This window comes from Mercenaria mercenaria, chromosome 15, assembly GCF_021730395.1.
Source record: "Mercenaria mercenaria strain notata chromosome 15, MADL_Memer_1, whole genome shotgun sequence".
Classification (NCBI taxonomy): Eukaryota; Metazoa; Mollusca; class Bivalvia; order Venerida; family Veneridae; genus Mercenaria; species Mercenaria mercenaria.
Genome location: NC_069375.1, coordinates 49198274 through 49471489, shown reverse-complemented (window position 1 = coordinate 49471489; position 273216 = coordinate 49198274). Strand labels below are relative to the sequence as shown.

Below are 273216 nucleotides of genomic sequence, written 5' to 3'. Positions count from 1 at the left end.
TAGAGGGTCACACAAGGACCATTTGTTTAAAATTATTTTAAAACCGGACCATTTCTTTCACACAAGAAGATTTTTAAAGTTTCCACTATATACATATAGGGAAAAGTGACCAAGTGCTCTTGTGGTCATGTTTTTTGACGAATCAAAATATTTTGAACAGTCATGGTAGAGGGTCACACAAAGACCAATTTTGTAAAATTATTCTAAAATCGGGCCATTAGTTTCACACAAGAAGATTCTTAAAGTTTCCACTATATACTTATAGGGAAAAGTGACCACGCCCTCTGGTGGCCATGTTTTTTGACGATTCAAAATAATTTGAATAATCTTGGTAGAGGGGCACACAAGGACACTTGTGTAAAATTATTTTAAAATCGGACAAGCAGTTTCATACAAGAGGATTTTTAAAGTTTCCTCTATATACATATAGGTAAAAGTGACCACGCCCTCTAGCGGACATATTTTTTGACGAATCTGTATAATTTGAAAATTCTTGGTAGAGGGTAGCATAAGACCTATTTGTGTGAAATTATTTTAAAATCAAACCATTGGTTTAGGAACAGATGTCGTTTGAAGTTTTTTCTATTTTTAGCTTTGGCAGTCCCTATTTGCAACCAAGCGGAACCGTTTGAAAAACTTTGGTAGAGGACCACCCAAGGAACATCATGGCAAAGTTGCATCAAAATCCATTCAGTGGTTTTGGAGGAGATGCCATTTTAACACAGATGTTGACGACGAACGACTTTATGCACGCACGGACGGACGCATGCACGGACGACGGACGACGGATAAAGCGTGTTTACAATACCTGACCATGAACACTACGTGCTCAGGTGAACTAAAAAAGAATATTTTATAAACGAGATAACACATTCTGCCTATATGAACATTTTACTCGTTATGAAGGTATTTTGAATCTTCCAATGTAATTGATAGAAAACAATCTAAAACATTGCGAGTAATTGCCAATTTCACATGCTTGAGACAAAAGTCCACTGCTTGCTACTTTTAACCAACTCATTTGAAACAAGAAATATCTTTAAAAATGATGGTCGGCGAATTGTAATAAGGAAAGAAGTTTATGAATGTTTCATCTAACATTCATCTTTCATCTAACATTTTTCAAATTGCAAAACTAAACACCGCACTTTAACAATTTAAATGGTTCTCTTTTAATTTTTCGCACAGGTTTCGTAGGGTTGCAATTTTGTTTCGTTTATTCTTGGACGAATAATTACAGCAGTAGTTTCATGAAGTTTCATGAAGCGGTTCATGAGAAGAGGTCATTAAACGTGTTTATATTTTTAGCTAAATTGGTCCCTATCCCCATTTGTAACAAAATAGCAGGAGACCTTACGATATTGTTACACATCGGGTTTGATAAAAATCCATTACATTTTAGTGGTTAATGCGAAGAAAGGCATATCTACTTTTAGCTATAGTGGTCCCTAATAGGGCCCTAGTTCCTATATAAATAAATTTGGAAGAGGACCTTATAATGATGCTCCAGACCAAGTATGGTAAAGATCCACCAAGCTGTTCATGAGACGCTGTATAAAGGCATTTCTAGTTTTAGCTCTAGCAGCCCCTAAAAGGGGTCAAATGTCCCAGCTGAACAAAGTTGGCTGCGGGCCTAATAAAGATGCTACAAATCAAGTTTGATTAAAATACATGAGAAAAAATCAATTAAAGGATTTTTTTATTTATTATTTTTATTTATTTCTAAAATAAGCCAACTGATCCCGCTTTAACAAATGCATATCCGCTATTCATGAATCTTTGGACAATGACGTCACATTTATAAAAAAGTGAAGGTCAAGCAAAACATACAATTGTAATTATTTCAATATTTCTGTTTCATAAGCAAAGTTTGACCGTAGTCATATCACATAGATAAACTGTATGCAGCTTACCTTCATTTCAGTGTAATGAGATTCAGTCATTATATAGCATATATATAATAAAACAGATTTCAACTGAGTTCAATATTTGCACACCATACTAAAGAAACATATTTATATATAATAAATCAGTTAAACAATTAATAAACAAATATATCAAAGCAAACAAGTACTCATTTTAATATGCAATCTGAATAAGTCACAAAAGCAAGAAACTTTCCCATATACAGACGACAATTGTAACAAGGAAAATCTTTTAAAAAGCACTTCTCTACATAAAAGACTCTTATCACACCTTTATTCATGTGATACGCAGACCGTATTCAGCTCTTTCTTTAATTTGATATATGTTGGTATTTGAACAGGTTTTTATCATATTTATTAAACTTACTTATCATTTTGAGATATATCAATATTCTTGCTAAATATACTGAGCCAAAGTTAGCTTTAAAACTGTGAACAGCGTCGTTTAGGATAAACGCTTTGTCTACATTTCACTCAGCGTAGCACAATCAACAGAGTGAAAGAAATTGACACTCTCGTCCAATCAGGCAGAGTGTTGCATAAATCTTCCATTTTGATAAATTATTTATGCGTTATCAAGTAGTTTGATTTGCAAACTGAAGTCACGTGGCATAGGTAACGAAAACGAATTTAGACGGCGTCGCCGAAAAAGCCTTGTCACTTATTTAAGCAACTCATATTTGGCACAGACACAGTAACATAGTTTATTTCATCTGTCCGCATTAACAGCTGTTTTAATGCTTATGTTTCGCATTGACAACTCCTGTATACATTATTTCTCATACTATTCAATTAAAAAGCTGAAGCTGGTTGACTGAATTTGTGTCAGGCTAATACATTAATAAATGCATGTATGGTTATATCTGTAATATTCTCATAGCTAGTATCTTTGTTATATGATATAAACGGTAATGTGTACATATTAGATTAAAAAAAATAACTGTGTAAGCTGGGTTTAATCGCGATAAAAGTTGGTTCGAAAGTAATTGTAATAACACAATAAGATATAATCTAAAACAAAATTAGTGAAGTTGAAAGTCGTATAAAACTAGTCATCTGAAACAAAAACAGTGACTTTATCATCAAGGACAGACTCTTTATTGGATTACTTCAACTTTAACGTAAGGTATGTTTATATTCTGTTTATTTTTTGTATACTTTGAGATGAGAATTTAAACTCAGCTATATTTTTTATAATATATTTATACTAAGATAACAATTTTTAACACTTCAGATGCTTGATTACACTTGATATTCTGTCTAACATATATTCAGTAGCAATAGTGTGCCAATTAACTGTACTTCGCAATTTCATAGGGAAAAATAAAAGGGAATCGATCCATTTGATTTTCGTCGTTTGTATGGTAACATTCGAGTATCGTAACGCAACGCGCGGCCTCGAACGTTGTAATAGAATAATGATCGGCTAGCTGAATGATGCTGGTGACCCGCATCAACGAAACGAAATCACATGGGTAAAGTGGTAAACACGAGTTAATTCCCATCTATAGAAGGTCATAACTTAGCGTGCATAAGATATATAGCGACCGCACAGTTAAAGTTATTACAGAACTGCGAAATTTTGAAGATGGGGGTTGATTGTGACATCTTATCTATGACAGATCAAATTGTACTTGAATAGAAATATTCAGGATATAATTTTTTGCTATTACGGTACCTAAAATGTGCGTGAGTAAGATGATAAAGATGTTAATTTCAAATGTAAACAAATCTGATTTACCCCATTAAGCGTTTAAAAAATAATTCTCTTGGAAAAGTTGTTTATTGCAACATGTAAGAAAATCAACATCACGTCTTTTTAGTTCTGGAGGAAAAATGACAAGGTCCATCAGGAGCAAAAATTAACGTCAAACGACTAAAACAGGAAAACATTGTTATTTCTTTCATATACCTTTCTTTCCTGTCCTATCTACAATGCTGTGAAACGCAGTTTCAATTATGAAAATGTCATGGATTTATTTATATACTTTTCCACAATGCATGTATACCTTGTAATAATAGGAAAGGTCTCTGTGAATATATTTAGATATATAAAATGAGATAACGATGATAATGAAAGTGCATACAACATTAATTGCAACATTCATTCAAAATGCTACACAAAGTGGTTAAAGATTAGACATTCACTTATTATAGTTGACGAGAACAAGATAAATATACCCAGGGATGATATTATATTTAAGCAAAAGCTCAAATACATAATGGCTCTTTTGACCGCACGATCAAATGAACCAACCATTGCATCTCATAGATTGATAGAAGCTGTAGTGAGATAGTTTTTATCTAGGTAGGAGCACCTTGAGTTGTGCAATTACCACTAGTTAAAATGTCAATAATCTGAGACAATTCATGCGATCTTAGCTGCGAAATATTTTTCAAAATGTATTTTGTTTTAGGAGAATAATGGCTAAGGAAATATGCGATCCTGCTATCAGTGAGTTGTACAAAATTAAAGAACTGTGCGCAGAAAAGTGTGTTGATGCGGACATTCAGAAGGCACTGAGTGATGCTATAACTCTTGCAGAGGTAGGCTTGATTTCTAATTATTTGCATCTCATCCACAGAAACAAGCTTCAATTTCGAAACAGGTTATTTATTTATTCAAGAAATTCTGTATGTTACGGCCAATGCAAAACCAACATTTTAACATTGCTATTTACGAAGATTTTTTATTAAGGAGATGACCTTCAATCATTTGTGACACCAATAGCATCTTAGTCAAAGGGATAAGTAATAACGCACTGTTTGCTTTTTTGTGTTGTCATTTGTTTTTAGTTCAAATGAGCTTAATAATTAAAATCAAAATTATTCATTGTCATTGACACCACATCAGACCAATAATATATAACCGAAGAGGTGATTATTCGTCATACATTTTAATTAAATGTTAGAAATTTCGAATAATGAGATTTGCAAACTATTGAATTAGCGAAAGCACTAGTAGTAATCGCCACCGATAAAAATGAATTGAATTGGATAGAAAAGAACAAATATTGATAAATAAGCCAGAATTAATGCTAGTTGTCTATCAAGCCAAACTCGTTTAGACTCGAACCAACATAGCTCAAAAGAAATTAAATCAAAGCCAGCGATATTAACCACTTAGCTTCAAAGGACAAAGTCGCTTTAACTTAGACCTGCACTGATACCATAATGCAACACATGAATATACAAATAAAAGTGTATCTAGGTTTCATAATAAATCCTAATCAGTACAAATATTTTAGGCGCGGGATACTTACTGCCAAAGTATAAGTTCTGGCCCAAGTGAAGCTTTAGCGGCACTACAGAGACAGACACTCGAGTACCCATTCGATCAAGCATATAAAGACGGGAAGACAAAAAAGAAACTAAATCATAGGATAATGTCTGGAAAATTTGAAGGTTTGTAACAAAATCCCATAATGAATTTAACGTTCACGGATAAATGTTATATTACTTGTGACAACTAATTAGATGAGAACAATTTTAATTTGCGATGCATAGAATAACCCGACATGAGGATTCGCATGAGTTCCTTGTGAACCAGTAACAGATAAAAAAAAACAAGGTATTTCATCACTTCAATTTAAAAAAGTTTATTCATAGAGAAAAATAAACCGTTTAATGGCGTTACTTATAAGAACAAGAGCAACAGCTGCGTGCGCCAACGCTCGTATGCAGGGATTGGCAAAAGGCAGTTTGCAAGAAAAGAGTTATTGTTCTTGGTCTTTTTTCTCAACTCTTACTAAAAGAAACGTATAAAGGTTCAAAGTGATAGTATTCAAGGAAAGTAGGCCTAGACAAAGATAAAAAAGAAACTAATTTTTCAGATAAAAAAAGTCATTATTCTGACAGAATGCAGGACAGAGTTATGGTTCTTAAATCAACTTACTACTCTAATTATTATTAAAGAAGGTGTATAAACTTAATCAGATTTTTTTTTTCATCACATAAAGGCCATAATTCTGACAAATGCATGGAAGAGTTCTGGTTGTTTACCGACATACCAACCTAATTGTGATAAATAAGTGTGCAAAGTTTCAAAGTTACTGTTGTTATAGTATTTGAAGAATGTGGACCTAAACAAAATATACAGTTTTAGAGGCTCAAAACTGGCTATATTTCTGAAAGAAAACTCAAATGATATTTATGGTTTGTGCATTCTTGCCCCATCTCACAAAAAAAACCAGATGTGCAACGGTTCAAACTATAGCTATCTTGCTACATCTCGTAATGATAAACAAATATTAAAGCTATAGATTTTACAGTTTTTGAGAGTAAGTGGACCTAAACAAAAGTATTAGATAGGACATAGCTGACAAAGACGGATTTAAAAAGTCAGACGAGCTAAAACTGCATTGTGGTTTGTTTGATTTTGATACGTTAAACTGACCATCTGTTACTTCTGTACTTTGTAGGTACATTCTTACAAAGTATAGTAAGCATGTCAAAAGCTAAAAGAGTTTTGGAAATTGGTATGTTTACTGGATATTCCGCTTTGGCATGCGCGGAAGTCCTTCCCGAAGACGGGACTGTGACAACGCTGGAGTTTGATCCATTCCTAGAGGAGGTGGCTAAAGGCTTTTTTGCCAAATCACCATGCGGAAAGAAAATTTCTATTCGAATAGGTAAGAATAAAATAAACTTTTTGATAAATTATTGTCAGAATAGTTACTTTGATACAGATATAGCTTAGTAGTGACGTTCATGGCTGCATATATTCATGTATTACTTTGTTTCTTGAAAGGGAATATATTTATATGGAAAGAACTAACAGCCATTTCTGAAAAAAAAACGAAATGAACCCATATGATTTTTGGTGTACAACCTGTGCCTTATTTCTTATTTACGAGAACAGTTGTTCAGTTTGTTTAATGCCAAAAATGGATTGTTCAAGCTTGTTTATTAAACTTAACAATATAGTTCTAATGTTTAGTATGGGGACAACATCAACAGGCAAGGCTTACTTTATCAAAATTGGCCGCAGTTAATTTTTTGAAACAGTAATTTATTGGTTGTACAACAATATTATTTTCTTCAAATGTTTCATAAATATATGATGACCCTTCAAGACAATACTGGATGGCACGGGAATATTTTTGGATGCGGGTTTATCCCGCTACCAAAGTTAAAGTGTATTTCTGACAATCTTAGCATCTTTATTTTATTCCGAATCACATCCAAAGATGTTCATATGCTACACAAAATAGTCCCATTCATGAATAATGCAGATGAATTATCAATGAACAAGCAGTTCTTATTCAACCTGTATCACTCACACTGACCATTTAGATTATATAAATTTTATCAATGATAAGGTATTCCAGACCATGGTTACATCACAAGCTGTGTCAGGCAGAGTTCATCTTAGATATGAGGCACATTAAATTTGTATTTGTTTCTCATTCATGTATATTCATAGACTGGCATTTACACAGAAAACGAGAGCATCCTTGGTGAAAATTTCCCAAAAAAACCCTTACCATTCTGCCTTTCTTTTTTCTGTTTACAATATGGCGTGCACCTTTTAAATCACGTGATCTGGTAATGGCAATTCCTACAATTTCATTGGATATTTGGAAGCGTCACTCTTGGAAAAAAATTTACATAGAGTACCGTTCCTTATCAATAAGTAAGAATTACTTTTGACGAAATTTTAATTAAAACTTTTAATTTTCTGTTCTACAAATGAGGAGCGGAATGACGAATACCATTGCTTTATATATCATAATAATTTGAATTACGTTTATTTTTGATGTTTCGTTTTAAAGCTATTTCGGTTTATTTGTTTACATCTATTGTGCAATATCGTGGGTCCATTAACAAACTATTCACTGTGTTTTGTTAATCTTTTCGAATCTATTCATTACCATCTGTCCAGGGTCCAAAATCAAAGTGTATCCCATATACTCGACGCCTTCTGGGCGGCGTCCAATAAATCTACCAAAAACCCGCAACCATCAGACATTTCAAGGCTTTGATTATTTTAGGTGACGCTAAAGAAACTTTACTGAAACTAGCGGAGGAAAAGGCTCAATATGATGTTGTCTTTATTGACGCTAATAAGGATGGTTATGTTACTTACTTTAAGGTAATTATGACTGCAGTAACATGCATTCATAAAAAAACTCACTGTGTTCAATTAAGTATAGTAATTTGAAACAATTCGTATTTTTTTATATTAAGTTTACATGCGAAACTTGTGTTTTGAAAAATATGAAATAACAGAATTAGCATAATGAATTTCAATCACCGGCAATATTTTAATTTGTCTTAGTAACAATAAAAGGAAAATATTTAGTTTAACAGGTTTAGACTTTGATTCATTTATGCATTTGTATACGTTTGCATTGAGAGCAGACAGTGATCGAAACAAATCTTCTTGCCAAGGGAGGAACACTGGTTTTTGACAATGCACTGATGAATGGCGGCGCCTATGATATGAGATCAACCAATAAAATTGCACTTGAAGTAAGAAAATGCAATGAATATTTGAAATCCAGAAACGATATGTTTCGGGTAAGTGAGATGAAGATTCAATGTTTTAATATACCTTATTGTAATATAACTTTGACGTAGAAATCTTTGAAGTGTAATGATCACCCTACATCAAACTACATGTACGAGAAACAGTTTTGGAACCGCTGATCAATGTGAAAGTCTTCTTTAACCAAAAATATTCATTTTGTCCACGTGTACATATCAACTGAAGTTTCAGTCAATAACCAGCAAAATATTCTGTATATTTTTCAACAGGTTCTTGTTCCTATCAGAGACGGCACATTCATTGTTAGACGTAAAGAGGACGTCTTCTTATAGAAACATACAAGATGTTAGCTGCAAATGCAGTGTAACGGGAGCTACAAGAACCGTTGTACAAGGACCATGCATTAATTTACATTTGAAAATTTCCATAATAAGCAATATGATATGCTGCTTTGCAGAAAGAATAAGAAATTAAAATGTGATGAGATAATAGAGTGGGTTTTTTTTCTTTACAAGATGTGTGCATTTCAAATGCCACGAAGAGTAAAATAAATGGCATTTGTTAAAATATTTAGGAATAAGACCAGATTGAAGTTGACTGATAAATTGAAAATGATTTAAACTTAGAAAACGTTGTTTTATAACCATTCTTGCATAAAAACTACTTTTTTCACTGGATCCGCCCATGTATAAACGGGAGAAAAATCGTGTGCAAACAAGGCAATTCACGTGCTGTTAATACATGATTTTTATTTTTGAAATGCTTTGCCAGGGACTTATGTATGTATTTCTTCGCAGACTGATATTTGGCATCTGCATCTTGTTTCTTCCATAATAACCTCTTCTTGTAGCATTATAGATACCATAGGCGTAGGAGCAGGGGGGGCCAGCGGGGGCCAGCCCCCCCCCCCCCCCTCAAAGCTAGGGGGGGGGGGTCAAAGTATAGTTTGGCCCCCCGAATATTTTGGAAAAGAGATATAAATTGCAGTCTAATATAACATTTACTTAGCATCACATAAATCTTTTCAACCTGATTTCTGATTTGCATTTGGCCTTCCCTTGTATTCTGACTTGTCTCTTTCCGTAGTGCGAGTACTGAAATCTGTACGCGCCACGCCAAGAATTGTTTACATTTTATAAAAATAATATATCATTGAGCGCAATCACTACAGTTCCGGTTTGAGCGTCTGCAAAATCAATGTAGGCCTAACTTTTAAGCCTGTTTACGCATGTAAACGTTATGTATTTTTTTGTTTTTCATTCTCCATTCAAGGGAAATGATATTTCCACAACTTTATACCACAATTAGACAAATGCAGTGCTAATTGATTGTATGTCCAGGGCTTCAACAGAAGAATGTAAAAAAATGGCACACTTAATTAGAACAATACATAATATGACTAATTAAGATAGTTCAGTGCCCAGTCGTATGTGTATCATCAGAATAACTCAATGATTGATAAAACATAAAGGTTTGAGGGGGCCTATGGCCCAATTAATCCCTGTACAAGGCTTTGTCACGAATAATGCACCGAGGATACCTTGTCGCTAACCCCCCCCCCCCCCCCTCCCACACACACACAAACAGCCGGTCGAAAAGGTTTGGCCCCCCCCACCCCAAAGTTAAACTCGCTCCTACGCCCATGGATACAATGTAATCCATAGTATGTTTAGCTGTATTAGTTTCCAACCCCAAACGTACTGCCCCCATCAATGTACGCTCTAGCTTCTCTTAGAGTTTACTCCCTTTACAAAGCGTCTGTTCAGTTATTGTAAATAACTGTGAATAAATAAGTATCGCGTGTAACTTGTGCTATTGCCCGTTTTTAGGTATTATATTAATGATTTTTGTTAGTATCAGTCTGTTTGTTTTTACCTGATTGTTCGCAGAATTCATATAATAAACCTCGAAAGCTAGTCACTAGCTTCGTACTCATCCGTACTCTGTTTGTTCGTACTCAAAATAATTCGAATGTAAAGTTGTTATTCTTAAAATAATTGTGCTCCTGTTTATCAAATTTTTAAGTTATATGCAAAATTATGTGTAATGTAACGTTTGAAATAACTAAAAATAAAAATAAGATGCTCAAAAACCTTCAAATCACGCTTTTAATAGTGTTGTTGTTATGTGTGCCCCGGTTATGGATATTTAAAACATGTATACCGTTTCCAAGAACAACAAGAATGGTAAATAAAAGATGTACCGGAATCGTCAAGTCATCACATATGAAAACAATGCATTTAGTCGTCGTCAGATGTCTTTTTATGCAAGAATAGCGAAAATACACGTTTGTTTTGTGTATTATCCCTACATTATTATGCAAATAAGTCTATCAACATTAAATATATTGCGAGTTAAAAAGCTTGTGTCCAACTCCTTTTTGTTATCTATAATATTCTTAAATTACCAATAGAATCTGTGAAAAACTCTTTTGGAAACATAGAACGCAACAGAACAACATAATGAAAGACTCGGTTTGATCCAAACTGTTCATGAGAGGTAATGGAATGTGCAACACCCATCATGTTCCCTAGCACCGGCTTAAATGGAATTCTGTTATTATAGTAACAAGAGCACCGTCTTGCGGGTGCTGACGCTCATCTGATTTTTTTATATTATAGAAATATTGTCCTACCCATGATTTTCTAAGTCTCAAAAGGGCCATCATTCTTGCAAAAAGCAGGGTAGAGTTATGTTTCTTGATGTACAGCGTCCGCTTATTATGGTGAAAAACTGTTGCAAGTTTTAAAGCAATAGCTTTGATAGCTTATGAGAAAAGCTGACTTAATACTCAACCAAGAAAACTGATTTTCTAAGTCCAAAAGGGGCAATAATTATTGCAAAAAGCATGATGGAGTTATGTTTCTTGATGTACAGTGTCAGCTTATGATAGTGAACAAGTGTTGCAAGTTTCAAAGCAATAGCTTTGATAGTTTAAGAGAAAAAGTTGACCTAAACATAAAACTTAACCGAGAAAACTGATTTTCTATGTCCAAAAGGGGCCATAAATCTTGCAAAAAAGCAGGGTGGAGTTATGTTTCTTGCTGTACAGTGTCAGCTTTTGATGGTGAACAAGAGTTGCAAGTTTTAAAGCAATAGCTTTGATAGCTTAGGAGAAAAGCTGACCTAAACATAAAACTTAATCAGGCAACGCCGACACCGACGCCGATCAAGTGATGACAATAACTCATCATTACTTCAAACAACAGCTGTCCGTAAGACAGCCAAGCTCGAATATTCGAAATATTGTCCCAGAAGCAGGAAAATATTACCCAAAAAGGTTAAATATCAAAAGAGTTTTAAGTTCAAAAGGGGACATAATTTGACCAAAATGCATATCAGAGTTATGGGACTTGCTGCTATCAACTAGTTTTATAACCCCGAAGGCACATGTGAAGTTTCAATTCAATATCTGCATTAGTTTTGGAGATAGTAACTTGCATGTCCAAAAGGGGAAATAGGTTGCCCAAAATACATGTCAGAGTTATGAGACTTGACCCAGTGAGGTTGGCAATTGATCTAGAAAAAGAAAAAGTAAGTTTTAAATCTATATGCCTTTTAGTAATAGCTGTATGTACTTGCACGCAAAACTTTAACCAGGATTTTCTAAGTCCAAAAGAGGGCATAATTTGGTCAAAATGAAGGCCAGAGTTATGGGACTTAGTGCTATCAACTAGTTTTATAACCCCGAAGACACATGTGAAGTTTCAATTCCATATCTGCATCAGTTTTGGAGAAAGTAACTTGCATGTAAAACTTGAACCAGAATTTTCCAAAGAAGTCCAAAAGGGGGCATAATTTGCTCAAAATACATGCCAGAGTTATGGAACTTGGACCAGTGAGGTTAGTAATTGCCCTAGAAGTTTTAAAGCTATACGCCTTTGAATGATAGCTGTATGTACTTGCATGCAAAAACTTAACCAAGGTGTGACGCCGACGCCGACGCCGGGGTGAGCAGAATAGCTAGAATATTCTTCCAATAGTCGAGCTAAAAATCAAATGAGCTAAAAATGAATATACTCCATGATCCTTAAGGACCAGAAAATATAACGACACTGTGTCCAAGTACGAGGGGACTTTTTACAACCGCCACACGGCACTTAAAGATTGCTGTAGTGATAGTTAATAAAATATGTGAAAAGGTCATTTAGTAGCACAGAACATAACAAAGCAACATAATAGCAGTCTCGGTTTGACTGAGTCTGTTCAAGAGAGGTAAAGAAATGTGCAACTCCACTGATACACCCTAGTACCGGCTGCAGCGGAATTCTATCTCAATGAATATGAATGAACTCCATGATCCTAAAGGACCAGAAAATATAATAACACTGAGTGCAAGTTAGGGGAGTCATTTTACAGCCGCCACATGTCACGTAAAGCTTGCTGTTGTGATAGGTTATAAAATCTGTGAAAAGGTCCTCTGGAAGCATTAACATCAACCAATCTGTATGACCATCTCAGCGGAGACAAAATGGTTCACATGCTGATTCCTTTACTATTATGTAGAGCCTGCATATGTCGGAACAACTCAGTATTCTATTTTTCAATTTATAAAGAATCAAAGCAGTTGTTATGAAATTTACAAGTAAACATTGCAAGCCTATAATATCTTTATTTATAATGTGGTTGTCACATGTTTTGCTATGAACATAAAATATGTCTTTTCTTGTTAATCCTATTTTAGATAACTGATTCCCATACATTTGTCAAAGTTTTTGAATTTGATTAACATAGTTGAAAATAGTATTAAAATAATTATCTCTGATTACCTCCCTTTATGACTCTAACTGTTTAAGGTCATGTGCAATACAGAAAGTAATCCTTTTCCATCATGTTATTATGTGTTACATCTAAATGGGCAGCTGCTTTATCTGTTTTTAACCTAAAATTAGAAGCCTTATGGAACTTTAAGGCTTCATTCAACGAAATACAAAAGATGCATGAAATTTTATTTTCAGCGATTGACACCAAACCTTGCGGGGTGTTTTTCAAACCTGAGTGTATAGAACGTGTCTTTCTGATCATATTGAATTGTATCAAATAAAAAATAATATGTTAATTTTGAGAAGTAATTAAGATTAGTTTAGTTTCACCGTTTCAAACAAACTGAGATTAAAAAGTAACCTTCATATAGAACTTTAAGAAGGTTGTATAATGCTGAGGTCTTATCGTGCTGAGCTTCCTGTTACTAAAATCATATATTTTTTGTAAGTGTAAAATGGTGTTTCATTTCCTACGTTTATCACATTTGCAAACAATTCCATTTAAATAAGGTTTACCTGGGAAATAAATATCTATATCTACCTCTATACTTTCTCCACTAAAGTAGAAATAATACACTGAATATTTGGCTAAAATTATCTTTCTTGGTCATGTTATGAACATTAGAAGAACATTAGAATATGCGTCTTTGTTTCTAAAATATCTTAAAAATGCAGAATCAAGAGAAAAAAATATCTATGTCGGGAATGGAACCCGGATCGCCGCGGCAATAAAAACTGCCTTTACCAATACACCAGAGGAATATGTATTTAACGATTGTTAAGTATAGATATTTAAGAAATAATTTATTATAGCAAAAGTGTGTTTTAACTCTATTTATGCACGATGGGCGGTTATACGTCAGGAGTAATAATTTTACGATGGCCGAGTGAAATTATTTGTACGCCTTTTTCTAGAGATTAAGGGTTATTTACATTTCAGATTTGGTTGAAAATGAAAAAAAAAAAAAATAAAAATAAAAGACTTCATCGATATTTGCCTTTAACTTGAATCTAAATGGTTTACAGGTAGCAATGTTCACCCGATTTGTTACATTGTTTTTCGAAAACATGTTAAAATATACATTCTTCTTATATAAGAATATGTATGAAAATAATTTTATATGAAAATATGGTTTTTACTGCTGATAGATGTATTATATTGATATAAAAATTAATGTAATTATTATAAAATAACATGTTAAAAATGCTATGGTTCAGAAAATTACATATTAAACATTCTTTTGATAAAAATGACTTGTTTAATTTCTAATGAAAAATCCCTTTCCCATAGTTTGTAACTCCAGTGACATTTCAATTAAGCTTTTTTAATTATCTTATGAAAAACCTTCTCTTTTATTACACTTGATATTGAAATAAACATCCAGGTGATAATACCCGGAGGCAGTAGATATCGACATCGCAATACCGATCACCTGTTACCAATACCAAATAGCTGTTGTCTCCCCTGATATCGATTTTCTGCAATATCGGTCATGAGGTCAATTCTTCCTCATGACGTATTACCGCACGAGTTAAAACATGGTTTTGCTATTAATTATTTCGATTCTAATGCCCTTAAACTAAAACAGTAGAAAAAATATAGTAGAGCTCTTGTTTTCGCAACAAAAACTTTGACGTCACCGCACGTTAACGTGACGTCATTCTACTGTAAGAGTGTTTTAACAGAGACAAGCATATTAGAATAATGATTAAGGCAGTTTACCTCAAGTAAAGTATTACAAACGCTTTTCAATTTTGAATGTTATAATTAGTAACAAGAGCACCGCCTTGCGGGTGCTGACGCTCATCTGATTTTTTTTGTGTAATAGAAATATTGTCCTACCCATGATTTTCTAAGTCTAAAAAGGGCCATCATTCTTGCAAAAAGCAGGATAGAGTTATGTTTCTTGATGTACAGTGTCCACTTATGATGGTGAAAAACTGTTGCAAGTTTTAAAGCAATAGCTTTAATAGTTTATGAGAAAAGTTGACTTAAACATAATACTCAACCAAGAAAATGATTTTCTAAGTCCAAAAGGGGCAATAATTATTGCAAAAAGCAGGATGGAGTTATGTTCTTGCTGTACAGGGTCAGCTTATGATGGTGAACAAGTGTTGCAAGTTTCAAAGCAATAGCTTTGATAGTTTAAGAGAAAAAGTTGACCTAAACATAAAACTTAACCAAGAAATCTGTTATTTTCTAAGTCAAAAAGGGGCCATAAATCTTGCAAAAAGCAGGACGGAGTTATGTTTCTTGCTATACAGGGTCAACTTATGATGGTAAACAAGTGTTGCAAGTTTTAAAGCAATAGCTTTGATAGTTTAGGATAAAAGCTGACCTAAACATTAAACTTAACCAAGAAAACTGATTTTCTAAGTCCAAAAGGGGCAATAAATCTTGCAAAAAGCAAGATGGAGTTATGATTCTTGACGTACAGGGTCTGCTTATGATGGTGAACAAGTATTCCAAGTTTCAAAGCAATAGCTTTGATAGTTTAGGAGAAAAGTTGACCTAAACATAAAACTTAACCAAGAAATCTGATATTTTCTAAGTACAAAAGGGGCCATAAATCTTGCAAAAAGCAAGATGGAGTTATGTTTCTTGCTATACAGGGTCAGCTTATGATGGTGAACAAGTATTCCAAGTTTCAAAGCAATAGCTTTGATAGTTTAGGAGAAAAGCTGACCTAAACATAAAACTTAACCAGGCAACGCCGACGCAGACGCCGACGCCGACGCCGACGCCGACGCCGACGCCGACAACCGCTCAAGTGATGACAATAACTCATCATTTTTTTTCAAAAAATCAGATGAGCTAAAAAACAACTATAAATTATCATGTTTCCATAAGGTATAGTCTTATATAAGTTTCAAAGCTTTCATTAATTCTAGATGGCTAAATATTTTCCCCTTTTTTTTTTGTTGTCGCACCGCCATGATCTGGAGAACAGTGCCTTTATATAATTATGATAACATACGAGCGTTCACTGATGTATTTGCTGAAAAGACTGATATAATATTTAAGCATAAAATGTGCAAAATATAACTTTGCACTAATTAATACAAAAAAAAAGCACCGAGAACAAGGCAAACAGTTACAAATGTATAATGGTTTTGTGCATTTTGGAGAAACAGCATGATGAGTGCACGAAAATAAGCAGGATTATTAATTTGTTTAGTCTTGATATTTTATCTCACTCATCTTTTAAACGTAAATCAGAAACTTTCAACAAGGACCGATTATTATTATTATTATTATTATTAATAGTAATAATAATAAGAATGAAAATAATTATATTGTATGATAATTCGACAATATATGCTTGAAAACTGGTATTATTTGCCAGTATTTCACTCTCTCCCATTGCCACAAATAAAAATGATAGTAATTTTAAAAGTAATATTAGAAATATATATGACAATAATGACCCGTTCAATATATATTTAAAAACTGAAATAATTTGCCAGTATTTCACTCTCTACCACTGATACAAACTACATTTACGTCATACATTTATATCTACATGTGCATATGCCACTGCAATTACATTCACAGTTAGGTAGATTTTACTGTCGAAAATATTGAGGAATAGGAACTCCAGATGATTGATAAAGTAAAGGAAAATACTGGAAAAGTTGCTACATCCATAACACGTTCAAAAGAAGTTAAGAGAAATAAAATCCCTGGCAACATACAGGTACTTGTATTGGAGACGATGCATATGTTCACAGAATAAAATCCCTGGCAACATACAGGTACCTGTATTGGAGACGATGCATATGTTCACAGAATAAAATCCCTGGCAACATACAGGTACCTGTATTGGAGACGATGCATATGTTCACAGAATAAAATCCCTGGCAACATACAGGTACCTGTATAGGAGACGATGCATATGTTCACAGAATAAAATCCCTGGCAACATACAGGTACCTGTATTGGAGACGATGCATATGTTCACAGAATAAAATCCCTGGCAACATACAGGTACCTGTATAGGAGACGATGCATATGTTCACAGAATAAAATCCCTACATACAGGTACCTGTATAGGAGACGATGCATATGTTCACAGAATAAAATCCCTGGCAACATACAGGTACCTGTATTGGAGACGATGCATATGTTCACAGAATAAAATCCCTGGCAACATACAGGTACTTGTATTGGAGACGATGCATATGTTCACAGATTAAAATCTGATGGGCTTAGGACCAAATAATTAGGATATTTGTTTTGAAGATGACCAAGTGTCAAATGCAAAAAAGGGAAAAACTTACTGGCACGAGGTTGTTCTCTTCCATATACATCTTTTCATATCTGCTTTTGCTACCTCGTAAATTCATCACACCCAAACCGAAATTTGAAAAGAACATTTAATCCCTCAATATAAAAAATATCTCAGCTGAGACAAATGGTTCACAATGCTGATTCCTTTTATTTAGTATAAAACTAAGCCTGTATATCTCACAACATTTCTATACTAACTTCTATCAATTCCGATAGTTTCCAGTGCAATTCTGTATAGAACTTCCATACAGACACTTAGGCTTCATTCAACGAAATACAAAAGATGCAGTAATGTTTATTCTCAGCAACTGATGTTTAAACATGTGTCGTGTTTTTAAAAACATGATACGCACTTCAGACGTCTTTATATTCTAGTTTTTTAGGTTACATCAGTTACGGTAGCTTTTAAACGACCCTTATATATTTTCTCCAATAAAGGTGAAGTAATACTTATTATAAAATATAAAAGCATATCACAAACTGACATTATATTCAAGCACAAAAGGTACAAAATATAGCTTATGGCAAATACAAAACAAGGACGTAACATGCCTAACCCTATGAAAGAAACTTGACAAATTGAAGTAAAAGAAAACACATACAAAAGATTTGTATTTGTATAAATAGAAGGCCATTAAGCAACGCATTATTGATAAAAAGTAACTATTGTGTGTGCTGATTGCTAAATCAGTTTGAGATAACATAAAAGTAAAAATGTTGTCAGTCGCATCTTCTTTGGGCAGTTTTAGCATGCGATTCCTCTAACAGTGATATATTTGTGCCCCAGAATGTGTACAGTTTATATCTTCGAGAAATATTCATCATTAAAGAAACAATTCAACTTCGTTAAGGAATGTGGCTTTCCCTGTTGAATATTCATATTTGCTCCACCTTCCCCCAGCATCTGACCCTTTTATTTACCCCCTTACCACCCCACCCCCATTTTTCTGTTGCATAATATTTATATTGTATTTGTTGTTGGGTTTTAGAAGCAACCCGTCTACATCTTTTTTCCGTTACAGATTCTTTCTCTTGTGGATCTACTTTGCATGGTTTTATGGTTGTGTTTGGGGTGCTCTATGCTTCTGAGAAATCTACCCTTACCTTTTATCTTCAGTAAGTATCAACAATAAGTATAAACAGAAGGAAGTCAGTATCTTCCTGGGTGTGCTGAAAAGTATTTAGTTTTTGTTTTTCTGTTCAACTTGTTTGTCTAAATTAAATTTCAAGTCGGTTCGACTGTAAATGAAACAAAAAAGTTACATGACTATACAGTTTTCAGTTATTCAAATGATACCGATTTATTCTACTCGTTTTAACTGTTAATAATGATGAATTTTAAACACGACGGCCTAAAACTTATCAACGATGAATAACTTGGCGAACGATTACAGTGTTTAAAAATAATTGAAAATAAGCATTGGCTTGTCTATTTGTAACTGCCATCTTGTGCTTCTATAAGAAGACATCTTCCTTGCGACGAACAATTAATGCACCGTCTCTGATCGGGACAAGAACCTGCAGAGAATAAACAAAATAGTTTATTAGATTTTGACTATAAATTTGCAATTAATCATTATGGGGAAAATTACAAATTTAAAACACTTGATAATTGCCCCACAGTATGGAACGTCATTGTTGTGTTTTGTTTATAATTCAAATTATGAGAACCATACCAACTTTATTTACATCAAGTTGGATACGTGTGTTTACCGAATTTCTCACTGAAAGTATTAAACGGGGAAAACGTGTAAATATAAGAATAGGCCAAATATTATACAGGGAGTTTAAATCTAATTGAAGCTTCCCTTTTTCGAAATCGTAAATTATGTTTTAAATTTGAATGTTTGAAAAAAAGTTGCCGTAACGTTTTAAATTTTAAGTTTGTAATTTTTAGCTAATTTTGGTCAAAGTAGCCATACTCGGATTAATTGTCATATACGTTGATATATAAAAGTTAATTTTGGCTATTGTTATGTAAGTTAAACTAAGATAAACTAAGTTTGCCCTTTCTTATCTTTTTTCATTTGATGGAGCCATTTTCATAGTACGTAATCATTTGAATTAAATCATTTTACTATACATGTTTGAATAGAACAAACAGACATTAAATCTATATTGTACTTACCCGAAACATATCATCCCTGGATTTCAAATATTCATTGAATTTTCTTATTTCGTGCCCATTTTCTTGAGCTGATTTGTCGTCATAGGCGCTGCCGTACCACAGGGCATTGTCAAAAACTATTGTTCCTCCTTTAGCAAGAAGATCTTTTTCCATCACTGTCTGTTCTCAATCAAAGATAGTTTTCATCGGTTTAATATTAATGTTAAAATTCTTGAAAAGTTGACTGTTGACGATGGATATATTACTTGTTATAATTAAAACGATATTCTAATTACATTATTTCAATAAAAACATCATATGAACATGAAGAAATACTGCTGAATGCATGCTAGCGTCGTTCATTTTGAAACAAATGCAACAATGAAGTATCAATGTTGAATGAATTACCTTAAAATAGTTGACATAACCAGCCTTATTAGCATCGATAAAGACAACATCATACTGAGCCTTTTCCTCTGATAGTTTCAATAAGGTTTCTTTAGCATCACCTAAAACGAGTATACTTAACAGTCAGTCATTATAGTTCTGAGTATTTGTACATGTACTTTGTGACTGGCTAGATTTCCCCTACACAGATTGAAGTAAAGCAGTTATATACGGAAGTCTGTGGAAACTACTGTTATTTTACACAGCCAACGATAAAAAACGGTGTTATAACACGCCATTTTCTCAATGATTTTCACACAATAAGGTTATAGCATTATTGTGCAGATGGCGTACAAAATGGTATATTCCAGTAACAACCCTTAAGTTATCACATAGGTATTGTAAAACGTCGTCTCGTCACGGTATCGCTAAACTAAGTAAAGCATGTTATTTGAAAAAAGCATATCATTTAAAAATATGATATACCCTAAACACTGATTTTATTGTTACACTAAATCATTGTTTGTAGTTCGGATGCGAAGGTTCTTATATATCAAGAGGGCACAGCATGGATGGTATATTTAATTTCTTCTGAACGACACACTGATTATATTCGATTTTCGATTCTAACATGACATGGATCACTTATCTACTGTACACCCTTCACAACATCCACCAAATATTTGCTTGTTTAGAATCTTTGAATCGCATTCATTTTCAGGAGGCCGCAATAACTTTTGACCTGATGACGTCAGAACTGTTACGTACAAACCATATTTTTATCGCATAATAACGTCTTAGATCAGGTCTTTATTTAATGTTGAACAAAAGTGAAATAGGCTTTTGATAAATTAGATTATTTTTTAAAGTTAATGTTCAGAAAGACGTATCCATGGTTACCTTATTCTAAATAAATTTTGTAACATAGTATTTGAAATAAAAATGTTTGTCCCAATGTACACTTTTAACAAATGATTTCGCTCACTAGTATAAAGATTTCCATTAAAGAAACAGTTCTTGAAAACGTTTTTCTTATTGGAAACTTAACTATCAGTTTGCTTACCTATACGAATTGCAATTTTCTTTCCATGTCGAGATTTGGCAAAGGCGTTTTTCGCAACCTCATCTAGGTATGGTTCAATGTCAAGTGTTGTGACAGTTCCGTCTTCCGGAAGAGCTTCTGCGAATGCCAAAGTTGCATATCCGGTAAACGTACCAATTTCTAACACTCTCTTTGCTTTTGACATGCTCACTATGCTTTGCAAGAATTTACCTGAAATATTGTACTTGTTATCAACAGAAATATCGTATATCTATAGATGACCGTTATAAAAAATGTAGACTTACTTTAATACGGACTGCAAACATCTTTGGATGATCCTAAATCACGACACTTGGCACTGTTCACTTTATGCCATGATGCTCCGCCTTAATGAAAATCAAATACATTGCAACAGCAAGCGTAAACATTTCGAAATAAAAACTTTGCGCTTGCTGTATTTCAGTCGCTGGGAGCCTTATTCAACCAAATTAATTTTACTATTGTTATATATTCGAAAAGTGTACGACAAATGTTTTGTACTTTTCACGAGTATATAACACGCATCAAGACATATATTTACAAACCGAAGAAATGACCGGACAACATCCCTGAAAACAGTTTCAGCTTTGTCTTCCCATCTTTATATGCTTCCTCAAAAGGGAACACTAGTGTTTCACTCTGTATTGCTGTTAAAACTTCACTCGGATCACTGCTGACACTCTCGCAGTAAGCTTCCCGAGCCTGAAATATTTTCATATATAAGATTTTTTAGACATTTACTCTTATTATGTAATATAGTGTAAAATATATTTAAAAAAAAACATCCGAATATAGAGCTGAACGGAATGATTGTAGTCGAGGTTTAATATATAATTTAGTTTGGCACCCAGTCTCATAATTCCACTCCGTCTGTGTCATTGGTCAATTTCAAAATTTAGCTCAGAGTCAACCGATACAATGCTGGAGGTTTCAGACTATTTGTGATGTTACACACAGAACCTAATCCCTTCGAAAACAGATCGTTGCAGTATATCAAAATATCTCAAAAACTGAAAATATGTAGATTTTTAACAGATGTTTATTTCTTACATCTTACAATATGCAAATAATATGCAGATAATAATAAATCCTGTATTCAGATCCATAGCTAGCAGTTCAATGTCACACATAGGTACACTGCAGTGTGTCATATTTCTCTTATTCGCTAGATAGCTTTTATCATTGACGGATATACGCAGTCATAAAACGTGTAGGTGCAACATTTGGAATCCTAGCTCAAAGGTCAGGATAAAACTAACAGATCAATGATTTAATGTTTCCTTGTCCGCTCTCAAGCACTACTATTCAAATAACACTCACTGTTCCAAGACGAATTAAGGCGTGCAAGACTCTATATCTAGTTTTGAGGTCGTCTTACTTAAAGGCTAACATCCTAGTGATTGTTTTGTTCGGACAACACACGGACATTCAACTGGCATGGCACGAACGTTCACCATAAAAAGTCATGGTGTTGCTTGCAAGATTACTCGAAGCTTTAAAGTCACTTAGAGTGGATAAAGTTATTCGTTGACTTGTATGTCCATTCTGTAACACTTTCATATATGTATGGATATTCATTTCACTTAGAATAGGCCATAACCATATAACATGTCACATTTAGATAGCTATGTCTGAGGTCAAGGTCAATGATTAATAATATAACGACAGTTTTCGAATTTGGTCGAAAACCCCTTAATGCTTGGATCATTCACTATAATAAGACAGTTTGTCGCCTATAACTTGCCGAGAGAAATGTGTGCTGTTTTCGTTTCATTGCACCTTAACCATTTGGAAACATTACCTCTGCCGTGGTTATGGCATCACTCAGTCTATTCTGTATATCCTCATCAACACCTCTTTCTGCACAGAGTTCTTTTATTTTGTACAGCTCGCCGATTGCAGGATCCCATATCACTTTTGCCATTTTCTACCTTAAAAAGAGTACAATTTCTACGTTATGGAACAGTTGTCAAGTTGAAATGTAAAACTGGTTCGGACTTATAATCCAAAGACACATCAATTCCAAATACTGCTACGATCCGATCAGACTGCCTGCCGGTGCCAATTGCACCTCCCTTGATATTTTTTACTACAGAGTCACATCAAACAACTATTAAAATAGGCGTAATTAAGGTAGACAGTCTCACAGAATTTTCTGGAGGTAGGTGTGAATACGAGCCGTGAAAAGGCGAGTGGGCGTAGGTGCGAAAGGGGGAACCACCTCCAGCGGGTGGGCTATTTGGGGTTTCCCAAGACCTTTTTTAAAAATCCAGAATGTATTTCGTGTAATTTCATGTATATCTGATAACCTATCGGAGTAGGAATTTAACTAAATTTATTAAAGAAACCCCTATATAATGATTCTCAGATGAGGCTGACCTCCTGTGAAGTGACCTCTCTTTAACTAGTGACTACTAGTATTTCTGCGTCATAAAAAATCACTAATGTTTGTGAACGCTTGCAATCACTATCAAATAACTATACTTAATGATATTAATATATCATTTTAGTTATTACGTGAAATCAATAAACCTGCACATAAAAATTCAGTGATCTGATTTCAAATCGTTTTTACAGCATATTATGCCTGTTTTATTTGTTGTTGTTGTTTTTTTTTTTTTTTTTTTTTTGTTTTTTTTTTTCAAAAATCCCCACTTTGCGCGGTTGCATTTTTTAAGAAATAATAAGTTCCCAAACGTGGTTTATGGTAGAATAACCCGTGTTTTGAGTTCTTATGCGTAAGAATATATCACGAAGGCCATAACACGACATACTAGTATCAACAGTGTACGAAAAAATGGTAACTACTTTTAACGACCGTGCTACGCACCTTGATCGGATGACGTCATTGCACGCGAGTGGTATATTGCAGAATAACCCAAGATAGATTTTGCTCTACATGTATGTAGGTTGTTTGCTGGTCGTGTGAGAATAACAGATAACATATAACATTATTTATTTAAATGATATTTTTTAGTTTTAGTATAGTCTGATGTACAATGTAGTGCAGCAAATGGTTAGAGAATGAATCCATTGGGAATACTCTTCCTATGTGATGGCAAGAGACATCTATTAGTCATGTTTATCTGGTTCTCCGTGACGTAGTAGTTGATGTCGCAGATTTTGATCCATTTGCCCACACCAATGTGGGATCAAAACTCCGGAAAAAAACCGCTGGAGATGTGACCTAGCTGTAAATCGGTAGGTAAAGTTTTTCATTTATTTCTTAGACTAATAAAACGAAGCCAATTCTTGCAAATCAACTCGACAGCTTTGTCAAGGAATGAACATGGCTTACATTTACAATTATTGGGCCAAAAACGATCGTTATGTTTTTAGATATTCTCTAACAATTTCTTCGTTTGAAAAAATCGAGCAAAAATCCAAAGTTTTGTGCAAATTGTTTTGTTTATGAACAACCTGTGAAAACTTTTATCATCTGGTTTAACGGATGTGTCCTTTCGGAACACCTGTGTGAAGTTTCCGGGTTCTACGTTATTCCTGAAAAAAATATATTAGCTGTTAAATAGGCATGGTCGACAAAAAAGGACTGTCGAAAACGGCCGCTAGTGCTGTCGCTGAACTCGGATGTTAACATTTATAGTCTATCCATTAACTCCGATGATTTTGAATACCTTTGTATGTAAAAAGTATTACTGGCAGTGATTTGACGGAAACGTAATTATTTTATAAAACGGCATTTTCATTTCAAGAGGCTTTATGACTATATTCCTTCACACCCGGGCAGAATTTTAACCTAGTACACGCGTTCTTGCCATTTTCAGCCATGCGAAAGCCAACCATATACTTCTTTGCAGTTTCACCGAAACAATACAGTACATAATGCCACTTTGCCCGCTTTTGATGGTGGAGGAAAACCACTACAGGTGCCTCCGGGCTAATACAGAAAGTAATTTCACCTCGGGTTTTGCAAGCGCAAATGATTGCTTCTGGTCGTCAGTCCTGTGACTTTCATTTGAAGAATTCAGTATCTATAATGAATCTCAAATGCCCGTTCTTGTTTTGAAAAGTGTTCTTAATGCAGTGCTAGATACATGTATAATCTTATTTGCTTATACATAGTTATTTAATTGATCCTTATGTTAATCTGCTATTTTGTTTTACTCATAAATACCTTTTCAACAAATATCAGTTTATTCATGGTCTAAAACTGCAAGTTGTTGATGTATACAGGCAAACGGTTGTAAACGATTGTTTCAAATCTTTTTAAAATAAGCAGAACTTGGCAAAATCTCACATGACTATTTTAAAGAATAGTATTCATTGTGGCAACGTTAAATGTCGCAACCACCGTTTAATGTCACATTCATTTATCAAATCAGTTATTTCTTAACATGCCAGCCACATGTAGCTTTAATCAACATATAACAAGGTAGATCGGAACTCTTCTTTGCTTGTTTATGATCCCGGATCCCAGAATTTATATCACAAGAGTTACCCCTTTTGTGCAGTTTACGCATTTGCCTTTTCTGTCAACAAGATCTTAACCTGTTATTTTCTACAACGCTAGGTATTGTGCATTGTTTCACATACATAATGTCTTTTTGTATAAAAATGCCTTAGAGACCGGACCCGAAAGTGCGACCTTAATGTTCAAGCAAGGGTGATGACTTTTGTATGTCTAAGATTATTTGGCTGTAGTTAACATTTGTGTAACATGTTTCAAAATCTCTCGAGGACTAATAAAGTCACACGCCGGACAAGAAATGTTGCTTTATAAACCTATGGAAAAACATGAATATATTTGAAATATGGTCTATGCATGTAGAAATTGCCAGTCCCACACAAAATACTTAAATATAGCTCTTTATTTTATACTCTTCTGTGAATTACTGAAATTTATCATATATTTATTTTTCAGTAAAGGTAAAGATGTATAAGAATAATAAAAGGACCATAAATATTTACATTTTATCACAATAAAATGTCAAAGTAATCAGAAAACATAATAGAACTATTTACAGTTTTTCTACAAAGACATCCTGACGTCACGACATTATCACGTTATGATGCGATGCACGTGACGTTGCGCGGGCAAAGTGAATATAATTTGGTTAAAACCTCTAAAAATGCATAAAATAAATAGAAAATTTGTTTGTTTCAGTGTAAGATCGAAATATATTTCACTCGTGAACACCATAATTTACATTTCACTCGTGACTGCGCCACTCGTGCAAATATTGCATTATCACGGGTGGTAAACGCGCAATCCAATTCCCACTGGGAATACGCTAATAGGTCGCGCGACTTCCGGTGCTGGTGTTGCGCATCAATATACTAGTATACAAAATTGAGGTAGGTGGGTTTTTGTTTTTGAAATAATGACACATTTACGAGTGTTTTCGAAAAAAACGCAAAATGCTGTTCGACACAAAAATGAATAAAGATCACATGTGTGAAATACCAACTTATTAATTTAAGAATCAGCTCTGTTATCACGCAAACTCTGCCGGCTTGAACTGTCAAAAAAGCATGAAATCATGAAAAATGCAAGTTTTCTAACTCTTGTGCCTTCTTTCTGGAAATGTGACGCTTCTAATGATCAAACACGTGTAAGACAGTCATGAATATTACATACACTTGAATGAAATTTTGCTTTTGGAGGGAAGATTGGCAACAAATAATCGGGAATGGGGTTGTGCCCCGGGAATGGAGTTGCGCGTATACATTATATACATTATGATGTATACGAGCAACTCCATTCTCGGTACGCAACCCCATTCCCGATGATTTTTTGTCAATTATGTCCCTGTAAGCAGGATTTGAAGCAAATAATTTTGATATTCGTTACTTTATAACAGTTGAGTTATCATAAAAAGCATCAGATGTCTTAAGATTAGGCATATGAGATCAGAAATTTCCATTTTTGTTGATTTCATACTTTTTCAAGCTTCGTGTCGCCTGAGTTTTTGTGATAATAGAGCCGAATCATAAATTACAAACCAGATATTTTACATATATGATGTATTATCATATTTGTGTCGAACAGCATCTTGCTTTTTTCGAGAAAATTTATCCTTGTCTCATACAAAGCAAAATCATAACTTCACATACCTCAATTTCGTCTTTTTTCATGCGCAACACCAGCACCGGACGTTGCGCAACCCATTTTAAGCGTATTCCCAGCGGGAATTGGATTGCGCGTTTACCACCCGTGATATAATGTTCACTCGCTGAAATATATTTCGATCTAATACACTAAAACAAACAAATATCCTCTATGTGTTAAAGTTTTTTGAGATTCTGACATTGGAGGTGGTCATTCGTGATTGAGCCTCACATATACTTGTATCATTGGTAACACATGTTTGAAGTTTTAAAAATAATGCTTAAAAATCAGTCCATGCATGTGGAATCACAGCCCGGACAAGACACTGCGGGTGGACGAACGGACGAATGGAACTTAGCAACTTGTAGACCCTAAACCAAAAGGACAATGATAATGAAATCAACCAGAACTACTCGACATGGCAATAAGGACCATACATAAGTATAATATTATATAAACTGTTTACTGACTGCAAGTATGCGTATTTTACACAAATGAAAGACGAAAGAAATCGCAAAAACACAGATAGATTAAACAGATACAAATTATACATTAAAAAGAGACACTACGGGGCATATAACATGTCTACAAGACAGTTTTTTACTTTTATACAGCTGTATTCTCGATAGCCGTCAGCTGACTTCAACGACTGTCTATTGCAAATACAGCGGCCGTTTTCGACAGTCTTTTTTTTCGACCATGTCTATTTAACGGCTAATATATTTTTTCAGGAATAACGCAGAACCCGGAAACTTCACACAGGTGTTCCGAAAGGACATATCCGTTAAACAAGATGATAAAAGTTTTCACAGGTTGTTCATAAACAAAACAATTTGCGCATAACTTTGGATTTTTGCTCGATTTTTTCAAACAGAAGAAATTGTTAGAGAATATCTAAAAACATAACGATCGTTTTTGGCCCAGAAATTGTAAATGTAAGCCAGGTTCATTCCTTGACAAAACTGTCGAGTTGATTTGCAAGAATTGGCTTCGTTTCAATAAAAATAAATGAAAAACTTTACCTATTACATTTCCAGCGGGGTTTTTTTGTCCAGCGGGCGTCAGGTTATCCAGTGTGACTCACTTCGTACTCAGGTGAGCTTAAAATACAAAATATGCTATAAATGTGGCTTAGGCACAAACTTAAAATCCAATACTAATATATCTTTATGTCATTAGCTGAATTTAACGTATACTATTTGCCGATTTGTACCTGTAATCTATTCAACACAATACTTAATAGATCCAAGAACCACAAATTGAATGAATAGTTCTTGACCTTGTTCCACTTCATACAGGTCTATTCAAATCATACTATAGATATTATACAATGTCATGTTTTTCTCATCCATTAAGATTCATGATGCATATTTTTGCAATACCATGCATACACACCTGCCATAGCTTTCGCAGAAGCAGTGGTTCCAACGCCGCGGTGGTGGAGGATTCGTCGCAGTTCTAAGCGGTGGATAAATATGGCCGGCTGGCTACATTACGGTAAGTTTTCTAATGAGTTTTCCCATATTTTTTTCACGTTTGAATGAAAACAACCAGTGAGACGGGAGCGCACATGTGACGTGTACTCTTCCAGCCACAAACACTTGTTCAGTGCAATTATTTGTTATTAATGTAAACACTTCTGTACAATTTGATGACGGACTGCCGTTTTTGTAGAATTTCCATCACAAATGGTGAAATCTTGTACAAAGCCACCCTTGAGCACGTGGCCAGTGTGGCATATTTATACTTCAAAATATAGGACAGTTTACCTAGAGTAAAAGTGTTAGCTTTTCGATTTTCATCGTAAAAAGTAGTAAAAACAGCATCATATAGTATGTCAGTAATTAAGTTTTAAAAGCCTTCTTAAGAAATTTAGCATTTATTTCCAGATATCGAAATCTTTTTTTTTTTTCGAACGATCTGGAGGCCAGTCCCTTTAATTATGTTTATCACCGGAACACTAACAGCACATCATTTGGTAAATATTTGAATATTTCTCATTTCTTTATTTTAGTTTAAACATATTTATTCCCATAATAGAGTACATATATTTATACATATGACATACTGTAGTGAAGACAAAACAGGAAAGGATAAGAATGAAAGACAAGTCTTATAGAATTCTTCTCCTTTGCGGACAAAATATAACTGTATGGGCATATCGAGCTTAAATCTGTAATGGGGCTAGGAATATAGTCTTAAGGTATGAAAAAATATGAAAAAAATTTCCTTATTTTCAGACTGTGACCATTGTTTATCTAAATAAAGACATACAAAAGACCACGTTCTTATTGCTGTGATATATCACGCGATGTATACGTGATGTATATTATACAGTTATTGACTTATGTTTTTACGGACCTGTAAAAATGATTATTGACCTCGGACGCAAAAAATGATATTGACAGTCCGAGGTCAATATCATTTTTACAGGTCCGTAAAAACACATATTGACCTCAACATCTATAAAGTCTATAATTGTTATATTATATGCCCTTCTCAAATGCACACATTTCACTGGCCCATATTTCATACACAAGAAAAAATGATATTACAAGAGTTATCACTTTTGCGGGTCAGTATCGCTTTTTGCGGACCCGCGCGTGCAACCCTTTCGACCAGTCAAATGTGCGCATTTGAGAAGTGTATATATTAATATATACATATATACAATTCCGAAACCTGTACGTACTGATAAAGTTATGATTAACATTCACAATAGCTGATACAGTTTGACATGAAGATATATAATTATCGAATCAACATTCAGCCTTTTTTTCTAGCCTAATTTCGGAAGTTTCGGTGTCATATTACAAAACCTAGGGAATAGATCACGCAACGCTATTCTATCAAATTCATACATTTATCATACGTAATGACATAATTAACATTCATAAAGTTGGAACACATGCTCTGAGCTTAACAGTAAGTATGCTATTTTCCAAGGATATCTGCGATGTACTTAACAACACACATAGGTTGTTAACGAATAATACAGCTCATACATGTGTTGCTTGCAATTTTTAGTTCACCTGAGCACAAAGTGTTCATGGTGAGTTATTGTGATCACGCTTTGTCCGTCGTCCGCAGTGCGTCCGTCTTGACGTGCCTCTAAACTGGGATAACGGGCCATTTTAGTAGCCCAGAGGTGACTAGGGGACCGTTATAAGCAAGGGGCCATGGCCCTTTGTTTTTTGCTGTAAATGAGTCACAGGGCCTCAGGGGAGGTAAAAATTGTGTTTTCAAGAAATGGCCCATTACACAATGTGTCCGAAACTAGGTGGGGGGGGGGGGGGGGGGGGGAAGACCCTTAAGGGGCCATTACACAATGTGTCCGAAACTAGGGGGGTGGGGAGACCCTTATGGGGCCATTTTGGTTGACCAGCAGATGATTGGGGGCCCTTGTTGGCCCCTTAAAAATGGCTCTTTGGCTGATGGCCCATTATCTGAAAGTAGTGGACCGTCAAGTCGTCCGTCCGTCGTCAACAATTGTATTTAAATGACATCTTCAAAACCACTGAATGGATTTTGATGAAACTTGGCCTGGATGTTCCTTGGGTGGTCTTCTACCAAAGTTGTTCCATTGGTTCCGCTTGGTTGCACATAGGGGCCACCAAAGCTATCAATAGAAAAATCTTCAAACGACATCTCCTCCTTAACCACTGGTACGATTTTGAAGTAATTTCACACAAATAGTCCTTATTTCACCCTCTACCAAGATTGTTCAAATTTTACCGACTCGTCAAGAAAAAAATACATGGCCGCCAGGGGGAGTGGTCACTTTTCCCTATATGTATAAGGTGAAATTTTAAAAAAATCTTCTTGTGTGAAACTGCTGCCCTAATTTTAAAATAATTCATCACAAATGGTCCTTGTGATACCCTCGTTAAAAAGCATGACCGCCAGAGGGCGTGGTTACTTTTCCCTATATGTATATAGTGGAAAATTTAAAAATCTTCTTATGTGAAACTGCTTGCCTGATTTTAAAATAATTTTACACAAATGGTCCTTGTGTGATCCTCTACCAAGATTATTCAAATTATTCCGATTCGTCTGAAAACATGACTGCCATGAGGCTAGGTCACTTTTCTCTATATGTTTATGGTGGAAAATCTTCTTTTGTGAAACTGCTGCCTTGATTTGAAAATAATTTTACACATATGGTCCTTCTGTGACCCTCTGATTATTTTGATTTGTCAAAAAACATGGCGCCAGAGAGCGTGGTTTCTTTTCCCTATATGTATATAGTGGAAACTTTAGAAAGCGTGTGACATGTATTTAATAAAGGCTAACATAGAAGAAACCTAATTCTGTACTTGTACCATTACATTACACAATTGCACTCGAAGCCTTGTACAAGTGACCCTCTTGTTTATACTACTGTCATGCTGTCTAACTTACATGTAAATTATATATCAATTATTTAGTTCAGTAAAAAACTAATAAAACCACATTACAATATCCCCAATGTGTCTATGATTAGTGTTTGTCATTTGATGTTATTCTGTCGATATTAAAGTTCATGTCAAAATATTTACATTCGCCCTATTCCTTTCCATTGAAAATTATGACGTGCACCATATAGAGGAAAGGCGCCAAAGTGACGTCAATGATTTGTTTGTTTGTTTTGGGTTTAACGCCGTTTTTCAACATTCTTGCATAAAAACTACCTTTTTCACTGGATCCGCCCATGTATTAACGGGAGAAAAATCGTGTGCAAAGAAGACAATTCACGTGCTGTTGATACCCGATTTTTTTTTTTTTTTAAATGCATTCTGCAGACGTTAATACACAAAAAAAAGCGTATATTATCCCTACAGTACTTCACTCATGTAACGGCGGGCAGTTAACCTAACTAGTGTTCCTGGATTCTGTACCAGTACAAACCTGTTCTCCGCAAGTAACTGGCAACTTCCCCACATGAATTATCAGAGGTGGAGGACGAATGATTTCAGACACAATGTCTTTTATCAAATCGTCACGGAGAGCTAAACACAGAGCTAAATGATGCTTAGTAATAGCGGGCTGCTGTTTTTGCTGTTTTCCAAAAGAGGGAAAGTTGGAAGTCAGAAGTGCGGAAGTTGGAAGTCAGAATTGTGGAAGTTAGAAGTCAAAAGTGTGGAAGTTAGAAGAGGGAAGTAAGAAGTCAAGAAGTCGGAAGTAAGAAGTGTGGAAGTTGGAAATCAGAAGTAGAAAGTCAGGAAGTTGGAAGTTAGAAGCGCGGAAGTTAGAAGTCAGAAGTGCGGAAGTAGGAAGTCAAGAAGTTGGAAGTGAGAAGTGCAAAAGTTAGAAATCAGAAGTGGGAAGTACGGAAATTAATTGTCCCTCCAGGGCTTCCATAGATTACTCCTGTTTACATTGAGCAATCGATAACATTACACTTTCTTTGTCAATGTGAGCAATATTATTCTATGAACACTTTAAATTATGGAAGCCCTGGAGGGACAATTGATTTCCGTACTTCCCACTTCTGACTTCTAACTTTTGCACTTCTCACTTCCTACTTCTTGACTTCCTACTTCCTACTTCTAACTTCCACACTTCTGACTTCTAACGTCCGCACTTCTGACTTCCAACTTCCTGACTTTCGACTTCTGATTTCCAACTTCCACACTTCTTACTTCCTACTTTTTGACTTCTTACTTCCTTCTTCTAACTTTCTGACTTCAGACTTCCAGCTTCCGCACTTCTGACTTCCAACTTCCTGACTTCTTACTTCCGACTTCCAACTTCCGCACTTCTGACTTCCAACTTCCTAACTTCTTACTTCCGACTTCCGCCTTCCGCACTTCTGACTTCCAACTTCCTGACTTCTTACTTCCAACTTCCACACTTCTTACTTCTATCTTCCGCTCTTCTGACTTCTAACTTCTTGACTTTCGACTTCTGATTTCCAGTTTCCACACTTCTTACTTCCGACTTCTTACTTCCCTCTTCTAACTTCCGCACTTCTGACTTCTAACTTCCACACTTCTGACTTCTAACTTCCTGACTTCCGACTTCCAACTTCCGCACTTCTGACTTCCAACTTTCCCTCTTTGGAAGTCGGAAGTAAGAAGTGTGGAAGTTGGAAGTCGGAAGTAAGAAGTTAGGAAGTTGGAAGTAAGAAGTGCGGAAGTTGGAAGTCGAAAGTAAGAAGTCAGGAAGTTGGAAGTCAGAAGTGTGGAAGTTGGAAGTCGGAAGTCAGAAGAAGGAAGTAAGAAGTCAAGAAGTCGGAAGTAAGAAGTGTAGAAGTTGGAAATCAGAAGTCGAAAGTCAGGAAGTTGGAAGTCAGAAGTACGGAAGTTAGAAGTCAGAAGTGTGGAAGTTAGAAGTAGGAAGTAGGAAGTCAAGAAGTTGGAAGTGAGAAGTGCAAAAGTTAGAAGTCAGAAGTGGGAAGTACGGAAATCAATTGTCCCTCCAGGGCTTCCATATTAAATACTTTAATGCTAACAATAACGTCATACTGAAATATTAGTACTATTTATAGAAATAAAAACTAGAGAAATAAAGAATTATTTTGATTTCAAATATGACTAGCAATGCTTAAATTATCACAACGATATTACTGTCTTGATTAATTTACACACACACAGAGTTGGTTATTCGTTGTGCAGAATAATTTGACACAATTTGCGCTCTAATTGAACTATTCCACAAGACGAAGGACTGTGACGACCTATCATTTGGAGCCATAAATGCGCGAAGACACTTTTTCCTTTCGATTTGCAAAATTTCAATTTTTTTAATGTCTGGTCTGGCCCTAATAATGACATCAGATTTAACAAACACAAACAAGAAAAATAACATAGTGATAAGTTTCACTAGAAAAAAAAGAAGCAGGAAAGAAATCAAAAGAGCAGAAAAGAAAGCACTTTGTGTCGGACATCAAGTTCGTTTTCAGTTTGGTGAATGGGCCAGAAAGAAGGTTACCTTTTTCGTGTGTAATAATTTTATTTTATTTTAAATATTGATTTATTATATTGTAGGCATTGTTACTTGCAACCTTTATTTCATATGATAGGCGGTATAGGCCTTTTATTCCAACCGAAATTCCGGATATTGCATTGTAAAGTTAATTTATGCTAATTTTTAAATCCATTTTATTTTGTTACTTTTATTGGATTGTATATACATGCAACAAGTAGGTTTTATACTACTACTTCTGTATAAGCATTTGTTAAGGATAATTGTTCATTTGTTAAGGATTGCTGAATATTGTGTATCGTGTTGTTACTACGTATATCGTTGTTTCTATGTATTAAGTTTATAACTCACACTGCAATTCCTTAAAGTTACAATTTTTAAGGCTCTGTCATGTCAATGCATAGGTATCCCACAATATAATACGGCGTTTTGAAATGTAATATTCATTGCTGCGTATTCAGGAGCTGTTCTCCTAAGGAGGAGGTGAAGAAAACAACCAGAACAACAACAATACCCTCTAAGTAATCGTCAACATATAATACTTGGGTTATAATTTTCATGTTCCTTTTAAACTGTGAGTCGGGATCAAATAATGTTTGTCGTGTTTCATTCATAGTACATCTTAGTCCTTCCTCATCATTTAACCTGAAAGTATCATATTGAGCCCACATTCCTGATTAGATATTAATCAGAAGAATGGTCTTGCTAACATCTGAGCTAAGTTTGAAACTCAGTCATTTCGGATGAACAACTACGTAAGTCTGAATTTAGGCACAACCTTTTGTGTATGCAATACAGTTCATTCCATATACAGAAACTTAGAGGTCGATTTCGCATATGGGTCATGATCAGTCAATAATTAGGTCACTAAATACAACAATAAAAAACCTGTTCACACTAAAAAGGCAGTGTTTTTTTTTCTCCAAAATTCATGAAACCCCACCAGAGTGTCTGTTTGCCTTAGGTCTAACAACAAAGACACCAGCATCGTTATACCATCTCCTGTTCTACCAGTTCTACGTACAGTGCTTTGTTTGGTGCGGATTTTCCTGTTGCTGCAACCTGCAGCAACTTTCGTACTTGTATTTGATCTAAATGTTACAATACAAGACATATTAGAATCGAAATAATTTATAGCAAAACAGTGTTTGAACACTATGGACGGTTATACGTCGAGCCTAATTATTTCACGAGGGCATAGCGTAGTGTTTTTGCTATGAATTATTTCTTAAATACAACATACAATTCAAGATATAAATTTAGTTTGTTCTGATCCATTTATATAAATTTACAAGTGCATTTTAACATCAAGTTTTTTTTTTCAAAATTGCTGCAAGAAAGTAAAAGCATATCTGCAAGCAGTGCTGAAAAGTCTTTATTCAGCAGCTGGAATTGATATGTAATGTAAAAATACGAAGAAGAGGAAGAGTTGCAAAATTGAAACCTGAGAATCTTATTTCTATAGTTAGATCTACTAAAAACTACAGGAGATCAATACATTACGTAAAATAAATAGATATCTTCATTTGAGGTAGTGTTGGCATTTCAATATATTACTATTTCAGTGTCTGCATTTTGCATGCACCCTCTGCTACTTCGAAATTTGATAAAAACGGATGCGTCCATTTAAGGCTTAACTGTTTGTTATACATTTGTAGTTTATAATCAAATTTTCTTTCACTTAATAAGTTAACTATTAGTTTTCATGTCGTTATATTTCCTAGTCCTTTTGGATGATAGAGTCCATCTATTATAGAACAATTATGTTTAAGGTGGTGCTAGATGGCATGATGGGTGTTGCACATTCCACTACCTCACATGAACAGACTCTATCAAACCGAGTCTTTTATTATGTTGTTCTGTTGCGTTCTACGTTTCCGAGAGGTCTTTTCATAGATTGTTTAGAACTACTGTAATCTTCAGAATTAATTTTTGACGAACAAAGGTGTATTAAGTTTAATAATTAAACAAACACTCTTATAAGGGTTCTAAGACGCCTTATCTAGGCATATGCAAAATTGATAAAGAAATTTTCCATTGTAATCATATATATCAGAATTAGTACAATCGACGGTCTTTTTCTTGTTACGTTATTGTGAAGGATTATATTTCTCATAACTTGAAATTCACTTGCTTTTAGTCTCGTTTCAGACACAGAACCTAGCCATCAAAGATACATGGAACAATTAAAGAACATTATTGAAATGTTGCATTTATTCCGCGAATATTGTAACGATGTTAGCTGTCAATACAATAGTCTAAACCTATTTGATGTTTGTTGATTTTTTTCTGTGGTATGATAATGAAGATAAAATAGTAATTAATTTACTCACGACTTGCGCGTGACTAATGCTATATATAATGGCTATGGAAAAGTATTTAGTAAACCTCACTAGAAAACTAAACAGGCAAAGTGAACTATAAATTAAATGACATGTCAAATAATGAAAATTTCATAAGACTTGAATTTTATTTGTAATGATTTATCAATGATTAGCCAGATTACTTTATTCTTTCAGAACATTTTTGCACATGATTATAATCTCAAACGAGGATGACTGGGCATAAATTTGGACTTGATGCAGTTTAATGTTTTTAAATCATGAAAATATGAAGTGACGATTATAAACATTCTTTCAATGTCTAACCAATCGCAGTTTAGAAGTTACGCAAGTCCTTGACCAACTACGGGTATCAAGTCTATAGATATCAACCACTGACAATACAGGATCTAACAATCAGAAATCATTTTTCAACCTAAATTGAATAATACTTGGTTGACTTCAACATGAATTCAATGTTAGAACGTTGAAACAATGTTAAATCAACGTTATTTCAACATTAAAATCAAATCAACGTTGACTGTAGGGATAACGCATGCTTTTTTCGTGTTATAACGTCTGCAGAATCCCGAGGGATTAGTTGGTGCCTGAGACCGTAGGTCGAGGGTACCAACGTATGCCGAAGGATTCTGAAGATGTTATAAAACGAAATGTGCATATGCTAACGCTATTCTAGCATAAAACGCGAAAAAAAAACCCGAATAAATGAATATATTCTACCTCAACGTCATTAAATTTTCATCAAATGCGCAGGAATATCTGAGTTGATTTTTCACGTTGACGTCATTTCCATTTGAATTATCCGTTTTGGGTCCGTAATACGTTTACGCTTTGCCACGGAACGCGCATATATAAAAAGGTGTTATAACAGCACGTGAGCGGGAGAATCTCTCTGTTAACACATGTTTTCTCCCCCGAAAAGTGACAAGAACAGCAGTTTTATGCTAGAATGATGGTTGAAGCTTCAACGTTTTTACAACTTTTAAAATGAAATATAAATCCTGCCAAAATTTAATGATGAAGTTCAACATTGATTCAACGTTGCTGTGCCTGCTGGGTATTTAGATACGTATCCTACGTTGTGTATTGGTCAAGACTGCAAGATAATATTTATTGCCGCGACAACCCGGGTTCGATTACCGACTTGGGCATGCCTTTTTTTCTTGATTTGGAATTTTTAAGATAGTCAAGAAACAAAAACTTATGTTCATATGTTCATAATATGTTCATTTTTTTAAAGTTATTTCTAGCCAAAATCTAGAGGTCTGAGTGCCTTTTCCTTTGATAATGCCTTTTATTCCTTTGCAGTAGGATTACGTTACTTCGCATTATATAATTAAACGTGAGCAATTAAAAGATTTAAGAAACTTTATTTGTTACGACGTATTAATCTAAAATTGAAACAGCTAAAATTGAAACAGCCGGCAAAAAGCACAATTTGTTTAATTAAAGATTAAAACATTATTATTACTATTCTATCGATTGAAATTAATTGTCTCCTTTCTTTCAACGAAACATGTTATTGTGTACATTTTCATAAATGTGTAAAATTCCTGCTATCAGCCCCCATTATTACTAGCAGGATAGCTCTACATACACACTGGTTATTCGGGTACCTACTCGTGTGAGCGATACCGCTCTCGTGTGATTAATGTACATGTAGGTTGTTTAGGGTATATAAAAACAATGACAACGTATGCCACATATTTAAGAATGTTGAACATTTTAAAGACAGATTCGTCCGAGGCAATGCATTAATTCGCACTGGTGAAAATATCGGTCTTTGATAATATTGATATGACTATAAAATTTGAAGAAATGTAGCGAAATTCCTGTATTTTGACATTTTGAGACGTGTTTTTCTTTATTCAAAGTTGAGATAACTGAATTTGCCGCTCACCTTGGTAGAACTATACATACTCAACTAAAAATGTTTGGATTATGTACCTGCAAGTTCTTTTTGTTAATAAAATTTCAATTATATGCATCCTGTTGCTGTTTTTGATGGTACCTCTGACGATGGATGAAAATAAACAAAGATACCTACCCGTTTGCACATGGGTACCGTCCTCGTTATGTCAATGAACATTTATAAAAACTCCCCGCAGCGATTGCTTCCGCATACGGTACACTAAATAAACGCAATTGAAGGTAATATATTGCTATGAGGATCAGGAAATAAGAACTGGAAATGTGAAACCCGACCTTTAGTAGATCTATTTGATTAGAATTTTAACTTTAAAGATGTAAAGAAAGGGAGTGGACCGTGTTTGCAGTATCTCACCAATATTAAATCTTCCCTCACACCCACCCTCTATTCTACGCATTCTATCATCTTGCCTTCTTGAAGTTCTTCTTTTTCTCCTTCTGTCTCATTATGAAAACGACCAAATTTGTCGCAAACCGAGCAAAAGTGCTTATGTTAAGACCTTCTTTTTCTTCCTGAAAGGGAAAGTGGACCCTCTCTCTGGGCATGTATTCGTTTAGGGAGATGCTCCGGCTTCGTAAAACTGCCTTTTATCGTATCTTGTAATATTCGCCTCTGTTCACAGGCGCACCGTCCATTAAGGTAGTGCTAATTACGCGACATATACTTACATGATCTTAGCAAGCCTGACTGGAATAGTAATCATCCATCACGTGCAATATACTCGTGCGACACGCCGGTATGCGATATATCATTTGAAGGGAGATAACTTGATTATCTAATCACATCGTTACAAGCAAGATTTATACACCCTGCATTAGGACTAGACATTCATATTTTGTAACTACACTACTACTACAGTTTCCACTGCTTCCGTCTATTTTTTGTTCTTCTAAATAATTATTATCAGCAATCAGGTGAGGTGGGAGACCAGCCTGCCAAACATTTCCGTATTTCGTCCAATTTATTCAAGCGAATTGAAATAGCTTCTATTCCGGTTCATTTGTCATTTACGACAGGCGACAACTTTAAACAAAACTTACCAATACGGAACCGTCCACTCTGAAACTTTTGGGGCCCAATGATCACTTCCTAACAATGTATGCATGCCTGACTTCTCTACGAGTATTTTTGTGGGATGCCTATAAGTTTTGTGCCAAAATTGAAGACCAAGCAATCTATTGCGTGCTTGGTAAATATGCATATGGTTATAATATATGGCTTTTAGTAAATTAAGTACTTGTTTCAACACTTAACTATCGCAGAAAAAATATTTTACCCTCTCGCTTAGCGCTAAGCAGATCTATTGATCACGGGGTCTCGAGTTCAATCCCCTGGCAGGCGCGTAGGAAGGCCTGAAGAAAGTGGATTCACCAAAAAGGCAATGGGTATGTGGACGGCTTAGGTCCCCATCGGATCCAGGGCAGAGCCCCCGGAGAAAAAAATAGTTTGCAGAAAACAATATAATATTTCAAGCTCTTATTGTTGATATCACACTATGTACCCGGATAATCTTAATAACTCTGTTCAGCGACCCTAACTCAGTGCCAACATGGTGGATGTATAGCCGATACAGCTTTGTTTTCTGTGTAATTTCGATGTATAAAGGATTGTTTCGGTTGTTATATCTGTCTCCATTGATCAAGTGTTTATTTATTTCAAAATGTATCATGTTAAATATATCAACCCTTGTGTTTTCAGGTGGAATACCGACGAGCAAGGCAAACTTTTCAATGACAAATTTTACAAAAAATCTTAAAAAATACTTAAATAAATAAATAATTTCTTATATAATTAAATAATGATTTTGACTTTTATATTGAATTATTTTCAAGGGTTTATCAAGATGTTTGCAAACATTTCTATTTGCATAATATCAAATTCATGAAAAAATATTTGACTGTAGTGGGCATACATATAACATCTTGTAAAATTAATGACAAAGTTTGAAGACAATGCCGCTTATAAAGTAAAGTAATATTTACAATAATCAGACCATGTACATGTCAACTCATTCATTTCTATAGAATACTAGTCAGTTAGGTGTTTATCCTTCCCGCGATTTCGTGTAAGTTAGGTTTTTATCCATTCCTCATGTAAACTGAGTTCGGTTTTTATTAACTCGAAGTTAGGTTTTTATCCCTTTTCTCGCTGTCAGTACATTTGAACATGTATTGTGTCAACATGTAGTGGGTTAACAACATAGTGTAAAAGGGCCTAAAAAGCAGTATATCTTTGCTTTCAAACAACAAAATAGTCGAGACATCAAAAGCATAGAAGTATTTTTAAAGATTTTTTGTAAAAGTTTTCGCTGAAAAAGTTGCCTTGTTCGTCGTTTTTCCACCTGAAAACACAAGGGTTGATATATTTAACATGATGCATTTTGAAATAAATATACACTTGATCGATGGAGATAGATATAACAACAGAAACATTCCTTTATACATCGTAATTACACAGAAAACAAAGTTGTATCGGCTTTACATCCGCCGTGTTGGCACTGAGTTAGGGTCGCTGAACAGAGTTAAGATTATCCGGGTACATGGCGTGAAACTGTATTTTTGTAGATTTGTAAATTTCAGAAGTAAATAAAGGGCTGTAGCTTGACTACTTTGTTTGATCCTAAATACCACATACCTCAATCTCCTCCCCTCAATAAAAACTGTTACAAATCATTGCGTAATTTATTGCATCTATTTCGGACTCCTACTTACGAGGACATTTTTAAAATAATATAAGATCTCGATTTTTCAGTCGTTCAGTTAAAATGTTCCACTTTTTAATGTTATTTATAAGCTAGTTCAGTGAGTGATAAAACATTCGGTTTCATATGCATATCTGAAACTATGGGATACGGTCAAAATAAATGTTTTATATTTACCTTATGCAGATTTTGGTACTCCTAATCCTACAGCTTAGTAAATATTACACAATTGTTATTTTATATTAATAATTTCTATTGTAGTCGCGCACTTTAATTTCACTGTAAATGTTCACCGTGCTCAAATGTAGATGATAACATACCCTACTGGTTTATGTCAAAATAAGTTTTACCACTATTGCAAAAAATGGATGACAGATAAACATAATTTGATATCCTTTCATGATCCTTTCATCATTCAGACACGTCAATGAAGAAATTTTAGTAATCTTCAAAAGATTCATCAGATATATTAATGGCGGTCAAAATATGTTTACTGTGTAAAAACGACAGTATATCATATCAGATACATTTGTATCATAATCGAAACATTGCGGTTAAATGCAAAAAAAGTTTTTACAATACAATGGAAAAATTGCTTTTAAATGTAAATAGCGAAATGAATGCTGCAAACTAAGTATTTTGCGTTTCAGTTGCTTGGATCACATTACTATGTTATATGCACATAAGCTGCAGCGTCATTGCATTTGTAAAACAAAATGAGAAAAAAAAAGCTGTTGACTGCTGCTTTCTAATGATATTAAGGTCTACAGAAACTTCTTGTTGCACGTTTATACTTACCATTCCTTCAAAATTGTACGAGTATTTTATACTAATAAAAAGTTATGATACTAGAATAGCTGCTTAATTTTAAAATACCTGTAGGTGACCGCTACGGCAGGATGTAATGTATACCTCTATCGCAGTTTAACATTAAATGCGTGACAAAAGTCTCTGAATCTTTAAATATTTCATCTCTTCAGCCTTTAAATTTATTTTATTGATTTTCTTTTTTTTTTTTTTAATTTTATTATCGAAAAATGACGATATGTCTGTGCGTATGTTAGTATGCTGAGCTACGTGCCTGTCATGTGCATTATAGATCTACTCCGGTCATACTGGCCAGTCTCTTTCAGAAGAAGCTACAAGTTCTATTTCTTTTCCCAGAATCTTCACCCTTGGGGAGATTCAACTGACCTGCACAAAGGGAAGTGGATTCCCTTTTCACATCCTCCCACTGAATAGCTTCAGAATTGGTTGCGCTACGCCTTGATTCCCTATATAAGTAATAATACTTACCAAATAGCTATTACCAAACATTCACAAGGAATATGGCTTCTAGAGCGTTAACAAGCTTTTCCTTTGATTTGAGGGGGTGACCTAGTTTTTGACCCCACATGACCCAGTTTCGAACTCGGCCTAGGAATGATCAAGATAAACATTCTGACCAATTTTCATGAAAATAGGGTCATGAATGTGGCCTCAGTAGTGTTCCTTTGATTTGACGGCATGACCTAGTTTTCAACCCATTTGACCCAGATTTGAACCTGGCTTAGGAATCTTCAAGATAAAAATTCTGACCAAGTTTCATGAAGATATGGTCATAAATGTGGCCTCCGGGGTGTTAACAAGCTTTTCCTTTGATTTGACCTGTTGACCTAGTTTTAGACCCCACATAAACCAGTTTCGAATTTGACCTAGAGATCATCAAGATAAACATTCTGTGCAAGTTTGTATCAAATCAAAGCATAAATGAAACCTCTATATGGCTGAAAGAGCCAGAATAGAAAATTTTGCCCATTTCAGGGGCAGTAAAACTAGAATCTAATCAGTTTTTGAAAATAAGTGAGATCTTATTGCGACTTAAGTTTAAGTGTGGTTAATCGAATGTAAAAAGTCATTTCTATCATGTTCACAAGATAAAAATTAACAAATTTTGGCTATTTCAGGGATCAATCAGGGGCCGTAACTCCGGAACCTATGATTGGATCTGACAGATTTATCATGGAATCCAAGATCTATTGTTGTTAAAGATATTTTGCAAATATATATTAAATCAAACCATAAATGAAGTCTCTATATGGCTGCAAAGGCCAAAATAGCAAATTTTGGCCCTTTTAGGGCCCCTAAGTCTAGAACCCATAATGGGATTTGGCCAGTTTTCGAAAGGAACTGAGAAATTATACCAGTATAAGTTGTGTGCAAGTTTGATTAAAGTTGATTGCAAAATGTGGTCTCTACCGTGTTTACAAGCCAAAAATAGCAAACTTTTGCCCTTTAAGGGTCCATAACTCTAGAACCCATAATGGGAACTGGCCAGTTTTCAAAAGGAATCATGACATTATGCCAATACAAGTTGTGTGCAAGAATAATTAAAGCTGATTGCAAAATGTGGTTATCATGTCCACAAGCCAAAAATAGCAAATTTTGACCCTTAAGGGGCCATAACTCTGGAACCCATGATGGGAACTGGCCAGTTTTCAAAAGGAACCGAGATATTATGCCAATACAAGTTGTGCGCAAGTTTAAATTAAGTTTAATTGCAAAACGTGGTCTCTATGCTGTTCACAAGCCAAAAATGGCAAATTTTGGCCCTTTAAGGGGCCATAACTCTAGAACCCATGATGAAATCTGGCCAGTTTTCTGGTCTTCAACTTTGCACCCAACTTGTCATCTACTCTGCATGACCAATCATCCTATGAAGTTTTAATATTCTGGGTCAAGTGGTTCTCAAGTTATTGATCGGAAATGGTTTTCCATGTTCAGGCTCCTGTGACCTTGATCTTTGATGGAGTGACCCCTAGAAACAATAAGGGTTGTCTACTCCAAAAGCCCTGCCATCCTATGAGGTTTGAAGGTTCTAGGTCAAATGGTTTTCCAGTAATTGATCGGAAATGAAGTGTGATGGATGGACAGGGCAAAAAAATATGTGGGGGGAGATATAATGAGCAACCCTAGTGGCAAACTGCATGAACTTCGTAAGAAGACCACTAGAAGATGCAACACAGCATTATGTCTAAACTCTGGGTCTCTCGTTTTTGAAAAATGTTGCTAAAGGACCTTCTAACTAGAAGATGCTTTTGTAAAAAAACACATGTCTCCCCCAATGCATAGTCATATAGACAAGAATTCAATAAGGGACAGGAGCGGAATTCAAAGAGACACTGGTTTGCTGCAATAGGGATCATCTACTTGGCATGTCCAGTCATTCCACCAAGTTTCAACATTTTGGGCCTAGTGGCTCTCAAGTTATTGTTCAGGCTCCTGTGACCTTGACCTCTGATCAAGTGACCCCAAAATCAGTAGGAGTCATCAACTCTGCATGTCCAATCATCGTACATGTATTAAGTTTCAACATTCTGGGTCAAGTGGTTCTAAAGTTATTGACTGGAAAGAGTTTTCTATGTTCAGCCCCCTGTGACCTTGAGCTTTGATGAAGTGATACCAAAAACAATAAAGGCCATGCATCTACTCTATAAGTCCTATCACCCTATAAAGATTGAAGGTTCTAGGTCAAATGGTTCTCAAGTTACTGACCAGAAATGGATTTCAATTTTCTGTCTGCTGTAACCTTGACCTTTAATAGACTGACCCCAAAATCAATAGAAGTCATCTTCTCTGTATGTCCAATCATCCTATGAAGTTTCAACATTCTGGGTCAAGTGGTTCTCAAGTTACTGCCTGGAAATGATTTTACATAAACAGCCCCATGTGACCTTGACCTTTAATGTTCAATCATCCTATGAAGTTTCAACATTCTGGGTCAAGTGGTTCTAAAGTTACTGATCGGAAATGGTTTTCCATGTTCAGGCCCGTGACCTTGAGTGACCCCAAAATCAATAGGGGCCATCTACTTTGCATGACCAATCATCATATGAAGTTTCAACATTCTGGGTCAAGTGGTTCTCAAGTAACTGACTGATAGGAAATGGTTTTCCTTGTTCAGGCCCCTGTGACTTTGACCTTTGATGGGGAGATCCAAAAAACAGTAGGGTCATCTACTCCAGCAGCCCTACCACCCTGTGAAATTTGAAGGTTCTAGGTCAAATGGTTCTTCAGTTATTGATCGGAAATGAAGTGTGATGTACGGACGGAAGGACAGACGGACAGACAGGGCAAAAACAATATGTCTCCCCAAGTGGGGGGAGACATAATAATGCTACAAATCAAGTCTGATGAAGATTGATGAAGTGGTTTCATGTGAAGGAGTCATGTAAAGGCATTTCTAATTTTAGCTCTGGTATCCCTTAAAGGGGCCAGTCATCCCCATTTGAACAAAACTTTGGGAGGACCTTAAAATAATGCAAAATACCAAATTTGATGAAAATATATCCAGCAGTTAATGAGAAGTATTTAAAAGTATTTCTAACTTAACCTCTAGTGGCTCCTAAAAGCAGCCAAGTGCCCCCATATTTACAAAATTGGGAGAGGATCTTATAACGATGCTACAGACAAGTTTGATGAAAATCCATTGAGCGATTCCTGAGAAAAGGCTTTTTTCTATTTTTAGCTCTGGTATCCCATAAAAGGTGCAAAGTGCTCCCATTTGAACAAATTTAGAAGAGTACCTTTTATTTTATGTTTTCAAGTGAATTATAGAGTTTTCTCAGTGAAATAAAAGTGATAATCCACAGTTTTGAAACAGTAGATTATCATTTTTATTTTCACTGTTTTTGCCGAACTAGTTCCGGTCCTCCGTCGCGATTGAAGTCAAATTGTATACCAAGCGTTATGAATACCGGGGACCATAATGACGATGACGTCGTTAAAATGACGTCATTTGCGTTATGCTTTCTGTTGATCTTTCGCGCGATTTTCGACATTTTATAAATTACGCGACAAAAGTAGAGTTTTACACATGAAATAAAAAGAAAATTTGTTTGTGTCAGTGAAATATCAATTTTATTTCACTCGTGAGCACCAAAAAAAGTCATTTTCACTCGTGGCTACGCCACTCGTGAAAATATCAGTTTTTGATGCTCACTTGTGAAATAGAATTGATATTTCACTGAAACAAACAAATATCCTCTATATAATGATGCTACAGACCAAGTTTGATGAAGATCCATCTAGCGGTTCATGAGAAGTTGTTTATAATTATTTCTAATTCCAGCTATAGCGGCCCTTAAAAGGGGCCAAGTGCCCCCATTTGAACAAATTTGGGAGAAGGCAGTATAATAATGCTACAGACCAAGTTTGATGAAGATCCATTAAGTGGTTCATGAGAAGAAGTTCTTAAAATGTTTTTCTATTTCTAGCTCTGGCAGCCCCTAAAAGGGGCCAAGGCGAGCCATTTGAACAAAGAGCTTCACAGGATTTACATAGGAAATTGACCCCCAATATCTGGAAATTTCAAGGCAATGACAGTAGGTAAAATGACTTATTTTTATTACATTGATATCTAGTCTAATAAAAATCGCTACAAAACGGACGCCGATGCCAATCAAGTGATGACAATGAGTTCAAAAAATTCAATGTAGAAAGACACAACTGTATTGTTCTTTTTATCACATGTTAGCATTTCATACTCAAACATCAACATTTCTTTACCTATTATAGGCCATGTCAATTTGAACAACGTCTCCAATATTTAAAACGACATCAACCGTAAAGCTTTATTACACTATCAAATATGTAATGGCTTTATTCTATTCCAACAACATCAATCATGTGATAAAATAATTTATTACATCCTTTATAGAAATATTCCATAGATGAAATAGTGGGAGTGGATGATAATCTCAATATAGTATGGCTTTTCATATATAAATCAATAGGGTACATATTTACTGGCTCTGATATTGATCTATATGATAAAATTAGAATATGTTTTTTTCAATTTGTTATGAGAAAAAAGCTGATATATACAGTCTAGAGTCTTGTAGGCAGCTGCATATGTTTGGAACTATAGCTCCATATTTCCCTTCTTTAAAGTCATAACTTTACTTCATATAAAATAGCCAAAGTATCACAATTACCTGAATTCTAATGTTTATTGGTACACAACTGAAAATGCATTGCATTCATTTTCTAAATTAATAATTAACTTTTTGTTATTAATTAAATTTGGCCTTCAATATTATTACTGACAATATATGGAAAGGAAAGGCGACAGAAGGTGCCAGTAGGTTAAATGTCAAAATCTAGGTGATCCTAATACTGAAATAATTTTACTGTAAAAAGCTGAAAAACACTTTGGCCAATGGTCATCAGGCTTTAAATCATAACTGTCTATGGGCAATAGATTAATAATTTGGGGTCAGGAGGTCAAAGATAAAAGTCACTGTGACATTTAGGTATAGGGTATATAAGCTTGAGAACACTTTGACATATTATGGTCATCGAGCTGTATAGCACAAATGCCTATGTTCAGTAGATGACCACTTTGTGTTTTGGCACAAAGGTCAAAGTTCAATTTCAAACCATACTGAAAATGTAAATTACATGCCTAATCACAACTGACAGGCCATCATATCAGACATATAAATTTGTCTTTTTCTGTTGCAATGGCTATGAGACCAGCTCGCAAATTCTCAAAAATGTGCAGCTTTTGATTTTTTCCTTGCCGGTAAAAGTACCTAACCTTTGAAACATAGCAGAATGATATGAGATCATAAAGTTCATTCTACATTTTCACATCCGTTGCCATGGCAATGAAATATTTTTTCACCTTTTTCACATGCAAAAAAAATGAATGAAATCCATTTTGTCACTGCTTATAGTTTTATCATTATAAGTTATGACAACAAAATTAATGATGTAAACTTATTTATCTTAAGGAAACGACAGATTACTAAATGACCTGTTACCATGGCAACTTGAAGACTATTCTCTGTTTTCTTCACAGGAACATAACTGATGTCAACTATAACATTGATCAGCCCTTAAGCATCCAAAAATGAAAATATTAAAGCCGGAACATGCAAAGAAGCTAAACAAAAGCTTTAACCAGGATTTTCTAAGTCCATAAGTGGGCATAATTTGGCCAAAATGCAGGTCAGAGTTATGGGACTTGATGCTATCAACTAGTTTTATAATCCCAAAGACACATGTGAAGTTTCAATTCAATATCTGCATTAGTTTTGGAGATAGTAGCTTGCATGTAAAACTTTAACCAGGATTTTCTAAGTCCTAAAGGTGCATAATTTGCTCAAAAGACACGTCAGAGTTATTGAACATGACCCAGTGAGGTTGATAACTGACCTAGAAAAAGAAAAAATAAGTTCAAAGCTATATGCCTTTAAATGATAGCTGTATGTACTTGCATGCAAAACTTTAACCAAGGTGTGACGCCGATGTCAGGGTGAGCAGAATAGCTAGACTATTCTTTGAATAGTCAAGCTAAAAATGCTCAATTTTAGCCTTGTTGTAAAAGTACAAGTTTTATATTGAAAAATAAACAAAGCCAAGAATTTACCTCTGTAGTTGATTTAAAATCATTCTTGAAAACATTAACAAAAATAAAACAATAAAATATTGTTCTCTTTTAAGGAATTTTTAGTTTCAGAATTCCAAAGAGTTATTTCCCTTAGTTACGACTGTTTCTATGGCAATTCTGTTACCGGATTATGCATGTTTTAATAGCCTAATGTATTTACATTGATATTTTAATCAAACATTTGTAACACTAATCACTTATTTATATATTTTGTGTTTCAAATTTAGTTAAGTATACCCCCAAGTAACACCTAATGCTTACTTTCACAACGGCACATAATGCAAACATTAAATTTTCTGTAAACAATAAAAAAATTATTGTTCTTGCAGATTTTTATCTCTTTTTTTGGTAAATACATGTACATGCATTATTCAAATATCATATGAAGAAATACTTTAATAAACATTCTAGCATAAAACTGCTGTTATTGTCATATTTCGGGGGTGTTTTAACAGGAGAGGAAACGTGTGTTAACAGAGAGATTCTCGCGCTCACGTGCTGTTATAACACCTTTTTATATATGCGAGTTACGTGGCAAAGCGTAAACGTCATTCGGCCCCAAAACGGATAATTCAAAACGAAATGACGTCAACGTTAAAAACAGCTCAGACATTCCCGCGCATTTCATGGAAATTTAATGACGTTGAGGTAGGATGTATTCATTTATTAGTATTTTTCCGCGTTTTATGCTAGAATAGCGTTAGCACATGTTCATTTCGTGTTATAACATCTGCAGAATCCCTCGGGATTCTGCAGACGTTATAACACGAAAAAACATGCGTTATCCCTACATTGTAAAACTGTTCCATTTGTTGCTGAAAAATAACAATTCACCAAGTTTGCACAATTTCTTTTAAAAATTGCCATCATAAAGTAACACAGATCTACTTTCTGCAGCTTACATGAGTTAATAAATTTTTATACAAGACGATTCTATTCCTGTTTTATAGACTCTGCAGATCTAAAAAATATTGTCGTACTCTTTCAACAGTAAATGCTAAACAAGGCTTTTTTTTGTTGGTAGAAGAAGCCCCTCCAGACATTGTTTTTTGACAGGCTGACACCTGGGATGAGCAACCAACCTTCCTTAACCCTTACCCTGCTAAATTTCTATAATGAACTTGTTAACTGTTAAAAGGGGTGCATACCAGAAGGATACTGACTGAATGGCTAATAGTGCAGATCATGATCAGACTGCGCAGAGGTGGAGGCAGATGTTGCAAAGGCAGAATCAATCGTGTCCAACATGATAAGGGTTAATCTGGCTGGATGGCTTGCTCCACATGAAAGAATTCTTAATACAAAGTGAATATTGGGCCCGCAGCGGTGTTGAATGAGGCAAGTGACCATAACCACTTGGTCACCTTAAATATCATGATATACCAAAGTAAGAATAAAGGTTACCATACCTAATATAACCCTTAACTTATATATATATGTACACTTGATGGAAATGATCATTTTTAATAGGAAATGAATTTACGGTAATTTGTATCTTGTCTTTTTTTCAGTGTATTTACACTGCTGATATGTTACACATGGATGAAAAAAAAATTGTACCTGTTTTAGCATCATTACTTCCATGGTCGCTACACAACAAAGAACTATCTACCCGGCAACCATCTTGTCATAGAAGTGTCTACAAGGTAACCAGCTTCATAGCTTAAATACCTGAAAAGAGACAAAGTGAAAATGTTGTTCCACAAAACCAGTTTTCTCGACAAAGTGTGTTAAAATTCTACATGCACATTTCAGTCAATTTGTATATAACTGAATTCTATGAAAGCTGGCGCACCATGCTACATGCCAAAATATTGACTGTCAAATGGTAACTGGTCAAATGATAAGAATCCAGTTATTAACTGCAAAATGTAAACACTTTAACTGCTATATATTTTAAACAGTTTATATATGCCATGCACCCAGGACTGGTTGAACATCATCAGGTACTGCTTTAAGTCAGACTGGTACAACATTATATCTTTTAAAATAATTCAAAGTTTAAGGTTCATTTGAAGTGTTTGAGACTACCCCTCGGGTGAATTTTCGCTTCATGTCTTTAGGCCTCATAGGCCTTTGTTTTTCATAAATTGTATACCAAACTGTTCAGAGAGAGTAGAAGTGTCTTTCAAGAGAGGTTGTTTTGTTCGGTATAATAATATTTCTCTTATATCACATGTACTTTGCTCGTCCACATTCTGATTTGTAAAAAAATATCAAACTTCTTTTTCAAAACTATTTTGACATTAGGTCTACACTTATTGTGTGCCTAACATATTTCTCCAGGTATTCCCAGTGTTAAAATTGTTACGATACATGCACATTTCAAAAGGTTGCAAAACGAAAGTGAAAGTAGAGCTGTCAAAATGACAAAAAACTCATATATTTCAGAAAATATGTAAGTTAACTGTATTTCAATACTGGGAGTACCTAGATAAATATGTTACAGACACAAACAAAACATATTTAAAGAAAAAATCTTTTGAAAAAGAAGTTTGATATTTTCTACAAAATAGAACTGTGACGATCAGAGTACATGTAATTTTACACAAATTGGATAATTTGTATTCAAATTTCATTTTTATGAGTAAATAATACCTACCTAATATACGGTACGGATTCCGGACGTGCGTCGGAATTTAAACTCGCCCTAGAACGGAAGTGAATTTTTACCCTAACACCGTTTCACTTCCGAGAAAGTCATTCCATTAAGGCGTATTCGAAGTCGCCTAGGAAGACTTAAATACTGTGGGGATGGAAGGGTGGGATAGCCGTATATTAGGTAGGTATTATTTACTCATAAAAATGAAATTTGAATACAAATTATCCAATTTCATTTCGTAAATAAGCCTACCTACCTAATATACGGTACGGATTACTCCTGATTATGAAGCAGTATACTGGAGGAGGGTTATTTTAAGTCTTAAACTCTTGAAACCCTTTCTAAAAATAATATAATTAAAATAGTAACTTACCAGGTTTGGATCAACTCCACCTTAGTAAGTTAACCATCCCAATGTCATTTTCATCTGGTAAGGTGTAGATCTGTATTTACACACTATTATGTTTATCAGCATTCTTATAATACACTAACTGAATCATCCCCAACTATACAAAATCCTGTAAGTTCTGGTACCCACAGATATACATGTATATACATATTATACATTGAAACTTAGTTTTCATCTGATAAACTATCTCAGTATATCAAAACAAACTCGCCGAAAAATTGTATTTACAACAGTTGCTCTAAGTCTTATTCACAATCCTTGTGAAAATTCACTTCAATACATGAGTATCAACTGTCCTCAAATAATACTTTACAAATGTGGTCTCCCTTGACCAATCCGCAGATTCTAGAACACTCTTGAAAGATGCTCCCTTAAATAGTGCCCAAGAGGGTCCGATACTTCTGGTAGAATGACCTTTTAGTTTGCTAGAAAGTACAGGTTTATTGTTCTTCTTGTAAGCGTACTTGATTAAATTTACAATCCATTTTGAAATGGTTTGTGAAGATACTGGCTGATGTGGTTTCTTAGTGGCAAGAAACAGTTTCACTACATCTTTACCTGAACATTTCGGAATTGCTCAGTTCTTTTCAAATACCAATGGAGGCACCGTTTGGGTCCAACATTTTATCTTCAGGAAAGGCAGGAACAAAATATGTGATTTTTCATGATTTGGTCGATCCTGCTTAGACAATCCTGTGCGAACAAAAGTTATACCTCTTCTGTATACATTAACAGAGCTTTCCCCAAGTTGAAGAGACTGTAAGTCGCTGCACCTTCTGAAGGTTGTGATGGCTACTAAAAAACAGGTCTTCCACGTTAATACTTCAAGGAAATGTCTTTCAAGGGTTCAAATGGATGTTTCTTGAGACAGCCTAAAATAAAAGAAAGATCCCATTCAGGTGTTAAAGTTTTAATAGGTGGTCTTTCATTGAATACCCCCTTTAATAAGCGAATTATAAAATGGATGTTGACCTACGGGACACTTTCCAACAGGAGGTAGAACAGCAGATAGCATAGATCTGTTACTGCTTATTGTTCTGTATTTCAAACCCTTATGAAACAAAAATGTCAGGAAATCAGAACAGACACTCAGAGATGCATCATAGGGATCAACTGATCATTCAGTACACCAGCCACTGAATAGAATATTTTAAACTTTGAGTTATAGTCTCTTTTTGTGCCTTTACGCCATGATGCTGCCAATAATTTTCTAGTTCCTTCAGAAAACCCTTCTGAAGACAAGTGTCTGTCGACAGCAGCCATGCCGTCAGTTTTAGTTTCTTAGGTTCTGGGTGAACAATTTGACCCTTTGACTGAGACAACAGGTTTGTTTTCTGTAATTGTACTGGAAATGCTATTAGCATCTGTAGTAACTGTGGAAACCAATGCTGTCTTGGCCAAAAGGGAGCGATCAGAATAAGCTTGCACCGATACTGTTTCATGTGCTGCAGTACTCGAGGAACAAGATGCACTGGCGGAAAGGCATAGGCAAATATGTTCTGCCATGCAATTGACAGGGCATCCCCAGAAAAACTCTGTTGATGGGGTATCCATGAGCAAAAGACTGGTGTTTTCTTGTTTTCGAACGTTGCAAATAGATCTATCAAAGGATGACCCCAGAGAGTGAAAATTTTGCTCACTACTGTCTGATCTAGAGACCACTCGGTCTGTTTGACACTGTATCTGCTCAGCCGATCCGCCAGTACATTTTTCTTGCCTGCTATGTAACTTGCTTTCAGACATATTTTGTTCTTGAGAGCTAGAGACCATAATTTCCAAGTCAGATTCCACAAAGCTACCGATTTCGTACCTCCCTGACGATTGATCCATTGTACTACAGTCGTATTGTCTGTACGAATCATTACATTTTGGTTCTGGAGGTGTGGTAGATTGTGTGTCACTGACAAAATTATGGCTTCCATCTCCAAGCAATTGATATGTTGTAGCCGTTGGAGATTCGTCCAGCGGCCTTGCACTGTATAACCATTCATGTGTCCCCCCCATCCGTACAGACTGGCATCCGTTGTCAATGTCACTGAAAAAACTGCCGACTGAAGTGATCGACCCTTTAAAATATTTGCTTCCTGCAACCACCATTTCAGGTGTGGGACAAGTGAAGGTGTAACAACAATTTGATGTGACATTGACATTCTGGATGGGCTCCAGTTCTGTAACATGTGTATTTGGATAGGACGCATGAAAAGTCTGGCATTGGGAATCAAATCCAGGCATGAGGCTATTTTTCCCAACAGGACCATATAATGATGTGCTGTGTTCTGACCATTTAGCAAGTTCCATACTGCACATTTGAGACTCTGAACTCTGTCCTGTGTTGGGTAAACTAGTCCCAGACCAAGACTGAAATGAGCCCCAATATATGTCATTTCTTGACAAGGTACTAGATTTGATTTGCTTTTGTTTATTACAAACCTAGTTGAAAAAAGAGACTGAGAATTGTCATGCGTTTTCCAGTAATTTTTGTCTGATCTGGTTTAAATTTAACCAGTCGTCTAGATAAGTGGCTAGTCGGATGCTTCGCTGTCTGAGATATGCTGCTACCACAGCTGTTATCTTTGTAAACACCCGTGGCGCCACTGTCGGACCGAAACACATGGCTCGAAACTGATAAACCTGGCCCATGAAACTGAAACGAAGGTATTTTCGGTGTGATTTGTGAATCTTTATGTGAAAATACGCATCCTTTAAGTCTAGTTTTATTGACCAGTCTGCTTGATCTACTAGGTTTATCACTTTTGACAATGTGTCCATCTTGAAATGTTTCTTCACGAGATACCGACTGAGAGGGCGGAGATTTATGACTGGACGAAGTTCGTTCGAGTCCTTTTTGGGAACTAGAAATAATGTACTGTAAAAACCTGTCATTGAATCTTTTTTCTCGACTTTTTCTATTGCATTTTTGCTTAAAAGATTCTCGACTTCTTTTGCAAGTAAATTGTGTTGTGTCAAAGGTAATTTTGTTTGCTTTATGCCTTGGAATCGAGGTTTCTGATGAAATTCGAGTTTGTAACCGTCTCGAATAATTTCTAGAACCCATTTGTCTGAGGTCACACTTTGCCATTCTTTTAAGAAAAGTGAAAGCCGACCTCCCACCGGTATCTCGGGACGATTTGCTATAATATTTACCTGGTCATTGTCTAGTTGGTGTGTCAGCTTTTGAGGTGCTGCCTTTGTAAGTTTGAGAGGATCTGCGCTGCCCATATCCTTTTTTGGAGTCTCTCTCTCTGTTTGGTAGCTTTGGAATACGAAAATTATTCCATCTGTCACGGTTGTAACTGCGGAAATTTGTACTGAAACCGCCACCACTACTTCGTGTAGGTCTTGTACTGTCATATCTAGCATGTTTATGCGCTTGAGGCTGAGAATTGTCAGGCAATTTTCTCTTTTTAACCTCAGGAACTAAATCTTCCAGTTGTTTTTTCTTCTCTTTTCTGGATTTCAGTAGTTCTTCTAGACCTTTGCCAAAAACACCTTCACCCGACAATGGGAGATTAGAAAACTGTGAAGCATCTTCCAGTTCATACAAGGCAGTGTCACACATAGCTGTTGTGCGTCTAACAATGTGATGAAAAGCCGCCCCAGAACGCCCTATTTGGTCTAAGCACTTAGTGGTCATTGCAAAAATGTTTTGGACATGTTCAATAGTTTGTTCTTTGTCACATTTGTCCTTGGAAATATTTTCAACCAAAGAACCTAAACTCTGCTGAATGTATAATTGCATAACAATACCGAGTCGACTAGCTTGCTGACCTTTATATGCAATTTTCTCAATCATTTTGCAAGGTTGAGAAAAAAGAGCTTTTTGTTTATTCTTAGAAAAAGATGCTTTAGACCCATGTCTTTTTACTAGGCAGCTATCAACTAAACTGTCGAGGGAAGGAACTTCCAGGTACTTGTCAGTGTCAGAGTCTACAGGGAACTGCTCAAAATTATCTTCATTAAAAGCAGTCAAAGAATTTGGAGACTCAGTTCTATAGTTACTGTTCAACACACTCCTTTTGAGATGTGTCAATAGAAATTCCAGATTTTTCATCCTTTCTTAAGAACAGCATCCTCACCAAAAATGTCAAACAAACACTTCTGAGTTGCGCTGGACAATTTATGGTATCACAATTTCATTGTCACTGACAGGGTCCGACTCAGATTCAGAATTTGAGAAACGTCCCTCTGTCCTAATCGAGATATCATCCTCTTGAGAGCTGTGACTGTCAGACAATATAATGTTTACTTCTTGACTTCTGTCTTTGTGACGAAGTAGAACTTGAGGCTGTCTCTGTGACAGCTGATTTTTGCAATAATAAGTCTAATTTGTTTGTCAAATTAGCAAATTTTTCATTCCAAGCTTTTTCTAAACGTTTGTACTTGGATGGCTTGCGTTTCTTCTCTTTCGTCTGAGAGGAATTTTCATCTGATGAAGACGCACGTGGTTTGTCCACGTCGTCCAGTTGTTGACCGGGTGACCTTTGTGCCGGTGTAAGTTCATATTCTGAATCTCCTGCCCCGTTGAAACGGTTCTCTTTCTCCTCCGCCATCACAACTTACCCAAACTGAATTCTAATAACGTAGTTAAACAAAAAATGCTTATTTACTAGAGCTAAATATTTTCAGAGCTCCGACTTCGAAGACGCCGAAAAATTGAATGACTTTCTCGGAAGTGAAACGGTGTTAGGGTAAAAATTCACTTCCGTTCTAGGGCGAGTTTAAATTCCGACGCACGTCCGGAATCCGTACCGTATATTAGGTAGGTAGGCTTATTTACGAAATGAAAATACTTATTCTTAATTGTATGTACTTCTCATCAGATGCCAAACTCCAAAAGACATTAGGATATTATTGCATATACTATCATGAAAAAATGATTTAGATTTACCCTTTTTGGGTATATCACCTTATATTTCCTCTTTAGAAAGCCACTGGTTGTGAAAAATCAAACAAAAATAACTGATAGCTTAACAACCCATACAACTGCTAAAAAATGAAGCTTTTTTATAAATGGGCTAATTATGAATGTAAGTCTGCAAACAAATTAAATTAACAAATTTAGAATCTAGTAAAGTAAAATATATATAATGACAATTTTCTTCATTTGAATCTAAAGATAAAATATTTTAGAGACAGATGGCAAAAAAATAAAATTTCAACTTCTGGCGGTAACGATTTGCGCGCATTTTTTGATTTGGATGCGTTTTGACGTGCTGTTGACCTACTGCTTCCGTACCCTTGCTGAAAAAGCAAAATCTAAGATGCATGTTTACTTACCTAACGTTTCCAATCAGGTCCGACTAAACTTTACCATTTCTATTGTTCTTCTCTCTTTTTCCCCTCAAAAACAACATAAAGCAGTAATGGCGTCAACTGGGTGAACACATCTCCTGAGTTCGTACGTCACATGGTCAATGCACGAACTGCATTCATGCGTGACTGCCTCGGGCATTAACCAATGTTATTACATGAGTACCTATAAATAGTAACAAATTTGTGCTGAAAATTCTTCCATTATCGCATTGCGTCATGCATTATCACATTATCATAATAAGCCCCGAGGCCATTATCGATAATGGCCCTGGCGTTAGCGCGGGAAATTAACGTCCGTAAACAGTAATGACGTCATGGCGTTTCGAGGAGGTAAAACAGCGAATATTACCGTTTTATTTTATCATCTTGAGCGTAACATCGTGTATTCTTCGTGAAATATCGTATTTTTATCCCTAAATTATGCAATAAGCAAGAAAGTACATCTATCCAGGTATTTGATTTTATGCAGTAAATAGACTCTTATACTAGATCTAATAGATCTAATATAGAAACTGAAAAGCTGAAAGTTATTGTGCCGGAAGATGCAAGTACCCATACAAATGACACAAAAACATTTCTTACTATATTATAGATAAACATGTAATAAACAGGTAAATACATGGGAGAGCGGTGCCTTTGAATGATAATGGCCCTGGAAGAAGATAATAGCCCTCGGGCTAAAGCCCTCGGGCTATAATCACCTTACCAGGGCCATTATCACTCAAAGGCACCGCTCTCCCATTTATTAACCTATACTTATTTGCGAGACCGTTAGGTCACCATGGTCACCTTTAATACTTTCCCGTTGATGACCCCTGAAATCATGAATAGATTAATCTTCAATATCGTACAAATTTAAATGTATTATTTAGTTTGCAAACTCACGGCAAGTGAGGCCCAGGAAGGGGACTGTACGAACGTTGACTGATGATAAATTCGACCAAGGTCCCGCCGGTGTAACGTTGTAAACTGACCCTCATAGAATAATGACTCCCCGGTCATAATATTATGACCCCTCGGTCATTATTTTATATAAAATAGTGACTCCCGGTCATAATATTATGCCCGGGGGTCATAATATTATGACTCCCCCACACGTAGAAAAATGACCCTCACATAGAATTGTGACCCCCTATAGAATTACGACACCCTAATCCAAACCCTAACTCTAACCCATCTAAGGTACACTTACAACATAATTATCCCCAGCCGATAGGCATCGGAGGAGAATATGGTAATTGCACCCGTCCGTGCGTGCGTCCATGCAACATTTTTGTGACCTCATTCATTATTCGACGGAACTGATTCAAACTTTCAGGGATTACTACTACCGATGCCTAGTTGTTCAGGAAGAAAAAAATTGGATTTGCTCCACCTGTTCGGGAGATATGGCCCTTTGTTACATTTTTCTTATAAGTCGTGACTGGTATCGTAACAGAAACTTAGTTAACATATTGTGCAATGACTTTGACTGTTATAAAGGGCTACAATTATTGCTCAAGACGTGTTACTTAAAAGCTCTTGAAAAGTGACAAAAATCACCCAAACCTCCACGGGAATGACTATATTTTTATTTTATACTGAAATTCGAACAACATCTTATTGTCACTGGCGTCACAGGTCATAAAACATGGGACTTCCCCAAAACCGATTTGCATATTTTATGCCTTATATTGATATAATTGTTGACTTTTTCTACTTAAAAAACGCCTGAAAAGTGACAAAAATACCCAAAATCCAAAGAAGGGTGTCTCTTCAACAATATACTGAAATGTGAATAATTTCTAACGACGAGGAGCGTCACAGGTAATAAAACCACTGGGCTACCCCACACCCGTTTCGCCTATTTTTGGAGGTATATATGAGCGACATCTAGGTGACATAATGAATGTCAATGGTATTTGACATCACTTTCAGGGGTGGCATAAAACATTGTGCTTTTCAACGTATAAATTGCCTTTTTACAAGCTAGCACTCCAGAAAATGAACTATTTTACTCGACTTTTCGAAGAATAGGGGAGCTATCCTACTCGCCCCGGCGTCGCCGTTAGCGTGAGCATCACACAAATGTTAAAGTTTGCGTACCACCCCAACTATTACTATAGTACTATTACAAGCTAGCACTCCAGAAAATGAACTATTTTACCGACAATAGCATTTTTAGCTCGACTTTTCGAAGAATAGGGGAGCTATCCTACTCGCCCCGGCGTCGCCGTTAGCGTGAGCATCACACAAATGTTAAAGTTTGCGTACCACCCCAACTATTTTCAAAGTCCATTGAGATATTGCTTTCATATTTTGCATACTTGTTGACCATCATGACCCCAGTCTGTAAACAAGAGCAGACAACTCTATCAAGCATTTTGACTGAATTATGGCCCCTTTTCGACTCAGAATATGCTTATTGTAATGTTAAAGTTTGCGTACCACCCCAAAAATTTTCGAAGTCCATTGAGACATTGCTTTCGTATTTTGCATACTTGTTTACCATCATAACCCCACTCTGTAAACAGGAGCAGACAACTCTATCTAGCATTTTGACTGAATTATGGCCCCTTTTCGACTTAGAATATGCTTATTGTAATGTTAAAGTTTGCGTACCACCCCAACTATTTTCAAAGTCCATTGAGATATTGCTTTGATATTTTGCATACTTATTTACCATCATGACCCCAGTCTGTAAAAAGGTGGAGGCAACTCTATCAAGCATTTTGACTGAATTATGGCCCCTTTTCGTATTAGAATATGCTTATTGTAATGTTAAAGTTTTACTCACTACCAAGCACTGAGAATAGTCGAGAGCGCTGTCAACTGACAGCTCTTGTTTCGTAATGAACCCGCGAGCCCATGCTATTGCAAAATTAGTGCAACATGTAGGATGCAATAACATAATGATGTTTCGTCTAAAATTTCGGACGAAATCACCATTACTATAAGTTCCAGAATGCTTACACTACATTGTACAGAAGGTAAATTAATAATTATTCTAGCATAAAACTGCTGTTATTGTCACATTTCGGGGGTGTTTTAACAGGAGAGAAAACGTGTGTTAACAGAGAGATTCTCGCGCTCACGTTAGTATTTTTTCCGCGTTTTATGCTAGAATAGCGTTAACGCATGTTCATTTCGTGTTATAACATCTGCAGAATCCCTCGGGATACGTTGGGACCTTCGCCCTACGGGCTCGGGCACCAACCAATCCCTCGGGATTCTGCAGACGTTATAACACGAAAAAACATGCATTATCCCTACATTCTAGCATAAAACTGCTGTTATTGTCACATTTCGGGGGTGTTTTAACAGGAGAGAAAACGTGTGCTAACAGAGAGATTCTCGCGCCCACGTGCTGTTATAACACCTTTTTATATATGCGAGTTCCGTGGCAAAGCGTAAACGTCATTCGGCCCCAAAACGGATAATTCAAAACGAAATGACGTCAACGTAAAAACAGCTCAGACATTCCCGCGCATTTCATGGAAATTTAATGACGTTGAGGTAGGATGTATTCATTTATTAGTACTTTTTCCGCGTTTTATGCTAGAATAGCGTTAGCGCATGTTCATTTCGTGTTATAACATCTGCAGACGGGATTCTGCAGACGTTATAACACGAAAAAACATGCGTTATCCCTACATATACATGTATGCGTAACATAATTATACGTTTTATCTTGCATATAATGCAATGTCACAAAGATACGAGGCTGTTAAAGGTACTATCTCACCGAATCTTGGAAAAATCTTGGAAAAATAATACTTAAGCCTGTTGAAATACTTGAAGCATGAAACTTTTATAGGTAACAAAAAGATTTAGAGCTGAAACATGTTCTAAACAAAAAGTCATGCACCTTTAAAGCAGGAGTTTCGTGATCTATGTTCTAAGTATGTTCTAGCGTGTACCTTAAAAGTTGCAGCGGTTCCAAGTTGCAAAAGGATTTCTTTATGTATCCCCCTTTCATAAGGTCATCTGTTTCTATTGGCAAAGGTTTGATTCGGCGAAACAATATCCCTTTGGTGAGACCTATCCGCTTTAATAAGCAAGCGGGCTACCATTGCGCCACCGAGGCTCACAAAAGTGGTAAGTATTTATCAACAAATATTTTAGCCGACATCAAATATACACAACTTGCTCGGGAGGAAAACAATTAGAATGAGTGACCAGTAAAAATGTCATTAGCGTCAAATCGCTGATAGCACATGATGTGAATCTTTCTAGTCTGGTCGTCTTCGGGTGCCATATCTAGAGAGGCAAAGAAACAAATCTTCTCCGTAAAATAGTCTATATAAAGGCCCAAAATCGATGACGAACCAGCATATAAAATATATTTCCAAATGTTTCTATTTTCGTTAATGTTTTATTTCTAAAGGATGATCTCAATTTCTATCAAGGAAACATGACCAGAATCATTTCAGATGACTAATTAATTATCCTCTAGCCTAAATATCGGTTCTCTCTATTTCTATAGTAACCTTAAAACGACTTAGGTATATCTTCTATTATTGTAATACTTCTCCTTAAGTACAATAATGATAATTCAAATGAAAACCCTTTTAAATTTCATTTTTCAATAGATGTACGTTTATTTCTTAGCGGGGCCTCCAAGTTAGACTGCTATTGTGTCAGTTATAGATGGAGCAGCAGCAGCAGAAGCAACAACAACAACAACAAATATAAGTAATAGAAACACGACAGTGATTTGAATTGATATAGAGTATATTAGTGATAGGTTAGTTGGGGGGTCAATATTTTATAGATAAAATCCGGGGGTCATTATTTTATAAGGAAGGTCAGTATTTTACAGAAAGGGGGTCCCTTTTCGACTTAGAATATGCTTATTGTAATGTTAAAGTTTGCGTACCACCCCAACTATTTTCAAAGTCCATTCGGTACAGTATATAGTGTCATTATTTTATGGGGGTCAGTTTACAACGTTACACCGGCTGTGCTCCCTCGTCATTTGAGGTGTATCAGAAAGGCATACTGATCCCTTAGAATGGCTGGGAAGACAGCTTTCTCTTGAATGATGCCAAAGAGGGAGCCTCAGCAACACTGGCTGGAAGTCTGTTCCACATCGGGATGGTCCTAGGGAAGAAACTGTATTTTTAGTAATCGGTTGATGTAGAGTACTGATGGAACTTGTTTTTATGTGCTGCTCTTGTTCTAGATGTGACAGGTGTAAGATATGTGGAGGCTGGAATATCCACTAGGTCATGCACGATCTTGTAAAGCATGATGAGGATTTTAATGATAGAAATCTTCATATCACCAAAAATCATGTAGGTCATGTAGGTTACCTATGGACACGTTGTGTATCTAATACTGTTGGGTCCTCGAAATGATGTATCAAAGTGTCGTAGTAATGCATTCAAGTTTCCAGTACGAGGCAACGTCCTCCCGGCCCCAATACCTGTACGACTGCAGAGTATTGCAGCTCATGTTGTTCATCATATGCAACTTTTGCGAGGCATTTTTTTTCAACGTCAGAATAGGTTTTGCGGCCGGTTGCACTGAAAGTTCATTTAAAAATAGATTCAATGATAAAATAGAATGTCTGTAGAATAAAATGAACGTTTTACCGGAAAATCGGATAAAATGGTCAAAATTAGGAGCGTTTTTACGCTAAAAAGGCGCAAATCTATTGTTGCCTCTAGGGGGGCGCTTCGACGTCAAAACATATCATATATTTATTTTGGAAATGCACCATTCGAAAGGGGATGCATTTCCGTTCATTTATACCGAAAACCATCACAATCTGAGATGGTACCGAAATTCGTGACGAAAGTAACGAGCCACGTTAAGTGTTTGGCAGTGGCTAGGTAGCTAAACCTTTAGGCTAAGTGTTTTTAGGTTAGTATTACATTTCTTTAACAGTTGTAAATTGCTGAAAGCTTAAAATTACGTGGTTTATGATGTAACGGTAGCCGTTGTAATGATTTTTGGTGATATGAAGATTTCTATCATTAAAATCCTCTAACTTTCAGCAAGCTCTTGCAAAACGAGTAAGTTACCGTATGATGTTGCTCGAGGGGCATCTCTATCAAGGTGGGGGTGGGGGTGGTGTGTGTGTGCGGGTGGTGACAATAAATCATAGAGCTATTTTCGTTTCTAGATCATTATTCACTATTGTTAATTTTATGTCCAAAAAATGACGCTTATACTGAAATCTGAAGTATTGGCTTTGTTAACTTGTAACTGTTTTGGGTAAATGTCACCATTAGTGAAAAATATAGATCTAGGTTGTCCATATTCAAAATATCATCAAGATACCTCGAGCATGTCTAGGTTCCATTTAAAAGCTTTTAGAAGTTACAGTACAAGTTACGTCCCCTGGTTTAATCGTCGCCATTTGCTAACATGGTACGCCGCAGTCACAACCCAATAGCAGTTCATATTCGGTTCACATTTTCAGGCCCAGAGGCGGATACATGATTTGGTGTTAGGGGGTGGGGCGCAAAATGTTTGTAGTAGAGCAACTAGGGGGGTGCGGGGGCATGCTGCCGTGGAAAAATTTGAAAACAATGGCTCCATCTGGTGCATAATTTCTGGGGAATGTGTCACCTTATGTACCAGACCCCTTATGTACCAGCACCTTATGTACCACTTTGGACACCTTATGTACCACATATATAATATATAGTGGATTATCATTTTTGTTTTGAATTGATTATATTGTTATATTTTATGTTATTTGAAATGTTTTTTTGTTAAATTTAAATGTTAATTGATCAGGTCGGCGTGACGTCACATCCGGAGCAATCGATTATGCAAATTACTTGGAGGTGAAAGCAGGACTCGCAATTCGTAGCGAATTAACTGCGGTGTGGGTTGTGATGTTTTAATTCTCAAATAAACAATCAAGAGTCTCTTTTTTATCTCTGCAGTCCTTCGCTATGTACAATCTATATATTTTTTTAAAAAAGTAGGGTTTTGTGATTAATTGATTTTGTGGCATTTTAAAACGTCTGGAAAGTGACAGATTATGTAAATGTCTGCTCTTCGGCGCTACGGATCAGATATAATTAAAACAAGTTCCCAAGCTTATTCAACATTTTCTCAGTTTGCTATATATATATTAATCTAAACTAAATATCTGAGAACAAAACATTTTATTCAACTTCTTTGCTTGAATCGTAGCAGTGTTTCTTTCATCTCTTTCAAGTGTCTTGAATTTTTTTTTTCTTTTTAGAAAGAAAGATCAATTAAATAGTAAATTAATTTTTTCTGATATTTTTATGTCTTTTTTAAATTAAACTGATTTTCTAATGTTTTAATGCTCTGAATAATTATATTGTTGCAGGAGGTCTAATACGTATCAGTTGTTCCAGATTGTTGCCATTTTCTGAATGTCACTTTGTGCGTATATTTTCTTTAGTAATGATAAATGCTATAATGTCGAAGTACATTAAGTATGAAAGTCATTAAATAAAGTTGGAAACTTATACTTTATTCTATTATGTAAATCTTATTGAGACTTTTTTTTTTGAAGAAATGTCCTTCCCGCCAAAAAATAGTTTGGTGAATTAATTTTAAAGTTTCAAATGAACTAAATGTTCGGGCATGTGTATTGGTTATTTTTTATGTGTAGCTCTATTAATCCTTTGTCAACTGACACGCAAATAACAATTATGTGCATTTCAAATTATCATAGACCTTGAAGGCATTTCATCAAACGTTATAAGACAGCTAAATTACCATAAGGCCCGAAGGGGTACATCATAGGGATAAAACAAACAGGAAATCAAACTATTAATTAAGTGATAGTCATTAGGAACTGTCAATACTGATTTTCATCAATATACACATTTCTGGTTTCCATAGTGATTTATGACTGAATGAATGCTTTAATTTTGTGGTATGTGGAAGCAGTCAATTGTGACAGTCTAACAATTAACTAAATAAATGGATATTGAAAACTACAAGATATGATAACATTATTCTAGACAAAGCGTGCAAAATTATCGTTCTCGGTTTTAATAATGACAAAACAGAGATCAGTATGTTTTTTTAGTATTTTCGTAATTGGAAGTCATCAATTATATGATACGTCCTGGCTTTTCGTAAAGAAGAAACTAGCATGCCGTAATAATAATATATCATTTATCTCCGCGTGTAACCAGTAGCTTAGATGTCATATTACATTTAAAACAATTGTAACAATATAAAAAACCGCTTTGTGTTATAAATGCTATCTGTGATCTGAACCCTTCGAGTGAGAAAAAAAATCCCTTCTCCAGTATTTACGTTTAATGTGCTAATTAAGCTTTAAATTATGACACTTCTCATTAAATTTCATACGCAATGAGAATTTAGGTAAGAAGTGTTGATTTGATTAAATTTGGAGTGACTGAATCACTTTTGACACCACAGTATAAGCTATCTGGCTCAGAACTATTTTAATGGCAGGCTACTTAATTAGAACGAGAAAGTGAAACGAATGGAGAAACCTAATTAAATGAAACAGATTTTCTGTTTTATTTACTTTAAAAAGACCTCCGATTTTTTAAACTATAATTTTCATCCAGTCCGTCACAAATATGAGACCTTGCAGCTTACACGGATCAATGATGAATATCATGTCTGAAACCTAAAAAAGAAAGGTTTCTTTCTCGGGAGTGATTTCTGGAACATCATGCTACATTATAAATTCACTGACTTATTAATATTGCCCAAAATTTTACTTTAAGCAAAGAAAAACAACCAGCACTAGTGAAACATGAAACGCTTTTCAATTACAATTTAGCGTTTGCTGTCACCTCTGCTTGTTGCTACGCAACGCGATACGCTGAAGTGCCCGGATATCCGACCTGATCAATTGTCATAATTAATCAGGTAAAGTTATATGCACTTCTTATATTTGAATATTCTTACCTCAAAGACAAAATTAAGGTCCATATATTATCCATATTATTATATCCATTCTATATTATTTTATTCAATATTTTACTTATTTTGATAGTCATTTCATATCAAGATGTTAATTTAAAATGAAAAAAATACTACTGTTAATTGTTTCAGCAGATTATCATTGAACCCTAATTAGCACATTAGTTACATCCAATTAATTACTGGCATAGTTCACTGTTTCAATCAAAAGGCTTGGTATGACAAACTTATGAGGACACTGAAACCAAACAAATCATTGGCTTGGTCAAACAGAGTGACATAACAGATCAGGTCAACGTAGAATGGTTCATGATAGACTACGAAGCAGCTGCATGGCAAGCCATCCGAGAAGTGTTCCAGCGTGCGCTTGTCCGTGGGTGTGTGTTTCACTGGACTCAGCGTATATACCGTCAGGTGATACGTTTGGGCCTCAGTGCAACATACACACAGGGAGGAGACACTTACCAGTTTATCAGGAAGATTCTTGCATTACCCTTCCTGCCGTCCGAGCATATACCAGGAGCCTTCACCGAGCTGCAGACCCTTGCCAACCTAGGAGCAGAGCCAGTCAACCGACTGGTGGACTATGTGAACTCTAAATGGATAAGTGGTAACATATGGCGTCCTGATAATTGGAGTGTATTCAGAGAGACTGTGAGAACAAACAATGATGTGGAGGGGTGGCACAGAGGCATCAACAGTAGAGCCAACGGGAGTAAGCTCCCGTTCTATGTGTTGGTGCCTTTGTTGCGTTCAGAGGCTGAGGATGTCACAATCACTGTCAGATTGGTATCTGAACATATTGTCACCAGGACCCACCGGGAAAAGTACAAGAAGATCCATCAGCAATTGTTCAACATGTGGGACAAATACGAGAACCAGGACGACTACTCAACATCGCAACTACTTAGAGAATGCAGCCATCTTGTCGGTATTGGACCGATACCAGCCTCCATTGATGACCACGGCGACGATGACTGATATGTTTCCCAGGAACTGTGACTTGTGATTGTATAGTGTCTAGTGATTTGAATGTGCTATGTTATATCTTAATTCATGTAAGTACTGGTATTCACCAGGAAATGTTTTGATTTGAACGTGCTTGCTTAGTGTAAATTTATGTATGATTGTTAGTATTATGTGCTATGTTTCACCTTAATTCATGTAAGTACTGGTATTCACCAGGAACTGTTTTGATTTGAATGTGCTTGCTTAGTGTAAATTTATGTATGATTGTATTTGTGTTTGTATAGTGTCTAGTGATTTGAATGTGCTATGTTATATCTTAATTCATGTAAGTACTGGTATTCACCAGGAAATGTTTTGATTTGAATGTGCTTGCTTAGTGTAAATTTATGTATGATTGTTAGTATTATGTGCTATGTTTCACCTTAATTCGTGTAAGTACTGGTATTCACCAGGAACTGTTTTGATTTGAATGTGCTTGCTTAGTGTAAATTTATGCATGATTGTATTATGTGCTATGTTATATCTTAATTCATGTAAGTACTGGTTTTAACCAGGAATTTATGTTAATTTGAATGTGATTTGTGTAATTAATATATGATTTTAGTATTATGTGCTATGTTTAATCTAAATGCATGTACATACTGTTTTTTTTTATGTGAATGTGCTTCCTTAGTGTTTATTATGGGCTATGTTATATACTGGTTGATTTATGATTGTTTCTATGTGCTATGTTATTTGAATGTATTCTTTGTGCTATGTTGTTTCTTCAGTAATTTTTTTTTTTGAATGTGCTATATGAATCACTTTGATTTATGTACAGTACTGGTCTCTCCAGGAAATTTTATTTTAATGTGCTCAATGGAAATGTGTTCATTTTATGTATGTTAAATTTGGATTTGGAATTTCAAATATCTTCGGGTTTTGTTTCCATTATATTTCCTTGGAATCTTATTTCGACCAAGGAGGCTTTTAAATGGATAAATTGGTTGTAAATAATTCTGTGTTTTTTTTCATGTTTTTTTCCATTATGTTTCCTTGGAATTTTATTTCGATCAAGGAGGCTTTAATTGGATCATTTGGTTGTAAATATTTCTGTGTTTCATGTCTTTTTTTCTGTCTTGTTTTTTGTTATTGTTTGTGTGTATATCAAAATGAAATAAATACTAGATGAAATTGCATTAGTGTTTTGTTATAATCTGTCTTCATTTGTGGAATTTGTTGATTGTCAAGAGTGGCATATTGAGTAAGGTATTAATTGCCAAAAAATTCCAAACATTTTTTCTCTCATCCAGATCAAAAGACAAATTACCTATGTGAGGAGAAAAAAATGCATATTTTACATGTATATTTTTTACCAAGAACAAAAGACGAATGTGAGCGTAGCAAGTGGAAAAATTTGCATATTTTATATTTTTTACATAGAACAAATGATAAATTACCTATATTAGTGTAGCAAGCTAGAAAAAATGCATATTTTATGTTTTTCACCCAAACAAAAGATAAATTACCTATATATATATGCAAGTGAGAAAAATGCGTATTTTGTATATGTTCACTAAAAACAAAAGACAAATTACGTATGCGAGCGAGCGAGAAAAAAGAACAAAAGACAAATTACCTATGCTCAGGCGATTTTAGGGTGCGCCTCCCCTGGATCAACCCTTGAGGCCTGGCGTTTTTCTCTTGAAAATTGCTCTAAAACCTTAATAGATAGTCAAATTATTATCAACATAGAAGCATAATTATGATGATTTATAATACATATGCTGCTTATAAAATTTTTGAGTCTCGTTTTGACAAAATATTGAAATATTACACGCAGTCAAACTCCATTAGGCCTATAATGTATAATACAAAGACAATATTTAGTTCCTTTTGAAGTACAAGTGTATACTAGATCTACAAAATCTTATGGAATTTTTGTTGAAATTGTGCTTGGTTATTTCTTTGGAATCCCATGTAAATTTAAATAAGGAATCCCATGTAAATTTGAATTAGGAAGTGGCTTACAGCCCGTACAGGGCAGACTAGAGGTCTGGTAATCAAAATGAATACTGAGGAAGGTATTTACAAAGAGCTAGGAGACTATATTTTTATTATCTTTAAATATTGGAGATGATTTCAAAAATTTGTTTTCAAATTTTATCGTTGTTTTGAATACATGGAAATACACAAGAAACAGGTATTCATAATTTTTTAATCCCAGGAAAAAACTGGGTCTAGAGGTCCCATAATCAATATACATGTAGTATTATGAACTGTAATACCAGTGTATAAGGTAATTACTGGTAAAAGTTATGATTAGTTGTCATAAAGTTGTCAGATACAAGAATGACATTGTCTGGAGCCTGTCTTCTTCATGCATAAGGGGATTTTGATGTAACTTGGCACATATGTCCAACACTATGAGGCAACCTTATTAGCTCACCTGAGCCAAAGGCTCATGGTGAGCTATTGTGACTGCTTGACGTCCGGCGTGCGTCGTGTGTCAGGCAGCATTTTCTAAAAAAATCTTCTTCTTGAAAACCACTGGGCAGAATTACACCAAACTTCACAGGAATGATCCTTGGGTGGCCCCCTTTCAAAATTATTAAAAAAATTGAATTCCATGCAGAACTCTGGTTGCCATGGCAACTTAAAGGAAACTCTTAAAATCTTCATGTCCAAAACCACAGGGCCTAGGGCTTTGATATCTGGTGTGTAGCATCATCTAGTGGTCCTCTACCAAAATTGTTCAAATTATCCCCCTAGGGTCAAATATGGCCCCGCCCTGGGGGTCACATGGTTTATATAGACTTATATAGGGAAAACTTTGAAAATCTTCTTGTACAAAACCACACGGCCTAGGGCTTTGATATTTGGTATGTAGCATCATCTAGTGGTCCTCTACCAAGATTATTCAAATTATCCCTCTAGGGTCAAATATGACCCCGCCCCGGGGGTCCCAAGTTTTACATAGACTTATATAGGAAAAAAAGTTTAAAAATCTTCTTCTCTGAAACCACAAAACTTAGACCTTTGATATTTGGTTTGTAGCATTGTCTTATGGTCCTCAACCAAAATTGTTCAAATTGTACCCCTTGTGTGAAAAGAGGCCCTGCCCTGGGGGTCCCAAGTTTTATATAGACTTATATAGGAAAAAGCTTTAAAAATCTTCTTGTCTGAAACCATACGACCTAGGCTTTTGATATTTGGTATGATGCATTGTCTAGTAGTCCTCTACCAAAATTGTTCAAATTATGCCCCTGGAATTAAAAGAGGCCCCGCCCTGCTGTCACTTAGTTATTATGTGAGTTATATTGGAAAAATAATTAAAAAATCATCTGATCCTATTTCCAAGACTGTTTAATTATAATTACCTGATGATCCCAAGTAAAATGATGTCACTTGACTGTGACCTTGACCTACTGACCTACTTTCTTGTTTTTTAAGATACAGCCTTGAAATTTTGATGACATACACAGTTTTGCACACAGATCATTAATCTGAATTTCATTGACCATGAATGTGACCTTCTGACTTTCTTAATATTTTATCATCATTTTGACATTTGAAACATGTAGCTCACATTACTCAGGTGAGCGATCCAGGGTCATCATGACCCTCTTGTTATTATGTTGCCGTACGGAAAATCCCAGTTTTTAGATGTATTTTGACATTACTTTACCTCGTAAGAATTTTTTGGGGGATTTAGAATTTTTTTTTTGAATTTCTTCCTTTTGTTGTTCCTGTCCTTTGGGCTTCAACAGTCAAGTTCTTTAAATTTTGTCAGAGTTATTGGCTTTTTTACTTTAGAAAATCAGTATTGCTTAGTTGTTTTTTGTTGAATACTTACTATAGCTTTGAAACTTAATACATTTTTTGTCATCATTTAAGATGAGTAAGAAGGCCAAGAATCTTCCTGTATATTTCCAGCACTTACAGACAAGCGATGGCACCCACAGTGGGTGCACTTGTCAAGATGATAATTAATGGACTTTACTGTCAGAAGTAGCTCACACAAGAACACAGGATTGCTCAAGCAGTTCATCTTGGTAGGAATAGTAAATATTGCACCTGTACTAATCTTACTGGACCCTATTACAATAATGGTTTCAAAAATTTCACATTCTGATAGAAGCATTACCATAAAATACTTAGTGATATTAATGTCTCCCACCACACTGTGGTGTGGGAGACATATTGATTTACTCCTGTCTGTGTGTCTGCCACAAATCTTGTCCACACTCTTAAGGCGAACATTTCTCATCCGATCATCACCAAACTTTAACAAAATGTGTTTGACCATAAGTCCTCAGTCAAGTTCGATAACTAGCCAAATCAGCTTAGGCACTTCAGAATAATGGCCCTTGAATTACCAAAAATCGGCCTTTTCACTCTTGTCCGCACTCTTTTAAGTCGAACATTTCTCATCCGATCTTCACCAAACTTGAACAAAATGTGTTTGACCATAAGTCCTCGACTAAGTTTGATAACTAGACAAATCAGCCCAGGCACTTTGGAATTATGGCCCTTGTATTACCGAAAATTGGCCTTTTTACACTAAGTCTTGTTCACACATTAAATCGTAGTTATCATCCGATTTTCACCAAACTTGAACCAAATGTTTTTGAGTACAACTCCTCGGCAAAGTTTATCAACTAAACAAATTGCCTGGGCACATCTGAATTATGGCCCTTGAATTACCCAAAATCAGCCTTTTTACTCTTTAATGGTATATTTGTAGTGAGTAAACAATATAATATATTATAAAGACTGACTTACTATTTAGGTGATTAGGTAGTTATGGGAGACATGCACTCTTCTCAAAAGCAGCTCTAGTTTATTTTATTATCAGCTTGTTAAAAGTAATTTGTACCATTATTAACACAACAAAAACATCTGATACAGTTTGTAAAGGCAAATCAAAGACATGAATATATCCTATTTGTCTTTGTTGTGCAAAAAAAAATATTGTGTAAAAAAAAGATGTTTTCTTTTTCAGCTGCATGTAATTTCAAGGGAAGTAAACAAAGATATCCCTCCTTGTAAGTACCTACTCCTAGGCAACAGTTGGCATTCTTTGAACTTTTGTAACTGATTTTATAAATTTCATATTTGTATCATCATTTTTGGTTATATGAAGGACTAAGAAATCAATTTCTAGACTTTAAATAATTGAAAATTTTAGGTTCTGTCCTTAATGTTGTCTCTTGCTGATTATCTGATATGACTTTTTCAAAACTCTAGTCACTTGAAATCCAGGATAACACATGTATTTTGCTCCTACCCTAGACTCTACTCATACCCATGAAACCTCCAGAGATAAGTGATGAACCAGTCAGAAACCTCCAGAGATAGGTGGTGAACCAATCAGAAACCTCCAGAGATAGGTGATGAACCAGTCAGAAACCTCCAGAGATAGGTGATGAACCAGTCAGAAACCTCCAGAGATAGGTGGTGAACCGGTCAGAAACCTCCAGAGATAGGTGATGAACCAATCAGAAACCTCCAGAGATAGGTGGTGTACCAGTCAGAAACCTGCAGTAATATGTGGTGAATGGATCAAAAACCTCCAGAGATGGGTGATGAACCAGTCAGAAACCTCCAGAGATAGGTGGTAAACCAATCGGAAACATCTAGGATCAGAAACTTCCAGAGATAGGTGATGAACCAGTCAGAAACCTCCAGAGATAGGTGATGAACCAGTCAGAAACACCAGAGATAGGTGGTGAACCAAGCAGAAACCTCCAGAGATAGGTGGTGAACCAATCATAAACCTCCAGAGATAGGCGGTGAACCAGTCAGAAACCTCCAGAGATAGGTAGTGAATGGATCAGAAACCTCCAGAGATAGGTGATGACCAGTCAGAAACCTCCAGAGATAGATAGTGAACCAATCAGAAACCTCCAGATATAGGTGGCGAATGGATTAGAAACCACCAGTGATAGGTGATGAACCAGTCAGAAACCTCCAGAGATAGGTGATGAACCAATCATAAACCTCCAGAGATAGGCAGTGAACCTGTCAGAAACTTCCAGAGATAGGTAGTGAATGGATCAGAAACCTCCAGAGATTGGTGATGACCAGTCAGAAACCTCAAGAGATAGGTAGTGAACCAATCAGAAACCTCCAGAGATAGGTGGTGACCAGTCACAAACCTCAAGAGATAGGTAGTGAACCAATCAGAAACCTCCAGAGATAGGTGATGACCAGTCAGAAACCTCCAGAGATAGGAGTGAACCAACCAGAAACCTCCAGAGATAGGTGGTGAATAGATTAGAAACCTCCAGAGATAGGTGATGAACCAGTCAGAAACCTCCAGAGATAGGTGATGAACCAGTCAGAAACCTCCAGGGATAGGTGATGAACCAGTCAGAAACCTCCAGAGATAGGTGATGTACCAGACAGAAACCTCCAGAGATAGGTGGTGGACTGATCAGAAAAAAGTGTAAAATTTGGAGCTATGCCAGTTTTGTATAACAGTAAGTGTTGAGGGTGGGGTACTGCCTAGACTTATGTCCAAGTGCAGCTACTGAGATAAGATATTTTAGGATTTATGACCAGGCCTATCAAAGTTTCATGGACGTAAATTTTGATAGCCTCCCATAAAAATATCTGGAAAGCAGTTAGCAATTCCAAAAAATTATAAGTATCTGAACATAATTCATGCGCCCTGCTGTTATTTCTTGATAAAGAAAGATAAGAGTAATTAAATAATGTATTAAATTAGAAGCTCTTTGTATGTTAGAGTTACATGTAGGTAGACTGTATCAAGTCGACTTCCTTTTTACCAAATTATTTGAATGCAGTTTTTTTGAAATACATAGAAATGTAATATACTGGTACACTTTAAGTCTATATATTCATTTTTTTGTACAGTGAATTTTTTGCTGTTTTTTACAGTAGAATATAGGCTGTTTCCCCAAGTCAAAAATGGCTATATTTTCCCATTTTGCCTTTCAAGAATTTCATATTTTCACCTTGGAATTTAAAGAAAACTTCCTGTAATATGCATAGTGAATAATTTAATGAAAGTCTTTGTTTACGTATTTTTCAGCGTGGTTACCCCCGTGTTGCTTCAAATTTTCACTTCGAGCAGCTTTTACTGACTGATAATTACGTCATGCTAATCGTGTTTACTTCTCATCAGGTTCCATATTCATAAGTACATTGGCATCAGTTCTTGCAAATTGGTACTATGGTTGATATCATGAAATTCTAATGACTAGTTTTCAAATTTTGATGTCCTCTTTTTGGCATTTATTGTGCTGTAGGTAGTTTTATTACATAACTAAATATTAACAAGCAAGGGATGTAATTCAAGCACTTACTTCGACAGAAACATTATTTAGTTTATGACCCTTGTTTAGTAATTATCACTATAAAGCGCAGCACTACTAACTTTAGTGCAGTTTTAGATGTTTTCACCTACAAGCAGAGTTCTGAGTTAGTGCATTACTAATGTAAAATTCTTAAATTGAATGAAATTCAGAGATTTACAGAAATTCATTTGAAAAATTGATGCTTAATTTTAAGCAAGCATAGAGAAATACGTATAAAGTAAAAATGTTTCAATATGATTTTAGTGATGCAGTTTTGTACTGAATTTTATGGAGTGTAGTACCACAGTTATGAATAAGCACAACAACAACGTCTTTAAGAAGATAGGCATTTTTGACATATTTATGACATTTATGAATGTTTTAAGTATGAGCTCAGTCAAGGAACATAGAAAATATTTTGGTCCGGCTTCTTTTACCATGACTTCATAGTCATTGTATGGTTGGTATTCCTGATTTGTTAAAAATGATTCCAAAAAATTGAAAGTTTCTCAAATTGTTCTTCTTTATGTGACAAATATATTACATGCAATTTTGATGAAAACAAAAGTTCTGAATGAAAAGGAATTAGAATTTACTCCATTTAGAGATTTTCAAATTTCATCAATTTTGGGGCAAAAGTGGACAGTGCTGCTAGTTTTTCTTTTACATAAAGCAGGGTGGGGTAGCAGCAGTAAATTACTGTAGTAGAAATGCCTCAAATTATCTTTATCATCTCATTTTCCAGTATTTATCAGGTAGGTTATCAATTTTAGGAACTGCTTGAAGGATTTTATTAATTTACCTCCTGCTAAATTCATCACAGTTGATCAAGAGTTATCAGCCCCTTATCAGCATGTGGGACTGGTTATATTAAGTAGTTACAAGCATTCCTGATTCTTTAATTATAATTTATGATAAGCAGTGTTAAAAAGAAGGGATAAATCATAGAGAGTTAGGATATTTCCCTGGGCTTCTGTACACAAGTGATATATTTATGGTGATTTTAATGAAGATATATTTTCACAAAATTTGATGATGAATGACAGCTAGGGGGTGGAAGCATTTTTGTGTGATAGATAGAAAGGAAGTTATCCATATTGTGGGTCCATAAATAATAATGCATGACAAAGAAAACTTTAAGATTTTGCCTTTAGTGAAGACTTTTATAATTTTGATAGGCAATTTTGTCTGAAATAGAAAAGAATTAAGCAGAAAAAAAATCTGTGTTTTTCACTATTTGTCATCAGAGAATTTTCTTCAAGAATAAATGATGACAGTTTTGTTATATAGAATGATCATTGTCAGTTATGCATTGACATTAGCCAATTGTTACATCTGACCAGTATGTGTTGTTGCTCTATCATTAATAACAGTGCTGTTTACAGTCACTGTCTTATTTATTTATACACTGTAGCAATAATATCGAGGGCCACCCTTTCCGTGTTCTGACGTCATTCAGAAAAAAGAAAACATAAACAAAATGCCATTATTTAAAAAAACTATAGATTTACTAGAAGTCCCAATGTGGTTTATGCCCATACAGAAGTGCCAATGTTGTTTATGCCCATATAGAAGTGCGAATATGGTTTATGCCCATATAGAAGTGCCAATATGGTTTATGCCCATATAGAAGTCCCAATGTGGTTTATGCCCATATAGAAGTCCCAATATGGTTTATGCTCATATAGAAGTGCCATTGTGGTTTATGCCCATATAGAAGTCCCAATATGGTTTATGCTCATATAGAAGTGCCAGTGTGGTTTATGCTCATATAGAAGTCCCTATGTGGTTTATGCCAATATAGAAGTCCCAATATGGTTTATGCTCATATAGAAGTCCCAATGTGGTTTATGCCCATATAGAAGCGCCAATGTGGTTTATGCTCATATAGAAGTCCCAATGTGGTTTATGCCCATATAGAAGACGCTCATATAGAAGTCCCTATGTGGTTTATGCCCATATAGAAGTGCCAATATGGTTTATGCCCATATAGAAGTCCCAATGTGGTTTATGCCCATATAGAAGTCCCAATGTGGTTTATGCTCATACAGAAGTCCCTATGTGGTTTATGCCCATATAGAAGTCCCAATGTGGTTTATGCTCATATAGAAGTCCCTATGTGGTTTATGCCCATATAGAAGTCCCAATGTGGTTTATGCCCATATAGAAGTCCCTATTTGGTTTATGCCCATATAGAAGTGCCAATGTGGTTTATGCTCATATAGAAGTCCCAATGTGGTTTATACTCATATAGAAGTGCCAGTGTGGTTTATGCCCATATGAAAGTGCCAATGTGGTTTATGCCCATATAGAAGTCCCAATGTGGTTTATGCCCATATAGAAGTCCCAATGTGGTTTATGCTTATATAGAAGTCCCTATGTGGAAGTCCCTATGTGGTTTATGCCCATATAGAAGTGCCAATGTGGTTTATGCCTATATTAAAGTGCCAATGTGGTTTATGCCCATATATAAGTGCCAGTGTGGTTTATGCCCATATAGAAGTGCCAGTGTGGTTTATGCCCATATAGAAGTCCCAGTGTGGTTTATGCCCATATAAAGAAGTGCCATTGTGGTTTATGCCCATATAAAAGTGCCAATGTGGTTTATGCCTATATAAAAGTGCCAATGTGGTTTATGCCCATATAGAAGTGCCAGTGTGGTTTATGCCCATATAGAAGTCCCAGTGTGGTTTATGCCCATATAGAAGTCCCAGTGTGGTTTAAGCCCATATAGAAGTCCCAGTGTGGTTTATGCCCATATAGAAGTCCCAGTGTGGTTTATGCCCATATAGAAGTGCCAATGTGGTTTATGCCCATATAGAAGTCCCAGTGTGGTTTATGCCCATATAGAAGTCCCAGTGTGGTTTAAGCCCATATAGAAGTGCCAATGGGGTTTATGCCCATATAGAAGTCCCAATGTGGTTTATGCCCATATAGAAGTGCCAGTGTGGTTTATGCCTATATGGAAGTCCCAATGTGGTTAAAGCCCATACAGAAGTTCCAATGTGGTTTATAAATTATGCCCATATAGAAGTCCCAATGTAGTTTATGCCCATATAGAAGTTCCAATGTGGTTTATGCCCATATAGAAGCCCAGATGTGGTTTATGCCATATAGAAGTCCCAAGAAGTCCCAATGTGGTTTATGCCCATACAGAAGTCCCAATGTGGTTTATGCCCATATAAAAGTCCCAATGTGGCTTATGCCCATATAGAAGTCCAAATGTGGTTTATGCCCATACAGAAGTCCCAATGTGGTTTATGCCCATATAAAAGTCCCAATGTGGTTTCTGCCCATATAGAAGTCCAAATGTGGTTTATGCCCATACAGAAGTCCCAATGTGGTTTTGCCCATACAGAAGTCCCAATGTGGTTTATATCCATACAGAAGTCCCAGTGTGATTTATGCTCATATAGAAGTCCCAATGTGGTTTATGCCCAGATAGAAGTCCCAGTGTGGTTTATGCCCATATAAGAATCCCAGTGTTTATGCCCATATAAAATTACAAGAAATTAAGTTCAATCCTCAGAGATGTTTAAAGCCATTATGATATTATCTTGCTTAATGTCTATTTGCAAAACTTGACCAGAAAGCATCCCTTGCATTGACCTTAAATGGTTCTGCTTTGCATGCCTCTTTTCATATTGAATGAATGTTTTTCATACATGTATAACAAAATTGTTGTCTAGCTTTCTTGAGACAGTAAGTGATGATTTATATTCAAGGTCAAAAGGTCAAAGTCAGGCGAGCCACTTAGGGCTTTCATGGCACTCTTGTTTTATTTGTATACTGTAAAGGTCAACTCTGTTTCTAAGATACAGTCAAACATATGTTAAAACCACATCAGAAAAGGGACAGTACTTTACTCCAAAAGACTGCTGGTTTTTACCCTATTGTTACAGTAATATATACATAGTATTTAACCTGTGAGTAAAAACACCTGCCAGTAAAACCACTTTTTGTCTCTCCCAAAAGTGGTCTTTAAGGAAAGGTTTGAATGTATCTAAAAATATTCTGTACAATTTATATATCTGCTTTTATCATAGATGATGTTCCAAGTCATATATTCTAATGAAGAACCTGAAGAAATGCTGATGCTGAAACTGGTAGCTTAAGACGTTGAGTTAAATACAGTAGATGTCTCCCATGTTCTAAGAGCTTGCAGTCAGTCTTTAAATGTGGCAATAGTAAGATCTCAGGTGGCAGAAGATGTCTTCCTGCAGATTTTTGAACAACGACATTGGCAAGATCCAAAGTGGCTTGTTTGTCTGAATCACTGAGGTAGGTTTATTTGAATAAAAGTTTAGTAAAACTTTTCCTTTAGACTCAGATTTTCTAGTTTTCAAAGAATTTGTAATATTTTAGTGATGTATAATGGATAGTAGCATTGTAATCCAGATATTGACATCATACTTCTTTTTTATACGCCAGTTTGAAAAACGGGACATATTATGGGAACGCCCCTGGTGGGCGGCCGGTTGGGTGGGCTGGCGGCGTCCACAGACTTTGTCCGGAGCATATCTTCTTCATGCATTAAGGGATTTTGATGACACTTGGCACAATTGTTCACCATTATGAGACAGAGTGTCCTGCGCAAGAACCAGGTTCCTAGGTCTAAGGTCAAGGTCACACTTAAAGGTCAAAGGATACAAGAATGAAAACTTTGTCCGGAGCATTTCTTCAACATGCATGGAGGGATTTTGATATAACTTGGCAAAAATGTTCACCACCATGAGATGGAGTGTCATGCGCAAGAACCAGGTCTCTAGGTCTAATCTTAATGAAACTTGGTCAGAATGTTACCCTCAATAAAATCTTGGATGAGTTCGATATTGGGTCATCTGGGGTCAAAAACTAGTTCACCAGGTCAACTCAAAGGAAAAGCTTGTTAAGGTCAAGAAGGCGTAATTCAGCGCCATCTAGCATAACGTCAAACATTATGCTTGACGACGCCACGTCTTTGCGTTCTAAGCGTTGACGGTATGTCATTTCGCATCCACTTTTCGTCATATCTAAACAATAAAATATCTACTTGTAGTTCAGAAAAGGAGTGGATATAACTACTGACTACTTTAAATATATATTTCCATCAAAGCTAGAATGAACGACTTAAAGAAAATAAAAATATATATATTTATTTATGTTTAGAGTAAAAATATAACTAAGATTTTGTCAGCATTTGACCATATTCATATCTAACATCAGATAAAAACTTCCATCGTTTTTATCAGTATGTGTATTTTTTTTCAAATTTGAATAACGTGAGTATTATAGCTGGATATAGCCACTAAATAGCTGTCATTTTCAACTTTAGCTTGAAACAAAACCGGGTGATTAGAATGAACTGAAGTATAAGATATGAAAGATTGGTGCCGTTTCCAATCTTTTACGCAAAGATTTAGAACAAGGGTCCCTCGAAATATGATCGCGCAGAGTCTGGCTTAAAACTGCACTATCAAAAAAAAAAAAAAAAAGGAATAAATAAAAAATTAATAATATGAACGGGAGGGGGTAGTGATAACAATGATCTTTCGCTTTTAATAATTAATTGCTAACTTCATTTTTTTTTTAAATAAATTTAATCATATTTGATGGCTCTGTTCCATACCTAAAATAATACAAGCATTCTTTTTAACACAGACAAAAATAAGGTCGGGTTACAAGTTATCTCAAAATCGGCATATACAGCCATTCTCACAATGTTAACTTTCATCTTTTTAAATGGACATTTTAAACCATGGTTAACAAATATCTGCAATTCATATTTTAAAATAATTGCGGTTTTGAAAACTTCAAATACAACTGACCCTAACTGACCCTTAAAAATAGTTTCTTGTCTTATTCATCCAGTCAAAAATTATCCCCACCCCTCATGTCGGACCGAATGACACACTGGTTGGAGCGTTCGCCCGTCAACTGAGCAGTCATAGGTTTGGTGTCCAGTACAGTCACTCTATTCGTGACTAATATTTTTCAATTGGACAGTTGTAAGTTACTGAGGAAAGAGTTTAGTGCTTGTAAAAGAATAAAACGTTGACGAAAACGGGCGTAAAACCCCAAAACAAGCGGGTAATTCTGACTTTAAAGTTGGCCAAAATATGCACAGTCAAAACGACATGAAGTTAACCCCAGACATTAAAAATGTACGGACATGAAATAAATAAGTTATTGCACTTATGCATTTGATAAGCTTTAATTGTGTTGGGTTTACGCCGATTCTCAACAACATTCATTTATGTCACGGCGGCCTGCTTATGCAGCCTGTCTTTATAGTTTCTAACCATTTGGCACTCTCAGTTAGAAATAGACAACTTTCCCACTTCGTGGAACGCTGTTGCTAGTTTGGTTCGAACTAACATCTCCAGATTCCTGGGAAAATTGTAATTAACTGTTTATAAAACGGTTGAAACAGATTGAAACCATTTAATAATGCAACAAGCCGTTCAATAAAGGCTGCAAATAAATTATACAAACAGACAATGTGAACTTGGTTGAAAAAACGCGGGAAAAAAGACGTAACGTTTTAACTGTGCTTAAACTGCCCAATTTTTCATAGCATCGTAGCTTGAAAATGAACTCGGTAGTCAAGGAGTTTTAAAATCTCATTTTATTCTAAAACATTTCAAGAACATTTTCAGAAAAATTCTATGGAGGAGAGAACGAGCAGTAAAATGTTTAATAAGAAGTAACATTTTTTCATTACGCTTTTTTTGTGTGTAACATGCATTCATGTGTACAAGTGTGACAATAAAAATCGGAAAGAAATCGGAAAATGGCTTACAAAATAAGAATACGCTTAAAATTAAATTTATGTTCTTGTAAACTTTTTTTGTGATTAACTTATTTTTCTTCAAAATACAAACACTGCACAAAATCTGCGCGTGAAAATGGGGGTAGGGGAAGATTTAAGACAATACAGCGAAAACGAAGTCGGAGACCCCCGTATTTTTTTCGCTCATTTTACAGTAAAATAAATTTATATGATAATTTTAGTTTTTGTACCCCCTGACAATAAAGTTGTAAGGGGGGTATACTGGTTTCAGGTTGTCTGTCTGTCTGTCCGTAGACACAGTCTTGTGCGCACACCATCTTTCCACATTCCCATGAAACAATTTAATGAAACTTCACACAAGTAAGTGATCAACAACAACAGCAGTTGTGCATGGGTCATGTTAGGTTCTTTAAAAAAAAAAATTTTGCAGAGTTATGGGACTTTGTTTTTTGTTACTACACTATATACATAGACACAATCTTGTGCGCACCATCTCTCCTCATTCCCTTTACACAATTTAATGAAACTTAACACAAGTGATCAGCAACAAAAGTAGTTGAGCATGGGGCATGTGAGGTTCTTTCAGAAAAAAAATTGCACAGTTATGGGACATCGTTTTTTTTTAACATACTAAATACATACAGTCTGCATATGCTGTCTTGTGCGTGCCTAGTCTTCCGAACCCTTGTACACAATTTAATGAAACTTCATACAAGTGATCAGTACCAATCCTTGTTGTGAATGGTGTATGTTACGTTCTTTTAGATAAATATTCTGCAGAGTTATTGGACATCGTTTTATGTTACCATACTGTATACATACATTATGTCAGTGTGTGCGGGGGGTACATTCATCACCTTTAGTGATAGCTCTAGTTTATGTTGTTATGCAGCTAAGGTCTGTATAGATCTGTCTGTTATGCTAGATGTTACTTTATTGTTTGATGTGAACTTCAGGTATGTAACAATACAATAGCAACTTAATATGTTGTAATACATCCAACCTTCAAATTATGATTAATGGTTATTGTACCCCCAACAACAAAGTTGTAAGGGGGGGTATACTGGTTTCAGGTTGTCTGTCTGTCCGTCTGTCTGTCTGTCCGTAGACACAATCTTGTGCGCACTATCTCCCCTCATCCCCTTGACACAATTTAATGAAACTTCACACAAGTGATCAGTAACAACAGTAGTTGTGCATGGGGCATGTTAGGTTCTTTCAGAAAAAAAAATTGCAGAGTTACGGGACTTTGTGTTATGTTACTATACTATATACATAGACACAATCTTGTGCGCACCATCTCTCCTCATCCCCTTGACACAATTTAATGAAACTTCACACAAGTGATCAGTAACAACAGTAGTTGTGCATGGGACATGTTAGGTTCTGTCAGAAAAAAAAATTGCAGAGTGACGGGACTTTGTTTTTTGTTACTATTCTAGTAGTCTGTGTTCAGACCTAATGTTTTGTTCATAGGAGAGAACTCTTGAGACTATTCAAATTCTGTATAATTATGTCCCTTTTCTTCTCAAAACATTAGATAATCAGCAGAGCCAGGACTGATGAAGTCAGAATTATTTATGGATTTTTTTTCAAAAAAAAAAAAAAAAAAGATTATCTAGTGGGTAGCCAGACAACTATTCTATATACATAGACACAATCTTGTGCACACCATCTGTCCTCGTCCCCTTGACACAATTTAATGAAACTTAACACAAGTGATCAGTAACAACAGTAGTTGTGCATGGGGCATGTTAGGTTCTTTCAACAACAAAAATTGCAGAGTTATGGGACTTTGTTTCTTGTTAACATACTATGTACATACAATCTGCATATGCAATCTTGTGCGCACCTAATCTTCCGAACCCTTGCACACAATTTGATTAAACTTTACACAAGTGATCAGTACCAACCCTAGTTGTGCATGGTGCATGTTACAATCTTTTAGATAAATATTCTGCATAGTTATGGGACTTTGTTTTTTGTTACTATACTGTATACATACAGTCTATATACATACAGTCCACATAATTATGCAATCTTGTGTGCGTCAAATTGCAATATACTGTGTCAGTGCATGCGGGGGGTACATTCATCACCTTTAGTGATAGCTCTAGTTATAAAAAATCTATGGGACAGTTTTCACACACTACTTAGTCATTCCGCTCGAAAACAATAATTTCGTAAAAAGATTTTCACATGAATTTTGCATAAAGTAAGCATTCCTTCGGCGAATAATCGGAGTACATGTTTGAAAATAACATCGCCATATAGGTTTCAACGGGCCTGTTATATTAAATGAAAAAAAAAATTACTTTTTTAATTGAATGGACGCCCCGAAACTAAATTAATCGCAGTAAAAACGGCAACGTCACAACTATTAGGGCTAGGCTAAAATGTGATATTTCGATGCCATTTGCGTAAAAAGTGTGCATTTGACATTTTTGATAATTGTACATCGGGTGTGGATCACCTTTTGCTATAATATAAACATGTTATAGGAATTCAACTTGTTTTTGAAATTCCCGCTCATTACGCCTTCTTGACCTTAACACTCTAGAGGTCACAATTTTGGCCCAATCTTAATGAAACTTGGTCAGAATGTTACCCTCAATAAAACCTTGGATAAGTTCGATATTGGGTCATCTGGGATCAAAAACTAGGTCACCAGGTCAAATCAAAGGAAAAATTTGTTAACACTCTAGAGGTCACAATTTTGGCCCAATTTTAATGAAGCTTTGTCAGAATGTTACCCTTAATAAAATCTTGGACGATTTCGATATTGGGTCATCTGGGGTCAAAAACTAGGTCACCAGGTCAGATCAAAGGAAAAGTTATAATATAAACATGTTATAAAGAATTCAACTTGTTTTTGAAATTCCCGATCATTACGCCTTCTTGACCTTAACACTCTAGAGGTCACAATTTTGGCCCAATCTTAATGAAACTTGGTCAGAATGTTACCCTCAATAAAATCTTGGATAAGTTTGATATTGGGTCATCTGGGATCAAAAACTAGGTCACCAGGTCAAATCAAAGGAAAAGTTTGTTAACACTTTAGAGGTCACAATTTTGGCCTAATATTAATGAAACTTGGTCAGAATGTTACCCTCAGTAAAATCTTGGACGAGTTCGATATTAGGTCATCTGAGGTCATAAACTACATGTAGGTCACCAGGTCAAACTTTGTGCTCAAGGTGAGCTTTTGTGATCGCCCTGTGTCCGTCGTCCATCCGTCGTCGTCAACAATTTGACTGTTAACACTCTAGAGGTCACAATTTTGGCCCAATCTTAATGAAACTTGGTCAGAATGTTACCCTCAATAAAATCTTGAATGAGTTCGATATTGGGTCATCTGGGATCAAAAACTAGGTCACCAGGTCAAATCAAAGGAAAAGCTTGTTAACACTCTAGAGGTCACAATTTTGGCCAAATCTTCATGAAACTTGGTCAGAATGTTACCCTCAATAAAATCTTGGACGTGTTCGATATTGGGTCATCTGGGGTCAAAAACTAGGTCACCAGGTCAAATCAAAGGAAAAGCTTCTTAACACTGTAGAAGCAGCATTTATGATTGTATCTTCATGAAACTTGGTCAGAATGTTAATCTTGATGATCTCAAGGGCCAGTTTGAATCTGGGTCATTAAGGTCAAAAACAAGGTCACCAGGTCAAATCAAAGGAAAAGCTGGTAAACACTGTAGAGGCCACATTTATGATCGTATCTTAATGAAACATGGTCAGAATGTTAATCTTGATGATCTATAGGTCACGTTAAAATCTGGGTCAGGTGGGGTCAAAAACTAGGTCATTAGGTCAGATCAAAGGGAAAGCTTGTTAACACTCTTGAGGCTACATTTATGACTGTATCTTCATGAAACTTAGTCAGAATGTTAATCTTGATTATCTTTAGGTCAAGTTTGAATCTGGGTCATGTGGGGTCAAAAACTAGGGTCACCAGGTCGAATCAAAAGAAAAACTTGTTAACACTTTAGAGGCCACATTTCTGACCATATCTTAATGAAACTTCGTCAGAATGTTAATCGTGATGGTCTTTAGGTCAATAGGTCAGGTGAGCGATACAGGGCCTTCATGGCCCTCTTGTTTGTTTTTAAGATTAACTTCCCTTAGTTGTTACTATAATTTATATTGTAACTGTATTTTTAAGGTATCTCTACCTGGTAAGGAGTTTTTTGTGGACTTAGAAAAACAAAAGAATTACAATAATTACTAAACAACCACACAATTAAAATTCCGTTTGCAAATACAGGTGCTTGTGTAAAGAAATTTGCTGTGACGGGCTTTTATTGTGACATTCTGGCACTCTTGTTAAGAATGTGATCAGTTTTAAGACATCTAGACTAGCTCCTAGACTATGGTATATTTATCAGTTATATTTTCTTTTATTTTGTAATTTTAATAAATGGAGCCAGTCTATATCTTCTTTCCAGTGCCGTATTAAATAAATGATACTCTTTCAGTCATTTCTTCAAGAAAGTCTCAAGAATAGAGTGACTTCTGACTCCCTATCAATGAGATTAAAGTGAAATATATAAGTTTTTCATAGTTTTATATTTTCTCTCTAGTTGCTAGTCTAATGAATATTCATTGAGATCAGATGTTGATAATTTGGCACCAAGAATTTTTATTCTATACAAACATAGTGCATTGAATCCACATTTTATCCTTACAAAATTAAATACTTACGAAATGTATTATTGAACAGTATGTAATTAATAGTAATTGTTATAATGGTCAATCAACCAGTAAAATTTAATTACGGCAGATTATTTTTTCAGGGAGATTGTGGTGAAAGTAGTCAAGCGAGAGATGAAATGGATACCTGTAAAGGTATTATATGATATTGAATAAATTACCCAGTAATTTGATAGTGTAACTGATTCATAACTGTGACAATGGGTTCATTGCTGTCCTGCTGTTAACCCTATATAGGATGCTATAACTGATCCACCAAAAGAAATATGGAATGTATTAAAACATGAATCTCCTGAAATATTAGAAAGATAGATTTCAGAGAAAATTAGTCCATGTACAAGTATATATTCACTTTGCCTTTTTATTTTTACTCAAAATGAAAAGGCATGCTAGGCCATTAAAGTACACTCGTAAAATGTAAAAACTGTGGAAGAAATCAATCACCATTGTGAAAAAAAAATATGATAAGCGACAGGGTCAGTTATTTAGTGGACATGCATGATGAAGCCAGATGTTCATGAGTGTAGCCTACTTGTCAAGTAACTATCAAGCCTATGTTGAAGCTTTGGATATATATACTGTATTACATTTTTTATTAAAAAAATATCAGTGCAAGTGTTGAATACACATTCTTACATAGTTCAAGGACAGCTTCATTGAGTCAAAGATAAAGTTTCTTGTTTAGTGTGGAAAGTCCCAAGATGGAATGGAGGGGACAACTTATTTCCAGCCCTGCCTGCGATGTGTTATTTTTTACCTCCTCTGTATTCAGCCCATAACGCGTTATATTTACCTTCCCTGTATTCAGCCCACAACAGGTGTTAAATCTACCTGCCCAGTATCCAGCCCAGCCCATGACAGGTGTTATAATTAAATCCCCAGTAACTAGCCCAGTTCACAACAGGTGTTTTATTCACTCCATCCTGTGGTGTTATATTTACCTCTCCAGTATACAACCCAATCTATGACAGGTATTTTATTTATCTCTCCAGTATCGAGCCCATCCTACGGTGTTATATTTACCTCCCTATTATTCAGCTCAGTCCTCCCCAGTATCCTGCCTATTCCATGAAAGATGTTATATTTACCTTTCAAATGTCCGACTAAGTCCACAGCAGGTATTTATCTCCCCAGTATCCACTCCAGACAGATACCCAACACTAGACAACTGGACTTTGAATCTGGGTTCTAGCACTGTGATTCAGCCTGTTAGCCACTGTGTCACAGTGTCTATCTCTTGCCAGTCCTGACCAGTTACCACCTCACTAGCTCAGTGGTAGAGAGCCTGCTTTAAGTTTGGAGGTCTGGGGTTCGATCCTTGTCCATGTCATACAAAAGACTCAAAAAATGATACTGGTAGCTCCCTTTTTTGGCACTCAGTATTTTTATAAAGGGTTTTGAGGTAAAAATTAGCACAGGTAATTATCTGTTACTTGATACAAGAGCTTTGTAGTTCATGTTGTGTATGTTGATTATATGCAACTTTAAATAAAGTTTACCTCTTTATTGAGGTCATTTTGTTCTGCAGCTGAGATTTAAACCCTGAACCTCTATATCATTTATCAAAGCTTATACCCATTGCCAACTTAATTTATTTGTCAAGTTGAAATATCTTCATCTTTTCTTTTCTTTTCTTCAGGTGTTCGAGACATTTTTGACACTTCAACACAGATTTATCGATGAATTATGAATTACCAAATTTGAGTCATTAATTGAAGATTTCCTCTCTAGGTCCTTGAGAAAGATGATATTGGAGTTTGCATAAATGGGACAGTAAAATGATAGGGGTTTGAATCATCAAAGCTACAATGGACGAAATAATGAGAGGTAGATATGCATTGATCTTTGATTTCCGGGTCATTCTGACTGTCATATATTCTCCAGATTAGTAAAGGTAACATATGAGGATTTAGTATAATAATTTATAAACTTAAACTTGCTAAAATGTGCTTGGTTTATATAATGGGCTCTATTCAAAACCTTTTTAGCTCGTCAGATTTTCAAAAAAAGATTTACAAAGTATTGTCGTCACTTGATATTTAGTGTTGGTTACATATTTTGTTTTGGTTCACTTTTTTTCAAAAATAAAAACCTATGGCTTTTGAAACTTTGCTTACTTGTTTACCATCATTAGGTGAATGAGTAGGCCAAGAACCATAACTCTCATCTGCATTTTGTCAGAATTATGGTCCTTTTTGTACTTAGACAGTTGGACAGCATTAATGGTTAAAATTCTTGTTTAGGTCTACTACAAGAGGAAGAGCTTTTAAACTTTACACTAAGTCTTGACCAGGCTTGTTTATCATCATTACAGGAGTACATTGGCCAAGAATCATAACTCTCAAGCTTGCATTTTGTTAGAATTTCACATTTGATGCTCAGCGTTTAGAGCCACTGGGTCAATGCTGGGACTGGTCAGCCCAGTAAAAGGTGGGATGTCATGTCATGTGTCTGCAGAGTGATATATCAGTGAAACAGCACAACAAAGTTGGACATCAGTGTGACACTTTCATATGTTATATGATTGAAAAATAGTTCTAAAAATGCTACACACAAACTTAGATACATTCTAATAAAACTGTCCACCTGCTTAGCTCAGTAGGGAGACTGTAGATCTACTGATCTTTGGATTGTGAGTAAGATGCCAGGGTGAGACATAATTTTGTTGTTTGTGACAGTTGACAAAAGACACCTTGTCTAAAACCATTTGTCCTTCATCTCTGATTCATGCGAGGAGGTTGCCATTCACTTGCCAAGAATAGGTTAGTACTGGTACATAATCCAGGAACACTGGTTAGGTAAACTGCCCACCATCTCATAACTGAAATGCTGTTGAAAAACCACCGTTAACTCAAAGCAAACAAGCAAACAAACAAACAAATCTGGTCAAACTGTATAAATAGTGCTTTTGAAATGATTCTATCTTTTTCTTGCAAATTTCAAGTACTAGTAACACTTACATATTATTTAAGGCCTCAGTTGAATTTCTATAATTTTGATTAATTAAAATGTTTTGAACAAAAAATAACATGACTAAACTATTAATACCAGACTATCAGTTGAGCAGATAGTCGAAGAATTTTATTGAAAGAAAATGTTACCCTCCCACTTCAACCTACTACCCTGCCTAGGCTATCTATCCCAGGGAGAGAAACAATGCATATCTCTTGTTTACTATAATCAGTCATTTTGGGAAATCAATCAATAAATGAAACCATCAAAATCTGACCTCTGACATGTAGATCAAAGGTATAACTGCGTGTAATTAACGCCCACCCACCCTCAGCCAACCCTCTATACAGGTAAATTGTAATTAAGTGAGATAGGATTACATATCCTTGGTGCAGGTGTTGCTGAAAATTCGCTTCATGATTAACAGAGCAATGAAAGAGAGAAGAAAGAATAGACTCAGTGAGGCATTTTTTTCTCATTCATATGTAATGCAATAGTAATTTTATATAACTTTTTTTTTTGCTTTTTTTATTTTCTCCATAAAATTCATTTTCTTTTGTATGGTTTAGGTAGGATCTCTACAGGTATATTAGTCACAAAATTTGATGGACATTTGATCTGATACTTTAGTTGCCTCTGTGGTTTTAGGAAGTTAACATTTCTGAGTCATTTAATGCTTGGACATTCTGTCTATGTTTAAAGGTGTAGTAATTGGAGTCCAATCTTTTTGTAAAATTTGCTTTAAAGTGTCTGTTGGCATTAGATTGAAATAGCTTTAGAAATGTGAGTCAGTTTTTTTTAGGTCTGAACTTGTGGGTTTTTTACAGCAAATTAAGGAAAGTAATTTAATAGTATCTGAATTTCATTACAAATGGTTTACATTTAATGTGGTTTCATGGATTAGATACTATAAAAGCTAATTAGCATTGTGTGGGGAATTTATTAAAGGAATTGAAAGTACCAGTTCCTACAGTACCAGTTCCTATATTAAATCTGGAAATAGGAGTGAAAAATTTAGAAAAGACTGGACTGCACACCCCCTTATTTCTGTGAGTTGTTTTGTTTTCACTTTTGATTGATTCTTTTTTATCAGTAATCTGTAGCAAAAACTGATTTATAAACTAGATAAAAATGAAATAAATAAATTAGTGAATTAATCAATTAAATAAGTAAATGAAGAACTAAATGAATAAATAATTAAGTTAGTGAAAGTTTTTTAAATAAATAAATGAATTTATAATATTAAATAGATAAATTGATAAAACAGTTATGGATGTAACAAGAATTGTTACCATGGTGTGATATTTTTTCTCAAAAGCCTAATATATATGTTTAATTAGAACTTTAAGTTGAAGTTTAGTATTTTCTTATGTTCGTTGCACTGCTTGTTAAAAAAACCCTTTAAGGAGCAAATACCGTATAACAGGTTATTTTTACTACTGTAAAAGTTTACAGATTTGGGGTAAAAACACATGATTTTATTTTACACAATTTTAAAATTTATGAAATCACAAGATCAACCAGTTTACTTTACTTTATGTGGCAAATTTATACGAGGCCAATTTTTATGAATGTGATTTGGTCGTAAAAAATAATATTATATACCCTTCTCAAATGTGCTTATTTGATTGGTCGAAAGGGGCGCACGCGTGGGTCCGCTAAAAGCAATATTGATCCGCAAAAGTGATAATGACTCCTGTGATATCACTTTTTCTTATATGTAAGAAATATGGGCCAGTCAAATGAGTACATTTGAGGAGGGCATATAATATAACAATTATAGTGTTTCTACGGACCTGTAATAATGATATTGACCTCGGACTGCTTCCTCGGGTCAGTACCATTTTTACAGGTCCGTAAAAACACTTATTACATACTCGTTTCTATTCCCCGTTAAGTTATACTGGTACCGGAAACGTCAATATTTTTCCATACACTGACGCCTGAATTTCATATCGTGACGTAATTCAGTGTGTTGTTGCACTATTTTTTTCTATTTAGTTCAGTATTGTCAATCCTATTCAGGCTATTGAACATATTTATGATATTTACATAATATTTGTATGTGTAGATGCGTATGTAATAAAAAGGTTATTATCTTTGCATCGGGAAATATGCACTCATTCTTCAGCGGAAGAATATTGCACTGCTAAAGTCGCACAATATGCCCACTGAAGAACTCGTGCATATTTCCCGATACAAAGCTAATAACCTATAAATATTGACCTCAACATAAGTCAATAATTGTATAGTAAAAATTAGCAGCAGATAAAAAATACCCATTATATGGTATGGTCCTTAGGACAAATTTACACATGCCCACAAAATCACTTTATTGCAGCAATTTACTGTAGAGAGTATTAGGTTCAAGTCTGTTTTAACAGGATATCAATTTTCTGGAAACATGATGTCTTTCATGAGATGATAAACCATAGTTTGTTAATCATTCTTACCATCTGTGTGTAACATCCTAGTGAAATATCATCCTGGTCTGCAGAAGATAAGATACCAATTACTGTCAGATACATTTATTTCTTCACACAAATTTTCATGAATTTCTCATTTTAGTTATACATCATAAGGGTCTGCTAAAGACAGTAGTGTGAACTTTTTTAGCTCACCTGTCACAAAGTGACAAGGTGAGCTTTTGTGATCGCGTGGTGTCCGTCGTGCGTGCGTGCGTCCGTCCGTAAACTTTTGCTTGTGACCACTCTAGAGGTCACATTTTTCATGGGATCTTTATGAAAGTTGGTCAGAATGTTCATCTTGATGATATCTAGGTCAAGTTCGAAACTGGGTCACGTGCCATCAAAAACTAGGTCAGTAGGTCTAAAAATAGAAAAACCTTGCGACCTCTCTAGAGGCCATATATTTCACAAGATCTTCATGAAACTTGGTCAAAATGTTCACCTTGATGATATCTAGGTCAAGTTTGAAACTGAGTCACGTGCCGTCAAAAACTAGGTCAGTAGGTCTAAAAATAGAAAAACCTTGTGACCTCTCTAGAGGCCATATATTTCACAAGATCTTCATGAAATTTGGTCAGAACGTTCACCTTGATAATATCTAGGTCAGTTTCGAAACTGGGTCACGTGCCGTCAAAAACTAGGTCAGTAGGTCAAATAATAGAAAAACCTTGTGACCTCTCTAGAGGCCATATTTATCATGGGATCTGTATGAAAGTTGGTCAGAATGTTCATCTTGATGATATCTAGGTCAAGTTCGAAACTGGGTCATGTGCGGTCAAAAACTAGGTCAGTAGGTCTAAAAATAGAAAAACCTTGTGACCTCTCTAGAGGCCATATATTTCATGAGATCTTCATGAAAATTGGTCAGAATGTTCACCTTGATGATATCTAGGTCAAGTTCGAAAGCGGGTCATATGCGGTCAAAAACTAGGTCAGTAGGTCAAATAATAGAAAAACCTTGTGACCTCTCTAAAGGCCATATTTTTCATGGGATCTGTATGAAAATTGGTCTGAATGTTCATCTTGATGATATCTAGGTCAAGTTCGGAACAGGGTCATGTGCGGTTAAAAACTAGGTCATTAGGTCTAAAAATAGAAAAACCTTGTGACCTCTCTAGAGACCATACTTGTGAATGGATCTCCATAAAAATTGGTCAGAATGTTCACCTTGATGATATCTAGGTCAAGTTTGAAACTGGGTCACTTGCCTTAAAAAACTAGGTCAGTAGGTCAAATAATTAAAAAACCTTGTGACCTCTCTAGAGGCCATTCTTTTCATGGGATCTGTATGAAAGTTGGTCTGAATGTTCATCTTGATGATATCTAGGTCACATTTGAAACTGGGTCAACTGCGGTCAAAAACTAGGTCAGTAGGTCTAAAATTATTAAAATCTTTTGACCTCTCTATAGACCATATTTTTCAATGGATCTTCATGAAAATTGGTCAGAATTTTTATCTTGATAATATCTAGGTCAAGTTCAAAACTGGGTCACATGAGCTCAAAAACTAGGTCACTATGTCAAATAATAGAAAAAATGACGTCATACTCAAAACTGGGTCATTTGGGAAGAGGTGAGCGATTCAGGACCATCATGGTCCTCTTGTTATATTTATATTTTCAAAGTGTTTGAGTTGATATTTTGCTTTTCACAAAATTCCTCATGTGAGGAATCTGTCCATTTGCTTACAGAAGGTTGGTGGTTCTATCCAGATCCCTCCTCCCCCACCCCCTGAATTAATGTTTGGAGAGGCACCTGGGACCTGAAAAGCTGAAAAGTCGCCATATGAAATATAATTATGTCAATATAGTTAAAAAGTCGCCGTATGGAATATAATTGTGTCAATATAGTTCAACCCAACAACAACAACAAAAATCACAATTTCACATTGTGATTTTTGAATATTATTATAACAGAGCAATTTGTAATTTTGTCATCTTTAATCATTTTGTATCAGTGTATTTTGATAATCTCCCTTTTACTCTTAGGCAGTGATCTCCTCTTACCATAAAGTTAACATAGTGCTAGGGGAGATAATGGCTGCTTGGAATTTGGTTAAATAAATCAAATGTGATTTCTAACAGTACAAAACAAGAACATTTCTTACTTGGGTTGCAGCTGCCCATGAAGAATATGAATTTAAAACACTGTTTAGTTTTACATACACTACAGTATTTCTAAACACTGTATGTGGTAAATACTGATACTTTAATTTTTCATCTCATTTCAAGTGTTGACAATAGGAAGCTCTGGGTGCCATAAAAATCAGTTCTAAATGTGAGATAGGGAATCAGTTTGCTTACATATGTATAAATACTGTTTTTGTTTTGTTGTACAAATGAATTGTCAACTTTAGTATGAAACTAAAATGACTAATAAATATCCCGGGGTCACCTACGTAAGTAATTTGAGAAAGACAAATATTCAACAGTCTACCGAGGGCATTTTTATGTATTTATAGTTTTGTTTTTAATATACTGTTTAAAGTTGCACATATTGAATTACCATGATTTATTGTAAGTTATTGGACATCTGTGTAAGATGACAAAGAAACTCTCCAGTAAGAATTGATCTTTCCACTTTAAAAATGCTATGATCTCATTCTGACAAGTCAACAGATGGAATATATGTTATGATGTCATTTCTTTATATTGATATTCTTACATTCCAAAAGCATTTCCTTACAGTAATTGCATTCCAGTTCTTATGAAATGCAAAATACTTAAGAGGTTACAACACTTAATTGGCCATATTTGTATGTTTTTGGGAGATATGTGCATTTTACATGACAGATATCTATGGAAAACTGTTAGTTCCAACAGTAGTACAATAAAAAAGTTGTAACTCCAGTGGAATGAAATGAAATGGAAAATTAAACTGTAAATATAAGATATGATTTACAGTTTAAATCATTTTCATTTTTACTTCTTCAAAACTCTTAACATCTCTAATATCAGTTTGCAAGGAATTTCTTAAAAGATTGACAATGATGCTTTATTGGATTACCTCACTTTAATGCTTGTAATATTTGTAAAAGTTGTAAATGCATTTTGCATTATTTCCATTAGTTCCCTTGCACTCTAAATCTCTTTCAGTAACAATTTGTCAGGACTTTATTTAAAGATCTGTCTATCATATTGGTCAGTTTCATACAAAAATTCTTCAGATTACCTCCCTTTTACATGCTTAATTTATAAAAAAATCATTTTTAGCTCATCTGATTTTTTGAAAAAAAAAGATGAGTTATTGTCATCACTTGAGCGGTTGTCGGCGTCGGCGTCGGCGTCGGTGTCGGCGTCGGCGTCTGCGTCGGCGTTGCCTGGTTAAGTTTTATGTTTAGGTCAGCTTTTCTCCTAAACTATCAAAGCTATTGCTTCGAAACTTGGAATACTTGTTCACCATCATAAGCTGACCCTGTATAGCAAGAAACATAACTCCATCTTGCTTTTTGCAAGATTTTTGGCCCCTTTTGTACTTAGAAAATATCAGATTTCTTGGTTAAGTTTTATGTTTAGGTCAACTTTTCTCCTAAACTATCAAAGCTATTGCTTTGAAACTTGGAATACTTGTTCACCATCATAAGCAGACCCTGTACATCAAGAAACATAACTCCATCTTGCTTTTTGCAAGATTTATTGCCCCTTTTGGACTTAGAAAATCAGTTTTCTTGGTTAAGTTTTATGTTTAGGTCAGCTTTTATCCTAAACTATCAAAGCTATTGCTTTAAAACTTGCAACACTTGTTCACCATCATAAGTTGACCCTGTACAGCAAGAAACATAACTCCGTCCTGCTTTTTGCAAGATTTATGGCCCCTTTTGGACTTAGAAAATATCAGATTTCTTGGTTAAGTTTTATGTTTAGGTCAACTTTTTCTCTTAAACTATCAAAGCTATTGCTTTGAAACTTGCAACACTTGTTCACCATCATAAGCTGACCCTGTACAGCAAGCAACATAACTCCATCCTGCTTTTTGCAATAATTATTGCCCCTTTTGGACTTAGAAAATCATTTTCTTGGTTGAGTATTATGTTTAAGTCAACTTTTCTCATAAACTATCAAAGCTATTGCTTTAAAACTTGCAACAGTTTTTCACCATCATAAGTGGACACTGTACATCAAGAAACATAATTCTATCCTGCTTTTTGCAAGAATGATGGCCCTTTTTAGACTTAGAAAATCATGGGTAGGACAATATTTCTATTGCACAAAAAAAATCAGATGAGCGTCAGCACCCGCAAGGCGGTGCTCTTGTTATTTTCAGTATAATATATGCTCTGGAACAAGAAATTAAATGTAGTAAAGACTTAAAAATTTTACTACCTGAAAAAAAAATTATATGACATTTTGTAAACACAGTGTCAGTCTGAGATATTTTTTTTCATGCTGTTTTCAGATGGGTTTATTTAAGAAGCTCCTGTTCTCTACTGATTTCTTTATTTTTATAGTAGAGTGATGATAAATATTTGTTCTGCATGTCATCTTATATCAGGATAATATATATAAACAAAAGTAAAGAGCTGCCCATTGGGTGTGCATTGTATACCGTAGTTATTCTAAATAATAACCTACTTCTGTAAAAGTGACTTCGATAAAAAAATGAAGAAAAAGGTAAAGATTGTATTATGTAAAAGTGGCCTATGCTATAGACATATTGAGCTAACATTTGTTCTGTCATATAATTTTTCTTTGTAAACAATGGCAGTAACTCCAGCAGGTTGTTTCTGTGCTGACATTATTTCCCCATTTACTCAGAACATATAAATTATTAAGCCGTGCTGTTTAAGATGAAATTTTATTAAAAATGATAATTCCAGAGAGTCTAGCTATTAAAATATATTGTTGTGTACCTTTTAGAAAAGTCATAAACACAATGACATTCTTCTTTAGTTTTCAACATGTTGAGAATAGCTTTTTTTTTTAATTAATATGTTCAAAGAATTTTAGTTATTCACTTTTCCTGTGTGACCTTAGTATATTGTATTTTGTGCCATCATTACTTTTAACAGGTTACAGTGTCTTGTAATCTTAATGACCATCAGCAATTTCTGGCCTTGGAAATCCGCATGCTTGTTTGAACTACATGTACAGCCGGAAAAATGCTGAAAAAGCATGTGTATGTGAGTAAGAATCACCAGGAAATAGAGACTTATTATGGGTCCATTACATTAATGAATAACTTGCATAAAACACTGCTTGTAAATAGCCTTTAATGCAGCTGCTGCAGATTGTTCCTGCAGTATATGATATACAATTTGTAAAATTAATGAAGTTATAACAAATTGGATGTCTGATGCTCTTCATTGCAGAGATAATATATTGATAACTGATGAATAGCCCATGGGCTCTTGTGAATATGATATTATAAAATCATTGAATTTTGTGGGCATGCAATTTTGAGGTTATGGCCAAAATGTCTATTTCATGCAGATATAAGTTTGTAGATTTTGACCTTTGAACATAGAATAAATGGTAATTTTACTTGTTCCTTCATTTTGTAGATTGACTTTACCACGAAAATCAACGATATCCACAAAAAATGAGTCCCCTATGTATATTTATGATTTCATAGTACACCGGATACAAAGTAAAGAATTCTTGACTGCTTTATATCACAGATGCAGCAATTTTCAGTTGCAAATTATATTGCCATATAAAGTAATTCAGACAAGTATCAAAATTAATTCTATCTCCACTATTGATTGTTAGATCATTTTCTCTGTGAACAGCAGCTGGTATAAAATGTCATCCTTAATTGATTTCTGGGTAGGGATATTGATAGAAAATATAGATTGATCTATTATAGAATCTTTTTTCAACCTTGGGGACAATATTAATTCTTTCTGAAACTGTTTATTGTCAGCTATGATATTGGAAATGAATATTCATTGTATGTGGTGTTTTTTTTTTTGTCATTAATAGTGGTATGTTGCTTTTGTTGTAGTTTTAGCAAAATACATTTTGATAGAATGTATCATATAGAACTTCTGAATTGAAGAATACAACTTTTACATTTTGATGCAAAACTTCTATGAGTTGAAGTTTCAAAAGTGCATTTTTCTTTATTGGCGTTTTAAAAGTACTGTTTGTTGACAGCTTGTATCAGGAAATGTGCTTTTTGTTGATAATTTTGAGAGTTGCTAAACGCTTACTACTGGAGATAGTGTGTACCAAATAATAGTTTGTTCATAAAGAATTAAAAATGTAAAATGGCTATTTACTGTTCATGTATTCAAGAAATGGAGTGTGCCAAGTGCTTTTCACTGACATCAGTTGAACACAGTGCTCTTCACTGGCATCAGTTTAACAAAGTTCTCTTCACTGACATCAAATGAACATAGTGCTCCTCATCAGTTGAACATGTTGTTCTTCACTGACATCACATTAACATATTGCTCTTCACTGACATCACATGAAATAGTGTTCTGCACTAAAATCACATGAACATAGTGCTCCTCATTGACATCAGTTGAACATAGTGCTCTTCACTGACACCACTTGAACATAGTACTCTTCACTGACATCACAAGAACATAGTGCTCTTCACTGACATCACATGAACATATTGCTCTTCACTGACATCACATGAACAAAGTTCTCTTCACTGGCATCACGTGAAAATAGTGCTCTTCTCTGACATCACATAAACACAGTGCGCTTCCCTGACATCACATGAACATAATGCTCTTCACTGACATCAGTTGAACTTATTGCTCTTCATTGACATCACACAAACATAGTGCCCTTTACTGACATCACAAGTATATAGTGCTCATCACTGACATTGCATGAACATAGTGCTCTTCACTGACATTAAGTGAACACAGTGCATTTCACTTATATCAGTATTCTCTTCACAGACACACATGTGTACAGAGTTCTCTTTACTGATATCAAGTAGGCTAAAAGTTCTTCACTGACATCAAGTGTACAGTGTTCTCTTCACTGACATCAGTGGGCTAAAAGTTCTTCACTGACATCAAGTGTACAGAGTTCTCTTCACTGACATCTAGTTGACTATAAGTTCTTCACTTTGGTTTTTCATTCAATGACATCAAAAAGTACAATATCGCGGGCTTAGCGCAAAACGGTTGTAACTCCTTCTTTATTTCATATCAGTTACAACCGTTTTGCGCTAAGCCCGCGATATGCAAATCAGACTATTGTTTGTAACATTTAACTTGCATGTAATGCGGTGTATGAGCTTCTATAAGATGTTGTATGGTAACTGCAAGCCAGTTGGTTCATCAGCAGAGAACAGGCTGTATAAACAGAATGAATTGTTAAAAAGCAAAACCTAAGTGAGAATTGATATATTACATCTTTTGTTTATAGTCTAACATGAGGTTTTAGAGGAAATGATATTTGCTATTTTAAGTAATTGATTTTGGACATTAAACAACCTTTAGTATTTTACTGAGAAATCATTTAATTTTGTGATTTGGGCCAGAATAACTGTTTTGTGGAGATATTGAATTATGGATTTCAAATTTTGAATTTTACTTCTATGTTGTTATCTAATTTCATGGAATCACTCAACTATGATGTCCACAAAGTTATATGCCCCCCAGCAATATTAATAATTAATAGTTTTGCAGTATTCTAACATATTATTACTACCATTGTCAGCATATTAAATTGAAAATGAAAAAATATACATTATAAATCAAAAATCTAAAAGACACACAAAGAAGTGATGGTATACAGTCATGCTATTAAATAGACTGACAAAAGTATGGTAGTGATTTTTATCACCCATAATGGTACTTGACACTGTTTGACCCCCAAAAATGTTTTGTGGTTTTTAGCTCATCTGATTTTTTGAAAGAAAATGATGAGTTATTGTCATCACTTGAGCGGTTGTCGGCGTCGGCGTCGGCGTCGGCGTCGACGTCTGCGTCGGCGTTGCCTGGTTAAGTTTTATGTTTAGGTCAGCTTTTCTCCTAAACTATCAAAGCTATTGCTTTGAAACTTGGAATACTTGTTCACCATCATAAGCTGACCCTGTACAGCAAGAAACATAACTCCATCTTGCTTTTTGCAAGATTTATGGCCCCTTTTGTACTTAGAAAATATCAGATTTCTTGGTTAAGTTTTATGTTTAGGTCAACTTTTCTCCTAAACTATCAAAGCTATTGCTTTGAAACTTAAAATACTTGTTCACCATCATAAGCAGACCCTGTACATCAAGAAACATAACTCCATCTTGCTTTTTGCAAGATTTATTGCCCCTTTTGGACTTAGAAAATCAGTTTTCTTGGTTAAGTTTTATGTTTAGGTCAGCTTTTATCCTAAACTATCAAAGCTATTGCTTTAAAACTTGCAACACTTGTTCACCATCATAAGTTGACCCTGTACAGCAAGAAACATAACTCCATCCTGCTTTATGCAAGATTTATGGCCCCTTTTGGACTTAGAAAATATCAGATTTCTTGGTTAAGTTTTATGTTTAGGTCAACTTTTTCTCTTAAACTATCAAAGCTATTGCTTTGAAACTTGCAACACTTGTTGACCATCATAAGCTGACCCTGTACAGCAAGCAACATAACTCCATCCTGCTTTTTGCAATAATTATTGCCCCTTTTGGACTTAGAAAATCATTTTCTTGGTTGAGTATTATGTTTAAGTCAACTTTTCTCATAAACTATCAAAGCTATTGCTTTAAAACTTGCAACAGTTTTTCACCATCATAAGTGGACACTGAACATCAAGAAACATAACTCTATCCTGCTTTTTGCAAGAATGATGGCCCTTTTTAGACTTAGAAAATCATGGGTAGGACAATATTTCTATTACACAAAAAAAATCAGATGAGCGTCAGCACCCGCAAGGCGGTGCTCTTGTTAACTTTTTCAGTGACTTATACATTACCTCTATGTTTGTTAACCTATATTTGATTAAATATCATAAATACAGATAACATCATCAAAAATATTGGTAAAACTTCTTGATTACTATCAAAGAACAGTTTATAAACAAGACAAAAAGTGATACACTATTGTAAATGTGATTATGTTAATCTTAAGCCTTTTTTTACAGCTCATAAAATATATGGGGCCTCTGTGGCCGAGTGGTGCCGCTGACTTCAGATCACTCGCCCCTCACCGATGTGGGTTTGTGGGTTTGAGGAAGGTATCCAGCTGGCTTAGGGAAGGTCGGTCCTACCAAGGTGCCCGCTCATGATGAAATAATGCACGGAAGGGCACCTGGGGTCTTTTTCCACCATCAAAGCTGAAAAGTCTCCATAATTATGACCTATAATTGTGTTGTTGCGACATTAAACCCTTGTATAAATACAAAAAAAAAAACAACACCATGAAACTAACAAAAAAAACACAGCAATTTTAGAAGGAATTATTCTGTTGATATAATATGTCAATTTATGGTATTTAACCACCAAATTATATTTGCTAATTTGTACAGGTCAACACATGACTCGTGCTGTTATAACAAATTAATTAATGTACCATAAATAAGGCAGAAAAAATAGAAACAATTCGGAAATTCAGCAGTATGTTAAGTTTTAATTTTCTTAAACATCAGTGACCAGTTTGACTTACTGAAAATTATATATATGAAATCTAGAATTTTTTCTGTAACAATTCAATTTTGAACATCCAGTAAAGAATGTAAGATAAACATTAGGTAAAATTTGTTTCAAGAAAATTGTTATTTTAATACCATGTGGAAATTGTAGAAGTTGCTACTACCTCTTGCAAGGTAGAAAATGAGATTTCTCCGATACCTGCCTGTTGTTTTATATGTTAGGAATTAGGAAGTAGATGCTGTATGCCGGTATACAGCAGTAGGGAAATATTGATAGAAGTGTGAACAGTAGCAAGTAGCTGTAGACAACATGTTTTATTGATGGCCTGTACAAAACATGCTTTAACAGTAGAGATTTGACGTTTTTTCATGTGTGTATGACAAACATTCAAGATTGAGTTAATTGATTTACTCTTCTTCCTTCCTAATAAACCTGTGTTTATCATTTACAAATTCAGTAGAAGTATTTGTTACAAATGCTTCATAAACAAAATAATTTTGAACAAATAGTTTTGTTATAAATGGTGATATTTATATAAATATTCAGTGTTTCTTGTTTTACATTGTGGATATATCAGTAAAATTGTTTCAGTTTCTGTGGATGGAAGAATCTTAATGGATCAAAGGACAATTGGAAGGATCTATAAAATATTCAGATGTTGTTATTTTCTTCTTGCATATAAATTAATTTAAATTCTGTTAGAAAGACATATTTTTCTTACATCAAAAGAGCGAACTGAGAATTAAAAGTGGTTAGTTTAAACTTTCAGCTGGAACACATTTTGTACAAGTTTATCTTTCTGGGAATTCTGATTGGAGGAAATGATATATTTGTGGATATTGAAGAAAAAAAAGAAGTTGGTTGGTGAAAAATAGTGATATATGTGTATGCTGTGAAAGAGGCCAAATGTTTGGAATTTAAGATATCATTTAATTGTTTTTGCCTGAAACATTTTGACAAATACAAATACTACAATGTTGTGCTGTCTCTACTGACCATTTACTTCTGAATTTACAGATTTAATATGTCACTTTTTGTGATTATTGTTTCATATTTTGACACAACTGTTTTTTGAAAGGTAAATATTTACTTTTATTTTCTCAGTTTTCGTTTTTGATTGCAAGTTTAATTCAAGCACCTGTCATGAGGGGTGAATGCGAAAGAGTTCTAAGTGCATATAAATAAAGAAGCACTTAGAACTCTTTCGCAGTTTATTTTTAAATTTTAATTTAAATTTTATCTGTCAGGTCCAGTAAGAGAGGATTATGATGTCAATTATGGCATGAAATTACGGTGTGATTGTCGACATTTGGTTCTTTACTATTCGGATAAATGAAGCCAAGCATATTTTTTTATCAAAATATTTCAGTGAACACATAAGAATGAAAACATTCAAGGCTGTGGTTTGTCATCTAATATACCACTGTTCAATATTCATTCAGATGCTTAGATATTAAACCAATCAGGTTAATGCCCTCGTGGTTCAGTTCCTGCAAATCTGAACTCTGAACTGTGATAAATTAGATGACAAACCACTCAGAGGCCTTAACTATTTGTTAATTTAAAACATTTGGAAAAATTCTTACATGTATATGCATTTCAAAAATGTATTTTTGTCCCTAGAGAAGTTAGAAGTTACTTGCATAGAACAAGTTAGTACTTGTACAGAATCCAGGAACACTGGTTATATTAAGGTTAGCTGCCCACTGCTGTATTTTTGAAAGAATGTTGAAAACGGCACTAAACCAAAAATAACAAATAAATCGTTATGGAACTGTGATGTAGGTCTTATGTATTGGACACTGTATCCAGAAGTCCTTTGCTCAATAACTGCCAGGCCCGCAATTAAATATCTTGTTTATGCATATACATCTGCTTTGGTATGTTTCAACTTTGTTTTACAGTTATTATACGCTAAGGTGGCATATAACATTTTATGATTTTTTATATGCTAACATTTTGTAGATGGTAACATTTTCAAAGGTCTGTGTTCTTTTATTATATTAAGAAAGAATATAAAACTATACACTTGGAATTTCTTTAAACAGATAAAACAAACCTGATCATAATTGTCTTTAAGCCCGCCCGCTTAGCTCAATAGGTAAGAGCATTGGTCTACGGAGTTCGATCCTCGGGCGTGGCGTATGTTCTCCGTGACTATTTGATGAACAACATTGTGTCTGATATCATTAGTCCTCCACCTCTGATTCATGTGGGGAAGTTGGCAGTTACTTGCGGAGAACAGGTTTGTACTGGTACAGAATCCAGGAATACTGGTTATGTTAACTGCCCGCCTTTACATGACTGAAATACTGTTGAAAAATGGCGTTAAACCCAAAACAAACAAACAAACATAATTGTCTTTATGATTGCAAAAAGATTTAGGCTACAGGATATGTTAAAGCTCCTATACCCAGTAGTTTTCCTGCACTTTATACAAGGCACCGTGTAAAATATGGAGTGGAGTCATGGAGTGGAGTTGTGGAGTGGAGTCTGGAGTCGATTTTGGGGTCAATTTTGGAGTCAAATTTGGAGTCAATTTTGGATTCAAATTTGGGGTGGAGTCTTTTTTGGATTCAAATTAAGAGTCAATTTTGGAGTCTAATTTGGAGTCAGTTTTGGAGTCAAAATTTAATAAAACCTAGTATCATACTCCTCTAGAAATAACAATGACAGTTACTGATGTTTTCTCAAATGACCCTTATTAGATTGGTAAGAATAACTTGCCATTACATTGGATAGTTAATTACAACAAATCACTCTCTACTTTATGACATATTTCTACAAAATTCTGCTGAAGAAGGTACTGGTACAGTACCTCAGCATGATATCTCATTCTTATCAGGACTTGACCCCTAGTTCCTTCATGGTTTGTTATTTATGATGTTGGGTCAGATGTTGCCTGAAGATTACTCAGAGAGAATTGATAAACATTTCTAACTTGAAATGTGAAATAATGAGAAAGTATTGTTTTAAGTTTTTAAAATGAATCCGGAAAATAAAAGCAAGAAAAAAAACTTACGTAATTAAATATTTACTATCTGCTACAAACGGCATAATATAATAGACAATAGTACAATTCACAAAAAAATACATTTGCACTAGTCTGGTTCTTGATTCGTCTGTTCATTCCATACAAAATTTGCTTTCAATTAAAGAACTATATGAATTCTGATCAACTTCATGCCTGTGCAGGCCATTCTCGCATACAAGAGCTCTACCACCGTTCTCGGGTACTATGTCGAACATCAGATGAATGAGAATAGTGCAGGCTGATCTAGTTCGATCAAAATTTATAAACGATACCTGTATTAAATAACGGATGGCGTATTGATAAATTAACAAGGTTAGAATTTATAAATATCAAGATTGCAGGCGAGTAGCCAGGACCTTATTCATAGTACGCAGGGGTGGTGTTGGGGGTACGGGGGTATCCTCCCCTAAGAATTTTTTAAAATGAGAACAGCAAATGGTGCATTTTGGGTATATCTGAAGTAAATACAGTGAACGTAAACCTTGTTTTTTTTGTTTGTTTTGTTTTTAATTAATTTCATACTAAATGTATTATTTTAGTAGACCTACACACAGGTGAAAGAGACATTTTATTACAGATATTTTTCAGTACATACAATACGATCGAGCCAATATGCACCCTAAAACAGAGCAAATCACCTATACCTTTTCTATACAAACTGACCGATCATTTGAACAAAGTAAATGGTCCAATCTCTAAAAACATTGGTTTAAAAATGCAGGCTTTTGTTGTAACTTTAAAATAAATCAACAAAGACATATTGAGGGGCGATATCAAAAGAAGTGTTTATTTAGAATTATTGCTATTACGTTCCCTTTCACGTTAAGCCTTGAAATTATAATATCCAAAGTGTTTCTGTGACTTTAATACCCTTGGTAAACCATAATGTTACCAATAATGACATGACCATTGTCTTAAAACACAGACTCTAACAGACGTTTTATAACCAGGAAAACCGTGATGAAAACAGTTATAACCCTTGTATATTTGTTTTTTTTTTCTCTTCGACCATAAAATCAAGGAATTCCATTCCTAAATTCACCACAAAAATGATAATAATAATTAATGTAGACCAAATACTTCAGTAACATTAAGCATCAATGAGACTCCACTCACAAAATCCCTAAACATTAAAAAAAATCCTGCTTGAGAGGTCGCATAAAATTAGAGACCATTTGTCTTAAAACCCATTTTATCAGTCAAGACTGTTTCAATAAGAGACAATTACATATATTTAGTGACTACAGGCCTGAGAGAAATCACCCAATGCCTCCAATCAAAAAATGGCTCCAAAAAAACACCACTCCAAATTTGACTCCAAAATCGACTCCAAAACTGACTCCAAAGTCGACTCCAAATTTGACTCCAGAAAAGACTCCACTCCAAAATCGACTCCAAATTTGACTCCAAAAAAGACTCCACTCCAAAATTGACTCCAAATTTGACTCCAAAAAAGACTCCACTCCAAATTTAACTCCAAAATTGACTCCAATATTGACTCCAAAATCGACTCCAGACTCCACTCCACCACTCCACTCCACGACTCCACTCCATATTTTACACGGTGCCCTTTATACAATATTCTCTGCTTGAGGGACTGACGCTACAGAATTTTGATTTAGGCTACAGGATGTGCTCCTATACCCAGTAGTTTTCCTGCATTTTATACACTATTCTCTGCTTCTAGGACTGATGCTACAGAATTTTGATGTCATTTCTTTGTTTTAGGGAATAAAGTGTTATATGCCTTCTTAATGATAGAAGTACATGTACTGTGAACAATCACAAAACCTCTGGACTTCATTAGTATTGATCAGCATTGGCTGCACTTAGTAAGGCCAGAGTTTTTTTATTTTTTGTTACTCGGATTTTGGGCAGAAAAATGTTGACAGGAGGAGGGAAAAAAATAAAAATAAAAAGGCAGTAAAATTACTAAAACAACAGACGATAAGTGATCACTTCAAATGTGTTGCCTGAAAGGATTTAACACTTCTTTAATATGCATTTAACATGTAATACAAAGAAAATTACCAGTCTCTGTTTAACTTTTTTATTATCTTGAACATAAAATTGATGATTTCAAAAACTTTAACAAAATCACTCTTTGGGCATGGGTACTATTTGCCCTTGGTCATAACATCTCCCGCGAGTATTAAATTGATGATTGAATAGCAATTTTCAACGGTCTGATCGGCTGGTTTCATTTTTAGCATGTGCATACTTTTATTTTTAATTCATAAACTTTTCTGACCAAGATCTTTATTTAATACATTTTAATATTTATTTGTTGTGTTATAAGTCACACTGACACAATTTTATAGGTCATATGGTGACTTTCCAGACTTAAATCAATAAATGGTGCTGGAAGACCCCAGGTACTCCTCTGGGCATCATCTCAGGCAAGAATTGGCATCTGGGTAGAATGGCCTACCTTCCGTCAGCCAGCTGGATATCTTTTTCACATGATGACCTGAGTGGGGCTCGATCCCACAGTGGTCAGGGGCAAGTGATTCAAAGTCGGGCCACTCTTTATTTTATATTCGATGGCCAGAAAATGACTGAAAGCATAAGTAGTTAGATAGGTCCCTGAAAAGGATTTGTATGGAATGGAATATATAGATAAATACCTCCAATCAGGCAACTTGTAATATATATATATGTCTTCATAAGCATATCACAGGGTTTTATCCCCTTCATAACAGGGTCCTTCCCTCAGAAAATATCTTTTAAATTATGCAGTTTTCCCCAAAAACTGACTTTACATAAGTTTTTTTATTCCCCTTTGCCCAAACACTGAGCTGTTTTTGCTCCAATTTCCAAATCACAGGCCTGGGCCCCTTTCCCTCCTGGTTAAAAAAACACCCCAAAATCTGAAATGGATGACTCCTTTGGCAGCACTTTGTTGCTCCTATACGTCATCCTCATGTAAATATATAACTGCCAAAGGCATGTCAAATTCACATTCAATGTTGCCGTTGTTATTTACGTCGGGTAAATCTATGTTTTTCTAACATTTTGAGACACCGTTACTGACAGTAACATTTACAGAACTTGTTTTTTGTTGTTTTATTGTCTATATACTAGATCACAAACCAAATATTCCGCTTTTCCATCGCGCATAAATCGTTCAAAGACAATCTTAAATTTCACTCGTTTTTGTTAGCTCACCTGTCACAAAGTGACAAGGTGAGCTTTTGTGATCGTGCAGCGTCCGTCGTCCATCGTCCGTCCGTCAGTGCGTCCGTGCGTCCGTGCGTAAACTTTTGCTTGTGACCACTCTAGAGGTCTTATTTTTCATGGGATCTTTATGAAAGTTGGTCAGAATGTTCATCTTGATGATATCTAGGTCAAGTTCGAAACTGGGTCACGTGCCGTCAAAAACTAGGTCAGTAGGTCTAAAAATAGAAAAACCTTGTGACCTCTCTAGAGGCCATATATTTCACAAGATCTTCATGAAAATTGGTCAGAATGTTCACCTTGATGATATCTAGGTCAAGTTCGAAACTGGGTCAATTGGGGTCAAAAACTAGGTCAGTAGGTCTTAAAATAGAAAAACCTTGTGACCTCTCTAGAGGCCATATATTTAAAAGATTTTCGTGAAAATTGGTCAGAACGTTTATCTTGATGATATTTAGGTCAAGTTCGAAACTGGTTCACGTGCCGTCAAAAACTAGGTCATTTGGTCAAATAATAGAAAAACCTTGTGACCTCTCTAAAGGCCATATTTTTCATGGGATCTGTATGAAAGTTGGTCTGAGTGTTTATCTTGATGATTTCTAGGTCAGTTTCGAAACTGGGTCACGTGCCGTCAAAAACTAGGTCAGTAGGTCTAAAAATAGAAAAACCTTGTGACCTCTCTAGAGGCCATATATTTCATGAGATCTTCATGAAAATTGGTCAGAATGTTCATCTTGATGATATCTAGGTCAGTTTCGAAAGTGGGTCACGTGCCGTCAAAAACTAGGTCAGTAGGTCAAATAATAGAAAAACCTTGTGACCTCTCTAGAGGCCATATTTTTCATGGGATCTGTATGAAAGTTGGTCTGAATGTTCATCTTGATGATATCTAGGTCAAATTTGAAAGTGGGTCACGTGCCTTCAAAAACTAGGTCAGTAGGTCAAATAATAGAAAAACCTTGTGACCTCTCTAGAGGCCATATTTTTCATGGGATCTGTATGGAAATTGGTCTAAATGTTCATCTTGATGATATCTAGGTCTCTTTCGAAACTGGGTCAACTGTGGTCAAAAACTAGGTCAGTAGGTCTAAAAATAGAAAAACCTTGTGACCTCTCTAGAGGCCATACTTGTGAATGGATCTTCATGAAAATTGGTCAGAATGTTCACCTTGATGATATCTAGGTCAAGTTCGAAACTGGGTCACGTGCCTTAAAAAACTAGGTCAGTAGGTCAAATAATAAAAAAAACCTTGTGACCTCTCTAGAGGCCATGCTTTTCATGGGATCTGTATGAAAGTTGGTCTGAATGTTCATCTTGATGATATCTAGGTCAAGTTTGAAACTGGGTCAACTGCGGTTAAAAACTAGGTCAGTAGGTCTAAAATTATTAAAATCTTTTGACCTCTCTAGAGGCCATATTTTTCAATGGATCTGTATGAAAATTGATCTGAATGTTCATCTTGATGATATCTAGGTCAGTTTCGTAACTGGGTCACGTGCGGTCAAAACTAGGCCAGTAGGTATAAAAATAGAAAAACCTTGTGACCTCTCTAGAGGCCATATTTTTCATGAGATCTTCATGAAAATTAGTGAGAATGTTCATCTTGATGATATCTAGTTAAAGTTCAAAACAGGGTCACGTACCTTCGAAAACTAGGTCAATAGGTCAAATAATAGAAAAACCTTGTTACCTCTCTAGAGACCATATTTTTCAATGGATCTTCATGAAAATTGGTCAGAATTTTTATCTTGATAATACCTAGGTCAAGTTCAAAACTAGGTCACTTTGTCAAATAAGAGAAAAAATGACGTCATACTCAAAACTGGGTCATGTGGGAAGAGGTGAGCGATTCAGGACCATCATGGTCCTCTTGTTTACGTACTGGAGACGCTTCCATTTGAGTGGAAATTGCGCCTATATGACACTGACGGATAATGTGCTGACGAATATCGACGTTTCGTCGTCGTCAGAATGCAGCAAAACATCGATCGTCGCCCGAAAATAATTTTGAAATTTTTGAAATTTCAATTTTTATTTTTTTCGAAAATGACGGAAAATAGGGTCGGCGGGTCTGAGTAACGAAAAATCAAAGAACTCTGGCCTAACTATAACCATGTATACCAGGTCATGCCAGGCAGTTATCTTTTTTCATGCATGACTATCTAAGACATGTTTAATCTATGCATGATTATCACTGATCCTGCAGCATATCTGCCTTCCCAGAATTCTGTTACTTGTTGATGTAGGGAAATATATAATCCAAATGAAAAGAAAGAAACCAGAAGGAAAAGGGAATTAAAGGAAACAAGAAAGGAAAGAATGGAGATGAAAGAAAGATAGACAGGGAGAAGGAAAGAAAGAAGGATTAATAGAAAGAAAGATAAACAGAACAGGAAAAAAGAAAGATAATAGAGAGAAAGGTGGGAAAAAGGAAAGAAAGAAAGATGAACAGAAAGTAAGTAAGAAAGAAAGAAAGAATGGGAGAAAAAGAGAGGAAAGAAAGTAGGTAAGAAAGAAAAAATGATAGATTGAAAGAAAGACAGAAAAGAAAAAGAAGGAAGGAAATAAAGAATGAAAGAGAGAAAGAATTATTTTTAGAAAGCAGGTAAGAAAGAAAGAATGATCGAAAGAAAGAAAGAAAAATAGAAAGAAAGAATAAAAGAAAGAAAACAAAAAGAAAGAAAGAAAGAAGAATGGAATGGAGCAGATAACAATTGAATATGTATATAGTAAGAAATGAAGGAGGAAAGAAAAATAAAAAAAGAAAGTATGAGAAAAAATGAAATTTATTACATAAGTTCACAAAAAGTAAAAAAAGTACTTTATCTGGATGTAAAGAAGTAATCGCAAACTATTCAGAGATTTACCTGAAATCAGTTAATTTTTGTTGAAATAAAATTTTGTGGTTCTGGACTAAATGGCTGTTTGAATGACGGCTTTAATGTTTTTATGATTTAAATGTCAGAAAAAAATTCTGCTAATAGGTTTGTTAGGATTTAATTGGTGTAGAGACACATCTCCCTGCGAATATTGAAGATTTTACAGTAACAAGTTTGAAAATTTTAATATCCATAAATTGCCTTTCAAATTGAGAAGTAAAATAAGTTACCATTGTTATTAACATACCTAAACTTGTAAAATATTCATTTTCCCATATGTCATGAAATAATTGGGTATGAAATAAACAAAATTCAGACCAACAAACCTTTGTGTCCTACTGTGGTATTATATATAAATGATAAATTTAGAGCAATTTATAGAAATAAAGGAAATACCACTTGGATTGAGTTTAATTGCCTCAATTCGTGACCACCATGAAATGAGCCGTGCCATGAGAAAACCAACATAGTGGCTTTGCGACCTGAGCATGGATCCAGACCAGCCTGCGCATCCACGCAGTCTGGTCAGGATCCATGCTGTTCGCTAACAGTTTCTCTAATTCCAATACACTTTGAAAGCGAACAGCATGGATCCTGACCAGACTGCGCGGATGCGCAGGCTGGTCTGGATCCATGCTGGTCGCCAAGCCACTATGTTGATTTTCTCATGGCACGGCTCAAATAATGATATATATTTGAGTGCAAGTTTTTTGCCTATATCCATTAAAACAATAAGTGATGTATTTTTGTAAGACAGTAACATAAGAGGACGTCAACATGTAGTTTTTTTAATTAACGAAATAAGTAGGTAGTAGTTAATTATATATTCATACCTAATTTGGGTCTAGTTTTTAACTGAATAAGTTGCAATGTCTTGAAATAACATCACTCTGTAAAAAGGCCTTCCTTAATGTGACAGAGCACATACAAGTCATATTTTATTCAAGAAATAATAATATTATATCCCAAACAGTGACTTTATCATATTTGGACTTTAGATGCTTAGGAATTATACTGCATGATATTGTCACATTTCAGACCTTTTTGTTTAGTAGGGAAACAGTATCTAACTTTAATGCATTAGGATAAAGCATTTATGAGCCATATTTCACCTTATTTGACATGTTAAAAAAATTAACAAACCCTTTATCTTTTAGTCTTCATGTCTACATTTTTTTTATTGTTTTACACTCATTGAAAAGTTATTAAGCTTTTCTGCTGATCTGGCTTCGAAATCTGGGTGGGAGAAGTTCAAGAATAGTCTGTCTACAGAACTGACTGATTAATGGGGATATAGATTGAAACTAAGTATGTTCCAAGTCAAATAGTTCCTTTCTAGAAGTATTAATTACAAACATTCATCCTCTTATTTAAACCATGTATGTTTTCGGAAGACTGAACTGTGTGTATTGTAAGACTGCGCCTTCTACTAATTGAATTAAGTTTTGAAATGAGCATCCACTACCAAAATGCTTTTTTAACTAGATTACAAAAAATGTATTGTTCATTTACATTCTTTACATTCTTGTAATACTTTAAATAAATGAGCTGTTTGTAATAAAGTCATGACAGTCTACTAAGCAAAACTATCCAGAAATTTTAAGTGATCTTTATTTTATCTCATGCAACAATGCACTATTTAGGACTGAATTCCATTTTCAGCAAATTACTAACAGCTTCTTAGAAATGTAGAACTACTGTGAAATCAGTAATTTTCATGTGGGATTAATTTTTGTGGATTTTTTGGTTGAGCTGAGCCATGAAATTAAATCCCAAGAAATAACAAAATTCCCAAAATGTGGAATCCACGAATTCATATACCCACGAAATGGCTGTATTGACCAAAACCACAAAATGTTGTGTTCAAGATATTAAATGATTTAACAGTATCATGAAGAGCATAGACAGAGTGAGTCCCAACCACCCCATACACTTCTGCCATGAACATGGTGAAAGAAAATTAATTCTAATTTTATGCCTTTAATAGTTATCAGAGTGTTTTATTAATATTTTCAGGAATAGGGTTGACCATTGAATGAGGAGAAACATTATGCTAACAAGATGGCACTACCCAGTATTAGTCCTTATATTTGTATACAGTGTAACAGATGTGATCTATGGTATGTCTGGACTTACCTTCTTTTTACTTGTTTAGTTTGTTTGTTTTATTTGGCGCATACACAGCTTGAGTGTGTCGTAATACTGCAAAATATTTTTATACCCCCCAGAAGGTGGGCATATTAAAATCACACTGTCTGTCCGTGTGTGTGTCTGTCCGTATGTCTGCCCAAATTCTTGTCTGGGCTGTTGCTCTGCCATCCATATAGGGATTTTGAAATAACTTGGCATAAATGTTTGCTATAATGAGACGGTGTGTCATACGCATGATCCAGACCACTAGCTCTAAGGTCGAGGTCAAACTTAGAGGTCCAGACCCCTAGCTCCAAGGTCAAGGTCCACAAGGTTAACAGGTGTCCATTTGATAACTGCCATTCATCGAGGGATTTTGAAATTACTTGGCAAAAATGTTCCCCATAATGAGACAATGTGTCATGCGCATGATCCAGACCACTAGCTCTAAGGTCGAGGTCAAACTTAGAGGTTAAAAGTTAACATGGTTTGTTTCTTGTCCGATCCATAACTCTGCCATTGATGAAGGGATTTTAAAATTATTTGGCATAAATGCTCTCATAATGAGATGACATGTCATGCACAAGACCCACAACCCTAGCTCCAAGGTCAAGGTCACACTAACAGGTTAAAGGTTAACATGGTCTTTTCTTTTCTGCTCCATAACTCTGCCATTTATCAAGGGATTTGAAAATAATTTGACAGAAATGTTAACCATGTTGAGGTGTGTTGCACTTATGAGTAGGGTCTCTCAGGTCAAGGTCAAGGTCACAAAATGATTCATACCTAAACTATTCTGGCATATTTTGCGCAGACAACTGTGGCATTCTTGGCACGCTTCGGGGGTGTTTGTCACTAATAGTGACAGCTCTTGTTTTTTCATGGGAATGAAATTTTGTAGTATTGCTCTGAATTAATGGCTAAATATTTTGTGGGAATTTCAAGTTTTGAACATAAAATGAATTGGAGTTTTACTTTTTAGTGGCGTAACCTGACTATGAAATTCACAAATATTTATTGTCTATCAAATTTTGGTGATTTTCACTCTATACTTACAGTCATCAGATCAAGTGAACCAATGTGGCACAAGTCATAGGATTAAGTCTTTTATATTAATAACAAATGTCTTGCATTTAATTACATACAGCACTATCAGTTGAGTGCTCTAGTATTGACCCTATTGACCTTGGTGACATGGATTTGAATCCACTGAGGAAACTGTTGAATTCGGAAGGATTTGTGAACTGACCAGTATTCTGGAAATGCTGCACAAACTCAAGGTTTGCAAATCTAGGAAGCAGTCAGTGGAAAAAGTCTGTGGTACTTTGTTGTAACTTTCTCTGCTTTGGTGTAATATTCTTATTATAGTATAACAGTATTGGTAATGGACCCATAATGAAGAACTAGACAATTTTCATGTAGTTACATTTTTGGCCTTGCTTGCCCAATAAGTAAAGCCAAGAACTTGTATGACTTTCTTTATTGGCCACACAATGTCAAAACCGCATACCAGTAGTTGTTTTTGTGTAATTGTGTGGAAACATCTGCCACTGTTTGTTTGGAGTTTGACGGATTTTGATTAAACTTATAAACAATGATTTTATAATTGTCCTTTATTTCAGGTGTGAGATTTATAGTTGAACCGTCTGACAGGGTAGCTGTACTGGACCAGTCTGTGTTACTGAACTGCCAGGCTGAGGATGATACTAATGTTGTAATTTACAGGTAATTGATCCTTTGTTTAGCTCCACTGCTCGCTTTTTCATCCTCTTCGCTTCCTGATAGGTTATTGTAAGTAAACTGAAATCGCAGTGTCAAGTAGCAGGAATGAATTGAAACATATGACACCTAGCTGTTCACTGTGATCATCAGAAATGCAATACTCAGATTCCATGTCTTTACTTTTTTCACAAAGATTTGCCCTGTTTTAACTTAGCTATTTTTGTTAAGTTATGCATATTTTTTTATAAGATGATGACTTTCAGTCCCCAATATCATGAACTGATTGAAATTTTTCACACTTGATCTGTGTGGTATTCTAACATGTAGATACACATGTTCTGTACCTCATCAGATTCTATGCTTTTTTACAAAGATGTGTCCCTTTTTTTACTAGGCAAATTTTGGTTAGGTTTTTGTATGTATACTGATATTTCATTAAGCATCACTAGAGGGTAAAATTGTATGACTATGTACTTACATGTAAGCAAAGATTATTTCCCCTTTTTTACTTGTTTATGTCTTAGTATCAATTGACAATGCTTTTGAATAGTTCAAGTGTTTCTGTCCTCAAATCCTGAAATTCGGTGTCTTCTCCTAGAAATTATGGTCCGTTTTTTACCTGTATCCTTTTCTTTACTGTCTTATCATTACTTATCAAATCTGAGACTGTGTAGTGAGTAAAAATTTTAATAAGGATATATTCAAGTATGACATATTGTGTTCTTGGCTATAAGAAGTATTTAGATTGTGAGTTTGATCCACAGTTGCAGATGATGTTTTCTGTAACACGTTGACCAGCCGGTCAGCAAGTATAAGTGCTTCACCTCAGTTGTAGTTGTATATACATTTGAACTTCCTTCACAGTCACCAGTATTAAGCTGCCCTTTCCCGCTGCCGGGCAGCTTACTTCCTAATTTGAATTTTTGTTCGAATTTCAACCTGACTTAAGCAGCCAACCACACTGTATCATTCCCTTGGTTGGTAGCTAAATACAGGTTTGACTGTAGGCAAAAGATTGTTTACTTTCAAAGGTGAAAATTTAGGGTACAAGGTGTAAGTAGTAACACTAAAGAACATTTTGATAGAGGAACATGGGTTCATTAGTTGATATACAAAGATAATGTTCTTTAGAAGCTGCTTAATAATTCATGATATATGAAATTCAACCTTAGTAATTGATAGCGACCAGAGAAATACTATGTTACATGACACAATGTAGAGGTGTAATTAACTTTCCTTGTCTGTCACCACATGTTGCTACAAATCAATAATATTAAGAGTGTCAGAAAAAGAATGAATTAGAAATATTGTAAAGGTTTCGAAAAAGCAGTTGGTTCACAGATTTATTGTTAAAAACAGTTGGTTCACAGATTTATTTTTAAAATGACAAAAGATATTCAGAAGCTTCCAAAAGCAGGGTTTTTAAAGGTATTTACCACATGTTTGACGTAGTGGGAGTGAAATAAAGCCATTATAAAAATTTGTTAATACACTAGTGTAATAAAGATTTAACATGGACATTGTTTAAAGTATTGATGTTGGTCAAAATTGATTTGATTATTATAGTAAAAGGAAGAAGTTTTTTTTTTATGTTTCGGCTTGAAAAGCTTACATGTGATAAAAAGAATATTACATTTGTGACATTCCACGTTGAATTTATTAAACTTGTTGAATAAAATTGATAAAATGCTCGGCAGAGCCCCGCATTTTATTATTTTATTCAACTCGTTTAATAAATTCAGTATAAAGAAGACACTCGTGTAATATCATCTATTCAAAACACAACTGGTTCACCTATTGCTTGTAAAAATTATTTACCGTGGAAGTTTTCAAAAGCTGTATTTTTTGTAGTATTGTTTGGTGTAAAACAAACTTTATCAGCATAATTACGTTTGGTTGTAGTGTTTAAAGGCAAAATCTATGTTACTGAAGACTCAAATACACTGCAGTGCTTTAATGAAATTCACATTTACCTATAGACATGTACAATACCCTGTAAATGCCACCTCTGAGGTCAGTAGTGCTTCCCATCCGATGATTAAACTTCCACAGAGATATTAAAACACGTTCTTTGTTTTAAGTATGTGAGGTTACACTGTATGGGATTTTTCTTGTAAGATATGCATTTTATGTTTGATATGTGGGTATATGATACACTCCATCTGCAAACGAAAAGCTTTGATTTAGTAAAATATACTTACATATACCATTCTTACAGCTGGACATTCAATAGTGCCTCCCTACCTGTCCAGGAAAACCTGATAATCTATGGTAATGGATCCTTACTGATTCAGAAAGTGACCTACGATGATGTTGGGGCATACATGTGCATGGCCAAAGCAGGGGAGACAATCATGTTTAGCAGGACTGCACGGCTTGATATTGCATGTAAGTCTGAATTACGCCATTGATTTAAATGTTGTCAGTTTGGACTGTAAATGTCATAAACATCTGTACAATTACTGACAATTCATTATTTTTTTAAAACTGTTTCTTTTATTTTTAGCCCATGCATTTGATTAAATCTAGTTAATTTTGTTTATTGTTGTCTGTCTTTGATCAGCGTCACCTGTAAATGTAGATGTTCTGTTTGAAGTATCTGACAGTTAAATTACTCTGTTAATGGCACATCAGACAGTTTCAGTCCAATAGACAGACCTTTCAGAAATTTTGCTCATTTGATTGATATCCAAAAAATTCCTTAATTTTTTTTTTTTAACTTTGTCTTAACTGTTTCTTCTGATTTGCTAATAGAATGGATATTAATACTACAGCTGATAAAAATTAGAAATGTTATGAGGTCAACACAATGAGCTTTCGGCTATTTCTGTCTGATTATGTGTCCTTAGACATCCTTTGGCTGTAAAAGAAACTGCTTTTCATAACGTCCAGAGAATGCCGAAATCAAACAGGGAGAATGCGTAGACAAACCAAAATTGCTGTTTACCATCACAGGTCCACTGCCTTAGATGATTTGTGCCCAATTTTAGACAGATTTTGTAAAAATAATACACTGGGAGAAAAACACTGTCAGATGTGCTTTCAAAATTCCCTGTGGAACAGTTGATATATATTAGATCTCTAATAATAGCACTGGCTGAAAATAGAATGACAGATTCTGCCTAAATAAGTACAGTCATTGATAAAGCTAAATGTAACTGATTGAACTTTTCCACAAAGGTGCAGCTGCATATTGTCAAAATTTCTTTTCCTAATGACATTTCCTCCCTTTGTTTTTACTAAAACAAAAATGACAGGGATTTGTTCAACCTGATATTGGAGCTTGGAATACTACAATGGAATGGTACAATAGTCACAAAAGTAATACAGTATAACTTTCGAAGGACCGGAAGGAAAACCTGGTTTTCAGGAGTTTCCGGTATTTGGAAGAATGGAGTAGTTTGGACAAGTACAACTCCATACCACAAGCAGTTCTTTGTGATTTTGAAAGATGACCTTTGTAGCTAATGTTGAAAAGCATATAGCAACAAATGTAACCTAATGTGAACATTTTGCAAAGAAATATTACATTGTACAAACATTTTGTAATTTATTTGAAAAATTCTAAATATGACAATTGACAAGCATATAAAGAAATGTTTATAAATAGTACAATGCACATGTACATGAAGCAAATGATAACTGATTAATTAATCCCCTGCCACGAGTGGTGGGGGGTTATAGGAATGGTCTCCGTATGTCCATCCTTCCCTCTGTCAGTAATACTTTTTGTCCATTCTGTATCTCCTAAACCCCTTGAAGGATTTCCATGAAACTTTTCATCAAGATGATGAGCAGAACTCATGTGTCAGCCATGTTGGCTCAAGGTCAAGGTCAAATTTTTTAGCCTTCCATTTTGTGTCAACTCTGTTTCTCCTTAGCCCCTTGAAGGATTTTCATAAAACTTGGGTCAAAAGATTGCCTCATCAAGGTGATTGCAGAACTCATGAGTCAGTCATGTTGATGAAAGGTCAAGGTCACAACTCTAGGTCAAAGGTTTGAGCCTTTCGTTTTGTGTCCGCTCTGTATCTCCTAAACCCCTTGAAGGATTTTCATGAAACTTGGGGCAAATGATCATCTTGTCAGGACGATATGCAGAACTCATGAGTCAGCCATGTAGATTCAAGGTCAAGGTCACAACTTAAGGCTAATGGTTTGAGCCTTCCATTTTGTGTACGCTTTGTATCTCTTAAACCCCTTGAAGGATTTTTTCAGATTGATGTCGTCATACATGGACTATAAAATATACTTAACAATGTCAATGCATCCACTCAATACCATCAACCCTTTCACTATCCATAACAGCAGCGGCGGGGGATATAGCTGTCTTTCAGACTGCCTTGTTTATCCAGTTATTTTCTTAGTCAAGTTTATCCCATTTGAATGTTTTACATGTCAGTTAGCTGCACACATTCTGAGAAACTTTGACTATTTACAAAGTCAAATTATTGTAAGAAGTAAACATATCACGCTGGCTAATAAATTTCTTAATCGAACTCGTGCTTTTAATGATACCAATTAAAAGTCCTTGAAGATGTTTGATGTAAACATAAAACCAATTGATCAACTAAAAGTTTCTTTTGGCAAGATCAGTATATCTTCAGTTGTCATTTAATCCTTTGATTGACAGGTTGTAATTTGTGTTAAAATAAATGGACACCTCTAATTGGTGAACAGTGGAATTGTACATTAAATTTTCCCTGAAGAATATTGTTCGGTGTTCAGAATTTGGAAGTTCAGGTGTTTAGAAGTATGGTCTACATGGAAAATAGAGGGAGCAAAATCGGGACCGAGAAAATTACCAGTTTTCAAGAGGTTTCCAATATTAAGAAGGTCCGGCACCAAAACAGCTTATCTGAGTACAGAGCAATGCATCAGTTGACAAAAAGTCATAGGTTAGGCTGACATCAGTTGTTAGAGTCCTTTAAAATAAATATATCTGCCATAAAATCCTCTTAAATAGCACTTTCTGAAAAAAACTTACAAAATCCTTATCTCTTGACTCTGTTGAGACCTAGAGACTCAACAAACTTTGTAAGTCTACATAAAGATACCAGAGGTCTACCAAGGTTTCCTGTTTGACAAACCTTTGATGAATGAGAATGAAAGGTTGTTGGCCATGACCTTGTTAATAACCTTAACTATTATTTTGCAGATATTAACCCCACATTCACAATACAGCCAGTATCCCAGAAAGCCCTGCTTGGAGACAATATAGTACTGTCTTGTTACATTGAGAGTTTACCACCAGCAGATATTAGATGGACTCTAGATGGGGAAAATATAACATCAGGAGATATAAGCCAAGAGGCTAATGGTAAGTAACAGTAAAAAATATTCTTACATGAATATAAATTGCTGGTCCATGCTGTATGACTTGTCCATATTAAAAACATATTTACTGGGCTAATAAATAAAATATTTTTAAAAAACCCAAAAAACTGAAAAATATTTTCTGATGTTGTGTAATAAAACATTAATTGAAAGGATTTTATTTAGGTCATTTTCCATCTATCTTTGTTCCATGTGTATAATGTGACAGTTGTTTTTAGGACAGATAAATGTACTTATGTTAAGATATGCATCCCACAATTCTTAAGACTAAAAGAGCACAAAGCATAACCAAAACAGATGGAGGCATGTTATTACAAAAACTAGAAACTTGTAACTGCATATACTGTGAAATCATTAATATTCATGGGGACTATATTTTGTGGATTTCTTGGCTGATTCAGTCTATGAATTAAGATCCCAACAAACAAGACAAGATCTCATATATTCTATGTTCAAAAGTTGAAATCTGCAAAGACATATCCTCACAAAATAGACATTTAGGCATAAGCCACAAAATTTTGTGCCCGTAAAATTAAATGTTTCAACTATATATAAAGAAAGCAGATACAATAATATGAGTCAAAGGTGATGAAATACTCAGTATAAATGATAAAATATTCAGTATAAATGATGAAATACTCAGTATAAATGATAAAATATTCAGTATAAATGATGAAATACTCAGTATAAATGATAAAATATTCAGTATAAATGATGAAATATTCAATATAATGAATAAAATTGTAGAATGAATTGCCATTCCTGCTTCATAAACCAAGCCTACCATTTTACCTTCTTTGTTTGGTTTGCTAGCTTTTGTTGAACAGTGTCATAAAGAATTTATCAGATACTCACAAAGAGTTTTCAGAGGAATATTTGAGTTCTCAAGCTGAAACAAAGAACCATCTGAAGTTTTGGAATCTAATCTATGAGTAGGTGCCAGTTCATGTTTGAGTTATAAATGACATGATACAGATAAAATGAAAAATGATTAAATGATAAATTGTGGCATTGAAATTCTTGTGGTCAGAAAAAATGGTAGTTTCTTGAATTAATTAAGATTAGGTTCAGTGAGATTACATTTTTGTCAGGTAGCGGACTGATAAAAACGAAAACATTACAGTTCTTTGAGATAATTGGGAATGGGTTTGATTAGAAAATTCATCAGGGCAAATTAAGTGATGGTTTAAGGCCATGGGGCAATATTTCATTTGTACTTGTGTACTTGTTAAGAAAACTAGCAGCATTTCTAGTCAAGATTCAAACAGCCATTGATAAAAGATATTTTTGAAAAATCCAACAAAGTATATGCACTTTTAGTTTATATTACCTGTATATAAAGACCACCTGCACATAGAGACAAGCTTTTGGCTTTCTCAGGTGTGGTATTGATATGCAGGTATCTGATAAACGTATCCAGCAACTGATGGCACATTTCAGCATCCCCTGAAGAACTTCCTTTACTGTGGTTAGCATAATATTGAAATACAGTTTTTCATCAGTTTGTGACAACCCCATGTAGCAAACACCTTTGTACAAAGGCATAAAATTAATGATCTTTTCCCATCTACATGTAATAAGAATATTCATAAATTACTTTTATAGAGCAACAACTACCTCACAACACCAATTTAGTCTTTGGAGTTGGGCTTTCTCAAGAGATAATACACTGTTTCATTTTCTATTGGTTTATTTGAGAGTTTGTTTTTCTGTCTTGTCTAGGTACCAGTACACTGACACTGTATCCAGTGATGTACTACCATGTAGGAACATACAAATGTATTGGAACCAATCCTCTTACAAATGTTTACAGATACAGCAACGATGCTGCACTTGATGTTGAAGGTAAGTGATACTTCTTGATATAGACTGAAGTCTTGACATGGTATAAGCCACCCATAAAATGGTAACTGCACCATGTTAGGAAAAGTTTTCTTGTTTAGAGCCTGTATTAGATTACTCCCAACCTGGAATGGATGGAATTCAAGCCCATGGCAGGCGTTATATTTACCTCTCTTGCATCCAGTCAAGGCAGATACTGCTGGAAACAGTGATTTAACTAATCACCCAACACTGTACACTAGTTTGGACATCGGCCCCAATTTGGAATCAGACGGTATTGCTGGTATTGAAGTTTAAACTGCTAACCACTGTGTCTTTGACTGCTATAGGACTTAACTTTTCAGGTACATTTGAAGTCTGTGTACATTATAGCAACTATGTATCATCTGTTACTATTTCTTGATCTGATTTTGTACACAAAAGTCAAGGATCTGGATCACATTTGTAACAACTTACCTAGTTAGCTTAGTGCAAAATTTAGGTGGAACAAAAATCTTTCAATTTAAAATTTGTAAGTTCCATCTTTGGGAGCAGGAAATGTTAACTGTGAAATCATTTAATTAGTATTTATTTAAGATTTCCATTGTCAGCTGTATATTTAGCTGGAATTGATTTAAGATGCAAGTTTTTAGCTCACCTACAAGGTGAGCTTTGTGATCTCGCAGCGTCCGTCGTCCGTGCATCCGTCTGTGCGTGCGTAAACTTTTGCTTGTGACCACTCTAGAGGTCACATTTTTCATGGGATCTTTATGAAAGTTGGTCAGAATGTTCATCTTGACGATATCTAGGTCAGGTTTTAAACTGGGTCACGTGTGGTCAAAAACTAGGTCAGTAGGTCTAAAAATAGAAAAACCTTGTGACCTCTCTAGAGGCCATATTTTTCAATGGATCTTCATGAAAATTGGTCAGAATGTTCATCTTGATGATATCTAGGTCAAGTTCAAAACTGGGTCACCTGCCATCAAAAACTAGGTCACTATGTCAAATAATAAAAAAACCTGGTGACCTCTCTAGAGGCCATATTTTTCATGGGATCTGTATGAAAATTGGTCTGAATGTTCGTCTTGATGATATCTAGGTCAGGTTCGAAACTGGGTCAACTGCGGTCAAAAACTAGGTCAGTAGGTCTAAAGTAGAAGAACCTTGTGACCTCTCTAGAGGCCATACTCCTGAATGGATCTTCATGAAAATTGGTCAGAATGTTCACCTTGATGATATCTAGGTCGAGTTTGAAACTAGGTCACGTGCCTTCAAAAACTAGGTCATTAGTTCAGATAATTAAAAAAAACCTTGTGACCTCTCTAGAGGCCATATTTTTCATGGGATCTGTATGAAAGTTGGTCTGAATGTTCATCTTGATAAAATTCAAAACTGGGTCTACTGCGGTTAAAAATTAGGTCAGTAGGTCTAAAATTAGAAAAAATCTTTTGACCTCTCTAGAGGCCATATTTTTCAATGGAACTTCATGAAAATTGGTCTGAATGTTCACCTTGATGATATCTAGATAAAATTAGAAACTGGGTCACGTGCGATCAAAAACTAGGTCAGTAGGTCTAAAAATAGAAACACTTTGTGACCTCTCTAGAGGCCATATTTTTCATGAGATCTTCATGAAAATTGGTCAGAATGTTCACCTTGATGATATCTAGGTCCAGTTCAAAAGTGGGTCACGTGCCTTCAAAAACTAGGTCATTAGGTCAAATGATAGAAAAACCTTGTGACCTCTCTAGAGGCCATATTTTTCAATGGATCTTCATGAAAATTGGTCAGAGTTTTTATCTTGATGATATCTAGGTCAAGTTCAAAACTGGGTCACATGAGCTCAAAAACTAGATCACTATGTCAAATAATAGAAAAAACAACGTCATACTCAGTTCAAAACTGGGTCATGTGGGGACAGGTGAGCGATTCAGGACCATCATGGTCCTCTTGTTTAAAATATCATTACCTTATTTTATTAGCTCGACTATTCGAAGAATAAGTAGAGCTATCCTACTCACCACGGCGTCGGCATCGGTGTCGGCGTCGGAGTCGGCGTCACACCCTGGTTAAGTTTTTTGTACCAGTCCACATTTTGACAAAGTCTTTTGAGATAAAGTTTTGAAACTTTCAACACTTGTTTACCATCACCATGTCCAGTTATAGGCAAGAGTACATAACTCTGTCAAGCATTTTGACTGAATTATGGCCCCTTTTGACTTAGAAATCTTGGTTAAGTTTTTCGTATCAGTTCATATTTTGACAAAGTCTTTTAAGATAAAGCTTTGAAACTTTCAACACTTGTTTACCATCACCATGTCCAGTTATAGGCAAGAGTACAGAACTCTGTCAAGCATTTTGTCTGAATTATGGCCCCTTTTGACTTAGAAATGTTGGTTAAGTTTTTCGTACCAGTTCATATTTTGACAAAGTCTTTTGAGATAAAGCTTTGAAACTTTCAACACTTGTTTACAATCACCATGTCCAGTTGTAGGCAAGAGTACATAACTCCATCAAGCATTTTGGTTGAATTATGGCCCCTTTTTGACTTAGAAATCTTGGTTAAGTTTTTCGTACCAGTCCACATTTTGACAAAGTCTTTTGAGATAAAGCTTTGAAACTTTCAACTCTTGTTTACCATCACAATATCCAGTTGTAGGCAAGAGTACATAACTCCATCAAGCATTTTGACTGAATTATGGCCCCTTTTGACTTAGAAATCTTGGTTAAGTTTTTCGTACCAGTTTATATTTTGTGTAAAGTGTTTGACATATGGCTTTGAAACTTTTATATCAATTTCAGTATAATAGTCTCTATCAATAGGCAAGAGTATGTAACTCTCTCGTCTTTTTTGGCTGAATTATGGCCCTTTTTGAACTTGGAAACTGGTTCTGTTTTGTATATGTCCATGTTTTGTCAAGACTATTTGACATATGTCTTTTAAACTTTAAACACTTGTTTATCATTATGATTTCCATCTCTAGGCAAGAGTACATAACTCTGACAACTATTTTGACTGAATTATGGCCCTTTTTGGACTTTCAAATTTGTTCAGTTTTTTTACAAGTCAGCATTTTGTCAAAACTATTTGAACTGTGGCTTTGAAACTTTTAACACTAGTTTATCAACATGATTTCCATCTGTAGGCAAGAGTACATAACTCTGTCAACTATTTTGACTGAATTATGGCCCTTTTTGAACTTGGAAATTAGTTAAATTTTTCATATAAATCCATGTTTTGCCTAACATATAACTTAACATATTTGCCATCATGGTCACACATTGCCATTTAGTGCAAGACTAATCGAAATCCACAAATAAAGGAACATTTTTTGTTTAATCCATTTTTTTGTTTAGTCTGAAAATCTATGGAAATATTTTGACCCAATTCTTCAATCAATTCTTCGAATAGTCGAGCGCGCTGTCATCCGACAGCTCTTGTTTATCTTGGTTGCACAATATTTCTTTATATTTGGTTCAAACACCTTGATACCTGTCAAATAGAAAATGGTAAAACTAGAAAGTATATTAAAATTTAAGAGATACTCGGCTTTTTACATATATGTACTTTCAAATTAAAGTGGGGGGGGGGGGGGGGGGGGGGGGTAATTACAAATTTTATAGAAATAATCTTGGACTGTTTTATATAATTAAGATTGACCACCATTAACTGAAGAACTGTTGAAATATGTCTTTTCACTGTTTCAAACAAATTTCCTGTCCAAATGTTTCTTAGTACAAATATAATTGCCTCTTTATAAAGAGACTGGTTTTACATGTAATTATCTGTGTAAAGTTTATGTAAAATGTTTTGAGCAGGGTCTTCTATGTTGAATATGCTTTGATCTGAACAATATTAATATTTTCTGCAAACTTAGGAATTGTTTTACACAAAACATTGGATGCTCTGCACAGAACATCATTTTTGCATACAATTAGTATTTTCTAGTAACCACATGGATCTTTAAAAAAAACTACATACCTTAACATAACTGTGTTAGTCATTGTGTTAGTAATGTTGTAATTAAAATAAATGATTGCTCTAAGCCACCAGTAATGTACTATACTAGTCTCATCAGTTAGTCATACAGTAACATAACTAAAAACTTTTTACTTCATTTGATTAATATGACTTATTTAAAATACATCATCCTTAGATACGACACAATACACTCATTTTAGCTCAACTGTGAATAAACTAGTCAATCCCAAACTGCTTGCAGGGAAAAAAAACAGTTCTTATGTCTTGGAGGTAATGTGGTTGTGGCCCTTGAGGGGTGTCAGATCAGCATCCTCTAATACACTGAGTCTTAATGATAGATTATAACATGATTACAATAAAAACTGTGAAATAAAAGATTCATGTTTTTTTTTACAGAGATCAAAATTCACAAATTTAAATACCAATAGAGTGGCATTTTTTTCGAAATTAAATGACTTTACAGTAGGCCCTGTTATTGTCATTCCAGCCTTGCATTATTCTACTGTCATGTGCAATATTTTTTTTCAAAATGCCCAGGCTAATACAGTTGTTTGTTTTACGTGTGGTGCATAAGATTCTCAGGCAGTGATATTATTTTATTGACACAATTTTGGTTTTAGACTTTTAAAAATGATGATGTTATAAATCTTTTAATAAGCATGATCATGTTTTCACAATGACTTGGTAAATGATCTTTTATCTTTTGTAGAGGCTCTTAGGCAAATATGAAAGACTTTGCATTTGTTACAGGGCCATTGTGAAAGCAAATGTTTAATAATAAAAAATTATTTTGCCTAAAAATAATTACATTTATTTTTTCCCGAAATTTATAGCTATCTCGTTGCTAGGTGTGTTAGCTATAAACTATCGTCGTTGTCAAGTAATCCAGTTTTCTAGTTCCTTGTCTAAACATAACAGATTAATGATAAACGCCTATTCGTCAGGGAACCACTCGAGCGTTATATTAAATCGAGAGCACGTGCAATCTTCTCAGTTGAACTAAAGGTGTACTGGCTAGCGCTTCAGATCGATGTTAAATTGAATAGCCATGCCACGTGGTCGATGCAGAGCACGCCTGAAAGGTAGAGGCAAGCCAGCCTGTCGAGATGATTATGAAGGGAAGGAAATGAAAGGCGAACTAGACGGCGGATTTGCCAGAAATTCCAGGCATCAGACAAAATGCCGGTAGGTTTGTTATTGATTTCGAACAAATTTGGAAGTAGTCGCAATTAATTCTGCAGTTTGGTAATGACAGTACTTACGTCAGTAAATAGTTATACACAGTTAATGTCTTCCCGTTAACATCTATGCACCGATTATGTATTGTGTATTGTATTAACTGTAAACTTAATACGGGGTGTGGCGACCCTATTTCTCATAATTTTACAGATTCGAACCAATGCAATAATGTTGCTAGTTCAGTCAACTGTCGTAATAGTTTCTTGATGCCGACAGGCAGTGGTACTTTCAATACACGAGATTCACATAGGGCATTTCCGTTTTATTACTCGTAAGGTGCTCGCAAAGTAAATAGTAACATCGGTGACGTCACATTTCATAAGACAGTGACACTGTTGTGCTCATTTACTTCCCGCAATTTAAATAGCAAATTTTCGGAGTGTTTTACGTTAACGTCCCCTTTATGGGACCGTCGAATAGTTTAGTATTGCAAGGGTATAGTATACAGATTAAGATCGGATGGGTTATGGAAACCAGAAAGATTGTAAGGAAAAATATTTATACAAGGACGCAACTGTAAGATATTTAAGTAGGTTTTCTCAAACACTATTAATTACGACCCTCACTTTGCGATAAGTTTTACATGACCAGGAGAATCTGTCGGCATGTAAACGCAGGCATCAGCACCTGTTAACGTTGGATCAGGTTAGGTCATTTAACTCTTTCGATATCATAAACAAATATCACTAACAAATTCACTGGTTCAATATTAGACTTAGATGTACTTACATTTTCTTCCGATTGGTTTCGGTAATGATCTTCAAATACACTGCACGGGAACACGTGCATCCATAGAACCGAAAATTTAAGATCCACAATATTTAATCCAAAATAAATAAAGATGTTGAACTTGCTAGGTTGCATAATACAGGTATAATATACATGTCAGGTGGGTAATTTAGGCCCTTCCTTTGATAAATGTGTTTTCGCAACATTATCTGAAGACTTATTTATCAAATCTCTTTTCAGCATAGTTTGTCAAGTATAGAGGAATAATTTTCTTATGCTGGGAAACAAAATATGATTGAAATTTAACTAAACACACCGACGTACATATATATCGCTACATTAATTCATGCAATGCACATTGTCTTCGCTTAATATGTCACTGTCAATTTTGAACTAAATTCTTGTGTGCCTCATGTATTTTTCATGCAAATCATGTAGAGTTGTCATCACAGATTACAAAGAGTACCGTTACTTTGTAGTGCATCTTTGAAATAGAGTGAGGCATGTTGTTGATAAATTTTATGTAACTCGTCCACTGTTATTTTAGGCTAAATGCTCGCAAACGTTTTACAAAAAAAAAAAAAAAAAATCGAGTGGTCTATTATGAAAATAAGATTCAAACGTTTTTAAACAATATTAGTTGGGCAGTTTGTTCTTTGTTTGGTGTTCAGGATTGTTAATTGTTGCACTACTACGTTTGTTAATTTTGTGAGGAAATTCTGTTTCGTTGAAGCTCAACTTTCCGTACATTAAATTTGAAACGATTGTTACGTTTCCCGAAACACATTGTTACTTGAATTTTTCGAAGAAACGGGGTCAGAATCGTGGTGTCTGTCAATTTAGAGGCTGAAAAACAATAGATATTTTGTTATTTTCCATACAGAACCGGATTCTATTGTATTATTATAGATTCTATTGTTACCAGAGTCAAATAAGATATCACGGAAACTTTGTTAATTCAAGTTGCGGCCTCAAAATTATAATTTTTTTTTTACACCATTCTAAACTTATAAAACTAAAGAGAAATCAATTGAATTTATACATGTATATGTGGCTAGCTTTCCTATGATATTTTATAGGTTGTCATTAATTCTTAATAGTATTTAGTTAGAGCTGTTCGTATTTATTTCTAAGGGCACTGGTGTCAGTTAACATGACATTTTAAAATGGCGTGACATTGCAAATAACAATAGATAGAACTGTTTTGCACTTGGTTTCCTATCATATAGTGTCACGTTTTTGTTTGGTGTTAGAAGCTAACTAATATAAGATTAAGTCATCATAGTTGTAAATATGTAGCGTTAAGATATACTGCCAATATTTAGCCGAATCCAATATCACAGATCATATTAATGGTTCTTAAAATTTTGGAAGTCATCATACTGTATTACAACACTCTTGACTGATGATTTTATCATTGGAATATGTATGTGTAGTGAGCAAAACTTCAGAGCTGGTTATCATGGGATTTGGTTGAAATCTGTAACAAACTACCAGTCGTTTGTTACGTTATGTATGAATGAAAATTTTTTGGTTGTCTGAATTTTTCTCCTGTTCCAGTAAGTGAATTCTCTTCGAATAGCTCATGTAGCACTTTTCATGTTAACGAAATTCTGTAGTTTTTTGACCTTAGCCCGGAACCGGGATTTCATAAATCAGTGTTGGTTTGTTATATAAATTATTAAAGTCGGATTTTTAATATTTAAGTAAAAAATTTCTTTGACAAACCAAGCCGAAATTATTTACTGAAGACAGATAATGTTAACGTCATTATGTATTAGATTTACAAAATAAGGTTGAAATTGCGTTTTCGTGTAAGTTGAATATCTAGACATATTTCATGCTGTATAGCGCAATCTATTTATAGAACGATTACGTATTTATAAGTAGAAAGCGATAGCGAAACATTATTGGAAAAGTCGATTATTCAGGGTCTTCATAGTAAAGTATGGTTTTCTTTTAATATACGATTCGACAGAAGTACTACTTTAACGCGTTATTGATAAGTATATCGACCTAGTTCCGCAGCAGATCTATTCATTTATAAATACATGTATAACTGCACGACAATTTTTAGGGATGTGTGACCCACCCGCTAGCTTCGGTATTTTACCGCAGTATTATTATAAATTAATAGTGCAGACATGCCTTGATGTATAAATCCCACACGGTAACTTAAACGATAAAATGTTTGATAATTCTGATTTTCTTCATTAAAACGTTTCAATACAGAAAACATTTTGTACAAAACATTTCAGTATGCACTTAACTTTTTTCATTGACAATCTTCTTGAGTTCAACGATGCATGAGAACGATAATACAATGTATAAACATGCAGTCGTTTTAATTAGTATCAAGTTGATCTACACTATGTTTAAACTGGTACCGTAGTGTATTGGATTGTGTTGTCATACCCGACCCGATTGAGGCCTGGTAAACTCATTGAAAAGCTAACCAAAATGCAGAAACAACATAATGTTTGTGGATAAAAGGGATAATGCTTGCGGATAAAAGGGATAATGGTCTTTCTGGATATTGATGTATAGCCTTGAAGGGGTACATATCAACATGGTTGGAATTGAATTTTAATTGAATTACATTAGGACATAAATCTTAAGATAAAACGTGTATCCAAACAAATATATTTTAGGTAAGCATTTAAGTTAGTTATTTCTTTCAAAGATAAAACTATAGATTATCATCATGATGATGAACAAATGATCCGAATCACTCAAGACGATAATCCTTCTGCTCCTTGTTTCATACATTGGCAAAACGTGACCACGTGATGTTGGCGGGATTTGCTCTACTTGTCTTTCAAATAGCCTATCCGATTATGTTATAGTTATATGGATGAAACCGTTTGGTTTTAAAGAACAAATATAATTGTTGTACAGCTGAGATAGTATTTTTTTTTAGAATTTAAGAAATCGTTGCACAGAATTTTTGGGGGATAAATTTTGGCAAATTTATTGTGGCCTGGAAAAATTCTGTCGACCGTGGGGGCGATCGGGCGTGCTTTGGGACGTTTTGATGGTACGGATGTTACGGTGTATATTAAAGGTATTGCTCTAGTGCCTTGGCAATATCTGACTAGCCTTGCTTAAATGTATCATAGCCTTGCTGATGTCATAGCCTTGCTCATCATATAGTATTTGCCTCGCTTAGAATTACAGTACGTTGCCTTGCTCCATTGGTCCGCTAAATGTTCCTCATTACTTTGCAGGTAACGTCGAGTTATGGGGAATATTTAATTTACTGTGGTGTACTGTAGCCTTGCTCATTATAGTATTTGCCTTGCTTAGAAGTACAGTACGTTGCCTTGCTCCGCTAAATATTGTGGTGTACTGTAGCCTTGCTCGTTGCTTAGAATTACAGTACGTTGCCTTGCTCCGTTGGTCCGCTAAATATTGTTGTGTACTGTAGCCTTGCTCGTTGCTTAGAACCACAGTACGTTGCCTTGCTCCGTTGGTCCGCTAAATATTCCTCATTGCTTTGCAGGTAACGTCGAGTTTTGGGGGATGTTTAATTTACTGTGGTGTTTCTGTGGTATCCCTTGCGTCCGTGTGGCGCTGCTTGTTGCTCTACAGGTAACGTGGAGCAATGACGTGGTGCTTTACGAGTACGTCTGGTTTCCTCCCGGTCGACTGGTTTTTCAAATAGCTTTCATTGGAGTGGCCATACTCTGCCAACATATTGATAATAACTTTTATATTGAAAGGAATATTTCATAGGTTAAATTAGCACTGTTTACAGTATCTTACGCACCGGTAATTGAAATATGTGACTGTATTCATATCTGAAATGTACAAATAAACATGTAAAAATGTGAATGTTACTTGTCTTCTGGTTATAATTTCGGGTAATAAAATAATAAAAAATTATTTTGCCTAAAAATAATTACATTTATTTTTTCCCGAAATTAATAGCTATCTCGTTGCTAGGTGTGTTAGCTATAAACTATCGTCGTTGTCAAGTAATCCAGTTTTCTAGTTCCTTGTCTAAACATAACAGATTAATGATAAACGCCTATTCGTCAGGGAACCACTCGAGCGTTATATTAAATCGAGAGCACGTGCAATCTTCTCAGTTGAACTAAAGGTGTACTGGCTAGCGCTTCAGATCGATGTTAAATTGCCCACCCGCCACACCCCAGTAATAATAATAATAATAATAATAATAATAATAATAAAAATTGTTGTATACTACAATTCATTATATTTTGTATCTTTAATCCTGTTTTGACAATCTGACCGTTTTGTGAAGTATTTATGTTGCAGATAATATGCTGCCATTGGGTGCCAACTCCGGAAGTGATCAGACTCCAGGTACTTTCCACAGACATTAATTGAACGGATTCCTGGGCTACAAACAATTTGTGAAACAGACAAATCTAAAAGGATATTATCATTCTTCCGGACTGTTGCTTTATGAGAAATCAAAAGGACAATTTAGAATTAATACATGTATAATTTTTATTACTAAAATTCCAGTTAATCATTTCCATATTTATATACAATTATTTTTATGTCACTCCTAATTGTAAGGGCCTGGAAAAATTCTGTCGACCGTGGGGGCGATCGGGCGTGCTTTGGGACGTTTTGATGGTACGGATGTTACGGTGTATATTAAAGGTATTGCTCTAGTGCCTTGGCAATATCTGACTAGCCTTGCTTAAATGTATCATAGCCTTGCTGATGTCATAGCCTTGCTCATCATATAGTATTTGCCTCGCTTAGAATTACAGTACGTTGCCTTGCTCCATTGGTCCGCTAAATGTTCCTCATTACTTTGCAGGTAACGTCGAGTTATGGGGAATATTTAATTTACTGTGGTGTACTGTAGCCTTGCTCATTATAGTATTTGCCTTGCTTAGAAGTACAGTACGTTGCCTTGCTCCGCTAAATATTGTGGTGTACTGTAGCCTTGCTCGTTGCTTAGAATTACAGTACGTTGCCTTGCTCCGTTGGTCCGCTAAATATTGTTGTGTACTGTAGCCTTGCTCGTTGCTTAGAACCACAGTACGTTGCCTTGCTCCGTTGGTCCGCTAAATATTCCTCATTGCTTTGCAGGTAACGTCGAGTTTTGGGGGATGTTTAATTTACTGTGGTGTACTGTGGTATCCCTTGCGTCCGTGTGGCGCTGCTTGTTGCTCTACAGGTAACGTGGAGCAATGACGTGGTGCTTTACGAGTACGTCTGGTTTCCTCCCGGTCGACTGGTTTTTCAAATAGCTTTCATTGGAGTGGCCATACTCTGCCAAAATATTGATAATAACTTTTATATTGAAAGGAATATTTCATAGGTTGAATTAGCACTGTTTACAGTATCTTACGCACCGGTAATTGAAATATGTGACTGTATTCATATCTGAAATGTACAAATAAACATGTAAAAATGTGAATGTTACTTGTCTTCTGGTTATAATTTCGGGTAATAAAATAAGGTTATTTAAAAGTGGCTGTAATTAGAATTTATCTTCATTACTGTATTTATTGATTTTTAAGCACATTAGGTATAGTGAAACAGTTCTCTTTTATGCTGTATTTTATAGGTCAGCCAGTATTTCTCTCTTCTCTGAAGTCAGTGTCTGTTCCACTTGGTTTCCAAGCAACATTTGTCTGTTATTTCCATGGCAACCCAGAACCAGAGTTCACATGGTTTGTCCATCATACAAGTAATGGTGATGTCATCAGTAATAAAATAGAGGTTTGTAACCAACAATTTATTGAAAGTAAATTATTTTTTTGTTGGGGGTGGGAGAAGTGGGGTAGGGAAGAGGGGGCATGGGTTAGGAACTTTGTAGTGCAGTCACGGAATGGAGGAATGGGTAAGAAACTTGTAAACAATATAAATTCCAAAGAAAACAACATTTTCTTGATGTTCATACATCATGTTTGATTTCTTGTTTATACCAGTATATATAATTCTTGGAACAGTAGAGTAGACTAGCTGTCAACTGATTTAAATACTGATAGTAATGAATCGGTTTATGTTTGAAAAAACTATTGGAAATAATGACAAAAAGCAAGACTGTCAATGAAGGCAGAGGGAAAGTAACTCACTCTGTCAATACATGCACAGAACAAGTGACTCCCTTACTATTTTCCGACATTAATCTCATTTTAAATTAACATAAATAATGATTTCAGAACTCAGACAAGTACATGGTGTATGAAAATGGTACATTCATTATCAATGATGTGACAGAAGAAGATGAGGCATTCTATACATGTACAGTTGGAAACTCGTTCGGGGACATATCACAGTCTGCATTGCTTACTGTTACAGGTGAAACAAAATATAAAAATTTGTTGAAGATGGTAAACTTTCTGATATCCTGTAATTTTTAACCAGGTTTTCAATGAAAACCTGAGTTGTTAGATTGGGGTATGTCGTTGGTCGGGCGGGCGGATGGGCGGCGGCGTCAAACTGGTGTTTCCGGTCAATAACTTTTGTTTCGGTAAAGATATTTGAATAAAACGTGGTATGTATGTAGCTTATATCAAGACAAAGGCTGGGATTGATTTTGGGGTTTCTGGGGTCAAGGTCAAGGTCAAGGTCGCTGTTACTTAAAATAGAAAAAGGGTTTCCGGTCAATAACTTAACTTAGGAATGAGCTATCATGATGAAACTTGGTGTATAGAAAACTTATATAAAGTTGTAGCTTGGGATTGATTTTGGGGTTTCTGGGATCAAGGTCAAGGTCATTGTTACTAAAAATAGGGTTAGGTTAGGGTTAGGGTTTAGGGTTAGGGTTTAGAGTTAGGGTTAGGGTTGTGCTTTAAAGTGGTGCACTGTGATTCAGTATACTTTTTTATTCTTATGAAAAGTGTTGAAAACCTGGTTTCGTGGCATTGCCACGTTTCTTGTTGTTGTTTTGTGGTCCCAAAACATTTTGCATATGGTGGTTGCAGAGCCCCTCCATATTTTCATTTGTCCCAGATTTAGTATCACAAATTTTGACATTAGCTTATTAATAAGCATGATGTCCACCAGTATAATTATGATTTGGATTTCATTCATTCAGCCAGACCAAAATAAGCATTAAACAAATGAAAGTTTGTTTCCTATGTGTCTCAGAAAGTATTTGACCTAGAGACAAAAGTGGATTGTAATATAGCTTGTGAATTGCAACTGGTGCTCTGTATGGGATTTCACTCAGCCAGACCAGAGTTATGGTCCTTGACATTGTACAAAATATACATGAAGTGCTTAAAAGTTTGTATTGCATATATCGTAAAACATATTTCATCGAGTCATGGAATCATGTACAGTAACAGGAAGTAGGGGCACCAGTGTCCTATGGATACACATCTTGTTTGTAAGTCAGGATAATTATATTGATGGAATTGAAGCATGGTACTCTCAGATCTGTGTTGCATTGGATTTGCTTATAAAAACAACATACTGTGAAATTATTTAGCTTCATGGACATAAAATTTTGTGGTTATGGCAAAAATGTCTGTTTTTGTAGGTTTAAATTCATTGATGGCAAAGTTAAAAGATATTTCTGTGTTCAATTGGATTTGATTTCATGGATTGACATAAACATGAAATCTGCAAAAATTAGCCCCCCCAAAAAGTTTTCTTTCTTGACTATGTAGAAGATACTTCTAAATGAAACTAATATATTTCTTTGTTAGGACCACCAACTCCTCCAGAATTTACTTTAAGACCATCAAACAATACAGTTGAGGAAGGGGATTCAGTGACGTTCATTTGTACATGCTCTGGAAATCCTGAACCATCATCTACATGGAAAAAGGTATACCAGAAATTCTGGAGCTTTAAAGTTTGATCCAACTTTTCTGTAACTAGGTTTAGCTCTGATTTCTCTTTAGATGTAAGACAATGCCAACATATAAAAGAGTTTTGATGTTGGAAAAACAAGCCATTCAAATTTTCAAAAGTCTTGATTAGTTTTGAATTTATGGTCAAAAAGATATTCTGACTGAGGTAACTTGTAAATTTCAGCTATTTTTGACACCAAAAATGATTTTAAAAATTCATTTTGATTTTATTTGTGAATGGATTGTCGTAAAATCATCCGGATATTTTTAAGATTTTCATCTAAAAATTTTAAAAACAATATTTTTATATGTTATGATTTTTCAAAATTGTTACAATGAAAAAATACAATTTTGCTATAAAATCGTTATTATTTATATGGATAATACATGTACTTCAAAAATTCAAAAGTACTTGACTACTACCCTGAGATAGCATTCAAATGATGTATAGTTTGTAAAATATAGCTGCATTTCACATAAAGCCAGTTATGTATCAATCAGATAAAACAATAGGTAGCATCAGTCTAATGTTAGTTATAGAATTTGTCAGTGATGCTCCATAGAAATATATGGGGTTAGTATGATATATGGGTAATGCCTCACCCCATATTTATCATACTGACACCCCCCCCCCCCATATTTCAGTGGAAGGTCACTAACAAGCCCTGTAATTGATTTGATTTATAGCCAAGATCAACATGAAAATCTATTGACCCTTTATAGAAATATATGGTGGTGCAGGGGGTGGGGGGTCACCATGTGATCAAATTTTACGCAATGGAAATGCTAGAATCTTACAGGAGGTAAAACAAAAGAAAATATTTTTGAAAAAAAAGTTTAGAATGTAGCTTTGAATTTAAAATTTAAATGGAAAGTACCTGTCTTGTTGACGTTATGGCTGAAGTGTAATCTGTGACAATTACAAACCCCTCCCTACAAAGCCATATTTTTTCCAAGTCATAGCACGTTAACCTTTCAAGAGCAACAACCTCTACACATTGACCACATCTCAAGAGAGCAACCTCAGTACAAGAACCACCTTTCCAGATTGACAACCTCTGAACAGTGACCACTTCTCTAAAATGGCAACCTCTGTACAATAAATAGCTGTCTGGAGTGACAACCTCTCTACAATGACCACCTCTCTAGAGCAACTTCCTCTCCACTACAAACGCTTCTACAGAGCCACAAACCCTATACGATGAATACCTCTCCATAAAGGCAACCTCAGAAAAATGGCAACCTCTATCCAGAGTGAAAACCTCTGTTCAGTTACCTCTGTACTGTAACCATCTAACTAAAGCTACAACACCTTTCCAGACCAACAATCTCTGTACAGTGATCACCTCTTTAAAGTGTCAGCCTCTTTGCAATGACCACCTCTCTAGAGCAACAATGGTTGTATGTGTATGTTTTGTAAAGATAACTCAATTATTGATGTTTCCTAGAAACTGTTCCAGCATTTTATTTGGACTTTATATGCAAGATAGCACATTTGTAAGGAATGCATAATCAGATCTTATAGACAAAATAAAAATGTTATAGAAAGTAACTTCAGTGGCTTTATGTTACATCTTTATTTTATTTCAGGGCTTAGTTGATGTTTCAGAGAATGGTAGTTTAGCAATAAGTCAAGCCCAGTCTGAAGACGCTGGCTGGTACACATGTTTTTGTGAAAATGATGTTGAATCAGTGTCACAGTCTGTGTATCTCAATGTTTACAGTAAGTTATCTGCTGTCCAAAAATGCATTATAGTGTTTTCAGTCCAAAAATACAGAATGCAGTCAAGCCTGTGCTAAGCAAGCAGCCAAAGAGAAAAATGGCTGTACAGTACAGATGACCACTTTACACTGGTGGTGATATTTCATAGTGCAAACAGTTTCTGTGAAAAGTTTAATACATATCTATTCAGTGAGGCTAAAGAATGAATATTGTTCTCTGGTATTACTGAATGGAAGATTGGTAATTTAAATTGACAAAAAAACAAAGAAGTATGATTGTTTCCATAATCTTGACCATGAGTCAAATATTCAGAAGAAATTAGTATAGCATGACTGTTAAATGGGATCAGAAGATGTGCTTAGGAATGAAAAAGCAGTGACCACAGATCTCATAAAGTAGGTGGCCATTTATAAATACACTATGGCAGGGCTTCGGAAATTTTGATAACTCAATCGGTCCAAAACGAAAATCCTGACATCGGCGCTACCCCACCCACCGCATTCCCAATATTACATATTTTGTAAAACGTGATAGAGTAAAGAAATAAGCATTGTCATGCATTAAAACTGAGTTACCAGTCACCGCGCGTTACCATACAATGAAGACAGTTATTCAGTGTTATGTGTGATCGTTACTTTGTTTAAATTTTGATGTTTTTCCGAGATAATACTTGCTAGGATAAAATTGCCGAGGCATTGACATCGTGTGCGTAACTAGTCTAAAAGCCAACGCACGTGACTTCGATACCGTATACATGGCAGATACTGTGATGTTTCCTCATTCTTTGACGGAATTCTATAAAATACAATGCGTCAAAGTGAGTTACACGACACATATTCTCTGCTAAACAGCCTCGGTATTTAAATAATACTCTGCCGCGGACCGAATGTGTACGTTATGTGAACGCTGAGATCGAATTTCCCGCATGTATAGTACCAAAACGTCACGCGGGTTGGCCATGGATATTTCATTTCACTTACGTTGTACTTCAATAAGCAACTACATTTTATAAAGTTATATGTTCTCTTCTGATGTAAACAAAATTTCATTTTGAAACGTTTTTTAAAAGACCGATTTGATAAACAGCGCCACTCCAGTTTTCTTTATCATTCGTGGTTGCCCGTCCATTTTTTTTTTCTTTTTTGTACAGTCGGGTTGCAAAGACGATTTTCTGCATTTGTTTCAACTGAAGCCCCAACAAATGAATCATGTAATTTTTTTCAAATCAAGTAATTATAAAAATTATTTTTATCGGTTTTCCGTGTGATGTCTCATTAAATCAAAAACCTATAATGTACAATTATAGCTCTTTGATTAAATGCAGTGACCATTTCGCGGGCTTAGCGCAAAACGGTTGTAACTCCTTCTTTATTTCATATAAGTTACAACCGTTTTGCGCTAAGCCCACGATTTGTTTGTTACCGTGATTAAACATAGCCTTTTGAAATAAACCATCCGTCAGATTCTAAATAAAAGAAGTGGATCCCCGTCGAAATGATTTGGATCCAGTCAGAAACATTTGGAAACCAGTCAAAAATGTTTAATACACTGCAGTCGGCTGTCTGCAAACATTAAAGGATGTGCCGCGCGAGCACTGATTGCGTCACGCGCTAATTACGGACCGATTATCAAAGTGACAATCAGACCGTTTGACACATTTATTGATTATCTGAGGGTGGGACCAACAATTTTCTGCTTGGCAGGTGATCTAGTATTGAGATATCAGACCGAAATTTATACTTTTCTCCATTTTTACGGGACCGATTTTATTCGTTTTTCACTTCACGAATCGGTCTGAAAAGTCAAAAATCGGTCCAAAACCGACAAACCGGCAAATTTCCGAAGCCCTGCACTATGGTAATGTCAAATAGGAAATTTGTAGGGGAGAATTCAAATTGATTGTTAATGGTAGATGACAGCCTATATAAGAAGATGCTTACCACAAAGATACTGGTATATACCAATAGGATATTCAGTCTGTAAAAGATTAGTATAATATATTGTGTAAAAATTGTATAAAATTCAGACTGGTCTTCAAGTTTGTATCAGATTGATGTTGAATCATAGTCACAATCTGATTTAACAGAGATGTTGCAATTAAATGATAATAATTTGAGCCACACCATAAGAAAACCAACATAGTGCATTTGCGACCAGCATGGATCCAGACCAGCCTGCGCATCCGCGCAGTCTGGTCAGGATCCATGCTGTTTGCTTTTAAAGCCTATTGCAATTAGAGAAACTGTTGGCGAACAGCATGGATCCTGACCAGACATGCGTGGATGCGCAGGCTGGTCGGGATCCATGCTGGTCGCAAATGCACTATGTTGGTTTTCTTATGGTGCGGCTCAAATTATTATGATAATTGGTATAATTTCTGCATGATTGTAGTCCTTTGTATTTGACTAAACTTGTTACAGTTTTGATTACAGTTGGCAACTGCCATTAATTCATTTGTCATAAATTCTTATGTAAATAAATCCAAAGTGAGTCATTGTGTTATAACCATTGCAGCTTCACCAGTATTTACAAGTTTACCTGAAGACGTGGTAGTTAAGGCAGGAGATCCAGTATTCCTACAGTGTTCTGCTAGAGGAAATCCTGCCCCTAGTGTCTCATGGCTCACACCTAGATTTGGTTTGTACATATCTGTATAAGTATTTACATGATAAGCATCTTTATGTAAGTGTACAATGTGTGTGTAATAAATATAAATATAATTATATTTTTAATAATATTAGGTTATTTAGCAGTGTTCTTTAACAATATTATAATATATTTGGATGAGTGCACATTGAAATAAACATACTGGACAAGCAAATAGCAAACACAAAATGCTTTTGGATGGGTACGAATCCAAATATATCCCATATTGACAGCATGATGTTGACCCAATCTTCTCATTCTATGCTTATTTTATGTAGTAAAATAGGGAAACAGTTGAACGGACAAGATCCTATTTTCTAAACGTTTACAAAAACATCACATCAAGCATTCATTGATGATATTAGTGGTTAGAGACAACCAATTGTTTTCCCATAGACTCACATTATAACATTATGGCATGTACGGCCTTCCATAAATCAAAACATGTATATTTAATTACATGTTTTTCAAGAACTTATCTTAGTTTACCAAAATATCGGACGAAAAACATATGAATAGTGATACTTGATTTAAGTAATTTTCATGTGAATGAGATGACCCCCTGTTTACATCGTTTCCTGTTTACTGCTCCAGAAATCAGAACGCACAGATGTTACCTTATTCCCAGGTATACACTTGCCTCATTCCCAGTAAGTTCCCTGTACTTTTTTGAATTGGTGGTCTCTGACCTAATACAGATTCATTGATCATTCAGCTGCTTTTATACTTTAGTTAACATGGAGATTCGAATCAAAGTTCTTGCATTGTTCAGTACCTAATATAATAAGTTTGCAATTATAAAGTTTTGCAAATGTATGTCCTTATTCATTTTAATTTCCCGATGCTCCTGCTTTACTAAAATCCTGCTCCAGAAATTGCTTTTACTGATGAAGGCTTTCTATTAAAATATTTTAGGAAACATAATTACATCAATAGGAGGAGTGATATTATATCAGAATGGTAGCCTAGGTATTCCCTCCGCTACAATGGATGATACTGGGGAATATACCTGTCTAGCAAGCAACATTGTCGGAATGGTCAAAGCAACAAGCTCGGTCACAGTTGAAGGTAAGACAATTTATGCACATGTGTATATACTTAACACAAATTGCACCGAGGAACACCGTAGCAAGAACCTCAGTGTTTTTGCTCAGAAACAGTTAAAAAAGCAAAACAAAACTTCACATATGCACTGGCACCAGTAAAGGTTCTGCTTCAGTTTTTTCTGTGTTTTGCTTCTTCACTGCTTTCATTAAAAGTACAAATTCATCATAAAAGTTTTTTTTACTTGTGATGCTTTCAGATTCTTGCTTTTGATTTCATACACATAACAGCTCATTTTCAGATCTCCTGTGTGAACATTGAGATTAATAATATAGTAGATCTAGACATTACAACAGTAGAAATCATGATTTCCTGTTCACAGTAACATCTAATTTATTTTTGTTTTTTGATGAAATTAAGTTTATATTATATGTTTGAGACATCCATCTTTACACGTGCTTCCTCTCTACTTCCATAAGATGATAAGTATTGAGGTGTTCAAAAACTAGTTTCTTGTATACCAGACAGATTTTCAGTCTTGCTGGAAAACTCCATTTTACACCTGGGATGTAAGATGACTCATCATTTTATTTTACCAGCATTTTTATACATTGAATATGGTATGAAAAAAAAAGATTCTATAACTTGTTGTAGGTGGGGATGGAAAGATCTAGCTTTTGCATAGCTGTTTATGTGTAACTATGCAGAGCCTCATTTTCTCCTCAACAGTTACCCCTGAGTGAGATATTTCTGTCTGCCCTGCAAGAAATGAAAGAACCTTTAGTTATAGTCTGTGTTAAAACATGTTGATCTCTGCCAACTCATTTTTGATCTATCATTACAGTTGCCCCTGAAATGACATTGCTACCATTAAGTCAAGGGGTCAAGGTTGGGTCACGGGTGTTCCTACATTGTCAAGCCAGTGGAGTACCAGATCCTACATACTCCTGGTCAAAAGATGGGGAAGGTGTGATCACCTCAACCCCACAACGACAGGTACATATATCTATAATATTTGTTGTTAGAACTGGTGGATTCCATCCTTTCAGACTGTCACAAATACTATGAAATCTTGCTTAATATTTCAGTTATTTAAAATGGTATTGACCTTTTTTGCAAAAATACTGTTGGATTTTATTAACATTAAATAGTGTTGAAGAACGTACTGTGACCACTCCCACAATACTGCTGAAATTGACTAAAATTACTTAAACAATTTTGCTACATGTTATTGACTATGTGTTGCAGATATTTTAAGCCATACTGACTTACTTACCAAAACACTCCAGAATCCCACTTGACTTTCTCACTCAATAGTTCTAAACCTTAGTGTTATACTTTTCAAAGAATTGCTAAATAGTATTTACTCACCATCTTAAATTGTATTGAATCATACATACTGACTTGAATATGTGTCACTTTTAAGGGTTTTGCTGACTTCTGTACCTTTTAAAAGATTGCAGAATATTATTTATCATCTTAAAATTGAATCATACATACTGAGTAACTTTCTAAAATACTGATGAACCTTATTGACACATCTTACTAGATTTTGCTGAAACTGACTTCGCATTTTGCTGAATCACAATGACTTACTCTTCATAATGCTGCTGAAAGTGACTGACTTACTCTTCAAAATACTGCTGAATCTTTTTGACTTAAACTTCCTAAATATTTCTAAATCTTGTTGACTCACCTTTCAGAATACTGCTGAATCTTTTTGACTTTCATTCTTCAATATTCTTTAGTTATGTTGTTTATTTTGTCTATGCCTGGCAGATATATTTAAACAACTCATTGGTGATACATTCTGTGACAAAACAAGATGAAGGTGTATACAGATGTCTGGCAGGAAATGACCTTGGTGTAACACAAGCTGTTGCTACAGTCACTGTTACAGGTGAGATATTGTTAAGTGAATACAAAATCCTCAATGTGGAATTTTTTTGAGAGGTTATATGTTGCCAATTGGATTTTCTGTGAAAAAAAAAATGCATGAGGTCTTAATAAGTTCATGCTAACACAGCAGTAGTTTCCTGTACCAACACAAAGATTGCCAGTTTAAACACTGAAAAATTTAACAGAATGGCATTAAAGTTATTAATCTGATCTGTCAAATCCTCTTGCAATGCCCATGAAGATAACCACATGATATTGGTCTGCTGTATTACAGTAACATAGAACATTTGTGACCAGTGTTACAGATTATTACCTGACTCTTACTTAAATTGCATTGATAGTTTGTGTTGTTGACCAGTCTGTAGTTCAACACTGGTTTACTGGGCTTGAGAGAAAAAAATGCAACATTTATTTCTGATGTCATTTAATAAAACATATATTCAATGGCTTGCTGGTCAAAAGTCAAAACCATTAGCCCTCGGTCCAAATTCATTAAATAAGTGTATACTAACACAGTCATTAAGGTCAAGGTCATTATAATGTCACTTTAGCTTATTCTGGATACTAATGCCTATTGTTTATCTATTTTGTTCAGTACCACCCAGATTTACAACTGCACCAAGGAATATCACAGTACAGTTAGGTAGTAGTGTACAGCTTCAGTGTATAGCCGACGGTGATCCTGTACCAACACAGAGATGGACCAAAGATGACAGACAGCTTGTTCTTGGTATATGAACATTTCATTCTTTATTTACCAGGCTTACTAGTGGAAATAAAATTTCTTAATCTGATTTATTGAACTTTCGTCTAAGTTGACTTTCATTTTGTTACAGTTTGCTCTAAGTGAAACTGGAGATAAAGTTAATTATCCAGAGTCAGGTGAGTCAAGTATTTTACTTGGAGGGGTAACCTGTCCGCAGTCGTGAAAAAAGACCTACAGCATCTTGTTAGTGGGAACACAAACATTTGTAGTTACTGAACTTTGGCAGATATTTTTAAAATGTTTATACAGCCGAATCTGTACTAGAGACCACCTGTGAACAGAAACTACCTGTGAACAAAGACCACATATGAACAAAGACCAACTGAGAGACTACCTGTGGACAGAGATCACCTGTTAACAGAGACCACCTGTGAATAGAGATCACCTGTGAACAGAGGCTAAATGTGAACAGATACCACCTGAGAACAGAGGTCACATGTGAACAAAGATCACCTGTGAATAGAGATCACCTTTAAAACAGAGGCTACATGTGGACAGAGGCCACATGTGAATAGAGACCCTCTGTGAATAGAGACAGCTGTAAACAGAGGCCACATGCGAACAAAGACCACCTGTGAATAGAGATCACCTGTGAACAGAGGCCACATGTGAACAGAGGTTAACTGTGATGAGAGGTCACCTGTGAACAGAGGTCAGTTGTGATGAGATATCACCTGTGAACAGAGGTCAACTGTGATGAGAGATCATCTGTGAATAGAGGCCACATGTGAACAGAGACCTCCTGTGAACAAAGTCACCTTTAAACATAGGCCACATGTTTACAGAGATCTCCTGTGAACAGAGACTACATGTAAACAAAGACAACCTGTGAACAGAGACTAGCTATGGACAGAGATCATTTGTCAACAAATACCACATGCAAACAAAGATCACCTGTGATGAGAGACCACTTGTGAACAGAGGCCAGCTTCCTCGTTAGAAGACTTGCTTCATTTCTAAATTAAACATTATCAGTTTATTTTAACCTGTGAATAAAGACTGTCTGTACATGATAACCATGTTCTGGCTTTCCCAAGTATAGTCTTAATATACAGGTTTGACAGTATATATTGTTTAGAAATCTTCCTCTTTTTAGGAGGTATATTTTACTAATATGTGTACATACTCATTTTAGATAACAATATGGAGGTAACATTAGACCAGTCTATGCTAACAATCACCCAGATAAAAGAGACACAGTTTGGGAAGTACACGTGCACTGCCTCAAACATAGCTGGTACAGAATCTGTCTCTGCTTGGTTGGACATCTATGGTTAGTATTATACTTTTATATATGTTCATTTTGAAAAATGATTTCATGAGAAATGAATTATTATTGCAGTGTCCAAACTTAGCGAAGTATGTTGTCCGGCTTACACATCTGCAGAAGCTGCATATAAAGTTGTATTTAGAAACACGTTTGTTTTCTTTTTTGCAATTTCAGACATTCCAGTGTTCAGTGTAATTCCCAGTGATACAGTTGTGAAACAATCTGCCATTCTGACCTTACTGTGTCAAGGTCAGGCTATTGAAGCACCATCTGTGACTTGGTACAAAGGGAGGGAAGGGGAGATGACTCAAGTGATGAATGACATCAGAGTTACTGTTACTGACAGTGGATTACTACAAATAAAGGTTTGTTTAAACTAAACTTACAGAGTGGTCCAGTGAAAACACTGTTTGACTACGAAACGAGGGTTCATGAGTTTGAGCCCCCACTTCTAAAAATTACTAACATTGGGATAAGAGTTCCGTGTATTGGTGCTTTACACCTGACATGCTAAAGGATCAGGGAAGCTTCTCGAATTGGAGCATCTTCTGTATCTTGCACTAAGATTACTAACAGTCTTCTGGAGGAGTCACCCATATGGGTTACTGGTGGCAACTATAAGTAAGCTTACATACAAACAAACTTAACTTACTGTTTGCTTTAGTGTCAGCCAGTTACTGGTGACAAGTAAACTTTTAAGGGAGTCAATGAATTTCTTGCTTTACTATTTGTCCTGCAACTTTATTTAAATACTGTAGTTTATGCAAATATTATCTAAGTTACAGCATATTGTTTGAAGTTGTCAAAAATTAGTCTGAACTAAATACAAGTAGGCTAATGATTGCAATAAATGTACCTGACAGAAATATGTGTAAGAAAATATTTTTCACTAATTTGAGCATTTTTGATTATTTTGCAAAGATTTGTCCTCCAGAAAGTTTGGATTTTAATTACTTTTAAGGGAAAAAAATACAACTAACTAAAGTTTATATAACTAGACTGTTGTCAAAAGTTTGCCAAATTATGGTTGTGCAAAAACATCTGATCTGTAAATTTCAGCCAGTAGAGCAGGAGACAGATGAAGGCTGGTACACATGTGTAGTTGGGAATACTGCTGGGACAATTTCCAAGGAAGTCTTTGTTGATGTACAAGGTAATTTTAATTTCTCCATCCCCCACCATCTGCATCTGGCATTTACAATACTGTGTATTTTGAGCTTAAACTTGAGCATTTACAACAATAATATTATTGCAACTTTTCGAAGAAAAAGCAGAGCTATTGTACTCGCCCCGGCGTCGGCGTCGCCTTTGGTTAAAGTTTTTGATAAAGTCAAATATCTCTGATACTATCAAAGCTATTGACTTGAAACTTAAAATAGTTATTTACTATCAAAGACTACACCAGGAGAAACAATCCCCATAACTCTGATATGAATTTTGACAGAATTATGCCCTTTTTAACTTAGAATTTTTGGTTAAAGTTTTTGATAAAGTCAAATATCTCTGTTACGATCAAAGCTATTGACTTGAAACTTAAAACAGTTATTTACCATCAAAGTCTACGCCAGGAGAAACAATCCTCATAACTCTGTTTTGAATTTTGACAGAATTATGCCCCTTTTTTAACTTAGAATTTTTTGTTAAAATTTTTGATAAAGTCAAATATCTCTGTTACTAGTAAAGCTTTTGACTTGAAACTCAAAATAGTTATTTACTAGCAAAGTCTACACAAGGAGACACAATTCCCATAACTCTGGTTTGAATTTTGACAGAGTTATGCCCCTTTTTAACTTAGAATATTTTGTTAAGGTTTTTGATAAAGTCAAATATCTCTGTTACTATCAAAGCTTTTGATTTGAAACTTAAAATACTTACTAACCATCAGAGTCTACACCAGGAGAAACAATCAACATAACTCTGTTTTGAATTTTGACAGAATTATGCCCCTTTTTAACTTAGAATTCTTTGTTAAAATTTTTGATAAAGTCAAATATCTCTGTTTCATGTACTATTAAAGCTTTTGACTTGAAACTCAAAAAAGTTATTTACTATCAAAGTCTACACCAGGAGACACAATTCCCATAACTCTGATTTGAATTTTGACAGAGTTATGTCCCTTTTTAACTTGAAATTTTTTTACTGGCAAAGCTCTAATTCAGAGTCAAGCACTGAGAAAAGTCGAGCGCGCTGTCTTACGGACAGCTCTTGTTAAACATATAATGAATGAAGAAGTGCCAGCTTTCATTTTGCCCATTTGTTATTGAACAAAATGGATTGAACTTTCATGTAACTCAGATAACCTGAACCACGAAAGGAAAATGTAATATATGTATAACAAATTATACATGTAATATTGATCTCCAGCAAATAATCTGTATCCTCTATACCAAATTCAGTGCCTCCAAGAATCCTGTCGACAAACAGCCCACAGTCAGCACCTGTCCAATCACAGGTCACTCTCACCTGTCAGTCAGTTGGAGACCCTGTCCCAACTCTACAATGGATCAACCCATCTGGTCATGTGATTAGCCCTGGCTCCACCTACCAGATAATGGACAATGTACTTAGGATCATGTCTGTCAGTAAAGAGGATGTAGGAAACTGGACATGTAAATACTGTAATCTACTAGGATGTGACTCTGCTGTTGTAAAGATAAACCTTGAAGGTATTTCAAACTTATATGTTTTACCTTTGAAAATTAATGTTGGCTTCTATTTGTGATGGGAACGAGCATTCTGTCAATAAATTTTGAAAACACGCTACTGGTAGATGTTCAAAGGTGTTACATAGGCAATCTCCTCTCTTGTTTGTGGTAATAATTCGAAATCTGTTTTATACTAACAAGTTGGCTTTCGCCCTTTTTTAGCTTAACTATTTGAAGAATAGGTATGGATATTGGACTCGTCTGCATCTGCGTTGGTGCCAGAGTCCCGATTTGGTTAAGTTCTTGTATGAAAGCTGGCATTTCAATAACCATTGAAACTTCACACACACTCACTGTGAAGACCTGATTTACATTGCACAAGTTTCATAACTCTGTTTTGCTTTTTTACAAAATTATGTTCCTTTTTCGACTAATATTTATTTAGTTGACATGTTGAATAGTTGAGTGTTGCTGTCCTCTGACAGCTCTTGTTCTCTGTGCTCAGTTATGGTGATTGGCCACAAAGCTCTCTGATTCAAGTGGAAAAGTTTGTCTCTAACTGAGGAATAATCCTTATGGTTTCATTTAGTTTCCATTTTGAAAATTGAATCATGTGGTCCTTTTTAATGTGATGCTCAACAGAATTATATCAAATCAAAAATATTTTCATATAGGTATGCCAGCAATCATATCCTTTACTGGTACCCAGGACGACTCTCTAGTGACCATAGAATGCACTGTGGAAGGAAATCCGGAACCATCTGTGACCTTCACCTCTCAAGGTCAAACTGTGGCACTTCCAGGTCATACAGTAAAAAGTAACAGGATATTGATAGAAGTTGAGTTTCTCAACACAGAATATAGATGTGTAGCAGGAAATATACATGGAACTACATTTAGGACTATATCAGGTGAGAATAACCCTGCTGTAGAATAGTTTGTAATTGCAGTAGAAAGTTCACAAGATACGTTTCAATGTTCTTGGTTTTAGAGTTGTGAAGAACTAAGACTGAATATTGATGTTTTGGTTGTTAGAAAAAAAATGCTATTGAGATTCATTTAGGTTTTCTTACAGGGACTCTGTGCAAACGATTTGTAAAATCTAAAATTAAGATCATTACCAGGTTAAGATTATATTTGTTAAGACAATGCAGCATATTTTCAAATTCCGTAGTACAGTTGTATCTTGATTCAAAATATATGTGTTATAACTGAATTATAACCTAGTGATAATAAAAATTTAGTAAATTCATTGTTTTTTGCAGTACCTTCAAAAATGGATGTCCCTACTGTCTCTGAAACAAAACCAGGAACAGTAACTCTTTCATGGAAAATCCCAGAGGATCTTGGTAATCTACCTTTGACTGGATATGCCATACAGAAGAAATCTGACCTTGATGTTACCTGGCAACCTGTACAAGTTGAAGGTCGTGACCTCTTGAATCAAAGGTCATTGGAAGTACCAGGGTTAGAAGCTCATAGAGAATATACATTTAGAGTGGCAGCAAGAAATTTGCTAGGATTAGGGGAATACAGTGGCCAGTCATCCAGCGTGGTTGCACAATCGTCGGGTAAATATCAAATACATCTGTACCATCATAAACTTCTTTGTTATTAATTTGTTTTCAAAGTCTGTATACAATTAAGATGGGGACTAGATTCCATAAAAATTGAAGAAAAAAAAAAGAAAACATTTATGTAAATGAAATCATTAAACCTACCTTTTGTGGTTAGATTCTGTGTCACTACATCTCCCAACAACTAAATGACAACTTTCTTATTTGAATCAGTCTGTGGATAAATGACATCAAATGAATTCTATTCTATCAAAAAACGTCATGCAAAAAACATTGTCTCACTCAGGCATCAAAATGGCAACCTAACAATTGGTAGCTTCTTGCTTTACCTACTTATCCAGTAACTGCATATTTACTATGAAAGAGGGACTTCGATACCATCCATCTGCTTTGTCCCTCTTGGGGCTTCTATTGGCCAAGGGGTTAAGTTGACCTAAAATGCACATGGCTCATAACCTTGCTTAGAGTGTAGAATTCCTTCATAAGAGGAAGCCATCCCTGACTTACGGAAAGTTGATGGTTCTACCCAGTTACCCACATATGCCTGAAATGATGCATGAAGAAACACCAAAGTTGAAAGCCTAAAAGTTGCCATAACATCAGTAATTGTGTCAATGTGACGTTAAACCCAAGTAAATAAAATGAAGAAATATTCCTTCTTGTTTGATGATAATTTGATGTATTAGAAATATAATACCTCTTTTACAGCCCCATCACCTCCACAGAATGTATTGGCCTTGGAAGTTGAGCCTGGCATTATGTTGATAGTGTGGAAGAAGTCAAAGCATCTCAATGCACCAAAAGGTAAGTCAGTAATCCTGTTACTAGTGTTCATTGCAGCATAGAAGTAAACTTCCTGAACAGTGGGAGCTAGTAGTGAGACAGGTGATGTTATTGGCATTTGTTGCCAGTCATGTAGGCTAATCAGTAACAGTCAGTTGGACAAAAGCTGATTAAAGAAAATGTTTTGCTCTGAATTGTTGAAGTAATGCCATAATTATCAAATTAAAAAAGTATCTGGAAATGTTTTTGTGTCATTATGATATCTGTTAAAATTACCTTGGCTCTTGGACCAGATCTGTGTTTTCAACAGAGATAATGTAACGTATAAGAAAACCCTTTGTCTTTCTTCTTTTGTTAAATACTTTTCCTAAACCTTTTAATTGATATTTATCAAACTTTGTCAGAAACATCCTCCATACAATGACCTTTCATATGTTGGTTAGGTCAGAGGAGCAACATAGGGCCATTACTTTTGTTGTCTTATCTATCAGTTGGTGCATGTTTTACAGCTGATGTTGCGTATGAATACAGAATTGTCAGACCAGCCGTAGAGAGTGAGAGAGGGTCAGAGTTTATTCACAGGCAGGGTACTGTACTGTACAATGAGACATTCCAGATTAGAGTTGATGGTAAGCAATAATAGTTTTGCTTTTGAAGAAATCCTCGATCTCATTCATTTTGGAATATTATTTTCTGTATCTGATGTATTTTTGGAAAATGATTTCCTATATCATGTATATAATTAGGGAATAGATTTCCTGTATCTTGAGCATTTGTGAATATGAATATGGCAAACTATTTCTATTGAAAACTGTTAATGAATATTATGAAGAATTTTCATTGATTTTAAGACATTCCACTTTAATCTTTATTTGATAGACACAGATATATCTGTGTTTTTAATGATTCACACTTTATAATTGGTTTTGCCTTATGCTGGTTACTAAAGTTTTGAGTTTACATGTCATTCATTTTGCAAATATATCCAAAAAAAGAACAATATAGGTGTTATAGGATGTTATGTTTCACTGCCAGCCTATATATTCATGTTATTGTTTTATCTTGTTTAGATTTGACCGAGCCCGTGTCCTACAGTTTATCGATCTGGGCCAGGAATATAAAACTGAACCTATCAAGTGAGCCAGTCAGGGTTGTTCTAGATAACACAGGAGCTGAGTATCTGGGTAATAATTTAAAATGTCAGCTGGATATATAATATGTTTTGAAAAATGTGAAATTTGTCCAAAATAAAAACATGGTTTTTGCCAAAATGGCTGTTTTGTTGGGATATTAGTGGTATGCTGATTACATTGTCAATTATGATTAACTGTCTCATGATAAATTCAAACGATTCTTAAAGTCCACTGAATATCAGTTCTCAACTGTGAGACATTAATTATGAATTTCAAATGTTAATGGTAATGTAAGAGTGGAAATTTATCTATTTGTTGAAAGTTGATTTCGGTGTTTGCGCAACAAAAAAATCCACAAAACTCTGTATACCATGAGAAACAAGAATTTTATGATTTTGACATTGACCAGTTTCTAGATTAATGATTTTCTCAAAATAAGACACTTTTTTTTTCAATTTTGAAAGAAACGTTTAAGAATTTTGACAAAACTTTATAGCTCTCATTCCATAAGCATGCTAACTAATGTTCCTGGAAACAGACATGAAACACTCTAACATAAAAAGGGGAAGAATTCATTCAGACTTTTTTGTATTCTATCAGACATTATTCTTTTATGTCTGATTCACGTGGGAAAGTTGTCTTTTTTGCAGAAAACAAGTCAGCACTGGTGTAGAATTTATGAACACTGTTTTTAGCTCACCTGAGCAATGCTCAGGTGAGTTTTTGTGATCGCTCGATGTTCGGTGTCTGTCATCTGTCGTCTGTCTGTCAACATTTAGCTTGTGTATGCAGTAGAGGCTGTATTTCAGAGAGACAGATCTGCATGAAATTGTGTCAGAATGATAACCTTGATGAAATCTAGGCCAGGTTTGAAAATGGGTCATTCGGGGTCAAAAACTAGGTCAATAGGTCAAATCAAAGAAAAACCTTGTGTATGCCATAGAGGCTTTATTTTTCAATTGATCTTCATGAAATTTGGTCAGAATGATAACCTTGATGAAATCTAGGTCATGTTTGGGGTAAAAAACTAGGTCACTAGGTCAAATCGAAGAAAAACATTGTGTATGCATTAGAGGCTGTATTTTTCAACGGATCTTCATGAAATTTTGTCAGAATGATAACCTTGATGAAATCTAGGCCAAGTTCGAAAATGGGTCATCTGGGATCAAAAACTAGGTCACTAGGTCAAATCAAAGAAAAACTTTGTGTATGCGATAGAAGCTGTATTTTTCAATTGATCTTCATAAAATCATGTCAGAATGATTGCCTTGATAAAATCTAGGTTGAGTTTGAATATGGGTCATCAGGTGTCCAAAAGTAGATCACTAGGTCAAATCAAAGAAAAACCTTGTGTATGCGATAGGTACTGTATTTTTCAATTAGTCTTCAAGAAATTTGGTCAGAATGATAGCCTTGTTTAAATCTAGGTCAAATTTGAATATGGGCCATCTGGGGTCAAAACTAGGTCAGTAGGTCAAATCAAAGAAAAACCTTGTGTATGCAATAGAGGCTGTATTTTTCAATTGATCTTTATGAAATTAAGTCAGAATGATTGCCTTGATGTAATCTAAGTTGCGGATGAATATGGGTCATTTAGGATCAAAAACTAGGTCATTAGGTCAAATCAAAGGAAAACCTTGTGTATGCAATAGAAGCTGTATTTTTCAGTTGATCTTCATGAAATTGGGTCAGAATAATTGCCTTGATGAAATCTAGGTCGAGTTTGAATATGGGTCATCTGGGGTTAAAAAGTAGGTCACTAGGTCAAGTCAAAGAAAAAACTTGTGTATGCGATAGAGGCTGTATTTATCCATTGATCTTCATGAAATTTGGTCAGAATGATTGCCTTGATGAAATCTAGGCCGTGTTTGAATATGGGTCTAAGAAAATACTTGTTTAAACTTAAGAGACCACATTTTTGGTCCAATCTTAATGAAAATTGGCCAGAATATTTGTTTCCATGTAATCACTAGGTCAAACGTGTTTACACTGTTATTGTGTCTCAGGTGAGCGACCTAGGGCTATCTTGGCCCTCTTGTTTATAACATACCTGAAGTACTGTTGAAAAACTAATTAAACTCTAATATATTAACAAAGTTTGATTCAAGTTGAGTTCAGACTCACAGCCTTTTGGTTGACAAGTTTATGCAAACTGCATATTACAATGTAGTCCCATGTATTACCAAACCACATGCAGGCATACATTTGGCATGGATATATTCAAATAACTGTTGAAAAACAGCATTAAACTCAAAACATTTTAAAGTAAGTTTTTCCCTGCAGAAATCAAACTGACAACTTTGTAGTTAGCAGGTTTTTGCTAACTGCACATAATCACAATCTACTTGCATGTTTTTCAGAACCAGAACCACATTCAGGCATTGATTCATTTGGCAGGGACAAACTTATTGCCATAATAGCTGGTTCTGTTGGAGGAATTATTGTTGTCATTCTCATAGTGTGTGTGGTGTCTCGTATCCGTACCCAGAGAAAATCAAAGAGTCTTTCATTACTGGACCATACCTTGTCTCTAGATCAGTTTTATATGGAAAACCCAAAGTAAGTCTTTTATCTCAATTTTTGTTTATGTTTTATATAAAAAAAATTCCAAGACATATCTTTTGTCATTTCTGACATAGACTGTAGCATAATTGCTCGGGAGTGTTTTGTAAAAATGATTTTCGCTAAGTGCATGTTGTAGGTTATCCATGGTGGACTGTTTCTCTTTGATTAAATACTTACTGAACCATGCATGATTCTTTGAGATTTGTATGGTAATCTGTTGTTAAGAACTAATTAAACTTCTAAAGTCTATTATATAGTTCCAGTTTCTACCACATTTGGCACATTAACATAGTAGAAGGCTTTAGAGTTTAACATCTGTATTGTGTAGATATTGTAAAAGTCTGCAAAAAATATGTAATTAAATGCTTACTTCATGTAAATGTTTGAGTCCATGGTTTTTAATTGGATTTGTTTGTTTTTTCACATTCTTAAAAAATATCTTCCTGTTTTGAAATATTAATATTCACCTTAAAAAATTGCTGTCAAATTTCTATCTACAGCCAACACGATGAAATAACCCACTTTTAAAAGAAATCACCTTGCATCATACACAATTATGCAAAATCTGTCAGGTTGTAAAATAATAATGATATGACCCATGTTTAAATACAAGGTGCCTTATGATAAAATGGTGTTCTGTAAATATTGTCAGAATATGCTTACATTATGGTTCTTGTGTCATTAAAAGTATATGAAGAAGGGAAATAGGGGTAGATCTGTAAAAAATATCATAAGGTACCTTTAAATATTTCTTGATGAGGCTCCTACATTTTATTGGTTTTTTTCCTAACCTTCTGGACATGGAATTATTTTGCATGTGTGACTTTGAAAAAATAATGAAAATAATTGTCTTTTCTTTAGTCTGTTTCTTTGTAATTTCATACTTTATTATGTTTATGTTTATGTTTAATACTCTTGCTTATGATATGTTTATTGTTCAGGTTAGTTTTATCATTTCATGTTATGTTTTAGCGTGGTACAGTCGAACTTCATACCCTCTAACTTGGATAATTCAAACACCAGCTTTCACTCAAACTCATGGTCAGGTTCCCGCAAAATCCCTATGTAATGTATTTTGTTTGATGGCTTGAAGAACCATGAACTCAAAAAGATTTTGCTTGTCCTGTCAAGTTTGAGTGAAGGAAGTTCGACTGTCCTTGGATTTTTAGCTCACCTGTCACAAAGTGACAAGGTGAGCTATTGTGACCGCTTGATGTTCGTCGTGCGTAATCTGTCCTCCATCAACAATTTCTAAAAAAATCTTCTCTTTGAAAACCACTGGGCAGAATTACACCAAACTTCACAGGAATAATCCTTGGGTGGCCCCCTTTCAAAATTCAAAAAATTGAATTCCATGCAGAACTCTGGTTGCCATGGCAACCGAAAGGAAAAACTTTAAAAATCTTCTTGTACAAAATCACCGGGCCTAGGGCTTTGATATCTGGTGTGTAGCATCATCTAGTGGTCGTCTACCAAAGTTATTCAAATTATCCCCCTAGGGTCAAATATGGCTCCGCCCCGTAGGTCACATGGTTTATATAGACTTATATTGGGAAAACTTTGAAAATCTTCTTGTACAAAACCACATGGCCTAGGGCTTTGATATTTGGTATGTAGCATCATCTAGTAGTTCTCTACCAAGATTGTTCAAATTATCCCCCTAGGGTCAGATATCTTCTTGTACAAAACCACATGGCCTAGGGCTTTGATATTTGGTATGTAGCATCATCTAGTGGTCCTCTACCAAGATTGTTCAAATTATCCCCCTAGGATCAAATATGGCCCCGCCCCGGGGGTCCCAAGTTTTACATAGACATATATAGGAAAAAAAGTTTTAAAATCTTCTTGTCTGAAACCACAACACTTAGACCTTCGATATTTGGTTTGTAGCATTGTCTTATGGTCCATTGTTCAAATTATACCCCTTGGGTGAAAAGAAGCCCTGCCCTGGGGGTCCAGAGTTTTATATAGTCTTATATAGGAAAAAGCTTTAAAAAATCTTCTTGTCTGAAGCCATACGACCTAGGCTTTTGATATTTGGTATGATGCATTGTCTAGTAGTCCTCTACCAAAATTGTTCAAATTATGCCCCTGGGGTTAAAAGAGGCCCTGCCCTGGGGTCACTTAGTTATTATGTGAGTTATATAGGAAAAATACTTAAAAAATTATTAGATCCTATTTCCAAGACTGTTTAATTAGGTGAGCGATCCAGGGTCATCATGACCCTCTTGTTAAGGTAGTGGGGCTATAAAGACATTCAGTAATTTCCATCTGATTACATTATTCATGTTAAAAAGTTCATATTTTTACCGTAAATGTAGCTCAATGCACATATGGCTTTCTTAAGTAAAAAACTGAAGCATGCTGTAACAGCCGGAGATTTTGTGAATTGCTGATATTTATCATGGGTCCACTACCTTCCATTCTGATTATCTGGGATCTCCATTGATCATGGGTCCACTACCTTCCATTCTGATTATCTAGGATCTTCATCTTCATATGTAGAGTCTAGCTATTAAATGGATTCTTTACCATAATCTTTAAAAATTAATGTTTGTAGATTATTTTGAAAAATATGTTTTAAACACTTTGAAATTTAAAACCTTGTATATATTCATTATTAGATTTAGCAGTTTCATCTTGTTCTTATTAAAAGAACCTTGGGACTTCCTCTATATTCAAAAGCTGGAAACTTAACATATGACCTAGGTTATGCTGATGTGTCTTTTTAACACAGAAATTGAGGCAGTTTAATTCTGTTCCATTAATATACGCTTGTCCATATGTAGATTTTTGCTGTTAAATGCTAATGTCTTAAGGAATACACAAATATTATCATAGCTTACTGAAACAATGCTTTCAGTATTAAGATAATTATAAAAGACATATCATATTATCAGAATATTGAATTTCAGGAATACAAAGTTTTCTGTATTATGTTATTTATTTTCTGTGATTAGAAATGATGCAAAAAGCCCCAACCTTCTAGCATAAGCATCTGATACCCTGACAACAGGCTGGTGGGCTTATCCATACTTTTAGACTTACTTGCTTTTGTCTTTTTCAGAACATTATATAACGATGACAAGTATGGATCTAAAAGAAAAAGTGGCCATAGTTTCTACAGTTTTGATGAAAGTTTTCAGAGTACAATGGGGTCCAAAGGGAAGCATGATGGAAGTGTAGAGTATCTAGGGTAAACATACAGTCACACATATTCATACTAACTAACTAACTTGGGGTGAAAAACTAAAAGAATTTAATATACCCAAAATGATCCTAATATATGAATGTTAAGCCATCCTGAGTGAATTGTGTAGCTGGACATGCCCAAGTATACCCTTGCATAAAACTCATCTCTGACTTGGAATGACTTTCCCCTCATCACTGTGGGTTTGACAATACTTTCATGTGAGAGAACTATCCAGCTTGCTTATGGAAGGTCAGTGGTTCTACCCAGGTACTTACCCATACCTACAGTAATGCCTGAATAGGCACTTTGGGTCTTTCTCCACCATGAAAAGTTGTGACTCTATACCCACCAAGATAAAACAGGAAAAATTAGAAATGCCTTTTACCCAAACAATGTTTTGAAATTGAAAAAAAAAATAGTAAGATTAACAGTACCACCTAGGTAATATCTTAAACTTTTCATGTTTGCTCCCTTCACCAGTAATACTGGTAATCAATTTGATAGTAATTGGTGTTGTATGCAAATGAAAAGGCTTATGAGAAAACTCTGGGAACATCTTGATGTGTGTTTTTCATATATGTCCTTTAGACTCCTGCAGTTTTAAGTTTGTAATTAAATTTATTATATACCTATATAAATTCTGTCAAAAATACGGCTTGTATTTCACAAGTAAATATGAACAGGCAGAAAAAAATCTGTATTGTACCTTTTGTATTGTATGTTGCCGGACTGCTTTCATTTAATTTGCATGATCAGACACAGTTCTATAAAAAGTGCACGTAAAATCTACAAAAGTTCAATAGCAAAAAAGAAAGAAAAAAAATGTAGAGGTATATAATAAAGGGATCATATATATATAATTTAAGGCCCTAAAAAGTAGGATCCAAAATGAAATAAGAACCTCCTATTGGTCTTGTTTGGAATTGGTCATTTTTACTTGCGACTCCCAACTGGGTAGGAACAAAAAGTTCTACTCGTTTGTTAAACATAACAAAACAGAGAGTTGTGGTATAGCCCCCTTGAAGTATGAGGGCTTAACTTATACTGACCCGGTCACAAAGGCAAACATCCTCAATAAACAGTTTGAATCTGTCTTTTCAAAGTCCCAACCCCTAAGCCTGAAACAACTCAGCAAAAAAGCAAAAAACCCTAAATCAGCACCAGAGATGCCAATGATCCTCATAGCTGATGAGGGTGTGGACAAGTTACTAATGGGGCTAAATCCAAATAAAGCCTCTGGTCCTGATGAAATTTCCCCAAGAATACTCAAGGAGCTTCACCAAGAGATAGCCCCAATCATTACAAAGACATTCCAACCATCTCTTGAAACAGGTCAAGTCCCAAAAGATGGAAGAGAGCAATTGTTGTACCAGTTTACAAAAAAGGTCCAAAGTCCAAGGCTAGCAACTATAGGCCCACATCCCTAACATGTATTGCCTCTAAATTAATGGAACATACACTTGTCTCTAATATCATGTCCCACTTTGACAGAAATGATCTCCTAAGCCAGTATCGACATGGCTTCAGGTCAAAGCATAGCTGTGAAACACAACTTATCAGCTTCACACAAGAGGTTTTTGACAATCTTGAAAATGGCCAACAGACTGATGTCATCAGAATGGACTTCAGTCAAGCCTTTGACAAGGTTGACCACCATAAATTGATTCATAAGCTCGATACTCTGGGAGTCCACCCATTAGCATCCCAGTGGATCAGGTAATTTCTCAAGATTGCTCCCAAAGAGTAGTTGTGGATGGCTTCACCTCAGATGAACTTTCTGTTCTTTCCGGGGTTCCACAAGGATCGGTCATTGGGCCTTGTCTTTTTCTAGCCTACATAAATGACCTCCCAGAGTCCATCAAAAGTAAGTCACGTCTTTTTGCAGATGACACTATTGTCTATTTGACAGTTAAATCCTTCCTTGATTCTCAATCCCTACAAAATGATCTTCATTCCGTAGAAGCCTGGGAAAAGGATGGGTCAATGGAGTTCAGTCCGGATAAGTGTGAGGTGTTGAGGATTACCTGAAAGAAAAAACCTATCATCTACAATTATACACTCCATAATACATCACTAAAAACTACAGAAGCTGCTTGGCGTTACACTAAGTAAAGATCTCAACTGGCCAAAACACATTGATAACATCACACCAGAAGCAAATAATTCACTTAGACTCACCAAAAAAAATGTCAAAACAAACAACAGAAAAGTAAAAGAAATAGCTTACAACACCTATGTCTGCCCACAGCTTGAATACTGTTCCACTATATGGCACCCTTGGCAAAAATCCCTCACATACAAAATTGAATGAGTACAAAGATCTGCAGCTCGATACTTACGTAACAACTATGGTCAAACAAGCAGTGTCAGCCAAATGCTTAATGATCTCAACTGGCAATCCCTTGAACAACGCCTCACTAAAAATTCCCTTATTATATTTTTTAAAATAAGGTACAGTCTTATTGCAGTTGACCATAACCACCTCACACCTACAAGGAACCTGAACTACTTGATCCCAAATTCTCACACCAAATACCATTCAAACTCCTTTTTAGCTCACCTGAGCAATGCTCAGGTGAGTTTTTGTGATCGCTCAATGTCTGGCGTCCGGCGTCTGTCTGTCGTCTGTCCGTCAACATTTAGCTTGTGTATGTGATAGAGGCTGTATTTTTCAACTGATCATCATGAAATTTTGTCAGAATGATAACCTTGATGAAATCTAGACCAAGTTCGAAAATGGGTCAACTTGGGTCAAAAACTAGGTCACGAGGTCAAATCAAAGAAAAACCTTGTGTATGCGATAGAGGCTGTATTTTTCAACTGATCTTCATGAATTTTGTCAAAATGATAACCTTGATGAAATCTAGGCCGAGTTCGAAAAAGGGTCATCTTGGGTCAAAAACTAGGTCACTAGGTCAAATCAAAGGAAAACCTTGTGTATGCGATAGAAGCTGTATTTTTCAGTTGATCTTCATGGAATTTGGTCAGAATGATTGCCTTGATGAAATTTAGGTCAAGTTCGAATATGGGGTTAAAAACTAGGTCACTAGGTCAAATCAAAGAAAAACATTGTGTATGCAATAGAGGCTGTATTTTTCAATTGATCTTCATGAAATTTGGTCAGAATGATTGCCTTGATGAAATCTAGGCAGAGTTCGAATGTGGGTCATCTTGGCTCAAAAACTAGGTCACTAGGTCAAATCAAAGAAAAACCTTGTGTATGTGATAGAGGCTGTATTTTTGAATTGATTTTCATGAAATTTAGTCAGAATGATTGCCTTGATCAAATCTAGGTTGATTTCGAATATGGGTCATTTAGGATCAAAAACTAGGTCATTAGGTCAAATCAAAGAAAAACCTTGTGTATGCAATAGAAGCTGTATTTTCAATTGATCTACATAAAATTTTGTCAGAATGATTGCCTTAATGAAATCTAGATTGAATTCGAATATGCGTCATCTGGGATCATAAACTAGGTCACCAGGTCAAATCAAAGAAAAACCTTGTGTATGCAATAGAGGCTGTATTTTTCAATTGATCTTTATGAAATTAAGTCAGAATGATTGCCTTGATGTAATCTAAGTTGCGGATGAATATGGGTCATTTAGGATCAAAAACTAGGTCATTAGGTCAAATCAAAGGAAAACCTTGTGTATGCAATAGAAGCTGTATTTTTCAGTTGATCTTCATGAAATTGGGTCAGGATAATTGCCTTGATGAAATCTAGGTCGAGTTTGAATATGGGTCATCTGGGGTTAAAAAGTAGGTCACTAGGTCAAGTCAAAGAAAAAACTTGTGTATGCGATAGAGGCTGTATTTATCCATTGATCTTCATGAAATTTGGTCAGAATGATTGCCTTGATGAAATCTAGGCCGTGTTTGAATATGGGTCATATGGGGTCAAAAACTAGGTCAGTAGGTCATATCAAAGAAAATACTTGTTTAAACTCGAGACCACATTTTGGGTCCAATCCTAATGAAAATTTGCCAGAATATTTGTTTTCAGACATGTTTACACTGTTATGGTGTGTTTCTCAGGTGAGCGACCTAGGGCCGTCTTGACCCTCTTGTTTCCAAGAACAATTTGTTCCTGGAATAGTTCCCCCCCCCCTTCCTCCCCCCCTACATATACAGTCCAGCCCCAGTTTGACTCTTTTCACTGAGAGGATTGCAACTGTAACTTTCTAATCTCTATCTATGTTTTTATCTTAGTAATTGTAGTTCTTTTTAACTTTGCACCTAATGAGCTTGCTCATCTTTTAAATCCGTCCCAGACAAAGTGACTCCCAGTTATAATCAGAATTGATTGTTGGGCGGTAAACAGAAGATGTAGATCATTATAATGTAGCTAGATCTGGGATTTTGTATTTGGCTGTCGTGGATTTTGCAATGTCAGATCACACTTGGCACAAGCACCTAGTGTGATCTGATCAGTCAAAATCCACGAGAGCAGAATACAGCATCTAAGATTGAGCTACTGTTATAATAACCCTATTACATTTTTAAGGTACTCATATTGAAAATTAGTAATTTCTTTGTGATAATGTACTCTTGTTTGGCATTTAGGCATTCTTTGGAAAACAATGTAGCTCATATGAAAGGAAATTTCTGATTTTCACCAAGGGTTAACTTTCTTATAAAATTATTTTGTATAATTGGGTACCAAGTCGGTATAGATTAGAAATTACTGAACATTCCTTAATTGAATAATGCATGCACTTAAGGTTAAGAATTTGGAAGACATGTTTCTATTGTTTTTTTTTTATTACTTTTCAGATCAAACTTATCTAGTGATGTACTCCTGGTAGCTAAAAATCCACTTTATAAAGAGACAGAAATTCAGGTAAAGTAACATGAACTGATAGTGAAGTTGTTTTATTTATTTTAAGATTATATGAGTCAATGTGATTATTAGATTAATATTTCTATAAATTCTGTCGTTAAAAATTGAAATCAAAAATATAATTTATGTCCCAATAAAAGTAGTGATCGTGACTCAAAACTATATATTTAATTTTTGCTATCTGTGTTAAAAATCTTTAATTGCAATGTGCCATGACTTTTATGTTTTTTTAAACATCAGTTTTTCTTAACAGACAGTAAACATGTAAAGTTATGTAAATGAAAGACAAAAAGGATTTTATGTCATATTGAAAGAGAATTGTGTTGTGATTATTAGTCCCCTACTGGTTGAAAACCAGTTTCAGGGACTATAGGAATGCGCTTTTCCGTCCGTCCGTCCGTCCGCAATTTCGTGTCCGGTCCATAACTCTGTCATCCATGAAGGGATTTTAATATTACTTGGCACAAATGTTCCCCATGATGAGACGACGTGTCATGCGCAAAACCCGGACCCCTAGCTCAAAGGTCAAGGTCACAATTGGAGGACAAAGTCAACAGGGCTTTTTTCCTGTCCGGTCCATAACACTCCCATCCTTGAAGGGATTTTAGTATAACTTGGCACAAATGTTCCCCATGATGAGATGACGTGTCTTGCGCAAATCCCGGACCCCTAGCTCAAAGGTCAAGGTCACAATTGGAGGTCGAAGGTCAACAGGGCTTTTTTCCTGTCCGGTCCATAACTCTCCCATCCATGAAGGGATTTTAATATTACTTGGCAAAAATGTTCCCCATGATGAGACGACATGTCATGCGCAAAACCTGAACCCCTAGCTTAAAGGTCAAGGTCACAATTGGAGGTCAAAGATCAACAAGGCTTTTTTCCTGTCCGGTCCATAACTCTCCCATCCATGAAGGGATTTTAATATTACTTGGCACAAATGTACCTCATAATAAGATGATATGTCTTGCACAACTTTCAGACCCCTAGCTCAAAGGTCAAGGTCACACTTAGCAGTCAAATGTTAACATAGCATGAACAGGGTCTGTTTCGTGTCCGGTCCATAACTCTGACATTCATTAAGGGATTTTAATATCACTTGGCACAAATGTTCCCCATGATGAGACGACATGTCATGCGCAAATCCCGGACCCCTAGCTCAAAGGTTAAGGTCATAATTGGGGGTCAAAGGTCAACAGAGTTTTTTCCTGTCCCGTCCATAACTCTGCCATCCATGAAGGGATTTTAATATTACTTGGCACAAATGTTCCCCATGATGAGACAACATGTCATGCATAAAGCCCAGACCCTTAGCTCAAAGGTCAAGGTCACAATTGGAGGTCAAAGGTCAATAAGGTTTTTTTCCTGTCCGATCCAGAACTCCATCAAGGGATTACAATATTACTTGGCATAAATGTTCCCCATGATGAGACGACGTGTCTTGCGCAATACTCAGTACCCTAGCTTGAAGGTCAAGGTCACACTTTGAGATCAAAGGTCAAGAGGATTTTTTTTCCTGTCCGGTCTATAACTTTGTCATGCAAAACAGGATTTAGATATCAGTTGGCACAAATATTCCCCTGGACGAGACAACATGTCATGCACAAAACCCAGGCCCAAGGTCTAATGTCAAGGTCACACTTAGAGACCAAAGGTCAGACACAAGAATGACTTTGTCTGGAGCATTTTTTGTTCATGCATGGAGGGATTTTGATGTAACTTGGCACAAATGTTCACCAACATAAGACGGATTGTCCTGCGCAAGAACCAGGTCCCTAGGTCAAGGTCATATTTAGAGGTCAAAGGTCAAATTCAAGAATGACTTTGTACGGAGCATTTCTTCTTCATGCATGGAGGGATTTTGATGTAACTTGGACCAAATGTTCACCACCATGAGGCACTCTTGTTTTTAGAATTACATCCCTTTGTTTTTACTATAAATAGATTTTATTGTAACTTTTTTATTATTGGCGGTAGAGAAAAATCGAGACCACTTTTCTGTGGTACAACATGCATGTTACATCCAATTTTTAGGTGTATTTTGACCTATCTCTACCTGGTAAAGAGTTTCTTGTGGACTTAAATTATATAGATTTTTTTTTTCTTCTTTTTTTTTTTTTAAGATTAATTTCCCTTTGTTGTTACTATAAATAACTTATATGATAACATTTTTATAATCAGCCAAAACAATTCAATATGAAAACAACTGTGGGTTTTTATATATGCACAAGTGTGTTGTTATAACATATTGTATATATAGTACAATATTGTTTATACATCATTGACAGATATCTGTTCATTATGTTGTACTGCAGTAGAGAAAATTAGGTGCCTTCCAGTAGGGGACTTGCAATTGCATGGCAATACTTCATTCACTTGTTTTTCTTGCAGTATAGTGATCTACTTTACTAATATTTTCTTCCTGTTGACAGAAACCAGTCTCCCATACATCAAGCAGAGATAAACTGTATAATGGTAAGTATTTTATGAAAACTTTCAATTATGTCAAAATATTATAGTCCAAAATGGTAATTTTAAAGATACCGTATGTTCCCTAATTAACACCTCCCCCTAATAAATTGCACCCCCAGTATTTTCAAAACAAAAAAAATTAGGTCCTGAGTGAATAACAGCTCTATAGAAGTACTAATGTTAAAATTCCTTCATTAGAAGTATCTATAATCTGTATTTTTTACTAAAAATGTAAGAAAAAAAAATTAAGGCCTTAATAAACTCTTAATCCCTCTTTTGCAAAATGTAACAACCCTGGGGTGTTAATAAGGGAATATATGGTTATTGAATTTTATCTGTAGGTTATGATTGCAACCTGGAATTACCCGAAAAATTAGTGTTCTATTGCAAAGATGTTTTCACTGTCTTGAAATCAGTTATATCAGTATGTTACAACCTCTGTAATGGAGAGAAAATAAACATCTCATCAAGACATCTGGACAAATGGCTGATGAGTCAGTCAGATAGCACAGAGGTATACAAATATCAGCTGCACAGGCTTGGGGTTGTTTGTGTGTAGTCTTCTGGGCACATGATGTCACTCCTTTATTTATTGGCACCAGTACTGGTTTTTCCAAGAAGTAGACTCAAGATTGACTTCTTGGAATCTTGGAAAAAAAATTTACAGTTGAGCTAAACTAAATTACTATAAATAAACATGTTTTGTTTATTTCAAAGTATTTGCAAAAGATCTGTTTTATAGATCAATAAAATCTGTTTAGATAATTATGAAGATTAATTATTGATTGCAGAGAATATACAGGAAACAGCTTGTTGTGGACAGAGTGAGATAGAACTACCAGACTGTGATATAACTGTTGTGAAAGGTGTTGTCGAGTATGATGAAGGTCAAGGTCATATTGAAATCAAGGCTGATAAGAGGGTCATGAAAACTTGTGAGTTAGATAACAACAGTGAGCATTTTCAGGAAGTGTCGTTAAATGGAAACCATGATGATATTTCAGATATATACAGGTATTGTAACACATGGGTATATTATGAAATCGTTTAACTTCAGGAGCATAAAATTCCATGATGTTTTTATGCCCCCGGCATCTACTGATGCGGGGGGCATATAGTGATTGTCCTGTCCATTCGTCCGTCTGTACGAGTTTAACCAAATGGGACCGTTTCATCTAGCATCAATACCCCTAACTAGAATGACTTGATACTAATGCAGATGTAACCTGTGACCATTCCTCATCTTCAGACATCACCTGACCTCAGTTTGACCTTGACCTTGAACTTGACCTCGTTTTGGACTTGGGTTGCTTTGTATCGACAAGGATGCCACCGGGGGCATCAAGCGTTTATTGAACGCGGCTCCTTGTTTTTTTAAGTGGCAGTATCATTTGGAGAAGAATTTGCAGATTTTAGATGTTAAAAATACAATAAATGGGAATTGTTTTGTTAGTTGTAATTAGATTTCATTGACTGATGCAATCACGCAATCCAAGGATGTTAGTCTCCCAGTAATAGTAATGAAAAATTTAACAGTATTGAATTTACAATGCAAATTTCTTTGTTCATAATGGATTTGTTTGTAGCTGCCTAGCGTCTTTTCATGAATTAACTTTTGATTATCAATTAGAATACAGTAGCAAAATAAAGTTGATGATGGCATTAGCTTTTGTAACCTGGACCAAACTAAGACTGAATTTTTTATGTCCCCGGCATCTACTGATGCGGGAGGCATATAGTGATTGTCCTGTCCGTCCATCCATCCAGTCGTTCGTCCGTCCGTACAAGGTTAATCAAATGGGACTGTTTCGTCTAGCATCAATACCCCTTACTAGAATTACTTGATACTAATGCAGATGTAACCTTTGACCATTCCTCATCTTCAGACATCACCTGACCTCAGTTTGACCTTGACCTCATTTTGGACTTAGGTTGTTTTATATGGGCCATTTCTTGGTTAACCAAATGGGACCATTTCGTCTAGCATCAATACCGTTTACAAAATTGAATTGATACTAACACAGATGTAACCTGTGACCATTCCTCATCTTCGAACATCATCTGACCTCAGTTTGACCTTGACCTCATTTTGGACTTAGGTTGCTTTATATGGGCCATCTCTTGGTTAACCAAATGGGGCCGTTTCGTCTAGCATCAATACCGCTTACAAGAATGAATTGATACTAATACAGATGTAACCTGTGACCATTCCTCATCTTCAAACATCACCTGGCCTCAGTTTGACCTTGACCTCGTTTTGGACTTAGGTTGCTATGTATCGACAAGGATGCCACCGGGGGCAACAAGCGTTTATTGAGCGCAGCTCCTTGTTTTTTTCTAAATTCATAAACAAAAATAAGGATAATTAAATAATAATTTGGATGATTATCAATCTAAAGACATCTTGGTATGTTAGAAAAGACCACCAATAAGTAAAATCTTTATGAACCAGTTTGCCAACTCCATTTTGTGAAACTTAATTATAGGGCAAGAAAGTTTTAAGTTTTGGGTCAAAACAAGTATTTTGTGGGGAATTTAAATTTGTGGGTTTTTACCTGTGAACATAAAATAAATGGGAATTTCACTTGGTCATTGAGATTTAATTTTGTGGAATGACACAAATAGTGAAATTTTTCACTTTATACAGATTAAAAGTTGTTGCTTTTGTCTTGTTTCAGCTCAATGAATGCAAACAGTTTAGAGGCAGAAAATGCTGATCAGTCAGCAGAACATATCTACACAAGTATACACAGTGGTGATCTCCAGTCCTCTCGTAAACATTCAGTTCAAATTACAAAACAGCCTCGAAATAGAGCAGATAACTTTGGATCACAGGAACGGCCTCTCAGAGTGTTCTCCCCTGAGTATGTTGCTGTAACTATGGCAGAAGCAAAAGATACTAATTCAGTGGAATTATGTGAAGTAGAGAATCCTTGTAGGGGCAGAAGTACAAGGTCAGCCTCTCCAGGAAGAACTGTAAAGGGCAGTGACTCTAATGAACCTAAACCACCTGTTAGAGTTCTTTCCCTTGATCTTCTTAAACCATCTGTGAAAATTGATCTTGAAAAGGATAGAAAATTGAAATTGTTGTCGGAAAGTATGTTAAAAGAAAAAGGAATTCCAAAAAAAAGATTGATAGCTAGAAATGGAGACTTAAATGATGAAAACAGTAGATTTGAAGATAGTACCACAGAAAAGGGGAAACCAAATGGTTTCCATGACAGTGGTGAAGCATCAGATGTTGTTTACAGTGAAATGTGCAATGGTGATGGTAGTAAACATAAGAAGGGCCATAATGTTTCCAGTATAAATCCAAAGACTACAACTTCTAATGAACTCAAACAAAATGGTGAAACAAATATTCAGAATGGACTAAAGGGAGATAATTCTCTGCCAGATACAAATCGAGAATTTAATCCATACAATGATAATTTTAAATTCAAACAAAACCCCAAAAATGTGATAGATGACAATTTTTTGACAGATGCTGAAATAAAACAAGAAGTTTTATCTGCTGAATTATATTAATTTGATAAAATGGCAGTAGTTGAGATCCTTTACCTCTGATTAAGGTGCAATATTCCCATGATACAGCCAGCCTTTCATTATTTAGCATTTTTAGCTCACCTGAGCACAAAGTGCTCATGGTGAGCTATTATGATCATGCTGTGTCCGTCATGCGTGTGTCGTCAACAATTGTGTTTAAACGACATCTCCTCCAAAACCAGCGTCAGAATGGATTTTGGTGAAACTTGGCATGATAGCTCCTTGGATGGGCCTCTACCAAGGTTGTTCAAACGGTTCTGCTTGGTTGCATATAAGGGCCGCCAGAGCTAGAAATAGAAAAATCTTCAAACAACATTTCCTCCTAAACTGATGGTCAGATTTTCAAACAATTTCACACAATGGTCCTTACGTCACCCTCTACCAAGACTGACCAAATTATACTGATTCGTCGAAAAACATGGCCCCACAGGGGACTGGTCACTTTTCCCTATGTATATAGTGAAAATTAAAAAAATCTTCTTGTGTGAAACTGCTAACTTGATTATAAAATAATTTTACACAAATGGTCATTGTGTGACCCTCTACCAAGATTGTTAAAATTATTTTGATTTGTCAAAAAACATGGCTGCCGGAGAGCATTGTCACTTTTCCAAATATATATATTATGGTGGAAAATTTAAAAATCTTCTTGTATGAAACTGCTAGTCAGATTTTAAAATGAGTTCACACAAATGGTCCATGTGTGACCCTTTACCAAGTTTCCAATTACTCCGATTTGTCAAAAAAAAAAAGGCTGCCAGGGGGCGTGGTCTTTTTTCCCTATATGTATATAGTAGAAACTTCGGAAAACTTTTTGTATAAAACTGTTAGCCCAATTTTGAAATAATATCACACAAATTGTCCTTATTTGACCGTCTACAAATTTTGTTCATTGTTATGCAAATCCTTCTTTTATTGATAATTATGGGTCCAAGGTTATATAACATAAGTTCGGAAACCAGTCTCAAAATGGAAGCTTGCCATTGGTTAATTTTAAAGTTGTGCTCAGAAACAGCCAATCAGGGACTAGGATTTCAAGACTGGTCTGCATGCTCAGTTACACAATGGTGAACCATGATCATCTTTAAACAGTCTGTAATGACAACAGTCCTATAGACTAGCTATATATTTAGAATGGAATATTGTACAATCAGCATCTTGATAATATGTATTTTTTGTTTTATATGAGACTTATGTTATTTCTGTTAAGATCTTAATGTTTTTAACACAAAATCTGACTGTATGTCAACATTGTTTATCCCTAAAATAAATTTCGCAATTTTTTTGATAAAGTCAAGTACAATGTATCTCTGTTGCTAACAAAATTTTTGGCTTGAAACTTGAAATAGTTATTTACTACCAAAGTCTACACGAAGGGAAACAATCCCCATAACTCTTATTTAAATTTTGACATAGTTATGCCCCTTTTTAACTTAGAATTTTTTGGTTCAAGTTTTATAAAGTTTTTACTGGCAAATCTCTAATTCTGAGTCAAGGACTGAGAAAAATTGAGCATGCTGTCTTACGTCTTAAGCACTTTGTTTATTAAACCCAGTACAAAGACAGTCCTGGAAGATCGGCTGTTAATGATTAAAACTGAAAACAAAAGTTTAACTGTCATGAACCATGAATTAATACCATGCAGCAAAAATGTGGCACATCAGTACTGATAAATTATGCCGTTTTCTGCAAATTTGTAAAATTTTCCGTCTCACAAAATAAATATTTGCATATTACATTGTTTACAAAATTTATTCTTAAGAAAACATTACAGAGAAAACTGCAGAAACAGCTTAAAAGTCTCAATTTGAATGTTAATAAAGAATAAATTTTATTCTTCTCTATACTAAAGGACGTTTCTAAGGTGATGAGACTAATTGTCTTGTTTTGATGACATACAGAACCATACATCATTCCTTGTTGCCATGCTGCTTGTCATGTGGTGAAAAAGTTTTACACATCACGATTCTTGCTATTCTTGTACATATTATGTATGTAGAGTTCAAAATAATGTACAAAATTTTAACCCGTTTTTAGCTCACCTGTCACATAGTGACAGGGTGAGCTTTTGTGATCACCCTTCGTCCGTCCACAATTGCTTGTGAACAAGATAGAGACAACATTTTGCAAGCAATTTTGATCAAACTTGTACAAAACTTGTATTGGCATGATATCTCAGTTCCTTTCAAAAACTGGCCAGATCCCATCATAGGTTCTAGAGTTATTGCCCCTTAAAGGGCCAGAATTTGCTATTTTTGTGCGTCAACAATTTCTTGTCTGCACGATAGTGGTTTCATTTATGATTTTATTTTAACCAAACTTGCACACAACTTGTATCACCATTAGATCTTGGTTCCTTTCTTCAACTGGCCAGATCCCATTATGAGTTCCAGAGTTATGGCCCCTGAAGGGCCAAAATTAGCTATTTTGACCTTGTCTGCACAATAGCAGCTTCATTTATGATTTGATTTTTTCCAAACTTGCACACCACTTGTATCACCGTAAGATCTTGGTTCCTTTCTTGAACTGGCCAGATTCCTTCATGGGTTCCAGAGTTATGGCCCCTGAAAGGGCCAGAATTAGCTATTTTGACCTTGTCTGCACAATAGCAGCTTCATTTATGATTTGAATTTAACCAAACTTGCACACAACTTGTGTCACCATAAGATCTTGGTTCCCTTCTTAACTGGCCAGATTCCTTTATGTGTTCCAGAGTTATGGCCCCTGAAAGGGCCAAAATTAGCTATTTTGACCTTGTCTGCACAATAGCATCATTTATGATTTGAATTTAATTAAACTTGCAGAAAACTTGTGTCACCATAAGATCTCAGTTCCTTTCTTGAACCGACCAGATCCCATTATGTATTCCAGAGTTACGGCCCCTGAAAGGGCCAAAATTAGCTTTTTTGACCTTGTCTGCACCATAGCAGCTTCATTTATGATTTGATTTTAATCAAACTTGCACAAAACTTGTGTCACCATAAGATCTTGGTTCCTTTCTGGAACTGACCAGATCCCGCAATAGGTTCCAGAGTTATGGCCTCTGAAAGGGCCAAAATTAGCTATTTTGACCTTGTCTGCACAATAGCAGCTTCATTTATGATTTGATTTTAACCAAACTTGCACACAACTAGTATCGAACCAAGATGTTGGTTCCTTTCTTGAAATGGTTAGATTCCTTTTTGGGTTCCGGAGTTATGACCCCTGATAGGGCCAGAATTAGCTATTTTGACCTTGTCTGCACAATAGCAGCTTCATTTTTGATTTGAATTTAATCAAACTTGCACAGAACTTGTGTCACCATAAGGTCTTGGTTCCTTTCTTGAATCAGCCAGATCCCCTAATGGGTTCCAGAGTTACAGCCCCTGAAAGGGCCAAAATGAGCTATTTTGACCTTTTCGGCTTAATAGCAGCTTTGTTGTTCCTCACCTTTGGGCTTCATCAGTCAAAATGTTGCTCGATGTAATCCTTTGGGCATAAAACTACTGGCCTGATTTGAAAATAATTTTATTTGAAGTAACTTCAAGAAAATTCTAACTATATTTTCTCATAATTCTTTTGATTGATCTGGATTATGATTCTTTGATCTTCTTGTCCTTAAGTGCAATAGTAACAGGTGAGCGATATAGGGCCATTTTGGCCCTCGTTTTTTATTTGCAAATGCTGTTTGTTTACATTATTGTTGCACAATATAAACAATTTTACATACAATTTTCTGTATAAAATATTTTATATTTTAATTGTTTTTTTTAAATATATAAACTGTGAGATTAGTTAGTGATATTTGTGCAAATAGCATAATACTGTTTACTTATTCATTTATTTCAAGTGAAATTGGCTGCATATACATTTTTGTACCAGTGATTATTACAATGTACAATTGATGAGCTATGATTTATATATGATAAAGGGTAAATTGCTATTTCTTTGTTATTATCTGTTGTATTTAATGATTTATGTCCAGGTGCCAAAGATCCAAGAGGCATTTAGAGTTAATCGTCCATCCAACACTCTAGTGTGTACTCAACTCCTACCAGTTCCATCCAGTTAAAATGAAACCTGGTTTATCATTGACATGAAGCGGACATGCACATATCGGGACTTCCGTGTCTAATAATTATTTTTTTAGCCATGGCCCGTTTTTGAACTTATATGACAGCTACATCAGAACATTTTGTACTCTACTCCTCCTGCAGTTTCCATCCTGAACTGAAACTTGGTTTACATCATCAACATGAAGTGCACATGGTTGGTACTTTCAAGTTGATTATTTTCTTTCTGGAATTAAGGCCGTTCTATGAACATTGAAATATACAACTTACAACTATATCAGAACATTGTGTACTCAATCCCTCCTTCAATTTCAGTCCAATTAAAATGAAACTTGGTATACATCAACACATGGACAGGCTTTTCATTCTAATTTTTCTGGAGTTACTAAGCCCAGTGCAGTGCACTTTATTCTATCAAGTATTTTCAGTGGGTATGTGTCATACGATATTCTTGTCTTTATTTTTGGAAAAACGGGATATAATATGTGATGGTGCTTGTGTCTGTCCTTCCGTCTGTCCTAATTTGTGTCTGGAGCATAACTTTATAACCATTAAAGGTATTGACTTTCAGCTCGACATATAGGTAGATGGCGAGGAGACGATGTGCAGAGCACATGAACCAGATCTTTCAGTCAAGGTCACAAATCTAGCTCAAAGGTCAAATCTGTCCATCATATTTCATGTTTGTTTGTTTCGGGTTTAACACCATTTTTCAACAGTATTTCAGTCATATAACGACGGGCAGTTACCTAACCAGTGTTCCTGGATTCTGTACCAGTACAAACCTGTTTTCCGCAAGTAAATGCCAACTTCCCCACATGAATCAGAGGTGGAGGATGAATGATTTCAGAACTGCAGAATATTTTTCTGAAAAAACCTAACATGCACCATGCAAGGTGAGTACTGATCAATTGTGTGAAGTTTCATTAAATTGTGTGCAATGGTTCGGGAGATTATATGCACACAAGATTGCATATGCAGACTATGTGTATAGTAAAGTAACACTAAAAGTCCCATATTTAAAAGAAAGTAACATGCACCATGCACAACTTTGGTTGGTACTGATCACTTGTGTGAAGTTTCATGAAATTGTGTGCAAGGGTTCAGGAGATTAGGTGCACACAAGATTGTAAATGCAGACTGTATGTACATAGTATATTAACAAACTAGAAATGTGTCACAGACATGGATGCCCCTGCAACATGAGAAAGGTCACAGGCATAAGTTATTTATAATAACAACTAAAGGAAGTTAATCTTAAACAAGAGGACCATGATGGTCCTGAATCGCTCACCTCTTCCCACATGACCCAGTTTTGAGTATGAAGTCATTTTTTCTATTATTTGACATAGTGACCTAGTTTTTGAGCTCATGTGACCCAGTTTTGAACATGACCTAGATATTATCAAGATAAAAATTCTGACCAATTTTCAAGAAGATCCATTGAAAAATATGGTCTCTAGAGAGGTCACAAGGTTTTTCTATTATTTGACCTATTGACCTAGTTTTCGAAGGTACGTGACCCTGTTTTGAATTTTACCTAGATATCATCAAGGTGTACATTCTCACTAATTTTCATGAAGATCTCATGAAAAATATGGCCTCTAGAGAGGTCACAAGGTTTTTCTATTTTTATACCTACTGGCCTAGTTTTTGACCGCACGTGACCCAGTTTCGAAACTGACCTAGATATCATCAAGGTGAACATTCAGATCAATTTTCATGAAGATCCATTGAAAAATATGGCCTCTAGAGAGGTCAAAAGATTTTTCTAATTTTAGACCTACTGACCTAGTTTTTGACCGCAGTTGACCCAGTTTCAAACTTGGCCTAGATATCATCAAGATGAACATTCAGACCAACTTTCATACAGATCCCATGAAAAGTATGGCCTCTAGAGAGGTCACAAAGTTTTTTTTATTATTTGACCTACTGACCTAGTTTTTTAAGGTACGTGACCCAGTTTCAAACTTGACCTAGATATCATCAAGGTGAACATTCTGACCAATTTTTATGGAGATCCATTCACAAGTATGGCCTCTAGAGAGGTCACAAGGTTTTTCTATTTTTAGACCTATGACCTAGTTTTTGACCGCACATGACCCTGTTTCGAACTTGACCTAGATATCATCAAGATGAACATTCAGACCAACTTTCATACAGATCCCATGAAAAATATGGCCTTTAGAGAGGTCACAAGGTTTTTCTATTATTTGACCTACTGACCTAGTTTTTGATGGCACGTGACCCACTTTCGAAAATGACCTAGATATCATAAAGATGAACATTCAGACCAACTTTTATACAGATCCCATGAAAAATATGGCCTCTAGAGAGGTCACAAGGTTTTTCTATCATTTGACCTACTGACCTAGTTTTTGAGGGCACGTGACCCACTTTCGAACTTGACCTAGATATCATCAAGGTTAACATTCTGACCAATTTTCATGAAGATCTCATGAAATATATGGCCTCTAGAGAGGTCACAAGGTTTTTCTATTTTTAGACCTACTGACCTAGTTTTTGACTGCACGTGACCCAGTTTCGAACTAGACCTAGATATCATCAAGATGAACATTCAGATCAACTTTCATACAGATCCCATGAAAAATGTGGCCTTTAGAGAGGTCACAAGGTTTTTCTATTATTTGACCTACTGACCTAGTTTTTGAAGGCACGTGACCCAGTTTCGAACTTGAGCTAGATATCATCAAGATGAACATTCTGACCAATTTTCATGAAGATCTTATGAAATATATGGCCTCTAGAGAGGTCACAAGGTTTTTCTTTTTTTAGACCTACTGACCTAGTTTTTGACGGCACGTGACCCAGTTTCGAACTTGACCTTGATATCATCAAGGTGAACATTCTGACCAATTTTCATGAAGATCTTGTGAAATATATGGCCTCTAGAGAGGTCACAAGGTTTTTCTATTTTTAGACCTACTGACCTAGTTTTTGAAGGCACATGACCCAGTTTCGAACTTGACCTAGATATCATCAAGATGAACATTCTGACCAACTTTCATAAAGATCCCATGAAAAATGTGACCTCTAGAGTGGTCACAAGCAAAAAGTTTACGGACGGACGGACGCACGCACGGACGACGGACACCGCGCGATCACAAAAGCTCACCTTTGAGCTAAAAAAACAAGAGCTGTCTCCATAGGATGACACATGCCCCCGATGGCACTTTAAATGAATAGTTATGGCCGATGTTCGAGTTTAGGACCTTTGACCTACGGAGCTGGGTCTTGCGCGCGACATGTCGTCTTACTGTGTCACACATTATGCATAGTTATTTTAAAATCCATGCATGAATGACAAAGATATGGACCGGACACGCCCATCAATGCACTATCATGAAAAAAGACCTTTAACATCTAAGTGTGACCTTGACCTTTGAGCTACGGACCTGGGTCTTGCGCATGACACGTCGTCTTACTGTTGTACACATTCATGCCAAGTTATTTGAAAATCCATCCATCGATGACAAAGATATGGACCGGACATGCCCATCAATGCACTATCCCTTAATGTCTAAGTGTGACCTTGACCTTTGAGATACGGACATGGGTCTTGCGCGCGACACGTCGTCTTATTGTGGTACACATTCATGCCAAGTTATTTGAAAATCCATCCATCGATGACAAAGATATGGACCGGACACGCCCATCAATGCAATAACCTTTAATGTCTAAGTGTGACCTTGACCTTTGAGCTACGGACCTGGGTCTTGCGCGCGACACGTCGTCTTACTGTGGTACACATTCATGCCAAATTATTTGAAAATCCATCCATCGATGACAAAGATATGGACCGGACACGAAAAATGCGGACAGACCGACGGTTCAAAAACTATATGCCTCCCTTCAGGGGCATAAAAAAGAAGTCCATATAAAAATCCTTAACAGGTAAAGATAGGTCAAAATACTTCTCAAAATTGGATGTAACATGTGTGTTGTACTACAAAAAAGTGGTTATGATTTTTCCCTATGACCAGTAATAAAAAAGTTACAATAAAGGGAAGTAATTCTGAACAAGGGACCTGGTTCTGACATTGTCTCACGATGGTGTACAATTCAGCCAACTTACATCAAAATCCCTCCATGCATGAAGAATTCTTGTATGTGAGCTTTGGCTTCTAAGTGTGACCTTGACCTTAGACCTAGGGACCCGGTTTTGCGCTTGACACCGTCTATCCATGCTTATTTGTGTTAAATTATTTTGAAATCGGACCATGCATGTCAAGTTATGGACCTGACACAAAGCCCACATTATCAGTATATATGTAGTGAAAATTGGCCAAGTTCAACCAAGGACTGTGACCTTGACCTTTGAGCTAGTGAAATAGTTTTTGTGCAGGACACATTGTCTATCCATGCATGTCAAAGTTATGGCTCAGACACGAACACCACCCTTTCCCGAACACACAAACAGGGGTAACACTATATGCCCCCCCCCCATTTTATGGCCTGGGCTTAAAAACGAAGTCCCATAAATGTGCAGACTTTTTTTCTGAAAGAACCCAACATGCACCATGCACTAGGGTTACTACTGATCACTTGTGTGAAATTTCATTAAATTGCATGCATGGGTTCAGGAGATTTAGCGCAAAAAAATTGCATATATGCAGACTATATATATAGTAAAGTAACAAAAAACAAGTCCTGTAACTCTTGTTAATTATACCCCCCACCAAACATGTTTGGGGGGGCTATATAGGAGTCAGTTTGGCATGTCCCGTCCTGAAATCTATGCCTGGAAGGATTTTAATTTAACTTCACATTATTATTCCTCAAGACCAGATGACGTGTTGAACACATCACCTATGCCTGATGGGCAAATGTCAAGGTCACAATTCAATGTCAAAGGTTAGATATTTGGTTTTTGCTACATAACTTCTATGTGCCTGGAAGCGTTTTATTACTAAATGGATTTCATTCAAACTTAAAATAGTTGTTCAACATCATCACCCATATCATATAACACAAGCGCCATAAGGTGAAAATGTGCATTTTTTTTCAGGGGTAGTAACTGGAAATGATGGAGCCAGGCGTAAAATAGGATATGCGCAAGTTCATATCATGATAAAGACTCAAGGTTCCATCAATTTATATCAAATACTTTTTGAGCTAGGTGCGTCACGAACTTCGGACGGACCGACACGGCCAAATCTATATTCCCCCACCACTCCTGGGGGAGGGGCACAAAAACATTAAGGCATGTAGAAACTTCAAACAGACCTAGAATAATCACTGCAACACAAGGCCATACATGATGATGCATCAGATCAACAATGTGATTAAATGCTCTAGCTTTTAACAGGGGAAGATGGTTAAAGGTGTCCCATTTGTTTCTGGGGTTGAACCTTTAAAAAGTTAATCATTAAGAATTCTACACCTGTAACAGAAAGAGACAGGGGACAGGCGAATTGAACAACTAATAATAACACAAAGATCAAGGCTACCTATTGTTTTATTCAATCTTCTTCACAACATATTTCTCAACAACAGTTACAAGAGGGAGCAGTCACTAGGAGGTGACAAGCTATTGCTGAACAAGAGTAACAGCTTGGTGACAAATAACTTAATATTTGATATTCAAATAGTTCTGAAGGATTTTCAATTCACACGATGCTAATATCACAAAACAACATACATTCATTCATGTATAAAATGTGAGCGACGTCCTGAAGTGTCATGTGATGATAACAAATCATGATGATGGTGACTGATGTTAACTGATGATGATAATGAAAATGGTAACGTTATGAAATGAGTGATGATGAAATGAGTGATAATGACAGAAGCTATGATGATGATGATAATGAAATGATGTTGATGTATTCAGGAATTACTGACTTTTCTTCAGCATTATTTAAACTGACAAAAGTTTTAGTCAGTTACAGCAATTCAATATATAAGTAAACACTGTGTGAGAAATGTCTGTTTTTTTTCCGCATAAACAGAAGGCATTATCAGTTTTAGCTGGCCCCTTTTCAGCATCATTTAATGTTGAGTTGATCTAATAGTCACTCAAACCCAAGTTGTTCAATGATGATCCGTTCCAGAATAATGAATGTATGAAATGATGACAGTCTTTTCTCTTTCCTATTTACCCTTCTTCCTCACCATCTTCCTCTTCTTCACCCTCGCCCTCTTCTTCTCCCTCCTAAAAAAAAAAAAAACAATCTAGTTGCTAACTGTAAAATAATGCTTGAAAATATTTATAACAGGGTGCTTTTAAGCACAGGTGGCCTCTTAAAAGTAACATTTTCTTGTTTTAAATTCACACCTCACAGTTCAGGTCATGTAGCGACTTTCTAGCTGTTAGAGTAGGAAGTCCCGAAATATCACTCCATACATTATTTTACTTCAGACTTAGGTAGGCAGCATCTTGGAACCACACACCTTCAGAAAGCTAGCTGAATGGTTTTCTTGCAGAGACTGAAGTAAGGAACTAACAGAGAGGGGCAAAAGAATTAAGTAAAAAAAACCTATAAACTTGACAACAGAAGCCTGTAGCAGTATGTAAACAATTTTTCAAAAGCTTGAATTTTCTACACTTTGCTTATGGTAAAGTTTCCCTGTCTTTTTTTTAGAAATATTTCATGTTTGACCCGACTTAAATTTTTTGTTTATGGTACAAGCACTTTGCATTATGATTAATACTTGTGACTATAAGCTCTTGTACACAGCAGGGTTTTCCCTAGACTTTTCAAAATGGGGGACATAATGTCCCCACTAAGGTTAGAATTTAGGGGTCATTTGGAATTTCAGGGGGGCATAGTACTTCAAGTAGTGCATATGTGCTGTTGTTTACTTTATCTATGTAATTGGTTTGTTTGGAAGATCCTATGATTATCATTATACTAGTCATGTCCCATATTATAGAAGCAAACTGCTGGACCAAAAAGTTTAAAGAAACAAACGGTTTCATTCTCATTATCAGTTTCAAATTCATAAATATTTTTTGTATATATAATGTAAATGTTTCACGATACCTAAAATCGGTACATCCTTTCACAAAAGGATTGAACATTTTAATCCAATTAACCGCTGAAGACTTCTGCGAATTGTTTGTATGTTTGCAATATCTTGCGTAAGCATTAGCAGCAATAAAATTCTGATGTTATTGAACAATGCTGGTCAGCTGACCAATTTGCTTCCTTTGATTGGTTTGCTAAAATAAGACTATTTTCAGTTACGAAAAAAAACCCCCACATTTTCTGAAAATTAGAGTTGGTTGAATTGGACTAAATGATTACAAATGCGCCATTAATGCTGCAAAGTAACGACTTTTTGGGGTCATTTCTGACAAAAATGCGTCAAAACGCACAATTTTGTGCGTCAGGGAAAACCAAGTAATTCAGACATTCTCAATTATATTCTTCCTTTGTATATTTTTTAATTTATTATGAAAATAAGTATACCTCCTCTTCCCCTTCAAAGTCTTCGCCCTCGTCGTCCTCATCTAAATCATCAAGTTCATCGTCAGCACCAGTACCTACACCCCCTTCTTCATCAATTTCTGATGCCTGCAAGGCCAATTAACATCCATTAATAACTTTCCTATTAAAATTAGGTAGTTTTCGATTACAAATTCTCCCAACGATATTTAAGCTTTCTCCTGCTGCTGATGTAGTTCACACCAGCGACCAGCCGCAGAATGCAAAATCACAATCTTAGGAAATGTAATCGAAATGAAAATGGAATCATTGTACAATTAGGGGTCAACTACCTTAACAACAAAAATTTACAGATCTGAAAAATAATTTAAATTCACTAACTAGCTATAATTACAGTAAATATTCTCAAAACTAAGCCAAGGCTTTTCATGTAGCTAATTATTGGAGGTCTTGGCTTTCCAAATTGGAAAAAAAAATCATGCAGGATGATGAAAAAAGCCATTTTGAAACAGGGAGTTTCCATTCTGCAAAACGAGGTATAATACAGATACCAAAATCTGGCGGCTTCCTGATCTATAATTGACTCATTATCTTCTAGTATCAAAAGTATAATTACCAGATTAAAAACAAGTTTCTTAATCTTTGTCACAATTGGGAAAACATAGCCTTCTATCCTGTTGCCAGGGCATGAAACAGTAAGTGTCAACAAGACAAACAAACTGGGATTAACCTGGCAGTTACTCTAGCCTATCCTGATTGAGGTCCAATGTCAACAATAGCACACCTCTGCCCAGGATAGGCAATATACATTAGTCTTTGATTGTCATTCAAAATGTTACTGAAATATTTGTGCAAACATTCAAAATCTGGAACCTGTTTTTTTTTTTTTACAGGTTTCAGTTACGTAACAGTTGAGGTAACATAACCAGTGTTCCTGGATTCTACACCAGTATTGAACTGTTTCCTGCAAGTGAAAATAGATTGTACATAGCTGCATGAACAGCTGGAGTATAGTCTAAACCTTACCAGGTAGTACTGTAATGGATTTGGCCAGATATCATCCTTGATTACTTCTCCAAGCTCATCAGCTCCAGCGTCACCATGATCAGAGAACCAGCAGAAAAATGATTCTTGTTCCTCCGGACTCCTCTTTCGGCCTCCTTTTGCAGGTGTGTTTGCCTTCTTTGTGAGGTCCTGTATGTGATGATATATTGGTTACATTTCCATTAATATGATAGCATGTGTTAACAAAATAGCATAAATCATAAGCATGTGACTATAGAAAATTTCAGATGTCTGAAGTTTTTACAAGGAACAATATTTTAGACCTGTATATGGTAACTTTCATTAAGAATATATGCTGTTAATAGGCCAAGAATATTTGTTCTACTTGCAGATTCTGAGACATTAAAAAGAGATCAAAATCACTTACTTGCTATACATCTGGCTGTGCATATCTTTATAAAATCTCTGTAAACTTGTAGTGATATTAAAATGTGCATAACTTCAGATGCCAGAATTCTCTTATTACAGTTTTTACAAACTAAACTGTATGTGTGTGCATTTATAAATTTACTCACTTTTCCCTCTAACCAGTTGATTGGGGTAGATTTTGAAGACGGTTCACCAGTGTCATTCAGATGAAATTCTTTTGATATCACATCGTTACTGAAGTACTGATTCTTGTCAAAATACTGAAATGTAAAGAAATACTGTATTCCACATCTTTTCAAATATCAAGAAAGCAAAACTTAATGAAAATGAATGTGTAATTCCTTACATATAAAACAAACATTTTACAAATTGCAAGAAAGTTTTTCCATTAAAGTATGGAAAAAAACTTTAGAACTCCTCTCAAAAGTTCTTAACAAGCCAAACAAACTTTATCTTAAATTGCAGGGATGGCTAAAACAATTGTTTGACTTGCCGAGCCCAAGCAGAATTAGGGATGCTTCATCTGTCCATTTTCATGATGAATCATTGAAAATAACTGGACAAAGGTTTTCAATCAATTTTTGAATATCAATCAAATTGTTTTTTATAATGTGTTTTCCAACACTATCAGATTTGTCTGAACTGTTGCCATTTTGAGAAACTTTACCACAACTAAAAGATTTAAGTCACTGACAGAGAAAAACAGCAAAAAAAAAAACATGCAAGTTCTGCATACTTGTTTGAGCAACAATCGATGACTCAAACCTATAATCCATTGTCGCTGACTTAAGACATCTTTTATCAATTTTTGATTAATATAAATATAATTGACCATTGTGGCATCACTACGCAGAATAGTGTATTTTACTAAAACCTTTATACAGACAAGCAGAAAGCTTTTGGTTAAAAGTAAAAAGCCAGTAAGATTTCAATGAATTTCCTGAAATGAAATGGATGTAAAATGGATGTAAAAGTATAAAAATATGATAAACATAAAAAACTGCTTACAAAATTAATTTTATATCCTGATTTGATGTCCTCAAACTCTTGAACCTCCACTTTTGTAAGGAACTGTAATGCCTCTTCGTCTTCTTCATTCAACAATGCTGAAACTTGGGGATGATTCACAAACTAGGTATTGGTTAAGGCTCAATAATAACTAACAATTTGAAAGATTTATTTATTTATTTTGTTGGGTTTATTGTCGCACCGACACAATTTTAGGTCATATGGCGACTTTCCAGCTTTAATGGTGGAGGAAGACCCCAGGTGCCCCTCCGTGCATATTTCATCACGAGCGGGCACCCGGGTAGAACCACCGACCTTCCGTAAGCCAGCTGGATGGCTTCCTCACGTGAAGAATTCTACGCCCCAAATGAGGTTTCGAACCCACATCGATGAGGGGCAAATGGTTTGAAGTCAACGACTCTAACCACTCGGCCACGGAGGCCCCACAATTTGAAAGATGCAAAAAACTAAATAGGGGTAGGACTTGAAAACTTTTCCGATATTTAAATTTCAGTATCTATATGGGAAAAGAGCTAGGAACAAGAGACCCAAATGGGCCCCAAGTTTCTCACCTGATGACAACCTGAACGATCTGACCTTGCTTCAAACTAGGACTGGTGAAAATCTTTCAAGCAGTTTTAAAGGGGTTTTTTTTCCCGTGTATTTTGCTGTGCATATTTTATGAGGAACTTCTTAAGTTGTTCAATTTTTTTTCTTCTAATTTAGCTTTGGTGTCCCCTGAAAGGGACCAAGCAGAATGATGACAATGATAGTACAGACCAAGTTTGATGAAGACCCATCTAGCGTTTCATCAGAAAAAGTCATTTTAAGGGTTTTCTTTTTTCTAGCAGCCCCTAAAAGAAAGGCCAAGTGCCCCCAATTTGAAAACATTTGGCGTAAGTGATAATATTAACTAGAACTGTCACAGGAGTGACTCATACCCCCACCATACGGTCTTGTCACAGAAGAATGGCAACCATAAGAAATCTTAAAAATACTTAGTCTTTGGAGTACTTCATCCTGGGCTTCCACATATAAGTAATACTAGTATAATACTAGTATAGTAATACTAGTAAATATATTAAATCTCTAATATCAGAGATACACTAAAAGTGAATACAAAAACGTGTCTTACCGACCCATGTTACCGCAGAAAAATGTATTTACTTTTTACATAGGACTTATAATAAAAAGGTTATAAAAATACCTAAAATATTGAAAATCTTAAAATAGGATTTCTAAAAATAGACTAATTCCTGGAATTTAAGGGGAAGAAACTCAGTACAAAAGATAAAAAAAGGTTACTTCCCTTTGCCTCTAAGCCAATCAGAATGAGATATAGTGAAAATACATCAAAATTAACCTTAAATTCTAGGTAAAAGGGGACACAATTCAAGAAAAATTAGTGTCAGAGTTATGCACCTTGTGTCACATGATGTGGGTGATGAGGTGGAACATCTATTTTAAGTCTGAATCAAATCCATTCAGTAGTAACTGAGATATAGTGAAAATACATCAAAATTAACCTTAAATTCTAAGTAAAAAGGGGCATAATTCATGAAAAATTGGTGTCAGAGTTATGCACCTTGTGTCACATGATGTGGGTGATGAGGTGGAACATCTATTTTAAGTTTGCATCAAATTCATTTTGTAATAACTGAGATATAGTGAAAATACATCAAAATCAACCTTAAATTTAAAGTAAAAGGGGACATAATTCATAAAGAAATACGTCAGAGTTAAGCACCTTATGTCACATGATCTGGGTGATGAGGTGGAACAACTGTTTTAAGTTAGAATCAAATCCATTTAGTAATAACTGAGATATAGTGAAAATACAACAAAATTAACCTTAAATTCTAAGTAAAAGGGGACATAATTCATGAAAACTTGGTGTCAGAGTTATGCACCTTGTGTCACATGATGTGGGCACATGATGTGGGTGATGAAGTGGAACATCTATTTTAAGTTTGAATCAAATCCATTCAGTAGTAACTGAGATATAGTGAAAATACATCAAAATCAACCTTAAATTCTAAGTAAGAAGGGGCATAATTCATAAACAAGAGGACCATGATGGTCCTGAATCGCTCACCTATCCCCACATGACCCAGTGTTGAACTGAGTATGACGTCGTTATTTCTATTATTTGACATAGTGACCTAGTTTTTGAGCACATGTGACCCAGATATTATCAAGATAAAAAATTCTGACCAATTTTCATGAAGATCCATTGAAAAATATGGCCTCTAGAGAGGTCACAAGGTTTTCTATTATTTGACCTAATGACCAATTTTTTTTGAAGGCACGCGACCCACTTTTAAACTTGACCTAGATATCATCAAGGTGAACATTCTCACCAATTTTCATGAAGATCTCTTGAAAAATATGGCCTCCAGAGAGGTCACAAGGTTTTTCTATTTTTCGACCTACTGACCTACTTTTTGACTGCACATGACCCAGTTACGAACCTGACCTAGATATCATCAAGCTGAACATTCTAACCCATTTTCATGAAGATCCATTGAGAAATATGGCCTCTAGAGAGGTCACAAGGTTTTTCTATTTTCAGACCTACTGGCCTAGTTTTTGATCCCACGTGACCCAGTTTCGAACTTGACCTAGATATCATCAAGGTGAACATTCTGACCAATATTCATGAAGATCTCATGAAAAATATGGCCTCTAGAGAGGTCACAAGGTTTTTCTATTTTTAGATCTACTGACCTAGTTTTTAACCCCACGTGACCCAGTTCGAACTTGACCTAGATATCATCAAGGTAAACATTCTGACCAATTTTCATGAAGATCCGTTGAAAAATATGGCCTCTAGAGAGGTCACAAGGTTTTTCTATTTTTTAGACCTACTGACCTAGTTTTTGACCGCACGTGACCCAGTTTCAAACTTGAACTAGATATCATCAAGGTGAACATTCTGACCAATTTTCATGAAGATCCATTGAGAAATATGGCCTCTAGAGAGGTCATAAGGTTTTTCTATTTTTAGACCTAATGACCTAGTTTTTGACCCCACATGACCCAGTTTCGAACTTGACCTAGATATCATCAAGGTGAACATTCTGACCAATATTCATGAAGATCTCATGAAAAATATGGCCTCTAGAGAGGTCACAAGGTTTTTCTATTTTTAGATCTACTGACCTAGTTTTTAACCCCACGTGACCCAGTTTCGAACTTGACCTAGATATCATCACGGTTAACATTCTGACCAATTTTCATGAAGATCCATTGAAAAATATGGCCTCTAGAGAGGTCACAAGGTTTTTCTATTTTTAGACCTACTGACCTAGTTTTTGACCGCACGTGACCCAGTTTCGAACTTGACCTAGATATCATCAAGGTGAACATTCTGACCAATTTTCATGAAGATCCATTGAGAAATACGGCCTCTAGAGAGGTCACAAGGTTTTTCTATTTTTAGACCTAATGACCTAGTTTTTGACCCCACATGACCCAGTTTCGAACTTGACCTAGATATCATCAAGGTGAACATTCTGACCAATTGCATGAAGATCTCATGTAAAATAATGGCTCTAGAGAAGGTCACAAGGTTTTTTTCTATTGTGTTTATGTCCACCGACCTAGTTTTTCAATCGCGACTTTCCACTTTTAATTGGAGTAATGACCCAGGTGACACATTCTGACCATATTCATAGAAGCATCCGGTAAAACACGACCTTACGAAGCACAGCTGTTTTCTCAGTTTAAGAATCTACGAATAGTTTTTGAGGGGCAAAGGGTTGAAGTCAACGACCTAGCTACCCATCGACGGAACATTTGAATCAAATTTTATGGAGACTTTGAAAACTTTTCCTTAAATTAGTCATCTAGAAGGTTAATCAAGTAGACCCATGGGCCCTAAGTTTTGACGCACGTGACACCATTCGAACTTGACCTGCTATCAACAAGGTGAAATTTGCAACATTTAAAGTTTTATTTCTGTATATGGGCAATTTAGAGGAACAAGTTTTCATTTTTATCTATCTAATAGCTTTTGCCCCTGAACCGCATTTTGAATGACATGATATACAAGTGAACATTTGATGAAACCCATTCTAAGCCGTTAAAAAAGGCCTTAAATCAAAGGTTTTTCTTTTTTCCCTACTGCCTAATTGAAGGCCACGTGCCCCAAGTTTGAATACCTAGAGTATATCAGGTGAAATTTCTGACAATTTGTCAATGAGTGACTTTAAACTTTATCGGCTCACAGAAGAGGCACATAGAAATTTTATTTTAATATACTAGTCTTTGAACGCACCTGGTATCCCATTCAGAATTACTAGATATATCAGATAGAATTCTGTACAACTTTCATAAAGATCCTAACAGAAAAAATCGTGCTCTAGAGCTGTCACAGCAGAAAATGTTTTACGTTACACACGGACTATAGAAAAAGGGGTATAAAAATCACCTTAACTATTGAAAATTAAAATAGGTTTCAAAGTTATGACATATGTCACTGATTGGGTGATGAGACTCGTACACATTTTAAAGGTCTTCTTGGATCAAACCATTTAGAATGAGATATAGTGAAAATAAAATCAAAATTAACCTTAAATTCTAGTAAAAGGGGACAAATTCAGAAAACTTGGTGTCAGAGTTGCCCCTTGTGTCACATGATGTGGGTGATAGGTGGAACATCTATTTTAAGTCTGAATCAAATCCATTAGTAATAACTGAGATATAGTGAAATACACTCAAATGATACCTTAAATAATAAAATGCGGCATAATTCATGTAAGGGTACATGTGTCAAGATTCGAGCTACTTGCTGCAATATGTGTGTGTTATGCGACATCATTGTAATTTTGCTCAATATGTTGTAATAACGCAGATCAGGTCCAAAATCAACCTTAAATTTAAGTATCATCATCAATACTCAGAGTAATTGTCAGCTGTATCGAGGGATGAGTGAAAACTGTTTTAAGTTAGAATCAACCAGTTAGTAAAAAACTAGAATGATACAAACCAAAAACATTTAGCTTATAATCAGTAAAAGGACTATTATTCATGAAAACTTGGTCAAGTTATGCACTTGTGCACTGAATGTGGCACATATGTGTGATGACGAATTGAACATCTTCATTTTAAGTTTATTCAAATCCGATTCAGTTCACTGAAATTGGGAAAAACCTCAAAAAATTAATTCTAAGTAAGTTTATAATAATTGGGAGGTGTTTGCACCATTTTAACATTTGGAATAACATTTTTAGTTTTCTAAAAATCCATTGTATAACTGAAGATTTTATGAGAAAATACAACAAAATAACCAAACAAGAAAAGGGAACATAATTCAGTAAAATAATTTTCAGAGCTATGCCTGTGTGTCAAATTTTGAAGTGAACTGTATTTTAAAGAGGTTACATCAATCCATTTTAAATGACATGAGATAATAGATTTTGGGACGCGACAGGACGCGACGCGACAAAACTGACTCCTATATACCCCCCTCAAACATGTTTGGTGGGGGTATAATTAAGACCTTACAGTGATGTTACAGAACAAATTTTACGAAGACGAATCAACCAGTTCATGAGAAGAATCATTTTAAGATGTATGTATTTTACGCTCTAGCACAGTAGCCCCTAAAAAGGGCCATTTAGTGCCCTAATTTGAATAAAATTTGGAGAGGACCTTATAATGATGCTACAGATCAAGTCTGATGAAAATCCATCAAGCAGTTCAGGAGAAGGTCTTTTAAAGATATTTCTAATTTTAGCTCTAGCTGCACTATAAGGGGCCAAGAGCCCCAATTCGAACAAATTCAGGAGAGGACTTTATAATATAAACAGACCAGGTTTGATAAAGATCCATCATGCAGTTCATGACAAGAAGTTATATAAAGGTATTCCTATTTCTTAGCTAGGATGAACCACTTGAACAAACTTGATTTATATCCATGCACAGGCGAGTCCAACAGCTCTACTATTCTTTAAATAGTTGAGCTAACAAGAGGGCCATGATGGCCCTATATCGCTCACCTGTTATCATTGCACTTAAGGACAAGTCTTCAAGGTCAAAAGATCATAATGAAGATCAATCAAAAGAATTATGAGAAAATATAGTTGAAATTTTCTTAAAGTAACTTAAAATAAAATTATTCTCAAATCAGGCCAGAAGTTTCATACAAGAAGATTTAATTCTAAAGTTTTCTATATGGCCATATAGGGATAATGAGTGTCTCCTGCAGGCTGCCATGTTTTTTGAAGAATCAAAATTATCTCAAGGAATTTGGTAGGTCATCCAAGTCACATTTGTGTAAAATTATTTTGAAAATGGACCAGTAGCTTTTGAGAAGATTTTCAAAGTTTTCTATATAGCCATCTAGGGAAAACAAGCCCCACCCCCTATCAGGGGCCATAACTACAGAACCCATGATGGGATCTGGCCTGTTCAAGAAAGGAACCAATATCTTGTGGTGATACAAGTTGTGTGCAAGTTTGGTTAAAATCAAATCATAAATGAAGCTGCTATTGTGCAGAATAGGTCAAAATAGCTAATTTTGGCCCTTTCAGGGGCCATAACTCTGGAATCCATTAAGGGATCTGGCCAGTTCAAGAAAGGAACCAAGATCTTATGGTGACACAAGTTTTGTGCAAGTTTGATTAAATTCAAATCATAAATGAAGCTGCTGTTGTGCAGACAAGGTGAAAATAGCTAATTCTGGCCCTTTCAGGGGCAATCACTCTGGAAACCATAAAGGAATCTGGCCAGTTCAAGAAAGGAACTGAGATCTTATGGTGATACAAGTTGTGTGCAAGTTTGGTTAAAATAAAATAAAATCATAAATGAAGCTGCTATTGTGCAGACAAGGTCAAAATAGCTAATTCTGGCTTTTCAGGGGCCATAACTCTGGAACCCATAATGGAATCTGGCCGGTTCAAGAAAGTAACCAAGATCTTATATTGATACAAGTTGTGTGCAAGTTTGGTAAAAATCAAATCATAACTAGAAAATGCTTTTGTAAAAAAGTGCATGTCTCCCCCAATGCAAAGTCCTATAGGCAAGAAGTCAATAGGGGTCAGGAGCGAAAGTCAAAGAGACACTGATGGTTGGCTGCAATAGGGATCATCTACTTGGCATGTCCAGTCATCCCGCTAAATTTCAATACTCTTGGCCTAGTGGTTCTCAAGTCACTGTTCAGGCTCCTGTGGCCTTGACCTTTGATCAAGTGACCTCAAAATAAATAGGGGTCATCTACTCTGCATGTCCAATCATCCTATTAAGTTTCAACATTGTAGGTCAAGTGGTTCTCAAGTTATTTCCAAATAATGATTTTACATGAACAGGCCACTGTGACCTTGACCTTTAATAGACTGACCCCAAAATCAATAGGGGTCATCTACTCTGCATGTTCAATCATTCTATGAAGTTTCAACATTCTGGGTCAAGTGGTTCTCAAGTTATTGATCGGAACTGGTTATCAATGTTCAGGCCTCTGTGACCTTGACCTTTAACGGAGTGACCCCAAAAACAATAGGGGTCATTTACTCTGCATGAACAATCATCCTATGAAGTTTCAACATTCTGGGTCAAGAGGTTCTCAAGTTATTGATTGGAAATGGCTTTCCATGTTCAGGCCCCTGTGGCCTTGACCTTTAACAGAGTGCCCCTAAAATCATTAGGGGTCATCTACTCTGCATGACCAATCATCCTATGAAGTTTCATCATTCTGGGTCAAGTGGTTCTCAAGTTACTGACCGGAAATGTTTTCAATGTTCAGGCCCCTGTGACCTTGACCTTTAACAGAGTGACCCCAAAAGCGTTAGGGGTCTTCTACTCTGCATGACCAATCATCCTATTAAGTTTCAACATTCTGGGTCAAGTGGTTCTCTAGTTATTGATCGGAAATGGTTTTAAATGTTCAGGCCCCTGTGACCTTGACCTCTGATGGAGTGTCCCCAAAAACAATAGGGGTCGTCTACTCCAGCAGCCCTACAACCCTATGAAGTTTGAAGGTTCTAGGTCAAATGGTTCTCCAGTTATTGCTCGGAAATGAAGTGTGACGAACGGACGGACAGGGCAAAAACAATATGTCTCCTGGGGGAGACATAAATAAAGCTGCTATTGTGCAGACAAGGTCAAAATAGCTAATTTTGGCCCTTTCAGGGGCCATATCTCTGGAACCCATAATGGAATCTGGCCGGTTCAAGAAAGTAACCAAGATCTTATGGTGATACAAGTTGTGTGCAAGTTTGGTAAAAATCAAATCATAACTAGAAAATGCTTTTGTAAAAAAGCGCATGTCTCCCCCAATGCAAAGTCCTATAAGCAAGAAGTCAATAGGGGTTAGGAGCGAAAGTCAAAGAGACACTGATGGTTGGCTGCAATAGGGATCATCTACTTGGCATGTCCAATCATCCCACTAAATTTCAATACTCTTGGCCTAGTGGTTCTCAAGTCACTGTTCAGGCTCCTGTGACCTTGACCTTTGATCAAGTGACCTCAAAATAAATTAAATAGGGGTCATCTACTCTGCATGTCCAATCATCCTATTAAGTTTCAACATTGTAGGTCAAGTGATTCTCAAGTTATTTCCAAAAAATGATTTTACATGAACAGGCCACTGTGACCTTGACCTTTAATAGACTGACCCAAAAATCAATAGGGGTCATCTACTCTGATTGTTCAATCATCCTATGAAGTTTCAACATTCTGGGTCAAGTGGTTCTCAAGTTATTGATCGGAACTGGTTATCAATGTTCAGGCCCCTGTGACCTTGACCTTTAACGGAGTGACCCCAAAAACAATAGGGGTCATTTACTCTGCATGAACAATCATCCTATGAAGTTTCAACATTCTGGGTCGAGAGGTTCTCGAGTTATTGATTGGAAATGGTTTTCCATGTTCAGTCCCCTGTGGCCTTGACCTTTAACAGAGTGACCCTAATATCGTTAGGGGTCATCTACTCTGCATGACCAATCATCCTACGAAGTTTCATCATTCTGGGTCATGTGGTTCTCAAGTTACTGACCGGAAATGTTTTCAATGTTCAGGCCCCTGTGACCTTGACCTTTAACAGAGTGACCCCAAAATCGTTAGAGGTCATCTACTCTGCATGACCAATCATCCTATTAAGTTTCAACATTCTGGGTCAAGTGGTTCTCTAGTTATTGATCGGAAATGGTTTTCAATGTTCAGGCCCCTGTGACCTTAACCTTTGTCGGAGTGACTCCAAAAACAATAGGGGTCGTCTACTCCAGCAGCCCTACAACCCTATGAAGTTTGAAGGTTCTAGGTCAAATGGTTCTCCAGTTATTGCTCGGAAATGAAGTGTGACGGAACCGAGATTTTATGGTGATACAAGTTGTGTGCAAGTTTGGTTAAAATAAAATCACTAATGAAACCACTATCGTGCAGACAAGAAATTGTTGACACACAGACGATGGATGAAGGGTGATCACAAAAGCTCACCTTGTCACTTTGTGACAGGTGAGCTAAAAATGGAGAAAACAAAAATTTAGAAAGTAAGAAAGAAATATTTCACTTGTGTTGACTAAATGATGTTAAATTGGCGGCCAATAATTATCGGTGATTAGCGCGACACCTGGTGACAGTTTTGTTTTTAACAATTTGATCTCTGTATAATATAATACTCCGTCTAGTATTCGGTTATTTATGATTTTTTGGATATTTCTTTCATCAAAATACTATTAAATTTGTGTGAAATTGATTTTTTAAAAAGACTAATTAGTATTAAATTACCACACAATCTTTTACGAACATAACCGAAATCTTAGTTTTTGGCGTAGACAGTTAGCGTGGAGAGTAGTTTCCCTTTACCGAAATGGCAAAAATCGTAATCTGACTTAGAAGTTGGAAAATCGTCTATACCAGTGTACAGCACCCACGATTTGGGGCTGGTCCCCTATCAGTGTATGAAATTCAGATTTGAATCCACCTGCCCGTTCGGGCTACCAGATAGAAAATTTTCCAAGCCTGACACCAATGTCACTAGCCCGAATTTTAACACCATAAAATACTTAATTTTTGCACCATATAAAATTTTGTTTTATAGACATAATTATGTGCACGTTTGAAGGAATAAGAAATTTATACAAATATATTTGCCATGTTTTCGAACAGTTTTAACTCTGAATACTCCAGTCCAGATCATCATCGCCAGAGTCCCAAATCATCGGACATGTCACCTTGCCAAATAAAATCTTACCTCAAAAGCCCAATTTTTTATGATCCGCACTCGCAAATTATAGCTGCTCGGACTGTGCAGGGGTGTAAATTTCTTTTTCACACCACTCGCCCTGCAGGACTAGTAGCTAGTAAAATCTACTCGCCCTTAGTGAACAGTCACTCGCCCTAATAATTGACATTTTTAATACTGGCGTGTTTTATGGAAAGAGTATTATGTACAATAAGCAAATTTCAAATATAACACATAGCTCGTACACTATGTTTCCTTTTTGATTATTCATTTTCGTTACTCTTAAATTTCCTTTTCACACCAGACATTTTTCTTTTTCTTTCACTAATTTTGTCATCTCCAACATCAAGTTGCTCTTCATATATACTCTTTATTTCCCCATTTGCTGAGATTTTTTACAAACAAATAAAGTGAGCAACAATAACATATAAAATGCGTGGCATTCAAAATTGAAAAACCTTTAACATATTTTACAACTGTGTACATGAAACAAACATTAACTGCATCGATAGTAATAATAATCACAGTCTAACCCCTACCGTAGTTTCCCAAAGTGTCAGAAAAGTATTAAATATCAGTTATTTTCATTTTCTCAAGATTTATTTCCCGAAAAATAATTATTTTGAAAAGTGTCCTAAAAATATGGACACAATAATCATCCTCCTCCTACCAGTCTCGAAAGCGAAATAAAAGAGTTGACGATTTATTTGGTAATTATTCTGTTGATAAACTAAGTAATTGGCCTTGTTTTCATCATCAATTAACATCCTCTCAAAGAGCTAAAAGAAGTGTGTCTGTATCATGACATCTGAAGTGGAGATCAAAGCGGTTTTGTTGCACGAGATTGTCATGGTATTACGTCATATTTAGGGTTGGATATCGTTAAGGACGAAGCGGTCCGATACCGATACCGATACCAACGAAACGATACGGTATTTTTAACGATACCGATACCAAGCTTTGAAGTACATCACATAAGCAATGATTTGGTTAGTATTAAATACACCCTTTTAAGTAGTTCTACAGGAAAATTTGCTTTGATATATAAACATTTTAAGTCTGTTAATTTGATGTTGAACTAAAACTATGAAAGAGTAAATAAAATAAACATATTTTACAAACTAGAGTTTTCCAAAATAAAAAAAAAAAGAGTAGATATGTTGCTCACTGTGCAATTTAAATCTAGGACTCACTGTGTTAATGCTTGCTCTGCACTGACGAGAACTGTGAAATTCAACACTTACTAGCTTTCAAATTAACCCATTTAACAAGTCAGACTCGTTGTCACTCATGATAAATCTTCAACCAGGTTAACTAGTAATGTGTTTAAATTGCAACATTTTTTTTCAACACAAGTTTCTTAACAACCCTCAAAACGCCTGAAACAACCAGCAATAACGTATTTCTATTAGTTCGCGAAAACCGATGACTTGTTTACGTAGGTTACAGCTTAGTTTCGTAACTTTTTATTAAAATATATTTCTTTCATTTGTTTTGATAGAATATGACAAAGAGCAAAAAAGTGTCGTATATTTTGCAATTAAGTATGATTTACATAGTTTAAAACGACGGGAAAAGAAGTTTTTTATGATAATATTTAGCATACGAAATTATTCGCAAGGTCAGCTCTCCATGTTACTCGGAGCGGTGTCACAGTAAACAATGTCTATCGCGTTATTACTGTGTTTCAAATACTATTTGCATATTTTCTGCTTTCTTTTGCCGCGGATTTGGTAATTATTTTGTTTATTTACTTTTATGGAAATACCAGAATCGGAACCGGTTCTTTACGAAACGGTATATACCGGTACTTTACGAAGTGATTATTGGTACGGTACCGATACCGGGAACCGGTATCCAACCCTAGTCATATTACAGTTTTCGCGCCATGTGACACATCACTGTCTGATCGTACCGCCTCGATTCTTTAAATTGATGAGAAGCAGAAATCAACTAGAAATTGCTTTTGTAAAAAAGCGCACGTCTCCCTCAATGCAAAGTCCTATAGGCAAGAAGTTAATAGGGGCCAGGAGCGAAAAGTCAAAGAGACACTGATAGTTGGCTGCAATAGGAATCATCTACTTGGCATGTCTAGTCATCCCGCTAAATTTTCAACACTCTTGGCCTAGTGGTTGTCAAGTCAACTGTTCAGGCTCCTGTGACCTTAACCTTTGATCAAGTGTCCCCAAAATTAATAGGAGTCATCTACTCTGCATGGCCAATCATCCTATTAAGTTTCAGCATTGTAGGTCAAGTGGATCTCAAGTTATTTTCCGGAAATGATTTTACATGACCAGGCCCCTGTGACCTTGACCTTTAATAGACTGACCCAAAAATCAATAGGGGTCATCTACTCTGCATGTTCAATCATCCTATGAAGTTTCAACATTCTGGGTCAAGTGGTTCTCAAGTTATTGATCGGAAATTGTTTTCCATGTTCAGGCTCCTGTGGCCTTGACCTTTAACAGAGTGACCCCAAAATCGATAGGGGTCATGTACTCTGCATGTTCAATCATCCTATGAAGTTTCAACATTCTGGGTCAAGAGGTTCTCAAGTTATTGATCGGAAACGGTTATCATTGTTCAGGCCCCTGTGACCTTGACCTTTAAAAGAGTGACCCAAAAAACAAATAGGGGTCATTAACACTCCAGGAACAATCATCCTATGAAGTTTCAACATTCTGGGTCGAGAGGTCCTCAAGTTATTGATCGGAAGCAGTTTTCGATGTTCAGGCCCGTGACCTTGACCTTTAACAGAATGACCTCAAAATCAATAGGGGTCATCTACTTGCATGACCAATCATCCTATGAAGTTTCAACATTCTGGGTCAAGAGGTTCTCAAGTTATTGATCGGAAACGGTTATCATTGTTCAGGCCCCTGTGACCTTGACCTTTAAAAGAGTGACCCAAAAAACAAATAGGGGTCATTTACACTCCAGGAACAATCATCCTATGAAGTTTCAACATTCTGGGTCGAGAGGTCCTCAAGTTATTGATCGGAAGCAGTTTTCGATGTTCAGGCCCGTGACCTTGACCTTTAACAGAATGACCTCAAAATCAATAGGGGTCATCTACTTGCATGACCAATCATCCTATTAAGTTTCAACATTCTGGGTCAAGTGGTTCTCAAGTTACTGACCGGAAATGGTTTTCAATGTTCAGGCCCCTGTGACCTTGACCTTTAACAGAGTGACCCCAAAATCAATAGGGGTCATCTACTTGCATGACCAATCATCCTATGAAGTTTCAACATTCTGGGTCAAGTCGTTCTCAAGTTATTGATCGGAAATGGTTTTCCATGTTCAGGCCCCTGTGACCTTGACCTTCGATGGAGTCACCCCAAAATCAATAGGGGTCATCTACAGTGCATGATCAATAATCTATGAAGTTTCAACATTCTGAGTGAAGTCGTTCTCGAGTTATTAATCGGAAATGGTTTCCCATGTTCAGGTCCCTGTGACCTTGACAGTGCTCCAGCTAGCTATTTACAGCAGGGCGCATCGCCCGTTCCATAATTTGTCCGCCCTGTTGCCCCGCCAGGCACCCTGCCCGTTTTACAACCATTCATTTCTTTTTTTAGCCAAACTTCCCTTTTTTGCCTCAGTGATTATAATACACTGCTTTATTGCCCCTTTTTATCGAGTGATACACGCTGGGGGGCATTGACATAATTAGCAAACAATTAAACAATTACCTGCTGTAATCGTGCCCGAGGCAGACCATGATATTTTAGACTGCTCCACTAGCATTAAAATCACTGAACCTTAGAGTTAAAACAGTTTGCAAACCAGTCTGAAATCATTATCATTTCGCCCCACCTGTCAAAGTGTACTTTCGTTTTCGGTAATATAGTTGTAAATACCCCTTTATACACAACTGAAACTTAAGTCCAGACAACAGACATTTAAATTTAATTAATAAAAATCGATCACAATCAAATTTAAATAGGAAAATACTTTGATTTCATCGTTTTACAAGTTTTTGAAATCGAAAGTAGGTTGTCGTCTGCTTTGTGAAATTGCTGATTTTTCATGAAGATTTCTTTGAAATTAGTTTACTAAGATGTAATGACAGGGTACACTTTAATGTCAGATACTGTAAAATGCTGTTAAACTGTCTTTGCATCATAATAATTTTTCAAAAATATTGTTTAAACTGGACATTCGACGACTTTTAGACAAAAGTGTAACCATATCCGGATATATAATTTTGGATACCCGGAATATGTCTATTACAAGTGCTAAACTTGCTTTTAGACTGTTGTAAGTTAAAAACTTTGCCTGCTTTCATTTATTTAAGTGGAAGTTTAAACTTTTTTCTGTATATATGTTGCACGTATAAATTTATAAATATCAAGTAGCCTACATGGAGAAGATGTGTACTGAAATTGTAACAAGTAAAATAGGCCTAAACAAATTGATATTGTTATTCAGTATGCAATTACAAAGAAATGTTACAAGTTGAAAATCAATGCCAAGTGAAATACAAACAGCAGAATTTTTAGTTGATAAATAGGTGCATTAGAGATGACAGACATAGCCTATTAAAAGACCATACCTAAAGTGTGCCAAAAACATGCCTAAATTATGCCAAAGTCCATGCCTAAAGTATGTTAAAATGCACTGTATGCATGGACCAGTTATATTTTTTTCCCGAAGGAGCACGGTCCCGGACCGACCATCACCCCAGAAGTGCCCTTTTCAGTGCCAGCACCCTGCCCTTTTTTAATCCTAGCTGGAGCACTGCCTTGACCTTTGACGGAGTGACCCCAAAAACAATAAGGGTCGTCTCCTCCATAAGCCCTACCATCCTATGAAGTTTGAAGGTTCTAGGTCAAATGGTTCTCCAGTTATTGCTCGGAAATGAAGTGTGACGTACGGACGGACTGGGCATAACAATACTTCTCCCTCAGAGAGGGGGAAGACATAATAAAAAAGTTTCTTCCTTAATTTGTTATTAAAAGCGAATGTGCAATATCGCATACAAACTGACAAGTCCTACCTCTGTGACCTATTTGCCCTCGAGGACTTTACATTGTTTGAGAAGAATGTTTTATCAAAAAATACATGTACAAAGATTCACTTAAAACTTAATAAAAACAACATCATTTTGTTTTATTTTAAAAACACATTTCTATTTACGTCCACGAGGTCACGTAACCTATTCCGTCGCACTAACGGAAAAATTTTTACCAAAAAAATCGTTTTACTCAATGTATTTAAATTACTGCTGCTTTTTCATTATTTAAGATTTTTTTATTCTGTTGTTTGTTCTTTCTGGTCAACAGTCTGAATTTTATGCCCATAGTATGTATCACTTATTTTACCTTAGAAAAAAATAAGTAATTAAGATCGCGCTGTTTGAAATTTAACAAATCATTACATGAAAATTGGACCGTTTTTTTAATACAAATTTGCTTACATTTCCGTCGATATTTTATTGGAATCTTAACAGAATTCAAACTGTATTACTTCTCAAGCGGTATTGAAAAATTGAAGCAATAATGTTAAAAAATGAATGCACTACGCGCGTTGTTTGTGTATGTGTCGATAAACAGAAGTAACGTCACTGTAAATTAGACATTTGATATCTTTACGATTGCTTGTGGAACCCATCATTTTGCTAGTGCAAAAAATGGCACTAGTGGGAAAAAAAGTTGAATTTGATCCCTGAACTTCACACAAATTATTTCAAGCAACAATATAATATGAAAAACTGTTAAATAAAGGATACAGCTGTTACCCAGAAGTTTGGTATTTTAGCTATCAAATCAGACCTCTTCTGGAAGTAAGGCTGTCGTAATTTGTTGTATTTTTGTTCTACTTTTAGAATCTCTTCACTTGCTTGCTCGTTCAGTCTGTCTATCTCATTCTGAACCTCATCTATCTGCTCTATCGCCTCCTGCTGTTCTTTATCTGCAAGGTGAAAAGTAAATTTTCATTTCTTTTCCTTGGGAACGATTTAGCTTACTGGAGTTGCTTTCAACATGCCGCACCGTGACGTCATAAAAAATAATTTTCAAACCTGCTTTCGGTTTGGATAATCATCAATCAAACGTTAAGAATAAAAAGAAATCTCACGATTTGTATTGCTCATGTTTATTTTTAACGTTCTGCATAAAATAACACCAAAATTCGCATGTAATCTGTATTTTCAACAAAGAAACATAAACTCACAAAAGAAAATCGTGCTCGTCGTTTTCTCGTTCGAGCATGGTAATGAAACAAAGACTGTTCAAGCGAAGTTCCAAGTATCAAATATGAGAAAATTAACTTTATATGTCAGAAAATAAATTGTTTTAAATATTACATAAATTCTTTTGTCTTACCGGCCTGTTCATCGGGATTTTCAGCGCCGTTCTTTTCCTCAGTCTTAGCTTGTTTTGCAGTGGTAGCCATCTTTTCGCGAAAGAGAATGAATGACGCATGCGCAATCAGAGGAAAACTCCTGCACGCGACAAATCCGAATTATATTCGGAACATTTCGGATATTTTGACGGATTGTTCCGTACTTTTCCGTTTAATCAAAGTACACGAAGGGTACCGTAGTCGACAGTTACCCTTCTGCTGGGCATATAGCCGCCGTGAGGACTACTAGACCTACAAGGTCTGTTGAGATCAAGTAATCTGTAATATACATACTGAGACGGATATTTTCTCAGAAAACCATTTTCTCTCTAGGAGACAGAGATAAGAGATACTGTATTTTTTTTCTAAAGATGATTTTATAGTAGAGATATTTGTAACGACTGATGCAGTCCAGATGACTACCCGCTGTGATTTGACCGTTATTTCTCATATTTGAAATTCGTTACATTTATAGAACTATACCAAATATAATTCCACACATTTTACTATAGGTCCTTATTGTATATTGATATAGTGTTTCCACATTTTACCAAAGGAAAGCGTGTATAACTTTAAATAATTTCTAAAACTATCAGAGTTATCTTGTTGTTGTTTTTTTTTCAGTATAAAAACAATTAGAAATTTCGAAATCTCTCAATTTTTACCGGTCGATATGTTATACTTGAAACATAGATCGAGGCATTAGCATAAAACCTAATATTCGGAAGTCCTGAATTTAATGAAATTACTAGACTATCCATGGCGTTATTTCAAGGTCATTGGACGCTTTTATTTTGATGGATAAAGTTTTGCCTGCTCTGGTCCTAATGTCACTTGAACGGATTTTAGTATTGAAGATTTCGATTTCGGTAGAGTGTTATACGCACACATACAGAAACGCATTTGAATAAAAGAAAGCATGATGGTGTTGATAAAGGGAGATGGAGACATATAAGGACACACTAGTATATTTTGACTACCTGTGACACACCTTCGTAGCCGCCAGATACCTCCGCGATCCACTCAGATGTTGTTCATACAAATACATAGTGCTATTTTCCACCTTGTATAGATTGCATGCAGGGAGTTGATAAAGGGAGATGGAGACATATAAGGACACACTAGTATATTTTGACTACCTGTGACACACCTTCGTAGCCGCCAGATACCTCCGCGATCCACTCAGATGTTGTTCATACAAATACATAGTGCTATTTTCCACCTTGTATAGATTGCATGCAGAGATCGTCGTGAAAATTTTTGATATTGCAGTGGGTTTTTTTCCGTTTTCGGGGAGTGGGGGTATGGTCCGTTAAGATGAGTAAATCGCGTCGTTACGACTAAACGGGGGGGGGGGGGGGGGGGGGGGTGTGCATCGCACCCCAAAAAGTGAATTGAATTTTGGCGATGGATAGTGATTGTTGGTTCGCGACCTGCTTTTGATAATACATCAATGATATGACAACATGATACCCTTGGCCAGAAGGATGTGTGTTTTAATGAATTCAAAGTCCACAAAACGCTATATGTGAAAAGAGTGAAAACGCAGGAATCCAAACAATTCGAGTATTTAACAAACACGGCGCATTCGTGTAGGCATTCAGACAGGCGTATCAGCGGCAATGCAAACTATACTCAAAACTTAAAAAATGCTGTAATTTCCGCTTTTTCTCTTTTTCCCCCTTCCATTTACTGAACACATGATGGCAAGAACAAGCCAGGGCTCATTTGCAGACGTTGACGTCAAAACGTCACTTCCGCCTACGATGAAATAACGTTGTTACTCTAACAACGTCTATAACGTCGATAAGAAGAAGCAACAGCTAATTCTTTCTTGTCTAAAAGAAAACGTAAACAGCAAGCAAATGGAACAATCATTGCAGCTTTTTAACGTGCAACATGGTCATCCACTAGCACAGTATTTACTTTTGATTTTCTTTCACTTTTTCATTCATTTCTGTTGTTTTTTTTTTTTCATTTACATCCCCAGCTTTTATTATGTTTCAGCTGGCATATATATCATAGTAGGTTGTCCCCCTTGAAAGTAACCTGTTTCCCGATTGATAAAACTTTGAGCTACAGGTTGTATACTGAGGAAAATTATTTTCAATGTTTAATTTCAAACATTTCTTTAAAATTGTGAGAATTTTTGCAGATATGACATTATTAATCAATTTCTCCTCTTTAATTTGATGTAGGCCTAAAATATTTATTCTAACTGAATATCTTCTTGCTTCCAATATGGTTTTAAAGTTATCACCATCATTTACATTGAAAATATAGTGAAAATCACTGAAATTTACAATTTCCTTCACTTTAGAGGCAATCATGTTTTTCAAAATATGACAGCTTATTAGCACATATGTAGGTGGGTTGACTTTATGAACATTATGATAACATATTTTCAACTTTAAAAAGGTAAAAGTTTCTTGCTTCCATTTAACGTCAAAGTCAACCAAGAATCTAAAAAACTGGTGGTTTTCTTAAAGCTCTATTGTGCACTGCGGTGTTGATAATTCAATCCAGGGATATAAAATGATAACGTTCGGGGAACAGAATATAACATAACATAACAGAACAGAACAGAGCTTTTATTTCTTTTCTTCCATCTGTTTTAGGAAAATACGATCAAGGGGTTTAAGAACAATACAAATTATCATGAATTAGATCGGATAAAAAGTTATATATTTTTAGAGTATTAGACTATAGGAGAAAAAAGGTCTATATGGTAAGTGTTAGATTATGGAAAAGAGTGGTATCTTATTTGCAATTTCGGCGAACAGTATAAGCTATGAGTGGGGAGTAGAATACTAGTAAGTACATTTACATAATAAAAGATACAACGTGAATTTCACAGATGTTCAAATCAACAAGTAACACCATGCCTATTTAGGCTATTGGAAAAAAAAATGAAACGTTTAAAGCCCTGCTCCGCGGTTATTCAAATTCTATTGTCTGTATTCAACCCATGATTACAATAGGTAACAGTTAACGGCCACGCGCCACACTTTATCTATCTATAAATACTGCATGACACCCTTGCGAGTGTTTTTTATGCAGGTGCGCGTCAGTGCATAAGAGTTTAAAAGCAGGAATGTACAGGAGAAATAAAGTAATATATAAAGTATTTGTGAGAATTCGAGACAAAGCTGATAGTGCTAATAAAAAGGTGAAATGTACAGTAAAAGGTTTAAAAACAGCCTGGTCACTCAGAAGTCCTGGCCCAGTTTGATTACCCCTTGCCTAAACTGGTCCTGGGTAGGTGCCTGAGCAATGTCAGCCAGCAAAGAATTCCAGAGAATGATGGTAGCCGGGTAGAAAGAGAACTTGTAATAGTTACAGGGTGTTTGAATTTGCCGGAAAGATAGGGAATGCATGTTTAGCACACAAAACCACAGGTATTTTATATAGAATTTTATATACAATAGACTCTATTTTGACAGGCTTCACTGTTCATAGTCAAGATGCTTTTCAGTGACAATTTAAAGTTAAAAGGTAAGACTGGAGCAGGTCTTCAAAAAAAAAGAAAAGAAAAAAAAGCATGCTTTCCACGACTGTATACAGTAGGATTATCTATACCTTAGTGCGACTTTCATTTTTCTCACGGGTGTGTTCGTGAAAAGCATGCAAATCAGACACCATTATAGCTCAGGTAAATTTTATTTCATGATTAAACTTTAAAATCTGCGCACTTTAACACTATTATGACCAGTTTTTCAACACTGGCACTAACAACTGGCTATTCAAATTCTATTGTGTGTATGCAACCCATGATTACAATAGGCAACAGTTAACGGCCACGCGGCGCAAAACCACAGGTATTTTATATAGAATTTTATATAAAATAGACTCTATTTTGACTGGCGTCACTGTTCATAGTCAGGATTTTCATGCTTTTTCAGTGACAATTTAAGGTTAAAAGGTAGGACTGGAGCAGGTCTAAACCTTGCATTTTAACGGATTTTTACTGAAACCGGGCGCGTATATTTGCAAAGTATTAGCTTAGCCTTCGTCGCACATCAGACACTGGTTAATAGTTTCATTGAAACGTCTTACCACTGTTATATGTACATAAAAAATGATATTTGCTTTGAATTGTATCAGATATATTTACCCCTGAAACAATTTTTTGCCCCAAACCCCTTGCGGAACAGGGTGGCATATAGTGACAGAAATGATCGTATCTCCTTCCGTCCCCTTGGATTCCAGTTGATAACTTTAAAATGCTTTGACGTAGGAACCCCAAACTTGGTAGACAGGCCTATCGTGACCGGCAGTCGTCGACCGTTACTAATTTTGCTGTCGGTGTTCAAAGTTCAAGGTCGCGTTGACCTTGAGCTGAAAATTAGTTTCCAATCAATATGCTTTGGCATACAGTCGTCAAAATTTATAGGTTGATTGTTGGTGGTCAGAAGATGAACCCCATTATTTATTTATTTATTTATTATGGTGGCGGTGGAAGGGGGGGGGGGGGGGTCAATAGTTCAAAGGTCTAGGTCACAGAAGGATGTCAGGACCTTCCTGGAGAGGCTGTTTTGACAAAATATTGTTTAAAACACCATTGTATACCACAATTATATCAGTTTACCGAAGCTGCTTCACCATATGCAATTTTCTATACAAACATTTCAAAGATACGCCAACAACGATGTGTAAAGAAAACTTTGGTGCGAGTATAGATAAAATATTCCCAGACTCTTCCAAGGTGTCCTCCTATATATTTATTCCAGCTAATCCAAGGTGATGGCGACAGAGTCTGGTGCAATCTCTATTCTCAACATTTTTTTTCACCTCTTGTTAAAAAAATGCTCTGACATCTATTATCTAAATATTCCGCCTCAGTATTTTCTTAAACCACCACGTCCCTAGGTTAAAAAAAAATAACAATAAAAAGAGATGTCATTGCGTTGAAAAATCTGAACGAAGGTTTAACTTTCCTCGTGTCGCCTTATTCACGTGCTGACTTAAACGTTGTAAATATCCGACACGGCTTAACTCGCGGTTTAAGGGCCATATTCATAACCGTCACTCAAACTCACACTTGACTCAAACTTGGGTAAGCATCACTCAAGTGGGCTTCGTTATAATCATGCAGTTTTCAACAAAAATGACTTTACATCTGGTTTTTATTCCCCTCCGCTCAAATACCTAGCTATCCCCCCTCCCCCCACCCCTCAAATAACAGGTATTGGCCCCTTCCCCTCTTGGTAAAAAAAAACCCTGTAAGTACCGTCGGACTCCTAACCCGGAGGTCGCTGTTTCGAATCACGTCTGCGTAATTTGATGATGACATTCGCAACCCACTTTTTCGGCGCAAGTACTGTCTATTTGCCAACATTAATAAAGTTGTGGGACGATAACTGGCGGGGCGGTGGTATACGAGCGAGAAAATAATTAAAACTACTGGTATCTGTTTTATCTTTTTAATCACGGAAATATCTAATAAATACGCTCTAATTACATGTTCAATATTGGTCAGGCGCGTATCTGGGCATACGCCTATACGCCTGTACGTACAATTCAAATTCGACACAAAATGTCAGCGAGAACATAACGAACATATAAAGGAACACAGTGGGAACACCTTCGAACGGTAAATGTGTATTTTTCTTCTTTCTAAATTACACATTGCTTACAAAGCTGGGCATACTGATAGTGCTTCATTTCTGTATATCATACTTATCTTCTTTGCAGTTTGCAGTTCATATGATCAGTGGCATCTGGATTATTGTGATCTATAGCGTAAAAGTGAACAAATCTTATATAGGGAGTACGGACATATCATTTGATGTCGAACATATATTGTGAATCGTTTTAAGTTTCGTATATTTTAAATGAATTCGTAATGTCATATGATCTTAATTACATATGTGTATATTGTGCATCCGTTTAGTTGAAGTTTTCTATACATGTAGAAGACATTTCGCATAGATATATCTCACAAGAACTAAAAATTCTGTCTGCCTAAGTGACAAACTTAAGTAGAAACAAGCAAAAAATGAAAGTAAAGCAAGTGTTTTAATGCCATGGAAAACAATTATGTAGGTAAACCCTAAACAGTTTCAGAGGTTTAGTATAAAATCATCAACTGTAATTTTTACAAGTACGTGATTATGTCTCAAAAGAACTGTCCAGCTTTTAACAGTGTTTAATGTTGGAAGGAAGACCCCGGATGTCTCCTTCGGACATAACTTTAGGCCATGAACTGATACCTGGATAAAGCCATAAATTGTTCAGAAAGCCAACCTGATGGTTTCCTCACAATGAAAAATGAAAAAATAGACACCTCGTGCGAGGTTTCGAACATAAAAAGATACAAGCGGATACAAGCTAAAGACTTTCATATTTGAAAATATGAACAGTTACTACATATAGTTGAGGTAAACATAAAGTAACAGGTTTATCTGTATTAACAGTACTATATGCCCTAGGTTTAAAATAAGACGTAATGCATGTATAGCTAAACACAGTATAAATATTTGCTGCTATTACAAAAAGTGTAGCCAATGATTTATATTTAATTGACAGTAAACATAAAGTAACAGGTTTATCTGTATTAACTGTACTATATGCCCTAGGTTTAAAATAAGACGTAATGCATGTATAGCTAAACACAGTATAAATATTTGCTGCTATTACAAAAAGTTTAGCCAATGATTTATATTTAATTGACAGTAAACATAAAGTAACAGGTTTATCTGTATTAACAGTACTATATGCCCTAGGTTTAAAATAAGACGTAATGCATGTATAGCTAAACACAGTATAAATATTTGCTGCTATTACAAAAAGTGTAGCAAAAGATTTATATTTAATTGACAGTAAACATAAAGTAACAGGTTTATCTGTATTAACAGTACTATATGCCCTAGGTTTAAAATAAGACGTAATGCATGTATAGCTAAACACAGTATAAATATTTGCTGCTATTACAAAAAGTTTAGCCAATGATTTATATTTAATTGACAGTAAACATAAAGTAACAGGTTTATCTGTATTAACAGTACTATATGCCCTAGGTTTAAAATAAGACGTAATGCATGTATAGCTAAACACAGTATAAATATTTGCTGCTATTACAAAAAGTTTAGCCAATGATTTATATTTAATTGACAGTAAACATAAAGTAACAGGTTTATCTGTATTAACAGTACTATATGCCCTAGGTTTAAAATAAGACGTAATGCATGTATAGCTAAACACAGTATAAATATTTGCTGCTATTACAAAAAGTTTAGCCAGTGATTTATATTTAATTGACAGTAAACATAAAGTAACAGGTTTATCTGTATTAACAGTACTATATGCCCTAGGTTTAAAATAAGACGTAATGCATGTATAGCTAAATACAGTATAAATATTTGCTGCTATTACAAAAAGTTTAGCCAATGATTTATATTTAATTGACAGTAAACATGAAGTAACAGATTTATCTGTATTAACAGTACTATATGCCCTAGGTTTAAAATAAGACGTAATGCATGTATAGCTAAACACAGTATAAATATTTGCTGCTATTACAAAAAGTGTAGCCAATGATTTATATTTAATTGACAGTAAACATAAAGTAACAGGTTTATCTGTATTAACTGTACTATATGCCCTAGGTTTAAAATAAGACGTAATGCATGTATAGCTAAACACAGTATAAATATTTGCTGCTATTACAAAAAGTTTAGCCAATGATTTATATTTAATTGACACTAAATCTCAGCATACAGGTACATGTATATAAACTGGATGTTTGGATGTTTTAGACTTAGACCACCACTTCAGGCGAAACATTAGCCACAAACTCCTAGTTGCGATACTCAGTCAAAAGCGAGATTCTGTTGTGCATGCAAGTTTCTACGGCAACTACCGAGCGCTCGTTTCTACAAACATACCTACATATCACTTTGCCCATTGAACATCGGTATACTCAATTTGGGCATGTCGGAATCTGTTTGCACGAAGGATCACCCGCCTGACTGCTATTCAAGTATCAATAAGATGCAATAAAACAGAGCAGTGGGAGAATAAAAATGATAGTCTTCCGTTATCTTCAGTAAGAAAAACGTGACTGCTTACGTGATATCGAAGATTTTATTAATGGTTGCAATAACATCTATCAATCTATATCCAGATCTGAATACAGAAGTACTTCTAGCAATTTGCGCAGTTTAAATTTGCATTTGCCAAAAATAGATGTTTAATGACTAAAAAATGTTAAGTTTCCCGTGAGAAAACTTGAAACGTTTGCAATGTGTGCATAGATACATTAATCAAAAACTTGCCAAAATGTTGATGCAGACGCAATGCATTAAATTAAACACTGACGAATATTTCAAATACGATTACAACAAAAATATATATAAAAAAAACTAGTATACCTTTAAAGTGCGAGGTATCAAAAACTTACCAAAATGCGGATGCAGACGCAATGCATTAATTAATGAAGAAGATTTCAAATACGATAAAAACAAAAAAAAACCTAGTATACCTTTAATGTGCTAGGTAACGTTCCATTCATTGCCTATGTAATCTTGAGGTTGTGGAGGATATTAAATGAATAATAAATAAATAAATAAATAATCATAGTGACAGCTTTGCACACGGTTCGAATATTCGATTTTTTCACGTGTGTAGCAGTTAGATGCAGTTACCCAAACTGCCATAGTGTTAGGCCCCTTTGGCGTGAGCGGGTCTTGGCAGTTGTACAATAAAATATATCATAGTATGACACAGTGTTTCAGTGACACAAATATTTTGAATCATAACCATATATCTACTGTTACTATTGATGTCTAATGTACGAAAACAGGGAGTATATTGTGTAGAGCAATTCACAGAACTCTGATTCTTCAACGTTTTAAGTCTCAGCCGTGCTAGAGCGATACACAATTTCATGGTCAAGTTAATTAGAAATCTTCATTGTAAATAAAGTATACGAAAAATGGTTGTATTCCTCAAAATATCCTGGGCTGCTCGAGTTGCAGTTTTTGCTTTTAGACAATGGAACGATCCCTGCCATTAAGCATGAGCGGTGTGCTAAACTTTGATTTTAAATGATTACCTCCGTAATATGTAGTACAAATGTGACAAACAAAATAGATTAACGCTGGAATATAGCAAGAAAACGCATCTCTTGCCTAAAACATTCACTAAATCTCAATTTTCTGGGAGATGGAGACCCCCTCCCTCACCTACATCATATTCGCAGCATCGCTGCTTCGTTCGTAACTATGCTGCTCATATCTGGCGTACAGTTCAAAACCATCCAGGTACGCTCCCGTTAGTGACTGATTCATTACCTCCTACAGCCTAACCCCCCTTACCCTTCGATTTTTATTGCATATTTGGCATTTTTATTTTTTCACTTTCTCCGATAATCTGCAGGCCCGGGCCTGCAGTGCCTTATAGAAGCTACGCCACTGGAGCCTGTGCCTGTTTTATCAAGTTTTTTTCATACTGCTCGAAATTTATAAATATGTATTTATATGGTTTTTACTAAAATGTATTCTATATGAATCTATTAAGTAGCAGGGGTTACAGCTTTATTTCAATGTATTGCCCAAAGCAATACCACAATCATTTTATAATATATGAAAGTGAATTTTGAAATAACGACTTTAGCTAAGGGAGACAATCCAATCAGGAGGGAACTGCTTTAAAACAATCGATAATCAAGGGAGAGAAAACTTGATATTTCTCATCTAAATCTGTGCATATATGACAATTACTTGTCACAGTATACCTGTGCATTAGAAAACAAGGAGAAACATAGGTAAAAAAGGAATACCATAGGTGTTTCAAGCTCATTCCATTCAATAAGAATTATATGCAGTTAGATCTATTGAAGAGATACTATTTTATAGTATGTTAAGTGGGTCGGAAATGATTTGCATATATTCATTGATATAGCTTCAAGCGCCTGTGGGAATACAACTTAACAGAAGTTGGTGACATGTTAAATTACGATTTATACAAAATGAATGTAAAGTGGACTGCTGCACTCCTCAAATCACTTAATCTCACCACCCATCTGTATTCCAAGTTTAAACTCAAATCTTATTTTGTTTTGAAGTTATGCTCTGGACAAAAAAATACAACAGACAGATTTTAACTCAGTTCATGTCCTTGAACTTTAACCTATAGACCAAGGTCATGCACTATGCACATTTTCTCTTCGCCGCCTACCTATATGCGAAGTTGGAAGTCAATACATTGAATGATTATCAAATTATGCTGAAAGAAAATATGACAGAAAGATTTGACATTTCACCTAATGACCCGGTTCATGCACTATTTACATTAAGTGCTGTTCTGGACACGAACTATGAAGGACAAATTTGACCTTTGAGCTTCACATGTGACCGTGACCTTGTCCTTTGACCTACCGACATGTTTCATCTGCACATCTGTTATCGCCACCTACCTGTATGCCAGATTTAAAGTCAAAACATTTAATAGTTATTAAGTTACGCTCCGGAAACGAAATATGAGGGTCAAATTTGGTCTTCGAGCTCGATTTGTGATATTGACCTTTAGCCCATCGACTCTGCAATTTGTCTCATCGCCTCTATCAAAATGCTAAATTTAAAATCAATACCGTGAATGGTTATTGAGTTATGTTCCGGACACGAAATATGACGACCGAACGGACAGAGACGCACGTGTTATCACATAATACGTCTTTTTTTCTTTCTTTTTTTTTTTCAAAACGGGCGTATAACAAGGGAACGGTTTTGAGAGTGGGCGGCGGATAGTGACTGTTGGTTCGCGACCTGCTTTTGACTTTGTTATTTGATAATACGCTCAGAACAACACTGAAAGATGTGTGTTTTAATGAATTCAAATCCACAAAACGCAATATATGAAAAGAGTGAAAACGGAACAAAACAAGCACAGGAATCCAAACAATTAGAGTATTTTACAGACACGGAGCATTCGCGTAGGCATTCAGACATGCGTATCAGCGGCAATGCAAGCTATACCTAAAACGCAAAAAACAACGTAATTTCCGCTCTTTCCCTGTTTCCCCCTTCCATTTAATGTACGTTAACATGGCAAAAATAAGCTGGGGCTCATTTGCAGACGTTGACGTCAAAACGTCACTTCCGCCCACGATGAAATAACGTTGTTACTCTAACAACGTATAACGTCGATAAGAAGAAGCAACAGCTAATTCTTTCTTTTCTAAAAGAAAACGTAAACAGCAAGCAAATGGAACAATCATTGCAGCTTTTTAACGTGCAACATGGTCATTCACCAGCACAGTATGTTCTTTGGCTTCTCTTTGATTTTGTTTTGTTCTTTTGTTCTTTGGTTTTATTCATTTCTGTTTTCTTCATACTCTACGGTCTCATGTAATAATTCAAAGTAAATGACATCCAAGTATAGGTCCTTCGCACTAAATTATTATTTTATTATAATTTAAGAGCATGTTTTACAAAAAAACAACCTCACAACATACATGTCTTTCGCCGTAACATCCTACTCACCCACACACCCCAACCCTTACAACATGCATGTGTTTTTTTCGCCGTAACATCCTACTCACTCACACACCCCAACCCTCACAACATGCATGTGGTTTTTTCGCCGTAACATACTACTCACTCACACACCTCAACTCTCACAACATACATGTGGTTTTTTCGCCGTAACATCCTACTCACTCACACACCCCAACCCTCACAACATACATGTGGTTTTTTCGCCGTAACATACTACTCACCCACACACCCCAACCCTCACAGCATGCATGTGTTTTTTTCGCCGTAACATCTACTCACCCACACACCCCAACCCTCACAACATACATGTCTTTCGCCGTAACATTCTACTCACCCACACACCCCAACCCTCACAACACGCATGTGTGTTTTTTTTTTCACCGTAACATCCTATTCACCCACACAACCAGCCCTCACAACATGCATGTGTTTCCTCGCCGTAACATCCTACTTACCCACCCACCACAACCCTCACAACATGCATGTGTTTCCTCGCCGTAACATCCTACTCACCCACACACCACAACCCTAACAACATGCATGTGTTTCTTCGCCGTAACATACTACTCGCCCACATACCCTAACCCTCACAACATGCATGTGGTTTTTTCGCCCTAACATCCTACTCACCCACACACCCCAACCCTCACAACATACATGTGTTTTTTTTTCGCCGTAACATCCTACTCACCCACACACCCCAACCCTTATAACATGCATGTATTTTTTTTCGCCGTAACATCCTACTCACTCACACAACCCAACCCGCACAACATGCATGTGTTTCTTCGCCGTAACATCCTACTCACTCACACACCTCAACCCTCACAACGTGCATGTGTTTCCTCGCCGTTACATCCTACTCACCCACACACCAGAACCCTCACAACATGCATGTGTTTCTTCGCCATAACATACTACTCACCCACACAACCCAACCCTCACAGCATGCGTGTGCTTTTTTTTTTCGCCGTAACATACTACTCGCCCACATACCCCAACCCTCACAGCTTGCATGTGTTTTTTTTTTCGCCGTAACATCTATATACTCGCCCACACACCCAACCCTCACAACATACATGTCTTTCGCCGTAACATCCTTCTCACCCACATACCCCAGCCTCCACAGCATGCATGTTTTTCGTTACTTTGTTTTCATATCGCCTGCACTTTTTATCAGAAAAATCAGGGCACCCGAAAATGTCGTTCTTATTAACTGCACGCATTTCACATACATTTAGACGAATGTATAACTTTTTTTCAGGCCCCAATTTGGGTAACCCGTTTATTTCAAATTGTATACATGTATAGATACATATAAACACATGATGGATACGTACGATCACATGAATAAATAATGTAAATATCAAGACATGTAATCTTAATGACCTATTATGAATACACATTTTTGTAACTACTTCAGATACTGGGTAAAGTCATGTTATCTGACAATTTTTCAAATTGGGGTAATATTTACAAAAATGTTTAAGAAGAGAAGTGTGTATGAAAAAAGTCAAAAATAAAGACAGGAAAAAAGAGCACATATGTATGAAACATATGTGCAAGCTATTTTAAAAGAAGAAGAAGAAGAAAAATGGGGAAAATGGGGGAAAGTGATTGACAAAACAAAAAAATAATGAGAAATCCCTTTGATTTCAATAACATTTAGTAGACAGTTATGGATAGCCCTATAAATGAAAGATCGGAAATAACAAGTATTTTTAAAAAAAATATTTTGGTATTATTAAAGATAATATTTTGGCAGGTTAGGAAATATTTTACTTTGTTTTTTTCTTCTTAAATTCTGCTGTTAATATTAGCTTAGTTTCTATCAATTCTTTTCGAATTCGGATATCTTATTATTTATGGCTGAAATGTATTTCAAACTTATAAGTTTATCTTTAAAATAAACTTTGAACATTGTTATAGAGAGGTGCCTACAATAGTTTTCTTTGATTTGTACACATAATACGTTAGGAGTAAAGCAAGATAATTTCCAGCTCGATTGCTACAGGTATCATACGAAAAAAATGAAACTCTTTTTCTGCAAATTAATTTCAATATTAAATCTTTCTTTTGCCCAATTACTTAAGTCAAATAAAAACTTATTAACATGTGCACATTCAAATGTAAAATGCTCTATTGTCTCTTGTTGACAACAATCTGAACATAAATTGCTGTCGGCTTTATTTATTTTATACAAAAATGATTTAGTTTCTAGAATGTTTTTATTTATCTTGAATTGAATTTTTTTTTAATTTGACTTCCTTAATTGTGTCTAGATTTTTGCAGTATAATTTAAATTCTAATTCTGAGATATGTCCTAATGTTTGGTTCCATTTATTTGGTATGGATATTTCGTTAATCCTTGTAATGGTATCATAAAAAGAGCTACTGCCCTTTTTATCTTTAACAAGTAATTTTAAGATGGGTTAATATCTACGTTGTATTTGTGGACATCTGTTCTATTATTTCTTATCTTTTCTTCCACTCCTTTGGTATATTATTCATAATTCTATGTAGGTCTAAAAATGTACCATTTACTGAATATATACGTTTTAACTCATCTATCGTACAAAAATTCCCATTTTCATTTAGAAGATCTATAACATTGATAATCTTATTCTTGTACCAACTGCTATTCATGTATGTATAACTTTATCAGCTGTATGTAGAAGAAGATATGAATGATTTCAGTATCGTGTGTGACATCCCGTTCTGGAGGTCCCAGTTCAAAGCTCTGGCCGCCGCTAACCTTACACATAACCAGGCGCTATGTAAGATAATCGGGAGAACTCAGAGCTACGTGGACAGCATTGCAACAACTGATACCAGGTGTCAAGGTCAGCTCATTATCTGTTAATACAATTACTAGTCGTGAACGATGTCGATTAAGTGATAATGTGTCTGATACAGCATTTGTTTTAAATCCAACATGGCTGGCGAATTGACAACATCATTCCTCTCTATTAAGTGTAAATATTCTACATTTATTATTTACAAAAATACAGTCGTATCAGTATTTGTATATACAAGACCTTTAATCCAACAATACCATAACAAGTAAATGTAGATTCCGGCTATTTATACACAAAGCCCGATTCGTTCCGGCATCGGCTAGTATAGGGCTTTGCTTTATATTTTAAATTATATATACTTTTGATCTGAATTACTGGACAAAAATGTGTAGAAGCAGAGCAAAATAAAAAGAAACTAACATGAAACGATCTTATATACGGGTGATAATAATATGTCACTGGTTGAATATAAATGATTGATACAAAGATGTCGAAGTCGACGACGGAGAATGAAATGGGTACATATAATCTTCAACAGAGAGAGAGAGAGAGAGAGTGATTGGAGAATACTACACAATTGTCCTGCAGATGTTGACAGGAGAAAAAGCGTGACCGGTTCTAATTTGGTAGCCCATCTAGGATTTCAACTCTTGCAAGCTTTCGCATCGGTTTCGATTTATTGATCGGTTTTGTGAAATGACCCATTGATAATAAATGCATTCCTTTTTGGTTCGGTTTCGGGACCGGTTCGATGTATACATGCAATGACATTTAATGAAGGTATGGTGTATTTATCTTACAGACGAAGAAACTTTGATCGCACACTTGATGACTGTACAAAATGGTTTGAAATACCAAGCGGCAAAGTTAAAGGCGGACGCTGAAGTATATCAAGAACTAGAACGCTCACTTAAACAGTACGTTTGTTTCCTAAGATCATGGTGTTATTTTATACGACATATATAAATATTCTGTAAAATATGGTTTGTATTTCACAAATCAGTACGGACTTACAGAAAGCAAAATCCGTTTTACACTAGGTGGAGAACCGATACCTTATATTTTGCTAATATCTTCAGTGTGACATCTGGTGGCATTCGTTTTTAATGGTCAGATATACATGTATGTATAAAAGTAATCATCAGAACCATGCAAAAAAATTAAAGGGACATGTCGCTTTCTATGATTTTTTAAGGTCAAAGGTCAAATATGTATACGAATAAAGTAAACCACTTAAATCCATTTGCAGCCTGAACTGGTTGAAACATTACATCTTAATGCCTTAAAGATTTGTTAACTGGTAAGATAAATATAAATACAAAATGTATTTACAAAAGTGAAATATGTTCCATTTTCTCTTTTAGACACAAAATGAAGGCCCATGAGCAAAAATTGGCCAAGTATAACCAACAGTTGAAGAACTGCCGTGAAAAACTGGACAAACAAAACAAGATTATTGAAGAGCACAAGGCGGTAATTATAAATAAGAAAATTTGTGTATTTTTTTTTACTATAAATAACGTTACCTTTTTGATAATCGGCCAAAAATGCTATATGAAAACAACTATAGGGTTTTATATATACAAAGTTTAATCCAAGTCTTTTGTTTATAACATACTGTATATATAGTATACAATATTGTTTATACATCATTGACAGATATCAGTTCATTATGCTATACTGCAGAAGAGAAAATTAGGTGCCTTCCAGTAGGGGACTTTGTATTGCATGGCAATACTTCATTCACTTGTTCTAAGAAAATAATAATAGTTTCTAAGTTAATTTCTCAACTTTTACAAGGAAAATATAAGCGGTTTTTGCTTATATTCAATTTTGTCTTCCAGCAGGCTGAGCCTGATCAATAAGTATTTATAGTTATTTTATTATGAATTTATATAAACTTATAAAATTCCTTTCGAAGAAATAATCATATCTTGATCAATGTAAGTTGTTAACTTTGTTATTTATGTATTTAATCATTTCAATATTACTAGAAGATGAGAATAAACTGTATAGGCAGATGTCAGCAAAACATAATTGATGATTTTTTTATTTCGTTTTGTCTTTTTTTCTGAAGACAGCATAAAGAACAGATTCTAGCAAACGGCTACCGGTATAGTTACCATACAGTGAAAAAACTTAAGTCTAGTTTCTAACATTTTGATATTGGTGCATTCGTGCTATCAATATTGCAATTCCTTTTTTTTTTTGCACAATTTTAGGCTTACCACAAGGTTATGTTACAAATTGAAAGAGGTAGAATAAAATCCAAACTTGCTACCAAACCAGATGTAGTATACAGGACCGAAGGGAAACTGAATGCCTTAAAGTCTAAAGCCGACAAACTGAACCGGAAATATGTGAAACAACTCGGAAAATGGCAGCGAAAGTTTGAAAATACAGAAAAGGTTAGAGTGAGGGATTCTTACTGTTTTAGTTTGGTTTATCTACAGCTGTATAGCTGCAACTGTTTTCTTCGCTAATAACAGACAAACCAGCATCAGTCGCTGCCATGTTCACGTGAGTGACTTGGACAGCTAATTCAAAAGCAACCATATTCGTTTACACGCAAATAACAGGCACCTTTATATCAGACACAGTATATGTGAAACAGTGTTTCCGCAGACGTGTATTTTGAGATTCTTTTTCACCTGATATTCATGCATTAAATATATAAAGGCGCGGGTGTCTAAATGCCGTATCGAAGATTCGATTTCACTATCATGTATAAGCAACTTATTTTAAACATCTTAAGATTATTGTCTTTGTTGAATTAATATTTCATCTTTAAAATCAACAGGTATCTCTTGAATATGAGGACGTATTTACAGACCTACAATCTGAACGCGCGAGTATCGTGCTGTCTACCCTCAGAGAATGTGTTACCCAAACTGACGCCGGCATTATCGGGTAATTCTGAATTTTGAAAGGATTAAAATGAACACCAGTTTTAAGAGAATAGGCTTATTTAGAAATTGAAAATTACTAGTTTTATTTCTACAATATCAGACGGCTTATATCTTAATTAAACTTTACTGTTCTAGAATTTGAAAGGTATGAATCGTGTATATATTTCAGCGATATAAACCGCATATTCAAAGGCATCGACGGAGCAAATATAATCAGAAGCAAAATGCTTCAAAGGGAGGAAATTCTAGCTCCAAAATATGAGGTAATTAATTAGTTCTTCTTGCTATAGTGTCAATTTTGTGACTTTTAGTATTTCCTTAGTAGACAATTTCTTTCAATTGCGCCTTTTTTCTTCAGTGCGTCCTTCGTTTCCTGCAGTGTCCGCTCATTTTAGAGGCATATTATGACAGTTTTGGTAGAATTTTGACTCTCATTCGCAGCATATGGCGAAAATAAACTAGTCATTAAAAGACAATTCATTCTGTACATTATAAGGCAGGGTTTATACTCCTGCATTATCACCAGCAAAATGATTTCATCTTATATAATCATTTCCGATTGTAGGAATTTGAACCTTCTGGCAACACAACCGAGATGTACGCCCAAGCAAAAGCGGAGATAGAAGCAGAGGAGAGATGTTCGTACAGTAGCGATGACGGTAGGTGATACTGTCCAGAATCTTAAAACAAGTAATCAACAAGATCCCGTTACACTTAAGAAAATCCATTTGTAACACCAACGCCGAATCGTTGATAGGTACAAAGCTTTAAAATGCCAATATATTCCTGCTGATCGTTCCCATGAAGTTTTATTCAAATCTTACCAATAGGTAACGAGAACTGGCCCTGGCAACATTATTCTAAAATTGTCCTTATGAGTCGGTAACGCCGCAAGTATAGTCCGGGTGGGACGTGCCGACTGTATGCACAACCAGGATTCGTGTTTATCACTCCAGTGAAGATCCATTGAAATTCAATCATGTTTTCAGAAAAAAAAGCCGAACAAACTAAATGAGGACATACAAACACACGTCGAAGTTAAAAACACACGGAAGACATAATTGTGTATCAACATTTATTTTGTCTTTCAGATATTAGTGTTTCCGACGTAGAATTTAAACATGAACTCAACGTTAACAGGCATATGAAGACAGCACGAAAATCTCGTACATATATTGTAACAGAAAACTACAGGAGACAAAATATTGACGAAATTAATTTGAATATTGGTAAGCGAATATTAAATATTTGTAAGGCCTTGTATAAACTATTGTTTCTTCCCCGTCCTGCTACCTACCCACAAAATACGTTCAAAAGTTGGCTATAATATTTTTGGAGGCCAGTGTGAGCCCTGTGCAGAATAATTTGCTCATAGATAGAATAAGGGTATCCTACGGCTTTCGTCGTATTGGCGCGCTAGTTTGTCGTGTGTGTTGACCTGTTAGTGCTCTTCAAAGACGCCAACATGCTAGGATGAAATGGCAGAAATCAGCAACCAAACTATCCTAATTTTCATGTTTAAGTGAACTGCCTCAGAATCGTGTTATTCTGAATAAAAATAGCCTAAACCCATGTAGGACCCATATTTTAGGCCATGGTCAGTTTTACTTAAAATAGAGTGTAAAACCAGTTTACTAAACATTCAGTAGTGTTATTGATCAGCTACTCGAATATATTGTCTGTTCGTGCGAGCGGGCGAATTTAATTTCATTTTCTTGAAGATATAAGTTTTGTCGAGGCCGTTCCTATGAAGTGCTTTCAGTTTGGCATGGCCTAATTAAAATAGGGGAGAACGTGACTTTGGGACATTGAGATAAATATTATTAATTTTGATCTTTCATCTTCATTATTTCTAGGCGACCAAGTGGCAATATTGCTCCCGGCAAATGAGAAAGGAATGGCTTACGGTGAAGTTACAAGAAACAATATGCTGCATAAGAAAAAGAAAGGATTCTTCCCAGAGAGTCACGTTGGTCATATTGATGAAATTCAGGCCAACATCGAGAATAATGTACGGGCCACGGATGACACCGAAAGAAATTCCAGGAATAAGTTTCAAATGGGAGTAATGAATGCTTTAAAGCCAAACAAGAAGGTATATGTCGCCATAGTTCCTCGTGTCCCGTTTCTATTAGGTAACCTCGTAGAATTTTGTGCTACAAGCATATGAATTTGGCACGTCGTCTAGGAATAATGCATATTAATTTTGTCAAAACGTAAAAAAGGTTAATTAATACTTATAAAGATGGCGTTTCCTTGTTAGATTTTTATTAACAAAACTAAATGAAAGTTCATACAAAGCATTTCTGAAATACATTCAGCAAGAAATATCAGGCATGGCAATAGATCAGTAAGCAATGTATCTTGTAAGGTTTCAATTCATTAAAACATCATTATACCCCCACAAACGAAGTTTGGGGAGATATATAGGAGTGAGCTTATCGGTCGGTCGGTCTTGTCAGTCGATCGGTCTGTCGGTCGTTCCGTTGGTTTTCATGGTTTCCGGACAATAACTCATGAAAGGCTTAGCAGATTTGAATAAGTTTTAAAACACAGGTGTAACATCAAAAAATACAGGTCGTGTTCGACTTTGACGTCAGTAGGTCAAAGGTCAAGGTCACAATGACCCGGAACAGCTAAACGGTTTCCGGATGATAACATGAGAATGTTTGGACCTAGGATCATAAATTTTGGTACACAGGTGTAACATCATAAAATACAGGTCAAGTTCGACTTTGAGGTCAGTAGGTCAAAGGTCAATATCACAATGATCCGGAACAGTTAAACGGTTTCTGGATGATAACTTGAGAATGCTTGGGTCTAGGATCATAAGTTTTAGTACACATGTGTAACATCATAAAATACAGGTCAAGTTCGACTTGGAGGTTAGTAGGTCAAGGGTCAATGTCACAAGGACCCGGAACAGTTAAGCAGTTTCCGGACGATAACTTGAGAACGCATGGGCCTATGACCACGAAACTTAATAGGGAGGTTGATCACGACCAGCAGATGATCCTTATTGATTTTGAGGTCAGTAGGTCGAAGATCAAGGTCACAGTGACTCAGAACAATATAACGTTTTTTGCAGGGTTGACCGATTTAAATAATTTTTGATACACAGGTCATCAAATATAGGACAAGTTCGACTTTGACACTGGCTTACTTCTGTGACAAGGCCATATTGTGAGGGTTTAATTCGTCACTCATGTGACAGCTCTAGTTTTGTCACTTCTTAAACTTGGTTTGTGCAAATGAGGTGACTAGATCACCATGTCAACCGAGTTTATTTGTAACTCATTACCATAAATTAGTATAAGCGCGTGTGAGGTATCAAAGTATTCGGGCACGGGCAAATAGGTAATTTAGAAGAATTTCCTATAATTGTATTATTTTGAAATGTTTCGTAGTTTAAGTACAGAAACTTAAGTAATGTTTATATACAGTGGCTTCTTGTAACGGTTTTCTTTTATTATTTGCAAATATTTCACGTTCAACAAGACGTTATATAGATTATAGATCATATATTGGTCTTCTAATGAAACGGAACGCAGCAAAATGAAAGGAATATTAAGTTCATTCATTAAAAGGTCAATTATCGTTTAACTTCATCAGCGACCAGAGAATTTCAAATTTTTGACTGCCAGATTAGGCAGTACATATCAGGTGAATCCATTTAGTAGATCTTTCATTCGGCAAATATGGGGATTGCTAGTAGTTACCTACAGTTTTGCATGTTTAACTGATCACATTTTGACCGCCAGATGAATTAAATTGTTGCTTTTACTTCGCTGCGCTCCGTCACTGCAAAACTTAATTTCGTTAGAATGTCACTAAATGATATATAAGTTATTAACCTATACCATGTGATCTATAGATGGTGGGGTGTTTTACTTACAGTTCTTCTGGAATTTTGATATTTCAGACTAAACTGACGGAGTCCGAGCACGAAGTAAAGACAGATGAGGTAGGGAAGAAAAGCTGGCCAAGGAAAATTTTCTCTGCAGGAAATCTTTTAAGAAAATTGGGGAAGAAAGAAGGAAAAGGAACGCAAATCGAATTGCTCCCTGGTGCGTTCCGCTTAATGATGGAAAATGGACGCAGTGGGCAGCTTGCAAGAGATCTGCAGCCAGGAGAGTCTGAGTTTTCCAGAAGGAACGATGCACAAGAAAATAATGCCAGAGTAGATCAGGAGCAACCACGTGATTTAGTAATTGAAGAAGTAGATGTTGACAATACATTTGTAAGGTTTATACAAATGGGATGTGAGATGAACGCCATAAAACCAGACGAAAATTTAGCAGAAGCAGACGACATTGAGGTCAACTTGTGTGAAGGAAGAAGGAAGATTGGGAAAAGAAAGGGAAAGGAATCATAAATAGCTGTCTTTAATTGTCTTTTTTTTTCTATCAAATTTTCTACTTTATAACTTAAAATTTAAGAGATAGTAAAGAAATTTATTAATATAATAGTAGCATTAGTTTTTTCCTTTTTGTCACATTTACATTTATATCATAATTATGTGGATAAATTTATTAGTAAAATGAGATATTCCTGATTCTTTCTGGATTTGGCAAGAGATAGGTATGGAGGTAGACATTAATTCGACACCAGTGTGATTAAGGGTCGGTTTCATACGGGTACTTGACAAAAATGTGTATTCAATAATGTTGTTATCTCCCCTGATTTATTACTCCCATTGTTATTTCTCTGCGCCCAAAGATGAAATTGGCTTACTTCTAAAGTATTGTCCTTAATTAGTCAGAAGTTCCATAGTATAAATTTGTTAACATATTACAGACCACTTGTTTTGGTAATTGCCATACTGTGGCATACAACTTAAATTGATTATTATATATATGCGGTAATCATCTGAATTCGGTAATTTGCAATGTTATGGTCCTTGACTGCTAAATTTGTTCGCGTATTGCTCTGATTGAATTATGGCCCCTTTTGGACTTTTAATATTCAGGTATAGGATAATATTTATATCTAACAGAGACGTCTGCACCTGCAAGATGCATGCTGGCATGTTTTAAAATGTGAATGACCAGTATATAGGGATAGTTGAGTAGTTAGATATCCTTTCTAAATTAATGCCATTTGGCAAATGAATGGATAAACTCGGTACTTTTTTTCTGCCTGTAGTAAATGTATAATTCTAAATCCTATTATATAATATAGCTTTGGCCACACTATCAGTAACTCAGCAACATGTAGTACATTTTGTGTAATAGTTATTACACACCAAATCCCTCTTTTTATTGTAATTCCGAGGTAATGTATAAATACATAAGCCTGTATGCATGCATGTAATGATGTATACATTTATGCATATACACCGTATGTTAAGTGAATTTTAATTTGAATCACTGTTATTTTAAATGTGTAGTAATTATTGAAAACTGTGATAGTATTATGTTTTTAGTAGTCTCTTATAACTCTAATACTTGAAGAGTGGCAAAGTACATGTACATGTATATATAGAATTTTATCATGTCTTTAATATTGATTTGTGTACTTTGATGAGACTTTAATAAACAATAAAATCGCATAGTGAGTCACTTTCTTGAGCAATCATCACAACAAGTGTGAAAATGGAAACCTCTAACGCCTATATTTTATCAATTGGCATTGACCTTTATGATATCTGACTCAAAAGTGATAGATTTCCTATTATAATAAAATATGATACAATGTCAACTAGCAATGGCTGAATATGTAGGTTGACAAGTTTTGGAACCACAAAAACTCAATTGCAAGTGTGTATGCATCCTTAAATGGAGAAATACATGATTACTGTACTATCGAAATCACTCTCTATGGCAACAAGTTTGGTAATCCAAAGTACAAAGTGTTAATACTAACATAACTTATTGACACCAGGAAGACGTTGAACAAAGTTTCATTCACAAGTGATGATTTGTCCACTTCTGAGTTTCTTGTAATTTATCCATTCACGAGGTAAAGATAAAGACGCAAAATTTATGTTTTGGTCTTGGTACTGCCTGATTCTAGACATGAGGATGTTAGTAAGTTCATCTTTATTTTCATAATTGATCTTCTATCAACACAAACAGATAGTAAAACCAGTAAACGGACACATTTAAGGACATTATCGCTTTTCATATACTGTTCCAGGTGCATTTCCTTTTCGAAAAATGTGTTTTATTGTCTTTTATGAAATTTTGCAATTATGTCCCTTCAATGTAGTTTCAAGATATCATTCCAGTTTTATATATTTACTTGTTTTTATTTTGTTTTATCATACTAGTAGATTGTTTCTGTTGTTTTTTTTGTATTCCATACAGGTAACTTCAAATTCTGTAATCGTCTGCTCTGAAGAAATTATTCTGTAAAACACAAGTCAAATGCTGTCCAATGAAAGCAAATACCTTAACATCAAATGGGAAGCATCAAGTTTAAAAAAAATCAAAATCATGTTTTCTTACTGAAAACATGACAAACTCAAAGTGCAAAATCAATAAATCTCTCTCAAACTGGACGAAAGTTGTCCATGTATATGGAGAACTGTCCCCACCTTTCATCTGGCAAAAAGCCATCAAACGCCATGCGGTTGTTCATCAGTAGGTGAAGCTGTACACCTTGGGTCTTGTTTGAGATTTCATGTCACATGTCACTTGTTGAACAAGTAACATATAACGTACAGTGACACTGAGGAAGTAGGGGAACCAGTGTCCTCTGGACACACACCTAGGTATATATAAAACGAAGGAAAACTCTTAAGACCATGGCCAGTTTTACAGTTTTAACCCTTATTCTCAATTCTACATAAAAAAAACAAAAGAAAATAGAACCCGTTTGATAGGAGATCAGTCAGTTGTGTATTAGGCATTAAAATCGCTTATTAATACTAATGAAATATAGGACGAACTTTAACAAACTTTTGTACATTTTTATATGAAACAGATTAAGATTGACTTACTAATCGATGGATTTTTCCCACGAATTGTCTGAAAAAGTTCAAGACACATTTTTTACCATTCCGACAATTACCTGTACATGTATTCAATTATAGAAATCTTTCGAAATCTCTTCATTCTGCTAAAGGTGACTCTAACAAGACATACTTTTCTGTAAACTACATTTTCTTTAGTTATGTAATTGTTGGTAGTGATTTACTTTAAACATTTGCAGTCACAGGAAGTTCGTCAAAAGTTCATCAGAAGTAAAACGTTAATGAAAACAGACACATGTAAATTTGAAATTAATAAAAAAAAGTGTTTGCATACTTCCATTATAAAATCTCTGAAATATGACAGCCGCTTTCCCTTTATGTTGGCAGCTTTACACAGCCATTGTCAATTGCGGTGAGACCCGCCAGGTACCATTTTTTGTCATTAGTAACATCCAGTTTACAAATGATAGGTGACCCATTATCTTCCTGAAAAAGTAAGTTGACAAGAATGCAGATATATATTACATGAATTATCTACTATTTTAAAACATGTTGAATTTGTCTTATCTCGAAAAAGTAGGCGCATATACAGCCTTAACAAGGTCCTTAGAGCACCCATGTACGGGTATGACTGGCTGTTACCAAGCACAATCTTGAAACTGACCAATTGATAAATAAATCTATAAATCAGGTATCTGACTACAAAAAAATATCACGTTATTTACCTTACAAACCTTGCCACCAACAATGTCAAAAGGACAAGTGTCTGTTTCGCTCGTAACGCGGCACCTCTCGGCTGAGTCGGTGGTGATGTCAATTTCATTGAGAAGTTTTCCATTTGCTGAACGTAAAATAATAATTTATCTATACATACATTTTGCAATTCAACTTCAGTATAAAGAACCCAACACGGGTCTCAGCGCTATCCCTTCAAAAATTGACAAAATTATATTATGTATGTGTTTTCAACCCTGTCTGTAAAGACGAAAAAGTGGTCTTTGTTGACAGGCGGTCTATCAACACACGGGAAGAGAAAACAATGGTCTTTATAAGCAGGTTTTATAGACGTGACTTTTATTTGGAGGTGAACTTTAACACAGCTAAACCCTTTACACTATTATTAGTTAAACTGGAAGAAAAAATTATGGTCCTTATAAGCAGGTTATATAGAAGGGGGCTTTATCTGGAGGTGGTCTTTAGAGCAGGTTTTACTGTACTGACAATTACTCCGCTCAGCATTATTTTGCTTTTGAAATGAATGTTGATAGCTCATTCCAAACTGGTTACCTTTAAACAATTACAACGTATTTAAACACGGACTGTTGCATCACAGTCCAGCATCACATTTCACCAATACCACAGGAATGTTATATGAACATTTGTTGTTTCACTTGTTCATTAGAAGGTGCAGACCTGGAACACCCTGTATCGATTATTTTTCTTTGATATGACAGCCTCATAGTGAAGTTTTAGTGGTAGAGACGTTGTCTTAGAAACGATACTGCAGTATCAAAAATATCATGATCCAGGACCAGAAATAAAGATAAAAGAGAAGAAGGCATTTTTTGTTCTTACGAGAAAATCCAACTGTTTTGCATCTTATTAACTTTGGTTCAATTTCTTGAAAACTAAAACGATCAAATGGTCGTACATTGTCCTCCTTTCTTTTAAGCTTTTTGTTAAGCCTAGCAAGAACTATGTCCTGGGGCCCAGTGCTTGGTACCTAAAAAGTAATTAATAGAACTTTGTTAGTTTACACTAATTTGTTTAGCTCGATTGTGATGAAAGCTTAAAGCTTACTGTAATTTCACTCTCGAGTCCGCTTCCTGGAAAAACCAGTACTGGTGTCATATGAGAAGTCATGGTCTTGACCCCAGTCGGGCTCGAACCCACGACCCCTGGATTGAGCGGCCGACACCTTATCCACTAGACCATCGCTTCCCTGATAAGAGAACTTTGTTCTCACCAAATAACTCTTAACATAAAGAGTTCTTTATTCGTTTGATTCGCCGAATCGTGATAATTTCTGCATGCATAGCAGAGCCAACACCATTAGTCATTTAAATCAATAAATGGATTTGCTTTAGAATTAAGTCATAATTTTCATTTCGAGGGTTCAACGCAATAAGGGCGTATCTGCATATAGTTATTATATGTAGATACGCCCTTATTGCGTTGAACCCTCGATTTGTCAATGAAAGAAAAAGGTCGGTGGTGAAAAAATTCGATATTTTATGGTAGAATATCGCATTTTTGTCAGTCGACTCAATGATCCAGAACTTACGATAGTGTCTGAAAATAAGTCCGGGATCATTGGTTCGTCTGAAAAAAAAAAAAAAACCGCGAGATTCTACCATAAAATTCCGTGTGTTTTTTTCTTCCACCGACGTTTGTGAAAAAAGTGCGCAGAACAAAAAGTTTAATCTCGCGTTTATTTTTCCGATTTTCCAATTTAAATTTAATAGAATATCCATTCATTTTTTGAAAAAAAAAAAAAACAACAACAAAAAAACAACAAACAAAGATGCAATAATTTAACGCGATTTTTTTTCTAGTGCACCTGCAAAAAGACGAGGGGCGAAAATGCAATGTCCCTATCAGGATTGCGTATGGGAGAGATAAACTATAACATAAATATGGAGGTAGTATACCTTAAGGCATACTGACACTAAATAGGAAAATGGCGTGAAAAAAAAAATGGTATCGCATAAAGGCGGATTCAAATAGTCCTCAGTATATTTTTTACTCTGTAGAGCTATTTTCCTTATTCTCTTTGCATTTTCTTTGCTGAAATCACATGACAGGTCTATGCTTGACATGTAGGTAGCATTTTCATAATGAAATGATAACATGACAGAATTTGTCATGAACACTTAGATCATACACCACCACTACAATTTGGAGTCTCTTTTTTTAGCTGATTAAGCAGTTTGTGTGTTTGACTGAAATTATTCAGCATTGACAATATTCTTCAAGAAAATGTAAGTTACAGACATTTAAAATGGGTCCTGATGTGTGCTTCAGCAACTGGAAATATGTCAGTTTTATATAGAATAAAAATGAACAGCTATATAGTGTGTTGTAATCTATAAGGGAACATTGACAAACATTGAAATCTGGCCAGATGAAGGTGTAACTGGGCTACTTTGGTCAGAATTTGATAGAAAATGACAGATTTATTGCAATTTTGCTGTAAATATTGATAAAACACAAACATGTCTCATTTTCACTGTTTTGGGTGTATTTTGTTCGAAAACTGCATATTTGTAGCCTAAAGGCAGTCAGAGGTAAAATTGAACATATTTAACAGTTTAAATGGGTAATTTGTATGCAGATCAGAGTAGAAAATTACAACACAGGGCAAAACTAGGTTACAGTTACGATAACTGATAGAAAGTTATGTCACGACAGCTATTTTTGGCAAAATTTGATGCGTTGTCTTACGTTCACTGAAAATGCCATGAAACCTTAGAAACTGTTGGTATCAAGCTAAAACCTTGTACTTTTTCATGCATTTAAGTTGCTTGTACATTTCAAATGAAACTGGCACAATCTTAGAGAAAAAAGTTTTTTTTATAGGCATACAGACACTAATTAGTGTGTTGTAACCTTAACATTCACAAGCGTGTGCGCATGCTCAACCGGAAACTAACGTGACAATTTACGACAAGGTTTACGACAAACTAAATGTGTTTGTATATTTATTCTTCTTAAAATAATTCATTATCCTGTCCCTGATCTGATGCTTAATGGTTTGTTAATGCTGGAATAATGAATGAATTACTGCAGAAACGCTACAAAACATTGTTGCCCTAAAATGACGTTACGAGTCAGTTACCCCTCAAAATTTAAAACTCTTTAAAGTACGTTATTCTGAGCATTATTTTATTTGAACTATTTCTAAACAAATATTATTTGCCAAAATATTTTTATGAGTCTTTCGCTCGGAATAATGATCAATATATTGCGGCTTTTATGTAGTTATATTGAAATGTTATGCGGAATTTAAGAAAATGGATGATAGTTATTGGGAATATAGTTGGGTGAAAGGTTACTTATTACAGCCAATTTTCAAACAGCAGTTTGACTTGTAATACCCATTTCTTCACTTCCATTGATAATTTGGTACTAATATTTACTGAAACTATGCTCTAAAATTGTTCAAACTTTAGTAGAAAATAGTGATTTTTTAAATTAAATTAATGTTACCATGGAAACGAATCCCGTAACCTATATATCTAAATGTAAAATTCAAAGCGTTGACATTTTATCTGTATTTCAACACTATCCATGAGAATAATAATTGCAAGCACAATGATTTTTCCATTAAAAAATATCCGACGAGCGGCAATGCTGTCCTTACTTTACGAATAAAATATTTTGGACATTGAACGAGAAAGGTAATTTTGTTTAATAATGTTTTCCTAAGAAATTACGATAAAAAGCAAGATATAAGATATCTTGGACATCTCTGTCGCCATGGTTACTTTAAAGATTAAGATAAATAGGGTACCATGTAAAGCGTTTGGTATTCTGCTAATAATATTACCATAATTTTCCATTAACAGAAAGGCACTGAAGCCGTCGAAAACCTGTTCTCATAAATAGTTGTTTAAAATGAGAGGAAATGCGTTACCATGGAAACACGATCCCCGCGACATATACATTTTAAGCTTGTATTAGAAAAACTAACGCGCATACTAGTAAAATAAACAACTACGCAGACTTGTACGAATAACAGTGAAACCGAAATACACTGAACGCGTATCCGTATTTTTCTTCTTCTTTCAATATAAAATACCTTTATAGGGTCATGTACTTCAAGCCTGAATAAAATTTGAACTTAAAGGGACAGAGATATACGGACTTGTGATTGTAGCAGCTAAAACATTAAATTACACGAAAAACAATAAATTGTTACGGTTCAGCTAATTTGAATTTACCCTGGTAACTACCTCCTTAATAACAGTTTCACGTTGACGTCATTTCATGTATACATAGAAGACGTTGGTAGAATTAACTTCTTTGTAGTAGGTAAAGAAAGAAGATAATTCGATGTTTCAGCAAGAAAGCTGACATTTTATATAAAAAAGAGTATTACATTTGTGTCTATCTGCATTGAATTTATTAAATTCGTTGAATAAAAATGATAAAAAGCTTCGCAGAGCCTCGCATTCTATTAATTTCTTCAACTCGTTTCAGCTCGTTTGATAGTCAGTCTCACATTTCATTATTATATTTAACTCATTTAATAATCTATGTCACCTGAAGCTGTTAAGACATGTAAAAATTGCAACACGTACCACGATCTTTCGTATAGTCCGCACGAGATTCATCGGGACTGTTTTAGAATCCATAGGCTTGAAATAAACCTTGTATTGACTCAAACGTCTGAAATAAATCGGATATTTGTGGGCTTATCATTGAAAGGAAAGTGCATTATCTTGGTCTGTCTAACCCGTGTATTTATTCGAGATACAACTGCGCTGTTACTCTTATTACATAATACATGACTGTATATGTAAATTTTGACATTCATGTAGACAAAAAGTGAATCCTGGTAGGATCTTCTCAATTCCAGACTATTTACCGATAAACTATTCAATAAGTGCATTTCATATAGAATATGTAAATAATTGTTCGTCTAAAAGTATCTGATAACGGCCCCTAAACGAAAACCTACTTTGTTGATAGGCCGCACCTAAGATTCATCTGTACTCGAACGGAGCCAAAAAGGTACATTGGATTGTCTGTAGCACGGAGGAATGGATCACAGAAGAGCCACTGTTTCTGTTTTATTTACGCTGTCGTCTGGGTGAAACGGTACGCATTTCGGGTAGTGTGACTTATATCATTTGGTTATTTTTGTGCACAAGATGGCGCTTTTATAAACTTTGACGTCATACATTTTACTTACTTTTCATTGATGCAGTCTCTAACAGTTAACAGCCACCTCCTGTCAACATGGGCACCGTTACATACGTGTTTTCCATTCTTCGTTATTTTTGTAATGAAGGACAGGTCACCTTTTACCACATCCAGGCCCCCTTTTATTCTCCCAGACACTACATCAGATCGCTTTGAAGACACAATGACACCTGTGGAAAATATCAGGACATTTCAAGAGAAATGCAGTGTTGTTCTAATGCTCATCGCGTACAAAAGATCTTATATTTTTAAGGCTTTGGACCCGTGATGACACTCGGCAATTTCCATGCGATTACGTAATCTCCGTATCCTACTTCGGTATTATTCGGCCGTTAATGTAACTATGGTGCCACTACATTATGGGGCTACTACATTATTGTGCCACTACATTATGGGGCCACTACATTATGGTGCCACTACATTATGGGGTCACTATATTATGGGGCCACTACCTTCGGGCACTGTAAGAATTTTCAAAATCGCCGGAAAATGTGAAAGATATATGCATTTTAAAATTTTATCGAACTGGGAGCCATTTTTGGTCAACGGCAGCTTTAAACAAAATGGTGGATTTTGTGTATTTATTTGAACTGTATTTTCCTCAATTCTGAAAAAAATACTTTCTCTTCCGTTTCCGAGATTGAAAGGCACTATTTTGTTGTACACATAAATCTCAAAAATGCGGTAAAACTAATATATTCAAAGGGGTATATTTGCTAAATAAAGATTTCAGCAGTGTGTAAGTGACATAAACACTATAAGCTATCCCCACGGTTAGCTATCCTTAAACTTCAAACTGCCGTATTATAACGGTTTTAGTAGTGTTTTCAGTTTTCAGTTTTCAGCTTTTTGTTAGGCTGGACGGTGACTTTCATATAGAATCAAGTTATACTTATTATGTATAATAAATGGGTATCAATTTTCACCTTCGTGTTTTACGTGTGAAACAAACGTGAAGAAGCTGGTGATGACATATCTGACGGAAAATATTTTATACAGGAACAACAACTTTTCAAGAATTGCATCAAAACAAACAATGAACATTTATAAAGTATGAAATATTTTTAAAACGCTTACAAATATAAGTAACAACCATTAAAATGGTCTGATCGATTATATTGATTTGATCGGTTTTACGCAGTTTGGATCATATGGTGACTTTTTAGTTGTGGTGTACGGCCCCTGGCCTCCTTCTAGCAATGTTTAAGACATATGCGGGCATCTGGGTATATCAATCGACCTACCGTAATTAAAACACCGTATCTTTCACTCGTGCAAAATATTACAACTGGTTTTCATTCCATTTAAGTGCATGTTGTATTTCGATACTTTTACACTGGCAAACAAATGTCCTTTATAAATAATTGCAAAACATATAAAGAGAAAAATCTACACTTGCAGTACGCCATAACAAGAAAGGTACTCCAAATCATTTTCAGTACGATGGTATGATGTTCGTTATACTTCTGCTTTGTACAGCTGGTGTTTTTCACTTTTAAACAGAAATTGTTAAGATTTGATCAAATGATTTTCATCCTTAAGCAATATATATATTATCGGGATCGATCTGCAGTTCGGTTTAAAAAAAACAGTTCAATATTTAATTAAAACGAAGACTGCTTTTTCCTTAAGCAAACATCGGACACTTGCGATATGATGTGTCATTTTTCTAATTGTATTGTCTAACGCACGTATTTTTTTAAAATTGATGATATGATATGTTATGTCAAAGTTATAATTGTTGGTCTGCGTATCACACTCAAGTTAAGATATTTAAAAGAAATGCCGAAAAAAATTGCCATAGAACTAAATATGATTTTTTTTCGGCGTGCCGTATTAAGCACGATTTTATGACCTCGTATGACCTTATGCCGCCTGAATAATGTACCAGTCGGATTGCTTGGTAAGGTATTCTCGGTATTTTTCAGCCATAATGGGAGATTTTGTAAGAGTGGCGCTGATTGGAGGAAAGGCTGAAAATGCTTCACTCTCAGTCATATGTGACACTGAGTGAGATGACAACGCGTTCGTCATCTATAACCTCTATAAGTACAGCACCATCGGGTTGTATGCGTACCACTTGAACAGGAGTGCGTAACCAAATATTCATCTGCTCATCCGGACATATTTCCGTTTTGTTAAGTTTTCTTGTTAAGTTATTTCTGTTTTGTTAAGTTTCCTTTCTTTAAGTTTTGTTTTACAAAAAGGTTATTTCTTTTATACAGTCATTAACTCTTACCCTGCATTACAGCAACAATTTACCAGTGCAAATCATTACTAACCTGCAACAACATGTCCGATACTGTTAAATTTTAGACTCTAAATTTTAAATTAATCTTTCCGGTACTGAACATATTCTGAATGATAGACAAATTTGATAATAAGCTGAAGGAGGGTAAGGGTTCATGTCGCTTCCACCAATTCCAAAAATAAAGTATAGAACGTATTTCAATATTGTTTGCTTACTGTTACCATCTTTTAAGAACCAAAGGCTCAAAGTGAGCTTTTGTGATTGTTTGGTGTCTTTCGTGTGTCCCTCCACAATTTCTAAACACAGTCTTCTTCAGAACTACTGTCCTCATTTATACAAAACTTCACAGCGGCCCCTTTCAACATTATCAAAAGATTTAAAATACAGGTTTCTGCCCATATATAACTTGTGCTTCAGTTACATCACGCCGACCATCTTTTTTAAAGATATTTCTTGTTTATACTTGGTACATTCAAATTTACAGATTTTACTCGTTTTATGTAATGCACTGAAACACCAAGTTTCTGTATTTTAGCGAGAAATGATTTATTTCTTCACACATAGCTTCTACGTAATCTTAATTTCATTCAATTTTTTTTGTTACGTGTTGGCCTTTAGGCCTTTATCAAAACGACATAATTAAAATAGCTTGACATTTCCTAACTTTCTGTTAAAACATCTGTCTGCAAAAAGACTGTTGACTAAACTGATGTTGTAACATTGACTAATATTTACGTCAAGTCCGGTTAAGATAACCATAACCACTTCCTCCTTTAAATCTCATTCTGATATGCTTGTTTGTAGGGAGGGGGACACAGAGGTTAGACATCTAGTGACATGCATCGAAAGTATTCCGTCATTCGGACGTTTGAGGCGAAAGGAAATTATGTTTAATCTATACTAGGTGTGCATTGCTGTTTGTAGTGCACGACAAGATTCTAGCAACCACATATTGAAATTTATGTATTAATGAAACATACGTCATACCAGTGCTAAGTCAACGATTCACAGATGGTTAATAATCGCTAACAGACGGCGAAGATTATGGGAGAAATAATAAAGGACAAGGGAGTCATTGACCCTAAAGCGCTCACCTGTGTACAAGGCTTCAAGTGTGTTTGTATAACGTAATGGTACAACTACAGAGTTGATATACAGGTCACACACATTTTTGAACCTAGGGCAATATTTTGAACAATTACGATAGAAAGTAAAACTCTGATATCACACGCCAAATATCAAGGCTCTAGCTATTATGCATTCAAAGAAGAATATTGTTTATAATATAAGCCTATAGTAAGTACATGTAACACACAGGGGCGTGGCCTTAGGGCATTAATTCGGACAGTCATGGCAGAGAGTCAAACCCTTATATCACATGCTAAATGTCAAAGCTGTAGAGAAGATTTTTGAAGTCTTAAACCAAAAAGACCCTATCTTCAATGAACTGGAACCATTTGAAAATATTTTATAACTGAATCCAATAAGAAAATCACAACATTGATGACATTTTTGCAAAAAGACTTTTTTCTACAAAGCAGATTTTAATGAAAATTTTCCAAGACTATCATATGGTGAACTAAAATGTAAGAGCCCGTATGTTTGTTTTCAACATAATTATTCATAAATAAAGAGACACGCACATTTCAAGCTAATTTTAAGACAATACAATGTTTTATCTAATTCTACATTGCAGAATAAAAAGATCCAAACTTACAGAACTACCTTAAGTTCTTAACATCTGAAAACGTTTATACCAAATATGCACTCCTAAAAAATCATATTATTCCGTTGTGACACTCAGATACCATGCTGAATTAGACAGTGTTTTATGCAAATCACGCTTAAAAGGATATATATGGTAATTAAACTTTGTCAGCAGTCCATGCCAAAATGTCTGTTTCTGTTTTGTGTGCCGGGTGGGGACTCGTGCCGGGTAATGCATCGACGATGTACACTAGACTTAACCCTTACCATGCTAAAGTTCTAATAAATGTCTCCATCTTTCTATTTGGACAGTACTATTAACTGATAAAAGGGGTGCTTACCAAAAAGATACTGATTGAATGACAAACAGTGCACGGATGTGCAGGCTGATCATGATCTACACCTGTCGCAAAGGTATAACCAATCGTGTCCAGCATGATACGGGTTAAGATTGTACGTGCGTACATGCGCTTTTTTCACAGTAGCGACATACATTGTATATACACGACTCCTCTTAAAAACAATTAGTATTTTATTCATGGGGATGATAGTATAAAAAAAGAATATACTGGTTCGAGTCGTAAATTCGGCCACTTTTGCAGTTTTTTCATAAATATTTCTTTTTTTATACAATTGATTTGTACAAAATTTCCACCATATGTGCTTTAATACAAGCAACATTGATTGTTATCATTAACGGCCGTTTACAGTATGGTAAACAATAAAACCGCGCTTAAAATAACAGCAGGTTTAGCCTCCACATTTTACCTTATATAGGTTGTAAATATTCGGCCACTTTCTTAACATAAGTAATTTAGTTGGCTATATTTTCAACATTTTCTTGGAAATAAATCGATGCTTCAGCCAAAATCGTTCTTTTTTCAACAAACTGCAATCAATTTTCAATAGCATACCTCGTGGGAAATATTTGCCAACAGGGATTTAAAAAGCGCCTGTCATCATTCTCACACCAGCATGACGTAGTTTATTTTTTACGTCACTGTTTATCACACATTCTAGCATAAAACTGCTGTTTTTTGTCACTTTTCGGGTGTGTTTTAACAGGAGAGTAGAGATTCTCGTGCTCACGTGCTGCTATAACACCTTTTTTATATTTGCGCGTTCCGTGACAAAGCATAAACGTATTACGGCCCAAAAACGGATAATTCAAAAGGAAATGACATCAACGTGAAAAAAAAAAGAAAACAACGTAGACATGGAAATTCAATGACGTTGAGGGACAAAATATTCATTTACTTGGTTTTAACGCCTTTTATGCTAGTTAACGCATGTTCTTTTCGTGTTATAAAGTTTAGATTTGAATTAACCCTTGCCGGTCCTCAGCATAAACGAGAGCGTGCGATGACGTCACGCAACCCGCGAGACAAAATATTTGCTATTTAGAATACAGAACTTAAGGAGGTAGGTTACCTTCATATTTGTATGTGCGCATGTCCAACCGGAAGCTAATGTGACGATTTACGACGACGTTTACGACAAACTAAATGTGTTTGTATATTCATTCTTCTGAAAACAAATCATGAATTTGTCTTCGATCTGATGCTTTATGGTTTAATAATGCAGAAATAATGAATAAATTGCCGCAGAAACGCTTCAAAACAATGTTGCCTTAAAATGACGTCATTGACGTCATGACGTTACGTGTCAGTAACCGCGCAAAAATAATAGCTTTTATCTTGAAAGTACGTAATTCTATACATTTTCTTTATTTTAACTATTTTCAAATAACCATTATTTGCTGAAATATTTTTATGAGTCTTTTGCTCTGAATAATAATCAATATTTTGCTTCTTTTATGTAGTTATATTGAAATGTTATGCAGAATGTAAGAAAATGGATGATGGCAACCAATGTTATTTGGAAAATAGTTGGGTGAAAGGTTACTTGTTACGGCCATTTTCAAATAAAAAGTCTAGCAGTTTGATTTGTAATACCTATTTTTTAGGTTCCATTGATAATTTGTTACTTACATACTAAAACTAAGATCTAAAATTGTTCAAATTTCAGTAGAAAATTGTGGTTTCTTGAATTGAATTGATGTTACCATTGAAACGAAGCCCGTGACCTATGTATCTAAATGTAAAATTCAAAAGCTTTGACACTGGTCTATTTAAGAAACACAGCTTCGGCTTTTTATTTTCATTTCAACAATATCCATGAGAATAATAGCAGAACGCTGAACGATTTTTCCATGAAAAATGGCAGACGAGGGGTACTGCTGTACGTATTCTAAGCTGTGAAATTTGTTTGAATAAATGCAAATAACACGAAAATGTAACCTACGTTAGAAATAATATGTTTTAAAGCTACATCAACTAGAAAGATAATCTTATTCAATATTTTTTTTTAAAGAAATTACGACAAACAGCAAGATATAAGCTATTTTAAACATCTCTGTTGCCATGGTTACTTTAAAATTTAAGAAAAATAGGGTACCATGTAAAGTGCTTGGTATTTTGCTTTTAATATTACCCAAATATTTCATGTTGGTCATTAACACAATGGCACTGAAGCCGTCGAAAACCCCTATTTTTATACATAGTTGTTTAAAAATGAGAGAAAATGCGTTACCATGGAAACACGAGCCCCGCGACATATACATTTTAAGCTTATATTAGAAAGATAACGTGCATATCAGTAAAATTATCAATTATGCAGACTTCTACGGATATCAATGACACTAAAATACACTGAAAAGTGTTAAATATCCGTATTTTCCTTCTTCTTTCAATATGAAATACCTTTGGAGGGTCATGTTCTTCAAACCTGGATAAAAATTGAACTTGAAGGGAAAGACAAACGAAATTGAGATTGTAGCAGTTAAAACTTCATATTACACGAAATACAAAAAGATGCTGCGGTTCAACTAATATGAATTTACCCTTGTAACAAGGTATCCTACCTCCTTAAGGGAAGGACAACTTGTTTACTACTCACATAAACTTGTTGGTTTTGTCGACTTTGTTGCTAACGCAAGTGCTTGTGATGACACAGATGCGTTCTCAAGCATCTGGTTCGACAAAAAAGATTTAAAGTGGGTGGCCGAATATTTACGATATGGTCGAATTTACGACACGAACCAGTAACACGGTGCCTATCCATATAGGCGGACTCTTAGCGAAATTTGCTATATCGGCGGTTTCTTTGCGTCGGTACCGGCTTTCCTTTGCTATAAACAATGTCCAGGTCAATAAATGAGTCGAAAAATCGAGCAGTCATCCATGATAAGAGGTATGCTGCTCAAAAATAAGTAGCGCACGGAACATTAGAATGTCTTTACTATGTATTGTAGTGTTTACTTTTTAATTATCAGCCATTTTTCTTGCAAAGTCGATGATATTAGTTGATGGTGTGCTGACATGGAAATCTAGCCCGATCTTTTCCACAGTCTTTAACGAGTTTTTGCTTTGATATCATACGTATCAAGCGCATCATTGTACTCATTTTTCAATAATCTTCCAAAAAATACTGACAAATAGGTTGAAAAGTAAATGGAATTCTTCAAAACCCCTTACTTTCGGTTTTGTCGGGGCACCGGCGGTCTCTCTGCACACCAGTTTTTTGATGCACAGGCAGGCTCTCTGCATTACGCACAGGCAAGCTCTGTGCTAATATAATGACTCTTGGACACGTTATAGCTTAATTCATTGGTGTGTAGATCTGACTTTTTATTTCAAACGTCAAAAACAAAGCTGAAAATAAGTTTACTAACGACCCATATTATTACTATATTAAAATACTTAGAAGATTTACCTTGAAGTAACCTTTTTTATATTTAGATGTAAAGGAATCCTGAAGACGTCTGAAAAGTCACAGGGCACATTTAAATTTCGGATGTTCAAACCCCATACATGCACGCTTTTCACAAAAAATTCTGTTTGTGTAGTGCTATGAACACCTGACACCAAAAAAGCTACTGAGTTTTTCCTCTAAACTTTCTTTCACCAGTGTAGGTTTCAAATGTTCTACGGGTGTAAAATTAAAGCTGCTTTTTTATTTTTCCTGTGTGTGTTTTTTCCAGACAACACAGATTGTGCAGGTTTTTGAAAATGGTTTACAAGTTGTTTTACTGTTAATAGGCTCGATATCAATATTTTCTTACTTGTACAAAATACACGAGGAGAACTCTCGTTTATTTTAAAATCAAGCCGCCCGAACCCCGTAGGTACCCACCCTGGCACAATAATGGGCAGTTTTTATTATGACTGAAAAGACCGGTGCTCGTCCGACCTCATATGCCGCGCAGAGCCCGACAGAGCCGTTTAAAAATGACTTTAGCATTTACATCTTTGAACTGCATATCATATTTCTTGTGTTCTGAAACCTTATTTGAATTAAACAATATAATGTATAGTATGTATTTGCTTTTCTGACATTCCCATGCGACATTGCCGTACGGAAAGCGTTCGAATCCTGATTCTGCCATACAAAATATGGTTTTATATTTGCATTTGCTATTCCTATTACACATAACAGCCTGTTTTATCAAAAGAAATGTAGATATGGTGAACCGTTTAGACTATCAATATAAATTTGTGAAGTTCGTACAAGTATGAAAATATTGATATCGACCCTATTAACAATAAAAACTTACCATTTTTAAAAACCTGCAGTCTGTGATACCTGAAAAAGAAAACACACAATAAAGATAAAAAAAAATAACTTAACAAAAAAAGCAGCTTTAATTCTACACTCGTATAATAACTGAAACTGACACTGGTGAAAGAAATTTTAGAGGAAAAACAACTTTTCAAAATAGGCTTTTCTTGGTGTAGATCGGCTGTTTGTAGCAATACACAAACAGATATTTAGTATATATTTTATTAAACGATCCGTGCGTGTAAGGGTTTGAACATCCGAAATTTTAATCTGCCCTATCAGCTTGATTTTTGACATTTTAAAATACTAGTAAGGTGTGATGGTTGACAGTTATAAAAAGTCAGATTTACACACCAAATGAATTAAGCTATAACGTGTCCAAATAGACATTATAGCGTAGAGCTTGGCTGTGCGTAATGCAGAGAGCCTGCCTGTGCATCAAAAAACAGTGTGGGGAATCACGTGACCCAAAATGGTACGGAACACGGAAATCAACATGGCGGATTTTTGACTTTTTACCAATTTTCAAAGATAAGTAAAAACTACAGCATCTATTTTACTCTTGTTATAGCGCAGTCTATGCGCATTTTAATGCTCTTTCCAGCAATGTATGTGTCTTGTCTACGTTCTCTCTAGTTTCTGAGTTACCTTCCAGGTTTTGACCGAACCGATGATAATTTTCTGTAAAAACGCAATGGTACGATACACGTACTTACTCTTTGCACACAAAAATCTATGTAATTTGCAGCTTTTCGTACTTGTTTCAATCTGTAACTGTTAGATCTTTATCATATAGTAACCATGCACAGTGTTTCTTTATGATTTTTCGTGAATTCTTGCGAAAAATCGACACACTATTGAAATGGTACGTGACACTTGCTATGATACGCAACACGTACTAACTGTTGGCAGTCTGATACGCAACACGTGCATGTGTCACCAACGGCGATTCAACTTCAAATTTGCGTCATAATTAATTTATTGAACTATTTCAAACGTGGTTTTCAGTTTTTAAGATCGTTCAGAAGACTGCAATCTTTATTTATGTTTAAAAAGGTCAACACGCTATGACTTTCATGTTTCAAAATTACATAAAATATCTATTTATCTTATTTCAAAAATGCGCAGTTGTTTAGTTTTCTAATCTTGTATACTTCTCTTCTACAGACATGGCCAAACCTAAGAAAAAACGGAGTCTGACACTTGGGAAAAAGAAATGGATAAAGAAGCAAAACAAGAATATCAGTATCAAAATAACTTTCCATTTGCCGCAATGCGCCAGGAAATCACCAGCGAGAAAACAAACAAAAAGACTGCTTAAGCCATATGAATCCCCTCTACAACTTATATCCAGCAAACTGAAGAATAAAGTCATTTAGGTCACCTTTCGCTTCCAAAAAACAAACATACAATAACTCTCGATTGAAGTTAAAGTCTTCAAGATCACTTTTTGGACCTGTAGAGGAAAGCAGTGATATGGAAATAAAATCTGGAAAGTAGATCCCTCGGAAGCACCGAAAACAAGAAGACGATGTAGAGCACTTCTTAAACACCGGATTGCAAGTGTGAAGAGTTGCATAATACAGACAATGTAGTCCCCGTTGATGTGACTGATGAAGGAATTAATGAAATTTATTGTCAGAAGTTTTCTCGGTATTGTAAGAGGAAGATGGACTTGATGAAGTAATGATAAAAAATTCTAAAAATGGCGAAAGATAAAAAATCCCAGTGAACAGTATAGCATTTTGTTTCGTGGATGGAAGTTGTTTGTTGGTGTGGGTGCACTAATACAACACAAATGAGATACTCGAACAAAACTAAAATGTTTTGGAAACTTGGCTGGCGAATGTTTGGAGGACGGTTTATTCGTTTTATGAGCGGATACAAAAATAGGGAAGAGAACGTATTGGGAATGTCAGATCTAGGGCTGACATCACCCTAAACATCTTTGATAAACTTTGCCGTACCAGATTTGCTAGTGTTCATAACATTTAGTAACAAATAACATCATCTAAAATTTGAACTAATTATTGAACTCTAAATAAATGTTACTATATACCTTTCTGACGCATTTTTAGTCGATGGTTTCGATAGTTTTTTCATGGAAACATTTAACAGAAAACGTTGTGTTTTTTTTTTTAGTATCATTGCAAAAAATACTAGACTACATTTTGTATATGGGGTCTGGTAAACCTATCCCCCTTGGCCAGGCCAACATTATCTGCTACCCCCTGTACAGTATCTTTTAACGTTATGGTACATCCCGAGACATAAAACAATCATACAAAATAAATAGTCTTGATCGGATCACGTTTTAAAAAGTTCACCCACCACACCATGTTTGCGAACTGGGTGAGCTTTTATATTATGTACGATTGTTTTATGTCTCGGGATGTACAATACTGTATATGGGCGTATCTAATATGGGGGTCTGGCCAAGAGGGTATGTTTTTCAGACCCCATGAGTCTGTGTGATATTTTTGGAGCGAATAAATCGTCTTGGTATATCTGTAATTGTTTCATAATACTCTACTCGCGATTTTATGGATTTTGTGTTACTATGTTAATAGTTGGCATTTTGACGTTGTTTCTAGTTTCAGTTTTGTATATCCGTATGTATATACATGTATATATATCTTTATACACTTGCAATTTGCTCAAGTATTATTTATGTGTGAGTAAAGTGTGATTTAAACAGGAGTTCAGGTTAAATAAGTATGTTATATATACGTTCAAAAGATGAACAATTAATAAATAATTATAATAATTTAAACTGACTTTGTTTTTGGTGGCTATATTGTCCATTGAAACAGTATTCCAGATACTTACGAGCGGAAAGAGGCTTTCTCATATAAAAGGCTGGCATTAGTGGGGCTATAACATAAACCCTCTATCTTTTCAATTTCACAGTGATTAGAAACTTGAATAACAGTTCGGTTACTTCTTTATTGCAATTAAAAACATAATTAAACAAAATTATGTCACAAAAACATGTGCAAAAAAAAAGAACGTATCATTTTTTTCAATTGACAAAAAAGCTGTCAAAGCTCATTTTCATTATCTATACAGAATCTATACAGAAAGCTTCCAGCAATAAATTAAAACAAAATCAAAGAAGAACACTGTCATTAGAAATTTCTTTTTCTCAATTTCATTGAGTCTTTCTATTCCCATTCAGTATGTCAATTTATATCACATAATGCAGGCCTCCTAGCAGGCCTGAACAAAAATAAAGGATTTTATAAAGGTTCCAATCTATGGAAATAAAGGCCTTTTAGTGTAAAATATTAAAAAATAAAGAGTAGATAAAGGCTATTTTTGTCGGAATTCTCGTTGAAAACACATAATATATATAGGTATTTACTAAAAAAAAATGTTAATTTATATATGGAAACCAACACTCTAAAACCAGATATCAGAAATAGGCATGTTTGATATTATCTAATACTGTTTGAATTATACATTATGATTGATATACATACCTAACTTAATGGGTATACCTACTTTCACTGCACATTTATATCACCTATTTTGTATATGGTTCCTGTTTAATACATTGTAGTGTCTACATCAACTTTGCTCAGAATGCTGTATCTTCACCAGACCTTGTCCACTGTTACCATAGTGTAAACATCATGTCACCAGACTATTTCAAGCATTCAGCTCCATGGTACCTTATGCTGAATACATGGAACACTACTGCAAACATCTACATTATGTGGTCTGGTGAACACAACAGCATTCTGAAAAACTCAAGATGAAAGATACACAAGCAGTATCCTAATAACAACACTTAAAAGGGAGGGGAGGGGGGGGGGGGGGGAAGAAATACAATAGTATAACCATTACTTGCTTTAAACTGGCACGGCAAGCAGTCGGAACAAAAATATAGGTTTTGAGTGAAAATTACAGGCTATTTGGCGTTTTAAAGGTTTTTTCAGAAGATTTAAAGGTTTTAAAGGTTTGCTCTGAAATTAAAGGCTTTTAAAGGTTTTAAAGGTTTCACTAGGAGGCCTGCATAATGTCCTTTTGCATAAAATTTAGCCCCATGATTTTAATCACACTGTTTTCACATTGTTTACTGAATATATCAAATTTTCCCTACCATTTACTATTAAAGACATCGGTTCTTTCTTCACTCAGTATCTATTTCACTTCCCGTATTTGTATTAAATTCCTCGTCTCAATTAGTGTATATTTATATCACATTCCCTTTCACATTAAGTACTCAAATAATTTTTCTTTTCTCCAATTGTATTTATATCATCTTCCCTTTATTTTCGGTACTGATATCGATATCGAACTATTTCTTTTCTCGTTCATATGCACTTCTCAGTCCAGTCCCATCGTCTTCATCGGTAGCATTTTAGATTCATTCGTCCTAGCCTTCTCCCGCCTTATACACAGAGCTCCTTTCTGAACTGCGTTCCTTGGTGTACTAACAGTTACCTGTTTTCTTTTCACAGGAAGTCTATTTCTGCTTGCAGTATCGAACATGTGATTTCTTCACATTTCTTCACACAATAATTCAGTGTTTAAGAAGTGTTCTACATCGTCTCTGGTATCACTGTTTTCCTCTACATGTCCAAAAAGTGATCTTGAAGACCTTTATCGGGAGTTATTGTAAATTTGACCAAATTCGCTTTATTTTTTATTTGCTGGAGAGATGTTGTACAGAGGGGATTTAGATGGCGTAAGCAGCCTTTTTGTTTGTTTTCTCGCTGGTGATTTCTTGACGGATTGCGGCAATTGGAAAGTTACTTTAATATTGACGTTCTTGTTTTGCTTCTTAATCCACTTCTTTTTCGCAAGTGTCAGACTCCGTTTGTTCTTAGGTTTGGCCATGTCTGTAAAAGAAAAGTATACAAGATTAGAAAACTGCGCCATTCTGAAATAAAATGAATATTTTATGTAATTTTGAAACATGAAAGTCTTAGCGTGCTGACCTTTTTAAACATAAATAATGATTGCAGTGCTTCCGAACGATCTTAAAAACTGAAAACCACGTTTGAAATAGTTAATAGATTAATTATGACGCAAATTTGAAGTTAAATCGCCGTTGGTGACACATGCACGTGTTGCGTATCAGACTGCCAACAGTTAGTACGTGTTGCGTATCATAACAAGTGTCACGTACCATTTCAATAGTGTGTCGATTTTTCGCAAGAATTCGCGAAAAATCATAAACAAACACTTTGCATAGTTACTCTATGATAAAGATCTAACAGTTACAGATTGAAACAAGTTCGAAAAGCTGCAAATTACATAGATTTTTGTGTGCAAAGTGTAATTACGTGTATCGTACCACTGCGTTTTTACAGAAAATTATCATCGGTTCGGTCAAAACCTCGAAGGTAACTCAGAAACTAGAGAGAACGTAGACAAGACACATACATTGCTGGAAAGAGCATTAAAATGCGCATAGACTGCGCTATAAAACGAATGAAATAGATGCTGTATTTTTTACTTACCTTTGAAAATTGGTAAAAAAGTCAAAAATCCGCCATGTTGATTTCCGTGTTCCGTACCATTTTGGGTCACGTGATTCCCCACACTGTATTTGTCAGTATTTTTGGACGAAAATTGAAAAATGAATACAAGTAATGCGCTTGATACGTATGAAATCAAAGCAAATACTCGTTAAAGAATGTGGAAAAGGTCGGATCAGTGTTCCGTGTCAGTACACCATCAATTAATTTCATCGAGTTTGCGAGCAAAATGGCTGATAATTAAAAGTAAACGCTGCAATACATAGTAAAGTCATTCTAATGTTCCGTGCTCTACTTATTTTTGAGCAGCATACATATTATCATGGATGGCAGCTCGTTTTTTTCGCCTCTTCATCCAATCTGGACATTGTATATAGCAAAGAAAAGCCGATACCGGTGCAAAGAAACCGCCGATATAGCAGATTTTGCTAAGAGTCCGTCGATATGGATAGGCACCGTGAGTAAGCTAAATTCCAGAAGTATAAGATCTGAGAATGACCCATTCACATTCGTCTTCTGTATATTTTGGATTTCCAATATTGCTATTTTTATTTTCGCAAATCTATTTTTATTTGAACCAATCAGACGACTTGTTCGAATGTCAAGAGTAAGAAAAATGTGCAGTCAATCCAGGGCTCGAACCCGGGGCCCGTCGCTTATAGCAAGTGGCCTACCGACTGTGCTAACCGGCTATCTGACAGATTACGACACAAGAATTGTAAACATCAAAAATCAAGGCTAACTACAGATTTGCAAAATGTTGTAAGTTAAACTCTGATTGGCTAGCGAAATGGTCGCCAGAACGAGGCTATCAATAGCTCGTTCTCAGATCTTAAGCGTAGCGTAATAGGAGATGTACTTTAGTCAGAGATTGCAAGCCATACACTGGAATCTTAAGCAATTTTAGATTTTTTTATTAGTTGGAAGAGCGGGGAATCGAACTCACAACCTGTGGTTTCATCATTGGGCTTGTTACCACCGGACTACTGTCTCCGCTCTAAGACTGAAGAAAAATGTGCAGAAAGCTTAAGGCACTCAAAAGATGTGATCTACACCGTCGGAGGAGTGACAGATAGTCGTACACACTGTTAACATTGTTGTTAAACGCGACAATCTATATTCACACCTTTTGTGACATTTTGTCACTTGATTTAATCATTTCCATGGTTCCCATTAAAACTGTGAACTGACCGTAAAATGTGCGAAATACACAACTGAAGTCGTGCACGTCACAAGTATTGCACCTCTGACTTTGGATACACGTTTGGAGTCACGTCTAAAGATAATAGAAGGTAAATAACTATTTGATATATACTTTTCATATTATTATACTTCTGTGGTGCAACCATATCCTTGAATTGTACCCCGTTTGTGTTGTTTGTTACCATCTGAAATAGCTATTGTTCTTGCAGCAATCTGTCTAAAGATTTCATTTTTTTTTCGATAAAAAAGCGTTATTTTAACATGTCTCATGAACACAGAAAAGGTACATGCGACATGTTACTTCGCAAGTTCCCATGGCGGCTTGTTTCTGCCAGGTAGTGCTGTTGTTACTATTACTGTTGTGTTCGTGTCCCCTCCAGAACGACAACACGGCACACTTTTTTCTACTGATTGTGAATGTGACCAGGGCATTTACATTTGGGGGGAAATGTGTCTTTAAAAAACGTCTTAATCTGGAATTATTCAATAAGGGTCGTTTTTTATTAAAATGTTTGATTTAAGAAAACGTGGTCATAAAGGTATTAACTTAACATATTGCCTTTTGTTTCATATGTTTGTAGTGATAATAGGTTTATAAGCCACTTCGGTTAGAGTGTTTGCCTGCAGATCATGAGGTCCAGGGTTCGAGCCCCAGTAAGGATCTTGGTATTTTCTCTCTCAGGGTATACTTTAACGGCGACTAGGATGTTTTGACGGACTCATGCGATGCAGTGTCCTTCTGGAGAGCTGGTGAGCTCTGAAAAGTAAAAGGGGAGAAGTGCAGTGATAGTAGGTTTATATGCCACTTCCAACAGCCTTGCTGTTTGGCCAGCCCTTTAGCAATGTGGTTAGAGTGTCCACCTACGGATCACGAGGTCCGGCAGGCCTTGGTCCGGGGTTTGAGCCCCAGTAAGGACCTTGGTATTATCTCTCCCAGGATAAATATGGTACAGTCTTGGCTGAAAAGCCAAAACACAAAAAAGTCTTGGGGAATTTGAGCTTTGAAATCGGAAATAAAACAACTTTTTGCCATTGGAATTCAATGGAATCTAACCCAAATCGGCATGAGCAAAAAAGACACTGTAACAGCAGGGCAAGTCATTATCGTGCTGTCATGTTGTCGCTCTTGCATTCTTTAAATGGTCATCATTTGCTGGTCTATAAATCTCTTGTCAGACAAGAACAAGAAATGTCTTTAAAAAAGACAAACGGTGTACAGATAATAAGGTTTGGTGCATGGAAAAATTCGGAATTGAACGGAATGTACAGACAGAAAAGATTTGGATATGCATCTAGGAACACATGATTCATTTGCAAATATTTCAACTAAGCAGCAAATCCTAATGATCAACACGTATCCTTTCAGCGATAGCAGGTCAAAATGATTTAATCTAATAATCATTTTGTGGAGGTATTTTACATGTTATCTGGTATCTCAGTATTCACTTACGGGAATTGTATGAAACTTCACCATACATTAGTTCATCATCATAATCTGACCAGTGTCCTGCAGTGCTTAGGTTCCATAACTCTGTATTTTACACTGTAATTCCCATTTTACTATATATCTAGTTGTTTTTTTTTTTGTTGTTAAATTTTGTACATATCCTAGAATCTCAGTATCCTGCATTGGATTAAAACTTCACGCACATGATAACTGTAATAATCAGACGGGCAATGCACAGGTTCTATAAATGCGTTTTACATTTTGACAAAGTTATGCCCCTTTTTGACATAGCAATTTTTTGTTAAGTTTTATATGTAAGCTGGTATCTCAGAATATATCACTTGAAATAGATTTAACTTCACAGTGATGATCTGACATGCAGTGCACATGTTCTATAACTGCGTTTCGAATTTTTACAAAGTTATGCCCCCTTTTGGGCTTCCGTTTTCATTCTTTTAACTTTTTTAGTGAAAGTCAAGCGTTGTTATCCTCCGACATCTCTTGTTGTTAAGGCGGTGCGGGTGGGTAGAGGTATATTCAGTTATGTTGTGATTGTCTATTTTCGTTTACCATTTAATTTCATGTTTTGGTATAACTACGCGCAGTTAGTGCGCGAAAACTTTTACAATGGTATTGACAATGAGACATCAAAGTGAGTCAGAAAAATAAAAACAATAAGTATTAATTAAGTATTACACATTTGTATACAGATAAGAGTGATTAAAAAAATTCTCAAATCTGTTTAAGGTAGTTCTGCACGTTTGGAACAAAAAAGATCTACAATTAAGAATTTTATTAAACCATATTCTTATAAGAATCATTGTATCCGAAGGAATAAAAAAGACAGGAACGTCTGCCTGATTTTTTGACAGATCGATTTGTAAAAATTGGCCCTCCGGTCAATTTTCACAATAGACTTCTATTGGAAAATCGCACTTATGTTTACATTTTGGCGTATAGCAAAAGTTCCACAAAGTAAATTTTAATGAAACATTTCATTTTTGTAGATTTACTTATTTGCAGTCATATGAACAAACAAAATTTATGTGTCCCTATCTTTTACAATTCGCGGCATATTCGTCGGAGTCCTTATACTATTACTTATTTTACTAATTATTTTGAATTATTTTATATTTAAACCTATTTTTGGTGAGATCAACCTTAAGAAAGACATCAGTGGTGACAGTTCAGCACACGGGATAGGCGACATTTATGTTACCCGTGTAACGGCTACCAGGCATATTTCTAGGTTTTCCGGATAAATAACGTTAGGTCCATATCACTTCCGGTCAATCAAACGTGCAGAATACCTCAATGTGGATGTGATATGAACAAACATAAAAAACTAAATAATCAGATTTAGAAATGCTAAGCAACAGTCTATTTATTTCACAATTTCATAATAAAATGTTAATCATCTATTTTCAGATACCGCAATGCAAGAGTCAGTTAACGCTCCGCGTACTGACATAAACGTCCAGATCAGGGGAGGCTATAAGAACGACAGCCGTGGACAGTGGGACACCAAAGGAGTGTCATGGAATTGCACCTGTGTTAACTGTGGTGAGCAGTTTTCAAACAGAAGAAAACTGAGATATCATTACACAAAGTGTCCGTTCTATGTCGATTTTCAACAGGTCCCTGAAAATGACGTCGCAGCAAAAGACTTTAAATGTTCACGATGCGGGAAGAAATTTGTTGACATGACTCGGTTGGCGTTTCATAACGAAAAATGTGGTTATTACATTCCTATGCACCAGGTTGATACATGCGATCATACTGTTGTAACAGACACAGCAAAAACTGATTCAGAGATTGCTGAGACAAACGACAATGTTATCTTTATCGGCGTGGAAGATGAACCGGACAATCAAGAAGCTGTAGTTGTTGAAACAGAAGATCTCAATTCTGAAAAGTGTGAGCAAAATGATGGACTTGAAAGGACTGATTTTGCGACCCCAGAGATTAATGTGGAAGCTGATAATCCTTCCTCTGTAAACCACCCTGAAGATAATGACAACGCCGATTCAGTTCAGATTGATAAACACGTAAGAGAAAGTGTCAGAATTAGAACCGAAATTATGAAGGAACAGCTTCTGAAGACACACCATCGGAAACGGAAGTATGACATCATGTTATCAACTTCCTCCGATCAATCGCAGATGGTGCTGAAGAAGATAAAGTCACAAGGAGAACAGAAAGTATTGAACAAATTACTGATAGATGACATGCACCAGGAACATAGGCAAAATGTGTTCGAGAGAATTTCGTCAGATCAGAGATCATACAAATGTCCAAAATGTAGTGTTCGTTTCAAATATAAGCATAAATTTGACATTCATGTAAAATTTGCCCATGTACAATCAAGATCATTAATAACTGCAACAGACCTTAAATCTACAAAGAAAGTTTCAGAAAATAAGTGTAGTGCAACTGGCTTTGCTGAATCAAACGAGGCAACAGATGGCAGTTCTGTTTTAAATCATTACAATGATGGAACGGTGAAAAGTTCTTCGCCAAGTGAAAATTCCAAAGTTAAACCAAGGACCGGTCACTATCCGTGTGATTTCTGCCATTTGAGTTTTCGTTATCTTTCTAGATGTGAAAGGCACATGAAGAGTGTTCACAAAGAACCGGAAGACCAATTAAAATTTGGGGACATATTTAGATGTGTAGAATGCCAAGAAAGATTTCCAGATAAGTACGCGCTGTTGAAACATTACAATCGTCAGCACATGCGAAACGCAAATAATCCGACTGTCGCCGAGCAAACTATCTATGAGCAGTTTAACAGCATATTGAACGTGAATGATGTTATGAAACATTTAAGAAACAATTTAACATGTCTTCAAGATAGAAAGGGCATTGAAAAGGATCATGATGATGAGCCTCATTTGAAGACGACTAATCATTTCCGAGACAGCAATCGATCAACCGGAATACGGTCTAGCCAGTTCGAAGGAAAAATAGAATCGAATGACGGCAACATTAGTCAAAAAGACAATCTAGAAAATACTGCGTATACAGGGACATCGAAATCAGAAACTGCTGCACGCAAAAGGACATTCAGTGTCTACCATTACTATCCTAAGACATGTGAAAATATGTTTACCGGAGACTATATTGAAAGAAAAGAGCCATTTAACAAGAAAGACTTTCAGAAGGATAAAATCAGAAGCTATTCACCAATTAATCATAACTTTAATGATGATGATAAACCTTTAGACCTTTCTACGAAAAACTGTACTGAAAGCGAATATGATACTCCTTGCGACACTCCAGAGAAAATGACGTTTGTTGATAAAAAGCCGTCGGATTCTGAAAGAGCTTTACTTTTGGAATATTACAAAGACTTTTTGCAAGAATACTGTTTAAAATGATCTTGAATTTAGGTATACGCACACCAGCCTTTGAAGAAGAGTTATAATTATATATAGTTTTGCTTAGTCGGTAGACCTTTTATGTACACGATCAAGGTCACATTAACCTTGAGATTGAAAATTATTTCAGAATACTTCAGCCCCAGTTTTCAAATATCGCAAGATGATCGCCTCTGGTAAGCAGATGATCCCTATTGTTTTAGGATCACTGAGCCAAAGGTCAAGGTCACTACATTGAAACTGAAAATGGTTTTCGCTGAATAACTAAAACATTTCAGCAAAGAATGAATGCAACAACCGTCAGACTCCAAAGAATGAATGCCTCGTGTAAGTACGCAACCCTGCTGATCTTCAGTCTGTAAATGGTTTCCGAAAATGACATCAACAACAACAACAACAACAGGAGAACGCTTTGGCCTACAAATGTCAAACTTCATTCGATGATTGCTTGTGGTCAGTAGAGGTCCCTAATAGTTAAGAGGTCTTTAGCTCTTAGCTCAGGATCACAGTGACTTTCAGACAGAAAATGGTTTCCGATCATTAAATGCAAAATGATTTGGCTTATGACCTTCAAACCTAATAAAATGACTGCCTCGCAGTAGATGACCCCTGTTCTTCAAGAGATCAATAGATGAAACGTCAAGGTCATAGTGACTTTAAAACTGAAAATGAGTTCCAATCAATAACTGAAGAATGGTTTGGTTTACAGTTGTGAAATTCTGTATACAATGAGTGTCTCTGGTCAGTAGAGTACCAAATTGTTAAGTCTTTCAAAAGGTCAAAGGTCAAGGTCCCATCATACAAAATTAAATTTCCAGGGCATGAATGTTTTACAAACTGGTCCTAGGTTGTTTTATATTGTTATATAATCACGGTTAGCCCAGGTAATGTGTTAAATGGGCATGTTTATTGATGCAATTTTTAATGAAATATCGAAAGGTTTTCGAGCTGAATTATTTGAATGGATAATTTTTAATTTTAGTGGATAGGTTTCCTGGTTTGGTCGATTAATGTATCTTTACGAAACTTTAACATTTATTTCTGTTCACTGAGCGCTTAATGTACGTTAGATTTTCGCAAGATGTGATTTTAAATTTTGACTTTTCAGTTCTGGTTGTCCAAATGATGTTTTTAGAAAACGTATTAATATGATACATTTTAATCTGACGGTAAGAAAAACCTTTTTTTGAAAATATTTAAAATACTTATTTGCCATCAAAGTCTACACCGGGAGAAACAGTCCCCATAACTCTGATTGATTTTGACAGAGTTATGCCCCTTTTTAACTTAGAATGTTTTGTTAAAATTTTTGATAAAGTCAAATATCTCTGTTACTATTGAAGCTTTTGACTTGAAACTCAAAATAGTTATTCATTATCATAGTCTACACCAGGAGGCACAATTCCCATCACTCTGATTTGAATTTTGACAGAATTATGCCCCTTTTTAACTTAGAATTTTTGGTTAAAATGTTTGATAAAGTCAAATATTTCTAATACTATCAAAGCTTTTGACTTGAAATTTAAAATACTTATTTACCATCAATGTCTACACCAGGAGACACAGTTCCCATAACTCTGGTTTGAAATTTGACATAATTTTGTCTCTTTTTAACTTAGAATGTTTTGTTAAATTTTTTGATAAAGTCAAATATCTCTGTTACTTTTAAAGCTTTTGACTTGAAACTCAAAACGGTTATTTACTATCAAAGTCTACACTAGGAGACACAATTCCCATAACTCTGATTTGAATTTTGACAGAGTAATGTTCCTTTGTAACTTGGAATTTTTTTACTGACAAAGATTGAGAGTCAAGCACTGAGAAAAGTCGAGCGCGCTGTCTTACGGACAGCTCTTGTTTAGACACGAGTTTCCCTAGACTTGCACACGAGTTTCCATAGACCTGCACACGTGTTTCCATAGACCTGCACAATTGTTTCCATAGACCTGCACACGAGTTTCCATAGACCTGCACACGAGTTTCCATAGACCTGCACACGTGTTTCCATAGACCTGCACACGAGTTTCCATAGACCTGCACACGTGTTTCCATAGAACTGCACCAGAAGGCAACAATTGGTTTATTATTAAGCCCAACGATGAAAAATCTAAATATTTGCAGCGGTAGTGTTTTGGTCTTGAAGACTCGTAATGCCTCTGTTTAAAATATGGCTGCCACATTTTCCGTTATGAACATAAAATATATTAAATCTTGTAAAAATCTAATTCCCATAATTGTTTTCTCTAATGCTTGTCAAAGGTTTGAATACTGATGAAATAGTAGAAAGTTTTATTGAATCTATCTAAGAAATGATGTATAGAAAAATCGTGTTTTAACGCTATTAATACACGGAAAGAGGTTATTCACGAGGGTTTAGCCCGAGTGAATTATCCTGGCGACGTATAACCGATTCTGAGTGTATTAATTAAGATAAAACAAGATTTTGCTATACATTATTTCGATTCTAATATGCCCCCTTAATCTAAAACAGTAGATAAAATACAGTAGCGCTCTTTCTTGGTCGCAACAAAAACATTGACGTCTTCGCACGTTAACATGACGTCATTTTAGCGTAAGCGTATTTTAACAGAAACAAGCATATTAGACCTACCCCCCCCCCCCCCCCGCTCCCTTTTTTGGCTCTTACTGTAAAAGTTCATGTGCAATATTAAAAGTAGCGTAATTTTGGTTTGTGTGATTATGCATATCATCTATTTCGACAGCTTTAACATATAATTTAAAGCCTTCTGGAACTTTAAGTTATGTGCAACGTCACCCTTTAATGACGTCAAAATGTTTTTTTTTTTTTTTTTTTTTTTTTTTTTTTTTTTTTTTTCTTTTATTTTTCAATCATAAATACAAACATACAAATCGTTTATATTTCAAATTACACTCAAACACAATAATACAACTAGATTTACATGTTTGTATCTAAGAGTTTTAAATAAAAGTTAACGAGTTAAGAAGTGAAAGGACAGTGGGAAAGATAATAATCATTCAGGCAAGAATGGAAGGATGAGAAGGGAGAGTGAGAAGAGTAAGAGTTGAGTTATGTCACTTGAAATCATGATCCTAAAAGGCAAAAAGAAGGATATTTTTAAAGGATAGTGTTGTTCGTTTCCTGTTTTTCATAATTGATAATTTGGTATTGTATTGTATAGCTGAGAGGCTTGGCTTATTTCAATATTAGTCCACTTCAGTAAAATTTAACCATTTTTCTTCATATTATGGAGCCTGTCATTTATCATTGCTATTTCTTTTTCAATTCTAATTCTCTGATTGAAAAATGTAAAAAGTTATCAAAGAAGGACATTTTTTGTATATTTCATTTTAAAGATAAAAAATTTACCAAGAATAATGATAAAGTTTAGGATATCTTCTTTATCTGTGTTACCTATGTAACCAAAACAAACATTCTTTATATTTAGTTTAACTCATTGTATCCCTTATTTTCAAGAAAGACTGTAGTCTGTTCCAGAAATTTGTTCCTTTGGACATTCCCAAATTAAATGTTCTATACTCTCATTACTCATGCAACAGAAATCACATAAATTACTTTGAGACAATTTACATTTATAAAGATATTTGTTTGTATGGAGCAAGCGCATTAACAGTTTATATTGAAAACTTCTAAGATTGTTATCTATTGTGGCTTTGAATGGGTTACTAAAAACTTTTTTCCAATCAATTTCCTTATCATCAAGAATGTTTTCCCATTTGAATATAGCTGTTGGTTTTTCATATGTTTTCTTACTCATTAAAGGTTATAAAGAAACTTGTTTGGGGTTTTACTTGATTTCAGTTTCTCAATAAGGTTGTTGGTTTTGCTTCCATAAAGAAATTGCATTGAAATAAGGTCTTTAAGATTTTTCGGAATTGCTGATACTAACTGATGATATTTCAAAAAGTCAGTCTTATTCAGATCAAGTATTTGTTTTGCGTCTTCAAATTGATACCATGTATTTGTTCTAAAATCAAAAAGTTGATCAATGAATTGTATACCTTTTTCATGCCATCTTGCCCAGTAGATTACATTATTTCCAAGTTTAATTTCACTATTGTTCCATATTATATGTTTTTGTAATTCATTGTTTCAGCATAATAACTGTTTATTAAAAACCATGAAACAAGTACATCTTTCAAAAAAGGGTGACCTGTGCATATTCTTGATACATCTTTCTGGTTCATATTGCATTGTAGAATGAAAGTATTACCAAACCTGTTAAGTATGTTTCCATAAAAGACTTTCCAGTAACCATTTTTCATTCGAAATTATGCGCTTTACCCAACATGCTTTAATAGAAGTTAGGAATGTATTAATATCCGTTAACTTAAGGCATCCTAAACTGTAATTACTGAAGAGAGTGTTTCTTTTGATTTTATCATTTTTTCCATCCCATAAGAACTTAAAAATTTTGTTGTTATATCTTTGACAATACTTTCTGGTGGATTTTCAAGTACTGTGAAGGGATATATAAGTTTAGGTAAAGCAAATGTTTTGATTACTGTTACCTTTCCCATCAGAGTAAGTTTTCTGTGCTGCCATTGTTTTAAACAATTTGTAAATTCCTGTAATTTTGGTTCTGAATTAAGTTCAGTATTGCGTTTTAAATCTGTATGAAAAGTTATACCAAGGGTTCTTGCTTGTTTTGATGTCCAAGTAAAATTCATATTTTCTGCATAGTTCAATTTAATGTTTTTAAGGGTTCCCAGTTTTAATACTATTGATTTTGATGTATTTAATGCTAATCCAGATATTTTACCAAATTCATTTATAACTTTTATCAGTTTTTCAAAAGAAGTTTTTTCTCCATTATTTATATATGTAGCATCATCTGCAAAAAGGTTTGTTTTATCTCTGTATTATTTATTTTTATTCCTTTAATTTCTGTGTCTCTGGCTACTTCATTTGTAAGAAGTTGAATACATATATGAATAAGGACGAAGATAAAGGCATCCTTGTCTTACACCTTGTTTTATAGGGAAATTTTCTGTCAGATATCCGTTATTTATCATAATACTGCTTATATTTTTATAGAAGAGTTTTACCCAGTCTATAAGTGATGGACCAAAATTAAAATAGTTCAAACATTGTATGATAAATTCATGATTTAAGCTATCAAAAGCTTTTCTGTAATCTGAGAAAAAGAGTAAGGCTGATTCATTTTGCTTTCAATATATTCTATGATTTCAAATATTAGACGGACATTCTCTCCAATATAGCGTCCCTTGATAAAGCCTGTTTGTTCATGAGTAATGATCTTGTTAAGAACTTTTTTTATTCGATTAGAGATTGTTTTTGTTGCTATTTTGTAGTCAATATTTAGTAGACTTATTGGTCTCCAATTCGAGAGATTTGTTTGATCTTTATCTGTTTTGGGTAAGAATGTTATTATACTTTGTTTCTGTAATTCTGAGAGTTCACCTATCCTATAGGCAAAATTCATACCATTCAAAAAATAGGTTTTAATATCATTCCAATATAGTTTAAAAAATTCAGTAGTCAATCCGTCAGACCCAGGAGATTTCTGATTTTTCATTTGAAAGAGTGCAAGTTTGCATTCGTTTTCTGTGAGTTCACCTTCACATGAAGTTTGTTCTTCCGTAGATAATTTAACAATATCTTCTTTAAAGAAGTTTATATATGACTGGATTGAGGTTTTTCTTTATATAGTGATCTATAAAATTTAACTTCTTGTGTCAGTATTGCATTATTGTCAGTAATTTCCTCTCCATCTATAATCAATTTTGAAATATTTTTTTTCTCTGCTCTCCTTTTCTCTAAATTTGCAAAATATTTTGAATTCTTTTCATTTCCATCAATATGGATAGCTTTGGATCTTAACAGAATACCGTTAATTTTTTTATCATACAGGTTTTCCAGTTCATTCTCTTTTTCTGAAATTCTATCCGTTATATTATTATTATTATTATCACTGTCATTATTATTATTGTCATTATTGTTGTTGTTGTTGTTTTTGTTGTCAATAAGTTGTTCAGCTTCTTCTTTTAATTCATTTATTTCCTTTATTAATGTCACTTCTTGTATGTTATCATTTCTCTTTTTGAAGGTTGAATATCTAATAGCTGTGTTTCTTATTGTTCCCTTTATGATTTCCCAAAGAGTGTCTGGCTGAGCCTCTGAGTTTATTGCAGCTGTTTCAATGATATTTCTTTGGAGTGTTGTCTTAAATTCATTACTAGTAGAATGCTGTTGTTCAGCTTAAAATAACCTGGTCCCCTACTACTTTTTTCCAATTTTAAGTTAGACTAACTGAAGAGTGGTCAGTTTTAAAGCCTGGTATTATGTTACATTTGCTCGCTAAATTTGAAAGGTACTCTGAAACAATAAAGAAATCAAGTCTGCAGTATACTTTGGGTTTTGTATTTGAGGTCCATGTATATTGGTGTGAGGTTCCATTCAATTTTCGCCATATATCCGTTAAACAACACTTCCTCATGATATCTTTCAATTTATTCCTAGATTTAGTATGTGTATGTAAGTGGCCATTTCTTTTATCTATTAACGGATCTAAGACAACATTAAAATCTCCCCCAATAATAAAATTTTTGTCGTCATTTTCAAGTAAAAAGTTTTCAAGTTGTTTGAAAAAATGCTCATCATCATTATTTGGACCATATATGTTGATAATAGTAATATCTTGATCTTTATAATTTAAATCTAGTGCCACAAGACGACCTTTGGCTATTTCTTTATAGTTTATAATTTTGTATGGTTCTGATATGTTTAGAAGGATAGCTACACCTTCACTATTAGAGCTAGTTCCACTGAAAAATGCTTTTCCATTCCAGTCTAATTCCCAAAATTTACTTTTATTTCAGGTAAATGAGTTTCTTGTAACAGAAATATTGATGCTTTTGTGGACTTTAACCATTGGAAAACTTGTTTTCTTTTACTAGAGTTTCCTAAGCCTCTTACATTCATTGTAGTAATTATGGATTCCATATACTATTAAATAGAGTGAGAACTGTTTTATCATTATAAAGACAGGAAACGAGCGGAGATTTCTGAAAGATATTGTTTTGTTTGATACACATCTTAGTGAGATAGGTCAATGGGTACACTTTTTTAAGTAACAAAGTTACAATTTGAGTGCATACAATACAAATGTCAATTTTAAAAATTACATACAAAGACAAATGCAGTCCTATACAATATATGATAAGAGTTTAATTTAATATAAATTATTAAAGTTCTATGTAGTCAAAACTGGCTCAATATATGAAATTCTGAGTTTAATAATATTTAATTAAATTGATCCACCAAATATATAATAAAAGAACAGGAATTCTTGAAGAATGTTTCACACAATGAGACATTACTGAAAAATACTTTCGGAAAAGAATAAAAAACCAATAGAAAAGGATCCTATCGTACTCATCTAGTTTAATGCTATATATATTGTACTTTCATTTGTAGAGGTTGTCATGTTTATTTTATTGTATAACAACATGACAATGCGTTCATTAAAAAACTTGACCCACGGTCAACGTCATTCAACATCACACACTTACTGATCTGACCATTACGTAAATGGTCTAAGTTTGGGATCTCAGTGTCTAATGCTAAACATTGTAATTATTACAGCAGTGATTCATTGTTATTTACATGTGCACAAATTTTACGTGTCCTTGCTATAATGGTAAACATTACCTTCTTATCAGAAAAAATATATACATGTGCATATTTTGCATATGTTTAACCAGTATCATACCAAAGTTCAATAACAATACAGTCTGTAACTAATTGACAAGGGCAACATTATGTTCACAATATTCATTCTAAATCTATAAATATCGTTCACCCATGATTTACACAGACTGGGATTTACCTAAGCTATAAATAGGCAATCATATTTCACCTGTTTTACACCTTTACTTGTTTCACAGATTGTTGTTAAAGGTGTGCGACCATATTTTAATTACAAATTCATTAGTTGCTATGTCATATAATAAGATTGGTAAAAAAAAATGACATTATATACATTTGTACTATGGGTTATATAACGCATTTCTACTAGAACCAAAAAAGGTAAAACAAAGGGGAAAGAAGATTCTATGCATAATTCACTTATCCAGTCATATTATGAGAGGGGATGTAACATATTATAAGCAGCTGCAAAGATTTCACCGGTATTATTTAACATTCCATGTGATATGGATGATCCTTGAAATAATTATTAGCTTAAAAGCTAAAAAAACAGAATCATTTGTTTTCATTAATTGCTTAATATTCATGGTATTCAATAAGCATAATTGGCTAGTAGATACTTATAGATGTTGTAACACCTTCTCCATTTAACATATTACTTTTCTTTTTTCTGTTTGTTCTTGATTGTTGCTTTTTTATATAAAAATCAGTTTGTATAATCACTGCTTTCAAAACAAAAGATGTAATGGGTACTGAAATATTATATACATAAAAACTGGTTAACCACCTTTAACATCATGGAGAAGGGATTAACATTTGGTGTGTATTTATCAACTTGACAGTAGACAAAACAGCCTACAGGCCATTAATAGTTTCATCTTACTAGGCCACACAAACCAAACATCGTTTTCTTAGGTGACATTCTGTTTAGAAATGGGAGAAAAGGGGTCGAAAGCATAAAATGTCAAACAAGAAGGCTTTGATCTAAAGAGCAATAGTAATTCTGAAAATATTTAAAATACTTATTTGCCATCAAAGTCTACACCAGGAGAAACAGTCCCTATAACTCTGATTGATTTTGACAGAGTTATGCCCCTTTTTAACTTAGAATGTTTTGTTAAATTTTTTGATAAAGTCAAATATCTCTGTTACTATTAAAGCTTTTGACTTGAAACTCAAAATAGTTATACATTATCATAGTCTACACCAGGAGACACAATTCCCATCACTCTGATTTGAATTTTGACAGAATTATGCCCCTTTTTAACTTAGAATTTTTGGTTAAAATGTTTGATAAAGTCAAATATTTCTAATACTATCAAAGCTTTTGACTTGAAATTTAAAATACTTATTTACCATCAATGTCTACACCAGGAGACACAGTCCCCATAACTCTGGTTTGAAATTTGACATAATTTTGTCTCTTTTTAACTTAGAATGTTTTGTTAAATTTTTTGATAAAGTCAAATATATCTCTGTTACTTTTAAAGCTTTTGACTTGAAACTCAAAATGGTTATTTACTATCAAAGTCTACACTAGGAGACACAATTCCCATAACTCTGATTTGAATTTTGACAGAGTAATGTTCCTTTGTAACTTGGAATTTTTTTACTGACAAAGCTCTGATTGAGAGTCAAGCACTGAGAAAAGTCGAGCGCGCTGTCTTACGGACAGCTCTTGTTTAGACACGAGTTTCCCTAGACTTGCACACGAGTTTCCATAGACCTGCACACGTGTTTCCATAGACCTGCACAATTGTTTCCATAGACCTGCACACGAGTTTCCATAGACCTGCACACGAGTTTCCATAGACCTGCACACGTGTTTCCATAGAACTGCACCAGAAGGCAACAATTGGTTTATTATTAAGCCCAACGATGAAAAATCTAAATATTTGCAGCGGTAGTGTTTTGGTCTTGAAGACTCGTAATGCCTCTGTTTAAAATATGGCTGCCACATTTTCCGTTATGAACATAAAATATATTAAATCTTGTAAAAATCTAATTCCCATAATTGTTTTCTCTAATGCTTGTCAAAGGTTTGAATACTGATGAAATAGTAGAAAGTTTTATTGAATCTATCTAAGAAATGATGTATAGAAAAATCGTGTTTTAACGCTATTAATACACGGAAAGAGGTTATTCACGAGGGTTTAGCCCGAGTGAATTATCCTGGCGACGTATAACCGATTCTGAGTGTATTAATTAAGATAAAACAAGATTTTGCTATACATTATTTCGATTCTAATATGCCCCCTTAATCTAAAACAGTAGCGCTCTTTCTTGGTCGCAACAAAAACATTGACGTCTTCGCACGTTAACATGACGTCATTTTAGCGTAAGCGTATTTTAACAGAAACAAGCATATTAGACCTACCCCCCCCCCCCCCCCCCCCCCCCCCCCCCCCCCGCTCCCTTTTTTGGCTCTTACTGTAAAAGTTCATGTGCAATATTAAAAGTAGCGTAATTTTGGTTTGTGTGATTATGCATATTATCTATTTCGACAGCTTTAACATATAATTTAAAGCCTTCTGGAACTTTAAGTTATGTGCAACGTCACCCTTTAATGACGTCAAAATGTTATGACGTCATGGTCGGAGGTTAATACATGTTTTTGGCTCCGCCTTCGATATGCGACCTTTTAACTTTAATCGCGTGATTATGTTTAGACCAATTAAAATGGCTATAAATATAGATTTTATGATCAATCTTAATCTCGACCTTTCTTAAAGGTAATGTCACATAAATGAATCATTTTGCGATATCTTTAAATGCTTTTAAATGATATCCAAAATGATTAATGATATCATAAAACGAATCTGTGATATCCGCAAACAAATTAACGAGATCACAAAATGAACTGTAATATAGGAATTTATGTCCTCTTGAGAAATATATTTGTTATTTTTCAGCAGGCACGCAAGAGCTTTAATTTCTGCTTCTGTTATTCTAATCCAGTTCATATAATATAACGTGCCTTGATTAATCAATTTCACGCACGAGCAGTTCACAGGCGTGGTCATTTTGGTCATTTTATATTTCAAACCGGTTCATTCCTTCACAAATAACTAAGCAGGCAAGTTGACACTTCGTGTACAAAAAATATGTTCATCACATGTTTGAAGAGCTAGCGTTTTCCAGTAATGTTGCCACAGAGGGAATTCAAGCAAAATGCAGATAAGTTTTTGAACAGACGTTGTCTTTTTACTTTATCGCGTATTTCATTAAATTAAAGATGGATGGATAGATACAATTATTGGTCACTAAAGCTCATGAATACATTGTAATTTCAAATACTAGGTCATGCGTTATTTAGGTCGAACAATCATTGGTTATATACGATATCATTCGAGGTAAACCCCCGTTTCTATTGAAAAGTAGCAACAATTGCATTCTTTGTTTGTTACCATTTTGTTGAGAAATTGTGTTTTGGATATTGGCTGACGGTTTTACATTTCTCTTGTCCTAGCTTTGACACGTTGCAAAATTCTGATGATTTAGGATGAAAACTAAAATTTTCACACTGCTTATAGAGTCAAACCTGAGCGACTATCCTAAGCGAATAAATGAAATGCCTTTGAATATTTGAGGACCGAAGGTCTCAATGCGTGCATATTTTATAAAAGCATTATCAACAACATTTTATTTGTTTCACTACTGACTTAGATATACACTCTTTTACAAATGAAATGCAAAAATTAAAAAAATGATCGAAAATTCAAAAATGAATGAACGCATCTTTCTATGGCTGTTGATACTATTTATAGCTGAATACTTAGAAAGCGTAATAATTTATCATGCTGTCCATTATGGTCATTTTGCTGACGTTGCAGATGGTGATATTAGACATTTGCGAATTAGGTCTACGTGGACTTTGGACACCTCAATCTGACTAAAGTACATCTCCTATTACGCTACGCATAGGATCTGAAAACGACCTATTCATTGCCTCGTTCTGACGGCCCTTTCACTAGCCAATCAGAGCCTAGCTTACAATATCTTGCAAATCTACCTCTAGCATTGACTTTTGATATTTACAATTCTTATGTCGTAATGTATCAGATAGCCGATTAGCTCAGTCGGTAGGCCACTTGCTTTGTAAGCGAGGGGTCCCGGGTTCGAGTCCTGGAATAACTGCATATTTTTCTTACTCTTTGACAATCGAACAAGTCGCCTGATTGGATAACATAAAAATAGCAATAATGGAAATCCAAAATATACAGAAGACGAATGTGAATGGGTCGTTCTCAGATCTTCGTTTAGAAGATCAAGTACTTTAGTCAGATGGTTGGACACCTAAGACGATAGATTTTTCATGGGGACCGTCTCAACATTAATTATATTATGCGCGGTAGGAAAAATAATTTATAACGGCAATAGGGTTTGAGTTATTATATCATCACTATGCAGTAGGTGAAATAAATTTGGATGTGCCTGTTTTTAGCTCGACTTTTCAAAGAAAAGGTAGAGCTATTGCACTCGCTCCGGCGTCGGCCTCGGCGTCGCCGTTGGTTAAAGTTTTTGATAAAATCAAATATCTTTGTTACTATCAAAACTATTGACTTGAAACTTAAAATACTTATTTACTATCAAAATCTACACCAGGAAAAACAATCCCCATAACTCTGGTTTGAATTTCGACAGAATTATGCCCCTTTTTAACTTAGAATGTTTTGTTAAAATTTTTGATAAAGTCAAATATCTCTGTTACTAGTAAAGCTTTTGACTTGAAACTTAAAATATTTATTTACTATCTAAGTCTACACGCGGAGAAATAATCCCCATTACTCTGATTTGAATTTTGACAGAGTTATGTCCCTTTTTAACTTGGATTTTTTTTTTACTGGCAAAGCCCTAATTCAGAGTCAAGCACTGAGAAAAGTCGAGCGCGCTGTCTTGTTCCGTGTTTCTGTCCATCAGAGAGAAAGTTATGCTACACATATCGCCAAAAGTATTGAACGATCGTAACGGTCATGATACTGTATAGGAATTTTATTTCAGGAGTTGCACATCCAACTTTTTTAGCTCCCCTTAGCAAAATGTGAGCTTTTGTGATCGCCCTGCGTCCGTTGTCGTCTGTCGTCCATCCGTCGTCGTGGTCGTCAACAATTTGACTGTTAACACTCTAGTGGTCACAATTTTGGTCCAATTTTAATGAAATTTGGTCAGAATGCTACTCTCAATAAAATCCTGGACGTGTTTGATATTGGGTCATCCGAGGTTAAAAACTAGGTCACCAGGTCAAATCAAAGGAAAAGCTTATTAACACTCTAGTGGCCACATTTATGACTGTATCTTCATGAAACTTGGCCATTTAATAACTTGGCCGACGATTGAGGAATGGCGGAACCTACGTCAGATTCGGAGAAAAGTGGGACGAGACAAAAGGAAATGTACAGAAATGAACAGATATATATCTCATTACAGAATAACTGTAGAACATTCAATCGCAGAATTGAAGTGTTACAAGAGCGTAAGCTCTATATGGAGGCATTCACGACAACGACTTTCAAGAACCGTACATGTCTGTGCATCCCTTGTGTGTAGAAGAAAACATATCGGATTGATTGTATAAACTGAAAACTATCAACAAAAAATGGATTTCATTTCATTCATGTTTATGACATAATACAGTATAAATGGGAAGATTTTTTGTTTTGTTTTTTATATCGTCCGTTCATTTATCTAGCAAAAAAGCTCTCCATCTCTTCGTCCATCCACTACTGACAAATTAAAACAATAAAGTTTTACGAATACAAAGTCTTTAACGTGGCTAATACAGAAATAACAAGTGCTCCACCAAGCGGGGCAATATACGCCCGAAGGGTTATATCAGAGGATGGGGGCGAAATTTAAAGAACACATCGCACTCGAAACAAAGTTATATGACCTTTGACCCCTAGGTGTGACACTTACCTTGTAGCTAGCCATCCAAAACATGCGCTCTGCACGTTGTCTCGATGTGGTGGACATGTGTGCAATGTTTCTTTAAAATCCTCATACAGATCAAGAGTTACAGAGCGGACACGAAACAAAGTCATATGACCTTAACCCCTAAGTGTGACTTTGACCTTGAAGCGAGCCACCTGATACAGGCGCTCTGCACGTCGTCTTGATGTGGATACCATTTGTTTCTTCAAATCTAAATTAGTGTTGGTAAATTGGTTTACCTTAGAAATACTAAGTTTGGTACTTTTTCAGCTAGAAACCTAGTTTCCTCTTGAAGAGTGTTAATGATGTATTACTAAATCCAACCAATTCGCTGACAAGGAGACTGGTAGTAAAGGTATGCTGCAAACTCTACAGCCGACCAGCAAACTTACAATCCTATCGTCATGCAAAAATGTATTGAAATACAGCAAAAACCTATACTGACATTACAGAATGTTAACAGAAATTGCGGCAGTCATCTATATCACTGTATAAGAAAAACAACCTGTGTGGAAGGTTCCAACATTTGTACAAGATTCGTTCTATCCGGAAAGAAAACAGCATGTTCTGGAAAAGCTGAATGGCTTCTAGTAACAGCTATGATTGGTCAATGCAAGCAGATCCTCGCAAACAGTTAGTGATAAACTAACAAGGAGGTGTTGAAAAGAAAATCGAAATCACTGTATTAAGATAAATTGCAAGAGAGAGGTTGAAGAACTTGGTGTTTCCCAGTGAGGCGGGAATCTTGAGAATGTCAAAAACAAGTGGCATACTAGGGTTTGAGGTTCTACTGACCTTTCTGGCTTAATGACTTATCGGTAGACACTCAGAGTCATGATTGGTACACGTCCGTTAGATGATGCATCGTACTTCCATATCGGAACTCCAGCTACTGTGGTTTCATAGAGAGGTAGTTTTAAAGTTTATTTCTGTTTAAGTATACAGTGTATGTGAAACAAATAACCCCATGGTGGGGAACATTTTTGACCAGTGTCATGGTTTGCTTAAGTCTGAATTAAGCTGATTACAGAAGCAACATTCCTCATTGATTATAAGCTATTGTGGTTTCAGAGATTTTTAATGTCCCTTTATAGCCATAGCAACCAGTGTTTCCTAATGTAAGAACAAGTGTAATAATGTAATAAAGTTTCATTTCAATTAGAGAATTAGATGTTTTGGGACAACAGGCGCCGGACGACTGTAGAAGGTGTGCGTTCTTTTTCTAAGGCAAATAAACCCTAGACGTTATCACAAATACCACATGACCGTGAAAATCACATGACCTTTGAATTATTCTAAAACCTTTGAAAAGTATTCATAACAATTTCAGTAAATAAATTCTAACATCAAATTATGAAAAACATACCGTTGTGATCTCTCAACCGTAAGGGAAGGCCACTGCTTTTGAGATTGAGACACTGGAAGTGATAAAGTTGCCTCCCTTAGCAAACTATGCACTTTCGCTGGAAGGATTCAAAGACACCGCTGTTTTACTTAATGTACACTATATTTATGATAAACAAGTCAACAGATATACACAATTTAATCTACATGCAATATTTACGCCACAAAATAAGATCATCCTTATATCATAAAACACTGACTGTGAAAGAACAGAATGTGAATGAAACTATGATAAATAAACTTTTTATTTACGAAATTTTTGTCGGTTGATCATGATCATTCCGTTATAATTAAATACAAGTCAAGAGCTACCAATTTTGTTGATAGACCCTTTTGATCTTATATAACGATGTTTTTCTTTTCAAAAGTAATACCAAATGCAATAAAGTTACTTTTGAGAGAAAACCAGAAGTGATTTCAAATAAGCCAAAATTTAAACTTCAAATAACTTAACCTCCTCAGATGACCATCTATCTTTTTATTCACAAATATTTATCGAGTGAATGTACAGACAAATACTTCCATTAAATAATTAAGAAGACAGAGTGATGTTGAATAAGTTTTACTTACATGACATGTTATAATACAAATAATACATAATAGCATATACAAGATCGTGACATTGGACACCCAAAGATGTAATGGTATATATGTTTTTCTATAATACAAAGTACTTTTAACACTGACAGATTACAAATGAAGGCTTAAGACCTTATTTGTACCCTTCAACTTCCGTCGTCACAAAGTACGAGATGTGCTCATCCGACAGTTGAATAATTTAATATCCGAGAAGTAAAATTCAAAATTTAGTTTCGGTATGATAATTCAAAATGTATTTCATAATTTGAGTTAGAGTTATGGTTCTAATGCACAGCAGTTTTTATATCTTCTAATTTCTATAATAACCGAGAAAATGCGAGAACAAGGAAAAATCAAGAAGGGAAAAACAAACAAGTACTGCTGACCCTAGTACACTTAACTCACTTTATTTTAATCTGAAGTTTATTTCTACATCATTGTAGTTAATCTCCGATAGCAAGCCAAGGGAACAAATGAAAAGGAAGACTATTTAAGATATTAAAGCGTTCTATGTTCTGAATTTATACGAATTAAAATGTTGTTCCATCGCAGGATACCATAAACATCTTTATTTCGTAAACATTTGTGAAAATTTGTATATTGCATTTTGATTTCTGTCATGCATTAAAGGAAACATGTTGTATTTCGCCTGCAAGTCTTCTAATCATTAAGGCAGATGAATAGAATTTAAAAATATGGCCTAAAAATGAGAACACTTCAAATTTGATCATTATGGCAGTCGTTTTGTTTCCATGAAACTTAAAGTAAACAAACTGGCGGATTTTATTCATTGCTAGATTTTTGTTTGAGCTGTATTTCTTTAACAGTGAACAAAAATGATTAATCTACATTTTCCAACCACAACGAAAGAAAAGACATTATTCTGTTAAAAAGAATATCTAAAAAATAAATTATTCAGCAATATGTTTATGACGCCATATATCCTAAAATGGCTTCCTCCAAGGCCAGTCATTTTCTTCAAACAGCCATAACACTTTCAACAGTGGCCAAAGTTTTCGTATAAAATCAAAAGATGATTCGGCGTTTCTTCCCAGTAAACGTCTGTTAATTTTTCAGATACAGTATTTCTAAAAAAGGTTATATACAAACTGCACACTAGTAGACTTGTTTCCCTGCTTCAGTTGTTTTGGAATCACAGAGTGTACAATCAAAAGGAAATGACCTGAATGAACTGGATCCCAACAAAATAGTTCCGACATTTTAAATTAATTCTGACTTACGGGAGGGAAGATCCCTTCCGAAACTCTCCCCTGCACCCCCTTTCGAGAAATCTGGGGACTGCCTTGCATTTGGTTTTTCAAATATCTCTTGAACAGAGAGTTCTTTTTCGCGATCAAGCGTATATTTTGTTCGGCAATATCTAGCTTTTTTGGCTTCCTCATAGCGTGTATCGAAATCCGGCATGTTGAGGCACGTGCGTAGGGTACCATCTGGATTATACACTTCCGGGTCAACGGATGGAAACATCACAACAGCCTAAAATAGAAGAAAAAATATTCAAACGTGACTTCAATCAACTCTTGAGATCATCAGTATAAATGTCGTTTTATTTTAATGTGAAAGCAGTAATATTATGATGAATGCGAGTCAGCAAAAGTCATGTCTACCATTATGGCAGTTTTCCAACTTCTGGTCAGAAAACATTTCTCATTATCTTTTATTCGTTTACCTTAAGTCTTGATTTTTTATCATCTGATGTTGTCTGAGACTCGTCTGAGGGCGGAAATCTATCGACCGACTGGGCGTTACTATTGGCATCGTTTTGGCTGCTTGACAATCGTCGGGAAACATTCTCACGTGCGCTTGCCATCCCGTCGTCTGCAAGTTTTGCAATAGAAATTGGATGTCTTGCTCGTGGAGTAGTGGAAGGTACAGGGGCTTCTGGTTGGCACTGAAATTATAAATATTAGGTATGCAATCTATCAACAAATTGTTCTTCGTTTAAAGCATAACTTGTCTTCCGATTACGATAGAATTAGTAATACTGACTTCTCACTTTGAGCTATATAAGTCGCTAGCTTCTGACCGCGTGGCTATTGTCAGAACTTGAAAAAAATATGAATATGTATTATCTACAAAGATTTAATGTCACAGAGGGCTCAGTGACCCAAAGGTAAGACGGCGGACTACTAAACCAGGGTCCCGAGTTTAATATCCAGCTTAATATTATACTTTCTTTCGGATAAGAGTCCCGAGCAATGGTGCTTTATATCTGATCGAAAGACATAAGAAGCAGAGGAGCTTGCTTCTTGGACCGGAGTGTCTACAGTATATTACACTACATAGTATTTGTTTGTATGTAAGGTTCAGAAGACTGGGAGGATAGTGCAAGATACAGAAAATGCTCCATTTCCGGAAGTTTCCCTTTGTCTTTAGCGCGCCAAGTGTAAAGAACCAATACAAGGGATTGTAATCCCAAAGTTAGTATTTTTAAGCTGAAGGAGAGGGTGTTCCAACGCACGACCCCTGGTTTCGTAGTCAGGCAGTGTTACCATTGGACCACTGCGTCCACTCTAATATCACACTATTCTCGATGACCAATATTCTTCTTGTTGGTAACTGTTAGCGATAAGTACGTTTACTTAGTTACCATGGAAACCGTTCACAGTAAATGTTTGACGCTAATTGGAATAAAGTTATCTCAATGTCTTTTGGTTAGGAGGTCGACACTAAAAACCCTACAGAATCATCTATCTTATGTACATATTTCAAACTAGTTATACATTAGTTTCACAACTTGACATTCCACTCTTATATTGATGACACTTCTCATCTGTGACAGTTGTACCTAGTGCAGTAGGTCGTCTTTACTTTTGCAATACAGTCAACAAATGAAGCACTTCAAATATAAGAAATACATTATCCTCTGTGACAGGGTACACTGTAAAACACTTAAGAGGATGTTTATAGCCGTTATACAAATTTTGGATCATTTAAATTATTTCATATCGCATTAACCGTAGGGGGTTGAAACCATAAGAAAAGCTTGAGACTTGTTGAACTGTCACGTATAGACTCTTCTCCTTAGGTAAAGCTAAAATGATAGGTGATCTATTAAGAGGTGATCTTGACATAAGTGGGTGTCATTATGGAAGGGTGCATCTATCTTGTTTCATCTCAACTGTGAATACAAATTAGTCGGAAACGCAAATACTGATCTCTTTTACTCAAGCGTAATCTCTGTTCTTCTCAGCCGAATCACTCCAAAGACTGGCGTCACGAGAAAAACCAATTTCTTCTTTTTTTAACTTTGAAATGTTTAAAGTCGTGATATTAGCATAATTGAAATTATGATATTTCCAGCATATAGTTACTGAAATAGGCAGCGAAACTAGCAAATGAGCGAATATGGTGTTCATGAAAACTATATATTAAATAACTATATTACAGTTAGTAAAACAGCCGGTCAAACTGACCATAGAAATATCAAACATTTGAGCCGCACCATGAGAAAACCAACATAGTGCATTTGCGATCAGCATGGATCCAGACCACCCTGTGCATCCGCGCAGTCTGGTCAGGGTCCATGCTATTCGCTAACGGTTTCTCTAGTTGCGACAGGCTTTGAAAACGAACAGCATGGATCCTGACCAGACTGCTCGGATGCACAGGCTGGACTGGATCCATGCTGGTCGCAAATGCACTATGTTGGTTTTCTCATGGCGCGGCTCATTTACATTCATATCTTCATACAGCTGTAGAATTTTCAGCTGTGCAGTATGATGTAATTTTTACCAGGGAAGATTCAACGTTAACGTCGGCTATGATCAATATCTTTAATTCTGATGTATATCACGTCGTATTCGATCTGAAAAGATAATTACCATTACAATATCCAAAAATATAGCATTAAACGGATCTTATATCTCTGGAGTTTCGATGTAAAGACTGTTACCTCTCACATGAGACATGGCGCTACCGACATCGCATTTATACAGGGATGGCGATCACTGCGGGAATATTGATCCATTGTAGCGTTATGGCGCTTCCGACATCGCGTTTATACAGGGGAGGCGATCACTGCGGGAATATTGATCCATTGTAGCGTTATGGCGCTTCCGACATCGCGTTTATACAGGGACGGCGATCACTGCGGGAATATTGATCCATTGTAGCGTTATGGCGCTACCGACATCGCGTTTATACAGGGGAGGCGATCACTGCGGGAATATTGATCCATTGTAGCGTTAGCCTATAGCGCTACCGACATCGCATTTATACACGAGAGGCTATCACTGCGGGAATGTTGATTGGTTCCGACAGGAGAGATGATTGCTGTGAAATCTTTACAGACACGTCCGCTTAGGAAATGAGTGTTAGGAGAATGAAAATAATAGAAACTAGAAATGAGTGTTAGGAGAATGAAAATGGTATCAACTAGAAATGAGTGTCAGGAGAAAGAAAATGGTATAAACTAGAAATGTGTGTTAGGAGAATGAAGATGGTATTAAATGCCAGGCATGTACTTTTCTGACACTATTTTTGCGGTGGGCCACCAAAAGGCAACCAAGCCGCTAGTTTTTCACACTGAACTTAAAAGGTCTTCAGGGATTGACTACGTAGGAAGATTGGACACATTCCGACTTACGCGCAAAGTGTAGGAACTGAACATGTCATAACATGACGGGTAATAATTATAAAGTTATTCATATTTTGGAGTCAACGAAAGTTGTACAACGCAACTATTTCACTAAAATGAAATGCTTTTGTCCCATTCCAAAGAAAACACAAAACATAAAAAATAGTCAAGAATTTTATATAATTTAAGGGGACGCATATTGCTACATTCACAGTTCATACAGAAATGCGGAAGGGGTGCATATTCAAGAAATCAATGGTGGGAAAATAAAAAACATATTCCTAAACTGATATAATACTGATGGACACCTGTAATATTCAGTATTTTGTGGATAAGGATGTGGTACTATGAATGTAATAGGAAAACAGAGGTCTTTGTGAAAGTACATTCAACACAATATATTAAGCTTTTGTATAAGGAAAAAACAGGTTTTTTACAATAACAGTGTTCCAAATAATGTTGAAGGGATGAGATTTTCTTTCTAACATACCAGGTTTGCTTAAACATGTAAAAATTTAACGCCACGTCATTTCAGCTCGGGATGGACGCCATATTTCTCATTGATAAAAATGTAAACAAAAAATATCAGAGTGGGATTAGCATTGCAAGGGCATAACATGACATTCTACACAATGAATACCTTAGAACAGATATCTAAGATGCTACACAGGTCAGGCGGGTTAAATGCATAATGGCGATCACTTGAAATTCATCTTGAAAAGGTGGTTAATTTTAGTTTATTTACATGGTTTTTAATTTTCCCACGACTTCTCGGCGATTCACTGCGAATGTATTATGCGCCGGACGAAAGGTAACTCTAATAAACAACGGGAGACAACTTAGGTGTCAGCACGTGTACGATTTCTAAAAAAACATGTCGATGATTATAATTTCTTATCGAATAATGAATCCTATTCAGATATTCGTCTTTAATATTAGAAAATTATTAATTTCTGTGGACATTTGTCAAAAAATATTACTTACATTGGACTACTTTGCGCATCAAACTGGTTTCCGCTTCAGTTGTGAGGCACTTCCGTTATACTTTTTGACAACAATAACAAAACACAAAATGAATCAATAAAGTCACTTATAAACCGACTGCTACTTAAATCAGTGTAAGTAAAGTTGTTGTTACAACATTATACATGCTCGTTACGTTATGAGATAAAGTTTATCTTGAACTGCATAATCCATTAATTACGTTTAGACGATATTTCATTTACAACTTATTTGACCCCATTTTTTACGTGAATGACAGCATTCTCGTGCAACTCGTGCAAACAGAGTTATGAAAAGTATGGTGGAGAATTCAAGGACAAATTATAAATGACATTAAAGTGAGGATAACTGTATATTCGTCCAGTTTATATCATTGACATGCCTGCTGTGTATTAGTAACTTTTGTGAACAAGATTAGAATGTTACTTTTGCACATATACACATTGATTGGACCTCTCAACCAAATTTCATACCTTATTTTAGGGATTTTTAAGACTATACATTTTCAAAAGTTTGTTGAATGTGTTTTGATATTTAAGTGCATTGTAGTTCATGAATACCAAGTTAAAAATTAATAATGGCAACATTTCTAGGCCCTTATTATAAGCTACTAGACTTCTGTAACCATAAATGTTTAATGTATTAAGGGGAATATACTCTTTTAGTTTTGGAATGTGGCATTCCTTGACCACCGTATCTTTTCTTATGCACTACTTTGTAAACAAACTAAATAATGTGTTTTAGCTTACATATGCGAAATGAAAAGCAAGACAGTGACCATATTTCACATTCTTTCTTTAAATTAGAATCTGTAGGACATTGATAAATGTTTGGACAAGGTGAAGCACTATTATTTTCGCACCAAAAAGTCTTAATTGTTGACTTTGAATGTACACAAGAAGTCTTATGTAATTCAACAATAACTTTCTTGTTTCAGTTTTCTCATTTTTATTTTAGTGAGCAATCCTTTATGTACTTATAACAGTTGAAACAGTATCCATTTCATGTACCAAAACCTTGTACTTTTTTGCATGTAAATTTTATCATACCCCACCCACTTTTTTCTAATTTCAAAGTATGCGTCCCCTTAAGTGTTATTCCGTTTAAGAAAGTTGTTGGCACTGTAACATTTCTGTTCACTACGGCAAAACTCTATTTTTTAAAGTTTGCTGTAGGGGTGTGGGAGCGGGAGACGATTCAAATGCTCAACTTGGTATATTTTATAGCTGCTAAAGATAGAAGGGCTGATTACACCAAACAGGAAGTGACTACTAAGTGTTACATGTGAAGTAGTCCAAAATGTAGTTCCACCATGGTATAATGATTAATAAGTCATATGAGGATGTGGCAGTTATATTTTTGGCTTAGTTTTATCGCTTTTGCTATTGAGAAAAGATCTAAACCATTTCCATTGTGAATTTCCAGGTTTTCTTTTTATTCATTGAGAACATGTCAACGTACGCGTAATTTTCATGTGAGCATTTTCACAGGGTGGTGTTTTACAGAACAGATTATTTTTCTTATAAGTAACATAACATGTCAATGTCTTTTTTTTTTTATTTTTGATAAGAATACATGTTATACTAAATGACCATATATGTTTTTTTTATATCATTGAAATGCTCTTAAGTACTGAAAATTAGGTCTCAAGTCAGGTCATTGTTTATATTAAAAAAAAAGGAACTGAATTTGTATAGTGTAACCTAAAAGAGACGATGAAGTAACATGTTTTCTAACATTTTTATAATGTATAAAGTAACACAACAACGTAAACTTTAATGTTTATGGTATTCAGAAAACATACACATTCACTTTTCTTAACTTTGGAATATTTTTTCTTTCATGTAATATTACTACATAGTTCCGATTGTAATGTAAATAGCTATACACGCAACTGAACATGGGAGCTGATAGTTTCGGTGTAATACTGCATAAATATTTGATGTTTAGCGCACTCAGGTCGGAAAGATTATTATCAAAGTCTGTAATTTATCACAACTTTAATTGAAGCCGCTGCCCTATTGATCCGTTTTAAATTAACCGTTACGCAAACTTATGCGAACTCTTCGTGACCAAACTAAATGAATTTAGATTAAACACGCCTGAATGAAACATAAAAAACAACATTTTAAACGTTCACGCAATGCACGAAAATAAAAAAATAAAAAATAAAATAAGATAAAAAAAGAACATCAACAATAAAAAACCCAAAAAAAAACCAAAAACAAATAGCAGAAAATAGTGAGATATGGTTCGAAAACTTTGATGTATCAGGACTCAGTTGAAACACACTTGTAGTTTATAGTCTAGTACTTTATTCTGAAGGTGCTTGCTTTTGTCCATCTATTTCCTTTAAACACAAGGTGTGTCATTTTTGGAGGAGAGACTGTGATTTCAGCAGGAGTCGGGCCCCGACCTCTTGCTTGAAGAAGGTTTATGTTCTGTAATGCAACCGTATACGGTCAATTAAATTAATGACAAATCTGCAAATAATATAAACCCAAATTTCGTCAACTAATTAATAAATTAACTTATTAGAGGATACAACAAATACAAAATGTAGCTTTAACTGATTAGTTTCCAACCAGATAATCAGAAGCTGTTACATAAAAAAGCATGAACAACTCGTGCTAGTGAGACTGTCAAAATTTAATGTATTACAAATAAATAAAAAAATTAAAGGATCCTAGTTTTTCGGTTTAAGTACATTTTCTATGGCACCATTACATATGATCAGCTAAATAAGCGAATGGACGTTAATTCCGTATAAAAGGGAACGTTTAACACAAATATTCGTATGTTTCACTGAAATGCATCAAAATGTTATAAGAATCAAAAGAACTGTAATTATAATTTACCTTTAAATTGCTATGTATATGCACTTTTTAATACACACAATTCCTATATCCGCAGAACCATTCTTATTTTCACCTGAATTCTTTTCAGATATATTTCCAATTCCTCTGAACTATTCCACCTTTCTATTAAGTCACGCAAACATCCTGCAGGTAATATCGGTGAAACGCCACTTTTTACAGAAAAAAATATAATGCTTTATTTGATGACACTCTTCAATATGGAGTATTGAAAGTTTGTTCAATAAACATGGACAAGAAATTAATAAGTCTTGAATATATGGTTGTATTTAACATGATAAAACCTTTGACATCTATGAAAGGAATCACACATAATGAATTTAAGTCAATAAATTTACTCTTTAACTATTGATGTGACGATATTTCACTTTGAAAAGACAGCAAATGTTAAATTTGTTTACAAAATAAGGTAGAGTTATAATTACATTAAAGAAGTCTATCCCTGCGGAAAATAATTTTCAAATTTTATCGATTTTTAATAACCTTGTGTCAAAGATGTCTACAAATAAACATCGTAAAAGTAATGTAAAAAGACATCCGATAAAGTAGAATCGTTTAAAGATTAACTATCACAGGATATTTTTTCTTGCATATGACACGGCATGCAATTACACACTGCATTAATTTTCCACATTTCATAAAAGACAGTGTTAACCCTTACCCTGCTAAATTTCTATAACGAAGTCGTCCATCTTTCAATTTGTACAGTATCACTAACTGTTAATAGGGGTGCGTACAAAAAATACTGACTGAATGGCAAACAGTGCAGATCATGATCACACTGCACGGATGTGCAGGCTGATCATGATCTACACTGGTCTCAAAGGCAGAATAAGTCGTGTTGAGCATGATAAGGATGAAATATCCACATCAAGCTGACACTTAGCCATTATGTTGCAGTGTGTCCGGATGAATTTTCTTAAACAAGAACAGAACATCTAATTCAGTGTAAAAGTTTAACACTTTATTTCAAACTACTATATGTCCTTTAGAAACTAACTACTATATGTCCTTAGTTTCTATCTCATACAATGTGTAAGTTCAATGACTTTGTTTAAGATATTATGAGTGTTGATTATTGTCTTTTAGTGAGGTCGATAAGAGGATTTATCTTGCCTCCTACAAGTTTCTTGCAGTTCTATTGGCCAATAGACGTCACGTGGAGACAGGATATATTCCATATCCTGCTAGTATATTTCAGATATGAATTTTGATTTAGAAAATGGCTGCTGCTTTGTTAATTTACAAAATATTAGATTATAGCATGTAAGTAAAGGGTAGTCGGCAAGATAAAATCGTTACACAGCTTGTTGGTGACAGGATACGGGATATACGCTGTCTCGAAAATCCATATCAGGCTCGAGCTTCGCTCTCGTCTGATCTTCGCTCTCGCCTGATATGGATTTCCTCGACAGCGTATATCTCGAATCCTGTCACCAACAAGCTGTGTAACTAATAATATCAACTCGGATAAAATGATATCGACCGATGGCGTACTCCGAGGTTGATTTCACTTTTTCCAAGTCCATAAATCCTCATATCGGTAACCTTGTTTTATCTACTGTTCTCATTTCTCTATGGTTATTGGTCTAAATACAGTCACATTATAAATGGGCGTGATGTTATGTAGCATTTTTATGTCATACCATTGCAAGACCAGAAACACTAAAGTAAACATATGAACAACCGCCATGTAATCTTTGAGTAGATGGAATAAAAATGATATAACAATTTTAAGTGAAAACGAAGATTATCAGTATGAAGTATATGGACCTGGAAATATGTCATCCTCGATGTATGCCCTTGGTCGATATAATTTTTCCAGGTCCATAAATTCGTATATCGACCTCACTTAAAGACAATAATTTTATAAAAACTAGGAAACTGCCATGAAATATGGAAAACACAGTGTGGCATTTAACAACCTCTGCCATGGCAAATATTCTGTCCTTATAAACGGTAGTCAGTGTAAGGTTTATAGATGCAATAAAGCGACATGTACCCTAAAAGTGACAGTTAATCTTTAAAGAAGATTAACGCTAATGTATACAGGTAAGATTTACGATTTTAAAGGCATTAAAGGTGATATAAACGTGGCGTTCAATTTTCAATCTTATCTTTTAATTGTATGAAGTTGAACTTTTTAACACTGACTTGACAACTGACGTTCTTTTAAAAATATTCCTTGCCTAACTGTCGCGTTTCTTTAAAAAGGGAATCAATGATGAAATTCATCATAACAATAATGGAATATCGAATTGCAAG

The 273216-nt window shown here is 35.3% G+C and overlaps 10 protein-coding genes across 25 annotated transcripts in view; 5 read left to right on the top strand and 5 right to left on the bottom strand.

Moving 5' to 3' along the window:
• The first annotated feature begins 2896 nt into the window (after positions 1–2896).
• LOC123554139 (O-methyltransferase MdmC-like) lies at positions 2897–8894 on the top strand. The gene is made up of 7 exons (XM_045344067.2): positions 2897–3051; positions 4343–4472; positions 5174–5330; positions 6347–6556; positions 7919–8019; positions 8289–8447; positions 8685–8894. The coding sequence occupies exons 2-7, from the start codon at positions 4350–4352 to the stop codon at positions 8745–8747; spliced, it is 813 nt and encodes a 270-aa protein (XP_045200002.2). The 5' UTR covers positions 2897–3051; positions 4343–4349; the 3' UTR covers positions 8748–8894.
• Positions 8895–17597: 8703 nt separating this feature from the next.
• Positions 17598–41328, bottom strand: LOC123554111 (O-methyltransferase MdmC-like). Of its 4 annotated transcripts, XM_045344027.2 has the most exons (8): positions 41171–41322; positions 28137–28214; positions 22846–22975; positions 21590–21746; positions 21027–21236; positions 19985–20085; positions 19598–19756; positions 17598–18987 (listed from the first exon to the last, which is right to left on the bottom strand). In XM_045344027.2, exons 3-8 carry the CDS (start codon positions 22966–22968, stop codon positions 18925–18927), a joined length of 813 nt encoding a protein of 270 aa, XP_045199962.2. In that variant the 5' UTR covers positions 22969–22975; positions 28137–28214; positions 41171–41322; the 3' UTR covers positions 17598–18924. The 4 variants fall into 4 exon arrangements, with proteins under 4 accessions (XP_045199962.2, XP_045199978.2, XP_045199970.2 ...); XM_045344043.2 differs by lacking the exon at positions 28137–28214 and having other exon boundaries at positions 41171–41328; XM_045344035.2 differs by lacking the exons at positions 28137–28214; positions 41171–41322 and adding an exon at positions 28328–28477.
• Positions 41329–52560: 11232 nt separating this feature from the next.
• On the bottom strand, positions 52561–53823 carry LOC123563664 (uncharacterized). The gene has a single exon (XM_045356627.2). The coding sequence runs from the start codon at positions 53821–53823 to the stop codon at positions 52561–52563; it is 1263 nt and encodes a 420-aa protein (XP_045212562.2).
• Positions 53824–65863: 12040 nt separating this feature from the next.
• On the top strand, positions 65864–67223 carry LOC123563591 (uncharacterized; the record flags this gene model as incomplete). Its single annotated transcript, XM_045356502.2, has 1 exon — positions 65864–67223. A coding segment is annotated over one exon (753 nt), but the record flags the coding sequence as incomplete, so codon positions are not given.
• Positions 67224–70353: 3130 nt separating this feature from the next.
• On the top strand, positions 70354–170226 carry LOC123554100 (hemicentin-1-like). 8 transcript variants are annotated; one of them, XM_053525242.1, is made up of 35 exons: positions 70354–70638; positions 71589–71631; positions 77955–78189; positions 84950–85057; positions 85479–85530; positions 87127–87222; positions 111469–111572; positions 113205–113307; positions 115523–115692; positions 118460–118621; positions 120361–120483; positions 131964–132118; positions 132562–132700; positions 134056–134177; positions 135793–135925; positions 138440–138562; positions 139487–139639; positions 140460–140611; positions 141395–141515; positions 142110–142244; positions 143416–143553; positions 143725–143915; positions 144610–144703; positions 145947–146216; positions 146870–147106; positions 147461–147766; positions 148481–148576; positions 149065–149184; positions 149626–149739; positions 152049–152247; positions 155321–155449; positions 160223–160289; positions 162719–162761; positions 163550–163772; positions 165437–170226. In XM_053525242.1, exons 7-35 carry the CDS (start codon positions 111488–111490, stop codon positions 166284–166286), a joined length of 4953 nt encoding a protein of 1650 aa, XP_053381217.1. In that variant the 5' UTR covers positions 70354–70638; positions 71589–71631; positions 77955–78189; positions 84950–85057; positions 85479–85530; positions 87127–87222; positions 111469–111487; the 3' UTR covers positions 166287–170226. The 8 variants fall into 8 exon arrangements, with proteins under 8 accessions (XP_053381217.1, XP_053381215.1, XP_053381214.1 ...); XM_053525240.1 differs by having other exon boundaries at positions 87035–87222; XM_053525239.1 differs by lacking the exon at positions 84950–85057 and adding an exon at positions 71879–73068 and having other exon boundaries at positions 87035–87222.
• Positions 170227–175817: 5591 nt separating this feature from the next.
• On the bottom strand, positions 175818–196869 carry LOC123554089 (protein SET-like). Its single transcript, XM_045343990.2, has 7 exons — positions 196723–196869; positions 196128–196309; positions 180211–180333; positions 179349–179462; positions 178795–178962; positions 177793–177897; positions 175818–176531 (listed from the first exon to the last, which is right to left on the bottom strand). The coding sequence occupies exons 1-7, from the start codon at positions 196790–196792 to the stop codon at positions 176475–176477; spliced, it is 819 nt and encodes a 272-aa protein (XP_045199925.1). The 5' UTR covers positions 196793–196869; the 3' UTR covers positions 175818–176474.
• Positions 196870–198561: 1692 nt separating this feature from the next.
• On the top strand, positions 198562–218412 carry LOC123554062 (uncharacterized). Of its 3 annotated transcripts, none has more exons than XM_045343947.2 (11): positions 198565–198659; positions 210937–211082; positions 211840–211954; positions 212402–212510; positions 213260–213445; positions 213838–213947; positions 214116–214209; positions 214512–214605; positions 215038–215175; positions 215803–216041; positions 217869–218412. In XM_045343947.2, exons 1-11 carry the CDS (start codon positions 198607–198609, stop codon positions 218319–218321), a joined length of 1737 nt encoding a protein of 578 aa, XP_045199882.2. In that variant the 5' UTR covers positions 198565–198606; the 3' UTR covers positions 218322–218412. The 3 variants fall into 3 exon arrangements, with proteins under 3 accessions (XP_045199900.1, XP_045199882.2, XP_045199874.2); XM_045343939.2 differs by lacking the exon at positions 198565–198659 and adding an exon at positions 207868–207999; XM_045343965.2 differs by lacking the exon at positions 210937–211082 and having other exon boundaries at positions 198562–198659.
• A 2825-nt stretch (positions 218413–221237) lies between these two features.
• LOC123563507 (transmembrane protease serine 13-like) lies at positions 221238–237440 on the bottom strand. The gene is made up of 8 exons (XM_053524233.1): positions 237428–237440; positions 236779–236824; positions 235364–235392; positions 226780–226960; positions 226166–226253; positions 222438–222585; positions 221597–221703; positions 221238–221348 (listed from the first exon to the last, which is right to left on the bottom strand). Exons 1-8 carry the CDS (start codon positions 237438–237440, stop codon positions 221238–221240), a joined length of 723 nt encoding a protein of 240 aa, XP_053380208.1.
• Positions 237441–242038: 4598 nt separating this feature from the next.
• Positions 242039–247163, top strand: LOC123561813 (PR domain zinc finger protein 5-like). The gene is made up of 2 exons (XM_045354424.2): positions 242039–242149; positions 244936–247163. Exon 2 carries the CDS (start codon positions 244944–244946, stop codon positions 246885–246887), a length of 1944 nt encoding a protein of 647 aa, XP_045210359.2. The 5' UTR covers positions 242039–242149; positions 244936–244943; the 3' UTR covers positions 246888–247163.
• A 16013-nt stretch (positions 247164–263176) lies between these two features.
• The window catches only part of LOC123554042 (uncharacterized), an 18444-nt gene continuing 8404 nt past the window's right edge, over positions 263177–273216 (bottom strand). For all 4 annotated transcript variants that reach the window (XM_045343898.2, XM_045343917.2, XM_045343926.2 and 1 more), the window contains exons 3-4: positions 264164–264385; positions 263177–263970 (exon numbers count right to left, since the gene is read on the bottom strand). In XM_045343898.2, coding sequence (XP_045199833.2) covers positions 263695–263970; positions 264164–264385 — 498 coding nt within the window. In that variant the 3' untranslated portion in view covers positions 263177–263694. The remainder of the gene's footprint in view (positions 263971–264163; positions 264386–273216) is intronic.

Bases quoted from the DNA above. Each gene is read 5' to 3' on its own strand.
- LOC123554139 (XM_045344067.2), top strand. From the start codon at position 4,350: ATGGCTAAGGAAATATGCGATCCTGCTATCAGTGAGTTGTACAAAATT. The intron at 4,473-5,173 runs GTAGGCTTGATT...CAAATATTTTAG, and splicing joins ATGCTATAACTCTTGCAGAG to GCGCGGGATACTTACTGCCA. The intron at 6,557-7,918 runs GTAAGAATAAAA...TGATTATTTTAG, and splicing joins GAAAATTTCTATTCGAATAG to GTGACGCTAAAGAAACTTTA.
- LOC123554111 (XM_045344043.2), bottom strand. From the start codon at position 22,968: ATGGCAAAAGTGATATGGGATCCTGCAATCGGCGAGCTGTACAAAATA. The intron at 21,747-22,845 runs GTAATGTTTCCA...AAAATATTTCAG, and splicing joins ATGCCATAACCACGGCAGAG to GCTCGGGAAGCTTACTGCGA. The intron at 20,086-21,026 runs GTAAGCAAACTG...TACTCGTTTTAG, and splicing joins GAAAATTGCAATTCGTATAG to GTGATGCTAAAGAAACCTTA.
- LOC123563664 (XM_045356627.2), bottom strand. From the start codon at position 53,823: ATGACATATATTGGGGCTCATTTCAGTCTTGGTCTGGGACTAGTTTAC.
- LOC123554100 (XM_053525241.1), top strand. From the start codon at position 111,488: ATGAGGAGAAACATTATGCTAACAAGATGGCACTACCCAGTATTAGTC. The intron at 120,484-131,963 runs GTAAGTGATACT...TGTATTTTATAG, and splicing joins TGCTGCACTTGATGTTGAAG to GTCAGCCAGTATTTCTCTCT. The intron at 149,185-149,625 runs GTAAGCAATAAT...TATCTTGTTTAG, and splicing joins ATTCCAGATTAGAGTTGATG to ATTTGACCGAGCCCGTGTCC.
- LOC123554089 (XM_045343990.2), bottom strand. From the start codon at position 196,792: ATGGCTACCACTGCAAAACAAGCTAAGACTGAGGAAAAGAACGGCGCT. The intron at 179,463-180,210 runs GTAAGCAGTTTT...TTTACATTTCAG, and splicing joins CAGGATATAAAATTAATTTT to TATTTTGACAAGAATCAGTA. The intron at 177,898-178,794 runs GTAAGGTTTAGA...TTGGCCTTGCAG, and splicing joins ATCCATTACAGTACTACCTG to GCATCAGAAATTGATGAAGA.
- LOC123554062 (XM_045343947.2), top strand. From the start codon at position 198,607: ATGGAACAATCATTGCAGCTTTTTAACGTGCAACATGGTCATCCACTA. The intron at 198,660-210,936 runs GTATTTACTTTT...GAATGATTTCAG, and splicing joins CATGGTCATCCACTAGCACA to TATCGTGTGTGACATCCCGT. The intron at 215,176-215,802 runs GTAAGCGAATAT...CATTATTTCTAG, and splicing joins CGAAATTAATTTGAATATTG to GCGACCAAGTGGCAATATTG.
- LOC123563507 (XM_053524233.1), bottom strand. The intron at 226,961-235,363 runs GTAAGTTTTTAT...TATTTTCCACAG, and splicing joins ACTGCAGGTTTTTAAAAATG to GTGTCATTGTGTCTTCAAAG. The intron at 221,349-221,596 runs GTTTGTAAGGTA...TTACTTTTTCAG, and splicing joins TTGACATTGTTGGTGGCAAG to GAAGATAATGGGTCACCTAT.
- LOC123561813 (XM_045354424.2), top strand. From the start codon at position 244,944: ATGCAAGAGTCAGTTAACGCTCCGCGTACTGACATAAACGTCCAGATC.